Genomic DNA, 288,358 nt, shown 5'->3' with positions numbered 1-288,358 from the left:
GTTCAGTAACTTGGCTAACATTCTGGTAATAAAAATCTCCTTTTACTAATACTGAACCAAAAAAGAGCGGGGCAAAAGAGTCGAGTTGAGCAATACCTCCCGTTCCGTGCAGCGGAAATGTTGCGTTATACTATGGTCTGTAGCAACTGCAATGTATTTGATTGCCTTTTCTAACAAATGCTGCCGACATGTGTTCAGCTCATAACACGTTACAGAACATCTCATTAATTTAATGTTCTTTGACTCTTGGTTGGCAGACAATGATCTCTTACACTATAAAAGATGGCAATGCGTGTGCAGAGGGTTTATGATAGAGCCATTACCATTGTATATTCAGCTCTTTTATTGCTAATGGCAACTGTGATCTTTTATGTCTCATCTGATCCATGAATTACTCAGGCATGACATATCCTTCAATACCCCATTACTACCGTCTGCATAACATGTATTGTTCTTTAATGTTCCATAACCTTAATGACATATGACCTCAGCCATTAAGCCACCCGCTTAGCAAGTGTCACTGGTCATTTAGGATAGCAAAAACGTCATTTCCTCAGCTTTTAAAAACCGGCACATTGTTGTATTTCACAGAAAAATCCATTCTTCCTCAGATCATTTCTTAGAATAAGGCTATGTTTAATTGAGAGTAAAATCGAATAGCCAATCAAGATTTCCTTTCACAGTACTTACCGAAGTAAAGTAGACAGGAGAAAGAAGAAGGGGGAATTGTTGAGGAGAGGAAGCAGCATTAGTCCCTCAGCCTTTTCCAGCCTCCTGTCTTCTCTTTTTTTCTCTCTATTCCCAACCCCCCCAATCACATCCATCTTCATCCAGGTCTAATTGTTAGCTGTTCTGGGCTCCCATTACAATTAACCATCCATCTGGGTGGTGGTAGACAGACAGCCCCTGATCTATCTCACTGCACAAAGGGAAGATACATGAGAATGCCACTAGTTGCTGTGTGGAAAGGAGGAACAAACAGCTGACACGGTCATATATTCTCCATTCTGCCTCCCTATAGTCTTCAGTGTCACTACTTTTGATTTCGACAATGAATTGAAGACTCAGTTTAAATCCTTACCTGTCTCTACGCATAATCAGGAACAAAGTGCTCAATCTGCAGGGGTTACTCTTTATTGCTCCTCTGAGCGTATTTACATAAAGGTAATAATATCCGCAGGTGGGCCAATTACAAATTCTGACTTGTACACCTGAAAGAGGGCAAGATTTAAATGGAGATTCACAAAAGGGCAAGTGATACAGAAGGATTAACAAAGATGGTGGCATGAATTTAAATGAGCTTAAGTTATAAGAGTACCGAGGGTATTCTCCTTGATCTGGTTCCCGGGTTCTGTGAATGATATGCCTCTTGGTTTTCTCAGACTTGTACAGCTATATCTAATATTTGAGAATGGTTTCTGGTCAATAAATACAACCACAGCACTGACAGCTAGATTTGTTAGGTTCTGGTCTGCTGATTTTTTTAAAGCAGTACTTGAATTTCCACTGTATTATGTCCTTCTTTTCACTCCAGGTGCGATGGAGGTCCATGAAATATTAACAGAAATGGAGCATTTTAAGTAGCCTTATATAACTATTAATGGGCAGGGAATGATCAAATCTCACAAATACGCACCAACTAAAGAACAGGTGGCACTCAAAAAGATTCATCAAAGATTTACTAGAAGTAATTTCAGTTGAAATGGTTTGATAAGTCAGACATTGAACACTTGGAGGAGCTTACCCTGCATGAAAAAGTCAGACACGTTTTTTTAGTGGCTAATTGCTTTTTTTATCTTTCACAAGTGAGTTCTCTCTCTGAGTAAAGTCATATTCTGTAACTTAAAGTATTTTGTTCTGATTTAAGCAAACCTGTGATTGTCTATAATTGAAGAGGGGTTATTAGTTAAATGCATTCAGTTCATAAATACGTTTCTGGAGGTTATGGGGAAATATCTTTACAGTACATATCTCTCATTGTTTCCCGTTATAGTTCCTGCTTCTGTGAGAATTCACTTGCTCACTTTATATTCCTGCTTTGTCTTTTTCCCACTTGGACTGGAACTCATTCTCTGGCTCGACCATTTGTTGTCCTCAAACTTTGTGAAAAGTGAAATGACTGCCTGGTGCATTTCTTGAGCATTACATTGGCTCGGGGCTGCCATTGCAGAAACAAAACAAAAACAAGTCCTCCTCACTTTGTCCCTTCCTCTCAGTTTCACTCCGTTTGCTTTATATCATCTCACAATTGTTTTCAGCACTTCCTCAGAAGGGAGTCAAAAGGTGGAGATAACTTCTGGCTGAGTCTTTTTCCTTTCTAGACAATCAATAAAGTTGTCATCACTTTGGATGCAGACCAAAAGAGAGTTGACAGGATGTTGACAGGGGACCTCACAGAGAGGGAGTCTAGAGCTCTGTTATAAATTATCCATAGTAAAAATAAAGAATAAACATCCTAAACACACAGAGAGCAGAGTTAACCTTTCTGTTCTCTATAAAGAGGAGGTAATCCAGGCTTTGCTAAGGTATTTCCGTGTCTCTGAATGGTGTTGGTCCCAGGTTAAGCTGTTTTTGCTACAGAGGAAGATATCTGTGGAACAGAGGTGTCGATTTCAACTGAATCAATTATAGCCAAAGTGGAGTTTTCTGCCTTCTCCGACTCCCAGATGGATTGGTTCCCCCAAATATCTCTCTCTGACCCTCATGTTGTGTGTGTGTGTGTGTGTGTGTGTGTGTGTGTGTGTGTGTGTGTGTGTGTGTGTGTGTGTGTGTGTGTGTGTGTGTGTGTGTGTGTGTGTGTGTGTGTGTGTGTGTGTGTGTGTGTGTGTGTGTGTGTGTGTGTGTGTGTGTGTGTGTGTGTGTGTGTGTGTGTGTGTGTGTGTGTGTGTGTGTGTGTGTGTGTGTGTGTGTGTGTGTGTGTGTGTGTGTGTGTGTGTCCTCGTCAGATGGTCTCCTCATCCACTTGTATGCTTCCAAACGAGCCCCGAGGCAGAACCTAATCTGGTCTCACAGCTCGATTGCTCCACTTTTCACTCAGCCAGATCCTTTACAGGCAGCCTTGTGAAGCTGTAACTCAAGGTGCCATGAATATTTTAACTTTCACTTTTAACTAAGAAATGAGCTTCTAACAAAACTTTCAATGCTCAGCAGATTAAGGCGTGGGAGCTAAGTTACTTCAACTTTTTAAGGAGATGGTTTTTATTCCTGAACTGGCAGCAAAAGTGTTAAAATTAAGCTTGTGTGCTGGCTTGCACACTCCATAGCTATAATCTTTAAAGTCTGATTGATACTAAATCATGGTTCCATGGCAGGAAGAAGGACAGTTTTCAGCGTTTGGTGTGTGCATTATCTTAATCAGTGATAATGAGTATCACTGTTCTGATTGGTTGGCAGGTGTTTTAAGGATTCAGGATTTTTAAAAGGTATATTTTCCATGTTATTTGCTTTAAAGTCCATCTGGAATTAGTTTGCATGATAGCCCCCCATGTTTTATATCAATTATTTAGTTCTCCATATATGTAGAACGGGAACTTCTTTCCTACCAGCCAATCAAATTGCTTCATTTGAGACCTTGGTGAGCAGAGTATTTCCATGAAGGATCAGCAGTAGGCAAACAGTGACATTTCTGAAAAGCAAAACAGCAGCCTCCCACAAATAACTGTCCATGAATGAACAAGACCCTATAAAAAGTTCTAACCATGGTAATTTGGAGCGACCACAGACAGATTTTCATAGAAAGTATATTTAACTAACAAACACCTCATGCTGAATTGTCTGTTTTATGGCAGCTTATTGTGAACCTATGACTACTAAAGTATACGCTGTTCAACGTTCAAGGTTCTTTGTTTAGTCATACGAACATAGCTACAGTGTAGTTATGCCGAAGAAAATAAATCTTAGGTCACAGGCTTCTCCAACAGTGCAACACAAAACACAGATAAACAGACAAATATAGTGCATATATAGTAAATAGTAAATACAAAAAGAAAAATAGTTTAAAAAAGTGAAATAGTGCAATAAGAGTTTATAAGCAAGTTATTGGAATATGATATATTAGGTAAATAGATAAATAATTTCTAAGTAGCAGCCAGATGAATATTAAGGATGTTTCAACAGTTCAAGTGTTTAACAGATTTTGCTTCAACAGTTCAGGTGTTTAACAGTCTTATTGCCTGTGGGATGAAACTGTCCCTGAGTCTGGTGGTTTTAGTCCGGATGCTGCGGTAGCGCCTGCCAGTCGGCAGCAGACAGAACAGTGTGTGGCTGGGGTGATGGGGGTCTTTTATAATGATGTAAGGTGGAAATACTGTCCTTGTTCTGAGAAAGCATTTCTTTTTCTTATTACAATTTCTTATACAAGAGCAAAACACTCAGATTTTCACACTGTGTGAATGTGTGCCAGGATATATGGTGTTTGTGTGACTATGTGTCACTCTGAAGGAATGTGCAGCAGATACTCGTTTTGGCCATGGTTCCTCATTGTATTCTGAGTATGTGTTGAGGTAAGCCCCTTGTCCATGGTTTCCTTACACTCCTGTGTGCTCTCAATGATGCTTCCGCAACAATCCAGGCTCAATCTGTCGTGCCGTGGCTCTGCCTGAAAGCACAGATGGGCCTTAGACACAAGCTATCGGATCCCAAAGGCCCCGGGAATCTATCAGAGAACTGCGGGAGTAGATTCAATCTTGCGGGACATGTTCGTAACATCTCCTTCATTACCCCCGCACTGCCTGGCAACCATCGCCACAGTCACGGGCTGCTGTTTACATAGTGACCCCGGAGAAACAATCTCATTGGCTAAGCAAAATGCCAGAACTTACAAAGCGGTTATCCCAAAGGATTGTGGGAATGCTGTGCCAGCGATAAAAAGGTACAGGGATGTTAGAGTGTGAGGGCACACAGACAGCGAGGTAAACTTGTTAAGGAGAGCTGGAGGGGGGGGTGAAAGAGACACAAAGATAAAGGTGCAGGAACAGGTAAACACTTTGAAGGTAGTTGGGATTTTGCAATAGATGCTACATTTTAGATTGGCTGCTGTGTGTGTGTGTGTGTCCTGTTTATCTCTGTCTCTTTTTAGATTACAAAATCACAGCATGAGCTACCTGCAGGTCAACAAACATTACCATGTTTTAAATGAAACTCAAGTGAGGGATGAGCTTACATTACCATACATTACCATACTCGTACTGAGCTAGGTATTTCTGCTGTTATTCTATAGGCCTCGTAAGAAAATGTATGGAAATTCCTCTATGAAGACGAGGCGTGCATGCATAAGCACCCATAGAGATATGCAAACACAAATCCACACACTCAATTAACCCCCGCTAGCTGTGTATGGGCCCCCTACTAAAGAGCTCTCTCTATGCTCATCATTTAAACAGCTCACATTATCCTTCTTCCAATTTCCCCTCAATGAATCCCTCATTCTATTTTAAAATGCAGGAAGTGAAGCAACAGAAACACACACACTTTGTAACTGAAGCCAGCATGACACCCAGCGCTCGACTTTGACAGGAAAATGGCGGGCCTTTGAGGACTGAGTGACTCAGATTACACTATCCTGTAAAAGCAGTTGTTCTGGTTACTGAGAGATTTATTGAGACCCACATTTATCACACACCGGCCTGCGCACACAATGAATGTGCACTCACGCAGACATGTTTTCACACACACATTTAGTAAGGCACAGTGCACTTCGGGGAGAGCTAAAACCAGGACGTTGGAGTACAATCCTTCCACGGTTTCAAAGCTACTGATGCATAAAGAAATCACTCCAAGGACCAGACTGTATCTGTTCTCCTTCCTATTCCTTTTCTTCTTCGTGTTCAGCTCTGTTGCTCACTGCCTCAAAGGAGAGATTTGACAGCGTGAGAGAAAGAGATAAGGAGAGAAAAGCGTCTGGACTCTGCACTAACCGAGCTGCACGGGTCTTATGACAAAAGAGGCATTCAAAACGACACTACCAATACACTATCTTGATATATTTTGATAAACGAAGGCGCTGTCAAACCAGCACAAATAGGACTCCAAATAAATGTAATATTTAAATGCAGAAGGAAACATAGCTGCTTAATTCACACAGGGTTTAGTCCGAGATTCCTCTCCAACTGTGTTTCAACCCAAGGACTGTGTTATCGTGTAGTCACCATAAATCATTCATTACTATCCGAGGAGATCAGAGTGAATTTATCACAGGAGATCAGAGTGAATGCTTTAGTAGCACATGTTTCATTTGATCTATAAGACACAACTAAGACATTAAGCATGTGAAAGTGCTGTAGCTCAGTCACACGGATGGAGAGAATTTCTGTGGAAAAACCTAATTCATTTCTTTTACACACCCAAAATCAGTAGTAAACAAACAAACACTCAACAATCAAGCTGGAGACTTTGTAAACATCTGGAACCTCACCATACACATGTGTTTTGGAGCTGCAGTCAAATGTAACCTTTCTAGGACTGTGTACACTCTGTTATATGCAAGGTATTAGGCTATAGAATCCCTTTGGTATTATACCTGGGACATATGGAAGGATCTGTACATGTCGGAGATCAATACCTGATCAAGATCCTCCTAGCTGCTGGAAAGAAGGCTAAAAACTGGCTAAAGGCAGAAACACCAAGCTACAGACAATGGGTTCATATTATTGGTGATATCCTAATAATGGAGAAAATCACATACAAGTTGAAAGTAAGAAGACACATTTCTTAAGGGCTGGGGAAAATGGTTAAGGTACATAACAAAGGAGTCATAAAAAACCAAGCAATATTTGATTACTATGTAGATCGTCTCCGTACAGGCACTGTTCTCTCTGTTTGTGTGTAATTTGACCTTTTAAGTTTAAAAAAGAAAAGAAAGTGCTGTAGCTCAAGTTAGTGGAATGTGTCTGGTTATACCCAATCCTTCTCACATAGGATGTTGTCGAGGCACTGACTAACATGTGATTCTTTTGGTCTCTTGCTCTTTGCAGAAAGCACGTTTGGCGAGGATACGAATAGCCAAGACAGGAACCTCCAATGCCTTCCTCCATAGCAAACGCAATGGCCTGTTCAACGAAGCTCTGGAGTTCACGGTAAGACCAGCCCCTGCATGTCAGACAGCATGCTTCACTTGTTTCTCATAGCAGTTTTCCTCAGCATTAACCAACCACATTTGACCTAATTTACATTTTTTTCATTTACGATTCAGATAGCTTGCCCACTGCGACTCCTTGGAACAACAGTTCTGAGGATTTCTAAGCGGGCAATAACTAAGTCATTGGATGCAGGCCTGGGTTGCCCGTCCTTTAATCTGGGATTCTTAGAAAGCAGCCAGCTTCCCATCTGAGCAGCTAACTGTGATCTTATTCAATAAGCAGAGCTTCTGATGTGAGCATCTCTGAGCCCAGCTGCCCAGCTGAGGAACATGCTTCAGGCGATGCAGCAGGAAATGTAAACACAACTCAATGATGTTCTTTGCCTCACCAAAATGTTGCGGTTCACAAGCACCGTAGTGGCCCACGGCTGACAGCGCAACAACAAAAACAAGTGCTCCCATCTCCTTCTACCTCTATCTAAATGTGTCTCTGTCTTCCAAAGCATAAGTTAGGACAACATCTGAATGGCACTGGTGCTTGAACTTAAGATAGGGTTAAGTATTGCAATCCTATTGATTTCCTTAAAAGACAATATGCTGCAGAGGCTGGAAGCTAATTGTAAAGCTTGCCTGCAAAGTATCTAATAAATGTTGCTTTACTTAAATTACTTCTTTACACAACAATTATATGGTAAACTGTCAGGAAAGACTCGATTAAGATCCATATATATATTATAGTACGAGAATTCTATTGTTTTTTAAAGGTTTATATCTTGTAGAGTGCACACTTCATTATAGGGATGCCAATTTCACAAATTAATGATCAGATAATATGGGGAACTTCATTACTCTATAGAGCAATGCATGAACCTCTTCAGTGTGTTCTTGTTGAAGTAGTTTCATCCCTTCACTAACAAGCATTGCTTTTTCTTTAGCAGCATGCAAGTGCAACATTATGAGTACTTCAAGACCTTTACTTACTTTAATAGATAGTTATTTATTCAATATATTATGTGTCTTTCCATCTCATTCATTTGCGTTGGTGTCGACTGGAGTTCCAGTGCTGCTAGGGACTGCAAGACTAGCTGCCAAAAGTCAACAGTTAACAACTAATTTAAATATTAATGCCTGCTCAATAAAATATGAACTGTTGCCCAAGTTAAGTATAATTCTGAGGCAGCTATTTACCAGCAACATGTACAGCACCATGCAGAGTGACACAGTGTGTTTTGTCGCTCAGCAGATCAAGCTGTTTCCAGCCTCTACAGTATGGTGGCCACCTGGGTGGTGAGCCATCGCCGCCTCCAGACAGACTGCTGATCTGGGCTAGGTCGCATGTTTAGAGAAAGACAGGAATAACTCAGGGTAAACACCTGTGTTTTACTGCTGTGTTAGGTACAGATAAACAGCGTGAAAACAGGTGAGCATCTTGGCAAAGACAAACCGAGACATCAGCTCTGAAATCAGCAAAGAAGCTTCTGCTTGCAACGCCGGCCGCCCCTCTTAACAAACTGAAAATTGCTACTACCAATCTTCCAAACATGGCATTTTACTTTCCTTACGGGAATCCTGTGGAGCATGCAGGATCAGGGCAGTAGTTTGTATATAAACAGCTCAACCACAGGTTCTGCTTGGGAAGACTGATGCAACATATTGAAAGTTTGTATATGTGAAACATTGCTTTACTTCTGACAAGAACAATGATGGCATTCTGCAGTATACTGGGGAGAAATATTCCTAGGCTCAAACTAAGGCTACCGTGGCCAGTGTTTGTCTATTAGCTCTTCCCAAAATATATATATATATATAATAATATTCTGTGTAATATCAATTAAAAAGGAATTTGATCAAAGTATTACTTAACAAACAGCACATAAGATAAAAGCCTTAAATCATATTTTTGTTCATGTTTCTTCAATATGATCTTTATTTTGGGCACAGAGCAAGCATTTTTTTTCAAAGTCCTAAAGAATTGACAGTCAAAGTATTAACTAATATAACAATAAAATAAATACTGTACTGACAAAAAAAGCAATGAACTGCAGAGTTTGTTGTTTTGTCTTTTTCTTCACTTTCTTCAATGATCCACGATGCACCCCAGCAGTCCACTTATTCCCCGTCTCAGCTCCCCGCTAAAATGAGCTTCGTATCCAAACCCCCACAGAACTAGGCAAAGGCGCCCACTTCACGCCCAGATACCCACACAAATAAATACATAAACAGGCCACGGCATAGAAAAGAATGAATATGGAAAACAAGTCATTATGGAGCTGCCTGTAGCCAGCCCTTGCAATAACAGGAATGGAGGCGAAATGTCACGATGGAATTTTTGATATGTACTGTATATGCACTAGGAGTGAGTTGTGCGAGATGTCTCACTTGCAGCACAGATCAATGCACTGGCTCCACTAATGTTAGCAGACAAGCCTCTGGGGGTCAGAATAGTAATGTTTCCCGTGTCTCACTGGCAGCACTGCGGCCCTGACCGCTGTCTGTTCTCAGTGCTAACTGTGACCATCAGTAAAACTCTACCTGTGTGTTTCTTTTGTCTCCTTTTCCAATGAAGCAACTTCCATACAAGATGAACCTTTCAGAACAGGTACTTAAGACAGCAGCCAGCTGTGCATCCCCCCACCACATCTGATACAAAATAAAACAGTTGTATTACACTTATTTTATGTGTGTTTGCTGCAGAGTTCCACTGAGGAGGAGCAGCAGTTAACCAAGTCCACCTCTCTACTAGAGAGCCAGCACCACCACCTGCTGCACTGTCTGGAGAAAACCACCGTGAGTGTACACACACCGTACACACACTCACACACAGACACACATTCAACCTTTTAGTGTAAAAAAGATCTCCATTAGCAATAAATCTAATCTAAACAACCTTTGTTTTTGTTTTAGCATCAAACACATGAACTAAAAATGTTCCTAGATTGTGCGATAATCACGTTTTTTATTGCATAGCGCTGGCTCATTAGTTGCATACTGTATAACTGACAGCCATGCTTAATGTTATTTATATATGTGTACGTGCACGGGCGACTGCAGCCCACTGTAGCGTGATGTCCGGTACACTGCCTTTTATGATACACACCTGTGTGCCTGTATGTGGTACGAAACACACTGTCTGTTTCAGCCTGGCCAAACTCAGAGCTGAGCAAACAAAAGAACCAATCATATTCTGCTGTACACACACACGCACGCACGCACACACACACACACACACACTGTCAACATGGTATATTTGATTAAAATGGAGCATGAGAGTAAAGTTAAACCTGGAATAAATGATTTATTTTGTACACTTGAGGGCAGCTGAAAGCAGCTGCCAACACAATGCTGGAGTAATATTATCTGCTTATTCAATCATTGAGCAGAGGAGCAACATCAATTCTTAAAAGTCGTGTTTGTGTATATTTAATAGTCAATAATTATTTGTTGGTTCATTGCTAGGAGCAACACATGTCTCCTTCAAGTAGTCATGATCCATTGTTGATATTAAAGTAGAGATTGTAGCTGCTTTGAGAAACTGTCCATGGAAAATTGATTCTGAGCTCCAATACACAAAAATATATTTGATTTGGTCCAACCACATATGCCTTTATAAGAAATAATCACACATTGTCAGAAGAGTTTTTGACCCATGCTTTGAAGCAGAAAGGCTTTGAAGCTATATCAAGTCATATACACTACATGGTCATAAATCTCTCTCTCTCTTTCTTCGTCAGAATCATGAGTTTGTGGACGAGCAGTATTACCAGCAGAGCTACCTGGAGGCGGGGCTTCAGAACTACCCTTCTCGAAGCCCCTCCCTCTCCAGCCAAGATGGCGTGACGGGCACCTGCTGCAGCCGCCGAAGCAAGAAGCACCACACCCCTTTACAGAACGCCAGTACCCCTGCGCTCATGCAGCCTCTGACACACAAACACACACATCAACAAGGCCTGCAGGAGCTCAGCACCATCCACATCCGGCCCCTCAGCACCAGGTGAGCCCGGCCATCAGGGGACAGGGCAAGCACTACTACCTTTTACTACTTTGACTACTTTAACTCAATGATGTTCAAGTGATCTATGACATGAAATCCACACTTTGTTACTGTTACTCAGATATATACTGTAAATCACAATTGTGCCAATAAAGAGTTGTTCACTCTCTCGTGTGCCCATGAAGATAATCTGGAAACTAAATAGGATTTTAAAAAATGTGTTTACTAAGAAGCAAATGAAGAGTGGCTGACATGTACATGCTAGTACTATCTTTACTACTATAAAAATACTGTAAATTACAATTGCGATGTTCCATAAAGAGTTGTTTACTCTCTAGTGTGCCCATGAAGATATTCTGGAAACAAAATATGACATGCTACTACTACCCAAAATTCCAGAATAGTGTATTTTACCATTTTGACTCAGCATCCATTTGTTCAGCTGTTTTTCTTTTCAGAGAATGGGAATATTAATTACCTCGAAATATTATTCCGCTCCTCCTCCCACTGTTCTTCTCCCTACTTCACTTTTTAGAAGGGGTTGTTTCAGGTTAGATACACCAGCCATGAGATCCCAAACAATCTGAATATACCCAGGGAAATAATTTGCACAAAGACCTTGTAAACTATTGAAGACCATTATTAGTTTTTAATGTGGCACTTTACCTTCAACAGGAAGCCAATTGAATTTTCAAAATGTTTTTTGCTAATAAGCGTTTGTGGATTAAAAGTTAGACAACCCTCATTAGTTTGTCCTTTGCTTTTTGAAGCTTATATTGTGTTCTTCTTAGTTGTCTCCTGAATTTAAGAAACAGAACAAGCTCCCCTTCATCTTAGTTTGAATTCAAGAGAAAACTGGTTATGTCCCTTACTTAAAAGAATACATTCAGATGTGTCCAAGTGCAAGGATAATTGTTGCTAAGGCTCTCCGTTGTTTCTAAGCTTATTTAAAGAACACAACTGATCAGAGTTTCATTAGCAGCTAAGAGCTATGAAGAGCAGAGTGAGGTGTTGATTCTGAATTGGTTTAACGCTACAATCACCAATTTCACATTAACACCTGGGTTTATTTAAAGCTCCATAAAACATGAGGACCCATTCACTGCAGTGGCAAATTAAGAGTTGTGCTTTCAGTTAAAAAGGGGTAACAGAAGGGTTTCTATTGTCCTTTTTTCCTACTTATCTCGGACATGAACCAATAGGTTTCAACATAGAGAAACTATCCTTTCTTTTTCATCCTCCTGTAGCCGCTCCAGTCTGAACATGCGAGTAGACGAGCCAGCCTCCCTGAACTGCCAGAGCAACCAGATCACCACAGCCATAATCAGCATTCCCACACCGCCAGTGACGACTCCTGATGGCGATCTGACCCACCAGAACGTTGTGAAGGTGTCCACACTGTGAAGACTAGAGTGCAGGAGCCTCACATAGAAAGACATTACAAAGACTCATTGAGACAGACTGAGGGACAGAGGAGGACAGAGGAGGACTGGGAGCGATGGAGGAAAGGCATTCAGAGTCCAAGTTTGGCCGTGGTGGAGCCTGCCCTCTGCTGATCATGTACTGTAACGACATGGACTGCCTGAACACACAGAGGACTGCTTTTAGATACAGTGTATTCATGTCATTGGTTGGCACGCATGTGTGTGTGCGTGTATGTGTGGGTGAAAGAGAGGTGAAAATGTGTATGGAGACGTGTGAGAGCGTGTCTCCCAAGTGTCGGAGGTGGGCAAGGCATGTCACTGTGCACACAGCACCTTTTTATGATTTCTGCTTCAGTTTGACTCATGGTCTATTTTTAGCAGGAGATATATATATATATATAAGAACAAATTATACTTTATCAAAGCTTTTTTCCACAGATTTAACCTTGCCCTATTTTCTTTATTCATTTTGGTCCACTCACCTGTTAGATAGATAAGATAAATATTCCTTTTCAGGTCCAAAATTATTCCACCTGAGTAAAAATCCTTTAAAAGAAGAAATATGGTAGGTGGTGGTCTGTGATGGCGTTACCAATGAGTTTCATATTTGTGAATGAGTGTATTTGACTTTTTGCTAGATAGAGGAATTGTGATGTTTTGGATAGAAGGCACATGTGCCTGTGAGTGTGTGTGTGTTTGTGAGTGTGCGTGTGCGTGTGTGAGACTGTGTTTGTCTCAGTTGATTGAACTTGTGTTTCAATTCTTCTGGAAATCTCTATGGCTCAGTATATGGTATATTTGATTAGCTGCCATTCTGAAGGGTCCATTGTACACATTTATTTCCGAAATTCTCAGCTACAAGCCTTTTACACAAAATGTGCCTGTTGCTGGAGTAAAAAGAGATGTATTTGTTTTATAGTTTTGTGAATTCCCCCCCCCCCCTTCCCCATTATTTACGTTCTCCATGTTGGCTGCTACAGCCCTACAGACCTCAACTAACTAAATTCTCTAACAAAGAAACCAAAAACAAAGTACATTTTGAATTAAAATCACTTCTAATAAAAGCACAAGGCGTTTGCTGAGAATTTCTGATACGAATGTGTCCTGTGCCCAGGTTCTTTGTGAATATTGTTAATAGAATATTTTGTAATATTTGACCATTGTTTGGCAGAACCAGTGAAGCTGTCTTCTTGTTCTCTTTCTCTCTCTCCCTCAGTCTGTCTTTCTCTTTTCCTCTCTCACTCTTTCTCGTTGTTGTCCTGTTGTATCCTTACCTCCTGTGTGAACAACAGTATGCTTTCAATAGTCTTTATAGCTGTCAACGTTCTTTCTTCCCTAAACTCAGCAGGCATTTTTCAAAGTTGTTGAGTATGTGTACTCTATGTGGTTAGGAAACTTGGTGTTTGTACTTTTTGTCCTCCTTGGTGTTTCAAAGGATTGTATTTACTTTCTCTTCTGGATAACTGAAAACAGGAACGCCTGTTGTAACAGAGACACAGAGGACACAGGATGAGCCATCCACAGATCTCTGCCACCAAAAACATTTGCTATTCTGTCTGTTCTCTCGACTCACAGCCCAAACATTTAACTTTAGAATTACCCGTCATCAAATCCTATCAAAGTTGATCTTTGTAAATATGGACGGTGACGTTTTTTTCTGCTAACCTGCTATCTGGTACCTTCCTGTTGGCTTTTTTTTTTATCTTGAATGTCATTCAGAAGCTACACAGACAGTTAGGTCTGGTTTTAGGTGGATGATATCACTGGTGTGGTTTCTCCAAGGCCGGGTGGAGCAGCTTCAGTCACAGCAGACTAAGCCCCCACTGCTCCGCATAGATGAAATCAAATGTTAACCAAGAGCACACAGACAGGGCTAGAAATGCATTAATATAAGAGCATATTTTCCATAACAGCCAAGAGCATATTTCAAAAAGCAATACAGGAATTGGTCCAATATTATGTCTGCCCACATGTAGCTGTTGTCAAACATTTCTGTTTGTTTTTTGTTTAAGTAGACTAAAAACTGTCAAACTAGCAGCAAAATGTATAATGATCTTTTGAAAAATGTATTTAATTATCTTAATATGGAGCCATCTCAAAAGCTTAAGCAATTTGATACATGCATTTGTACTAAGACTTACAAAAAAGACATTTAGTTATATAAATATTAGACAATATGGGTGAAATTATATAGCATAATTGGTAGCCTATCAGTGCATAACTACAAGAGACCCTGAGGTCCCTTAGACTACTGTTGTGCTTTAGTTCCCTCTGATCCAGATGTTAGTACCCCCCCCCCCCCCAAAAGAAGCCAAACATATTCTACATCAACCTCTGATATTCCTATGAGAGAACTAGTACTATTGCTGGTCATTTTATTACTGAAACAGTGACACCAGCTGCCTAGATCCATTTATAGAGTGTAGTCAATCTGTCCACAAATTTACCTTGGAAAAAAAAGAAGACAAGCACAGACACACAGAGCTTTTTCACTGTAATTGTAAAAGAGGGGTTCAAGACATTGACTTCATATTCACAGCATCAAGTCTGACATTTAGAAAATATCGAAAACTACACCAAGGGTATGACATAGGGAATAGCAGAAATGAGGTTCCCTGTATTGTTTGTTGCTAGGACAGTGATCAAATGTGTTATTTACTGCTTCCAGGTACAAAACAGGCTATTTTGTGTCGGCTGCACTTTCAAATGACACCGTTTGAATTATTATGTTAGCATATTTCCGCTCTAAGTGTCAAGTGATTGCATTTCGATTTACAAACAACAAAAACAGAGGTCTTTGATTGTGTTTGTCTCTCTTTCACTGTTATGTACTCTTTTTTTTCTGGGCTCAGTCAGTTTTCCTCTTTGCTTTGCCCTCCTATGCCACATGTCGTTGTTGAGACTACTGCTGTGCGTATCTTGTCAGGTGTTGGATATTATTTATGACCTTGTCTTGTGTCTCGACTGTGAAACGCCTGATAAAACATCTATATCTGCCACAAATACAAAATCTGTGGGCTCTCTTCTTCACCTGCCTCCAAATCAGTGTGTGTGTAAAAAAAGGTAGCAGGTTATGCATATTTTTGCTCTCTTTGTGTTTTTATGTCCCAAAAGTGCAATACATGTGACCACAATGTTCATAAAGGATTACATCTTCAGGCCCTCTGTTTTTGGGGACACCTTGGGATGGAGGAGAGGATCTTGCTGAGTTCAGAGCGAAACTGTCTGGTGACTAAAGTGTAGATGAGGGGATCCACTGCAGCCTGCACACAGGTCAGCACCATCGCTGATGTCTCCAGCTCCATCATCAACTGCGGAAAAACAGGAGAGCTTAACATAATACCAAATAAAATACCATTCCAAATTGTACCAGCAGGACAACTCCAGTATGATCCAGAGCCCAAAATATTATTTGAATGAATGTTCAATGTTTTGTTTTTTTTATGCGACCACGCCCGCGGTATTCGTGTTTAGTTTTTGTTTTCATCAGGTTTCCTGTCTGGCCCTTTTGAATGCAATATCTCAGAGACTCCTTGAGTAAATGTCTTCACATTTAGCAGCATCTTCAACTTGGACTCAAGGATGAATTGATTAGAAGTTGGTGTTCCAAAATGACATATCATTTCTATAAGGTAAAGGTCAACTTCACGCTTTACAATTTGTACTTCTTTGAGACAACATCCATATGTGAAGCACTATCTACTGTCAATGCTACAAATGTGTGTTCAATCAAAATCACCCCTCATTTGCCAAGCATGGATAACCAGAAGTTTCTAGAATAACTTTTTCTTTTAAATGGTATGGTATAAAAAGTAGGTTGAAAGTTCAAAATGTCATAGAATATTGAGCCTTAAAACAAATGTATACAAAATACACAGTATCACAACAGGTCAGAGTATAATATGTTATGAGACATTTCATTTCAAATGTTTACATTTTCAAATTATAGTGTGCCATAAAAGGTTCATTAAAAAAGTCATAGTATAGTTTGCCATAAGAAATATAAAAAAGTCTTATTCCCTATACCCACTGAGCTATCAGAGGATGTGGGTCAGGCTGAGTCTCAAACAAACAGTCAGACTTTTGAATATTAATTAACGGGTTTCATTGTAAATCTGTTTCAATTTGATCATGTTTTATATATCAAGTGTGAAATCTGTGTTTCTCTGCACATTAATAAAGTTTCCTAGCTTCAGTTTTATGTTCTTCTGTCTGGTATATTGAAGATGGTCCAGTGGGGGAAGGATGCTGACTGACATCATGGAGACAGGGGGTTCAAACCCCACTTGAGGCACATAAGCAAAGGGGTGTGTGTGTAATGTGATGTGTTGGTAACATTATCCGCTCAAAACTTGCGTTGCATTTGCTCACGTCCATTAACACATGCGAATTTCCAAAATTACAACATTGTTCACTAAGGAGGGAACAGAAGACACGTAAGTCCATTTAAACCTAATAGATCTGGATGGAAATGTTTCAAACGTGTTCTTTTATGCATTTTGTTGTAACTATAAATATATGTTGAAGTCTCCCTGTTGTGTGTCTACTGTGTCATCAACATTGAAAATAGCATAGTATGTCAGCTAAGTTTAATTTAAGTTGAAAAAGTTATTTTACTATTATTATGTATATTATAAAATAATAGGAAAAAAGTCATAGAATAGCATGTCAAAATTTTGTACAAAGGGCATGGTATAGTATGTAAAATAAGTCATAGTAAAATATTTAAAAAATCATGAAAGTCATAATATTCTTTAAAATTAAAAATAATAATAATAGTCATAGTATTGTATGTCGAAAAAGTATGAACAAAAAGTTGTGGAATAGTATATTGAAACAATAGTCATAGTATAGTATTTTCAAAAAATTGTAAAAGAAAGTACCATTATATATTTAGTGAATATTGTGAAAAAGTCATACTATAGTCTTTTGAAAAATTATGAAAAATGTCATATAGTCTCTCGAAGATATCATTAAAATAGTCATAGTATAGAATGTCCAAAAGTCAAAGTCTACTTTTCTTTTCTTTATATGTGAAAAAGTACTGAAAAAGAAAATGTACTATAGTACATTGAAAATCATTGTATGCGTCACTATAGTATGACACAAAAATTGTCAAATGTTTTAAGATAGTTTGTGGAAAATGTAATGACGTCTAAAAAATTCATAGTACAGTATGTGGAAATTATAATACAATTATATTATATTTCGAAAAAAATATAGAAAAGTATTTAAAACATTTGAACAAAAAGCCTCTAAAATATCTTGAAACAATTCATCATATAGTATGTCGAAGATATCGGGGAAAAGTCATTATTTAGTATGTCAAAAAATTATGAAAAGAGAAGTCCCAGTAAAGTATGTCAAAGATATCATGAATCATGAAAGTCAAAGTATGTCTAATGTATACAAAAAAAAAAGGTTGACACAGAGCCCCCACACATAATTGCTTGAGTCACACTGAACATGAATTGTGTTGTATTTAAATATTGAATGGAGAAACGCAGTAATGAGAAAATCTACTGCACTCACTTTGTCCGCATCCTGCCACGAGACGACGTTCATAAGCAAAATAACCAGCATGGGCATCCAGAAAAGTGTGAACGCAATGATTATGTACCCAAAACGCTGAGCCAGTTTCCCCTCCATCTTTTTCTTCCTACGCTCCCTGGCCCCGGGTGTCAGGAGACACACTGCCCCCACGATCTCCGGAAGTCTCCCTGGGGCGCCTTCTGTGGACGAGCCCGCACAGGGAGCCCTTGCTTCGGCCACCAGGAGCACCGTGTGGCGGGGGGGCAGAGGGCTGAAGAAGCCCGGCGGAACTGTCCGTGGTACCGGGGCCGGGACATCCAGCCACACGTGTTTTGACACTGTTGGCCTCAGCTGGATTCCCTGACTGAACACTTTCTTTCGGTGCTGCCTTACAACTGTGAATATCCGGATGTAGTGGATAACAATCACAGTAAGAGACAACCCCCATACGGGAACCAGCACGTAGGGGCCAAATGGATCCGCATTTTGAAGCCACTCGTCCCCATTATCCCCGTGGTTCCGACGGCACAGCATGCAAAACAGCGCATCTTTGGAAAGGATCAGAGAGATTATAGCCAGCAGGAGGCCGCATGCCCAGATGGACAGGATCCACAGCCGGACCCTGGCTTTCCTCCTCTCGGTTTGGAAAGGAAACGCGATGGCTTGGTAGCGCTCAACGCTGATGCTGACCAGCGTGAGCAGCTGGACGCAGCTGCACAGGGCATAGGTGAACTGCTGCAGGGTGCACACCGACACAGACACCTGGCTGCTCTTCCCGTACTGCAGACAAAAGAGCAGCAGAGGGGTGTCCACTGAGCATTTCAGGAGGTCACTGACCGCCAAGCTGACCAGCAGCGCGTTATTAAAAGTCTGTAGGCTCTTGGTCCTGTAAACTACCCAACAAACCCACAAGTTTCCGGGTGTTCCCAAAACCAATGTTAAAGTTAAGACTATGCAGTTAAAAATAAAAAACATTGTATGCACGTCAGTCTCATTGTGCGCGGTTGTTTCGTTCCAGAAAGTGTGTAAATCCATATTTTCATCTCCGTTTGGCGCTCCCTCTTATGGAGTCTATAAACAGCTCTTTGGTTCATCCTAACCACATCCTGGTTGTAGTCCACATCAGTGGCCTGCAGCTCAGCGAGTAAAACAGCTATCCACCTTGCTCTACAATGAAGATTCATAAACGCTACAGATGGCAAAATGGAGTTAGGCAAACACCCTTAAAAGTATTTATTTTGCCCAGCACTGATTGGTTGAATGGTCACAGTTGATTAGTCTGTAATCAGGAGCAAGTGGAGTGGCCCAACCTTGCCATGCTCAGCTGAAGAGCCACGCAAGTAGATTGCAGTTTTTAGCCTCTCCTTGACCTTCCTCTTTAAACACCAAGTTTGATTAGGGCAGGTGATGCGGATGCTCTGTAGTCTAAAGTCAGAAGAAGATAAATCATACTATATCGTAATAAGCACAGCATGTAAACATGAAGAAGAGGATATTGAAATACATGATACATAATGGTAGTTTATTGGAAAAGTATTTGGAGCATACAGTTTAGGGTATGGATTTACTAAAAAAAAAAGAGTCAACAATTTGAAGTGCAACTTGTTGGAACAGAAGAGCAAACATTTAAATAATTATTCTACAGGGGACATTCAGACACATTTTTACATTTGAAAACAGTAAGATTAAATGTCCTGATAAGCAGAATATAAATGTCAGTCTTTTAGGAGTTCCTCCATGTAGACAGCATTCATACGATAGGCTGCCATCCAGTTGTGGGCTTCACTGTAGTAGCTTTGGTAACCTTGCTCTTGGAAAGGAGACATGGAGGCGTAGTAATCATTCCAGGCTCTGGCTCTCCAGTAAGATTCAGCACTCCAATCCCCCTCCTCTTCCTCCTCTTCATTATCCTCATCAACATGTTCCTCTTCATCCCTTTCCCTCTGTTGTTCTCTGTGCATCTTCTCTGAAAACCTTTTGCTCCGTTTCGCATTCTTTTCTGTAACCTTTCTGGATTCATTTCTTCCATTTTGCGTTGGAGCCGTCTGCCTGAGATGCCCGCTCGGTCTAACAGTGGGTACAGATTCAGAGTTCTTGGGCTGAGACCAAGCGCTTGCATTTGATGCCGGCTGGGGATATGTTTTGGGTGTAGAAATGTATGATGATGATGTAGTGGACCCTGCCTTTTCTTTGGACACAATGGGTGTTGGTCTAGCTTCAGGCTGAGGCTCAGAGATTGCTCTGTGTTCCCCTCCTCTCGTCTGATCTGGCTCATCGTCTTCCTCAGATTGCGAGCTTGAAGAACTGGGAACTGCCTTTGGAGGTGGAAGATCAGATTTCCACCTTTTTTGTTTGAAACTTTGAGCTCCATCATCATTTAGGATGGTAGACTCTATATGTCCATCACCATCCTCTCCCCCTCTGAAATCCTTGATGACCTCCACTGATCTACCCAACCCTGTGGTGATGAAGCTGTGGAAGTCCAGATCAGCTTCCTCCAGGGTCATAAACCTTGACCTACATTTCTTGAATGAGCTGAGGGGAGGGATCTTCGGCAGAGCATCCTGTTGCTCTTTTCGAGTGGGCACCACCTGAGGAGGGGGTTGTGGGAGAGAGACCTCTGGAGGAGGTGCTCTTCTTGTATTCCCTTCACTGTGGGGTCCCGGTCTGGGTGCTGGATGGGTCTTCTCTGGCTTCCTTTGAATGCTTGAGTGCTCCATAGCTTCATCAGTGACTTGCTTGGTACGCTTCTTCTTCTCAGTCCTGGTGGAGGGCACGGGTAAAAGGCCTGGAGTAGAAGCTTCAGTGCAGACATCCCAGTCACATGACTCGTCCATCAAACTAGGCTCTATAGTGGCTAAAAGTGAAGGAGATAGACTTTAATTAGGTTCCACTCAATCACATTAATTTAAAAGTTCTGTTTTAAAAAGGAGAAAGTGGAACTCTTCACAGACATGTGACTTACATGGCAACATAGACAAGGTCAGGGCACACTTTTGAGCGATGGCCATCATCTTGTTCTCCTCCTCACCATGGCAACAGTAGGTCACAGCCAGTCCTTGAGTGCCTACAAACAAAACCATGATGAGAACCCATTCAAATCCTACGAAGGGATAAAGGAGGGCGAGTGATTTCTGTGCCCAAGAACGGCAGGTGTAAAAAGAAACTGTATTGCCTTCTGTTTCTAAGACAGCACACAGGTTAAGCCACAATTATGATAAATGCAGATGATGAGGAACCTGGACCTAGCTAGGTGGGCCACAGTGTTTTTAACTACAGAGACTCAAGCTAATCCTCCAAAATGCTGAGCTGTTATGTTGCTCTGAGTTAGCGATGTCAGTGGATAATCAATTATCAGTTAATTACCATTGATCATTTAACGGATTAAACATATTTCAAAATGAGAAGGTGGCAGATAAGAGGCGTGTAGTGTTACTGTCAGGAAACGGTAGATTTGCTGTAGTAGTGGAGATTGAATTATTGGTGTTTTGTGACCTATTAGACTAAAACAAAACTTTGACCTTAGATTTTGAGTCAAGTCAGTGGGCGAAAGCGTAAATCTGGAAACTTTTTGCTGAACTGCTTTCACCAAAATGTGAACTATTTTAGTCTCACAAAATCACTTGCTGTGTATTGTAAATACCCATTACTGCTTTAAACTAACACTATTAGAGACTAACCGAAGCGCCCAGCACGTCCAATTCGATGCATATACGTCTCCCAGTCCTGCGGCACGTCCAGATTAATCACCAGGTTAACCTTCTCTGCATCTATACCTCTGGAAGTCTGACAGGAAGGACAGAACAGAGAAAACATTCAGGATTAAAGAACAGGAGCTTATTGTAAAACTCAAGAGATACATGAAGGAAAAAACACAGAAAGAAAGCAGCAGACGGGACAGGTGTGTCTCACCAGGTCAGTGGAGATGAGCACCCTGCACTGGTACTGCTTCAGTTTGGACATGGCCTCCAGTCTCTGGTCCTGAGTCAGACCGCCTGTAAACGCCATCACACAAAGACATATCAAGTTAGATTTTCAGAATTTGTTTTGTCCTTGCTTTTGCAAAAGGTAAAACTAGCCCTTTTTTTTAAAAATAATAAATGCTTAAAGATGGTTTGCAATCAACTTTTCTACATATATTAATCAATTAAAATTCTACATCAAAGAGATCTCAACAACATTTATCGTGTCATCACACAATAATGCCGCTCAAAGTGTGCTCTCACCTGAGATACAAACAGCAGGTAAGCCTTTGGAGGACAGGATGTCTGCCAGGTGCTGAGCCCTGTGGGAGCATTCCACATCATTCTCAGAAAACACATTTTCAGATCTTATTTTTGAAAATAATATGTGGGTGAAAGAAATATATTCAAAAAAACCTATGGTAACTGATACTTAGCATTATATAAAATACCTTGTGTGTAGATTGGAGAACACCAGCGCCTGGTTGAATGGGATTTTACTGAAAAGCTCCAGCAAATGCTGCACCTTTTCCTGGAAAACCATGTGAGGTAAAGGATGGGACTGCACCAGCTTGTAGTACTGCTTCAGGCCTGGCAGGGGGCACACAAGGACAACATGCGAAGGAGAATATAAAGTCAAGCATAATTGCCTAAAAAGCATAACACATATGGCCTGACTTTGTTACAAGCACACGTCACATTACAAACAATCCTGTAACTGGTGTTAGGAGAAGCCTCTGTTAGCCAGGACAACAGGCAATTGCTGTCACTTTACAGATAAATGTGCTAACTAAAAACAGCTGAAAGGCCAAGTAATTTGAGATGCTTTAACCCTTTAAATTAAATAACGTTTATCTAAGCTTTGTTTGGTCATAATGACAGCAGCACAGCTGACGCATGTCTTACCTTTAAGGCCCAGATCACTGGGATTGAGTCTGACAAAAGTAGGCTCTCTCATGTAGCGGGTCAGGTGCTGAGCGAGGGATTCTGGGTAGGTGGCAGAGAGTGCGAGCATCTGTTTGTTCACAGGCAGAGAGGAAAAGATCCAGCTGAAGAGACAAGCAGAGGGGGTGGGTGAATTCCAGCGTGTGGGTTTTATAAATGAACATGCGATTTATGTAATTTATTTTATTTGTTATAAAAGGTTCCTGTCAGATGTTACTTACTTTATCTGTTCCTGAAAGCTGCCTTCCTCCAGCAGCTTGTCTGCCTCATCCAGAACAAATAGTCTGATGCTGGCGGTGGACAACATTTCCAACTCGATGAGCTGTTTGATTCGACCTGGGTATATAACCAAAAGCAACGTTTTAAAAAATAACAGCTTCACAGCTACATGTAATGCCCTCTATTTATCCATTGTCCTCTTACCGGGCGAGCCCACAGCTATATGGCACTTCTTCAGATTGGTTTTGTCCTGACTCACAGGCCTGCCCCCGATAAATACATGGCACTCGAGACCCTCCACGGCACAGCCTATAGCCATCACCACTGAGTGAATCTGCACCGCTATCTCACGTGTAGGAGCCAGGACAAGAACCTGCAGGAGGAAGGAAAGGTTGTTTGTGGAGAAAGTTAAATGTCAACAAGCACTTACATCTGATTGCATGCAGATTAACAGACAAGTGTTGGGTAGTTCCCAATCAGTAGACCCTGCAGCTAATAAGATTTCACTAGAATGCAGCCAGTTCACCAACAAGACCAGATGTACCTCCGCTTTATCAATAATTGCCCTTTATCATTTTACACTTTGAACACTGAGCAACTTAAACGTATCATATTAAGACCCTCAAAACTAAAGGGATTAGTTCTCATGACCATCTGTTGTTGGTAAAATTGTGTTCATTTTCAAATTAAAAGTTTTGTCCCCTCTCCTAATATGTATTACCATTCATTAAAAGATGTTCGAAAATGATAAATGATTTTAAAGTGCATGCATTCCTGATTTTAAAAGAATGGGAAGGATACATTTCTCCATATTCTATTGATCTTATGACCTCGAATGAATCCACTCACCTGAGTCGCAGGATTCTCCAGGACAAGGGAGTCCAGGGCGATGGTGCAGAACACGCATGTCTTCCCTGTGCCAGACTTGGCCTGTACAATCAAATCTGAAACAACAGATCAGTCTGTAAAATCACAATCACAATGCTGGCATTCACAGTTAAATGTACTTGAATGCATGCAGTATTGATGCTTCACTGTCTATAGTGCCCAATCCGCTTGATCATTTCTGTGCTCCCCGTCCACAGTTAAACACTACGACCAATCAGAGGTCTTTTCTCTAAGTGCACTGTGATTAACCGCTCTCTGCTTGAAAGCTGCAGGCGAAAGCACTTTCTCACATCCGAGCCCTCACTCCTAACCCTAGGGGTTTTACTTAGGAACTATCAATAAATTACCATTTAAATGACGCAAAACCAACGTTATGTTCATTACATCCATACCAACTTGCTAGTATTAGTGAAAATGATGCTTAAATGAAATGATAAATGTGTCTTATATGGCACGTCTCTGGATAACAGATGTGTCGTCATGTCATGAATTGATTTTACATAAACATTTTAATAGAATATAAATAAAATAATTAAGAGTAATTTTCAGTAGCTTCCGTGTCATGTGACCTAGTGACTCCAGATCAATGCTGCATTGTATGACTAGAAAAGTAGGACATCTTTTGATGAGAAAATTATAGATTTTCTAATTTTAAAATAACTAAATACAAATAAAATAGAATAAGTCTTAAAGGTCCCATGTCATGCTTTTCCGGTTATTACCCGTCCCCTTATGTGTTATGTAGCTTTTTTGTAAACGGTCTGCAGAGTCACAAACCCTCAAAGTACCACCTGTAGCGAGTAAAATTCTAACACAGAAAATACCTGTCTATGCTGCCCCAGAACGCCTCGTAGGAGATTTTCCTTTTTCCATTTTTTTCTTCCTGGTACCAAGTGACGTAACGACGACCAAATGGACCAATCCGTGGAGCTCCTCACACACACAGTGGCCGTTTCTCAATGTCGAGTATACCTGCTGCAGAGCCACTATTTGAAGTATACTACGTCATCGAGTGGCGCCGAATGCTGGGCATTTAACATGCATTTAAACAGTCTTTCGGCGCCACTCGATGACGTAGTATACTTGAAATAGTGGCTCTGCAGCAGGTTTACTCGACATTGAGAAACGGCCACTCACTCAGCCTTATCTTTTCTCAGCCGCGTGGATCTCCACTCACAGTTCGCCACACACTCACGTGTGTGTGCTCAGGCTGAGTTCAGGCTGAGTTTTGCCGCATCTCGCTGTCTCGCAGACCCCATGCAACAAACAGGAAACGACACCAGTAAGGCCCGTCCACACAGCAGCGTGCGTTGTAGCTTGCCGGCGGGGGGGCTGAAACTCGACCAACAACCAATCACATGAATCTCCCGCCCCGGACACACAAGCACGCGGTTTGATTGGCTAGAGCTTGTACTGGCATATGATTTGATTGGCTGACGCTTCCGCCGAAGCTTCAAAAGTTGAACATTGCTCAACTTTCGTTGCGAGCAACGCAAGCAAATCTACGCTTCGCTCCCACAATGCAGTTTGGCGAAGCGTGATGTCACCCCATTCAAAGTGAATGGGCAGAAGCGTTGAAGCTTCAAGGCACGCCGCTGTGTGGACGGGCCGTAATACAGCTCACACTGTCGGCTCCTCGAGTCTCAAAGGGCGGAGCAGCGAGCCCCGCAAAGTCCCGCCAACACGGCACCCAGACCCCACGCAGCACTCTTATCTGTTTGTCATTACTGGTGTCATTTTCTGGTTGCCAACAAACGCCATTCTAACACATAAAACACACATCAGAGCACCCAGGCTATCCTGGTGAAGCACCCCCCAGGATAGCCATGGCACCCCCTAAGCACCCCCAAGAAATGTATGTCTTTTTCTTTTTTTATGTGTGAAATTCATAATTTGAAAAATGATTGATTCTAAAGTAATATGCTACAGTACAGTACAAGTAGCTTACTTCTGGGTCTCTGTTTCATTCAAGCTCTGCTCTGTGTGTGTGTGGCACGAGCCATTTTGTGTGCGTCCGTGAATGAGAGAAAGAGAGAGCGCGCGCACCGGTGGGTATCTACCGGAGATCGTTGTGGTTAGCATCTGGTGCTAGCTAGCCAAGTTAACGGATATAAGGAGCTTTTTCAACAACAAGGTGGAGGGAGAACTCTCTCCTGTCAGACTGAGAGTCTCAGATAACCTCAGCTCAGGTGAAGTAAAGGACTCTCTCAGTGTTTAGATAGTTAACTTTAGTCTAGTTATCTCAGTGGGTCTCAAACGGTTTGGTCACCATTAATGTAAATAAGTATTTCCGAGGCACACGTTTATATGATCAGTATAAAAAAATAAGAGCATAAATGAAAAACAGTTATGAAATACTATATGACAGTAAAACAAGAATAAAGTTTAAAAGGGGAGTGATTAGTAAAATATCCACAAAGAAAAAGTAAATCTGTTTACAGTTCTGTTTCATATGGGTGTTGAGAGATGTATCCATAGATCTCTGAATGTTGCTCTCAAAGTGAACCAGATTGATGCTTTTAACTTCAATATTTAAAAAAAAATCTTCCCGGGGGAGCATACCCCCAGACCCCCCTAGAGGAGGTGAGGACCCCCCTAGAGGAGGTTAGGTCCACTCACCACTTATAAAAATAGCACTTTACCCCTGCTTATATGCCGTGAGCTGATTATCGAGCCTTCATTGTAACAGTCGCGGGTAGACTGTGTATTTGCGTGGGGATTGTTGCAGTAGAACATTCCACTGTAGCGCCCGGTACATTAATGGGAAACCCTAAATGTTTGAGCACCCTCTATGAAACGTCAAGCTACCCCACAGCACCCCCAAAAGAAAATCTCTGGCGCCGCCACTGCAGAGCACAGTGGGCTCACAGGGAGGGGGGGGGGAGGGGGGGGGGGGAGGGGGAAACGCTCCAACAAGGCGTTTAGGACAGAGAGTGAATACACATACTATACAGAGATGCTGTATGAGAAAACCAATGTGATTTTGGAACATTGAACAATGTAAATCTATTCTAGTAGACCTCAACAATGGAATTATGATCAGTAGAAATGGCCATGACATGGGACCTTTAACATACGAAAAACAAGATGTGATTTACTTACAGTTTATTGAAGGTATTGATCAAAATTAAATGATCTTCTGTCAGAATATTTTTGTGAAAATCAATTCATGACACGACATTAATTAAAAAGTTGGGCGACATTTGAAACTTTTTTTTGTTATAGTCTTCACTCAGTTACCTCAATACCAGCCTGATAGAATGCAAACTTTAGTTGTAAAGTGAACTTAGACTATTCATTAGTTGGAATAGTCCATTTGTTGTACCGTGAGATTACCATAGTTGTGTTCAGGGCCGGTTCTAGACAATTTGCTGCCCTAGGCGAGATTTTAGCTGGCATAGGCGCGTCCCTGGTTGTGTTATGGATTATTTGAATTGAGTTAGCATTGTACCCTGCAACAATAAATAACCCTGAACTTGCTTCAACTTCAGTCTGCATAAAAAATGACAACATCACATCTGCAGATTCAGATTTAGATGGCAGATCCAATCAGCTGAAGTGTTTCTCTATCCAAACAGACATAAATAAACTATGAAACAGTAAACATGTGGGGCGGCCCACGCAGTTAAATGAACCCACCGAGTCCGCAGCGGCCCAGCGGGATCGCCTTCAGCTGGATCGGGGAGGGTTTCTGGAAGCCTGCGGAGGACAGTCCCTCCAACACGGGCTGAGAGAGCAGCAGGGAGCTGAAGTCTATTCCCTCCGATAAAAGCACATCATCGGTTCGCTTTCGCGTTTCTATGTCGTGGGCTGCTCTCCTCACGGAGGCCGCCATGTTGACTGTAGTTGTTTAGCGCCAGTGATCAAAATCAGCAGCTTTAATGCGCTCGAGCTCGGCTTCAGTCTTCATCGCCCTCTGGTGAATGGGAGGAGAATTAACATCCACATTTCTGACCTATGAATAAAACCCAAAACCACATACTGTAGAGAGAATAAAAGACTTCCTTTGGCTGAACCAAAAAAAGGATAAACCTGGTTTTAAAAATGTATCTTGTCTAACTGTTAAATACAGGATGAAGGACAGGCTGTGGTCCATCTGTTCAAATTAAATCAATAAAGAAATAGCCCATTACCAGATTATATTAGATTTTTTTTTTTAGATTAGATTCAACTACTAGGACGACGACAACTATAAATCCTAACCAAGCATAGTAGTAATCGGTCGGAGGGGAATAATTCCGGTGGCCTACACATGTTGAAAATACTTTTGCTACATTTTTCTTGAAACTTTAATGCCAAGAAAGCCCCTTTAGATGTAATTGAGTTGCGTTGAATAGAGAAGCTGAGCCTGAATTGATGGTTATATATATACCCTGCTATAGTGTCCTTGAGCCACACAATCCATTTTAAACACTCCTGGTGTAACACTCTTTTCTAAAGCTGACTCTGACATCTGACCTCTTTAGAAAGGGGCTTAATTCATTGGTAGATTAAAAACAAATAGTTTAAATATTTAGTTATTTTGTCTGAGAAATGTTAGCCACCCCAAAAGAAGCGCATGTGCAAATCCTGCTGTCACTAAAATGTGCGACATTAACAAGTTATAATGCTCTTTCTATGCATTTCACAAGCAGGCATGCATTTAACTCTGATCCTAAAACAGACATTGTGCCACTGAATCCCTGTTTCATTACTCAGGAGCATCTGTAAACCCAGCAATCATGGAAAGTGCAGTCTTACAGGATATCAGATTGAATTCATGTCATCTCAATCTGGATCTGCGGATTTGTTTTTCAAGAATTAGATTTCATGGTGTAAAGCCTACCACCTCTCATTGGGCTTATTAAAAGGGTCACATCTTCCTCTTCTCTTGAGCTGCACCAGAGCAGCCACCCTGCTGCAGCTGAAGAAACATATCAATTGTTAATACTGTTGGAATTATGTTGGATTGTTATATATTTTTGGTTTAAGCTTTGTGAGACTGCTATTTTTTAACCTGTGGATATTCTGGACTTCATTTGGATTTGTTTTTATCTCAAGAAGGACTAGTGGTCCTCTTCATTTTCACTGATCAAGATGGTGCACTTTTCCTTACATGATGGAAACTCCTCATCCTCTCACAGTTCAGTCAACGAGGAGCTCCTGTCTCGGACTGGCTACACAATACTGGCCGTTATCATGGGTGTGTTTTCCGTGTGTGGGATCTTCCTCAACGTCCTGGTGATTGTGGTGACTGTGAGACACAGACAGCTGAGGCAGCCACTCAGCTATGCCTTAGTAAATCTGGCCATATGTGACCTGGGCTGTGCTGTATTTGGAGGTCTGCCCACCACAGTAACCAGTGCCATGGGATACTTCAGCCTGGGACGCGCAGGCTGTGTTTTAGAGGGATTTGCTGTCTCCTTTTTTGGTGAGTCAATCTAAAGCCAAGCAGTATGCCTACTTTTGTATACGGACACAAAGCATAACCTACAATTTACAAAAAGCCTCAGTAAAAGAACAGAAGATGTATCAACAGATTGTACTCAATTGTTAATATAAGAAGTTACTTGCTCTGCAGGGGCAACAAATATTTTACATATTACATTATTAGATTGTCATAGCTGACACATATCATCATTCGTAGCCTGATGAGGTTGAGCTTATTTTAACAACTTCATAAGCACCTCGGTAGTTCAGTCCAATTGTTCCTAACATTAAGATGTTAAGCCCCCTCCAAAAGAGCCCTAGACAAATCTGGATGCTTTGGGAGATGATAAAGGATTCAAACAGAGAAAAAAGAGTTATGTTTTAAAAGAATTGAACACTTTCTTGTAAAAAAGGTTTTACTTTTCTCAAAGTTCAACTTTCTGTGTGAAATATTTGATCATTTTCTCTCAAAGTTACTAAGAGACAGCAGTAATGTGACATGAGAGCCACCAAACAATGATTTTTTTGAAGGTGTGGAAACACTGCCTTATTTTTTATTTCATCGTCATATATTGTATAATTATAATATGTGTTTTATTTAAAAATGTATAAGAAAATTAATGAGTAAATATAGCAGTCATGCTAATTTAATAAACTTTTCATATTACTATATAACCATTTGAGTGTATTAAGTGGCATCAAATGGAAATACTCCAAAGTTTAGTACTAAAATAAATGTTCTTACTTCTAAATTTGCATATTCATTAATTGGTGTAAAGCTGAGCAGGAATCTATTCTATGAAAAAAAGTAATTTTGTTTTCACACATTTCTTTTTTTAGGTATATCAAGTCTGTGTACCATTGCGATAATCTCTGTAGAACGCTACATAGTGGTGTGCTATCCCCAGGGGGCCGTCCTGTTCCAGACAAGGTACAGAAGTCACATTCAATATTTCTCTTGGCAGCATCACCAAGACTACAACACTTTGAACACTCCTCCGGCATGTGACACCACATCTCTGTTTTCCTCAGACATGCTGTTTCCGGAGTGGTGCTGTCCTGGCTGTGGTCGTTTTTGTGGAACACTCCACCTCTATTTGGTTGGGGTAGTTTTGAGCTGGAGGGCGTCAAAACCTCCTGTGCGCCTAACTGGTACAGCCGGGATGTCGGGAACATGTCCTACATCATCTTATACTTTATGCTGTGCTTTACTGTGCCCTTCACGGTCATCGTAGTATCTTACTCAAAACTTTTATGGACCCTCCGGCAGGTGAGCTATCTAAATGTTGGGAATATGAGTACACTAAATGACTACTGGTTGCCTGTACCCACATTACAATACGTTTTTTTGCTTGTATTTGGGTGTCCTAGGTGACCAAGCTGCAGATATGTGAGGCTGGCAGCACAAATCGTGTGGAGATGCAGGTGGCACGTATGATAGTGGTGATGGTGTTGGCCTTCCTAGTGACCTGGCTGCCATATGCTGGCATGGCCCTCGCTGTCATCATGGACTCCAGTTTATATATTAACCCCATCATCGCTACCATACCAGTTTACTTGGCTAAGAGCAGCACTGTCTACAACCCTATGATATACATTTTCATGAACAGACAGGTAAACCCTCCATCATGCACATTCAGATTTGCACACACACACAAAGGAAAGGGATATATGCAGACTATTATTGACCCTTTGCTATTTGTGTGTTTCCAGTTTCGGGGATACGCTGTTCCCACTATCCTGTGTGGAAGGAACCCGTGGGCAACCGAATCACAAGTTACTGAGGATGAGACCATGGTTTCTACTCTCAACAAGCTCCCAAGAGTCTCACCCAAACAATCTTTGAAAGAATAAAAGTGGTCATGAATCCCAATGGTCGTTGCAATTTAAAAAGGAAGAAGCAAACCATTATCATTAAGACACATGAAAATGTATTCTTACAATAAATACAACCCCTTTGTCTTAATCTCTGTCATGGCCAATCATGTTCAGGTTTCATTCTTTTTTTAACTTTGTGTGAAATTCACAGTGTGTAAAAATGTTGAGGTTCTCAAAGATTAAAGATTCATATAGGAGCCATTAAACGTACAAAGTGATACATTTTATTTTATTACGAATTAGGTTTGCACTAGTTTATATTTCCTTTGTATGAGTAATGGTTTTTATTATAAAATGTGGGATCGCAATTGGTTAGTGTGTATGGGTCACATGGATATGGGCTGCACTCATAGGAATTATAATCACCTGTTCACCTGCATGAGGTGTGTGTGGGAAAAGAGGGTGGCTGTATTTTCTTGTTGACCGCAATTGCTTTGATAATTAATACTTTTTTTTGTTCACATTGTGCGGAGTTGATCATCTCATTTTTCACTAAATTACATTTTCACAGCATTTTTTATTTCAGCAATTAATTTGAAAGCGCGTCAGATATATGCAACCAGGCCCGACCTCAGCGACTTTGTTTCCTGAAGTCGCTACATCTACAATCTTGTATGTGTGTACAGCTGAAACAACATACATGGTTTGCTAAAATGAATAAGCACAATTTCCTTCTTATAGATGTTGTTTAAAACCTATAGTGCCAGCAAAGACTTAAAGGCCGTTCCTTTGGGATTTAAGTGAGTGACTGAATTACATTTTACACATCTTAGTATCAGTAAGCATTTGCTTAATTGGTACTGCAAGACTGAGAAGCCGGATTAATAATCCTTTAAATACGGATTTGCAGCAAACTGCCAAAGCCCTGTAAATGTGAACAATGTGCATGTAATTGTAGGTTATGATGTAATCCAACAAAAAAGATGGCAATATATTTTTAAAGGATTTATGACAAGGAAAGAAAAGGTAATTACATTATTTTATTTATTAGGTGTACACGTCATCCAGCTTCGGTCTGTGCTCAAACATGGTTCACACCCCTCACACACAGACCATTGTCACCTTTATGGCTTTCATTGATAAAAATAAAAACAAACAGTGTGTTATACTCCTTTGCAACATGATACTTCAGTCCAGCCTTTTGGATCCAGCATGTTAAACCGCAAGAAAAAAAACCCTCAAGTCAAGTCTCACAGTTTGATCATTCACAGTCATTTCTCCTTCGCTAAAGTAACACAAATGCAATCACACTCTCCCTATTACCTTGGCTTTTTATTGATTACAGAAATATTGCTATGACTTTCATAAAGGAAAAGCAAAAAAAAGCCAGAGTGTGAACAGCTGTTTCAAACCTGTACACTTCTATATATACAGAGCAAGGGATCAACTATGTACATGCTACATACTGTCACACTCTGGGTTAATAGGTAGTCCTTCTTACAGGCAAAGACATGGGATCAATTCACCCTTTTTGAATCCATTTTCAAAAAAGATGCAGAAATGACCCGAGGTCAGTGCCTGAAGAACAGGCAACTCCAATCTACACTCACAAGCCATCTCGTAGGATACAGTACACGTTGACATTTCAACTGATTGGTGTGTGAAACAGTTGTGTGCTTGAACACCTGGTGCTTGGAGGATTGACTTGGTCCTGTAGTTTGTGGCAGCCTGTAAAGTTATCAGCGGGAAACAACAGTGTGTCTGAGTGCTTCAAGTCCTATTAAACGCTCAAAGATTGAGATCGAGGAACATTTGTCCTACAAACTATCTGGTCCCAATGCCGGCAGCACATGCCATTGTTGCTGATTACTGTGTTGTCATTGTCTTTGTTTTATTAAAGAGAACAGTCTTCAGACTCAATGAGGAGCCATTACAGTTGAATGTGTTTTTTGATGTAAAAACAATAATCATGTAATGCCATGTCCCATGCACTAAACCGACTGAAGGTATTTTCCAGCAGAAGCTATTTCACATACCAACTCAGTGTTTAATACACAAACATGCTCGAAGAAGATGACAAGTATACTACAGACGTGGGTAAGGTAGTCACTGGACAGCAATCATTTGGTGAAATTAACTAAGTATGACACAGACAAATGAAAGGATGAAAATACTCCTTCACATAGTCTGAACCAGCTTTGCAAAAGGGTTTTAGGCCATGTTTGACATTCTCTGCCACACATGGGGAGACATACAAGACCAGCTGTACCTCACAGCATCCACAAAACAACACTAGCGTTAAGTCCTGAGCTCAAGGAATGTGCAACACGTCCCCAGCCAGTCGACACACTGTTCCGGTGGGAACACAGTAAAGACTGAGAACAGCATCCTGGAAGTATCATTGCTTCTGACGAGTAAAAAGTATGATATATACAGATTGAAAAATAAAAAGAGTAAAAATAAATGCGAGTAGAGATTAGAGGGAGATGTTTGGGATGATCTAAAGAGGTAAAAGCAGGTGCAAAGAGAACGTTTTAACATCAACACCTGTACATCACACAGCACATCAAGACAACTTCTGAGTCAAGGCAAAAGAGGAAAGGGTGTGTCTAAGAATAAGCAGTTGAGGATTTGTAAACCTCTCTATCCGTACAGGTTTTCCTTCTCGTCTACTAAAAACAGGAGTGTCTTGCAGCGTAGTGTTCTTTACAGCATGTGAGCATGACGCAAATGCAATAATTGTCGACGACTGGTTTGTGAGTGTCTTTAGTGTTTTATTTTAGTGTAGTATCGTTGTTTTTTTGGTTTGTTATTTGATTCTTCTTCATTCTAAATCTAGCATGTACTTTACATCCTACTCTGCTTGAGTGATGAGGTAACGTAATGACAGCCACCATGACTTCTACTGGACAATAAGGTGCTAAAGTTTATCTGTAAACTCCACTTTTCTACAGACTCTTAACTTTCAAGTGAGTCATAAGTGTGTGTGTGTGTGTGTGTGTGTGTGTGTGTGTGTGTGTGTGTGTGTGTGTGTGTGTGTGTGTGTGTGTGTGTGTGTGTCTGTGTGTCTGTGTGTGTTTATGTGTGTGTATTTAAGAGAGCTAGAGAAAGAGAGAGAATGAGAGAAAGAAAGAGATTGTGTGTTTGTGTTTCTATGTGTTGTTTTAAAGATTGCGTAATAAAGGGCCAAGAGGTCAGGCGAGGGTTTAGGGTTCAGGTGCAATATTCTGAGTTTGGATTCAGGCTGAGGCGTGTTATGAAAAAAGCAGAGTTCTACAGCTCAGTCTATTTATGTACAACAACAGTCCGAACAAAAAAGAAAAGGAGCACAAGAAAGTTCCCTCTCTTTCTTCGCCTTAGACTGACGTCCACTTCTCACTCCTTCTTCCTCACGGCTCACTGATGCAGCAAGTTCTGTTCAGAAACCGAGCCAGCCCACTCCTTAAACGCTGCCCTCTTCTGGACAGCAGCGGTAGTAGCAGCAAGGAGAATCTTGTACTCTCCCACTTTTCTTACGGCATTTCCCCGCTTCTCTCATCCTTAATTTAACTGAGTCTTTATTTATTTTTATTGTCAAGTACAAATTCTTCAGCCTAAATTCTGGGTGGTTTTGTTTCAAGTATGTGTGTGTGTATTTTTTTCAGTGTGTGTGTGTTTCTGTGGCAGGGTGTGTGTCGCTCCTTCAGTGTGTGTGTGGCAGGGTCAGTGAACGTATGTCTGACAGGACAGCTCCACGTGTCTCTGTCCTCCTCACCTCAGCGCCCCCGCCAGCACTAAAACAACACACTCTGCCTCCTGCTCTTCCCCTGGGCTGAGAGAGAGAGAGAGACAGAGAGAAAGAGAGAAAGAACGGGGAGAGAGAGATATATTAAAATAGGTTCGGATTTCATTTAGACAAAAACAAACACACCACCACACATTTCACTCCATGCCTGCAAAAACACATAATCAAAGATTGTTCTACATCTAGGTGGAGTCTAATTTATTTTAAGGTTTGATAAATAAAGGTAACCACGGCTCTGTGCGTCCAAAACATTGTCCTGATTATGGATGTGTGCACAAACTGGGACCTTTCACATATAGCATGGCCATATAGTGTAGTGGTGGTGTTATCAGTGCCAATACTTTGGCAACCAATTGGACCATATAGTTCTATAATCTGTAATTGTGTGTGTAATCTTTTGCATCTAAAGCTAAAACATACCTACCAGTCAGTCTAACACACTGCAGTTAGAAGAACAGACCATATCCATGCTGATAGAAAATGCATTTTTAGAACCAAACCAAGCAAAAGCACACTTCACCAAACCCTCACTTACAGACTCAACAAAAAGGCTACATCTGTCTCTGTAGAAACCTAAACAGGACTGCAAAGGAAAACAATCAAAGGACTGTTCTCTGATCACATGATTTTTCTTTAATGTATATATTTTGTCACCCTTTATCCCTGACATAAATGCTGGGAGTGGCTCACTGATAAAAAGAGGGTTAGGTAAGTGAAAGCTGAGATGATGCAGGTGGGCAGAGGCAAGAACAGAGAAAGGGAGAGGAATAAACAACAAATAGATACAAAGAAATGTACAATGTTAAAAATTCAAAAGGGATGTGAGTTTGAAGTGGTACCAACACCAAGTGTTGTTTTGGTTGATGGAATGCAAGGAGGGAGGTGAAATGTACCCGCATTGAGCCGAGTTTAGCAACCCCGAGAGCCATATATTAAGTGGGACAAAGAGCGAATGGACAGAAGAAAGGAGGCCAGGTAACAGCTAGAGGGGAACAGAACAGAAAACAGACAGATTCAAAGAGACCGTATTTACCAGAACGGTAGGGGCCACTCAGCCTGTGGAAGTGGAGGAGAGATTTTGACTCTGAGCCCTGGGATTGGCTGCTTCTCTCTGGAAGTACTGCGAGGGTGCGGAGCCTAGCTTATGGGCCATCGCTTTTTAGGGTCAGGGAAAAGGGGGAAGGTTGGGAATATTAAGGCGTTACGGAGGAGTAGGAGCAGGTCACACAAGGGAGATTATTAATAATAATTAAGGAGTAGTTGAGGATTAGGAAAGGAGAGGGCATGGGCAGCAAGAAAGAGAAGGGACAGTTTATCAAAACATGACAGAGGCCGAAGCAGGAAGCAGAAAGAAAGAGACACACACAGACTGAGACTCTGACAGAGACAGAAACATGAAGTAAATCTAAACAAATTTCAAAAGACATTCATGCAAATGTAATGTACAGTGGTTTAGATAAGGGTAACTGTCGTAGTAATGTACCAATTACATTTGTGGGTGTGCTTCTTACTTCGTGTTTTTTTGTCTGTGAGCATGCTAACATTTTCTAATTAGAACTAACACAATGTATAGTTGATTGCACTGTCATAGGTTGTATATGTATTCAGCCATTAAGTACGAATGAAGAGATTACAGTTATGACCAGATGATGGTAGTAGATACAAGTTTAAAGGATAACCAAATGATAGACGACATAAAGCAAACCGAGGAAAGAGAAAGAAAAGGGAGAGGACAGGGGGCGGTACCTATTGTTTTTCATATTCCCGTGGAGAATGTACCTTTTTTTTTTAAACTTTTACCACTATGTTTCTATCATGGAGAACTTACTTGACTCTGGGAAGACTGAGGATCTCTTCCCTGGATCCTTCTGAAGCTGAATGCCTTTTACAGAGAAGATGGATGTGACTGAAAACAACAAAGCGTTGATGAGACAGTGTTTGTACAGTAAATGTGCAAATTCTAAATGTCAGACTGTGTGTACTCACTGTCAGACAGCGTTTGAACCTCCTCCCCAAAACATTTGAAATACGAGTGTTTCAGAGCGTCCTCAGCTGATACCCGCTTCTTAGCCTCAAACTAGAGACACATAGAGACAAAGAGAGGTGCATTAGTGTTTTAGTCTAATGTAATGGTAGTACATACGTATACTAAGAGTATTCATCATTTTAGGCAATGTTTCTTACCTGAAGAAGCAGTGAGAGGAGGTCGTGACCATCGTTGTCTATCCTGTGTCAAAGAAAGCAAGAGAAAAAGTCAGAGAGAAAGGAAAGGTGACAGAGAGGGATTTGAGTGCATTTGTAGTCAAATGCTGAGCTCAGCCATACAGAGCCTTAGAGGGTTCCTGCGATTTCAACAGAGGAGGAAACCCTTGACAACAGATACAACTTAAAATCAATCCTTATCTTATTACATCGTACACAACAGTCACTTAAAGGAAAGGTTCAAAATACTCAGGTCCCAATATGAATATTGCAGTTGTGCCTGATGTAATCATTCCTCCTGTCCATAATGATCATTCAAAGTAACTAAAGTAATCTGGTACAACATCCACAGTCTTTGTTATGTGAAGATAATATGAAGCTTCAGCATGCTGAGTCTAACCAAGTGCATTTCAAAATTAAAGTATTTTTATAACAACATTTCCTCTTTATGTTACTATCCTAATAACCTAGCTCTGCAGGGAGAGTATCCAGTGAGACAAAAAAAGAGGGAATTTGAACAAATTAAAGTCACTGTGACTATGAAAGATAACTCTTATAGATTATTTTTCCCTTTGATGTCACGGTTAAGTTAAAGTATGTGTTTTGGGGAGCCATAATAATAATCCTAGCAGTTGATTCTCAGCTCAGGTAAAAAAACAAAAACAAAAAAAACAAGATTGTCCTGGACATTTTTAATTTCTCAGATTTTTCTTGTGTTTTCAGTTCCTGGAAAATCGGTCAAATACTTTCTAGGCTTTCCTGTACGTTTTGGAATTCTGAAACCTGCTCTTGTTTTGAGACAACACACGTGGAGCCATGGCTGTGTGTGCCTACATTCACACCTACACACCTGGGTGCGTGGTTGACGAGGGGCTCTGCGTTGTATCGAGGAAATTTGTACGTCTTAAACTCTTCACTGGTGGTGATTCCAGTCCAAGTCTCTTCTGTAGGAGTACCTGTTCCAGATAAAGAGCATTAGTTATTATACATCAATTGTACAGACGCAGACAAACAAACTAAATAAGGATGCATGTCACATAAGCATATGATCATCTGAATTACGCTGATGTTGTCTCACCTAGGATGCGGAATATGAGATGTAGCTCATCTTCCACAGTGGATCCAGGGAAGAGAGGTCTGCCAGTGATCATCTCATAAAAGATGCAGCCCACACCCCTGGAAAAAGATAAAGAAACAATGGAATAAGAAATGTTGTTTTTTGGGGAAAGCTCAGAGAATAAACAGAGGCCCTTAATGTGAGAACAGAAAGAAACGGACAGACAAACAGGGGTAGTTTTATGTTCTTCTCTGAAAGTGTGTGTATTTGCTTGAATCTGTCTTTGCTCACCACATATCAATGGGTGTAGAGTACTCAGTGGAGCCCAGAAGCACATCTGGTGGCCGGTACCATAATGTCACAACTTCATTGGAGTAGGTCTTCGTAGGAACAGATTTAGCTCTCGCCAAACCTTAATTCAAACAGAAAATGACATTGATTTATGTTAATCTGCCGCATTAGGATTTGTATGTTTTAGTTCAACTCAAAACATCTCATACCAGCAGGAAACCTCCTTTTGGTTCCTACAAAGGGAAATTATGCAACACAGGAGTATGCACATTATTATGTCATGTTTTGATGTTCACCTACGGAGGGCAGTGTTGAGTGTTAAGTCAAAGTACTCTACTCCTGTTGGGTCTAGGAACAATATCCTTTAGGGGGCGCTAGTGGGGCGTTTTTCAAACTTTTTCCATTAAATACATTACAAACTCTCAGTAAATGACGAGCTAATTGTATTTTAACAAAGTAAAAATAGTTCCCTCTGAGTTTAGTTCATTTTAAAGCCTGTAAATTCATTTTTTATAGAAAATATAATGACGGGTCAAACCGAAAAGAAAATATATGAGACTGATGTTGTGCTTTTAGTAAGTCATATGATGATATACCGAAATCTGCCAGTTTGAGCTCTCCTTTCTCATTGATGAGCAGGTTCTGGGGTTTGAGGTCTCTGTGGAGGACCTTTCTTCTGTGGCAGTACGCCAGACCTCGCAACAGCTGGAATAGGAATATCTGAAAAGGAGTTGACATTCGTATAAGTTATTGTTATAAAATAAATATAATCATTTATTGTAACAGGTTACATTATGTGGCATTCTTTTGATGTACTGATCAAACAACTTTCAACATTATAATTGAGAAGCCAAGCTGCATGCCAATGTTTTGCTGCTATTGAAAGAAAATACACACAAAATGGACGCTTTCTTTTCATTTGCAACTGTGAAAATATGATTACATTCAGTAGCAACTCTAAAGATGTCTCCTCAGTACTGAACATGTGTATTGCTTTGCATTACCTTGACATTGTGAACACTCATTATGCTCCCACAGTCATCCATGTACTGCTTCAGATCTTTTTCCTGAGAGGAGATAAAGAAAGAATTAAATAAGTGCAGATATTCAGATTAGTATTATTTGCTCTCTCACACACAATAAACCTACACACATGCACAGTACAGACACTCACCAGGTACTCAAACACGAGTGTCAGGCACTTCTCAGTGTGGATAATGTCATGGAGAGTGACAATATTGGCGTGCTTCAAGTCCTTCAGTAGAGACACTAGAAGGGGGAGACATATTGGAGACTGTCAGTCAAACACAGAGAACCTGTGAGGAAGCAGCTCATAGTTCTCTACAGCTCAGGGAGCTACCAGGCAATACCGATAATAAGCAACTACAGTAGGTCACAGCACTGTCAAAACCTTACAAGCTTCTTGACAACATGGTGCTGTGTTTGCCTGTGAGTTGTTTACTTCCGAATTGCATGATTTAGACAGCATGTCAGTACCTTCCCGGATAGCCGTGCAGGGCGCGCCCTCCTCGTGCTCCAGCCGGATCTCCTTCAGAGCAACTAAGTTGTCTGTTAACTTGCTTCGCCCCTTAAACACTGTAGCATAGGTCCCCTGCGGAGATAGAAAGCATGCAAGTGTGAGTATTTTGAGGAGTTTGTATCTATTTAGTGTCACTTTCAAGGATTTTCTTTATTGATCTCACCTCCCCTAGTTTGTCCAGTTTGATGTAGGTCTCAAGTTTCCCAAAGCCGATTTCAGACTGGAGAAGACAGAAAGAAGACAGTTGAGGAAGTTATATCTCTATCAATGTACAATATTGTCAAGACATTGAGGACTCTTTGTGGTTGTGGTAGCTAAGCCCCTCCACTATGTTTCTATCTCCCAGCTACCTTTTTTATCAAAAGCCCTGGAGCGAGTAGTCTACGCCCAGCTGCAGTCTTTTTTAACCATCCATGGAATCCATGAAAAGTTTCAGTCTGGCTTCAAACCCATGCACAGCACTGAAACAGCCCTTTTAAGAGTTTTTAATGATCTGCTCCTAGCCGCCGACTCAGGTAGCCCAGCTGTCTTGGTGCTGTTAGACCTGACAGCTGCCTTTGACACTGTGGACCATAGCATCCTGCTGTCACGGCTTGAACAGTCCGCAGGCATCACAGGCTCTGCCCTTGCATGGTTCAGGTCCTACCTGACAGACCGTAGCTTCTCAGTGCAGCTAGGTGCCTTCTCCTCTGCCAAAGCCCCTCTTACCTGTGGGGTTCCCCAAGGCTCGATTCTGGGCCCCATCCTTTTTCTACTGTACATACTGCCCCTAGGTTCAATTCTCACAAAACATAACATTCCCTTCCACTGCTACGCCGACGATGTACAGATCTATCTGCCTCTCAAAGCAAATGTCAAACACTCACTACAGCAGCTGATGGACTGCTTAGCAGAGATAAAATCCTGGCTGAGCAAAAACTTCCTCAACCTCAACGAGAGCAAGACTGAGGTCATCTTTTTTGGACCGCAACCTCCAGCCTCTCCGGTTGATATTCTGGGCTCTATCAAAAAAAACATCCTCCCCTCGGTCATGAACCTTGGAGTGACCTTTTAAATTCGACAAGCAGGTCAGCACCGTAGTAAAATCCTGCTTTTTTAAAATAAGACTATTGGCCAAAACCAAGTCGTATTTATCTTTTAAAGACTTAGAAAGGGTTATTAACGCCTTTGTAACCTCGAGACTGGACTATTGTAACGCTCTGTATGTGGGTATGGACCAGGCCTCAATTAAACGCCTACAACTAGTCCAAAACGCTGCTGCACGTTTGCTGACTGGCCACATAAAGCGTGACCACATCACCCCTATTCTGGCCTCACTACACTGGCTTCCAGTTCGGTTCAGAATTGATTTTAAAATCCTTTTATTTGTTTTTAAAGCACTAAATGGGCTGGCTCCGGCCTATATAGCTGAACTGCTCCAGCGCTACACCCCAGCCAGAGCTTTAAGGTCTGCTGACCAGCTGCTGCTGGTAGTGCCCAAGACCAGGCTAAAAACCAGAGGGCACCGAGCCTTCGCAGCAGCTGGCCCTAGGCTCTGGAACACTCTGCCCCTCCATGTGAGGTCGGCCCAGACCCTAGGGGTTTTTAAATCTAAACTAAAAACACACTTCTTCTCTCTGGCTTTCTAGTTAGAGCGGAGCATGACTCCTGACTTTTGTGTGTTTTATTTTTATTTTGTTTTTAAGATATATCTGTTGTAATTTATTGTCGTTTACTGTGTTTGTAGTAATTGTGTTTTTATTACATGTACAGCACTTTGGCTCGACCAAAAATCGCTTTTAAATGTGCTTTATAAATAAAACCTGATTTGATTTGATGTTTAGTCTAACTATCTTGAGAAACAAATCCTGAGGGCCACGGCTGTTAGTTCAGATTTCAGTTTCATTGTTGATGACATCTGGCCTACAACTGCAGGGGTTTGAGTCACCAAATCTTATTATTCTGTGTGCGTCTGTCGGTTTGTGTGCTTATGCTAAAGCTTTAGCTTATCCAACATTACCAGTATGTAACTGAGCATCTCTTATTTTTCTAATTCTAGTTAAGGTTATGTCTTCGTGATTGCATATATCATCTGTTTCTCTACTGTATTTCACCTTATGATCTAAACTTACATTTGGTCAGATCTTCTGACATGGTCCAGTTCATGGAACATCATTCAGAATCATATACATTGCATTGGGCACAAACATATACAGGCACATTTGAAAGCCTGTGTGGTATAGTGGAAAATGAAATGATAACTTGAACTTCCATGAACAAAATGTAATTTTCTCCAAGTCTTTTAATGCTATTCTTTAGCCGCAGGAATGCAGTATAACAAAGACAATGAAATGAGGCTCTGCAGATAGCTTCATGGGGATATTTACGTCTAAACATGTCTATAAATACCCAGCGTGCATACTTCTAATTGGTGAGTTGGATAAACTTTGAATTAATCCTGAATTCAGATAATAAAGGTTAAGCTGCATAATGTATATGGCCCCCGAAACCGGGTCATGAATTATAGATGGATGTAGCTATGTCAAGCTGTGATACCCACACGCCTGTCAGTGTTTATCCCTTTCTCTGTCACTTTCCCCCACTTATTTGTCTATCTATGTCAGGGTTGATCCAGCCATGTTTTATCTGTGCTCATCTCTCTGAACCCACCCATCTCTCTCAATCTTGCACTGGCCCGTCCTGTAATGATGCTGATATGAATGCCAAGCCGATGCTCGTCTATGCGTATGGGGGGGAGGGTCTCCAGTGACCAAGTTAGCTAATGAAGCATGTGATCTCTTTAAAGGCATGCCCAAAAGGCAACATCAGAACGAGATGGGACATACAAGATGACACACTTGTTATAGTGTGTATGTGTATTGGTATGCACAAAACCACATTTGCGTAATGAATTATTGGGATTATTTAATTTATGTTTCAGAATCAATATCTGTGTTGTATCTGGTAGTTTGCAATGCCAAAATACTAATGGAAAATATAAATACAAACTGTAGTGCGTAATTATTATGTACTTTGTAATATTTGTAGGGGCCTGCACTGTATGTATATGCTGTGTGTGTGCGCTTTTGTGTGTGTGTGTTTGCAAGAGAATATTTGTGATGAGACAGGCAGCCTATGCTCAAATGTAAACACACTCCCCTCTGCACACACACAGACACACACACAAACACACTGTTCCCATCTCTGCTCTTGTGACAGCGGCTGTCAGGAGCTGTTGCTGAGCTGTGCTGCTCTTTCGGCAGGGGAACCAGTCACATGAGAAAAACACACCCACATGAACACACACACGCCCTGAGTGACACACACAAAAAAATAATCAGTGGCCTTGCTCCATGTTAGTGTCTCTAAACCAAATGAGGGCCCAGCTCCTTACCTTCTGCCCACTCTCTGCTTACAGCCAGCAACTGCACTCTCTGTCTATGTACCTGATGATCCTTTTTGAGAGTGTGCGTGCCTGCGTATGCTTTCGATGGCAATGGGTTCATTTAATTCCCAACGCTTCACTGAGATTACTCGGCAGAACTACGTCAGACCAAGTTTTTGTGACAAAATAGAGCAACATAAAACCAGACAAGATGTCTGTTCACTATTAATAGGGTATCTCCTTCTGATACTTGTGAGCAGGTTTGATGGGGAGTAGAATGGATTGAGACTAGTTTTTAGTGGTAGAGGGGATATGAGGCTGATGGCAGGTGAGTGGAGGTGCAAAGACCAAGCGAGCCGTTTCATTAACATGATATAGCCAGTCCTTCGAGTTTCAATCAATCAACCAATAAACATCCTGCACTGTCACCTTTCTCATTTAAACCTGCCAGTAGCAATAGACCAGGTCTGAGTGAACCTGCACTAACACAGATCACTGCTTTTATATTCATGTTGTGCTACATTCCTCCTGATGAACAGAGATTTTTTATCAAATGACTTAAAAATATTTTTCTTCACCTGAATACTGTACATTCCCTTTTTCCCGTCTGCAGCCGCAACAATAAAGATAGTTTTCCATGAGTCAAACATGCATTGTCAATATTGCGGTTGATAAGGTTCATTTAATTGTGAGAAGCCAAAAACGTGACTGGGATTTATATTCAATTAACTGCACAGACTTAGTATGCTTTAACAAAAGAATAAAACCATCAATAGGAGACTCTTTGTTGTATTTTGTCACTGCATGGTTGAATGGATGCAGAGAAAAGGGAGCTTTGCACACAGCTAAGTGTTGTAGTTTGAGATAAAATGACATCTCTTTCCTCAGCACAATGGAACACTGAATCTCATTGGTTCGCAGTGAATAATTGATTTCAACAGCCATTAGAGAAATTGATACCAACCAACTTCACTTACATTACATTGGAAGCGATTCAAAGATCAAAATACACGGTTTCAAGTGTGAGCTTCTGTAATGGGACACCCGACGCATGGTCATGTTACAGTAACAACTGAAAGCTAAACTGATAACCCAGAAGCCATAACATCTAAGTGCAGAGAAACATATTGCTATTTTAAAGCTTGCAGTAATTCAGGTTTGGTGTGACACACTTAGGCACACTTGTTCTGTTGGGAGAATAAAATCAATACTTTTGGAGAGACATTTATTTTCCATGCCAGCATGTTTCAAACTGGTCTGGGTTTTGACTTCTCCTTATTTTCAGCTACAGGTTTTTTAAACTGACGTAAGAGGCAAAGGCCAACTCATTAAGGCCAAGTCTCCAGCTGAGCATGTCGAAAGTAGGTCTGTAAAAGACTGAGTGCAAAAGTGTGTCCTGTAGAATACACACATACATTCAAACTAACTCCAAGCACACACTGGTTTGAAATGTAATCTCAGCTGCCATCTAACTTCTCTAAAACTACAGCTCCTTTTCACACATTTCTTCATCCTCATTTTTAACCGCATCTCACTTTTAAATCACATCTTGTCCTTTATTCCATTAAAATGCTCTAGTCATCCCTCCTTGCATTTCCCCCCTCCCTATGCCTTGTTCTCTGGCTTATTTCAAGGTGTCCCTGTGTGTAATCCTTGTCAGGAGAGGAGCTGCAGCAGATGAGTCTGACAGTGCTGCTGAATTATTGATTGAGCTATTACATCACATGCATAAAAATACACAGCAACACACAAGTGGACAGACCCAAGCATGTTAGAAAATGTCCACCACTCATTAACATTGTGAAGACACAATAACCTGAAAGTCTATCCTCTTTTTTCTCGTCCACTCTTGCAACATAAACCTCTCTTCTGCCTTGCAAACCTCTCTTCAAAGATGATTTCCTTTCATCTCTGTGAGACTCAAAATTAAATCGCTTCAAGCTGAGAGCCAAAGGCAGAGTACCAGCCCTGTTCAATAATGACAGCAGAAGTGGTTGATGGAGGGCAAATCCTTTATGCTTTCCCACAGTATACCAATGCTTTTGGTAAACATGATTTAAGATAACTGTATCAGAAAGGCAGATCATTAAAAAAAAAAAGGGCAGAGGTATGTAAGAGGAGTGCATTGGAACAAAAAAAGAGAAACATAAAATCAGCCTTGCAATTGAATACCTCCGCCCACTGATAAATGTTACGTTTATATCCATGTCTATCCAAAATGTCATTACATCATTGTATTATCCTATATGTATGTATGTATGGTCAAAAACAGTTAAGGTAAGGTGGGTGTGTTTCGCCCAATTCAAAGAAATACCGTCAGAGTGTTCCTGATACATACCCTTTTACAAGAATGGGAGGAATGTGCGGTCACGGTGAACTTGACCTTTGATCACCAAAATCTAATAAGGTAATCCTACAGTGCAAGGGGATGTTTGTGCCAATTTGAAGAAAATCTAAATTCTACCAGATAGATGTAGGGACAAAATTAAACACAATGCTTCCGTCCCCGTCAGCCCGGAGGCAGAGCAAAAGACTAATGTGGAATATGTGACTAAATTAAATTCAAACAGCAGATGTACAAAGGCGTTTTAACTGGCATACTGCATATTCATGAATAACTGCCTATTCCTACCAATCCGCCCCCTTTCTATCTATCCAGTAGTCCCTCCTCTCCTCTCTCTCCCACCCCCAGATTCATACACATAATGCTCTTGTTCTGGATACATAATACTGCCTACTGAGCCATTGTAAGCTATATAGCATAACAAGTAACAAAAGGGTTTGAAATGCGTCAATGTTTGTGAGTTTCCAGTGTGGCAGAGGGTATAATGGCCTTCCATTTTAGTTGTGCACAATGGCTTTGAAACACATTACTTTTGTTTCAAAACAAAGGAGCAGTAAAAGAGAAGCACCAGCATGCAGTACTCCAAAAACTACACATGGAGATGCTAAGTAGCAACCAACACATTAGCTGATTGACGCCAGTTTCAGCTGCTTTGCAAATGTATACCCAAATGCAAATATACACACAGACAAAATGAGCACTTACCAATGAAGCACGCCGTAGCCTGCGGCTCATGGGTTTGTCAAAGGGGGGGCTGTTCATGGCAAACTTCTCCAAGTAGCCCTCCGGTAACCTGATATCAGCTGGGAGAGACAAGCGCTTGTTGATGTCCTGAAACATAGAGATGGGAGGGGGGACAAAGAAAATAAGTTATAAACATAAATCACAAATAATAGGTTCAGAATTCAACAATCATCGCTTTCCCCTAAATTGATACCTGTAACCTTATGACCGTGATGGCAAGTATGAAGGAGGGGCTTCCATACTTACACATTGAAAACAACCATCCATTTATAATTATACATACTCAAGCTTAGTAAATATTTTATTTGGAATATCGTCCAGATCTTGCGTATCTTCTGTAACATAAACGGAATGATTGAAAATCAAATGAATGAAGCAACATAGTCACATTTGATTAAAACAGACTCATCATTAATCAACTTCTATTCATCTGAAATGATGACAACATATTTTGTGCCCATCTCTGATGACTTTGACTAAATTGATCACTGGCATCAAAAGTCTCCTTAAAGCCTTGATAACTTGGCTTACTTTTATGCATCGTAAAAAAAAAAACAGTGTTCTCCATCTGTCACTCCTGGCAATGAGTTTGTCAAGTGACTGTAGCTCAATTACTCAGTATTGGTCTACAGGTGCCATCTGCTGTTGTGTATGACTGATGACTGATGGTGTGAATGAAATGCTGTCTAGTATAACTAAAGGAAAGCCCACTGCAAGGCCACTATGTGATGGCCCTACTTTCGGGAAAGTTCCTGGTAAGTTTCAGGCTCATTCTAAACTAAAGCTCCCAAATTCATCTGGAACACATCTGAAAATACCTTTTTATGATGATGATAAATATTTTTAGTGTACACGCTTTATTTTTATTTTTTTTATTTTTCTCTTCTGCCTAGTGTTGCTGACATCGTTGAGTTTGAGTCATTTTCTGCGTAGTACAGGGGGGACCCCATTTTTGTATGTAAAATTACAGATTATACTTACTTAACACATGTAGCATGAATACCTCTGAACTACCCTCACTTCATTGGCTTCAATACAATTTGTGTGATGCTACCTTTCCCACAATGCATTGGCCCTACGTGTTATCCATGTAGGACATGTTCGCTGGAAAGGTGCCAATCACACGTTGTTTCCATGGCAGCGGGGGCTGGCTGGCCCAGTCCCAGCAGCCCCACGGTATGTGTCCTGGATGTAAGTGTGTGAAATGATATGTGTGTTTACATGTGAGCGTTAGTGGGAGGGTAGGAAGTGTATGTAAGCCTGAAGATGAAAGGCAGAGGGATTTTACGCCTATCATGGCTTTAAGCTCATTGGCTAACATACCAACATGCAGTATTACATACAAGTCATCACCCAAAGGACCAGGTTACACCGCACAGTTTTCAACATACACTAACATGGAAAATGATAAGCAATGCTCTGCAGACCTCATAAAATCATTATGCAAAAATCAGCCTTGAACACATGCACTACCAATGACCTACGGACTTTGACCCTGAGTAATTCACACAGATGTAAGCTCCGCTGAATGTTTGAATCACAAAAGAGTGAAATACATGGAAGGCAAGCACTGCAACCCCATATAGAGTGAGAAAACACAATACTCTTATTACTTCCAGAAAAATGCACATTTTCTTCTGCTTTTCTACAAATACTCTTCATAATCATGCAAATAATAAAGCCAGCGACTCCACCACAACAAACGTAAACTATGCATACTCCATTTCAAAAGGGAAACAATTGACAATGACAATCCCACACAAAAACACATGTGTCCCCATACTCACAATGCAAAACAGCTCTAGTAGCTCCCTCATTGTCCTCCTTAAACGTGTCTTTCTATACACTCACACACATGCGTTTTCCACGATGCATGTCTCTGACCAGCCACATGACTGCACACACGCTGACAGAGAAAGAGGGAGAGAGGGGGAGAGAGAGAGAGAGGCTGGCATTGTGGTAGAGTGCCATCCAAATGCTCAGAGGAGGAGGAGAAAAGAGAGGAGGAGGAGGGGGTGAGTATGAGCGGAGAAGAGAGGAATAGACAGATTCCTGAGGGAAGAAAGGCAGATGGGGGGAAGGGGTGAACGGAAGGGGGTGGCTGAGAGGAAACATTGTTTTTTGGTTCTCACCCCCCATTATTTTGTCCTCCATCTCTCCTTCTCCCTCTTCTCTCTTATCATCTCATGAGCCCGGTTCCTCTGGATCTCCTCTTTCTTTGTCATACCAATAATTACTCCTACTTCCATAATTACTCTCTCACCCCTTGCATTTCCTCTCATTTGCTTCCCCCCTCTACTCTCTTTTTCTCTCTTTGGTAAAAATGGTCTCAATGAGTCCCTTCCACTGTGCTCGGCAGTCAGAGGCAGCAGCCTGCGTGTCCAGAGGCATTTCCTGTTATACTGCTGCACTCATTGCTCTGCAACTCCTTTAAAACAGATACACAAACACACAAACACACAAACACGCACACACTGTGGCAAGGACATGGGCACATACTTAGGGATGTGGCAAAATAAAGCATCAAATAGCATGTTACCTGTCCACAGATAGTATAGGTGCCCTTGTATAGAAGAGGCGACTAACTGCATGTTAAAGAAGATAACGAAAAACCCAGGTCCGGTTCCCCGAAATAGTTTTTTTTATTGACTATATACACATTTCACAACAGAAAAATGTAGAGAATCAATCATTGTAAATGGATATTCAGTAACTTAGAGCTAACTACTATGATGCAATGCACGGACAGGAAAGGAAAAAGAACATTTAGTATTGAAATGTTCCGCTTCTTGCCATCACATATAGCCAAAATTATACTGGAATTTTTTTATGGGGATATTGACATCAATATTATGGAATTTGATATAATATTCTTTAGACATATACATGTCATTCAATCAATTGGGGTATATACCAATACTGTTGTATCTGCAGTAACCTAATATTGGCCAATACATTGGCATCAAACACACTGTATTGTCCTCTGCAAATAATTCCCATAGTTTGTAGTTGATGATGCATAGTAAATGAGTGAAACACCCAAACATTTAGGCAGTTTTGATGTTATATATTGTATTTTATATTGCGTTATTGCAACTATTACTGATTTTTTGGCGTACAGTATTTGATCAATATTACAAAAATAATATCAATTTGTACTTTTAAAATGTAAATGTTTCAAAAACGTTCACGCCAATAAAGCCATTAAATTGAAGCTAAATGTAATGTTTGCGAACAAAGCCAAAGAGTAGTGTGTGAAATGGTCTTAAACTTTCCATTACCTCATTAGAGATGCGCCGATGGTGGTTGTTCCTCATCCGGACCCGGACTGGACTCTGGACCTCGTCAGAAGACGTCCCAGAGGCCTGGTCGCTCTCCCCGTCTGATCCCATCTTCACATTCTCATGGACGATACCTACAACACACACAGACACAAACAGACTGTTATTGTCAGAAATTGTTATTGTCTTTTTTATCAACACTAGTCTTTGGTACTGCTATTCTGCTTTGGCACTATGCCTATTAGCCCTAATCTCCTCTCCAATCATCTCCATGCACCCATCAGAGGACACAGCCTTTTGTTTTTCTAATATCTCATTCACCGGTATGAGAAAGCCATAGCAGGGTCCCAATGCTAAAATGATGGATTGTACCACCAGCCATGCAGGGGTGTTTGCTGATTGTGTATAAAATACCATTTGTAAGATGAGGAGGTCAGAGATCAATATCACCCTGCATGCAATGAGAGCTTTCCCGTCTTTGCCTGCCACCCCCCACACCTCCATTTGCCCCAGACTCCATCTGATTAATGAGTCACGGTGCACAAGACAGGACTACTTCCATCAATGGTGTGCGGGTAAATGTGGGGGAAGGGTCTCTCTTTGGGTTTCAGTGTACGGTGCCTGATAACTCTCAAGTACAGTGCATACAGTGTGTGTGTGTGTGTGTGTTTCCTTATGTTTGGTAGAGAAAATTGCTTTATGAGAAGAACCGCAGATGTAAAAGCTCAACCCAAATGCTTCCAACATCTTACCTTACGTTTTCATTCTAAAACAGCCACCATAGGCAGAGTGACAGATAGAGGAAGATTATGGGATTGAGGGCAGCATGATTGTGTTGGGTAGACGAAGAAGAGGAATAAGCGTGAAGAAAAATAAGTCCCTTGAGTGATTGTGACACGTCATCCGTGAGATTGGGCGATAGAGAGCCAAATAGGTAGAGCTATTTATCATAATGTCAGCTATAGAGTGGTGCAACACCACCTGAGGCCAATTCTAGGTCATTTGAGTGTGTCTCTCTCTCTCATGTAGTCAAGGTTCGGAATAGAGAAAGGCAAACTGGTTTACGGATGTCCCTTTTGGGCATTGTACAGCTTTCTATTTACTAACTACTTAAATGTTTGGTATTGCTGAAATGTATGGATTCATGGACAAAATTAAATACTTACAAATGTAAAAAAAGGAATAAATGAACACAAGTATAAATGTATAATGTTCGAAAGTCTGTTATTATGGCATTTACCAAATTATACTTTATTTCATTACACTTAAAATACTTAAAATAACTGTGGTAAGGTCATAGCGCTCTTATATTGTTTGGTTAATCACATGTCCCCTGCCTCTTGAGCCTGCAAGCAGTGAACTACCTGTGCAGATCCAATCTGCTTATATCAGCCTACATCCTGTCCATCGCCATAACTATCTGTTGACGAAAGCAGCATATGCTCATTAGCAAAACACAAGTCTGATGTACTGCCTGTGGCCTTGTAAGCCAGACACAAGAATACACGATATGCATACAGAATAGCTTGGTAAGAAAACCGAGCAGTAGGTTTTCCTATCAGGAATCAACCCTGATGGTGAAACATTAAACTCTAGGAAACAAACACCGGAGTAAAGGTAAATTGATCCAGGATATCTACATACTGACAGACGCACACATATGACCACATGCTCACGAGGAGGGAGTATCCAGTACTGCCATTATGGGACAGTTCCGTCTCACTTTCAGAGAGGTCTTGATCTTGCCTGTTTGCGTAAACAGTGGAGGAGATGCGGGCAGCGGGTGGATCAGACAAGGTGAGTGACCGAGGAGGACAATTCCTTCACCTTGGCCTTGAAAAAGTATTATACAATAATGTTCTGCTAGTAAGTACAACATGAGGATCTGTCTCTCAAAACACACTTTTTTCTTAAAAGAACACAAACAAGTACACTTGCATGTACTTCCTAATCGCACAGGGCATTCTTTTCCATTCTCCTGCAGGTTCTTTCTGCTCCATTTCCACAGCAGACTAGGGGCAGACAGTAAATGTCATGAGTTACCACTGCCTCCCTATGTGGAGCCCGGCTGGCTTAGTTAGGGTTGCTGACTCCCTAGCATGCCTGGAAAATTGAGTGGGATGCTTTTAGGACTATTCCAACTCCACTTAGCTAGAAGCCCATCTCTGGAACATGTTGGCAGTGCCTCAGAAAATTGAAAAGAGCAGAATGTTAAAGGAAGTAAAGTAAGTGTAAGCTGACCCCTTCAAAGAGCAATGGAAATCTTTTTTTTACGTCAGAAACCCTCCCTCGGCAGGGCATCGAGTTCAGTGGGTTTTTCAAAAGGGTACTGGTAGATGTATTAGTTACTGTCCACATCCAATGCATTACCCAGACTGAGCTTTGAACTGAACATTTAACTTCTTCTTTTTGCTCTTAGGCCAGAGGTTGTCATAACAGTTTTTGAATAAAAGACACCATACGCTCCGATTTTGGCATGAGCAACAAGAATAGAGATACCACAGCCATTGTGCTGACAAGCAAATAGATAAAAAATTCAAAAGATGTTCTTGCAGTCTGCGTGTTCCCTCAAGATCCAAACAGACACTGCCCAGGGCCACCCACTGCATCTCAATTCTTTAGACCAGCAACATAAAGGAAATTATGTTGAGAAATTAATACATTATTAATAACATTTTCAAAGTTGTAGGATCAGCAGATTCTGAGAGAAATCTACTTTACATAAACCCATGTCTTTGTATCTAATAAATCCTCAGGACATGCGTTTGATCTTAATGTAATGTCCCAGTGTGGAATCAGTATATGTGTTAATGCAATAACAATACAACTATAATGGGCCTTTATAATGTCTCATAGGTGAGGAGTTATGTACAATATCATTTATTATAAAATGTTACCTCTGAAAATAATCTATAAAACTCATAGTTATAAAAATGCCTCTGTCATCAGTATGGTGGAAAACCAAATTTGATGTAAGGAAGTTGATAATGAGGATGACCGTGATGAGACTCACCAATACGGCTTCCAGGAGGACGGCATGAGTCCAGCATTCGTAGCATACGGAAAGGTGACAGCCTAAGTGGGGTCTCTCTTTCCCCCATTCTTATCCCCTGTCCCATCCTAGCCTCCCCCAACCTTGAGTCTCCTACACCGGTAGCACGTGCAGGGCACCCTTGGTGGTTGCCTGACGTATCCATTGTTCCAGAGGATTAAAAAAACACTACAGTTGGAGGTGTGATTACAAATTCAAAGAGACATTTTAGAAAGAGCCAGGGCCCAGTCGAGGAGATGGAAATCACTTCAGTCCAGTCTGGGTGGGACCGGGGGCTTCAGAGATGGTTGCTGTTTGAGGGTAAACGGGGTCTGTATCTCCATAGAGTCCCAGGCAGAACTAAACAGTCTTACATCGGGCGGACAGTGCAGGCTGCACAGGCACACTAATCAAAATGCAACAACTCCCTCGGCTACTACTCCACTTTAACACTCTCTCTCTCTGTTTTTCTGTAGACACTCCCTCTCTCCACCTCTCCTTCTTACTCGCTCTTTTTCTCTCTGCAGTCTCACTCTGCCTGCTGACTAAGGAAGGTCAAACTCCGTGCAGGTAGACAAAATGCTGCAGAGACAGTGCAACACAACCAGCTGGAAACTGTTACACCCCTTCATTCAAGAATAACAGGTGTTATGTGTCCTTCTTTATCATTCACACCTACAGCTCCTTTTACGAAGAAAAACACCTTCTTTCGGTTTTCAACTATCCGAGTTATTTCCTTCACGTTCTCTCTCCTGTTACTTTTCCATGTTCAGTCCAGTGTCTTCTTCTTTTTCCTGATGTTTCTTCCCTTCTGTTCTTCCACTGTTATTCAGCACACCACTCTATTCATCCTCTCTCGATTGCTCCCTCCTTGCCTCTGGCGCCCCTATCAGTGCTTTCAGTGCCGTCCTACCTTGCTATTACTCCCCTTCCTCTCATGTGATACCAATCTTTCTCTCTCTACCACCCTCCTCCTGTCTCTATATCTCCCTCCCTCCCTTGCTCTTCTCTTCTCCGTCTGGGTCCAGAGATGGTGTTAAATATACAGTACTCTCCTCTCTTTCTATTCAGGAGCCGACGACAACATTTTCTGCTCGATCAGCCTCTTTCTTTCACTCCGTCTCTATCGCCCCATCTTATTTGCCTGCTCTCTCTCCTGCTCCATCCGTCCTCTCAACCATCTGCGTCCTTGTCCTTATCACTCTCTAGCGCAGACATTAAAACCCTGAAGCTTTTGAGTGACGCCTCTTGCATCCTAGCTCACATCTCCCCCTCTCATGCATTTTCTCCACCTTCCTGTTTCTCCTTCCGTCCTTCCTCGTGGAACTGAATCACCGGCCATTATCATTCTCATCTCGTGCCCACATACACACACTATCCCTCCTACATACCATTGCACACACGTAACGGTGCATGCCTTTCGCTACTACACACATAAATGGCTCTAGGTGACACACCTGCATAGCAAACACAATATGAACAAACAAACATTGCTTTTACAAATATAAAACAAGGAACTATCCAGCAGGATGTAGAGATGTTATCCTGGTGAGTGTGTCGCTGCACTTGAAAACATTTTAGTTTTCTTTGCAGAGTGTTTCTTCTTAATAAAATGTGCAAAATGGACTGAGGGGGGCAGCAGCACAAGCATTACAAGCGTTAAGGTCCTATTACATCCTTGCAATACAACACTGAGTGGATTATAGTTGAAAGGCAAAGGTCTGTGAGTCTTTGAGATCATTGATTAGATAGGAAAGACATAAAGGTGGGATAGTGGAATCTTTTGTAAGCTCTTTATTGGTTGGTGTAGGTTCCAGGAAATACCCTTTGACACAAAGTAACTGAGTAACCCTAACGTAGGTTCCAGGAAATACCCTTTGACACAAAGTAACTGAGTAACCCTAACACTGTGTTTGAGTACAGGTTTGAGGAGCTTGAAATTTGCTTTTGGTCATTTTTAATTATAAATGTATTACATTTAAGATATTACATAAGAAACATATAATCACTTTAGAAAATGTGATGCCTTGTCATAGATAACACAACCACAAAAATACAGTTTGTGAAGCATATAAGGTTAGCTTCACATTGAGTATAACATTAAATTCATGCATACTTAATGGGTAATAATTGGCCATTGATACAATAATATAATGACAATAGCTATTATGTGTGTGGGTATATATATATATATATATACACATACCCACACACACTCAGTACTTTTATTACACTGTTCATTGAGACTTTGAATATTATAGTATAGTAAGGTATAGTATAGTAGCATAATATAGTATGTCATAGTATGTCATAGCATAGCATAGCATAGCATAGCATCTTAGTAGTATTAACGTTTTTGAAATTTGAATGCACCCCAACATAAAACAATTTTAAAAAAGTGTTTATAAAAAATGATTGTGTTGAAAATGTCAGCAGGATAAAGTTAACATGCAGCAGGGTTAACACTTCAAAAACTGTTCCTCAAATGTGTGCCACAACTATAAAGAGAGAAAAGATCACCCTCCCTTCATGTCAATAATCAAGATGTCGTGTAAGCCTTAAATGACAAAACACACTTCAGTAGAAAACTACTCGCACCCTAGATGTCAATAATGATGCATTTAATCATAGGACAAACACCACTTGACACATCTAAAATGTAATGGCATAAATGGCTTGGATGAGCAAATATATTAGATAATCAGCGTACTGTATACTTAACTAATCTTGAAAATATGTTTAAGCTAGCTATGTGTGGAAGCTGTCTAAAAATGAATATTTTAGAGGACTGTAAGTGTGCAGTGTTCACTTTAATGTCTCCATGAGGCATACTTAGGAATATTTAGTTTGGCCCATTAGTCTATACTTCAAATTAGATCCAGGTAAAGAATAATGGCCATTTACAGGGCATTGACAGACATATATTGATGTAGAGTGCTGCATCCCTGAGCTTTAAAAAGTCAAAGACTGTCTCTCTGTCTCTTTGTATTCACAACTGCAACGATTCCTCTCTTGCTCTGCAGCAGCACACAGCGTTTCACTTCCTTCAAGGTTAGAATGTCATTTTTTCTTGTTTCCAACATATTTATTGTCGCATTTGCTTGGCAACATTTGAGCTTCCAATCAAAATGTTATTTTTTATGCAATTTTCATTTTACCATAAATACTAAAGTCTTCCTCCAGTACAGAGACAATACAAATCAAAGAGCATATAACATCCCAGAGGAACACACACACATAGTGGAACACACTCAGAAGGCTGGAGGGAGGGAACATTTAGACTGCAGTAATTACCTATAAACCTTTTATCTGCATCTAAGGAATCTTATTATTCAATTACTGGGACTGGAGTGCCTACTGTCAGCTACCGGCCCCCTATGTGCCGGTCCCCAATGCCTCACCCACCCCTTCCCTTTCCTATATCACCACATAGAATCACCTACATTCTTCAGAAATATCTTTCCTTTGCCTCAAGCATAAGCTATTGTAACAGCAAGCCCTAACACACCCAAAAGGCTTACAAGACCAACTACGTAAAAAGACCGCGCTCCATTGTTCTTACTAAATCCAATCTGTGAGTGAGCAAAGAGGGTTAGAGTGAGCAAATGGCCGAGAGTGTAGGGAGACAGGGAGAGGGCTACAGCCATTAATGCATTACATTAAATCCCTGGCACAGACAAGGTCTCTTGGTGGTGTACAATACACAGAGGGAGATAAGGGTGGTCTGAAAAGCTTTCCATCTTTTATACTTTGCCCCCTTCTGCTTTTATCTGGAGGTTAAATATAGTATTTGATGTATGTAGAGAGAAAGTGAGAAAAAGAAAAAGGAGACATCTGTGACAGAATCAGAAATAGCAGACTGTGGCGGGTTTTAGGAGAGAAGGCAGCTTTCAGCCGAGTCCCTACTCTCAGTAAAACAGACGGGAGGGCCGGCTAATCCTCAACAGTGTAACTACAGATCTCCACTGAGAGAAAGAGATGAGGTAGCGGTGAAAGCAAAAACGAAAAGTGCAGTGCTCGTCGTTCCTCACTGTAAGCACAGTGTGGTGGGATGGGTGTTGGCCCCATTTAGCAACAGTTGAATCACAAACCTGTAAAAGCTCCCTGGCTCTGGCAACTGGCCAAACTCTAACACACAAATATAAACCAGCAGTCAGGTCCACTTACACAGATGAAAAGTGAATTGAATTGAATACTATTATAAATGGATAGAGCAACTTAAAGAAATGCAGAGAAAGACAGAGGGAGAGAGAAGAAGAGGAGGGGTGGGCAAGGTCTTTAGTGCAGCGGAAAGAGAGATTGCATCATCATGTTGCCTTACTAACGGGCGTGACGTGATCTGACTGCCCGAGGGGTGCACACACACACACACACACACACACACACACACACACACACACACACACACACCACACACACACACACACACACACACACACACCACACAACAACACACACACACACCACACCACCACACACACATCACACACACACACACACACACATCACACACACACACACACACACACACACACACACACACACACACACACCACAACCACACACACACACATCACACACATCACACACACACACACACACACACACACACACATTACACACATCACACACACACAACACATTCACACACACACACACCACACAACACACACACACACACACACACACACACACACACACACACACACACACACACACACACACACACCATTTCCATACTACACCTTATCATGATTTCATAATAGAGTAGCATCTATTCTATGGTTCTTAGGCAAGCTACGTCCATTTCAGAGCTTTTTCTGAGCTTCAGAGACAGCTGTGGTCTTACAGGATGAAGTCACTCTGCCAGACAGCCTTTGGGTTTAAGGGTAGTGCATTCACATATTCCAACATATTACTGGTATTTATACATATTGCCGACTTTCTAATCTCCTCAAACCGATAATCTGCAGCAATACGAGTGATGTTGATTTGATGATATTCAAAGATTTTGACCTTGTCATGCTTAGATTTTGAATACATCTTGTGTTCTGACATGTGTCAAGTAGGTGTTTAAATATATAGTTGGACATTTCTGGGAAATGTACTTATTTGTTTTTCTTGCCAAGTGTAACATGAGGAGATTAACACCAGTTTTACACTGTAAATGGTCATGACAGACAGGAGACGGTTATCTTAGATTATCACAAATACTCAAAGCGGGGAGAATACCATAGGAGCATTTCTTAAACTGTCAAACTATTCCTTTTACACTCCTCTACATTTCCTGGCATCAAATGTGTTGGTGGAACATATGATTTGTAAGTTAGTTATTAGAATATTGAAAAGCATAGCGTCAATTGTCTGGTTAAATGTGTAATCCAGTTTACTTCTTAATATATGAGAGGCTATTTTATTTGGAGCAAATTTATTTGTACAGCTTCTCGTTTGGACAGCATTTAACATTTGAGGACTTTGAAAAAAAAGGTTTACATTTGTCAAAGTAAAGTCAACTTTGGGTATCAATTTAGCGATCATTTTCAAACTAGCCCTATGCTGTGATACCTATTTTGTTACAGTGATCATCTAAATATCATCCATCCTTGATTATCCCATTCCCAGCTCGCAGGATGGAGCCATGAACTGTAAGCTCCTGATATAAGACTAGATCTCTTGTCAGCCAGAGTTCAATGGATGCAAGGAATCCCGTGGTCTATCTGCAGTTCACTCAGCCATGGACACAGGAGATAAACAGCACAAATCAAATATGACTCCTGAAGGAGCCATTGTGAAACTAACGCTCCCCCACCACTCTTTCCATCCCTCCCTCCTTTCCCATTTACTTTTCTTTCTCTTTATCGCCTAGTCTCTCGTTATCAATCCTGTTGCATTCTCTAAGCTCTATTTCTTTCTAAACCAGTCTCCAGCCTCCAAGGGTTCAGCCCCTTCTGTTGGCTCCATCCTTGACTCTCCCTTCCCCACTCTATCCCACTGCTCCTGATATAAGCCGTTCTGCCACAGTGGGAAATGAGATTACTGGGATCCATATAGCATCAGACCACAAGTTCCATTACATAATGCAGACAGAAGGAAAAGTGATTGTGGGTGCATGTGCATTTCTGTGTGTGATTATGTGTATGTTGGATTAAGGTCATTAGAGTTTTAGCCATCCAGATTTGTAGTAAATGTTGGGAGGATAGCCATGTTGTGTCAGTTAATACCGATTAACACCGAAGACCCACATACATACACACACACACCACAAACAGTGGTAAGCAACATTGACATTTAGATGACATCAGTTTGAGTGTGCGTGCGTTATCAAACCACAGCGGCAGAATTGCTCAAGCTTGATATTGCTCTGGTAAAACCCTTATAAAATTACACAAAATACTGCGGAATATTATGTATATGCATGCAAAAACAAATGATAAAGAAGAACACTCTTTACTTAACTTCTGACGCTAAGTTGAAATAGGGGGGAATGTTGAAAAGAAAAAACATGGAAACTTTGACTTTAAGTACGAAGTAAAAGCACTTATTAGGCAGCAACATTGCTCCGGTAAGTGTAATATTATTTGCCTATATTTCATAATCCATTACTTTATATGTAGATAAATAAATCTGTAACAATGCTTCAAACATTAGAAATCGTAGATCAAGGTAATACTGCAACTGGTTCCTACAGTATGTGACCTGACTACGGATAAGCAGTTGAAGATGGATATGTTTAAACTAAACTAAGTAACCAGTATATATAGCTATCAATCAATGTTCAGTATATTCATTTAACAAATAAATTACACCTAAAAACTTGTACTGAATATAGTTGCTTTACAGTTGTGCATGCATGCATATGTGTGTGTGTGTACCCAGAGATCCAGTCCTGTGCAGGCTCAGGTAGGCTCTGTCTCTCTCCAGCCCCCCACCCGGCTCTCTGCGCAGAGCGGTGCGGCCCAGATGACCGGCATATTGACGCAGGAAGGAGGGAGCACTGTGTGAGGCCGGGGGGGTGCGCGGCGCACACAACCATGGGCTCTGAGACACGCGATGCAGATGGAAACGAAGGGAGACAAGAAGAGAGTGCGAGAGAAGGCAAGAAAGTGAGGGCAAAGCTCAGAAGAGAAGCAGGTTGGCAGAAAACAACAGATAAGAAAAATACAAATAGAAAGGAAAATAGCACAAGGGCAAGAAGAGAAGCGGCAAAATAGAGACAGGCAGATAACAGAAATTGAAATAATAAACAGGAGAAAAAGACAACACAGGGTCACACAGAGACCAACCACAGACAGATAGCAGAACATGTACAGTAGGCACAGTGCAATGTGTAGTCGTGATAGATAGAATAGTGAGAAATGATACCGCTGCTGTACTCATGTCAGAAGAGAAAGCAGTTGTGACACAGTATCAGAAATAGCCATGGAAGGCATGCATAGGGGAAAATATGTTGATTTATGGACAGAAACAAATGAGAATTGGGGAAAAGAGAGTAATGCACACAGAAAACTAGCAGATGAAATGTAGAGAGCAGGCAACAGAGGAAAGGGAGTAACTGAATACTGATGGAAGGACTAGAGAAGATATTCGTATAACTGCTGGGGGTCAAATCTAACCCAATAATAAACAACTGACCTAGTACCTCACTTCTCTCCAGTATGTGTGCAACCCCCTGTCAGTAAATATGTATCATCTCCTTTCTTTTACATTCATTGACATTAATGAATCATTTGTGCAGAATGTGGGTGGAAGCCCACTTGTCGCGTCTCCTATGTTTCAAATCATTCCCTAATTTCCGCCACATTGCACTGCAAATTCCACTGTGATCCCTGAGCATTAGGGTTTGATGTTTCTCTAAAGTCCTCACATGACGCCCTCACAGTCTCACCTCGAAAACACAGTTCCTCAAAGATCACAGTGGTAGAACAGCTCTGCGGTTAGCACCATCTAATTAGCACTTTGCAAAATGTGGGGAGTTGTCCTTTTTGCACAGTCTGACTAAGATATATAGGGATGTGGGGGTCGGAAGAATGATGCAGCTAGGGAAAGGGCAAGAGGAGATGTTGAATACAAGATGTAGTGCAGTTGTTAAAGTTTAATATCCCTCTCCTCATCCTCTACATCACTTCCTCAATCCAACTCACTCTTCTTGCTCCCGGCGCTCTCTGGAAATGACCTTGGTTCACGTTATTAAGACCAAAGAGCGAGATGTAAAAAACTAGGAAGAGGATGAAAGCGGTGGCAGGGAGTGAAATTAATCAGGCATATGTATGGTTGTTGCTGCCAACAAAAACCAGTAACAAAGAACAAACATTTATTTTTCTTGTATGAAAACTGCAAATCTGCCTACATCTCAGTTTCTCTTCTGTCTGTCCTTCCTTTCGCTTTGTTTTTGAGACAAAGCATCTTTTGAAACAGAGGCAACCTTTTGGGCTATGTTCTGACTTTATTTCTGTATAGAGCCTGAACATGAGGAGAACACATTCAAAGAGCACACACACATACACACACACCGCGTTTATGTCAGGTAAGGGCTCCGATTTCTTTGAATAGGGGTCCTGCAATCCTTGAGGGTGCCCAGCAGATGGCACCCACAGTTGAGTCAAGAATGACATTGCTTTTTAGCACTTCTATTGAGGAGCTAAGACATTCTCTTTTGCTCATGTGAATACACAAATGACTATATCTGAATCTCAACATAGCTTTGTGAATTCAGATACAATTCAAGTCCTTTCGGTCCTGATGAATACCACGTTATAAAGTGAAGCGAAGGTGATGAGGGTGATGATGAGGTGAAGATGATAAAGGTGGGTTGAAAGTTAAGTTTTGTTATGCATGTAAGTTGTGTATTTGCAATGTATGCTTTCATTAGAGAAGCGCACATTAAAGATATTAAAACACAAACATTATTGAAACACGGGCACATGCTGCTTATAAGATACTAACATTAACAAACACATTATTTCGGGGAGAGGCTCATTGTAAATAAAAAGACATACAAAAACGAAGGCAATAAAATATATTCTGTCATGATTTTGAAAAACCTTCCTGCATCGATCAGTTATGAGCTCTATTTTGACTCTCTCGCTACACCATCATTTGAGGACCACCACATTAGTTACTGCTTCTTCATGTACTTAAAAAGCTACAAATGAAGAATTACTGTCTTAAACTGTTGTAGCACATGAGAAATGACTCTTTAATAAGAAGTCAAGTCTCCTGTACGCTAAGACGCTAACCATAACAGATGCTGGAGTCAAACTAATCACTGTGTGTCTCCTAAGAGGGTCATGGAGGTGACACAATTACTTTTCGTTATAATGACAAAACAAGCTGCCTGACTTTTTAAGCTTTTTATTCTGTTATGAACTGTGATGCCGTATTGACATCCAGTAAACAGATATATTCAAGTTATTTACATTCATATTTTGAAGGTTGAAGCCAGCTGCAAAGTTTGATAGTTCCCTTAATGCAGGGGTGTCCAAACTTTTTTCACCAAGGGCCACATACAGAAAAATATACGAAGGGCTGGGCCACTCCCTAGAGGTATATTGCCTCATAAGTTCAGTTATAAGTTAGCAAAATCAATCAAATGTAGGTCAATTATGATTGTGAGTGTTGGCAGCTCATCCCTTAAAACAGAAGCCTCAGATTGATTATAATAAGGAGAAATAGGAAGGGTGTATTTCAAGCTTTTTATGTAAATAAGTCATTGGGCTTTTTTCTTGTCAACTAAGATATGTAAGAAAATGTTTCCAACTTGAATTGACTGGATTTATTTGAAAAGTGGTTTTATTAACACATGAATACTACTGTGTAATATATTTTTACATTTATATTTAAGAAGTACAATATAAGACAAGCACAAGTTTCATTTGTGGGCCATATTCCATTATACTTTTTGAATTTGATGAGGGCCGATTCAAAATGGTCCACGGGCCGCATTTAGCCCACAGGCCATAGTTTGGACACCCCTGCCTTAATGCATCTTGTATGCCTGTGTGATGGTGTATGCATAGAAGCTTATGGATACCTGTGTTTGCGTGCACTTGAGCCTCACCATTGTCCCTGGCTGCGGACGGCTCATCCAAGGCCATCTGTTCAGCCAGTTCGGACAGGGACTCGTCGACGGGTCGAGCGCTGCGTAAAGACATGGACAGCCTTCGCTTGATTATCTTCATCCTGTCCATCTTCCCACCGCACCACCAGGGCCCACAGGCCTGAGAGGAAAGGGGAAAAAAACAACATTATCAATATCGTCATAGCGCCCCCATCATTATAATCATTGCCGTCATTTAAACCATCAACAGCTATATCCACACTGCACTGTTAATCTACATTGTACGGTGAAACGACTGCATTGCAGCCTCTGCGCATTTTCTACAGTTCTTTGGGCTCCCGATGATTGTGTTTGCTCACGCAGCGTGTGTTCTCATTGTTATGTTTCCCAAGAGCAAACATTGCAGAATAAAAGACACAGAATGAGAGAGCAGACCTAGAGAGAATGGGAGAAAAAGAGAGCAACAATCAAATGTAAAAAAAAAGCATGTAAATGGCTGACTATGCAGTTCCCTGGAGGCTTCAGACAAGAGCAGCTTTCCATGATGGAGCTGTGATTGACATATGTTTCACTAGCTCCAACATGAACTATCCAAGATGACGTCATGGTATCATACAGTATACATCCACATTATTTCAATGCAAAAATGGCAGTATTTTTACTTGAACTGATTTTACAGTAGTCCAAACTAAGCTGGAGTTCATGTGGCGCCGACCAAACAACTGATTTCGCTGGTTTCAAATACCTATAGACAGTATACTGTGTGTAGTCATAGGAGATAAAAGCATCCCATTATACAAATAAAAGAGGGAGGCAATATTGTTTTTCCAGCAAAGTGCTATTCATTTTCACTGGTGGCTTGCATATGTATATTGTGTTTGTAAGGGTAACGTCAGTAAGCGTTCAAAGTTATATATTCTTTAGAATGCCTCTCAGCAGACATTTGAGATCTGGCCTATGTGTTTATGTATGTGCATAAGTACAGTACATTTTGCATGAGTCTATATTTGAGTGCTGATGTCACTCTGTGTTCGTTATGTTCCTCTACGTTTTCCTGGCCCGAAGGTAGAGGCAGCTAAAGCAGAGTACTTCTGTCTCTTTCCACTTCCTGCTACTTCTATCTAACACAGAAGGGCTCCAGAGCTAACATGCACAAATGTCAACACACACACACACACACACACACACACACACACACACACAGACACACACACACATGCACACACACTGCCTTTCTCTTTGTGTCCAACCTTGGAGGCTTCAACAAAAGCCATTCATCCTTTCAGGCTCTCAGTCTTTCAGGCCTATTAGAGACAGCCAGTGCTCTGAGGGAATTCAAACGCAGCGATCTTCACTCAGGACGACTTGCTTTTTTCCTAGAGAAGATGCGCTCAGGCGAGGATCCATTACTAACAACATTGCCTCTGCCAATTTACATGAGCCCAGTTGGCTAAGGTTTTCACCTCAGCCAGAGGCGTTTCTCCAAGACGGAAAAAAAGTTTAAAAATGGGACAAAAGAACCGAAGGAGAGCGACTCGCATTCATTTCATATCATCCGTCACCCATGGATTATCAGTATGAAACAAATTTCCCTCCCCCCTCATTTGCATGCTTTCCCATCCTTCACTAGAGAAGAAGCCTGCCCAGACAAGGCGATTGGGTTCCCCTCATGCCACCTTGCACCCATGATCCAGATTTTCAGTAAAATAAATGACTCTCATTACGTGGGAACAGCCGATATTATGCACTGCTTATTCTGCAGATAATTACATACTAGTGTTATCATTAACACACACTCACACTCAGATCCGGGTATGCCCACACACACAATAATGACTAATTTCACAGTCTTCATCTTATCTCTGTTGAATTTGCTGGGAACAGTAATGCAGTGGGAAACTCATTACCCAGCGGCTCATAGAGGGAAACACTTCAGGGTTCCACTTTATGACATGTACTATAGTTGAGATTTCCAATTTATTTGTAATATGTTAGAATAATGTGTAGTCTGTATTTTTAACATACATTAAGAAAACAACATCCATGTAATTGGAATATTCAACAAAAAATCTACTTATAAATCTTCTATAACTCGGTTTGTTAACTCTTCCCACACAGCTATATTGTGAAATACCAGACATACTCCTCTGAAAAGTCCCAGTAGAAATGAGGTGTTGGATGTGCGTTGGATGTTGAGACTTGTGTGGTGCAGATGGACGTGGCAGTGTGAAGAGTTTGGCAGAGGAACAACAGTGAGTGGGACGAGACATGTGGCTCCAGGCTGCAGCATGTGCAGGCCACACTCACCAGACACCCAGCAAACCATGAACAACTCCGATACACAACTCCTACTAAACAGAGGGCCACATTCCAGATGACGAAGGCTGCTCTCACTCCTCTAAAGACACAACAAGCCCTTCTGCTGTTTTTGTTCTGTTTGAAAGCAACACAACGCACTGTTGATGAATGTGCAAGCTGTATAGCATGGCCTGTGCAATACAAAAACACAAAAGTGTAAAGGCCAATAGGGTCACTCATATAAAGGTTAAAGAATAACACTTAGTAAGAAGTTATTTGTGTAACAGTGTGTGAGCATGTGCACATGTGTTCCCACATGCGTGCGGGCGGTTGCATGGATGTGGTAGCATGCAGCTGAGGTGAACTGACACACCCCTGAGGAGGACAGAGGAGGAAGAAAGTCTGGGTTATTCAAGACACACACCATTTAGGTTGCTAGGTTACAGGCCCGGGCTGGAACCACAGTTTCTCTCTCTGGGATGAGAAAGGAGAAGAAGAAAGGAGACAGCGAGAGGCTAAAAGCTGAGGATTCACAATTTATATTTCTCTATCATCCCTGTCATATGAACACACACACAAAAACACACACACACACACTTGTTCATGTCAGCTACAAGAACTTACAGTACAGCCCTCTAGTGCTTGGGACGTCACACAGTGATGCAGCACTTGCTCTGGGATTCCTCCTTCAAATATGCCTCTATAGGAGTTAAAAGATTGAATGGACCTGAGGACCTAAGTCTGGAATACACACAAACACAAGCTAACTGCAAGTTTGACATTCACACATGTAGAAACAAACAATAACATAAATTACTTTTATCAGTACAGAAGGGACATTTTCAACAGCTTGGCCAAGACTGAGGCCAAGATCTAATGTTGCTTCTGCCTTTCTTTCCTTGTTTCATAAAAACAAATGAGCATTCTGCTTTAATTCATTGGCACATCAATCATACGCATGCATACACTCATATACAATGTGGCAGAGTGGAATGGGCACTCAGTGGCACTCCAAACATAGCTTTGCGTGGCGGCCTGCCTGAGGATGCATGACTAATGCACAAATCTGCCCAACTACAGAATCCTACACACATCCACACAATCACACGAGTAAACCGAAAAAGTTGATCATCTCTTTATAAGCTCTTCTGCCACTTAACCTAAATATCCAGAATTAGATGAGAAGAAGGAATTATGGAAAGAAGATAACTGAAAGAGCCAAAGCACAAGATGGGAAAAAAGACAAGGCAAAATATCTGAAATGCCATTCTCAGCCACGAGAGGAGGAAGGAAAGAGTGTCCCCCTCAAATTTGTTTGGGGAGGTCTGGCTTAAACCAGTCTCATTAAATTAAATTAAATATTCTGCTATCTGTATAGCAGATGTATGCAAAAATACACGTAGTCATTACATCCCTGTTAAGTGTTGTGATCTGTGTACACCAGACCAAACTTTTCACGCATTACATTTTTAGCCTTAATTATTTAATTTGGAGGACAGCAATTTGTAGAAACAATCCAAAATACACAGATACAGGTGCATCATTTGCCACTGGTAACACAGAAGGCCTAATTGGTTTCAGGACATTACAGCGAACACAAACTCATGCAGGAAGCCTCACTTGGCATACAAATAGGTTTTAAAGAAAAGTCATACATTCGTAGTGTTTTTAGATACTGTCGAGGCCCTTACCAAAACTGTAATCCAATTGCCATTATAAAAGACTGTTATACATTAAATCAAATACAATGAGAGTAATAACTCGGGGCTGAAAGTGCAGAATGATAAGAGATGGTTCAATCGTGTTGTATCGGAAAGGCAAAGGCAGTGGCGGATGCGCATGATTTTCGATCCGGACATCCCACACTGAGTGTTTATCTGAATAATTTAGAGCTAAATGTCATTCCAAACACTCCGCTGAGAAATTACGTGTTCGCCTACATTATTTTTTCTTAAGGCATTAACTGTTCATCCTATGTTGGTGTTACACGGATTGCAATCGGCGATCATCCACGAGGATATCGACTACAGTGCGTGACCGCAGGACTGTACTGTCACATTTGCGGACGAGCTAGTGTCCTGACAATATCCCGTGTAACTAGACATGACTGTAGGCTGAGCGCACATAAGTGGGGCAGCAAGCACGACAAATGTCACGGGAGGACTATATCCAAAATCGTAGTTCGTGTCGGGCCTCCTGCAGTGGCTGGCAGAGATTCCTCTACCTTTCAGGCCTTTTGTGTGGTTTTCGGTCAGTTTCTCATCCTCGCCGTGTTTCCTGACGCTAGTATCCGGCAGGAGGAGAGTCAGGCAGGGGCAAAGAAAGAGTTTACCCAGCCACCGACCGGCTAACAAACTCAATGTGTATAGCACTGGAATCACCTCTGAGAGTATCCCGATGTTATGCTTGGGTATAAACATTGGTTAGGAACACGAAATCATTGTAATATGTTAAATACATAGCTCCAGGTAATTTGATTTCACTCGGTCTATGGTGTCCTTATCGCTATTTAACACGGTTTGTCTGCTGTGGTGTCACTTTCCTACAGCGATTCGGGGTTTGCAGTGATATGTGTAGCCTATCACCCCCAGTACCCCCCCCCCCCCCCCCCCCCCCCCCCCCCCCCCCCCCCCATCAGTTCCACATAGAGGCACATCCATGCAGTATAACCCCGTCAAAATCATCAAAATACCTTTGTTTTGTTAAATCAGACGGAAAATAAGTCCACCTGCAATGTCAGGTTGATAGGACAATCGGGTTATGACTGCTTGCTGTCCCAACATTGTGGTAACACGATCAAAACGTGGAGTTAAGACATAAACAAACACAAATGCCGCTTCCACTGACCTGCTAGTGTTTCTGCAGCAAGGGACTATTGTTCTACTTCAGTATGGTAATCCAGGCAGCACGCTGGGATGAATCCACTGCGACAAGTTCCTCCAACTACTTTGCTGTAAAACACACCAGATTACCTACTACCACTCGGGTAAATCTTATCCCTGGGTGATACGGTGTCTTGCAGTGTCCCGTCGCCCTGAGAAGTGCATCGTTGAACCGTAATAATGCACTATTTGTCTTAACTTTCGCTTATAAACAGCAACGTCCCGTCCGGTGATGATCAGCCATATCGCTGCTGCTGTGTGGATCCCAAGTGGAAGCAGTGGCGTGATCCCGGAAAACACCGCAAGGGGTGTGTGAAAGCTTGTGTGTGTGTGTGCGAGATTTTGAATTTGTGTACTCTCTAACCTCCACCCACAACTCTCTTTCTCTCTCTTCGTAAAAAAAAAAAGGTGGGTCAAACTGATTAATTTGAGGGGCGGTGTCACCGGGGAAATTAGCCTGAATTATCCAAGCCCCATTCCCATTTTAAAAACCTCAGATAAATTCCTGGTGAATAATGCATAGACTGAAAATTATGGAAATTCAACAGTGATCCTCCACTGCTTAGTTGGTATCAGTGAGTCAAAATATAAAGGAATATTGCCAAGTTTAGTGAAAATACATTTCCTAAGGTCCCGGAATTGAGAAAAAAGGATGTACACGATAAATTAATGGCCACCAGCATTTAAAACACAAGATGAGTTGGGTGGGTCAACTGCATTACATTTAATTAGGGGCATTTACATTAATTAACATGCGTATTCTCCCTTTGATGTAAAATGGCTACTACCTTATTGGGTACTCTGAGTACTGATAACACCATTTTTCAATAACGTGCTTCAAATGTATTTTTGAATTAAATAAAAGTGATATAACATAAAGTGAACACTTTTTTCCCGGGAAACACCAAGATCCATAACAATTACGTCAGGAATCACAGATGACACAGCAAACGCAGTTGATGAAGAACAATCTGCCTGCTGGTCTGGACTTTACTGCCACCGTGTGGTTCATTTAAACAATGTTGCAGAATGTGTTCATTGATAGGACAGATTAATACACTTATCCTGTGAAAATCCTATGGTGACAGTTTCAACTAAACCATGTAAATTGCTATAGAAATGCAAGGTAGATCATATTGTTAAAGAACTAGGTTGCAGCAAAGTAGTTTAGAGTTTATAGTTCATAGTTTTAGATCATATCACATTTAATTTAAATATAATTAGTAGATTAGGTGGGCCCTCCACATATTTTACATATGAAGAATGCAGCCTGTAAAAACGTTTATTTGCTGTGGTTTCCCATGACCAAAAAATGTATCTGACAACCTCAGTTTATAATTTTAACATATTTAAGATTATTGAAACAAATTAGGGGTGCAGGGTCTCTACTCTTGTAGTTCCCCCAATTGAAACATGAATGGACAATACTGAACAATTTCCGTCTAGAATCACATCCTGTAATTGTTTTATTTAAAAAAAAAACGAGGTACTTATACTTATTTCTGTTACTTCAAAATTATATTTCACATAAGGAACATATTGCATACTACTCCACCACTACCAGGCCCATTGGTTATACAAATCGAAATATTGTACCAATACACCAATGTTATATGACTCAACTACAAGGAAAACGTATGTAATAACATTTGACTTTGGTAAAAGTACAGAAAATACACCTTTATGGAGGATATTATTCTTTGACTCCACCTCTTCTGTGCATGTTAAAAGGTCGATGGTCCATATTGTTGCTCTGGCGTTGACCGTTAGAGGGCGCTAACCGTTTACTGAAAGAGCTAAGTGACGGTTTATGTGCTGTCGTTTGTTTGCCCGTTGTTGTTAGGCAGGTTGTCAGGGGCAGCGCTCCAGTCAGTTAAGCTAGCAACACAGGATTAGGGGATTTTAGGGAATGATGACACATTTATGCATCAACGAAAACGACTGTCGCCAGCCATGCATATTCACTCTGAAGTGCCCTGTTTGTTTGTGTAAAAGAAGCAGAGAAGACAGCGACGTTTTTAATTGAAAACGCCAGGGGTTTGCAGAGTGGTTGTCCCCGTAGCTAGCTAGCATTGCTAACGTCAAGCAGCCAGCTAATGCTATCAAACAGTTGTAAAGTGATAGGCAGTAACGCTACCCTGTAAATAAATACCTCCGGTGTGCCAGTGCGGTCCTTTGGTGCGAAAATGGAAGACTCTCTGGAAGATTTACTGGAGCAGCATGGTGGCGACTGCGGCGACGAGGATCAACCATCGGCCCCCAAAGCCAAGTTTCGCTCCAGTCGGATGAACATCCAGAGAAGTAGCGTGTGCTCTCGGGCTTATTTCGTGGTAGTCATGGTCTTCTTCCATGTATACATCCTGAATGTGATCGGCCTGCTGCTGTATGTGCACTATAACAACGGGCCCGGGGAACTTGTCAGTGGAGACGGAGCCCCCTCAGCCTCAGTCAGCGACAGAGGAGCCGCTTTGCCCCATCCTGACCCCGCTGCAAGCGATCTGCACGTGGAGGACTACAGTCAGAGTGTCGGTCTCCCTCGCATTGAGGGGATACGGGTAAGAAAACTGTCATCATAACACTACGATGAAATATACCATTTCAACTCACTGGGGGAAATCCTACAGTCAATAGGTTTTTCAGTTCAATTTCCCCTCCCCTCACATGATCCTATTCATGATCATCAGCCCTGTCCCTCTATTGTTTTACACACTGATACCCATCCTGTTACATGTATATTCATATTGTTATATCTCTCTATTTTAATGCGTATTTATATATTTATACACCGTACTCTGCTGTTTATATATCTTGTTTATTTTTGTGTCATGCAGCACATTGTGCACTTTTATTCTGGGACAGGATTTTCTTTTGTCAGCTTATTTTTTTAGATGTTCTTATATGTATGTATAGTTTATTTATATTTAGGTGCTGACAGCTGAACATACTCATTTTATTGTACAGTGCAACTGCCTGTTATACTGTATGACAATAAAATATCTGGAATCTTAAACCAAAGTGAAAAAAATATGGTTACTCATAGTTTGCATTAAAAGTATATTAAGTTGTAGGACTAATATAATTAAAACAACAAAACAAAAACATCTGTGACAGTGTCAGGAATTATTTTCTACTCCCACTCTGGCTAATAACCACATATAATCACCAACCGATGTAATCCCCAGCCCTGTCAATCACATCTGAAATGTAAAGGACGGTCATTGATTGACTGTAATTTTGCAGTTTAGATTTATCAGAGTGCAATGTAATATTGAGCTGCTATAGCAATTTCTAGATTGCATTTATTCCCGCTGATTATGAGTGTGTTGACGATGCTTCTTGTCCATCTGCAGGTGGGTCATGTTCAGCAGGTGTCCCTCCTGCCAGACCGAACACATGAGATGAGGACGATGAGCCTGAAACCTCTGCTGTTTGGTAAGAGCAAAGTGGTCTAAGGGTTTGATCTGCTGTTCATAAATAAATTGCATTTCTTTAGGATTTAGAACACAACATTTATTTTTTTCTCAAAGCCATACAAATATAAACTAGCAATATACACTTAAAATTCACAGATATGTACAATTTTCTATTTAACATCTTTCTTTCTTTGAACGCTACTGCCTTAGAGACAGTGTTGGTACTTTATGGGCTCCTTTGTGACCATATGACTGCATATTATCTCCTCCATAACCAGAGAGGTTAACAATGGATTTTTAAATAATAGACCAAGCATAATTGACCATCACAGGTATTCAGTTGAAATGTAAATGCTGTCCTTTCATTCAATTTCTGTCATTTCTGCATACCTGTTTAATGCTAGTTCCACAGCTCATTTGAGTCATAATTCTAACCATGCACATAAAACCTAGCTCCTGCATCTATGATGTTTCCATTTGCGCGCAGCTGCCTTCAGGTTCTTGTGTCGTCTATGCCAGGCGAAAGCCTTAATGACCACCAGGCGCTCCCCCTGCACTGTGCCTGTCACCAGGAAGGTCCCGCCCCGTGGGTGGTGTCGCGTCATGTTCCTTAAACAGGTGGCATCCCTCTCCAGCCACAGCTCGATGCGGGACCGGATCTCCCCTCCTAACAGTGGTCCATGCTTTAGAACATCCAGCTTTGCAGCCAGCGAGAACTGAGACAGGCTAACTAGGCTGTCCTTGAGACGTTTTAGACGCAGTTTCAGAACTGGGTGAAAGAAGATAAATAAAAACAAGATTGGCATCAACTTAATAATGGGTAGTATGTCAATGAATTGTCCAAAATGAATGTAAAACTTAGGAGATAGGACATATAAGAAGATTGTTACTCACCAAAATCACTTCTACAAAATGTCTCCAGTACGTCTTTTGAAGAGGAGGCCTCTTCCAGCTCACAATCCCGACAGCTTGCCTGAGGTGCTGAAAGGGTTAAAACACTAATTGAATCAACAACTAAATAAAGTCAACTCTACCAAATGTCTCTATTAAGCCAGCTGCTTACCTCTTCGCCCCCCTGTGTGAACAGTGCTGTTGGTGATAGAGGAGATACACATGAGGTGGTCTGCAGGATACTGGTCACAGCGCAGTATTTCTGGCCAGGGGTAGCCATAACAACTCATGATTGGTGCACAGCTGTCTCGTACAGATTCGCACAAACTTTTACAAGGCGATATAAACCTGATAAAGAAAAGATGGAGAGAAGAACATCGTCAGCTTTGAATAGATAAAAGGATTTGAAACAATCGTGAACTGGTGGGGAGCAAACAAGATGAGATTAAATCTAATTTGGTTGCTTGTTTTTGTAAACAGAGAGGTGCTAATGTGACATAAGGAGATTAAAATCCTTTGATGGCTTGGTTTCTGTCTAAAATCAGGGCCTCTCCTCAGATACTAGCCCCAATTTGCATAGCTTTAAATGTGTTAACTGTTGATACTAGTCATTACTGATCATTCTAAGCCTACTGTAAGTGTGGTTTTAACTTTAATCCTGGCTAGCACACCACAACAATGGCAAACATTTCCATATAATACCTTGTGAGCACTTGACAGTGCCCACCAAAAGTAGAATTGACAATATATTTCACTGAATAAAGCTTTTTTGTGTACTTACCTGTCGAGGCAGATGGGTGCAAAGAGAGAGCAGAGGAATATGCGGGCATCGGGGTGGCACTCTCTGGCCAGCAGTGGCAACCAGCTGGCGCTCTGTTGTATAGCTTCAGCTGGAGACTCGTGTCCCAGAAGGTTGGGCATCCTCATAGTGTCATATCCAATGTTTTGGCACAAGGCCATGCCTGATGGTATAGGGACACAGCGAGAGGAACTGCGGGGCTCCCATAGTCCACCCTCACCTATAGAAAGCATGGACCTGTAGCCAGTAGTAGTATCAGGCTCCCCCCACTCCTCAACATCCTCTCCTGCTGCAGCTCTTGGTCTAGAAACACGAATATCTCCAAATCCAGTTTCGGTGTTGCCCTCAATACTTGCCCTGTCCCCGCTTTTGTTTTTTACTCCAGATCTAACCCTTCCCTCAGCCCTCGCTCGTCCCTCCAGCCCTGCCCTTACTCTACCAAGCGCTATTGTGCTGCTTAGCCCGGCGAGCAGAAAGAGAAATAGTAGGGAGGCTGGAGGAGAAGGCTTTCTGATTAAATAAGGGCAGAGCACTGCAGGCATCCTGGGGCAGAGGTTAGAAAAAAAGGAGATATCCTGAAGTGTTCTCTTGAGCGAATCACTGTGTGACAATGCAGGACAGGGCAGCAGAATAGGTGTATTTATAGTGGGCGGTGATTTGCATAGGAATGGGTAAGGGGAGGTGGAGGGAGAAGGGGTGGGGCGCGAATAAATATGTTATAAGAGATGTGGATCCACTTGCATTTATGAGCAGATTTAAGTGTGTTTGACAGGGCTTAGATCAGTAAGGTGGATGATTTGGCATTTCAATCCTCACAGCTTGTATTGAGGAAGTTCCTGGCTCTCGTGGAGTACAAATTCCTCCCATCCATTCCATCCTGCATTTTGCTCCAACTCGCACTTAACCACCTTCTCCCAGCCTGACCTCTTTGCCCTGCACTTTCCTGTTTAGAGTACAAAAAATGTATGTATGTATTATTGCTCAGACAGAATATGCCCATAATAGGTAGGGAAAAATAAGACTAAACTCCAGAGCTACAACCCTTCAAGAGAAAATAATCAACATACATATTATTTTTCCTCATCCTCAATTCAACTAAACTGAACACTTTGGCCTTTTTATTGTTGGTCATAAAAAAACTAGATATTTGTTTTTTTACCAGATGAAAAATTAACTAGTTAGAGAAGAATCTGCAAATTGAACAATACTGAAAATAATCAGTACTTTCAGCTCTAGTGTGTTTTTTGTTTGTGTTCACACACGCACACACAAACGTGTTTAGGACACAAAAACAATTTGTGTTGTCGTGCTGTGTAGCCATGGCCTGAATACTGTTCAGACAAGCAGGTCACTTCCTTTCCGGGGGAGGAAGAGACAGTGGTGGGAGGGAGAAGAGGAACGTTCAGGCCCCCTTCATTTATATCAGTTATCCAGATTAATGAGGCTTGACTGGACAATAGGGATTAACCAAGTTGGTACAATGTCAAAGACACGGGTGACAAACAAGGTCTCTACTGTACAGCAGCCAACCTGGCGGAAGCCTTTTATTAAGAGGGGAGAATGACTGACAGGCATGAACGGATCGCTGAAAGAGAACAACAGACAACCATGACACAGTAATTTGTACATTCACACTTGGATCACAATAACTCAAAAATGTATCCAATAGAATACATAAAATAGGACATTTTGCTTTTAGGAATTTAGAGAAACAGATAGATGTTGAGATTGATTACCTGTTTTGATGTGAATTGTCACCGAACACAATAACTCATAAGAATAGAAGATTTAATTGGAAACAAAATACACAAAATATATATTTTCTTACTGATTTTAACAAATTAATATCAGCAATTACTGACTCCTAGAAGCTTGCTCTGTTTCCACCCTCCTCTGGGAGAAGTCTGGTGTTATCACTCATTAAACGTTCCCCTTAGATAAGCTATACCACAAATGGCTCACTGGGGAATGACAGAGGGGAATAGATTGTACTTACTACATACACGGTTTATATATACATCCACTTAAGAGTTTCTGAGTTTAGTTTAGTTTCCTACTAAAACATGCAAGAAGAAAAGCTATAATGAATTGGCATCAAGCTGTTTCTCCCAAATAAAGTGTTTTTTCCCTCACATTTAACTATTACAGTATATCACATAAAGGACCTATGTTTCCCTTCCCCTGCTTCCCTCTAGTCTGTTTTACTACAGCATGTATATTCAATTTAATTTAGCATCCGGGCATGATCTTTATTTTCTAAACAGAGATTAAATGAGAGGTGCTTAACCTATTTGCTTTTTATGAGTCTGTTTCAATGAGAAAGTGTTTAATAATTAACTTTGATAAGTAGTATATGGGATTTGTCTTGCTTTTTAGGGCCTACCCATCCTGATCATACTGTTAGATTACACTGATCAAACATAATGGCCCCTTCCCACTGAAAGGTTTTGTTGAGCAATCTAAAGTAATCCATTTAGTCTGACGGATCAAGCCTGCACTTTGAAGATTTTCTAATCCACTTTAAAAAGTCTCACTGTCTCAGGTGTGAAGTAAAAGTTCCATGTTTGTATGCACAGGTTTTAGTGGGACAGACTTGAGAAATGCTTAAATAGTTTTAAATTGATATCATAGACATCAATATCAAAGTGTGGAAAAAAGTTGGTCTTCATTTTATCAATTAATTGTATCACGACTGCCTAATCTTCACGTGTGAAACTGCATTCTTTTGATGAGGGCAGCATACTCCCCAGGACACTCTCTTTGATAGATTATATATCCTTGATCCTCACTCTAAATCTTGGGTAAACAAAAGGCCTGCTGGTAATATGATAATGCAAGCCTTTCATTTCCATAATTGGGAATTTGGCTACATAGCGTTGCAATAATTTATGCTTTTAAGAATCTGTGACAAAATAAATGTCACCGGGAAAAACATTTTCTTCACAGATTCCATATAATGTGTAATGGAAAGATATGTGTCTCCATTTCACATTAGAATCATCTTTGAAAGGTATTGGCAGCATATAACCTAAAATGTGCCTCTTTTCTTCTTCCTGTTCCTGTCAGAGATCCCTGGCTTCCTGTCAGAGGAGGAATGCCGTGTAGTGGTGCAGCTGGCTCAGCTCAAGGGTCTGATGGAGAGCCAGACAACAACACCCAGCAAGGAACAAGAGGAGTCCAACCAGCCTCTACTTTCTCTCAGCACAGACGAGGTCTTCAGTCTGTTGGACCTAAACCAGGATGGGCTGCTGCAGCATGAGGAGGTAACGACAGACAGAGAGAGAGAGAGAGAGAGAGAGAGAGATTGTGTATGCCACAGAGCTGTAGGAGGGAAATAGATTTCCAGGAAAATATATTCCAAATAATACAAAATGAGATAACATTGAAATGAGATAAACATTTCGCTCTTTCCTCCAGATTGTGAGTCACTTGCGCTCTCAGGATGGAACTTGGTTGAACCCAGACAATTTACGGCAGATACTCACCGGACTGGAAGCCTGCCCAACAGGTTAGTGCTTCTGTGGCTTGTGTGTGTTTCCCCCGAGTGTGTTTCAGTACATGTACATGTATGACTGTTCTGACTCTTTCCATATAGCACTGCATCAGTAAAGGTTACGTTTTGGGGCAATATGAGTTTGTAAAAGACTGAATGTGCCCTGAAATGAAACATATGAGGAATTGTTTTGGTATAAGTGGTGCATACAGAGACACACAAAATAGAATATGTAAGCAAAAAAAAAAAAAAAAGTAGAATTTTAAAAGCTAAGACTATATAACTAAAGACTATAAGACTAAATAAAGACAATATTTAAAGAAAAAAAAGTTATGAACTGAATTAACGCATAAAACAAGACAAAACCGAGCGCACCACAACACTGAGGCAGCCAACCGCGGCGCCATCTTAGTTGATACTAAGTTGAGACACAGATTTAAAAAAAAAAAAAATGCATCCAAGTTATTAACCAGGAAGGATTTCTGTGACACACATTACATACAGTACAGCAACTATTCACTTTGAATAGGAAGTTGAATGTGATTTCTTGGTTACCAGGAGAACTTAATAGCACTTTGATTCAGTGTTTTTGTGGTGGTTGTGTATTGGCAAGTGTCTGACGGGTGGCTGTGCTTGCGTGCGATTTTTGTGAGTGGCAGTTCCGGAAGAGGGTTGACATCGTTTTGACCTGATGCCATTGTGCCAGGCGTAGTACACATCCCAGTCCGGATGTGCCTCATCCTATCTCATTAAAAACGGATTATACCCCAACCCCTTTTCTTAATTTTCCCCCGGATCCCCTGTACCCCTCCACTACTCTTTCGTTAACCCACCCCCCTACCCGGCCACCTCTCCTCTGGCAACCCAGGGCTATTGTTGCGACTGGGGCGCGGTCTCCCAGGGGAACAGACATTCATTCAGCTGAGAATAACAGCATACGGTTGGACAATAGGGAAGGAATGAAGGAAAAGAGAGAACTGAGGCTGTTGCAGTCAATTCTCAAATGAAATGCACTGTTAAATCCCAGGTCAAATGTTCGTTAGAGGGTCTTGAGCATGATGATATTGTTATGTTAAATGCCTCCTACTTTCTTGTCTTAATATTTCTCCATGTTGATGTTGCAAGAGGAGCTGCTGTGATGCAAGAACATTTTCAGACTTGATCTGACAATAAAGTAAAATAAATTATCATATATTCAGATCAAAAATCTTTTTATTGTGTTTCGACAATGCATAACCAGTGTTTGTCATTTAGAAAATATATACATATACAAATGAGACAGTGGTTTTTAACTGATTGTATGTACAAAGAGAAAAATAAATAACAAAAAACACAAACAAAAATAACAAGAATAAATTATCATATTTATCTATTGTTAAATTAAACTGAACTGGAACCATGATACTGCAGAAATGAAAAAACTGGTTAAAACATTTCCCAGGGCTCCAGTCATGTCTTTAGCAATGAAATTATATTTGAACTGTACTTATTGTATGTCTCAGGGTCCAATGAAATAATAAAAGAAGGAATGGTCTACTAAAATGTGTGTGTGTGTTCCTGATAGGCACGCTGACCTTGGAGGACTTTAGGCATGTTTATGATGTGTCCCAGCGTCCCGGGCAACAGCAAAGCGCGAAGCCCCGGAGTCAGTTCAAACAGAGAAACAAAAATACGTGGCTTTACCAAGGCCCGGGTTCCCACCATGTGCTGCAGAGCCTCAGGAACAGGTAACTGTGCACACACTTTTTGTCAAGCTCCTCTGATAGTAGCCCACACACTCATGGATTCTTATTTACTTGAATTTTGCTCTCTTGTCTCTTTTTCTCAGACTAATCAGTCTGACACGGCTGCCTTCCACATTGGTCGAGCTGAGTGAACCTCTGCAGGTGATTCGCTATGAGAACGGAGACTTCAGTAATGCCCACCATGACAGCAGCCCTCCTCAATCAGAGACCACCTGCACACACACACGGATGGCAGGGAACAAATCTGCTCTCACAGAGGTCTCTTGCCGGTATGACATGTATTTCCTATACAGTTTATACTGAGTTACTTTGCCAGTTTTGATAGCTTTCCAGATACACTCTTTATCATGCTGACGTAGACACACAATTATTTAAATTTTTTTATTTTTCTCAGTTGATTTATTTGAGGGTTTATATTTTGGTGTAATGGTTGGATAATTGTTTTACTTTATAAACAAAACTGTAATACATTTGAAATACAAATTGTTTTACGTTTAAGTTTGGTGAAAAACATAAGAAATGAATGCCTGTATTGAAAGTAGGATTTTTTTATTTTCTTATTTATTGTCATGGATTTCAAATGTATTCATGGTGCTGCTGATAACAATAACTGTTTCTCTTCTTCTTCCCCCTCTTGTTTTATCCCAGGTATCTTACCATCTTGTTCTACCTCAGCTCTGTAGAGGAAGGTGGGGAAACCACCTTTCCTGTGGCAGACAACCGTACCTATGAAGAGCAGGTGGGTGTGCTTTCACAATATCACTCGCTAACCTGCAACGTCTCTTTTCCTTTCACCACTGGAAAATGATGAAAACAGTACATGTCTGATTGCTGCTGACAACACACAGACAGTGCTGACCCGTGACAAGGAATCTGAAACCTAAATTAACACAATGTGCCAAAATAAATGATAAAACACTGGCTGTTTACTGTTTTGTGTCCCAGGCACTGGTACAAGATGGAGTTGATTTGACTGACACTAAGGAGACATGTGGCAGAGGGAACATAAGAATGAAGCCTTCTGTCGGCACTGCTCTCCTCTGGTACAACCATCTCTCTGACGGCAGAGGTAAGAACAGACGCTTTTAGCTGTATCATTTGCACACACTTTACAGAGGTGACAGACTTTCATAAAAAATGTTCTCCGTTTTAATACCTAAATGTATCACCAACATCAATTATCGAAACCAATTACAAAAAAATCCTAGGGGAAGAAGGATCTGTTTCAGAATTTACAAAGAAAAATCGGCCATTGATGGACTGAAGGTTATGTTTTTACTTTTTTCTTCCACCTCTTTTTCCATGTATTCTGTCCTCATTATTATAATATTAACTATCCAATAGTGCTTATATATGTCTGTATGTCACCTAATTTAATCGGGTTGCACAAGACTGGGTGACTCCTATTACAAGGGATAACCAATTTCAACAATCTGACTTATTAAAGCACTTTAGCTAATAAAGTCCTCTTGTCCTTAAATCACCCATTGTTTAAATGTGGGGATCTTCTCCCCTGTCTTCTCTAGGTTGGATGGGTGAGCTGGATGAGTATTCCCTGCATGGCGAATGCCCAGTCAGGCGTGGTGTGAAGTGGACGGCCAACAGCTGGGTAAATGTGGACCCAGATCACCAGCAGCAGGCCCGTTACCAGAGACTAGTTGCTAAAAGACAACGAGCTAAGTCAGGCATGGAGGAGCATTACCAACCTCTCTCACACAGTGACCTCCACCAGGATCTATAGCCTGGCCTTTTAATGACCAAACAAAGCAACAATAATTTTAAAATGGAGTCGGTTTTGCATCTTTGAAGCCAGTGAGGCCTGACAGATCTTTTTATAATGTCAGATGCTGTAGTCAAAATGGAAATTGCACAAAATAGCATCCCAGATATCTTCTCCTTCCAGTGAATCTGTCTTGCTTTAGATCATGTCTCTCAACCCACCACTTGAATATCCACATCACCTTACACATAAGCAAATTCCATGACATTATTAAGTTTGGTGAATTTATATATATACAATATAGATTTGATACAGAATTGTGGTATGCAGAAAAGACTGTTTTGCACAATTCATTTAAAATTCAAAAGGGACAACACTTCTTATTTTTTTTTAAATGTACTGCCATCCTCTCTAAGATTGCGCCTTAAATAAAATATCACTAATTCACAATAACGTATATATGGGTACCGTGACATGGTATCATTCATGTCTAAGAGATAAGCCTGATTACCTGCCTTCCTTTTAGGTTTACTAGGCAAACTGCCCCTGTTGCAGGTCAGTTTGATTTACTATTAACGAATGGAAGCCTATTGTTAAAAGCCATATCACAATATTTATCTGTGAATGTGTTCCTGAGGGAAATCTTTGTGAGATAATTTACGTCTGTTCTGTTCTTCAGTTTCCAGAGTAAATGATCTTCTATCATGAAATGTTATTTATGAGAGTTTGCCACATAGACTGCAAATGACTGTTTTTGACTGGACATTGCTTGTCACACTGGCTGTGGGAGGCAAGTCTTTCCAGTGTAATTTAAACGTAAGGTCTTTCATATTCAGACTATTGTTTTTCTTATCCACATAACTCAAAAATATTTATTTATTTGTGATTATTTATTTGAGTTTTATTTATTAACGCCATTTGGTGGTTTAAGTTAAAGAATGCATATTTATTACAGCTTGATGTTGCACTGAGTCTTTGACTGTATTTGACTGTATTTGTTCTACATTATCAAACATATAAAGCAATGTTTTATTAGTGGTGCTGTGAGTGTGATCATCATTTCTTTAAAACTGTTTATATAGACATTGACCACTAGATGCCGCCCAATGCCAAATACAGCACTGCAATTTCAGTGAGTGAATATGAGTTAGCAAAAATGGTGTGTTATAATTGACAAGTGCTGCACTAGCATACTGTAGGCACAGTTCCTATTGGTCTGCTCCATCTGGAAGCTTATGGGGGATTGACATATTGGTGGCTCATCATTAGTTGTGTCCTCCTGTCACTTATAATTAGTGAGTAATCCACAAATATGTTCATATTTAATGTGCCAGTGATGGCACCAGAACATAAGACTCACTTTAAGCCAAAAGAAAAATCTCTTGTAAGTTATTACTCCCCTCACCAACAGTCCTAGTGGGCTTGATTAAGGCAACCGTCATTACTGGGAAGGTTTTTGGATATGGGAGGAATCTGAGGTCACTATCCAAAAGGCCACACTCTCTTTCCTTTCTTATACAGTTGTAGCAGAACACCAACTTTGTGGTGTTGAGTCTCTTAGTTATCCCCTTTTTTGTAGATATTTAGTCTTTTTTTCCTCTTTGTAGTAATTTTGTGTTTCTTTGTCTCCTTTTTGTGGTAATTGTGTTTCTCCATTGTTTCGCCTTTTTTTTTTTTTTTAAGTTGCTAGCTTCTCTTTGTATTTGCTTTGCATGTCTTTGTGGTTGTTTTGTGTCTCTGTATGGCATTTTTGGTTCGTATATGTTATTGGTATGTGTCTCTTTAGATTTACATTTAGAAGGTTAATGCAAAAGGGTCCCCCTTACACTTAAGAGTGTAGTCCCGCTCAGTTAAGTGAAGATTATAGCTACATAGTTCCAGGAGAGCTCTTTAAGGATTAATCGGCTAACTGTTAACTACGTGATGGGAGGTAAAGAAAATAAGCCTATAACATGTTTGCTAAAGTTACAGTTTATGTGTTTGCGGTCCATCTTGAACCCCTGGTTGCACCTTGGGCTCCTACCCCAAGTTGCAAAACATCCTTGCGACGCCGTCACGAGATATGGAGAAAATAAGCAGTGCAAAACCACTCCAGACAGCGCTTGTAAGGGGCATGTATGTGCAGTTATTTGTGTGATTTCAGGTCAAGGACGTATGCAGTGTAATAAACCCATCCTTGTGACTCCTCTCATTCTGACGGAGTGCTGCTGCTGATGCTGTGCGCACCGCACTCTGCTGGCTTCAGCCAATCACGTCAGCCGGCGGCGCGGGGGGCGGGGGGGAGCGTCCGTCACAGCTAACTGACCGGGGAACAGATCGCATTCTTCCTCCGTCGAAACAGCCGCATCATGAACAGGTTCATGGACATCTGACTGGACTGTTCAATCCAAGAAAGCGTCAACTCAAGGCCCGGTATCATTTTCATTTAACCGTTATCCATGAGATTCTTCAGGCTTACCTTCAAGTGCTTCGTCGACTGCTTTTGAATCTCCTTTGTCAACGGCTGAACTGACCGCGGCGCCTAGTGAAATTGTCCATCTCTCAGCTGAGGGGTCCTAACCTGTGTTAATCACAAAAACTGCGATTTTTGATGTTCAATAAGGTGAAATAACAAACTCAGTAAATCAAAAAGACAACCAGGGCACTGCGTACCAAGGCTGCATCTCCCTGTGCCTCTGTGACACCAACGGGGTCCCTGTTAGCCAGGCGCATTTATCAAACTTCACCAGCCCCTGGCTCTAACATCAGCTTAAAAAGAAGAAGAGATCTATTTTTGTGTCGATACCGAATAACATGTCACCAGAGTTAGAGGAGAACAGCCAAGGTGAGTATGATGTGTGACCTCCACTGCCTAATAATGACTGATTATTTGCCGTATGATTCAACCACTAGCTAGAACATCACCACATGCTCATGAATTGGAGCATGCTTGCTTCAGTTGCTGTTTAGTGGATGAGAGCAGACCCACACACCAAACTGCGCCTAACCTGCCTCTGTCTGGATTCATCACAACACACATACACTTCATCTTAAAATAAACTTTCCACCACAGCTGACTCAACTGCACAGAAGTCCTTTCAAAGCTAAATATGGTGTTGAACAGGTGTCAGTCATGGTGAAGCAGAAGATTGTTATTCTTCAAACTAACCATCAACACGTTTTACATCAGTATCATGAGAGCATCTTCATTTAGTAAAATGAGGTGACCCAAGTACACAAAGCAGTCTGCTTCCAAGGAGAAGTGAGTATTTATTTAGGGTTTATCATCTTTACATAAACTTATAAATGTCCAAGAACAAAATGTGTATTTTTAACCGTAACTAGGCATTTGTTTTGATTTAAATAAGGACATACTGTGTGGAGGTATACCTCACACAAGTGATGTTAAACCACAGGTATCCTCTTATGAAGTTGCTCTATAAATGCTGACGTCTCTTACCTTCCCCACTCTTTTCCCCTCCTCTGTTCATACACCCCCTCAAACTGCTCTGATCTGGATTCAGCTGCCTTGCTTTGCATCCAGCACAGAGCAGCTGATGATGATGTTCAGAATGGCACTAATGAAGCGACACATTGCTTTTGTTTGTGTTGAGAGTGCGCATGTGGAATAGATACAATAACAGTGACAGAGGATCTTAAAATCTACCTTGAACCGGCTCTGCTGTGTTGTACTGCAGCACACCAATCACTCTGTAAGACATGCACATCAGGGGAAGGCTCAATGATGACAATACACGTCAGTGCAACACGATTTTAGCCCAAATACTAATTGTGTGGAGGCAGTTAACAAAATACATGATACATTAGATCCTAATGAAGGTTGTACACTCAGTTGTAGTGCAGCTTTATTACAATGAATGAAAAACGTGCAGTCTCACTCTTCCATTCAGTGCAAGTCTAGCATAGGAGACTGGTTGATCTGGCATGTGATGTGAATTTATGAATGTGTATATTTAACACTCAGTCATACTGAATTCTGTATCTGTTTATAAGTTATTCTCCTTCATTGCTGTCCTTCTATTGGCAATCTTTTTTATCTGACCATTGTATATATTTTTTTCTGTCCAGGTGAAATAAGTCTCCCCCAATTGGAGGCAGGGACCCTCTCCGAGGAGGAGGGCGGGGGGTCAGCTCGCCCCCTGGTGTCTGTGTCCGGAGCTGACCCAGGGTGTGGTGAGGGCGGAGGAGCTGGCCCATTGCATACGCAGGATGGGTCTGGGACTGGAAATGGGGCTGTAGCAGTACCATTTCCGGAGAGAGAAACATGGACCAGACAGATGGACTTCATCATGTCCTGCGTGGGTTTTGCCGTCGGCTTGGGCAACGTGTGGCGGTTCCCTTACCTCTGCTACAAGAACGGAGGAGGTAAGCTTCAAGAGCACAGTGTATTTAATACAGGCATCTGCTTTATGCACACACACACATGAACACTAGAATGGCTATCAGAGAGATTCTCAGCACACCTCTGCCAAGTTCAATGGTGCATTCACGTGTTGAGAGGTCAGTCTATGAGCTGTAGGTCGTACTATGGTAACAACATGGATGCCAAAGAAAATACGTTTTGTACTTTCTGGCTTGGAGCAAATGCCCAACCTCGCAATGTGTACAAAAGTGTAACATAATTACAGTATCCATCCCATGATCTGGATCCGCTCCAAAGTTTGATGTTTTCTTGATTTTTTTGTTATCCCTTATTTACCCTTCCAGCAAATGTTCTGAAAATCTGCTCATGATCACCTAAGGACTATCCCTTTCAAATGTCTTAGGCCAATTTATGTAATTATGAATGATTCATTCTAAAACTACTGAGGGGTTTAAAATGCTAATGTGCAAGAAAAAGGTCATGGAGTACTTCATATTAAATTGTGAGCTTTTCTTGTATAGCAGTTCTTTTGAACTTGTCATTCAAAATATTCATACATCTTACCACTCTGCAAGGTTCATAACCTTTAGGGTGAACAAAAGAGGGCTAAGCAAACACCACTGAGGATCACCTGGAGGAGGCATTTTATTTTTTAAGCTAGCAAATCTCCTTTTCCTATGGTCTTCTCAACAGGGTCTCTTGGTGTTGAATTCCACTATCCACAAAGAGAGGGTCTGAAACTGAGTGCTGAACTTGTCTTCTAGTTTTAAATGCAGTGTCATCCAGATTCCTTCAGTACTCTTGAAATATAATCAAAAACCTGCTAAAAAGGGATCAAGTTTAGAACTACATTTTTCTAGCAATAATAATATAATAAATTAAAATGTCAAGCATTTAAAATAAGCTTCCCTATTTGAAGAATAATTTTGATATGTTGCTAGTCAGTTTGAAACAGTTTTGATCAACTCAAATACTGTTGAACACAGAAGACTTTCACTAGCTCAAGTGAAAGTGAAATAAAGGTAAGAGGCAGTGGAGGCCAGGTCTGCGTGTAGTTGAGCACGTAGCTGCAGAGCCCTGCCTACCCACGTGGTTTCACTTTATGCTTTACATTTGCTTAACAGCGTACTTAGTACAAGTTTCTCTACAGTGTTCCTGCCGCTCTCTCTCTGGCATACATGTTAGATGTGCTGTTATATACCTTTCCCCACACCCTCTCCTTTTTCATTTATGCCAGCTTGTCCAAAAGTAACCTGCACTGACTGCAGATATTAGCCTTGAATTCTCTTATCTCTGCCGGCCCTGCCCACTTTCCTACTTTTTTACAACGTGATTTGTTGAAATCAAAACCAATGTGCTGCTGTGTTAGTGTGTTAATCCAGCCCTCCCTCTCTCTAATGTGAGTTAGTCTTGTGACCCGTTGCTCTGATACCCACCTTCTGGTATCGTATAACAATGGCCTGCCTCACACAGTCCACCCCCTGTGCTCCTGCCCAGCACTCATATTGCATACAAAGGTGCTCTCTCCCACTCTTATTCTGATAAGGAGGCTAATGGATGTGTCACACAATAACCGTCCTGTGACCGTGCACGTCCTTTCCTCCCCTCTTAGTGTCAGCACCCGCTTTATCCGCTTCAGCGCTACATTTATGCCTGCGGTACACCTAACACATCAACAATATGAGATAAGCGCCAGGTGTCTTAGCCCGACCTACTTGTTACTGAAACAAGGACACCGTCTATTGGAGAAAGTAATAGTTGAATGTACTGTAAATGCGTGGAATTAATCTAATTTATTTCTAACTAAGTTGTTAGGCCTGATGTGTCGGCTCCATTTATGATTAGAGGTGATTTACTTAAGCCTATTAAGGTTGCAGTTCCTCTGTGATTTGGGCCGATATATTGGGGTATGTCAGCACAAGCTTTTTTCCCCAGTCATTTCGTTCTCGCCTCCTATTGGATCTCTTTTTCTCTCTCTCACTCTCCCACCCCTTTGCTCCTCACACACTCATGAATGTTTCCTTATATGGCTGCAGCCCTCTGCTCTCAGAGAATGACATCAAGAAAATGATGGACGGAATGAGGCTCAAATAGTCAATCAATAGCACTGTTGTTGCCAACCAGGGGGATGCCTTGGTGTATCATTTTTGTATTTGTTGCTAACACAGCGTTGTTTCAGCTTTTCTCCCTGTCTTGTGATGTATATATCTTTCCCTCCATTCTTCCTAGCCTCTTTCTGCTCTGCGTCATAGCTGGTCATGTGACTCCCTCCCATCTGCGCACTGTTGTGGCATCACCCAGAGTATATTACTATTCAGACCAAATTATTGTGATTGGATTTCGTGAATGAAATGTCTTATGCCGCCCTTTTTCCTATATTTTCTTCTGCTGTGTCTTCCTGATCAGAGCAAGCTTCTGCTACAGAATGAGAATTCAAAATGAGATTATTTATAGAAAACACTGAGTACGAACCCCTTGCCCTTGGCAATCTGCTTCTAATCGAAATGAAGTTCTAGATGCCTCAATCAGGGCTAATAACCCGAGCTGGAGTCTATTTTCATTTCCCCATGTCCATTTGATAGTACTTGATCTGCCTGCTCTCCATGCATCTTTCAAGTTCAAGGGCAGCACGTACCAAACATTTCTGTGGAATAGATTATCTGGCTTATACACGTCCAATGTATCTCTTATCTGTGGCCTTGTCTGTCCTCCTCTCTGACTTTTGCACTTTTTCATTTATTGCTTCCTCCTGCTCTCAACTGTTCCTTGTTGTGTCGAGTGCTTGGTTTGTTAGAGCCGTGCCGATGTTTGTGCAGCTTGTGTCCTTAAAAACGTTAAACCTGATTTTACCTCAGATTTCTGGCTGTTAAAGCTCTGCTAGTATATTTTTCTTCCAGAGCTGGACATACTTAATGAGCCTGGTTCTTATAGTTAAACAATACAAAACTCAGTATTGATTTTAATATGAAAACTTAAAGTAATGTTAATGAAATGTCATTACTACTACTTCTTTATTTACATTAACAAACCTCTTTCTCATAATGATTCTCTCTGTGTCTGCCTTTCTGCCTTTTCATTTCACACGTTTTAAATATGTACAACAACACATTTGAATCTAATGTCAGACATATTTAATTAACATCAACATCAAATCTAAAGGGAGTGATTTAACAAGATCAATCACCCAAAAACACTTGTTTACTAAATGCATCGCTTGTAGTACATGACAATTAACTGTCAGATAAACCGAGCCATTTAACCCTCAGTCAACAATTGCTGTTTGTAGTGGACATAAACACAGATAGGTCATACGGTAAAGTGTCTATTATTTGATCCTATGTAATAAATATGTGTTTTGTGTGTTGCAGGGGTTTTCCTGATCCCTTACTTGCTGATAGTGTTCATCGGAGGGATCCCAGTCTTCTTCCTGGAGATAGCACTGGGACAATTCATGAAGCAGGGAGGGGTCTCTGCCTGGAACATCGCACCCCTCTTCAAAGGTACCTGTGTATGTTAGCATGTCTGACGCACCAAAAACACATTTAATTTCCTCTGATTCATCACAACCTCCTAACAAACCTTCCTCTCTCTCTCTCTCACTGTCAGGTTTGGGCTTGGCCTCGATGGTGATCGTGTTCTTCTGTAACACCTACTACATCATGATTCTCGTGTGGGGCCTCTACTTTCTCTTCCACTCCTTCACCAACGAGCTGCCCTGGGCCACTTGTGGACACCCCTGGAACACCCCCAACTGTACACAGGACTTTCGCCGCTCCTGCTACAACCGCAGTGTCGCGCAGCAGGCTCTGTCCTCATCTTCTGCCAACCTCCTCTCCTCCACCCCCCTGTTGAACCTGTCCACAGCCCAGCTCCTCCTCAGTGGAAACTGCACGGATACTGAGGGCATGCGCTCGCCAGTCATCGAGTTCTGGGAGTATGTTATACCTTGTCTGGGAATTTTCATGGGGTTGAGCAGCAAGTATGCAGTCTTGACTCGAAGCCATTAAGATTGGAATACACTCATCTACTGCCAAATTTAATTTGAGGGGTGTTAGCAATGTGTTCATGTGGTTCGCACCCAGCTTCCAGATTTGTATTCTGCTCATCTGATGCTTTCAAGTCAGTTACAAAATTGTTCTGGCATCTATCTGGCATTTATAAAATCCTAATAGGACGATACGTAATTTAACTTGCTGTCACCCTTTTTTATATCTTTATTTTCTTTTTCTTAGACGTAAAGTGCTCCGTCTTTCTGGTGGGCTGGACGAGCCTGGTGACATCAGCTATGAATTGGTGCTTTGTCTCATAGTCACCTGGATCATTGTTTACTTCTGCATGTGGAAAGGAGTTAAATCTACTGGCAAGGTAAAGTGTTTTCTGGCTGTACAATTATATGACATGTCACTGTAAGGCTTTATGGAGTGCAGATTAGTATTCATTGCTTAATACGTTTACTGTATATGAAACATTACTTGCCACTTTAAGGGGTTATTGAGTGCAGAATTATATTTGCAAGGGCTTTATGTCAAGGTTTAAATAACTGCAGCATTTTGCCCTTTGGCCACAAATCAGCTTTGGTATAGTGAGAGGATCAGTGTCTAGACTGAAAGGCCCAACAACAGTATAACATTAGCACATGTGCATTCTTGAAGGTTGCTAATTTGTGTTGTAGCTTTTTTTCAGTTTGGTGTTATGCAATATCCAGTGTGATATTTAGGTCAGGCTATAATCTTATTGTCTTATTCTACATAATGTTTAAAATGATAGTAGTATAAAAGAGATTATCTCGTACTTTTTTACATGTGTGCTCTGAAACATTGTGATAATGAATGCATCTTTATTTAGGAGCATATGGAGACGTCTGTGTTTGCATACTTGTGTCTCTAGAGTAGCCAAAGCTCATAGAACGAGGGAAAAAATAATGAAGGCGATTGAGCCAGCCAGCTGTAAGCCGATTAGTAACTTTCTATGTAGATGTTTGAGAACTGGAAAGGGGCTTTTCTGCGCATGTTCACCGTAGATCAAGGCAAATATGTGCTTTCTCACTACTTTGCTCCTACCATACTGATTTAGCTGGGATTTAATGCTTCTATTAGGTATCAGGGGGCGGCTTTCTCAGCATATTTTGACAAAGAATATCTTCTGGAAAGGTCTGCCAAAAACCCCTGCTATTGCAGGAGGTTTACAAATTGTCTGGCTTTCCATTTACAGGCTACCTTTTCTTCAAAGTAACATGACAGGGCCCATTACACATCTACAGGAAGGACCTAATGGGCTTCTACTTAAGACTTGAGTATTTGCAAAGCAGGTAATTGCTTAATCAAAGTGATAAAACATACTTAGGTGCAGTTACATTGAAACATTTGACCATAGCTGATGAACCATGTTGATAAGCACTAAACTTTTCCAAATAGCCTGTTAAATTCACCATTTAACTGCATCTTGCTATGTACTTGCTTGTAATGTGAGGGGTTTAAATGTTTTATTGGTTAACTGTGGAGTTTCTACTTTCACTTAATTCAAGTTTTAATGCATAGCACTCAAACTTCACCTCCCCAATCCCAAGTAAACTTTACACATTGGTCCTACAGTATCTAGAAGTGTACTTCACAGCTCTCTTTTTCCATCTCCTCTAGGTTGTTTACTTCACAGCTCTGTTCCCCTACCTGGTTCTGGTCGTACTTTTGGCCCACGGAGTCACTCTACCTGGAGCTTTAGATGGGATTGTTTACTACCTTAAACCAGACTGGTCCAAACTTGGAGAAGCCCAGGTATACCCCTCTTTGTACACTTGTATTTTAGCTTTCCTATACAATTGTCTGGAGCAGTATGTTAACATCTAAGAAATATAGTAAACAGACTGTGAAGTATTCTGGTTATTTTGTCCACAGGTGTGGATTGATGCAGGCACTCAGATTTTCTTCTCCTATGCCATCGGCCTGGGTGCCCTGACTGCGCTGGGCAGCTACAATCGCTTCCATAACAACTGTTACCAGTGAGTTTATACACCACATAAAATCAGACGCGCATGTCACTGGAAGGAGGCCCGACATCAGCATCAGACAGTGTCCTGCCGTCCCACTGTAGAGTAGTATCAAACGAAGCAGAAAAAGTCTTAATGTGCACTACATTTCTTTCATAACAGACATTCTTCTGTCTATCTTTACTTACAATCACATAAAAACATTGGTTCCTTTTCTCCTAAAAATAAATGGCTACTGAGAACAACCATTAGCCTTGAATACCCTGCTCTGTATGGGTGTGCCAGGAATGAAGATAAAAGGCCCAAAGACTCCATAGCACATTAATAACATTTCAGATGTAGAGTACTTCAAAATAGAAGTGATTACACAGCCAGGAAGAATAATAGCAGTGTCTTTATTATAATAATAATAATAATACATTTAATTTATATAGCGCTTCTCATCTGCCAAGACAAATCTCGAAGCGCTTCACAACAAAGGACACTGATAACATTTGAGAGATTAAAAAAATAAATAATAATAAATCAAATAAAAGTCGGAGATAGCGATAAAAATGGCAGTACTCCAGGTGTACCATGCTCAAAGTTTATTGGAAGGCCTGCCGAAAGAAGAGGGTCTTAAGGCCGGTTTTGAAGACCTCGGTGGAAGGGGCAGATCTCAGCTGATCTGGGAGGGAGTTCCAGAGGCGCGGGGCGAATGAGCAGAAGGCTCGGTCTCCCATTGTCCGGAGACGTGTGCGGGGGATGTAAAGATGCTTTGAATGTGGAACAAGCTCAGATATGTAAACATATCATGGCTGTTAGGAGGTCTTGAGCCCCGTAGCAGTATTAGGGATTTTTTCTGTAGATCAGCACTTGCTTGCTTATGTGGAATGCCCATAATAGGAGGAGCCTCATGAATATCCTACCATCTCACATTTTGCTCAACCCTGACCTTAATTGGAAGTCAAAAGATGAGTTCAGATTCTGAGGTATGTTTGCTCAGCTCAGTTTCTCACAGACACATGGAGTAGCCCAGGAATAGCTGGTGAGATGTGTATATAAAGTACATTTACTTGGTTTCAGTACAACATTTTTTGACTTGTTCACTTGCTTTAAAACCACATAGCTTGATTACATGCGGGTATTTTTAGCCATGCTACCAATTTGGATGCCGGGGTAATAATATCAATCTGCTAGTCCAAGACTTTGGTTCAGGGTGAAATATCTTGAAGCACTGGATAGATTGACATTAATATTGATACATTAGCAGTCTTAACATGACTAATGTTAGTGAAGCATGCTAAACTATGAGACAATGTTTTTCTTGGTGTTACATGCTTAACTTGAAATATTCATGTTGCATACATACATAACATGCAAAACATCACATAATAATAATAATAAATTATATTTATATAGCGCTTTTCTGGAACTCAAAAACGCTTTACAGTATGAGAGAGAGTAGACAAACAAGGACAGGCAAAAACAACAAAAATAAAAACATCAGAAGCATCCAATAGTTGTTGACACAGTTGGTAATATGTGCACAATACACAAAGTACCCTGTACACTAATGAAATAGTACCTCTACATGGAGCATTCAGATCAAAGTAGAAGTGACCTTAAAGGGCTTAAAGTGTGCTGCTTCAGAATTGCTTGGCGGATTGTCAAATAGTTTTGGAAACCCTCTATTCACATACCTTTGCAACGTTTGATTAAAGGCTTTAACTCCAACTTGTGTTCCTGGTGTGTAATGAGCCTTGACGCCTCATAGGGCTCCTAGTGGGGCTATTGACTTTAATCTTGTTTAATTGTTGTGCTTATAGACTGCTTTTTGAACACAAACACTCACTCTCCCTTGTTTTGATTATTCACATTGGGGCACTGTTTCAGATTGAGAGGCTGTATTGAGCGTAGACTGAGTGGAGGTTGTTCCCCCACACAGCTGCTACAGCGTCATAATAACCATCGTGGTGCAACTGTTGTTTATACATTCTTCATATCAGAAAGGATTGTTGGCCGGTGTTGCTAGCTAAACGTCACTTGTCAGGATAAACAGAAGGTCATTCCTCGCTATGTACACCGGATAAGAGGGATGCTGTTCACTTCGTAGAATTACATCTCCAACATAATTGAATTATACATGCATGCATTATCATGATGTTAGACATATTTAGCAAGAAGTGCAAAGGGGTTTCCATGTACTCTCTCCCCCCTTTAGAGACAGACTTGACGGACTCATTGACCTCTTTGCTGTCTGCTCTCTACCTTCCTTCCACAAAGACAACAGTAGCTTTTAGAGGAATTGCTATTGATCCTCTCAGCCCATCTCATCTGTTGCCAATATTTGTCTTGAGTATGTTATGCGAGTCTCTGGTTACAGCATATTATAATTCTTTGCTCACAATGTCTGTCTCTCTGTTCTGTTTCCCGTCTTCCTTTATCTTTCGTACTCTCCATATTTCTCTGTAGGGATGCCTTCTTGCTGGCCATGATAAACAGTGGTACGAGTTTCTTTGCTGGCTTTGTGGTGTTTTCTGTGCTGGGCTTCATGGCCGCAGAGCAAGGAGTGGACATCAGTAAAGTAGCTGAGAGTGGTAAGAATACAGTTTCCCTGTGATTTTGCTGCCTAATAACACAATTCAATGAGCTGAGTATTGACAGTTTGAGCTATAATGCCCTTGACACCTTATGCTTCTGACTCTCTCTGTTAATGTGCAGGTCCAGGCCTGGCGTTTATAGCCTACCCCAAGGCTGTCACTCTAATGCCTCTGGCGCCAGTTTGGGCGGCACTTTTCTTCTTTATGTTGCTAGTACTGGGCTTGGACAGCCAGGTAATAACGATTTCTGATTGTTCACATACACTTTAAAAGGGTTGGGATAACCCCTTGGCTTAGAGGAACTGTAAGTGATTCTTTATTTTGCTGTCTTTTTAAATCCCTCGCGCATTAGGAAGAATAGATAGCTAATGTACATTTCTTTCACTTTCCCTCACTGACTCTTACAAGTGCGACACAAGCAGTCTAGACCCATCACGTCCAGTTTGAGCATTGCATTTCTTAGCAGCCTGTTTGTGTGCCTACATCCATTGTTTTACAGCCCAGGGATTTGTCAATGAGCTTCTGTATGATTCACACAGAGAGCGTCTGTCTACTCTCCCATCCATCCATTCATTTACTCCTAGTTTCCATTCTCTCTTTCCATTCCATCCACCGCTCTCCCTTTCCTGCCATAGCCACGTTAGCCATGCATATGCTGTTGTTTCAAGTAAATGATGTAAAACAATAGCCAAGTGGCCGTCTTACGTCTTAATTCTAAGGGTTTGAAAATATGTTTCAGCAAAGATACAAGTAAGCGATTTGTGCATAAGGGGACTGAGGAGGGGTGTCACCTAAATATCACCTAAAGAACACACTAAGATTATGTTCACATCCCCGACTAACTTCCCTTTTTTATCTTTGTGTCTCTCCTTCTCTCACTCAAAATGTCCCTGTCTTGTTCTCTCTGCCCTCTCTATACTCTGTTTCAGTTTGTAGGGGTAGAGGGTTTGATCACGGGAATTATGGACATGCTACCGCCTAAATCTGCCATGGGCTCCCTGCGGCGAGAGGTGGTAGCGGCCATCTGCTGCGTCATCTGCTTCTTGATCGACATATCCATGGTCACTGAGGTACGGTTGGGATTTCCTTGACTTCTTGACCTTAGATATTTCATTCTTTAGCATTAGGCAGGTTGTCATTTTGAGTTTGTCATATTAATATACATATCAGATTATTATAACACAACATCCTTCTAGGCAAAATACAATCCAATGTAGAAACTAAATGAAAGTCCAGTCTCTTACCTAATCTTGAGATTATTTTTGCTACTGTACTAAAAGATTATTTAAATTTTTCTGTAAAAAAACTAATGCTCGGCACAGGAGCCATTGCCAGGAATGAACTTGGATGAAAGCCTAAACAGCGGAGACGAGGCTAGAAATAGGTCATAAAGTATTAACAAGATGGCCTTGACTGCTCTCTTTGTTTCTGGCAGGGAGGGATGTATGTCTTCCAGCTGTTTGACTACTACTCTGCCAGTGGCATCACTCTGCTGTGGCAGGCCTTCTGGGAGTGTGTGGTGATTGCTTGGGTCTATGGTGAGATAGTGCCACACAATTACAATACAAGAACGCAAACCGCTCAAACCAACAAACTATCACAACATCCTGATGTCATTTCTGTCAGGCGCGGACCGTTTCATGGATGACGTGGCTCGTATGATCGGCTATCAGCCCCTCCCCTACATGAAGTGGTGCTGGTCCTACATCACACCTTTAGTCTGTGTGGTAAGTGCTTCTCTGTTTGTTTTTATACAAATTGTACCTTGCCTGTTGCAAACCAATGATATTTCTGCCTTTTTTTATTACAGTCAGTGTTCATTTTCCATGTGGTGAACTACAAACCCCTTACCTACAACACAGTGTACACCTACCCCCTGTGGGGCGAAGTGCTTGGCTGGATATTGGCCCTTTCCTCAATGCTCTGTATCCCGGTCACCGTTCTCTACAAACTACTGCGCTGCAAAGGATCTTTTCGGGAGGTCAGTATGCCTGGGTGCAGGCGTGTACACTCACACATTCTCTTGTGCATGCATTACTGTTTGTAATTAACAGAAATGTCTCCTTGGGTACCGCCCATGCTCACCTGTCTGTTATTTGCTCTGTTGATTTCATCATTGCTCATTAGAGAAGGCGGAAGCATCTGTCCCATAAACAGCTCACTGTCTGTATGCTCTTGTCTTTCTCCACGTAGCGCTGGAAGCACCTAACTACACCCGTTTGGGGCCGACATCACATGGAGTACATGGCCCCAGAGAGCGGGGCCAAACTGCTGCCCCCTGCAGGAACAAAGAGCACGCTTCTCTTTGAAAGTGTCATCTGATGAGCTGAGTCCCGCTGAACACAGAGCCATGGTCGCCCTTGACGTCAGCACACACCATCTACACAAAATACATGCACACCACACAGGCCTGGTAAGAGCAAAGTGCAGATTGGTTACACATCCTCCACAGTTTGAAACCTGAATGGAGAAGCCCTGGACAAATCGACCAAAGATTAGATGGGAGAAGAACCGAAACACACCCACACCCATACAGTCATCACCACTGAAACACGCCCTGCTCTGCTTTCTGACTCTACCTCGCTGACTCTCCCCGCTCTTTCTGCTCCCGCCTCTGTGCTGTCCCGTCTCGTCTTGTTCTGTAAGTGTGATGTGTCCAGTGTAGCTGCGATATCTTCCCTTTCTGTCCCTGTCTGTCATCCGTCCCCGTGTCATGCCATTTTGTGATGAGCAGAGACCTAACAATACTTTAAAAACATTCTAATCGAAAGATCTACTGCTGATATGCCATGGTCTGTATGTGTGTGTGTGTTCGGTGTGTTCGGGCGTGTGTTGGACCGTGGCAGGCGTGTCTTGATTTACATTGGACATTGTCTTTGGCCAAAGTTTGCTGCCAACTTTATTTCCCTCAAGTAACTGTTAAAGAACAGCTTCCATTTGTAAAAAAAGAAAAGAAAATTATAGTTATCAAAAAGAGACCATCACCACTTCCAGCTATGTGTTATGAGCTAACTTAAGTATCCAGTGTATTGTAGGGTCTGTGAATCAGTGTTAACAATATTTCGAGGGGATGATTATCAGTAATTCCACCTTAAGAGAAGGAGATAAACTTAAACCTGAATTGTGCAGAGAGCAGGAGAATGTGTTGTGGGGAGGGGAAAGAGCCTTGATGTGAGGAAGGGAGCAATAAATGACCAGATAAAGACGGATGTAATGTGTTTTTTCAGTGTTTTATTTACAGTCTCATTCATACTTTGTCTAACTCTAGAAATGTACCAAAACTATTCTGGTTAAATCACATTTAATATGTTACACCGGTATAAAAACTAGTCAAACATTTCACAGATAACTTGACGTGTCAGGTAGAACAAAGGTGAACAGTAAGCACTCTTAAGGAGAGTGTTCTGTAGTTTACGACACTCGACATTGTTTGCATTGGAGTGGTTCATCCAAGGAACCAATATTTAAGGATCCCTGACACACATTTCTGTGTTTTCTGCTGGTTGATCATTGATTAGTCCCATCCCACATCCCACAAATTGAGACATAATAAACACATGAGTAAATGTGATTATCAAATGTATTTATTTTAAATTCCACCTTTTTCCAGACCTTCCAAACACAAAAACATGGCCTTGAGCAAATATATTTTGGTGGGCTATTCAAATAATTATTTCCAATTATTTATGTCAATAATTGACACTGGATCCCAAAAATAGAAAAGATGTAAGCGGATTCAGACTTGTGAATACTAACTCTAAGTACACCCACATTGTGTTTAAAAGCTGCTACGCCTACTACTGAAATGCCTATTACACCTTAACTGCTATTCAGTTCATTCTTCAATGTTTTGAATTGTAATTAAAGGATTGATAAAGCGTTTCTGAGGCAATGGCCCGGCCATATCTCTGCTGGATATTCACATTTTATTAATGTTTTCTGGAATATATTGTTGGTTCAACAATATAAATTGATAGACAGACATGCTCACGCATCGTGGCCCGTTTTTCACAACAACACCTCTCACATGTGAGTTTCCCCTTACAGTCAACCTTTCACTCACTCTCTCACACAGGCTATAAATACAGTCTCCTATTCGTCCACTGTTACATTCTCCCACTCAACCCCCGCCCCTTCTCTGTCCCTCACACACGCCACGGAGCGGGAGAGCTGCAATGACGTATTGCCGGCTATCTCATTAGACAATATCATAAAAAGCCTGTTGCCACAGCAACGGCTCCCTGTATTGCCATGGCAACCAGCCGCCATGTCAAGGTGGTGCATTCTCCCCCACTGAAGGAGGAGGAGACAATGACGACCAATAGTGAGCAATGATACGTGCAGCAGCCTAAGAAGAGGAGGAGGATGGAGAGAGCTGGAGCGGTCTGACCCCTGATGGTTACATCTGAGTGCTGCACGACACATCCTGAAAAAACATCAACATTTAGGGCTAGGGGTGAGAACATTTCAAAATATATCACAGCAAAGACACGTGAAGTCATTTTGAAAGTGATGAACTCACAAGGACGAAGTCTGTGTCGCCCAGTTTCTTGAGAATGTGAAGCACTGCATCATGAACTGTGACAAACAGCCGGCTCTTTGGGATGGACTCTGAGAAGAAGCCTGCCGCCTCCAGCTGCTCCACGACACATGCTGATATTTGACCACACAGAGGCATGCATGACAATGAGGTCTGAACGCATTAGACGTAAAGCATTTGATCATAGAAATAAATATTTATGTCTGACTGATGTGACACCACTAAAGCCGAGACCTTGACACATTCATTATCTAAGCTCCATTGCCTTGACTCTAGGACATTAGGTTTGTCTTGTTGTGTCTAGTTTGCTCACCTTGGCAGCCTGCTAGATAGACGTCCAAATCAATCTCTCCAAAGTCCCTGAAAATCTGGTTAAGAAAAGACAGGTATCACTTTATGTAATTTTGTGGGACATTCATTATTTTAACAATGCATATAAGAATGGCCTCCCCCTTCCCTCATGTATTCACTTAGTTAAACATATGATGGTTAAATGAAATTAACACACACATTTTTCAAGGTCTTCACAGAGACGGTGTCCACAAAGCTGGTGGTCGAGATGTCCAAGATAATGCTGTGCGTGCCTGACCTGACAGCCCTTTCCTTTTCCTCATTTCCGCGCTGCGATACATTGTTGATGCTGTTATCACCGTGGTAACCTGTTTCTGAATCTGAGTCGGACATGGTTGTGTCATGCTGGTAAGCCTCGTTTACCTGGCCTATACTAAGGCCATTTGTGGAGGTTTCTGTCAGGCCTAAGGCTACAACATCCCCCTGACTTTGCTCCTTCAGTCCTGCAGAGACTTTCCTCTCATTCATCTCTGAGAAAGTGTCCTTGGAGAGTCGTCTGACTGCTTTTCTCTGCCAAAAGGTAGAAACATTGGAAATAACATTTAGTGACTTATCAGTTTTATATAAAATATGTGATCTTTGAAACTCAAAAATGTAGCATCATACTTGTTTCTTTGCCTCCTTTTTGGCTTTATTTTTCTCTTTCTCTTGTTTACGCTTTAGTTTCCTTTCTTGCTTCTTCTTTGCCGTCAGCAGCTTTCCGATTTCAATTCCACTCTGCACAAAAAGCCAAGCTTTGCATTAAAGAGAGAAAAAGGGAAAGTGAGACAAGTGAGAGCGATAATGAATGCAATTAAGGGAGCTGTAGGCAGCGGACAGGGATTTCAAATGCAAGCCTGCACCCAAACACACTTCCACATTCATGGACACACACCTTCTCTTGCAGGGCCTCCAAGTACATCTCAGCATTTGTGTAGTAGATGGTTGTAGATGAACGGAAGATTTTAATTCCTGGAATCTCTTTAGCCTGTAGGGACACAACATGAAGCAGAAGAGTTTTAAAGTGCTGTTCTGCTTTCCGTTCATCTTGTACCTCCCTCAGCTATTGTTTGGCTAAATGGAGTTCTACCACCATTTAATGTGCACATTTCAGGGGGGAAATAAGGTTTTACATTTATATTTAGTTGTATATTAAAATGCAGATAAAGACATAGACGGTAAGATTTCTGTTGCCAACAGAGTACCCAAAAATCAAATCTGTAAAAGGATTTATTTGTGTACTCACAGCAAGAGCGCTGCTCCTCTAGCTTGGAACACTATGCAAAAAATATTGAAACTCAGCATTTTGATTCCCTTGCATCGTTTTAAAGCACGACTGGATGAAATATTATTGGATACCTGTAAATGTAAATAGATGCTAATGTATACCCCTGAAATTATGTTGTGATGTCCTTTTTGTTTTCTGTTTGTTTTTATATGTGTAACTCAATGTACCGCAGGTCTCCCTTGTAAAAGAGATCGTTGATCTCAATGGGATTTGTAACCTGGATAAATAAAGGCTACAAAACAAAACATTGGCAAAATGACCTTTTAACAAGACGTAAAGGTATAGAAGCTTTGTAAGGCTGTACCTCAGCTAAATGCTCAAATCAACATGCTAACACTCGTAAAGCAGGTGTAATGTTGACCTTGTGCACCACCTTCTTATAGTGTGTTTTTTGTTATGTTTGCTAATTAGCACTAAACCAAACAGTACAGCTAATCTTGATTAGTATGTCTTTAGTTTTGCAATTCTTCCAATACTTTGGTCATCATTGGAAACAATGTATGTCCCAATTGTGTGCCAATCATTCTGGTGATTGTTGAGATATTTGTTAGGATAACTTAAATGTTTGGAATGACTGACGTTGGCATCCCTCAGGCAACTCCGCTAAAATGAAACAACAATGTAGAATAACTATTTTCTTAAGAAATGTATGAACTGTTGACAGTGAACTCTGTAGATAATGAATCAGATATCTTATAATCTAAAAGAAAGTAAAGCTATCTATATGGGTGAATACCAAAAGGTTGGTGAGAAAAAGTGTTTACATCCTATTTGGTTGATCTTTTACTTTTCTGTGGATGATTATTATACTGTGTGACTTATATTGGTCACAAAACCATTACTACCTCCTTGTAGGTATCTGTGTCCAGATACAGGTCAGTGCCTGACACGTGGCCCAAGATAGAGTAACGGGGTCTGAAAGGTATTTTAAAATGACATTGTTATTGCAGCTCTGTGAAATTGTCATCAAAATCTGATATTGTGTTTACATATATACATCATTAATTAATAATAAGTAGCGTGTAGTTACAGTTGTGTCCTGAAGATGACAGTTAGCATGGAAAAGCCAACAGAGACAGCCAAACCCAGATCCAGGTTGAGCAGGATGGTGCTTGTGAATGTGACCAGCCACACCATCTAAAGGTTAGCAGAAACACTGACAGTCAGCGGGGTCAAAGGGCTATTCGGTTAAAAAAAGGATAAACTGAGCAAAATGACTCTTAGAGAGGATTTAGTCGTACCAGGTCAACCTTGTTGGTCTTCCACAGCAGAGGCACATCCAGGAATTGCTTAAACATGCCTTTCAAATTCACAAACACTATTGTGGATAAGACAGCCTAAGGAACAAAAACACATACAGTTATATCGATATGAACCCACAGCCTTATAGGGCATTACAAATGATCTGCAAAGAGAGATTCTGATCAAGAGGGTTACCTTGGGGAGATCTGAAAAAAGGGAACCTATTTTCAAAACCGTGACGAGCACGATGACAGACGAAATCACTCCTGCAACCTGACAAAACACACACAAAAGTATTCAACATAAAAAAGCCCCAAGTAGGACATAATAATTAAATATAATCAGTGGTATTTGGGCCTTTTTTCCCCCATATGTGTGTTTACTTGTGTCTTGCCCCCTGTGCTCTCCTGCACGAGGCTGCGAGACAAGGAGGAAGTGACAGAGTAACACTGAAAGAAGCCGCCGACAGTGTTACTGAGACCCAAAGCAACCAGCTCCTGAATAAAAGAGGAAGTGCAAAAAACACCACATTTAGGTTGAGAAACTGATGGCCTTTGATATTGATACAAATGTAAAACTATTCATATCCTAGCCATTAGTGTACTAGTATATAATAGGCTGTTACCTGGGGTCAGCAACAAAGTTGAGTTTTCATTAACTTTGTGGCCATGTCAACACATTTCTGCCAGGCTGAGAGCATTGCCAAGCTTATTTAAGACACACTTGATTGCATAAAGCTTGTTGAACATTAATTATTTAGGAGGCCAGCTCTTAGAGGCTGTGAGTGCTCCCAGACTGCCTCGCTCCAAAACAGAATGATCGCAGTCACATGCCTCTGAATAAGTCTGTGTGCTATAGACAAGAATAAGCTTTTTTTTTAATACTGACTGTAGAGAAAGCACAGGTTGTTAAAGGTTCTTCCTTTGTATGACTATTTCCTGGAGTAGACCTGATTTTCTAGCAAACGGAAGACAGTGCAGTTCAATCTCAGGTCGGGGTTTGGCATAAATAATGAATAATCAGAAGACAAAGCCAAAGATAGCATCTTCATTATACATACAGTACTCTTCTATAGTACCTGTGATCACATTTATACACGCTTGTATCTACATTTTTCTAGATGTGAGTACACAAAAGCAACACTTTATAGATAAACTGCAAAATGAACTTAGTGAAACTGCAACTATGTGTTATGCATGTATGTGTTCGGCTTTGGAGGGCTTTGTAACATGACGTTATGCCATGTGAGATGTTTGAGGCATTTAGAAATGGACTTATATTACTGGCTTAAATGGCCAACTCCTTTAGCCGACTTCTTAAAAGGTTTAGGCGATCAAATTTCAGTGCGTCATTACTATTAGGATATAATTAAGAAATTGATGTTGCCTAATATGAGTTGTAGATGGAGACTATGGGGAAACAAGAGAAACCTCTTCTCTAAAATTGCACATAAATGCAATATGTAATCATTTCTTGAATGTAAAATCCAATTTGTAGAAAGTGCTTTTGAAAAACAAAGGCACACTTACATTCAAATTAATAATCTGCTCTTTACAGCTTTGGAAAATCATGCTCAGCATTAATATGACCTACAGGCAGTTATGTCACACTTTTATTGTTGCAATCTGAATCTTTGATAAAAACATTTATCTATTGACGTAGCTAATAAAATGTCCACATTATATATATATATATATATATATTAAATTAACCAAGCATCAGAAAAAATAAATAAATAAATTGCTCTGTTGTTGGGGTGGGGCTTGATCCAGGAAATGTTTCCACCAATGTGACAGTGAGTCATGACCAACTGTGAGCGAGCAGAAGTCTAATATTAGGCCAATGTTAGACTCTTCACTGTTAGCGCTGAGTCAGAGAGGAACAATTAAAACTCTCACAGATGTTTGATAGTACCACAGTGTGTGTGTGTTTGTTTGTGTGTGTATATGTATTCCTTACCTGGTTGCTGTCCACCTTGTAGCCATGTTTGAGGGCAAATGTTTTGCCCAGAGAAATGTTGATGGCGTAGCCCACAATTGCTATTGCAAAAGCATCACCTATCACATCTGAGAATAATGTGGCATCTGGGGCACGAGGGGCCTTAAGCCTGGGGCAGGAGGCAAAGATGAGTGGTTTAGGTTTGTATCACTTTTGTCTCGCTCAACACACAGAATCCAAATAAACGAGTAGCTCTACAAACGGAAATGTCCCCTCTGTGGGACGGATGTAAGTATTCTGAAACAACTCAGGACATTTTCGCAGAGGTGGTTAAATCTCTTGACATTAAGCATCATTATGTAATTACTGAACCATAAAATAACAGCTTCAAAACATTGTACACTGACTTGTACAAGGGAGAATGGGGTCTCTGTTATTGCCACACTGCTTCCTGAACGGCTGTTCTTATACTAAGTAACTTTGGTGGGTCATACAATCTCCCAGGAGAAGAGCGCACACTTTACAGTGTTTTGGAGAAACTGGATCACATTTTATTGAATTCCATGATTATGAAAAGCTACTGGCTCACTCACTTAAAAACTCACTCATACTAAGACACTGACACCCTGTTTCTAGGCAGGCTGTGTCACTGTTAACAGCTTAATTATCTTCACAGCATGTGGTAATGTTGTGGTTGTGATCTTGTGAATAGCCTTGAATAGCTGTCCTGAATCTGACCTCTCTAAACACACAAAGTTAAACTTACCCACTTGGAATCTCTCCAACGACATCAATGTTATATTTACTTGTAAGGTCGGCAAAGTAGATAATGATTGTTGCTGCGATGATCTGTTAAAAACAGGAACAAGCAAATATTGTCAAATCATTATTTTCAGCACATGCAAGTGTTAAACAAGGACATCATTGCCTCCATTATGATTAAGATGCCCCCTGCTGGACCATTACATTAATACAACTAAGTACAAAAGAAAAGAGAGGAAACATCTAAGCATCTCTGCTTAGATGTTTCCTCTATTCTTCTCTCTTTTACTTACTGCTATGATTTCTATTGGGATGGGCATCGGCAACTTCTGTCTGTAGCACTCATTGATTTCTTTGACAACAATGAGAACAGAAAGCGCAACCAAGCTGACCACCAGCTCTGGCACTTTGGTCTCAGGCAGCAGCCGGCATATATCCACCAGAGTCTGTAAGAAAAGAGTTGGAGAGAGAAGGAAAAAAGAAAGGGAGGAAGTTGAAATCTCATGTCACCTTGTGAAAAAGGACGGTCAAAAATAGAAATGTTTAACAATACAATACCACTTTTTATGATAAGAGACTGTCAAAAGTGTTTGTCTTTTTAACTCAAGCCCCTGATATTATATTTTTTGGGGCTTTAATTTGTAGTATTAAGAGCTGCTAATGTTGCTTCTCCCCACCGGAAAAATAACCCATTTACACCTCATGCAGGGAAAAGAAAAAAAGATTATATCAGTAGACAGTAGACAGAAAATGTTCCTCTTTTTTTGGTTTTGTTTCACTGATTAAACAAAACAGGATATAATGTGTTAATAAGTCAACTTTAGAGGTGCTATAGAAGGAATTTGTAACCTTTGGACAGAGCAAGGCTAGCTGTTTCTAAGCTAAGCTATCCAGCTGCTGAACATAATGTTCAACCAGATGTTTTGCAACCAGGGGGGTTAAACATGGTGTTCATATAGTTTCCGTTAATTATTTGATTTGTTGACAGACACACTATTAGTAACCTGCCTTTCAAGTATGTAACGGTAGCATATCCACCAGGCATTGTTGAATCTCTAGAAAGGTATTATATTTCACTATTATAGATTGTTGTACACTATAAACATCTCACATCTATAATGAAGTCTTTAGCCAGTGATTTAGTTGGTTAGTTAGTTAGTGATTTAGTTAGTTAGTTAGTTAGTTGGTTAGTCAGTTAGTTAGTTAGTTAGTTGGTTAGTCAGTTAGTGAGTTAGTGAGTTAGTGAGTTAGTGAGTTAGTGAGTTAGTGAGTTAGTGAGTTAGTGAGTTAGTGAGTTAGTGAGTTAGTGAGTTCCCCTATGACACTTATCATTCTTTTTTAGTTTGCTTGTTTGTGTTCTGTTGTAACTCCTGTCATGTCAGACCCTACCACTCCCATTTTGCTGGCCTTGTGTCAGTAGATCCTGTACTGTATACTGGTCCACTTCCACTTGTTTGCTGCAAGATAGCGTTTTTGTATCTTAGCCTGCCAGTACCTGTGTTCGACCCGTGTTATGACCCGTGTTATGACCTGATTTTGCCTAGCTATACCTTGTCTTTTAAGTAAGTCAAGACTTCAGCTTTTGTTTGAATCATGCTTTTGGGTTTTTATCCTTGAGTTGTGCCAAACTTGTATTTACTGCTGAGCGTTAATAACATGATCTGAACCTTGCTTACCCTCTGTTAGTCTATCAGTCAATCTCTTGTCAGTATCCGTATCCTGATTGTTTAATGTCTTACATACTCACATAAATAAGGGAGAGTGGACCAGTGAAGCGAGCTGGCTTGACTCCAAACAGGTACTTGAGCTGGGACACACAGACATGGCATGCTGACCCAGTGGTGTAGCCTCGAATCAGTGGTTCAGACAGGTAGGTGACAACGAAACCAAACCTCACCACACCTAACAGGATCTAAGTATGGAGAGAAAGAGAGAAATTATCAAAATGTGTGAAATATTACATAAAAGGGTTGCTCAGTACTGTGATACAGTCATAAACAGTTTTATATTTGGTCAGAATTGACACACAATCACACCTGAAAGATTCCCGTCAAGACCGTGAGGGAACATGCTATTTCTACTCTGTGTGCATCCCGCGCATCAAGGTCTGTCCCGTTAGTGCCGTTTGCAGGAAAGTCAATGTCTGGTGCCAGCCTCTCCGTCACGCTCCCAATCATGATGCTGATCACAGCAAATGTTCCTGAACATACAAAACGTCAGCATTTTTGTTAAAGTTCTTTCAGTATTTTTTTATTTCTGCCACTTTCACACATGTTTTCTTAGTCACCTATGGAGATGTGTCTGGAAGTGCCAAAGATGAAGTAGACCAGAACCGGGTAAAAGGAGGTGTAAAGGCCAAACACTGGGCGTAAGGAGGCCAGAAGGGCATATGCCATGCCTGATTCAAAGAAAAAAAGCAATGATGTTACATATTTGGCCGTCAAAACACTCAGAAAAGTAAGACATGTTGGGTAATGGACTAACTTTACTTCTCTCTGAGGGTAAGGAAAGATCCATACCACTATCATAGCTGTTTATTGTAGAAAGCCTCAACCAGGAGACGGTTAGCTTAGCAAAGAGAGTGGAAGCAGGTTAAAAAGCTACCCTGGGTTTCTCAAAAGGTAAAAAATGAGCTACTAGTACCTTTAAAGTTTACTGAATAATATCTTGTTTGATTATCCATGCAAAGATTTTTGTATTAAAAGGGGAAAAATAAACACTTGTTGATATTTACTGGCTAGGAGCAGTGAGTTCCTGGGATATGGGGAAACAATAATTGGTAATTTTTACATTCAATTTGATTTCTAGAACAACAAAAAAAGCTTTGGAGCGGCTGGTGGGCAGACTTTGTTACATTTGTAAAGCACCATGCTGGCATTTTGTTTGTAGTCTTAATGCTAAGCTAAACTCAAACTCTCCTGGATTGAGCTTCAAATGTACACATGTGGGTTATTTTCCAAAATGACAAACTATTTATTTAAAGTGACAAGTTTGCTAAGCTTTTGAATGTGGATAAGCCCCCTTCAGTGTTCACATTCACACATACAAACCCTGCGGCAGATGCATGATGCCCACACTGCAGCCAGAGATCAAGTCCCCGATGAAGTTTTCTCTGATGGAGTAGTGAGGCAGCCAGCTGAGCACGGGGATCCAGCTCAGCAAGGTGTGCTTCAGTCTGGGCACCGAACACCTGCAACAGTCATATATTTATTCATATTAAAATGTGACTGTTTTTACACAAGGGTTTCTGCCTAAAAAGTCACATAAAACATGTATATTGTAGTCCTTGGTTTTGTTCTTCATTCAAATTTCAGTGTGAGCACATTTGAATTAGTTTCCCTGAAGAGCGATTATCTTATCTAACATATTGAAACATTTAAAAAATGTTTTGCTTGTTTAGAAAAAAAAAACAGATGTGCTAACAAATTCAAACATTTTGTGTCTTGAGAATTGGAACACCTGCTAAATGTTTATCTTTATCTGCTGCCCTTGTAAAAAATGGACACATTGGATAACACCAGCATAGGCAACTTGTGACATCGAACCTGAGGTTTGTCCTTGTCTGCAAAAATGTAACTACATTTTAATAATCATTATCATAATTGAATAGAATATATTTAATCTTAGAAGAACGTGCCCTGTTTATATGATTGCTTGATATTTGTATTAAGAGTTCTATATGATGTATAGGTTATCAGGTTATCGTTCAACGATTAAAAAACAGCTCAATAAACTGTGAACTTTGCTCATCGAATTACATAAAACGGTTGTTCAGTGTTTTTTTTTCCACCAGCATTGTACTTTGAGATCGCAAAACAGTTACATGCACAAACTCATTCATAACAGATTCACTCATTCATGAGTGTCACTTTTAAAAGGTTGAGTGAGCAGTGAGAGGTACAGGTAAGCCTTACAGAGACATTTACAAGCATGCAAATACACATCTGCAAATGCATAAAGGTGTTCTATTCATCCATTTATAGAGTTAATCCAGTTTTTGCACACCTCCATCCCCTGCATCTTCTCTTTCTTTACCTCAGGGACTCTTTCAGCCGTTCTCCCAGGGTTGGTTTGGTGGACCAAGTCCCTTTTTGTGCCACTTCATCCAGACGTAACTCATCCAGAACCCTCCTCTTCACAAAATACTCCCCAACGGAGCAGTCCTTCTTCTCTGTGTCCATGTTTCCTAGACCAAATTCACCAGACCCCCTAAAGCCAGTGTCCTCCTCTACTGCCTGAGGATGTTTGTTGTTACAACACCACACAGTGTATAGCAAGAGTCAAGCCTCCTCACCTCCTATACTGATTGACAGTGCTTGGATTGTGGGAGTGACTGTTCCTTTCCTTTCCTTACAGGAGAAGAACCACCAGCACTAGTTCTCCTTGCATCCACCAGATGCCCTCAAACTCACCTTTCCCCTCACCTGACTGCCCCACCCATCTCTCCACCTGTGCTGTTACACACACACACACACACACACACACACACACACACACACACACACACACACACACACACACACACACACACACACACACACACACACACACACACACACACACACACACACACACACACACACACACACACACACACACACACACACACACACACACACACACACAACACACAACACACACACCTCAGGACATGTGTGTATGATAGTGAATGTCACCTTTTAGTTATTAACTTGGTGAACAACACTTCAAACTGTAAGATAGAAAAAAAATACCTCTTGTATTATCTTTGCACGAGGTCATACATAAATAAACAGCCATAGCTGATGGTGCATACAGACATAACTGTATGTAACATTCATTAATGCATGTGAAAAATCCCACTGTGACTATTCTTTTTTCATAATATGAAAAATAATAAAGTTTGTATGGTTTTAATTGTATGAAACATCTCACCCGCAGACAGCTTGTGAGACATTGAGCTACTGGCATTGCCCAATATGCTTTATGCTTTATGTGATTTGTCAAAAACGAAACAACCCTTTTTCTAACATAAACCCAAAATAAAAAAACACTCAAAATTAGCTAGAAATGTTCTATATTTAACATATAATGTAATGTTATGTAATGGGGTCCATTTCTCTTACACATACTACGCGTCAGATCACATCAAATTACTAGACTAGTACAAACTAAAACTTTATGGATGATGTACAATATGCAATATGTCTCTCTATATATACTGTACATTCTATATCCATACAAAATATTTTACATTCATTATTTTAAATATTTATATATAATAATATTTATATTTGTTATAGAAGTGGTGTCCAATTAATCTGTGTATGTCTGTCTAAGATATCTGACCTGTTGTTGCCGCTATATCTGACCTGTTGTTGCCGCGAAAAAAGCTTGTGAGCCAGTGCTATATTAACGTTTGTACCAAGACATATCATAAAAATACTAAAAACTTTCACTCCAGAAAATATATTTTTCTGAAAGCATGTAGTCCTTTGTGTCAGAAACACAGTCACCAGGCAGTGGTGTTGGCAGGGTTTTTAAGCTGGAAAATAAAAAATATCCATTTGACTCTTTTTCAATGTTATCTTACCTAGGTGTAAAGTGAACAATTCATTTATAAAATAAGGTTTTGCAATAAAGAAATATTGGAAATAGTTTAATTAAAACTATTTAATAAGCATGCTCAAACAAGCTACTTCAACATGATAACAGCAAGCCAGGACACGTGCAGATACATCTTACTAATATAAGTAATTTTTTACATTAACATACTTTTAGGTAGTCATTTTCCAACCTCTACTGTTTTTTATGTTTTCCAACGATCACATGGCTAAACAAGCATTTTACGTTGTGGAACAAATAGCTCATAGGAAAAGATTTCCGTTTTGTGCCTGAAATGACTCACAGTCATGGATGTGTGTTGGACGAAATAGTAAAAGCTCTTGCACATATTAACCCTGGACCCTCACATCTGTGTAAATGTGTGCTGTTAAAGCTCGAGGCTAACTTGATGACGAGGCACAGCTGAAAAGATAACTGGGATAATCCTTGAGAAAATTCCACAACGACACTCACATCTCAGCTCATTCACAGATTACACATTATAAGATCCTATGTTTTGTTTTATTCAAATCAAAGGTGTTTGATGATGATGCCAATGATAATTGTTTCAGTTAATTTGGTCATGATTTGTGCTCTTAAAATTATTTCTGTGTTTCGACACCTCTGCTTTCTTGCTAACTGAGGTTTTCCTTATGGTTATCCTGAATTCTCTTAACAGTATGTTGAAGTGATAAGTGAGGTGCGTCTTGTCCCAAGTGTAGCTTGCTGTTTTGTTGGTGTTAAGGTGTAAATACTTCATAAAATACCATCGCACACGGTTTATTATTTTGCTGCTGAAAACAGTTCCTAAGAAATGTGCTTACATTTTTGTTGTTGTTAGTTTTGGTATTTGTGGCCTCATATATTCTGCATTGTTTTGCTATTAATGTATTGATTTACGACTCAAATCAAACTAACCTAAAGTTAGCACAGTGAGGTAAGAAGAGATAAAGACTTAGAGAGACTAAAAGGAACAGAGAGGGGCACAGTGTAAAACTGAGTGTTATTTGCAAATGCCTCACCATTGGTGCTCTCAGAGGACAGGACAGTCTACATCTCACTACAGTTTAATTATTATTTGAGAACACCTCCTGAAGCTGACAAAAACAAAAGGCAGTGGGAAAAAAAATAAAAAAATGTAAGTGTTGCACAGAATAAGTAAGTCATAAATAAATGAAGTGGCTGTTATCTTGTTTGCTGCGCAATAAACTCTATTTGAGAGGGATTGTGTTGCCCACATCATGTATTAACTCTTATCAATTGGTAAATAGCCAGATAAATCATTGAACTGCCGGGATTAATAGGTAAAGTGATTGTTAACTTGTTGGAGTGACTTGTTTATGTTTCCTCAAAGCCAGTAAGAAAAGGTAAATTCCTTCCCGACCTAGTTTCTAAATAAGGTTTTTTATGTAAGAACAATCTTTTTTCATAACAAGTTACACAGTGATATGCACTTGGTCAAAGGTCTTGATGATGAGCTGGGAACAGAGCTTGCAGCATTACAGAAAATGTCCCTGACACGTGTAAGAAAGCACGTTTCCAATGTAGAGACAAGCTCATGCACATCCTGTGTCACTCATTAATCTGCGCTGCCTATACAGTAGACTGCGGGGCCACATTATTTTGCTCATATTGTTGGTAATGAAGTATGCTCAACTCTGCTTGGAAATATTGTTAGAAAACAATTAGCCTGACAAACACTGTTGTGAAATGTAACCAGTCGTATAACATGGCCAGTAAGCAGACACACCTCCTATCACCTGTTAGACCTTCAACAGACTGTTCTAAATGACCATCATGCTCCTTGTGTTTATACCTTTATATATACAGTCTATGGTTTATACATTTGTGTAAATGTTTAACTGTATGTGCATCTTCCTCGCAAGTACAACAACCCCCGTAAAATGTACCACCAACTGCTTGCTTGCAGCGGTTAGGCCTACTTCCTATTTACCAAAGGTGCATGAAGCTGCTTAGTTCAAATCAGCAGCAAACACCAGTAATACCATACAATCTGCTTTCAAGTGTACTGTGACTTAAGTGTGCTTAAGGTGTGTTAAGGGGAGGCTGTGGCACAGTGGGATAGTGCGCTGAACTTAGTGCGCTGAACTTTGAATCAGGGGATAGCAAGTTTGAGTCCCACTGCAGTCAGCATGTCGTTGTGTCCCTGGGCAAGACACTTCACCCCAAATTGCTCCTGTGGGGATTGTCCACAGTACTGAATGTATGTAAGTCGCTTTGGATAAAAGTGTCTAACAAGTGACATGTAATGTAATGTGTGTTTGAAAGTAGGATGATTACCAGGATAAGTATAATTGATTCAGGTGGTGTATTGTTGATTACATGCTGCAATCTTAAGTGGTACTTGGTGGGTTTAGTAACTTTGAAGTCACAAATAGTATTATTTTCTGAAAGTGAATACTTGTTCCTTTCAACACGTAAACAACCTTTAAATGTAATGCTTCTTATTCTATCACTTTCTATATTAAAGCAGACTTATATACTGCTTGCCTTGCCACTGGTAGAAACCTGAACAGCACCCTGCTGCTCTATTTTAAACTTGTTGAGCAGTGAGCATGCTATGTTCTCACTCACAGGCAGCAACTATCACAGACTTCGAATCGGAACTGCCTGCAAGCAGAAATACAACCATCTTTGAAAAAAGCTGGTGTCAAAAGCAAACATATGAATGCTTGCTCTGGAAAGCCTCTGGTCACCTCTGGTATGAAGCTGTGTTCTGCATGCGCTTTGCTAAAGTCATGCTACCATGCTAGTGCTCACACTCTGAACTGCTGTGCATGTGTGCCTGGAGTTAGGTAACATGCATGTTTAGCACACACTGACAGTGTCACTATGGCCTCCATTTGTGTGTCAGTTGTTGGGCTGCTGCTGAAGGGCAGAACCAGTTAAAGATACTAGTCAACATGGAGAAGAAATACCTTAAATAAAAATGCATTTAGAACTTTTTTCTTATTTTCTGCTCCATTTATCTTCTCATTTCACTTATCCCTAGATATATTTTTTAATAAAACTACTGTACCTTTACTCTGAAAGATTTAGAGTTTACGAAACAAACTGCCTATTTTCAGTTCCTCTTTTTTTTATTTGTGTTTGGCACTACTTTACCACAAGGTCCTCCTCTCTCTGCTGACGAAAGTGGGACAGACATCCAAAGCAAGAGTCCATGGGTGATCCAGGCCTGGCCTCTGCTCAGGCAGAGCATGGATCACTTCTGCTCAGGCAGCTTGAGAGGATGAGGGCAGCCGAGGAACTCACTGATGTGGTCCTGCTGGCAGAGGGGATTCCCTTTACTTGCCACAAGGTGGTGCTGTCTGCATTCAGCCCTTACTTCCAGGTGAAGTTGCTATCTACAGTTACTGAGAGTGAATGTGCTGATAAAGGAAAAATCTGATTTGTTTTGCAGAACTGAAACGATTAAATCTGTTGAGGATGCTATGAGACATTCATTGTTAATCACTGTGTCCAGGCCATGTTTACATGTGGTCTGAAGGAGACCCGAGGAGGAGAGGTATTTCTTAGAGACACTCCTGCCCAGAGCCTGGAGCTGCTACTGGACTACATGTACCGAGCTGAACTCCGCCTTTCGGACGACAACATCCAGGGAGTGGCTGCAGCTGCCTTCCTTCTCCATGTGGATGGAGCCTTCAGGTGGGAGAGGAGAACTGGAAATAGGTCTATATTCAAATAAACGTATATCAATTAGCCCATTGTGTGTATATGGAACATCAGGAGCATCCAGATACCTTTCTATATGTGGTATATGGCAAACAGGATAGAAAGTAAGTTTGAGAAGTATTTTAGTTCCCATCACCACCTTGTTATCGCTGCAGGTTGTGTCAGAACCACATGGAGGCCTGCATGGACCCTTCCAACTGTGTTGGCCTGTACCACTGGGCCAGAGACCTGGGGGCCGCCGGTCTGGCCAACTGCGCCTTAAGATACCTCTGCCAACACTTTGCACAGGTAAGGCATTCATTATTAGTTCATCCAAATATTCTCTCAATTAGAGAAAATGTCAAAACTGTTACTTGGGGTAAGAAATGATGTGGTCAAATGTAGATGTATGTGCAATGTCCATTCAGGCCTTGTGGAACCACCTGCTTAACTGTATCAACATTGTTCTTCTTTATTCAGTATTTGCCATTGATAACTCCCCCTTCATTATCCTCTTGCCTCAGGTTTGTGAAGAGGAAGAAGTGCTGGAGCTGGATGCTCAAAGTCTTGGGGACCTGCTGGGCTCAGATAACCTCAACATATCGCAGGAGGAGGTTGTGCTGGAGCTGGTGCTGCGTTGGGTGGAGAGGCGAAGAGGAGACTTGCAGAGTGAAGCCCAGGCTGTGGAGTTAATCAGGCATGTCCGGCTAGAACTTGTTGACCCTCGATTCCTCCGTAAAACTAGGAGACGAAACCCGGTGAGAGAAGAAAGGGAGGGAAGGGGAGGGACAGCAATAAAAGTCAAGATTCCTTATCAACATTTATCAAAAGATTAGTAGATTGTCAGACTACCATGCCTGTATATACAATGTTCCAGGAGTTGCTGAGGGATGCTGAGTGCTTTGGGTTGATTGACGCTGCTCTCCAGACCCCAGGTCTCTGTGAGGCGTCCGCTGCACCTCGGCCAGCCCTTCGTTACGGCATGGAGACCACCGACCTGCTGCTCTGCTTGGGTGGGGTGGATAAGGAGGGAGTGCCTGCCCGCCGTGGAGGACTTGCTGACCTCAGTTTTTGCTTTGACCCGCATGGCAGAAAAACATACTTTATCCCCTCTCCACTGAGGGTCTGTGGGGGTATGGGGCAGATCACAGCTGGGGCAGTGACACGAGACAACAACATAGTGGTAGCTATAGAGGGAGAAGACCAACACAGAAGCAAGAGGGTAGATATCTACAGGTGTGTGTGTTCACATAAGAATACAATTCATTTTTAAGGCCACTGCTTTCCAGATCTAAAATGCCTTTTTATTTGCCAGGTACGATCAATCAGAGAAGAACAGCTGGGTGAAGCTGTGCTCCACAGCACACAGGGACATGTATGCTTTAGGGCTTCTCGGTGATGCCCTGTATATGATGGGAGGTCAGATGAAAGTTCATAATCACTACATAATCACAGACAATGTTTCTAGATGGTCGCTGAAGAGAGGAGGCAGCTGGATCAGCTTTTCCCCTCTGCCTCTTCCCTTAGCCTGCCACTGCACCGTCAGCCTGAAGGAGCGTCTATATGTGCTGGGGGGCTGGACACCACAGGTACACAGAAATGTTAAAAAAAAATGTCAGCTGTAGATGGGTGCAATGATGTAACCTTGAGCAAGAGTACACTGGTCTATTATCAGGTTCAGGCTAGCCTGATGACAACCAAAAACAGACTTTCCCCACCAATAGGGCTACATTTTTCAAAGGCCCTGAAAGATTATTTTATGTTGACAGCCCTGTCAATCAAATGTGATCGATCCACAATCAGCACAAACCTTAAGTAGATTGACTGACCTTTTAGGTGTTGAACTTCTTAAATATTAGCCATTGCTGTTTTTAGTGAACTTTAACTTTGGTTGGTGTACGCTTAGTGCTTATAAGTATTTAATGTTTTAGAGAAACACTTGTTAAGGGGTAAATCAAATAGGTTTACATTTGAAATACTCTGTTGGACAGGACTGGGATAATAATTCAGGCTGAGAACCTTACATCAGCCCAGGCCATTGTTCACAGACCACTACTGGAGCTGTTTGTTGGCATACCCTCTCTTTTTATCGTCTAGCAGTCAGATGACGAAAGAATAGGTGTAAAATTCACCTTCTCTGTCCTTCACTGTTTCCCCTGGTTCTCATTTCTCACCTCAATGTGTTCTTCCTCCCTCTGTCCAACTCTTGTCTCCTCCATCAGCACCAGCCAGATGATGAGCCTGACAAGCTGAGTAACCGTGTCTTTCGGTTTGACCCCGGCAAAGACAGGTGGACTGAGTGTGCCAGGATGAAGTACTCCAGGTACCGCTGCGGGACGGCTGTCCTCAACGGAGAAATGTACATACTAGGTCAGACAAGAAAGACTGCAAGTTAATTTCTAAGTATTTCTTCTCTATGATATTGTAGCCAGGTGATGTGTTTGTGTGATTTTCAGGTGGTATAGGATGTGATGGAGAAGACTGTGGACAGTTACGACACTGCCTTAGCTCTGTAGAGATCTATAACCCAGACACAGACACCTGGAGGGCAGGACCAACCCTGCCCACGTCTTTACTCAGCCTTCAAACTAACGCCTCCAATGTAGGAGCAGTGCATGGCAAGCTTTACCTCTGTGGATACTACAAGGGTGCTGGTGAGTAAGTGAATGCCTGACAATATTTTTTCCTGCAGCTTCTTTTGCATGATCTCTTAGAGACGTAAACTTCATGGTGAAATGGCCTTTGCACACACAAACTATAGGAACACTTTGGGTCTGGGAATGCCAGCCAACTGATTAGATTAGAATAAATTAGATTTTGGTCAGCTGTAATTTACATACTTTCTCTAACTACTGCAGGCCGTCATGAGATCATCACCAAGGAGATTTTGAAAATGGACCCTGCAGACAATGTGTGGACTGTAGTGGAAAGACGAGCAGCCTTGCATGACAGCTATGACGTCTGTCTGGTCGCTAACCTCAATCCTCGAGACCTCTTCACACCATAATTCATCTCCTCCTGACTCTGAGCAACAAAGCTTGGAGCAAGGATGTATGTGAAATGAGCTTCTGTCCTCTTAGCTTAATTCAGCTGTATTGAAACCTGGCTGGAAATTCCTAAGTAGGCTATCAACCGCAGAGTTAATGTAAAATCTGGATGTTGTTCTATAACTTCCCAACAGACAATAGTGGTGGTGTTTTTTGTTGTAGCCCTATAATAACTTTTTGCATGGTTGTTGTATAAGGTTGTTTATTGAGTAGTAAAAACGATACCAGTTAAGCAGCTATCTTTTCAGCTTTACACGTTAAATGTGATATAGGGGCTAGTCATAACGTTGAGTTGAGTTAAATAAAACAAATAAATGAAATCCTGACGTTTTACTAAACACAGTTACTCTTTCTCTCCATATTCAAAGTATCTGCTTCATCCCACATTTCTTCAACGTTTTCTCAGGAATTTATTTTTCTCAGGTCACCGCATGGCAAAACATTAACAAACATGTCTGACTGAAGTGGTGGATTTAGGGTGAGTTTCTGACCCGCAATACATTCCATACATGCCTTCATCCCTCCTGCTGCCGATTAGCCCTCGGAAGACGCAAAAATGATCCCAAAGGAGTGTGACGCGCCGGGATGTTGCTATGAGAGCTACTTTAGGAACGAGCAGGCTCCACCCATCGCTCCTGTTGCTGTGTTTCTGAGGGGAGGGTTGAAGAGGAAAACACAGCTGCTGCCCAATGGATCGGATGGGTTTCATATGCTCATTTTAAAGCCAATAGACTAGTTTGTGGATCTGTTAACGCTCTTTATCAACAACTGCTTGGTCACGCTGCTTTCGTTTTGTGCTCCAAGTGCTCGGATACAGTTCCAGTGAGGGCTGCTCCTTGTCCGGACAGGTGCGCACAGTGCGCAGAGAGGATGGGCAGGAGTGAGGCTGACAGCAGAGGCGCAATGAACACCAGCGACTGCTCCGAGCTCGGTTGCCCGCGGGACGTGACATGCAGCGGCATCCGTGCGGGTGAGAAGTCCGCGGCGCTGGGAAGCCACCGTGCCTGCAGCGCGGACAAGAGGCAGAGAGACCCAGACATGGAGGGTGCGGCGAGCCCGGCTACAAATGTCACAGAGCCGACTGAAGTAAAGAAACACCAGCACAAACACAACTTGAAACACCGCTACGAGGTGATGGAGACTCTGGGGAAGGGCACCTACGGCAAAGTGAAGAAGGCAGTGGAGAGAGCAAGCCTGAAAACGGTGAGTTTACATTACTTTTGGCACAGCTATGTGAAGGAGGTTTCTTTTATAATCTTAAATAGTTTACATGCAGTATGAAGTATCATTTATGATAATTATGATTATGAATGTGATTGGTCAAAGCCTATATCTGTTTCATGCCAAGAGCAACTAAAAGCTTATTGAGATGATGTGGTATGTTGCTCATGCTTTTGTCTTCCTGGGAGGTACTCAGCTGTGTGTGTGTGTGTGTGTGTGTGTGTGTGTGTGTGTGTGTGTGTGTGTGTGTGTGTGTGTGTGTGTGTGTGTGTGTGTGTGTGTGTGTGTGTGTGTGTGTGTGTGTGTGTGTGTGTGTGTGTGTGTGTGTGTGTGTGTGTGTGTGTGTGTGTGTGTGTGTGTGTGTGTGTGTGTGTGTGTGTGTGTGTGTGTGTGTGTGTGTGTGTGTGTGTGTGAGTTCATGGGTATAACGGTGAACACAGTTCTTGCTTCCTGTGCTGCCAGGCTAAGATGCCTGTGGTCTGACTCACTCAGCACTTGAACAAGGGGATAATGTTACTACAAGACTGAAGGTCTCCTAGGAGTCCGACCCATGTTTAAAGAACTCACACACATTCTGAGGCAGACATTATAATATAATATATTTCTGTTTAACCTAACATTCAGAATATCCAGGTTAAAAATAGAATGAGGTGCCCGATTACTTTGAGTAACTGTGGGTTATTGTCTACAGTCAGCCTGACCAAACACAAAGAGAGAGATACCATGTCAGCCTCACATTCCCCTTCTGTTTCTTAAGTAAACAAACACACTGTAATAGTGATCATCTTTTTTGCAATCAGATTATAAAAGTGGGATAATTATTTGGGCTGCATTCAGTGTAACTGAGAGGCCTACATCTATGAGAACGAATGAACTGGAGGGAGACTGATAGATGAATATATTGAGAGAGGGAGAAAAAGCTATGGTGTGTGTGTGTGTTGGTAGGACAAGGGGAAAATGCTGAATCCTTTGAGCCAGTAGCCAGCACATACCAAAGATTCTTTGAAACAAAACGGACATTATTTTTAGAAACAAGACCAGGGGGCCGTAGTTTGAGGAAGCAGAGGAGGACAGAGAGCAAGACTGCAGTAAGAAGAGGAGGAGAAGAAGGAGGAGGAGGAGAAGAAGGAGGGGGTTGGAGATCACAGTAAAGAGCTGGCCTGAGATTGTCCCTGCATGTCTGAGTTGTTTTTGCTGCAGGAGGGGACTAATGGTGAAATGGAGAGGAAGGAAAGGAAAGGATGATAAATACTTTCTTGGATATTTAGTGCACTGTATGTCCCTTACATTGGCATTAGCTAGAATAAAAAAATGTTAGAATAAAACTGAATGATGCTTATAAGATGCTTAAGCAGATATTTGCAACTTGTGAAAAGAAGGATTGTGATTTGCTGTGAAGGCACAGGGTAACAAATATAATGTATTAGATCATATTAATAACCAGATTAAAGGAAATGTATTGTTTATATTAAGTCTTATATGGCTGTGCAGAACATCATGCATCTCTCATTACAACATCTACAGTGTGTTGCTCTTGTTCAAACATTATCAAATAATGCAAAACCTTATCCGAGAACATTTTCATGACTCACACACATGGCTTCCCTACATGCATCCTATTACAGTTTGGCATTTTCAGCCGATATCACACGTGCAGCACATTATTTGGATGAACAATGAGGTATTGTGAGTTAGATACTTTGTAGGTCATACTTAGACATGACGCATACACAGCACATTTGCATGAACAATGGTGAGATCATATACTCACATACCCACACGCAGAGGAAGTGTCACATACCCACACTTCCTCTGTGCACACGTGCCCCTTTAAGAATGATCTTGGCTCCCTGAGGTCTGAACAATTCCCAGTGTATGCCTCTCTTCTCTGTGCTCTGCTGATCAGGCCTTAATTCCAAGTCTGGGGGGTAAGCCAATGCTTAAACAGACATTAAAATACTTGCTTTTTGCCCTTAGGGAACATTCTTTGAAATACTTTATCCATTCCATTCACGTCTCCTATTTTCAGTCCAAAGTGTGAAGAAAATCCTAATATTTTAGCACTTGTTTAAAGAAAAGATTCCAATGCATTAAAATATTCTTGTTGGATCGCGTCACATCAGTTAGAGAAGGTCGGGTCAGTCCCGAGTGTTCCCTGGAGTGAGTTTGTGCTGTGTTGCATAACCAGTGTGGTTGATGGAGCATGTGAATTGTGTCTTCCAATGTCTTGTAGATGTTTTTCCGGCAGCTGAGAATGTTGCGACCCAGGGTGGAGACCTGCTCTCCTATTGGGACATTGTAAGGGTTGACAGAATAATACAAGGGTTTAATGAGGGCTTTGCTAGGATTTCAACCTCACAAATTAATCCTGCAGTCTCATCTTCACATTATATCAAAACTCTCACTCTTTCTGTTGTATGTTTTTCAAGCTTATAGTATTTTTAAATAGGAGAACCTGATCCTGTTTACTTTACTGCCTCTGTTCTGTCCTTGTTTGGTGCCATTTTATACTCTATCCAGATTGTGTGTGTTATGTTGTGTTCAGTGGTTGGGGGTTACATTGGGGTACAATGAGTGCCCAGGATTAAGGAAACAGAGTGTGAACAGGGCAGCTGTCAACCTTCTGCCTCTGAGCATGCTCAGATCACAGGAGACCTGCTCTTACACATCAAGCCCTTAAAACCCACATAATCACCTCTAATACCCACAGATTTTAGTCTTCTGTGTGTGAGTATATAACATGTCTTTGTTTCCATGCATGTGCAAGTTATACATGAACTGTCCATCTATCAGTGTTTGTTCACAGTTTGAATAATTCAAATTGTTGTGAGGAGGTTAGGGGGGAAATGAGTTAACCGGGTCGAGGAAAAAAAAAATTGACGAGGAATCTATATTTGATGGAACAAGAGCTTTTGAAAATAATACACCAACAAATGGTTGTACAAGGTATTAGCAATCCCCTAACAGCTGTTTTCCTGCTGTGGAAGATTGTTCTAGTGCTCTGTTGTCAACCTGCAGCAATCCAGATAAATGTGTTTTGAATACAATAATTCGAAATACATGCACAGACTCTCTGACAGTGTATCTCCTTTCTCAGGTGGCGATTAAGTCAATACGCAAGGAGCGTATCACAGATGATCTGGACAGAATTCACATCCAGAGAGAGATTGAGATCACCTCCTCGCTCAGGCACGCCAACATTATACGCTTCCATGAGGGTAATTCTGCAAATACAAAAGGACTGTACACTCACATCCAAACGTAATGGGGCAGGTGCTGAAAATGACCAGAGAATTAAAAACTAATAAACATATATCTCGCATTGTGAAAGCTTCTTCTTTGGTTTTCATTAGTCTGCAAACACAACACAAACACAGAGGAGGTGTAACACATTGTGAGTCTGGATCTTTGCATTGGATTCATTTACAATACAAATATCACCATATCATTAAGAAGTCTCCATTATAGTATCAATTGTTGGATTGGATCCTGTTTAATTCTGGTTCATATTTAGATGAAAACAAATGCAGAAACAACACATTTTCTTTTAGTATAGTGATGGTTTGAGGCATTCCCTGATGTTCATGTCAACACGTCTGCATAATTCTGACCTGTAAATGTTTCATGTGTCCTGCGCAGTGTTTGAGAGCCGGGATAAGATTGTGATAGTGATGGAGTTCGCCAGCAGGGGAGAGCTGTACGATTACATTCAGGAGAGAAGGAGACTGCCTGAAACAGAAGCCAGAGGCATCTTCAGACAAATCACATCTGCTGTCCACTACTGCCACAAGGTTTGCACACTCACTTTTTGCAAATACACCTCTGGAATTCAGTATACATTTGGGAACCACATGTGGGCATGTGCTGAATTGCATGTTGCGTTATTCAACTGTGTGCAAGCAAACACAGAACAGCTAAATCCACAAAATCGTATCTTATCTTAAATACTGCATACAAACTTGACTTGCGTTTTCAGATCGCCGAGTAAAGAGCGCATTAAGCCATGATTGTTTTAAATAGTCACACACTGCCACATTGACTGTTCTCCCTCCAAAATAATGTAAGCCCTGGAAAAGGAACACATTTTTATTTTCTTAGTGCGTGTGTGCAGGAGAACATACATAAATCCTATTAATACAGAAGTGCAGTGCAGTCAATGTGAGGATATGTGTCTCGCAGTGAGCTGATTTGAATTTAAAAAAAAATAAAGTGTTTTCATATCATCTTATTTTGGAAGTTTGGCTTCTTCATGAGTCCCACATTAAACTCAGAGATTATCGCTCAGCTCCTGTGGCTTTGTAGCAGACAGGCAGCTGGATATCTAGCTCCTCATGCACTCAAACATTGTCCCAAAATAGACATGAGTGCCCCACCACGAATGAATTATTGAAGGTGCCTCTGAGGTATGCAGGGCACATGGAGGCACATGAGGCTTGAATGAAAATACTTCAGTATTGTTTTTGTTATTCTCTAAATTGGTTCATAGTCATTTAAAAATAGCAAGAATAATAACCTGGTTAACCACATATATTTATTTCTTCTACTTTTCTTCCTCTGCCTTGAATACACACACATGTCTTTTATGATGTACGTAGTGTAGACAAACCATTGTGTAATGCCAAGGGTAATTTCCTTTAATTCTCTGAAGAGGCTGTCATTAACAAAAGAAAGTAGGCTTTCCTGGCACATAAGAAACGTTTACATTTTCCCTGCTTCACGCTGCTTCCTGGGTGGCCACAGTTCAGTATCCATAACAGCATTGTCTCTTTATATGATTTAACACCTATTCAATGTCAGGGAAAAAAGGTTTTCCTCCCATCAATCCTCTAGTGTGGTCTCTCTCCATACGCCACAACTGCATATACTGTGGCATCATGTTGGCTGGCAGGTGCTTAATGCCATCATGGGATCAAATCGCATCTCATCAGATGAATTAACTCAAACAAAAGAATTCCTCATGGCTGTTGATGAGCTTTTCTGAAGACACACAACCCTGCAACACAAGGCCTGAGTGGAATGTTAATGGTTATAAAAGGACCCTTTCAGCACATGATGGCTTTATGTTATAAACTTTCGATGCTTCAGTCTTAATGTCTGCATGCAATGAGAAAACATCTGACATTAAACGGGGGACAGTGCAGGATCTCATTATGTTCCTGCTCTCTTCAGAACGGCGTTGTGCATCGAGACCTCAAGCTGGAGAACATCCTTTTGGATCAAGATTTTAACGTAAAGGTAAGAATTTTAATTCATTTATTTAACAGGGACAGTGCACATTAATTAACATTGCTGTAAATGTGCCAGAGTTAGCCAAGAGGCTATTTTTCATCACACATTTCATTTTAAACAAGTAAATACAATCAATTTAAAACATGCAACATACATTACTGGAATACTTAAATAAAAATGTTTTAAAAGACAGAACAATAAAACAAAACAAATAAAACAAAACAAAAGAACATGTTCAAACACAGGCAGTGGGTTTTAAGGAGCAGAAGATTGTGTCAGTGTTGGCAGAGCTGATTCCTCACTAACCGTGTTTTGAGTTTTGATTTAAATCAACTGAATGTAGTCTGGTCTCTGATTGTAGATGGGATTGAGTTCCATTGCTGAGCAGCTTTAACAGAAAATGAAGACTGACTGAAATAACTTTTCCTACGTGGAATAATGCAATCTCCTCTCGCTGCACCTCTTGTTAGAGGAGGTGAGGTAAGGCAGACTGAATTTGACAGAACATACACACACTGAGCCTTCACATCACTTTCCAACAACATGATGAATGTGTGTCTTGTATTATAATAATAGACCATCCAAATAGCCACAGTTGCTTTTGTTTTGAAGCACAAAGGCACATCTTCATAAGACACTGGCATTTACATCAGGAAGCTTTCCACTGCTGCTGTTTTTAGCATCCTGGAAGGAAGCTTTAACTAAAATGCAACACTGTGCACTTTCAGAGCATATAGTATTGGAGCCCTCTCAACCCACAGTAATTTGTATGTGTTGTTAAGGTATGCACACTGAACCAGCACAAACATACTGCCAGGTCTTATAAAAGAACACAGGGGTCATTTTTTGCCTTATTTGGGTATCCCTCTCCTTATATGGGAGCTGAGCACGGCCAAAGGGGAATGCTGGGAATCCAGTGGCAATCGAGCCAATCGAAGGGTTTTTAATATAAGTATGCTCTGTCTGTCCATCAAAAGAAAACACTACTGTATGTGCAGACGTCTCAGCGACTCTTCATTCGTCACAAACCTCATGTTCACCACATCGGCTTCTCACAGCATCCGTGGCAGGAAATAACACAGCCTCTGTGCGATGCATAGTCAGACGTGACAGGGAAAATGTTGCTCTATACTAATAATAAATTGCCCTTAAGTGGTTGAATTGAACTATTTACACTTCTTAGTAGCAGAAGTCTGCATCCAATGATAGATCCAATGCACCGTAGAAAATGACCAGCGACCTGTTTCAGTCCAGCATGTGTATGAGAGACGGTGGCGTCTCACAACATCAATCTAATTCCCAGACATATGTACAGGAGTCATGTGTATGTCTAGTAAAGAAAATGCATCTTACACAATCATTGGACACTGAGGAATGTTTCCCGCAAAGCACTGTAATAAGTTCTCTGGTGGATGTAAACATGAGTTATACTACAGAATGCATACACACACAGACACACACAAGGTAGTAAAGCTTTATAAACTACACAACTCACATGCTCAGACTACACCCCATTATTGTCACTGTATGTATAATATCAACTGTGAGCTGGCTTGTATACACAGTGTACTCCGCCACCTGTGAGGTCTCTGTTTCGCGGAAATAAGCTGACGGGCTGAGTATTTTAACACCACAGGGCTGATAGTGGCTGGGTGCTCATGGTATTAATCTCTTCAGATAGAGAGGAGCCTCGGTATGTCTGCATATGGCTCTTGCGGCCTCGAGTGAGTGATTGTTCCGTTACGTGAGTGTAAGCAGCCTGATGTTTTTTGGCACTCTCCTCTTCCCTCACTCACACTTACACTGGCAAAAGCTCAGCCTTACTCATTTTAGCTCTTTTAAAAGGAATTGTTTTTAGTGACTGTGTTTTTGGTTAAGGGTTTTGCAGTGCACACTCACTCAGAAGGAATCTGGATTAAATGAGAAGCATGTGTGTGTTGAGGTGAATTAACTAATGCACTTATAAAGGGTTTAGTGTAAACTGATTGGTCCAGTATGTCATAAGGTCATGTGTTTTCAGCTGATTTCTGGCATCATTCAAGATCTGCCTTCTATTAAGCAATAGATCAATATTCATGAAAACGATGTGTTTCAATGTAGTGGCTAGGCGGCTTCTTTAAGTGTGTAATATTAAGTATTGTATTTGTTAAAATAATTATAATATCTAATAATAGTTATGTCCTAAATGGTCTGCTGTAACTTGACTTGTTTATTTTTTTGTTATTTGTCTTATTACAACATAAAGTTATTAAGTAATATATTTACTCACGCCCAAAATAATACTTGACTCTTAAGATGTATTTTATGTTTTCTCTCTCTCTCTGACTCTGCAGCTGGCTGACTTTGGCCTTTCCAATCACTTCCAGAGGGGCACTCTGCTGGCAGACCTACTGTGGAAAGTCCGCTTTATGCTGCCCCGGAGATAGTGAACGGACTGCCTACCAGGGGCCAGAGGTTGGTCAACACACACGGCCCTCACTGGTTTCCTCAGACAAAATATAACCAAAGCAGTAAAGCTGTGGTCTGTTTAAATCCAAACAATGAACTGAAAGATAGTAAGGCTTTCTGTAGAGCTGGGGGAACCTACTGTACAGTTGGTGAAAACACACTTTTTGTGTTAACCATTGTTATTGATCCATTTCTAATAAACAAATAGTTTTTAGTGCAGCTTTCGAATGCTGAGTTTGAACCACATTAAATGGGTCCGACTAAAATGCGAAATGTAAAATATAGTTTAGTCACATGAATGTAGATCCTTTGATTGTGCTTTCTATCATGCACCATCTCATTGTGTTAAATTATAGCCTGAATTTTCTGAGGTGGCAAGGCATGTACTTCATTATGTTTTGATATGCTAGGTGGACTGCTGGGCACTGGGGGTGCTGCTTTATGCCCTGGTGTACAGCAGCATGCCATTCAATGGGGCGAGCCACTGCACACTTACAGAGCAAATCAGCCAAGGTCGCTACAGCAGACCCAACCCCCCATCAGGTAACCCTTTACAATGTCCATTAACATTATATTAAAATATCTACTCTGATATAATGGCTTTGTGTGTTGTTCTTGCTAGAATCCTGTTAATGTACAATGTTGTTGTCAGTTTGGCTGCTATAAATAAATGTTGACGGTGTTCCCTCCAGACGCCTGCGCTCTTATCGACTGGTTGTTGACAGTGCGTGTGGATGAGAGGGCTACGATAGAGGACGTTGCCAACCACTGGTGGGTGAACTGGGGTTTTTGAAGAGAGTGTGTGTGACTGCCCTTCATCCCCACACCAAGAATGCCCCTCCCCCTCCTACTGGCGCGCTACATCGGACTGGCAGAATTGTGTCGCCGTTACCAGCAACATGAGCCTCATCCTCAGACTCCTCCTGTCCACCTCAACTCTCACCTCATCCCTTTTACTTCAGCTTCCCTCTGACGAGTGATCGAGGAGGAGGAGGAGGAGGAGGAGGAGGAGGGAGGAGGAGGAGGAGGAGTGAGGAGAGGAAGGGTATGCAGAAGAATGTCAAAGCCTGAGGAAGTCACGCAAGGAGAATACAATTCCCCAGACTGCACTTGGAGCTTGTGATGGTGTTAGCGAAACAGCTGCCTCCTCTGCTGCGATTTCCTCCACTCCCACCATTGAAAGAAAGAAGCCCAAAGGTATTCTAAAACCCCAAAGAAGTTTTGACTCAGTCTTTCACAGCCCTCCTAAAGAAATCTTCTCCTCCCAACCGTGTAGCACTGCTCCCCAGCCTTTTCGATCACATTCACTTCCCCGCACACATGCTGATGCCCTTTCCACCAGCTTGCCACCTCCCTCTACTTTCTGTCAGCCCTCAACCAAAATGCCCAAGAAGGGGATACTGAAGAACTTGTATGGGGGGGAATCGAGTTATGGCTCATCCTCACAAAGAAGGATCTCTCTGGAGCAGAAGTTAAAGATGGAGAAGGAGCAGGTGATTTCTGCTACCACAACCAGCACACTGGGCTCCCAGCAGCAGAAGACAGCCCCACCATGCGCACTGAAGCGGTAAGAAGAAGGAAGGGGATTCTGAAACGCAACGGCAAGTTCTCTCGCAGTCTGGATCTTCACGATGACCAGCACCCGGCACCCATGATATTCCCTGAAGCTCTCCAGAAGCTTCTCCAGGACACAGGGGGTGCCCAGGGTCACCGTAGCCGCCCCTCAAGTGTGGTGAGCGAGGATAGCCTCTTCTCTTCCGATTCCTTTGACCTCCTAGACCTCAGCGCTCAATCACGTCGCAGGTTTTTCTCTCGTGGGACGCAGCAAAGCGCGTGCAGCTCTGAGGAGGACCTGGAGCAGATGAGGGTTGAGTCACACAGAGTTAGTGGAGAAGGCTGCTAACATAAGCCCAAGAAATAAGGCAGACACAAGTGTGCTGAAAACAGGGTTAAACACCAGTTCTTCAGTTCACTTTTCTGTGCCATTCAGTGTCTGCCATCTTGCAAAGACCCTGGAAATGTTGCTTATCACGAACAAGAATTTTGTATTAATGATGAATGGAACTATCAATGACATTTGAATTGTAATTTGAATGCAAGGCAATGCAGAAGGTGATTAGACACAAAGTGACACCTAAATGGGATCACATGTCTGAGTAAATGTGGCCGAATGGACGGTTCAATCTACTCACTCTGAACTCATCTGCAATAAATCCACTTTCAGGAGATTTCTCTTCTGATAAGCCTTGACAAATCTGAGTCTGGATCTGTAAAGCACTGCATGTTTTCTGAACTGATGCGAAGTAAAACAGAGGGTATGTGCATCTGGGTATCAGTATGTAACAGTGACGATTAACCAACAAGCTATGTAAAGCAATTTTCCATCCAACTTCTTTTATGGCCATTTTACACATAAAACCCTGAGAGGTTATGTTGAGAAGTAATAAAATACACTTGAAATGTTTAGCTGAGCTGGTAAAGTTGGTGTATCAACAAAAGCAAAATGCAACAAAGTGTAATGATAACAGCATTAGTGAATAATGTTAGACGGAAACAACAGATCTGTGTGGAAACTTTTAATGTTCTTCATACAAGAAAATATACAAACATAAATGCCAGATTGAAAATATTGTTTTCCAAAGTTTAAGGTTTGATAAGCACTCTATTAATTCTAATTTTAAAATAAAAAAAGGCAGTGAATGGGAATGCACATTGACTCGCACTTTGGGAATTAAGTTTGGCTACATTTGAAACCTGTATATAAAGGTGGTTTATTATTAGGATACTTCTAAACTGAACTGACACTTGATGGCAACACCTTCCTTTACAATATTTGATTATTGCTTCACAGAAAGAAAGTTATTATGAAGGAATTGTTAAGTGTTAATACATGTGCAGTATTTGTAAACCATTTTAGCTTCTATAGAGACATGTTTTTTAAATGTGTTTTACTAGATTATTATTATCTATTTCTACACCAGCCTCCACAATTGCCCACAGTGATGCTATAAAAAAAGATTATGTTTACATTTACCTTTTGTGTGTCGTCAGACTCGTCACACATGAATTAAATGTGTATTCACTCCCTATATTCCCTAAGTAAGGGGAGTTAAAGTAAAGCGTTAACTATTTCATGACTATATTTGTACACAGTATTGTAATATTTTGCTCCTTTGCACAAACAGACACAGTGTGAATACAAGATGGATCACATTTATTTTTCTATGACACCCCCAGTGCTGCTGCGGACATTTAAAAATGTTTTGGTATGCAGTAGACGTATGCAATTTTAAGACTGTCATTTTCTAAAAGGATTGTTAATTTTGTTCAAGCATTTCATACTTTTTGCATGGGTGGGGGTCAAATAAATGATGTGAACCTAAAGACTTTCCTGTTGTTTTTCTGGTGGGAGAAAAAGAAAAGTAGCAGGAGATAAAAGATTAAATGTGCACATAAAACAACTTCAAAAAAGGTTGAGATAAATATTAGGATACGCAAATGGTGTGCCTGTCTTTAGAGAAATCACCCTTTTATTCCAAATGGTTAAGGCATTTTCTCCTTTTGGCCCTGAGCACGACACAACACGGAGAAATCAAACAACATTGTTTATGAAAGAGCAAGAGCTACCCATTTAATGAAATTCCATATTCCTTTGTCTCCATGAACACAGAGCTCAATCTACTTCTTCAGCAAAATGCATTTAAAGAAGAAAACACCTAGAAGTCAAATAAGGCTTAAGTACATAAATTACAGAGTGGTTTAAGAATAAATGTTTTCGAGTAAGTAAGTAAGGTTTACCTTTTATCGAATCATTATGTAATAAAGGCATTAATACATCAACTGTGCATAACTGCATATAAACATTTGAAGTGAGGCATTGAGCATGATGCATGCATGCTTTTATGTTTGTTTGCTTTGCTTGGGTTTCAAGAAACACATGTTTTACAGACCTCTCCTCTGTCTAATGAAGAGAACACATCATCGCAGGAAGGTAAAAACACATAACTCTAGGTTTTACATGCTATATTACATATTTAAGATTAACATTTTTCTCCAATGACAACATTCCTCCGCCTCTTAGGCACATGATAAATAGTCAAAAATCCATATGCCTTTTGGACGTGAATGTATTCACAGTGTTAAAATGAAACAAGCCAAGCTCACCAGCAGGTCTTGTTTAGATGTGGAGAAGTCTGGTATGGCTGATATATACATAGGGCTTACTTTATACTACCCACTTGCATGGTTTTAACTCATAAGTGTCCTTCGTGTTGTGGCCATAAGTCTTGAGCAGAGGTCCAATGGTGTCACCTCCAAACAGTCGTTATCTCCTGTCAGTCACACAGCGACCATCCTGTTAACAGCTGCCATCTATTTGTTTCGATGAGATCTAGATTAGATATATATTAGTTCCCTACAACGGAAATAGTATTTTTTTAGATTAACAACTACAACTATGTTGTGCTCATATGGTCATATTGAATCATTTTGGAGTTTTATTTATACTTATGGCTCCTAGAGTGGGAGCCAAACTACAGAGGAAATTCAAGTAAAACCATGACGACACCCAGTACTAGACCACACTAGTAATAGCTTCTAGCTAATTAACATGAGGGTGTACATTACTTTTAGTGGTTTATGGACAGTAGGCCTATTAAGCAGAGTTAATATATAAACAAGTACACATAGCTAAAAGAGTTAATCAATCAATTTTGAGAATAATAATGTATATATCTGTATGTATATTTTCTATTTTGTATTTTGACATGTATATTTTATTTTATATTATTTCTATTCTTGTATATTTTGTTTTATTGTAAAATGCCTTTTATGCTGCTGTAACAAAAACAATTTCCCAATTTGGGATCAATAAAGTACGATCTATCTATCTATCTATCTACTTTATATTAGCCTTGTTATCACCTGTGTTCTCCATTTCACAATAAAAGTCCTTGACAATAGGGTGTATGACTGACAACCACTCCGCAATATCTTTTACAGTAGCTTTCCCAAGGCAGATTTAACAGAGGAGGCAAAATCAACAAACCATTGTAGTTCTCCTTGCATCCACCAGATGCCCTCGAACTCTCCTTTCCCCTCACCTGACTGCCCCACCCATCTCTCCACCTGTGCTGTCACACACACACACACACACACACACACACACACACACACACACACACTCGATTTGTTGTTGAAGAAGCGTTTATTTATTTTTTTGCCTTTAAGCCCTGAACCTTTTTCCTTTTAGCTCTGGATCATGGTCCTACCCCCTGTCCCCTCACACTCAGACAGGGAAAATAAATTCAGTAATATCATCTTGATGACGCTGAGAAAATCAGTCACCAGTAAGATACCATTTATGTCCTTTTTTTATCGAGGCTTCTGAGGCTATCAACAACTATAGTGTTACACAAATGATATCTGCACAGAGCTTATTCAAACCTCCATCGATGACCTCCAAACCAGAACATATTTGCTAATAATACAAATTAGGAGCTGATTTATTTCTTATTGATCATGATCCCATTGAGAACATTGTATAAGTGAAGGAGAATGTCACACATGATGCCTAGAGATAGAATTATCTTTCTCTGAAACTTTTAGACAAATGTATTGTCACATCTTAGAAAAAACCCAACAGCATGCAAGTACCGATTGTAATATGTTTAATCTTCTTTGTTGGGATACAAAACATTCTGAGAAAAAAGGTGATTGTGTTTAGAAAAAAAATGTAGACTTGTAGTTCTAATCTGATCACTAAATCAAACAGACCTCTAAATAATTGAGCAACAGTGTCATCTTGTGGTCTTTTGGTGTAGTTGGCCAAAAGCACCAATGTACAGATTCAAGGGTTTTATTATCATGTGCACAGTACAGTGTAGTTCTGCAATGAAAATATTAGGTCCTGGACTCCTCCAACAATGCAACATATTATATTAAGGACATGAGACAAAATAAGAAAATAAAAATAGTGCAAAATGAAACAGAGTAGGATAAAATAGAATATAATGGTGCAGGTTATGTTGTTAGACCAGTCTACAAGTAGTGCAGATGAAGTGAACTGTATACATGTCAGAAAAATATATAAATGCAATAAGCTAAATGACGCAGAGAATGTTGAAAGTGACCAAACAGTGTAAAAAAGCAACAAAAAACAAGTGTGTGAACGGTTTAACATCAATATAACATAAATAAAGACACTATATTAACAATTGGAGAAAGGTATCAGAATCTGTAATAAGTGTTTCCTAACATTGTTACAGTTGTATTATTTTTAATAAATTATCAATTTGACTGTTTAAACATTATCGCAAAACTCTAAGGACAGAACCCATTAGACAAAATGGCCATGGATTTGTATATTATTATTTATAACATTTTGGATGATTATTTCTGATTCATTTATGTGAAGCAGTATGTTAATGGTGTTGCTGGTAGAGATAAGTAAAGATGTAACCATTTTATATACTAATGTGTAACTTAATCAATAATGCTGTGTCACATTTTGGAAGCTAATTGATTTTTCTATTATGTTCACACTTTTGGGCCTTTGGGGACTCCATAGAAACATCGCAGACATTTCAGGAACTGAAACTAAAACTTGCATGTAAAGTTTCACGCTATTTGTTGTTAAATTAAATTAAAAACGTTTCACTATCACTCATGTAACTTTGTCTGATCTCTCTCCGTCTCCTCTCTCTCTCTCCTCCCTCTCTCTCCCTCTCTCTCCTCTCTCCTCTCAGTCTCTCTCTCATTCTCTCTCATCTTCTCCTCTCTCTCTCTCTCTTGTATTAGTAGGTACACACAATAACATAAAAGGATAGAATGGAATCGGAGGGATGAAACCCTCTTTAATGGTCACACATGCAGAGCACACAGCACACACAGTGTTCTCTGCTTTTAACCCATCCTAGTACCAGGAGTCTAGTACTAGGAGCAGTGGGCAGCTGCACAGCGCCCGGGGAGCAACGGGAGTGAGGGGGGAAGGGGGATGTCTGTTGCCTTGCTCAAGGGCACCACGGCAGGGCCCAGGAGGTGAACTGGGACCTCTCTAATGGCGCATTTCCACTACACGGTCGGCCTCGGCCACACTCGGTACGGCTCGGTACGGCTTGGCCGCGTTGGGCCTTAACAGGGCCGACTCACTTCATGCTGCGCTTCCATTACAGTTTAGGAACTGGGTAGTAACGCAGTGTAGGCGGAGCCGTGACGTCATCTTCAATGAGAAATCCAGAAACACAACACAGCCGTTAGCTGTGAGCACTCAGAGCTCACAGCTCCTTATATATGTTCAGAAACTCGACAAAAGTTAAACAAGTACACACCACAGACTGCCTGTGTCATGGTGAATACAGTCGCTGCTTAATTTATGTCTGTATAGGCCGTTGTTGTGAGTGTGGACGGTCGGGGCATATACTGCGTTAGCTTAGCCAATCTCCATCTAGAAAAACACGAATTTAAAAGGTTTTTCGCCTGCCGTCTGTCTGCAGACTTGACAAAGCATTAATTCATGGTTTTTACTAACCGGTATCAGTATGTTGTTACTTCGGCATCATTTTGAAACGTGTATTACAATTAAATCACGGTCAAATATGTCCATCTTGTTGTAGTTTCTAGCCCTCTTGCCAGCGCTCCTCTCTCTAGTTTAGCATACTCAGCCCGACTCAGCCCTGTTTGTTGGCCCCGATAGAACCACAATTTTCTAGGGCCAGAAAAGAGGGGAAAAAGTGGCCCCGCGCCGTGCCGCGCCGGAACGAGGCCTAGTGGAAGCACAACCAAAAAAGGGGACGGCACGACACGGCACGCTTAAAGCGAGCTACGCGCTGCAATGGAAATGCGCCATAAGTAGAAGTCCACACTCCATATTTAGGTCTGGTCGGGGACTTGAACCGGCGACCCTACGGCTCCCAGTCCAAGCCCCATACTGACTAAGCCACTGCCGGACATAAAGATAGCAAGTAAAGTTCATTTTTTCATTGTTTATGAGTGAGCATTCTGGTGCACTTTTTAAAATAAAATAAAAGCTTTACTGCCAGGAAGATTGAGTGAAACGAAGAAAAACTACTTCACTGATCATGCAAGAGAACCGGTGTTTCTCCTGGTTTGGTTTTTTAGATATGAAACAACTAGGTGTGTCTTGTTCTTGTTCTATCAGATGTTTAATGATTCCACATGTTTTTACACATTCCTGTTTAGATTCTGCCTCATGTTTGTTCTCCTTATGAAACAACATTTTACATTTCTTATGCTAAATTGATCATTTACTACTAACATAATAGACACTTTGGACATTTATTCATCCTAGTTGATTTTGAGTCATAACATAACACGAGAAGTCAAATGTATCTAAAAGTTCTTCAGAAATGCAAAGATTGTCCTCAATCTTAGTTCATCAGAACACCAAAGACAGAGAGGAAATATTTGCATCATCAGCAGATAAAAAAAAACAGGCCATCCTATCGCTCACCCTTTTGCACGCATAGGATGGAAAGCTGGAAGCAAATATTGATTATGCATATTTGTGACCGTGCCCTAAAGTTAGTGAATCAAATAGCAACGACACACACAGGTCATTGCTTAGAAGTCAAGGTCGCAGCAAAAAGAGCCAATGTGATGTACTGCTTGCTTGCTTGTTTGAGAGCTTGAATAACAACTGACAAGTGAAAAAAATGCATGGATGAAATGTTGATGTGTGGTTCAGTTGCCTCTATATGCATTGAATAAAAACAATTGAGTTTGATATTAAATTCTCCTCTAATGGAAATGTGTCACCTGGGAGCACTTTGACTCTACTGTGATACAGAGCTGGAAGAAGTATTCAGATGTGTTACCTAAGTTAAAGTTACTAAACAGCAAAGTGAAAGCACTCATTTAGTATTCGCAATATGAACTCAAAGTACCAAACTGCCACATATTTGTAGACAAATGGCCAATGATTTTTATATTATTATTTATAACATTTTTGATGATTATTTGTGATGCATTTATGTTAAGCAGTATTTTATTGGTGTTGCTGGTTGAGATAAGTAAAGATGTAACTATTTTATAGACTAACATGTAGCTTTATCAATAATGCCGTGCCACATTTTATAAGCTATTTGTTTTGAATGTAAAGTAGTGCAGTGGGAGTTTAAACTAACAGAGATTTCATAAGTAGAGCAACTTCCTTATGCCCGGGCAGCCGGAAATATGTTTTGTGTGCACACTTTTGGGCCTTTGGTAGGATCACCGCAGACAATTACATTTCAGGAAGCTACTTTGAAACTTGCTTGTAAAGTTTCCCGCTATTTATTGTTAAATGAAAGGTAAAAACTTTGACGTCTAAAATTCATGATCTGTTTGGTATTTTGAGCAAAACACATCATAGACATGTTTTTATATATTTTAATATATCTGAGACCCATATGCCTAAAAATAGCATGATAGGTGCAATTTAAAGGTCACCTATCATGCAAAATTGCACTTTTTTTTATGTAATTTATACATAAATATGTGTCCCCGGTGTGTCAGGGAACTCACAAAGTTTCAGAAAATAAAACCCTCTCTCTTTTCCTCCGTACCCACATCTCTAAAAACGGGGGGACCATGGAGCTGATCCACATTTGTGTCCGATATGACGTAATATCGGAAATGTGTGCCGGCTTTATGCCCACGGCCCTATCAGAAACATTGCTGTATCAGAAACAATGTGCAACGTTTTGAAAGTAATATGGTCTGTGTTTACATTAGAAAGCATCGCTAACACTCAGAGCTAACGCTGTACTGGAGAGAGTATGTGTAAAGAAGCTGGATATAAAAAGGAACTCTCCTTGTGGTAAACCCGTGAGAAAAAGCATTTGAGCTCTATACTGTTTCAAAAATAATCTTTGATGTGGTTTGGAACATGATATGTCGTTTAATCACGGCAGCTTTAACTGAGTATCTGGGTAGAATTCTCCTGCATGAGCTCCCGTCTCTGCTCTCGTTTTTTTTCTTTTTCTAAAGCTAAGGACCCAGAATCAGCAGTTCTCTAATGGCGCTTAGCCACTGCAGGACCTAGCAGTTTAGTACGGTATGGTTAGGCCTTGGTAGGCCAGGCTCACTTTATGCTGCATTTCCGTTACAGTTTAGGAATTGGGGTAGTAACTAGTAATGCAGTGTAGGCGGGGCGATCGGCTGTTCGGCGGGCGGAGCGACACTGCGTAAAACTGCTGTGACGCCATCTTCAATGCGAACCATAACATCAGCCGTTAGCTGTTAGCACTCAGAGCTCACAGCTCCTCATATCTGTTCAGAAACTAAACAAAAGTTAAATAAGTACAAACCACAGACTGTCTGTGTCATGGCGAATACAGTTGCTGGTTTATTTATGTCTGTAGGCCGTTGTTGTGGAGCATATACAAACATTAGCTTAGCCTGATCGATCCGATCTCCATTCAGAAAACACGCATTTTAAAAGGTTTTTCAACTGCTGTCTTGTCTGCAGACCGGTATTACATTATTATTACATGTCATTTGTTAGACGCTTTTATCCAAAGCGACTTACATACATTCGGTACTGTGGACAATCCCCACAGGAGCAATTTGGGGTGAAGTGTCTTGCCCAGGGACAGAACGACATGCTGACTGCAGTGGGACTCGAACTTGCTACCCCCTGATTACAAGTCCAGCACACTATCGTGCTACGTGCTGCAGTGGAAAAGCGCCATAACAGGGCTGAAATAGAGGGGGATGAGGCATGGCTAGAATGGGTGATCTGTTTGGTATTTGTGCAAAACACTTTATAGACTTTTTTTTTATATATCTGAGACCTATAATATATGCCTAAAAATAGTACAATAGGAGACCTTTAAAATAAAACCACTGCATTCCAGCAATCAGCAGCGCATTATATAAACAGTGTGGGAACTAACTGTTGCTTTAGATTCAAGATTCAAGGGTTTTATTATCATGTGCACAGTACAGTGTAGTTCTGCAATGAAAATCTTAGGTCCTGAACTCCTCCAACAATGCAACATATTATATAAAGAGGGATGGGTATCGTTAAGGTTTTAACGGTACTACTACTTTTATCGATACCGCTTATCGGTCCGGTCTTTTAACGGTACTCTTATCGGTTCTTTTGGAGAAAAAAATAAGGTAAACTAACTAAACAAATTGTGAACAAAACTAACATTGCTTTTTATTTTAATTAAATACATAATATTTCACATCAAAAGAAACAACAATGTTTTAACATCTTATTAAATAATGTGATGACAGAACTGTAAACGGAATAGCTGAAACTTTAACAAAATAAATAACTCAGTTACCTCTAATCATTAACCCATGTTTGTATCATTTAGTTAACTCCGTGTGTTGCTGCTAGCATACATAATATACGTGACGTGGAAAAGTTACTCGTGGATTGGGCTACAGCGCTACTAGAAAGACAGTCGAAAACGGTGCATTTCTCCGTCTGAATGTGGTGCAAGATGTTTAGACAAATTGCTCGTGTTACCGCCCTTACATGCTAAACTCTTATTGCACTTTTGGTAACGAGCATTGTCCACATCGAGACGGGTAAAGTTGAACCAAACCTCGGAGCGCGTTCTCTCCGCCATCTCCTCCGTGTGTGTGTGTAACGGGTCACAACTGTAAGAGACCTGTTATCCTTCAGAAAACGACAGGAATCATCTGGGGTGTTTTCTGGTATTTATTTCTGAGGACTGAGAACAAAAACCACATTCTCCTTAATCCACGCTGCACATCCTCCGCAGCACTCACTTCAATGTCTGATTCATACATACTATCTTATTTAAAGATTAAGAAATTATTAAATGATCAAGAACATATTATTAAGTAATCACACAAAAATACAAATACAAACATACCTGAGAACAAAAACCACATTCTCCTTAATCCACGCTGCACATCTTTACAAAAGAAAAGAAAGGAAGGATTAACATGTAGACAAAGAGAATGACGCAAATCGCGTCTAATTCCCGCCAAAACCACACCACAGATATCACTAAAAAAATACAATTTCCTACGGTGGAAACTCAACAAAAACGGGTCAACAATGTACCCAAATTAACACTCAACAACACACATCACTTCCATCAACCCAAACAGCCGGTCCATCACACAAAACCCAAATGATTCGTAACACTTCTCCCAGCACAGCTTACCCTCCGCAGCACTCACTGTCACTACCATGGATGTATAATAAGAACTGGATACAGCGTGGGAGGCGGGGCCTCATTCATTCCTATGAGAGTTGCTCATTCGCGCATGATGATAAAATGGCCCAACTTTTGAGAGAGCGAAACGTCACAGATTACCCGGCATGCCTGAGAAGTACCCGTATGTGCGCTCATAGCGCATGCGCAACTTTAACCATGGCCCCCCAAAATGCTCGTTCACATCAAGCACGTCAATTTGCGTACACGTAACAGCACCGCACGTTCATGAACAGCATGGTAATGTTTGTTATGATAGATTTGATATTACAGAGGCGGCAGTAGCAGCTAGCGGTTAGCTAGTAATTATGCTAATTTACACATCAATCGTATGTACTTTTATATTACGCTGTAACAGGATCTAGTGATATCCAAGCAACAGAGCTTCATTTAGCATGAAAGAATTATTGCACTGTATGATATATATATATATATATATATATATATATACACACAGTGCAATAAGCTTCTTAGTGCAATAAGAAGCTACAGGGACGTTAATCTACGTCGGTAATATTAACTTTATTTAATACAACATTACGGTACAAGATTTAATCATACAGCCCATGTAGTATAATATGTTATAAATGATGAATTACAGCAAACATGTGCAATATATCCATTATTACAGCTCCGTGGGCTGCAGTAAGGCGATATGGGTCCGTTCTTATTGTGCATCCATGGGTAAAGATAAACGCATGTAGTGCTGAACACGTAACATGAACGTGCCGGGCGGCGCGGTCCCGTGGGTTAGATGCGCGTTCATAATGCAGAGGGAAATAACTCTCAGAATAACGTTATTAGCACATTTTACAACTTGAGGAACGAATGTTTTTAATAAGGGCTATACAAGTGTTCATACTGGGTAGTTTATTTAGTTTAAAAAAAATTATCCAACGATTTACAGACCACTCTTTCCCCATGTAAGTCAATGGGAAAAAGTGTTTCCGGGCCTGGCAACCAAAAGGAAGTGTAGTACCGCCGTTTGGCCAGCACGAATATTTTCATCAGAGTCCGGCGCACTTCCTGGGGGCTTGGTCACTACCCGATCCGTCCACCTGCCCGATCGGTACTGCGCATGTGCGAGATGGTCCGCCATATTGCACAACTCCGTACGGCAACCCAAGTAGGACACTCACACACACACACATAATATATTTATTGTTGTGCCTTTTTATTTGCTCGTATTATGATGGGATATGGTTTAATTTAGTAAATGGTTGTGCGTTGTGTGTGAAAAATGTATATCTCTAAAAAGTGTGTTGGTGTATGATCACATTTGTATATGAAAATGTCTGAAGTTAATAAATACATTCTCAGTGTTTAAGTCAATCACTGACGATGCTTACGATATCATAAAATCCAAGTGTTAATGATTGTCAGTAGAGATGGGATGGCAGAAGGTGCTATATATATATATATATATATATATATATATAATTCCAAAGCTGGTAAAGACCTTTCAAATTTAGCAATAATAGTCATATAAGAAAAGTACTGATCTAATAACAGAGATTTGTTCTTGAATCAACTTTTTTATGGAAAATGTTTTATGTAATTTTATTTCATTTTAAATAAAATGAAAGACATTCACAGTTAATGTAATTAGATATACATTATTAATGCCATACATTTTAAATGTAATTAGATATACATTATTAATGCCATACATTTTTGCATAAATATTTATTCAGTATGATAGCTGTCTAACAGAAGTTAAATCCATTTCTCACTTATTCTGACAATGTACTTAACCCCAAATAAAAGAACCCAATAAAATAGTTTGTTAAATAATAGTGAAGTCACGTTGTAATAACAATAACTCATCTCTCTCAGTTTTTTTTGTTTTCTTTGTGTGCTTTGCCAAAAGCCACTGTGTCAAATGTCCTAGTTGGGTTGCCGTACGGAGTTGTGCAATATGGCGGACCATCTCGCATATGCGCAGTACCGATCGGGCAGGTGGACCATGGATGTATAATAAGAACTGGATACAGCGTGGGAGGCGGGGCCTCATTCATTCCTATGAGAGTTGCTCATTCGCGCATGATGATAAAATGGCCCAACTTTTGAGAGAGCGAAACGTCACAGATTACCCGGCATGCCTGAGAAGTACCCGTATGTGCGCTCATAGCGCATGCGCAACTTTAACCATGCCCCCCAAAATGCTCGTTCACATCAAGCACGTCAATTTGCGTACACGTAACAGCACCGCACGTTCATGACAGCATGGTAATGTTTGTTATGATAGATTTGATATTAACGAGGCTGCAGTTAGCAGCTAGCGGGTAGCTAGTAATTATGCTAATTTACACATCAATCGTTATGTACTTTTATATTACGCTGTAACAGGATCTAGTGATATCCAAGCAACAGAGCTTCATTTAGCATGAAATAATTATTGCACTGTATATATATATATATATATATATATATATATATATATATATATATATATATATATATATATATATATATATATATATATATATATACACACATACACACACAGTGCAATAAGCTTCTTAGTGCAATAAGAAGCTACAGGGACGTTAATCTACGTCGGTAATATTAACTTTATTTAATACAACATTTACGGTACAAGATTTAATCATACAGCCCATGTAGTATAATATTTACAAATGATGAATTACAGCAAACATGTGCAATATATCCATTATTACAGCTCCGTGGGCTGGCAGTAAGGCGATATGGGTCCGTTCTTATTGTGCATCCATGGGTAAAGATAAACTCATGTAGTGCTGAACACGTAACATGAACGTGCCGGGCGGCGCGGGTCCCGTGGGTTAGATGCGCGTTCATAATGCAGAGGGGAAATAACTCTCAGAATAACGTTATTAGCACATTTTACAACTTGAGGAACGAATGTTTTTAATAAGGGCTATACAAGTGTTCATACTGGGTAGTTTATTTAGTTTAAAAAAAATTATCCAACGATTTACAGACCACTCTTTCCCCATGTAAGTCAATGGGAAAAAGTGTTTCCGGGCCTGGCAACCAAAAGGAAGTGTAGTACCGCCGTTTGGCCAGCACGAATATTTTCATCAGAGTCCGGCGCACTTCCTGGGGGCTTGAGGTGGACGGATCGGGTAGTGACACTCACTTCAATGTGAGGGGAAAGCGGAAATGACATACAGGAAATAGAAAAAAAGATGTGCAACGGGAAAGTGTTCCCACCAGAAACATAACTCAAAAACATCAAAAGGAAACAATCTCATAAAAATAAAATTCACAACCTATTAGAAATCGTAATTTATAACTAATAATTATGTCTACACATTTTTAACTCCGTTACACACACCCCCACTGAATTTTACTGAATATGAGCATAGACTACATAAGTCACCTGGCATTACACCACATACACAGAATAAACAACACCGAGGGGTTTTACATAAAACAAACCAACATGAAATGTATCCCTTTAGGATGAAGTGGTATGAGAGCAGCGCTTATCTCTCAACCCAGCAACTGGTAACAGGGTGCCTTATACACCCCCACTAAAACCCCTACACACAGTGTAGTACAGCTCATCACAAAATAAAATAAAATCAGCAGAGTGTAACATCAAAGTCAATATCTCGGAAAACAAACAAAAATAGAAATAAACACATATTACTGTCCAAAACCCTTAAACAGTAAAAGCTCGAAATGCAGACCTTCAAACAGACTTAACATTAAACCTGACCGGTATAACGTCCTGTCGGGACATGGTCTGTATCAGTCTGTCCACGGGTTTGACCAGCCGGCCAAGTCGTGTTCTAAACTGAGTCTGCACAGTGGAAAGGAGAGACCGTGCTCGTGAAATCTGGTCAATGGGATTTAACACCTCTGAGTCAGTACCCCAAGTCACGGTGTCAGAGTCCGACAGTCCCACTTGCGATCGAGAGTCCACAGCAGTCACAAGCCCAGAAACACAGGATACAGTGTCATCCGGCAAAACCGAGATGCCTCGGGGGTTAGAGGACGTACTCTGCAGGTCAGAAACATCAACTTCTGATGGACCTGGTGTGGACAGTTCTGTGATCCATGCTATGGTTCTCCTTTCAGAATCCACAGAGTTTGGACCAGTCAACGGGCTCTGACTTTCGCCATCAGGCACAGATGAGTTCATGTCACATTCAACATCAAGACTCCCACCGGCTGCACTAGGAGACACTCCACCACCCTGAGATTTGGACTCTTCATTTACCCTCACGAGGACAGCCTCTGAAGTCGACGAATCTGTAACAGGCTCGGATGAAGCAAGTTCAGATGTTTCACTAACGTCTGATCCGTCTCCAACAGGGAGAAAACTAACCAGCATCAACAGGTTCCTGTGGATAACTTTCTCCTGACCACTGACCGTGTCACGGATCCTGAATGTATGTGTCCCTTTGTTCATGTCCATGACAGTGTAGATAGTAGATCCCATCTGTCAGCAAGCTTCTTCTTGCCTCTGTCTCTCCTGTTGGCCATCAACACCCTGTCACCAACGTCAATGGTAGAGCCTTTCACTTTCCTGTTGTACAACTGTGCATGTCTGCGCTGCTCCTTTCCAGCATGAGCCTGAGCGACCTCCATTGCTTCCTTCAGGTCAACAGCAAGACAGGCTACATATTTGTCGTAACTCATCACAGCAGTCATGGAAGACTGTACTAAAAAGCACATCAACAGGTAGTCGAGGGACACGACCAAACATGAGGTAAAAAGGCGCATATCCTGTTGTCTCGTGGGCTGTACAGTTGTACATGAATGTTAGGGTCTGTAACCGTCTTGGCCAGTCACTCTTCTCCTCAGGCGGCAATGCACGAATCATACCACCTAGGGTGCGGTTGAAACGTTCCACACTCCCATTTCCCATGGGGTGGTAGGGGGTTGTGTGTGACTTTCTGATGCCAGACACTCTGAGAAGCTCACTTATGAGATGACTCTCAAAGTTAGCACCTTGATCACTATGAATCCTCTCAGGAAATCCATACACACAGAAGTACCGATCCCACAGCACTTTTGCGACTTGTTTAGCTGTTTGGTCCCTACAGGGAAATGCTTGAGCCATCTTTGTGAAATGGTCTGTTACTACTAGAACATCGATGGACTTGTTCTTAGAGTCTTCAGCTGACCAAAAGTCTATACAGACTTGTTCCAGCGGCCTTGTAGATGTTATACTCTCCAGAGGGGCTCTCCCATCAGGCTCAGCTGTCTTACTCACTATGCATCTCTGACAATGACGCACATAGTCTCTCACGTCTTTGTCCAAACTTGGCCAAAAGAACCTCTGTCGTGTTAAACTAAGAGTTCTGGACTGAGCTTGATGTCCGGCTCGGTCATGGACCCCTTGCAAAACGATTGTCTTGAGTGAATCAGGAACAACATACTGGAAACGTTTGGCTTTCGTCTTGTGGTCTCTCGAAACTCTGTACAAAACACCATCATTGACAACTAATTTGTCCCAGTGTTTGAGGCACTTTGTGACAGTAACAGGCTCTCTGAACTTCTCTCTCCTTGAAGGTCTCCGACGCCTCTCCACATAGAACAAGACACGAGAGAGGATTCTATCATCGAGTTGCTTGTCTCGAAGGTCTTTCTCTGTATAGGATGGCAGGGTACCTGAGCAAGGTGGAACCAACTGAGGTAAGTGTTGCAACACCTCAACAGCACGGACTCTCGGACCAGAATCCCATTCAATATGCGACTGCAACACAGCTGCAACATCCTCCATCACAACAGACTGAGCCTGCACCTGAACTGGTGTGCACGTGGACTGAGGACTGCAACTCCCTTGACGGTGTGAATCGTGACCACAAGATGACTTGAATGCATCTCGGACCAAAACACCTGACACTTTAGAAACTTCGTTGAGAAGACCATCGTAATCATCCACAAGTAGTCTGTGACCAACACTCTCTCTGACAAAGGGCACACGGCTAAGAGCATCAGCTACAACATTTTGCGGACCGGGAATATACTTGATGTCAAAATCATAACTGGCCAGCTTGGCCACCCAGCGTTGCTCACAACAGTCTAGTTTTGGCTTTGTCAGGATATGAGTCAGTGGGTTATTGTCCGTCCAAACCGTGAACTTGTGGCCCTTTAGCCAATGACTAAACTTGTCACACACGGACCACTTCAGAGCCAGAAACTCCAACCGGTGCGCTGGATAGTTCTTCTGTGACTGAGAGAGTGACTTGCTGGCGAAAGCAATGGGTCTGGCACGTGTATCACCTTCCTGGACTTGAGACAGAACAGCCCCTAATCCATCCAGAGATGCATCAGTTGACAACAAGAATGGACGGGTGAAGTCAGGGTGAGCCAGGACAGCACTGCAGATTAGTGAAGCCTTTAGGTCGCCAAAAGACTGCTCCTGCTCATGAGTCCAATCAGACTCACACAACCTCCTGCTCGACACTTTGACGTTAGGCCGTTTACTCTTTCTTTTCACACCTTTCAACAGGTCAAACAGCGGCTTGGCAACAGCAGAGAACCTTTGCACGAAATGCTGATAATAATTGACCATCCCAAGGAAAGATCTTATCCTCTTCTGAGACGGTGTCTTGCCATCCAGCTCCATGAGGTCTGCACTTGTCATGTTCGCGATGCTCTCCACCTTAGATGGATCAGTTGAAACACCATTCTCACCAACGATATGGCCGAGAAACTTCACTGTTCTCCGCAGGAAGAAGCACTTCTTGGGGGACAACTTCAAGTTGTGACTGCGTAGCCTGCTAAACACCATCTCCAGGCGATGTAGAGCTGTCTCCTCATCAGGTGCAAACACCAGCAAATCATCCAAGTAGCACAGCAAGCTCAGATAATTTTGGTCACCAAAGATACTGGTCATCATGCGCATGAAGCTGCCAGGGCTGTTGCATAGACCTTGTGGCAACCGGTTGTACTCGAACAGGCCCATTGGCGTTGTAAAGGCTGAGTACTTCCTGTCATCCTCGTGAAGGGGCATGTTGTAAAAACCCGAGGTCAAATCCATCGTACTGAACAGACAGTTGCCTCCCAATGCTGCCAAACAATCCCCTTGGTGGGGAAGAGGGTGGGCATCCTTCAGCGTCCTCTTGTTCAACCACCGAAAATCAGTGCAGATTCGGAGATCCCCATTTTTCTTCCAAACTAGCACCAAAGGGGAAGCATATTCACTGGTCGATTTCCGGAATATCTCTTTCTCCTCCATGTCATTCAGCACTTGGCGTAGTTTTTGGTACTGACCAGGGGGCACTCTCCTGTATGGGAGCCTGAACGGTCTGTTGTCTGACAAGTGAATGCGGTGAACGAAAGCCTTCGCCTCACCACAGTCCAGATTATGACGTGAAAATATGTCCTCATACTGTAGAACAAGGTCAGCCATCTTTCCAGCACAATCCGCCGACACTTCGCACGAGTCAATGTCAACATTACTGAGCCCAATTGACATGAGTCGATCTTTGGCTGAATCTGTATCAGCAGCAGGCATACTTTTCTGCGTGTGACAGGACAGGTGAATATCCGAGCTCTCAGCAACATCCATGTCTTCAAGTGCAACACAGGAGAATAAATCAGCCAATTTAGCATTACGCCTCAGCAGAATAGACTTGCTTGTTGTGTTGACAAGCTTCAGTGGAACCCATCTATCTCCCCAAAGCGCGGTAACAAGCCTTGCAACCATGATGCCTCTGGGAATAGAGCGGGACGATGTCGGTTCTGTCATGACAGTACTGCCAGGTGAAATTACTGTGTTTTTGGGTAATTTACACCATATGAGATACTCACGACCAGGCTCAAGACAAGTAGCTGAGTTACATCTGACTGTCCCAACCTTGAAGGGAACCTCCTCTCCTTTCCAGGGGTCCAAGCCTGACAGCATGGACAGGAAACGTTCAGTCTCTGGGTCAACGGTTGGACAAGGACCAGACACAGTCTTCCAATAGGACTCACACAGCTTTGATTGACGCAGAACGTGTTTTATGACATTTGTTCCCAATATCAACTCATCGTGCTGCCCTGGGACTACAAGTGTGGGAACCAGAATCTTACAGCCATACACTTCCATTTCCACATCAAACGCACATTTAGGCTTAACACGTAGTCCGCCACATCCAATGAGAACCACATCTACATCAATGCGTCTTTGGTCAGTTATTACTCCAGCTTCTCTCAGTCTCACTTCAGCATTTTCACTAATGCTGCAGGCCATCGAACCACTATCCAACATGCCACCAATCACAGTATCATTCATCATAACAGGTGTGTAGAAAAGACTGTCACTATTACCAACCCTGTGGATATTCTGATAGACAACCACAGAGCCATCATAAGAGTCTTTTACTGAATTGTAAACAGTCTCAGCATCTGACATATCATCAGTGTGGGAGCTAGTGACATGACCCGTACTTCCTCTCTCAGAATACAGGTCCGCTAGTTTCCCTGAGACTGGGAGCCTCTTGTGGGGCAGTCCGGTCTGGTGTGGCCAGGAGCAAAACAGCCAAAGCATAGTCTTTCAGACATACAATGTGATGTGGTTGTGTGGCTAGCATCATTACAGACCTTGCAGGCAGGCTCTCTGGAACGTTTGCCACTTGAGCTGGGGTGAAACCTCCCACCTTGGGTCGGACGAGCTGTATCACGCTGCTGTACTTTGTCCATCATTCCCTGAAAAATGTCCACCATCCTAGAGAGCAACCTCTCCTCTGACTGTTGGAGATTTTGTGCCAGAGCTGGCACAGGAGCATAACATGCAGCAGAGCGGGGCTCGGACACAGCTGGTACGGGAGATGAGGAAGGGGACGGGGAGTGGAACATATGTGGCTGAGATTGGGGAGAGAGGGACATAGGGCTCGGAGCTTGGCATTGCTCAGGTACTGCTGGCTTTTCCATTAGTGAACTGAGCTGCTCGGAGGTGACAGTGGCAGTATGACTTTGTAACTGACCGACATTAGCAGTCCTACCGTTAGCTCTTATCTCCCTCTGATAATCATCAATCCTCAGCTGTACATCACGCGAAGTCCATTCGTGGATTGGTTTGCACTTTAAAACACAGGCAAGTTCTGGATCAGGGCAATACTTAACAAACATGAGAGCCACCTCATTGTTCATGTCCTCTGTCTGCTTTCCTTGTCTGCGCAGGCCCTCAATGGCTAGGTCAGCGGCTCTGTTCACTCTTATCCAGTAATCTACTGGGCTCTCTCTGTGCTTAGGCATTGTGGCATAAAAGTCTGCAAGAGGAAGGCATGAGGAAGTATCACTGAAATACTGAAGAAGAATGTCATATATCAGTTCTGGTCTATTCTTTACATCAAGTGCTGCATTACTGCGCAGGGCAATCTTCACAATGTCTCTGGCCTTGCCCGTCAGATGACTAACTATTTCCTCCGACTGTTCCTGCACCAGAACACCTTGTTTTCTGATGTAGATCTTAATAACATCAATCCAGTCGTGGACTGAAAGTTTGTCAGTACTGTCACCTTTGAATTTCTGTAACTCTCTGTCAGGTTTAACATGTACTGTCACATGTGGGATGTCATGTCTGGTAGTCTCACATTGTGTATTGTTATTCACAGAAGCAGCATTACAATCAGTATTCATGTTTACAACACCAGCTGACATCAGCTTTGCCACAATAGATTCACCGATTTGTGCTCCTAACTGTCCTACCATGTCTGTTAGATGATGAATGGCTTCTACATCACTACCAGGGGTGGAAGTATATGGACCCTCCCTCACAGACACTCTAGCGGGGGTATAACCAGGGCTCTGACCCAACCCGGTGTCAGCATAACCATCCGGTTTAGCTGTTGAATGTCCCACTTCCCTACTACTAGCAAGGTTACTAAGCCAAGCACCTCTTCCTTTTGGCAAAATAGGACTTGAAAATGAATTTTCCATGTTCACTGTCGAGACTGTTGATCATAAAATGTACTAGCGTTGTGTTTAACTTTTAAATAAAATGAATGAAGCATACATGGAAAGACACTGAGTAATACACTAAGGACAGGCAATGTAAAACATTACAACCACATTCCTTCACAAACTAACCACACAGTAAACTTGAGTGAAGATCAGGATATCTGCACAGCATCCGCGGCGATGAGCATCAAGCTGATCTGACGATCCGAAGGGTCACGGCACCAGTGTAACGGGTCACAACTGTAAGCGACCTGTTATCCTTCAGAAAACGACAGGAATCATCTGGGGTGTTTTCTGGTATTTATATCTGAGGACTGAGAACAAAAACCACATTCTCCTTAATCCACGCTGCACATCCTCCGCAGCACTCACTTCAATGTCTGATTCATACATACTATCTTATTTAAAGATTAAGAAATTATTAAATGATCAAGAACATATTATTAAGTAATCACACAAAAATACAAATACAAACATACCTGAGAACAAAAACCACATTCTCCTTAATCCACGCTGCACATCTTTACAAAAGAAAAGAAAGGAAGGATTAACATGTAGACAAAGAGAATGACGTAAATCGCGTCTAATTCCCGCCAAAACCACACTACAGATATCACTAAAAAAATACAATTTCCTACGGTGGAAACTAATGTCAGACTTTTTTTGCCATCTGTGAGGAAAAGAAATGGGGCTCAGAGCCTCAGAATACTGAAATCTGTATTTTTTAAATCTTTTTTTCCTTCTAATTTGTTATTCTTTTCTAAATAACACACTGTTATTTACTCAACAATAACACACAATTATCCCTGTTTTTGTTTAGTTGTTTAATTCCATAATCTCGGGCTTTTTTGGCGTCCGTCAGGAACTGAATTTCAAAATAAAAATAACCGGAAACAGACGTAGGCCTATATGGGACATTTCGAGCATCATTGCGATACACAGCCACTGAACTGATTACCCAAGATCCTCAGCTATGGTTTAAGCTCGGTGATTGGATGTTTTAGCCGCAATGCACGTTGGGATATGGTGTTAATGCGATATGAAATCCGAAAAACATTTCGGAGTTTAGGATGGCCCAGCGCCATATAGATAGAAGAGTTACGACAGCGGAAGACCAAAATGCTTGATCGTCACGTGGTTCAGGGAGAGTCAATAGTTCCCCGGAAGTTCGTGGCGGGACATATGAATGCATGATTACCGGAGATAGAACTACGATTTTTGGTAATAAGTAGTGAATAAAGGTCTTGATTTGCAATATTTATACAACATACCGATATGTGTATGTATTTACATCAATATGTTTTAAAAAAAAAAATAGAATCTGCTAATATTTAATGGATAATATTAGGAATAGTGTGAACAGCTAGTTTACTTGTTAACATATACATGTTAGGCTGTTGCCTTGGTTAAAGAGCCTGTTGCTGTTGTGTATTGCTTTGAATTATTTAAAACAAATATTATCTTCTTAAACAGGTATGGTAGTCAGGAGCATCACTTCCTAATGTTTATTGATATATTTAGAGGGAGGGGATGGCAAGGAATGCTTCAAAATTTAGATTAGATTAATTTCTACCATTTTTTAAATTCATGGTGGTTTCAGTAATCCCATAGTACTTGAGGACATAAGTAATCTAAATGACTAATGTCATCTTTATGACTTTCAGAAAGGACAGGAGACCAACAGGTGACTATCAATGGACTAGCAGCAACACGATTATGACGTTAAAAGTGTTGTTTTAGGAACATCCATTGTAAATACATGGAATTCAATAAACATTGAATAGCATGTCATGCAGTTTGTCTGTGGCCCTTTCTCATGTCTTCAAATGTTCCTCCTCGACTCCTATCCTCGAGACTTAGTCCCGCCCACAGGAGATGCGAGCGGAGGAGCCGAGGAGGGGAACCGAGGAGAGAGGAGGGGAAGCAGCAGGCGGTTAGAGAAATGAGAACTCCTCTCCTCTGAGCGGTCATTTTAAAGAGACGTCCATTAATGATGACAGGAGGCACAGCAGCACTATGTCTGATGGACAGATGTGTTCATGACGACTTATATATTTACTTTTAATTCATTCACAGTGTGGTATAATGAGACAATAACAGGCTACAGATGCGGACATACACACAGACACATATGTATATATTTATATAAATATATACAATTTCAGAATCAAACAGAGCACTCTCATAATAACGTAACACTATCAGAGACTGGATATATCCCCCCCCCCCCTCTCTGGTCGCTACAATGAGGGAAATAAATGACGGGCCAAAAGTTGTATTTACAAGTATTACAAGTAAGCAGAGGACACCAAACCAACTGAGACCTGTCTGTCCGCTGCATCTACGCACACACTGTACCACACGCACCTACAGCTCCTAAAGCATATAATCAGGCTACAGCCGTTGTGTATTTTATTATGTGAAGCACTAAATGGTTTTAGAAAAATATCGACTTTGTTTGTAGATATCTACTAAACTAAAGCAAATAAAGAGAGTAGGCTGAGTGATATGATATATATTATACACACTGCTCTGCTTTCTGCACGGACCTCACAGCTGTTCTCACTGTAAACATCGCGTCGCGATCTTTATATATACAGTCTATGGTCGCGATGAAAGCAGTTAATAAAATAATATCCAGGGGATGCATGCAGAGCTGTCATTGGCTGAGATAAGTCCGGCCGTGCGTCTCGACTCTTTGAAACATCACTGTTGCCGGAAATGCATCCACGAAGGAGCCGTGGAGGACTGTGGAGGACCCATCAGTGTATCCTCGGTTATAGCTCCTCCAGAGAGCCTCCTCGACGCTCGATGCTCGGTCCTCGATGTGCATTTCGAGAAATGAGATGTCCTTCAACATGGCGCGCTAAAATTCATTTCCGGGTCACTACCGGAGGACCGAGGAGTCGAGGAGTCGAGGATGGGACATTTGATGACATGAGAAAGGGCCTGTGCCTTTTCCTCCGTGTTGTCCTGGCATATCGTCTCCACCATGGTTTGCTGTGCTGCCTGGGGATGCTCCAATCGCTCAGAGAAAGGAGTAAGAATCAGAATGTACGGCTTCCCCACTGACACAGAGAGGAGGAAAAAATGGCTAGCTCAAGTCAGCAGGAGCAATTTAACAATCAAAACAGACAGCCGCAACAAAATATGTGAGGTAATCATATTCAAACACTGCATTTGCACTTTTTCCACAAAACGAAGACCACACCATTGGGAAGCTTAATGTTTGGTTTAATACAAATAACAGGGAAAGGCTTGAAAAACTCTGAGAGTTGAGACTCAGGGTGCAGGGTGAGGGTCTCAGTGCAGGTATTCAGGCTCTATTGAATCCCCCTCTGGTTCTTGTGCTGAAAGAGGGAGAAACAGACAGGAGAAAGGGTTCGTCAACACATGTGTCCGTGCGGAAACAATACCCCCAACCTGTAGTTCCATGATTGGATTATGTAACCCCAGTGTATGAATCAGTGATCACTACACAAGCCCCCCCAGAATTCAACCATGGACACAATCCTCGCGTCCGGGAGGAAGCACCACAGGGGCCGAGGAGGGCGGGCCATGAAACGGGCCGTCGGAAGGGGGCCGCAGGAGAGGGTAGGGGCCCCAACGAAGGCGAGGGCATCCCCACTGGAGGGCGGGTGGCGGGCCGGAACAGGCCGTCGTCAGGGGGCCGCAGAAAGCAGGGTCGCGTCGTGGGGACAGGCGTGAAACACCCGGAGGTCCCCAGCAGGGAGGAGCGCCGCCCGGCCGCTGGCGAAGGCACAGCGGCGGCGGGCACGAAGTCCTCGGGAGGAAGGAGCCGTGTCCCCGGGAGGAGGGAGCCGTGGACAGGGGAGAGGCCAGACGGGGCGCCGTCGAGGCGAACCGTGAGCCGCGGTTAGAGGTGAGGCCAGGCAGGGTCCCGAAGCGCGCCACCCACGGGCCGATGAAGGCATGGGCGACGTCCGGAACCGCCGAGGCGAGGGAAGAGGCGAGGCCAGGCAGGGTCCCGAAGCGCGCCACCCACGGGCCGATGAAGGCATGGGCGACGTCCGGAACCGCCGAGGCGAGGGAAGAGGCGAGACGGGGTCCAGAAGCGCGCCACTGTGTGACGTCCGAAACCGCCGTCGAGGTGGTGAAAACAGCGAGAGGGTCCACACGAGGCCGACCACACATGGTCGAACCTCCTCTCAGACACCAGAAAAAGCTCAAAAATGGTCGTCCCGTCCACGATCAAAAACAGGTGGGCGAAATAGCGAGAGGATCCACGCGAGGCCGACCAGACTTGATCGAACCTCCTCTCCGGCACCACAAAAAACAAAAAAAAAACAGTCGGATGTCGATAGCCGCCGGTAGCTGCTAGACATCGTCAGCCGTTGCTAGCAGTCGTCGCTAGCCGCTGGTAGCAGCTAGCCGTTAGCTGTCGTGGCTAGCTGTCGTGGCTAGCTGTCGTTAACAGTTGAGGCTAGCCGCTCTCGACGGCCGGTAGTCGCTGTCGTCGTCGGCGGCCCCGGAGCCTCTGCTAGGTGGCGTGCCCCCACCAGGGAAGGTGCTGCAGCGTGCAGTGGCAAGCACCTCTGGGGTAAATCGCCGGGCGGCCAGGAAGAACCGGCAAGCTTCTTCGGCCAAAGCGTGGGGCTCAACACTAGCCGTGTTAGCTAGCGCAGCCTGGACATGCAGCCGCATGTCCCGAAGAAACAGCCCCACGAGGTAGAAGTTGGGTTCCTCCATACCTAGCAGGTCGTGCATCGTCTCCTCGTAGCAGGAAGGCTTGCTGCCCTCCAGTGCCGAGACGAAGCGGGAATGGTGAGCGACGTTCCCAGCCATTCCGTGGGGCGCACCGAGCCTCAGTCCGAGCGCACGAGGCAGCCACGGACGTCTCCAAGAATCTCCGGCATTTCGAGAGAAGCTGCGCTTCTTGCCGTGTTCGAGTCAGTCTCGGATCCTTCGCGAGACTTATGTCAGGGTCACCAATGTAGTGCCGAGAGAAGGGAGTCGGAAGCGGTGCATCGAAGGTGCAAATCTGTACTTTACTGAGCAGCAGAAATGTACATGCTGTCGTGTCGCAGCACGAGAACAGAAGAGAAAGTGAAAGGGGGAACACACAGTAGGTACACAGTAGGTACCGTCAACACATGTGTCCGTGCGGAAACAATACCCCCAACCTGTAGTTCCATGATTGGATTATGTAACCCGAGTGTATGAATCAGTGATCACTACAATACTATTATTATTATATACTATTATACTATTATACGGCTCTGACCAAGATGAAAAAATCGAATCCATCTCATTTGCCTACGAACATTTCTGCTAAAGACCGGGCAAAGCAGTACCCCGATGTCTTGCACGAAAGTGGGGGGAAACTATTCTGCACCCTGTGCAACTGTGTTGGAGCATAAGAGAAAATCGACGGTGACGACCCACTTTGATTCATTCAAACATTCTAAAATGCTTTCTGCTGCTGCGGACAAGAAAGTCAAACAACTCACGTTCACCGAGGCATCAACCTCCAAAACCCTTTCGAGGGCTACAAGAAACGTGGTGAGTAGCCTACAAGATTGAAGCTGGTCAGATAACGAACGAGTAAATGAAAACAGAATGAGGCGGAGAAGAGTGTGTGTGTGTGTGTGTGTGTGTGAGAGAGAGTGATTAAAATAGCCCATAAATACATAAATAACACTTTGTGATGTAGCTTGCTTCTAGTATGCTTGTTTATCATAGGAACTCTTTAAAAGGGCTCACTTTTGGCGCGTTTCCACTACAGCCCGCAGCCCGGTTTAAGAGGGCTGTGACGTCAGCGGCCAGTTTGTGGTTGCGTTTCCACTTGGCCTAGTACCGGCCGGCGGGTCCTAATTCACAGTTTTTCTGGCCTCATAAAATCGTGGGGCCAGGGCCAAAGACAACCGGGCTGAGTTTGTGACGTCAACGCTCTTGGCTGCTGATTGGTCGGAGAGAATCGTCACAATCTGCGCGCAAGATAATCCATTTTTACAAACAGCATTTTTGTTAACAGAGGAGCTACAACAATGGCAAAGAAAAGCACACCATGGTCGGTCGAGGAAGTGACGACGTCCATTATATTGCAGATGATAAGTTCCAGCGGGTGCTCGACGGGACAACTCGCAATATCAAAGTCTTTCAGGAGGTCTCAGTAGTAGCCTAGTAACAGGGTGTGGGAGAAGAATCACCTTTTTTCCGCCTCCCGCATATTTCGCAACTTTTCGCATATTTAGCATATTTCCGCATATTTCGCAACTTCACCGCATAAAATCACATAAAAACCCCGCATGTTTAATCGCATAATCAAGGATTTTAGCCCGCATAATCAAGGATTTTAGCCCGCGTTTTTCTGGAGGGTCTAATATTCATTACTCGTTATTCTCTAATAGTTAATTAAAGACTGTATATAATGGCTATTTTGCACATCCCTTTCAAGATTTCAAGATTTTCTAAGGTTTATTGACATATCATATACACAACTATGGTGTAGTTATGCAATGAATGAAAAATGTGGGTCGCAGATTCCTCAACAGTGCATCGTCATCAAAGACATCTATCAATATGTGTGTATACCTCCACCATTAAACTGTCATATTCTGCACATTTCTTATACTATCTACATACATAAGAGTATAATTCATATGTATAATATCAGTTAAAATAAGTGCTATCGCATAATCACCATATCCCAACGTGCATTGCGGCTAAACAATCCAATCACCGAGCTTAAACCATAGCTGAGGATCTTGGGTAATCAGTTCAGTGGGTGTGTAACTGGGTGTTTCTCAATCGCGAGGATGCTTGCTTGGTAGCACATTCACAGTCACTTCCTTCAGAAGCTAGGCAAGAATCCTTCCTGGCATTCGGAAAACGAAGAGTGGAACAGGCTAGCAAGTGTGTAGGTGTGCGTCATATGAGAGGCCCCGCCTTACATTTTCCGCCACAGATTTGGGGAAATTGGTCGGTGCGCAAAGCATTGTGGGGATTATAAGGACGCGAAGTCTACCCATGTGCAGACTCGATATTTCCCCCAAACCAAGGACGCGGCCTCGGTGGAATTCCAAGTATGCTGGACATTGGAACGGTCCTGCTGCGCCACTTGATGACGTAGCATCCTTGAAATATTGGCTTGGAAGCCAATATCCTCGCGATTGAGAAACGGCCTCTGTTTCTGGTTATTTTATTTCGAAATTCAGTTCCTGACGGACGCCAAAAAAGCCAGAGATTATGGAATTAAACAAATAAATAAAAACAAGGATAATTGTGTGTTATTGTTGAGTAAATAACAGTGTGTTATTTAGAAAAGAATAACAAATTAGAAGGAAAAAAAGATTAAAAGAAATACAGATGTCAGTATTCTGAGGCTCTGAGCCCCATTTCTTTTCCTCACAGACGGCAAAAAAAGTCAGACATTATACGAATTAAAAATAAAAACAATAATCGTGGCTTGATATTGAGTAAGAACATGTTTTTATGAACCCCACAGCTTCCGGTCTTCCAAGACTCGACCGGACAAAAAGACGTGTTGCAGGCACGAAACATACTACCGATAGAAATACATTGCTTTTAAAATCGTTCTGTGTGACACGAAAAAAAGGGGAAAATTGTGTTGGTGAACACGAATCAATAGATTAAATGTCGTGACTATAACACGAAATGCCGTGAGACTGGGTTGTCAACACACCAAAGACACATGGGAAAGAGGAAGAGGAAATATTTGCATCATCAGCAGATCAAAAAAACAGGCCATCCTATCGCTCACCCTTTTGCACGCATAGGATGGAAAGCTGGAAGCAAATTTTAATTATGCATTTTTGTGACAGTGCCCTAAAGGTAGTGAAGCAAATAGCAATGACACACACAGGTCATTGTTTAGAAGTCAAGGTCGCAGCAAAAAGAGCCAATGTGATGTACTGCTTACTTGCTTGTTTGAGAGCTTGAATAACAACTGACAAGTGAAAAAAATGCATGGATGAAATATTGATGTGTGGTTCAGTTGCCTCTATATGCATTGAATAAAAACAATTGAGTTTGATATTAAATTCTCCTCTAATGGAAATGTTTCACCTGGGAGCACCTTGAATCTACTGTGATACAGAGCTGGAAGAAGTATTCAGATGTGTTACCTAAGTTAAAGTAACTAAACTGCAAAGTGAAAGCACTCATTTAGTATTCACAATATGAACTCAAAGTACCAAACTGCCACATATTTGTAGACAAATGGCCAATGATTTTTATAATATTATTTATAACATTTTTGATGATTATTTGCGATGCATTTATGTTAAGCAGTATTTTATTGGTGTTGCTGGTTGAGATAAGTAAAGATGTAACTATTTTATAGACTAATATGTAGCTTTATCAATAATGCCATCTCACATTTTATAAGCTATTTGTTTTTAATGTAAAGTAGTGAAGTGGGAGTTTAAAGTAACAGAGAATAGAAAAATAAATGGCAGAACAACTTCCTCGAAAAAATTTACTAAATTCGATTTCATAAGCAAAGCAACTTCCTTATGCCCGGGCAGCCTAAACTTTGTCGGTTCTCAATTCAATTCAATTCAAAGGGGCTTTATTGGCATGAAAGTTGAAAGAAACAATGTTGCCACAGCATCAAAATACAAAATAATTACACAATAATATGATATACAAAGAACATTAACATACATTTCAAATTGTTACATATTAATGATATATATAGATATATAGATATATATATCTATATACAGTGATACAATTACACTTCAACACATGTGTGTTCTCTCTCTCTCTCTCTCTCTCTCTCTCTCTCTCTCTCTCTCTCTCTCTCTCTCTCTCTCTCTCTCTCTCTCTCTCTCTCTCTCTCTCTCTCTCTCTCTCTCTCTCTCTCTCTCTCTCTCTCTCTCTCGCTTTAGGTTGTATCTGTAACTTTGTATTAGTGTACACAGAATAACATAAAAGGAGCAAGTAAAGTTTATTTTTTCATTGTTTATGATGAGTGAGCATTCTGGTGCACTTTCTAAAATAAAATCAAAGCTCTACTGCCAGGAAGATTGAGTATGAAATGAAGACAAACTAGTTCACTGATCCTGCAAGAGAACCGGTGTTTCTCCTGGTATTGTTTTTAGAAAAACAAAAACTAGGTGCGTCTTGTTCTTGTTCTATTAGATGTTTAATGATTCAACATGTTTTTACACTTTCCTGTTTAGATTCTGCCTCATGTTTGTTCTCATTGGGCCTTATGAAACAACATTTTCAATTTCTTATGCTAATTCGATCATTTACTACTTACCTAATTGACACTTTGGACATGTATTCATCCTAGTTGATTTTGAGTCATCACTAATACATTTTAGTCAACTTTGTCTAAAATGTATTTAGAAATGGTGCTTCATTTGGATGGAAAATTTGCTAGGCAAAAATCTACCTCAGTCTTTGTTAATCAAAAACACAAAATCAACACACAGAAAAAAATTAAAATTGGCATCAACAGCACGAAATCAAAACCGGTAGCAACCATGTTGTCAAAGTAGCAGCAAAAAGAGTCAATGTTCTGACCGCTTGCGACACCTTTGTTTGTCTATGAAATAGATCCGGCATCCTGTTGGCACGTCTTATTGAAACATTTTGGTGCCCTAGGCGAGATTATGATTTGGTGCCCCCCCCCCCCCTCCAAGCAATACACAATAGAATATATAAAGAATAAATGAAAAATCTCTACAAAAGACCAATACACTACAAAAACTGAAACGTATTGACATGTTGGTTATATACATAAAGAAGGTTTTAAATGTATTAATTATTGTATGAACATGTTTTAATTGGGGGGTGGACGTCACATCCTCTAGGGCAGACCTGGGCATCGTACGGCCCCCGGGCCACATGGTTGACTCTGACCGGCCCGTGTAAGGCTAATTGGAAATTACAAAATAAACATATTTTCTAACTTTACCTCATGCATGGACTAAAGCTGCATTGCTTTTATTTTGAAGTTGTTTTTTATTCACGTGCATAATGACGCAATACGTATATCAAGACGTGCACATTATTGGATCCTTGTCACAAGACGACTTTAGCCCTCAAAAAAATGTCCGCTAAAAAAAGAAAGGTAGATGCTGAATGCAGGGTTTTCAACAAAAATTGGACTGCTAAGTATTTATTTACTGAAGTCGGAGGTAAAACCGTGTGTTTAGTTTGCGGGGAGCAGATCGCCGTGTTTAAGGAGTACAATGTGAGTCGACATTACGAGACGAAACATGCGGAGAAATATAAAAACTTGACTGACGCTGAAAGGGCGCGGACATCGGAAGCTTTGCTAGCTAAGCTGCAAAAGCAGCAAGGCTTTTTTACCAAGCTTCACACATCCAGTGATGCAGCAACCATGACCAGCTTTGTGATATCCCACAAAATTGCTAAAAACAGTAAGCCGTTCTCGGAGGGGGAGTTTGTCAAAGAGTGCTTGGTGGACTCTGCAGCACTAATATGCCCTGAAAAAAAAGCCGCATTTGAGCAAGTCCCGCTGTCCAGGCGAACCGTGACTAGAAGGATCGAGGACATTGCGGGGAATCTGGAGCTTCAGCTGCAACGTGAAGTGGCAAGTTACGACTTTTTCTCCTTGGCTTTGGACGAGAGCTGTGATGTCCGCGACACAGCCCAGTTACTCGTATTCGTCCGCGGGATAACACCGGACTTCAAGATTACGGAGGAGCTGGCAGCAATGCGGTCGATGAAAGGGACGACGACAGGGAGCGATCTGTTCACGGAGGTAAACGAGTGCATGGACACGCATACATATGTGAACAAACATTTTCAATTATGAAGTTTACGAAATCCAGGTATAGATCCTCTCTCACTGATGATCATCTGTCAGCTGTGCTTCGCATCTCCACCTCAGACATTCAACCTGACTTTGATGCACTCGTTAAAGCCCAGCAGAGACTAGATTTCTCTCACTGAACAAGAAAAGAGAACTTAAAAACACCAAATGAGGTGGTTAGACTACAAATGTTGGCATGTAAAGGCACCAACTAGCAGTGAACTGGGACACTTTCTTTGGAAGCCTTTTTCTCAAAATCACAGTTCAGTGATGTTTAGTGACAGTTCAATATGATGTATCTTGCTTAATATTTGGAGTACAAAGACAATATTGTGATGTCTTTAGAATGCTAAGAACCTCTTTCCAACAGTAAATGAAACTCAAAATGTGTTTGAGTGAATGTGACTGAAAATGTTCACTAATATGAGTCACAAATGGTGAAAAACGTTCATTTTGTTTACCATTGTTTTGGGAAATTTGATTTAATAAATGACATTTTTTTGTAAGGCAACCTCACTTTTTCATTGCTTAACTATAACATATACTCTTACCAGCTTGTCAAAACAATGCTATTTACTGCTTTTTATAAAGAAATACAATTAATATTATGCAGAATTGAGTTCAGCCTTTTGGCCCGGCCCTCCACAATATTTTCAGTTTCTCATGTGGCCCCATGGAAAAAATAATTGCCCACCCCTGCTCTAGGGGTATGCCCAGGGGTTAAGTTGGGATTTGATATGTGGGGGGGCTCTGTGTGGAGGTGCGAGAGGAGGGCGGAGGTCGAGGATCTCATTATTTGACCTTAAGGGATATAGGCCTACACTGTGGCCCTAAAGCAACTGCTCCATTATCTGTATGAAATGCACAAATGTCACAATAAAAATAGAAAGTACTACAAATAAACTGGAATTCATTTACATCTTAAATTATTAATATATATACACAAAAAAAGGTTTACAAATATCCAACCTTCAAATTGCTTTTTTAAATCAACACTGCTCTGCACACTTGCTAAAGAACATTTGTGTGGAAATCCCAATTCATTTGTAGGGCTGCTTGAGTATGGCCAAAAGTATGGGAGTAAATCTCACTGTAAACTATTTAATCATCACCAAATTCTGTGTTATTTTTTACTGTTTGCGCTCATCCTAATTTTCAGCCTTGATGTAAAAACATTCATAATTAAGTAAAGGTAACACCCTTTTCACCCCGGTTACACTTTTCATTTGCCCTGTACGATGGGCGCTGTAAGTGATGAAAGTGGGGGGTGTTTATGGAGCTAATTTCCTGCCATAACTCCACAAACAAACTAAACAGGTTTTACAAATGCTTTATGATTCACTAACAAACACAATGTGGTTTGCAAATACAAAACACCATCTACAAACTAATGAATTTAGTTTTGCAAAGAAAAAACGTATCTATCAAACAAACACATAACATTTCAGCTTAGGTTTTACAAGTACACAACTTTTTTTTACAAGTGCACAAATTTGTTTTACAACTACAACACTTTGTTTTACAACTACAAAACTTTTTTTTACAAGTACAAAACTTTTTCTTCTCACGGCGGAATATTACTGCCAAAAGTCACGTGAGTGAGTCACGTGACTTTTGGCAGTAATATTCCGCCGTGGCTGGCTCATACACAGTCACACATGCTCACTCACACATGCTACACGGCAGCAGGGGGCGCTACTGAGTCCATTGGGAAGACGGGAGGTTGAGCAGAGCATGGAACAGCCCTTGCCAGTCTGATGACAGGTGTTATAGTGATAATATTATAAACAAGGTGAATTTAGCGATCACAACGAAAACAGCCAAGACACATATTGAGCCCAGAAAATAAATGTTATTAGGGGCTGTAAATATAATAAGCCTTTGTCTAAAATGGACAACATTGTAACTAAGGAGATTTAAACTATATATACAGCCAGGGGACGTTCGGGACGAATCCCGATGGGCCGGTACTGAAGTGGGCCGGTCGGATAAGTCACTGCTCACCCCCCCTTCCCCCCCGTCAACAATTTCCTCGCGGTATTTACTTGCGGCACCACCGAGGTGGGCCGCTTACTTGCGGTACCGAGTTGGGCCGGCGGTACCGAAGTGGGCCGGTCGAGAGTCCCGGGCTGATTTGTAGTCCCAGTCCACCCCTGTATACAGCGATTCTGCACTCGGTCAATCAGCTGTTTTCATTTTTATTCCTGCTATATTCAATGAGTGATACAAATATTTTTTACCACAAGTTCTTAATAAAACTGACACTGTTGGACTTGGTACTAGTTGACTGCTACCAGAAATAAAATGAAGTACTTTACTGTGTACTTTGTGAGTAATCCTCTGTCAGAGTCCCCTCCATAGTACATAATGCATGTTTTCTGCTATCTTTGATGAATGATAAAAATAAAATGTTACCATTAGTTCTTAATGAAATTGATACGGTTTGACTTTGTATTAGTAAGCCTACTACTAACAATACATTGAAGTACTTTTACTGTGTATTTTTTGAGAAATACTCTGTCAAAGTCCCCTCCTGTGAACAAAATCAAGCCACTTCTGCTAAGTTTGATGAGGGAATTCTTTTTTGTTGCCATTAGTTCTTCGTGAGATTGATCCTGTTGGACTCAGTACTACTGAAACTACCCCCACAAGTACTATGAAGTACTTATTGTGTACTTTTCCAGTAATCCTCTGTCAATGTCCCCTCCTGAGTACAAGAATGCATGTTTTTCTTTTAATAAGCGTTAAAAACATTTCTTCCTGAGACTGATATTGTTGGACAGAGTATTTTAAGAGGATGGTAGACATGATATCAGCAATACTTCCAGTCAGTACTCCGGCAGCAGCATTTTCACACCTTGGAAAGTCTTTAGAGTCTGGCCTGGAATGGATAGCTGGTCACAAATATCCTTCAGCAAAGTAACACACTCTGTCACATGGTTGCCCTCTTATGATGCTGCTGTCTTTTAATATATAATTATTCCTCTGCCGCTAGTTCGTTCCTCGCAGATTCTCAGTCTCATCAGCCTCATCCTTCCATCAGTCCCAGTTAACGCCTCCAGCCCACTTCCAGTATCTGACTCCATATGATATTGTCCTGATGCTGTAAGGGTGATGCCCCATGATCACAAAATGACCCCTCTAGAGTGCCAAGGACCTCATATTATGTCTGTCATTAATGTTACATCACCCATTAAATCGCCCAAAAAATATTTTTTTCCCTCATCAAACTTAGAAGTGGCTTGATTTTGTTCTCAGGAGGGGACTTTGACAGAGTATTTCTCAAAAAATACACAGTAAAAGTACTTCAATGTATTGTTAGTAGTAGGCTTACTAATACAAAGTCAAACCGTATCAATTTCATTAAGAACTAATGGTAACATTTTATTTTTGGGTCATTCCAGAATTGGAGGACATTTCATGTCCCCCATATAAAAAAATCTAATAATCCATGCCCAAAAAGCTAAGACATGCACTTGTGTTAAATATACTTGTCTTGAGACAAGATGCATATAAAGTTGTAGAAAAAGTGGTTTCAAAATATTATTTAAAATATCAAATAGCTCTCGAACACCCCCTAAAATTGCCCTTTTCTCTTGTCCCAGCTTCTTGGTGACCAACTTGCATGTCAACTATAACATTTAAAATAGGGTTTTTATTTACTTTTTTGGTATTATTCTATTGATATATGTGTCTTGTAATGGTAAAATCAATTTGTTAAATCATAAACACATTTTAAATAACAGTAATTTTGCACAGAAGGTGTGTCCCTCAACATGCGCGCAACCCTGTTACCGAAACCTTTTTAGCTTGGCAGAGGAAGTGAAAAAACTGTTTGTCGCATGACACAGTGGAAAGGACATCAGCAAGCCATGTGCTACTACCATGGGTAGACCAAAACTAAGTCCTCTCTTTTATTTGTAATATATTTCCAATCTTGTCACTCTTGAAGGAGTGTGGCACTCATAAACGCAACCCTGTTACTCAAATTATGAGACATAAAAATTAATTTCAAATGTATCTTTCTTTTGTTAAATATATATATAAATATGAATATAATTGTAACAGGACAGGGCAGATAAAGAGAAAAGTGGTAGTGCAGCAATCACGACAGAGGCAGTGTTCAAATCCAAAAAGAGGCTTTATTGCTAACAAACTCAAAAATACCTTTAACTAAACAAAGGCTAACGTAGCCGGGCCGCTAACCGACTTACCAGCTTACAAAAATGTTTCCTCACGCTGGGAGCCTCCTGCTCCCTCCATGTGCCACACACAACTGAGCAACTCTGTGTGCTTTGTCTCCCTTGAGGGAGTGATTAGCACCAGGTGTGAGGTCTCCACACCTGGTCCCAATACTGCTAATTGGCAGCGGGTGGAGCCACCTATTGGGAATGTAGGTGCCTCCCCCTTCAGTTCTGGCCTAGGAGAGGTGACCATGGTCCACAGGGCATCTCTACGGGACAGGGCATCTGCATTCCCATGCTTGGCTCCGGCTCTGTGGATGATAGAGAAGTTAAACTCCTGTAGTGAGACAAACCACCTTCCTACTTTAGCGTTTGTGTCTTTTTTATTTGCCATCCAGATCAGTGGGGCATGATCAGTTACCAGAGTGAAGTGACGTCCCAAGAGGTAATACCGGAGGCGCTCAAGCGCCCATTTTATTGCTAGGCCTTCTTTCTCCACAGTAGCATACACTTGTTCCCTTGTGTTCAGCTTCCGGCTGATGTACATGACGGGGTGTTCCTCACCGTGAACCTCCTGGGATAGTACTGCTCCTATGCCCACCTCTGACGCATCCGTCTGCACAATCATCCCCCGGCTGAAGTCTGGGGTCACCAACACCGGCCGTGCGCAGAGAGCCCTCTTAAGTTCCTCAAAGGCGTGTTCAGCCTCTCCTGTCCACTTGACCATTAGCGGCTGTGAGTCTCTGGTCAGGTCTGTAAGGGGAGAGGCTACTGTGGAGAAGTTTGGGATGAAACGGCAATAATAGGACGTCAGACCCAAGAATGTTTTCACCTGTTTCTTTGTTGACGGCCGTGGCCAGTCCTGGATCGCCTGAACCTTCCTTTCTTGTGGTCTAACGTTGCCCCGCCCAATGGTGAAGCCCAGGTATTCGGCTTCCTCTAGTCCAAGCTTGCATTTTCTTGGATTAGCTGTCAAGCCCGCCCTGCGGAGAGATTCCAGCACTGCTGCAAGCCTTATGAGATGGCTATCCCATGAGTCACTGTGGATAACAACGTCATCCAAATAGGCAGCTGCATACTCACGATGTGGCCTCAGAACCTTGTCCATCAGTCTCTGGAACGTGGCTGGTGCTCCATGAAGCCCGAAGGGAAGCACAGTGTACTGGTACAGCCCTGTGGGGGTGGCGAAGGCCGTCTTCTCTCTTGAGGCAGCTTCAAGTGGGACCTGCCAATACCCTTTCGTCAAGTCCAGAGTGCTGATATACCTGGCTTCCCCAAGCCGATCAATTAGCTCATCTATCCTGGGCATAGGATACGCATCAAACTTGGAGATTTCATTCAATTTTCTGAAATCATTACAAAACCTGTTGGTTTTGTCTGGCTTAGGAACCAGAACGACAGGGCTGGTCCACTCACTGTGAGATTCTTCAATCACCCCCATAGCCAGCATTTTCTGCACTTCTTGCTCAATGGCCGCCCGTCTTGCCTCCGGCACCCGGTAGGGTCGCATCTTTACCTTTTGGCCAGGCTCTGTGTGGATTTGATGTTCCACCATCGTTGTGCGTCCAGGTCGTAGTGAGAACACATCCAAACTCTGCTGAACCAGTTCCTTGGTTTGCTGTAACTGAGCTTTGGATAGCCCTGGACCGTATTCAACTTCGGCCACCTCATGGTCTGGAGAAGGGGATACAAACAGGGAACAAGAACACAGCAGTGCCTCTCGGGCATACCATTTCTTTAACAGGTTAACATGGTATATTTGGGATGGTTTGCGACGGCCAGGTTGGCGTACCTTGTAGTTGACTGGTCCCACCTTCTCTGTCACTTCATAGGGACCTTGCCACGATGCCAGGAATCTGTGTTCTGTGGTGGGGACCAGGAGAAGCACTTTATCCCCGGGCAGGAACTCACGTGGTTGGGCACCTCTGTTATACACTTTCCTCTGGGCTTCTTGGGCTTGAGCCATGTGCTCTCTGACCATGGGCCAAACATCTTTCATATGCGTCTGCATCGTCTCTACATGCTCAATCAGGCTCCGATGGGGGCTTGGTTGCTCCTCCCAGGCTTCCTTCGCGATGTCGAGAAGTCCTCTGGGCTGTCGGCCATACAGCAGCTCGAAGGGGGAGAAACCGGTTGAAGCCTGTGGAACTTCCCTGATTGAAAACAGGACATAGGGCAGAAGCTGGTCCCAGTTACGACCATCCTTGTCAACAACCTTCTTTAACATGGATTTCAACATCTTGTTAAAGCGTTCTACCAATCCGTCTGTCTGCGGATGGTAGACAGATGTACGAAGCTGCTTTACCTTGAAGAGCCTGCAGAGATCCTTCATTATCTTGGACATGAAGGGAGTGCCTTGGTCTGTTAGCATCTCTTTAGGAATCCCAACTCGACTGAACAGGTGAAGCAGCTCCCGTGCAATCACTCTCGTTGTCATGTTCCTCAAGGGAATGGCCTCCGGGTACCTGGTTGCATAGTCAAGGATCACAAGAATATACTGATGTCCCCTGGCAGACTTCACCAGCGGCCCCACTAAGTCCATGGCAATGCGAGAAAACGGTACATCGATTATCGGTAGAGGTATTAGGGGACTTTTAAAGTGTGGCTTGGGACTCATCTTTTGACATTCAACACAGGTGCGACAATAATCCTCTATAGCCCTTACCACCCCTGGCCAGTGGAACCGGCTCCCAATCCGCTGCCTTGTCTTCTCAACCCCTAGGTGGGCCCCTAGGACATGGCTGTGAGCCAGATGCAACACTGTGGACACATATTGTTTTGGGACAACCAACAAGTCTCTTCGCTGACCTTCAACCTCTTTGGCATAGTATAACAGATTATTTTTTATTAGGAAATGAGGACATGTAAGCTCACCCACTCCTGGAACTGGTTTTCCCTCTATTTCCGTAACATTGCTGCGTGCATGCAACAGATTGGGGTCTTCCATCTGGGCGGTCCCGAACTGGCCCTTCAAACTTGGAAGCAATGAGACTTCCCCCTCCTCATGACCTGTGCTTAGGTCTCCAGGGAAAGCAACAAAAGGGTTATCATTTGCCTCGTCTGCACTGGAAGATTGGTTGCCTCTCTGCTCCTCTGGCACAGCACACACAACGTTGGGGAACTGCTGAGGAGAAGTACCCTGGGTGGCAGTTTGTCCTCTCTCTCGTTTTCCTTTGGCACGCTTGTGCTTTTTGGGACTCACCTCCTTCTGGTGCCGCAGGCGCTTGTATAGTGGGCAGTCTCGCCCCACCAAGACTGGGACTGGTAGGGAAGGAACCACCCCCACTTTCATCTCACAGCTGCCTTTAACTGTGGTAAGGTGGATGAGGCAAGTGGGGTATAATTTAGTGTCCCCATGGACACAGGAGACGGGCACAGTCTCTTCAGATGGCAAATGGTCGAGGAGGTGGGGTTGAATGAGGGTTACCACACTTCCTGAGTCCACTAGCGCCTCTGCATCTTTTCCATTTACTTTGACTGGTATCATTTGAGCCAGGGAGCTTTCCTGTACCCAGCAAGAGTCAAGAAGGTGGCAGGGCCTTGCACCAGAGGAGTTGGCGGTCGGCATTAGCTCATCCTTCCCTGGGCAGTCCCGGGCAATATGGCCTGTCTCCCCACACTGGTAGCAACGCGGTTGGCCCTCTGGCAGGTAGGACTGTCGTCGCCTTACCTCTTCTGGTTCCCATCGCGGTTCTCGTGCCCGTCTAGTCCGTGATGCTTCCCCACTGACTTTCCGGCCCCACTCGGTGTCTGGTCGTGTGGACTTAAGCAGGTCCGCTGTGACCACGTGGCTCTCCACTACGTTAACCAACTCATCCAGACCGGCTGGATTCTGCTGGCTTGTCATTTTCTTGATCTCATAGGGCAGAGACCGAATATATTTGTCCATCATTATCCTCTCTAAAACACTTAACTTTTCGGGGTTGCATGTCAGCCAGGCTCTGGTTACCCGGCCTAGGTCATACATCTGGGCCCTGGCTGACAACTCTGGCTTGTATTTCCATTCATGGAACCGCTGGGCTCTTGCTGCTAAGCTGTAGCCATACCTCGCCAGGATTTCCTTCTTCAAGACGACGTAATCCTTTGCTTGGTCCGGAGGGAGGTCGAAGTAAGCTTGCTGTGCCGGGCCCAGGAGGAACGGTCCAACCAGATCAGCCCAGGAGTCCCTTGGCCAGCCCTCTCTTTCAGCTGTGCGCTCAAAGGCCGTTAAGTAGGCCTCTATCTCATCACTCTCTGTCATTTTGGGGATGAATCGACCTGGGTTAGGCTGCATGGTTGCTTCCCTCTGGACAGGAGAGGCTGCTGTAAGGCATTTTTGGACCTCCATGTGGAGAAGTGCATTCTGTTTCTGCTGTTCCTGTATCATCTGCCGTTGCAGAGTCTGCTGCTCAGTAGAAATACGCACCAACTCCTTTAGTACATCCTCCATCTTGAAAACGTAAAAAAAAAATTGTTCTGACTGCAACACCACCAATAGAGTCTTTATGCCCGCATTCTCCACCAGTGTAACAGGACAGGGCAGATAAAGAGAAAAGTGGTAGTGCAGCAATCACGACAGAGGCAGTGTTCAAATCCAAAAAGAGGCTTTATTGCTAACAAACTCAAAAATACCTTTAACTAAACAAAGGCTAACGTAGCCGGGCCGCTAACCGACTTACCAGCTTACAAAAATGTTTCCTCACGCTGGGAGCCTCCTGCTCCCTCCATGTGCCACACACAACTGAGCAACTCTGTGTGCTTTGTCTCCCTTGAGGGAGTGATTAGCACCAGGTGTGAGGTCTCCACACCTGGTCCCAATACTGCTAATTGGCAGCGGGTGGAGCCACCTATTGGGAATGTAGGTGCCTCCCACTACTCTGCCTCTCAGTCCCTTACATAATATAAAGTGTGTCCATTCCTTGACAATAGCATTACATTGTGCAGCTAGAATTAATTCCTGAGGTAAAAGCTAAAATTAGCATTTATTTTCAACCCTGTTACTTGCAACCCTGTTACTATAATTAGAGTAACAGGGTTAATTCTTCATTGGAAAATATACATTTGATGCCTTAGCTGGGCAAATCACTTTTTTTTATGGTTTATTATCTGTTTTTCCTAAATACATAACAAAAAATAATAAAATGAAAGGTTCATTTTTCAAAAATGTTGGTGTCTAAATTGTCCTCCAATTCTGGAATGACCCTTTTATCATTCATCAAAGATAGCAAAAAACATGCATTATGTACTCTGGAGGGGACTCTGACAGAGGATTACTCACAAAGTACACAGTAAAGTACTTCCTTTTATTTCTGGTAGCAGTCAACTAGTACCGAGTCCAACAGTATCAGTTTTATTCAGACCGTATGGTAAAAAATATTTGTATCACTCATTGAATATAGCAGGAAAGAAAATGAAGAGCAGCTGATTGACCGAGTGCAGAATCGCTGTATAGTTTAAATCTCCTTAGTTACAATGTTGTCTATTTTAGACAAAGGCTTATATTGAAGTATTCGATGTTCTCGCGCCCAGGAGAGGAGTTTAAAATAACGAGACTAATGGAGTCTCTGAAAAGGTTCAAATGGGTAGTTTAATTAAGTAACGTGGTTAAAGAACAAGCATGGGTAATGGAGAGACAAAGCCGGTGTTGTCTTGAGGGTGGCTGCAGCGAAGGGAAGAGAGCGGTTGGTCGTATCTCATCTGTTTTTATCCTCCTCTCGTTGTCCCCCGCTGTGCAAATAGTGGGTCCTCCCTACTCATTTGTCGGTTCAATATCGCGAGAGCACAGATAATTTCAACATTTTGTATTCCCTGCCTACTTCCTTAAGCCTTTTCTCCTCCTTATCTCTGTGATGACTTTCTATTTAATACCTTATAAACAGCTGTAATACTTAGTTTAGAAGTCCTAGTGGTTCCGCTCCGGCACAGTTCTTATTTTACGGAAATTCCCTCTGACGTCATAGCTTCTCACGTATCTGTAAACACTACGATCAACTAGACCTTCATTTAATATTCAGCAGTAATAATATCTTAACGTCTATCGATGTAGTGTTAAAGTCCGTACGTTTGTGTGTAACACTCCAAGTCATTTTCACTTTACATTCAGAAAACGCAACATTAGTCACAAGCTAACCGGATAAAGGATTTTCAGAATAAAAGCTTGGCATTGATTTCCTGAGAACTTCCGGGCTTTTCCACAATAAAACAGCTTTAAACTGACGATATGTTTTAGACTGAATTATGCTGTTTAACATTGATTTTAATTTCTAACACTTATTATATTTACAGCCCTAAGAACATTCATTTTCTGGGCTCAATATGTGTCTTGGCTGTTTTCGTTGTGATCGCTAAATTCAGATCGCTGGATCGCTAGAAACACTGCTGTCATCAGGCTGGCAAGGGCTGTTCCATGCTCTGCTCAACCTCCCGCCTTCCCAATGGACTCAGTAGTGCCCCCTGCTGCCGTGGAGCATGTGTGAGTGAGCATGTGTGAGTGTGTATGAGCACAACCACGGCGGAATATTACTGCCAAAAGTCACGTGAGTGAGTCACGTGACTTTTGGCAGTAATATTCCGCCATGAGAAGAAAAAGTTTTGTAGTTGTAAAAACAAGTTTTGTACTTGTAAAAAAAAGTGTTGTAGTTGTAAAAACAAGTTTTGTACTTGTAAAAATAAGTGTTGTAGTTGTAAAAAAAATGTGTGTACTTGTAAAACCTATGCTGAATTTGTCTATGAAACATGATTTATTAGAATAATGGTATGTGTTTATTTGATAGATACGTTTTTTCTTTGCAAAACTAAATGCATTAGTTTGTAGATGGTGTTTTGTATTTGCAAACCACATTGTGTTTGTTAGTGAATCATGAGGCATTTGTAAAACCTGTTTAGTTTGTTTGTGGAGTTATGGCAGGAAATTAGCTCCATAGGTGTTGGCTTATCAGGCGTCCGCAGCTCACAGCCAAAGTGGGCGTGGGAGCGAGCAAGAGAGATAAATGCAATTTATGTAAACAAATATTTCCAAGGCACTCCTTTATAATTATTTGGATAAACAGGTTTGAAATCATTTCAATGTATACTATTGGACAGTAAACCAAAAATATCGTTTACAACTTGAGAGATATAAAAATATGCATAAATAAATGTTAACTAGGTAAAATAAGATATGAATGAACAACAAAAATAAAATAAGTTATATTTATTTGTTATTGGCTGTGGTATGTTATTGGTTTTGTTCACATATTTGGTTATTAAAATGTAAACCGATCTTTTTCATATGGGTGTTTAGAGTTGTACCCCCTAGATCTAGTCTCTATAATGTGTGCTTAAAGTGCACCAGATTGAAGCATTTTACTTTACATTTTCAAACATTTCTTCCCGGGGGGGGCATACCCCCACACCCCCCTAGAGGATGTGACGTCCACACCCCAATTAAAACATGTTCATACAATACTGAATACATTTGAAGCCTTTTTGATGTATATTACCTATGTCAATAAGTTTCTGTTTTTGTAGTGTATTGGTCTTTTGTAGAGATTTTTAATTTATTCTTTATATATTCTATTGTGTATTCCTTGGATACTTTTATATTTTCTACTGTACGATTGAAGTAAATGTGGGAAGCGTTTAACAACAGCCATTTACTTCAAAGATATTTCTCAATGTTATTCTTATTTTTGTTAATCCTGGAAGAATGCCAGAAAAAGACATTCTCTTCAACAATAAAAAAAAACATGACATTAGTAATTGTGATAACAAATTAAATAAGTTGTTAGGTTAAGTCAGGGCCGGTTTTTGGCATAGGTGACATAGGCGGTCGCCTAGGGCGCCAGATCTGGGGGGGGGGCGCTGCGCTGGCAGCTCTGGGAGGGAAAAAAACATTTTTTACTGTTTGCGCTCATCCTAATTTTCGGCCTTGATGTAACAATATTCATAATTAAGTAAAGGTAACACCCTTTTCACCCCGGTTACACTTTTCATTTGCTCTGTACGATGGGCGCTGTAAGTGATGAAAGTGGGGGGTGTTGGCTTATCAGGCGTCCGCAGCTCACAGCCAAAGTGGGCGTGGGATCGAGCAAGAGAGATAAATGCAATTTATGTAAACAAATATTTAAAATCTCGCCTAGGGCATGCAAATTGGTCACTGCCAGTGACCAATCGGATGGGTGTGGTAGAGACATAAAAGCCAGGTACTTCTCAAAGCCTGAGTATATTTGTGCAGACGTTTCATGATCAGCTGTTTTAGGGAGCGACATCATTTGTGTCTTCTATCGTTAGTTAGACACAGAAAACATTGTCAATGGCGTCAGAAGACTATGGGGAAATGAGCGGGGAGGATATGTGTGAGTACCTGAAAGAAAAAGGACTTGGAAAGTGGGCAGATAAATTTAAAGGTAAGTTTCTGGTTTGGTCATTTAAATTGATGGTTAGGTTTTATATCATCGTTGGCCTAATTGAATAAGCTGATGAAAAAAAATGCTTTTGTTTTTTTAAATTCAACTTAGCTTATAAACTTGTCATAAAAAACTAAAATGTGATACAGGACTGTAATTCACTGCATCTTCTTTTACCCAGAAAAGTCTGTCATCAAGCTGTGGGAGCTCAATGATGATGATTTTATGTCTGAGATGGGCATATAGTGAGTATCATCCCTTGTCAAACCAGGTTGCAATTAAAAAATAATATATAACATCATGAAAAGAAGGAAGTGTGTTGCAAATGTTCTTGAAGCAGTGGCCCTAATTTGGTGCAACAACTTCCCCCTGGCTTGACTTTTAATTTATAATCTACTATGATTTTTTTTCACGATTTCTTTAGTAAAGTTGAGGATCGTCAGAAAATCTTGGACAGTATCTTGAAGATCTGGCCAGCAGCTCCCAAGGTGATATAATATTTTGTTTTATTTATTGCTTCACACTACATGTTCAGGGCCTTCAGAAGAAATGGAGCTTGTTTTAGTTGTACTCTTTAGGGTCATCATTTGACAGGTTTTTTGTTGTACGTATTCTGTTAGGTGTTTAATGATCCAATCCACGGAAGTATGGAGTTGCACCCTCTTCTTGTCAAAATCATCGACACGCCTCAGTTCCAGAGATTAAGATACATCAAGCAGCTGGGAGCGGGCTATTTGGTTTATCCTGGAGCCTCCCACAACCGCTTTGAACACTCAATTGGGTATGTCCAATGTGTGTTAATGTTATCCAAAATCAATATTAAGTGAAGACTAGTTTGCTGTAAATGGACTGTATTTACATATGGCAGCAATAAACTGTTTAAAACAAATTGCATATCCTGTTCTGCAGCAGGACACTCAAGTGGTAATTGTGTGATGACTTTTTATTGTTGTGTGCTGTATGCTTTGGTGAAGGGTGGGGTACTTAGCAGGAGAGCTTGTGAAAGCTCTGAAGGAAAAGCAGCCAGAACTCAACATCAATAAGAGAGACATCCTTTGTGTTCAGATCGCTGGGCTATGCCATGACCTGGGTGAGTGATACACACCTTTCACTTTAATATGTGATAGGGTTTAAAAGAATAATTCATCAACAAAATGACGATTTGTATACAACAATTTCTTACCCTGTATTACCTGTTTAGTTATTTAAGTTTTTTTCACATACACTTTGAACAGAGAACAAGAAAAAAAAATGCAAAATATATACAAAATGTTAAAATGTCTCACTTCAGTTTGTTTTATAGTCAATCACCATTTGCTTAAAATATTTATTTTTCTCCGTATATAGGACATGGACCCTTTTCCCATCTGTTTGATAAAATGTTCATCCCCAAAGCAACACCCCCATCTGGTCCACGACGTGAACAAATGAAAACCTGGAAGGTGAGCAATTATTATTCCTATTGTCTGTAATGTGTGACATTATACCCAACAACAGAAATAAAACACATTTATAAAACCCAGCCAGCAGCTGCATGTCATGATCTGATCATGTTTTTTCGATCTGTGATTTTGGCTGTTCTACCGTATTGCAATACTACACGGTACAAGTGTTTGTCTTCCGCCTTAAAGTCAAAACTGCTCCACCAGTTGAAAATCTTCTCAAAGATTGTAGGTCACCCCTGTGAGAAATTCTATGAATCAACCATAATACCGTAGTGAGGCTGGCCATCAACATCTCTGATCCCCAACATGTTCTGAACAGTGAATATGAATTGTTACCATCAAGTCGGAGGTACAGGGTCCCACGTTTTAATGAAGTTAGACTGAAGCACTCCTTTGTGCACCAGTCCATCCTCAAATTAAATACAGAGCTCAATCTCAGGTCAAATGTGTGCTTGAGGGTCTTAAGCATGTTTTCTCTTCAGTGATTGTTATGTTAAATGTTTGTTTCCTTGTATCGTGTCTTAATATTTGTCCCTGTTTGATGTTGCAAATGGAGCTGCTATGATGCAGGAAAAATGTCAGATTTGATCTGACAATAAATAATTATCGTATCTTATTACACATGCAATATTTTACATTCAGTGGAGCATTGCCTTTAATTAATTAGTTGTATTTTGTTGCTTTTTTCAGTCAAAAGCAATAAAGCATAATCCTTTCCAAAATGATGCACTATTCCTTTAAGCACAATTAGTTGTGGCATTCATGGTATTATGAGACACATGCAGGGTACTCTCTCAAAGGATATTATAACTACCTTTGTCTGCTTTCTTCCAAGAACTTCTTGAAAGGTTTTCATATATATATATATATATATATATGTACTCTTAATTCAGGTGTTTCAGTTTAATAAAAGTGAAAATAGAAAACATTATCAATTTAACTTATCAACATGAAATATACATTCTTATTGATTGCACAATGTATTGGCTTAAGAATAATGACACGCCTCACATTTATTGGATATTAATTGATGTTATTCTGAGTTATTCAGTTTACAGTTACAGCAATAACTTAAACATGTATGAGAAGAGTGGGAGTGGTGAAATATCTGGTATAGGGGGAGCGGTGCAAACAGGCTGTTGCTTTACAGAGCTCCCTGTCGTTATGTAAGTTTTGGCAACAGACCTGTCATCTGGTAAACATATACTGTCATGTTTTCAGCAAAGCCAGGCCCTTTCTATTCAAACAGTGAGTCATTGTTCATTTTTATCACTTTGAATTATCATACTAATATATCAATGAATTTGTGTACCTTGCAGCATGAGGACGCCTCTGTAGAAATGTTCGACCACATGGTGGAATCCAATGTGGATCTGCAGTGGATGATGAAGGCATGTGGCATGCTGCCCAATGATGAGGTCTTCATCAAAGATATGATTCAACCAAAAAAGAAAGTGAGTCATGCAATTTGAATTTAATGATATCAGTTTTATCATCGTAATTGCTACAATAGCCAATGCCTAATGCCAGCCACTCTGTGCTGTCATCTCCACAGTGGCCATATAAAGGCCGTCCAGAGGAGAAGTCCTTCCTCTATGAGATTGTAAACAACAAAAGAAACGGCATTGATGTGGACAAGTTTGACTACTTTGCCAGGTGGGGCTTGGTTCAACAGCTAGAGCAGTTCACTTTTTAATGCAATAAAACAAATGTGTATTATACAAAGAAATAATTCACATTAAGAACATAGTCCTGGTTATTTAAAGAACATGTAGCATTCTCCTGGTGTCTTAGATGAGTTTTGTTAATAAGCACGTTTTCTTTACTTGTCTTGCCTTTGTCTCATCAGGGACAGCTACCACCTGGGCATCAAGAACAACTTTGACCATGGCCGCTTCATAAAGTTTGCCAGGGTGTGTGACGTGGACGACCAGAAGGGGGCCGAGCAGAAGGGGGACGGGCAGAAGGTGGACGCGCAGGAGGTGGACGGGCTGGAGGTGGACGAGCAGAAGGGGGACGAGCAGAAGGTGGACGGGCAGAAGGTGGTCAGGCAGAAGCACATCTGCACTAGAGACAAGGTGCTGACTTTGTTACATCTGCTTTTTGATCAGCTTTTATAACAGCAATCAATGTAAATGATTAGTGGTAACGTTTGGATAATTCTGTTAACAGGAGGTGAACAACCTCTATGACTTGTTCTACACGAGGTACTCTCTCCACAGAAGAGCCTACCAGCACAACGTGGTTAAGATCATAGAGTATATGTGAGTATCTTCCCTTCTCACGTTGGTACTCTGATTTTAATAATTGAATTTGCTTCATAATCAAATATTTTGTATGGTATGCATAAAGTGATAAAATATTTCTTTCATCCAGGATCACAGAGGCCTTTCTATTGGCAGACGAGCACATCCAGATTGAAGGCTCAGGAGGGGATATGTTCACCCTCTCCACAGCAATAACTGACATGGAGGCCTACACCAAGCTGACAGGTCAGCAGAAACCACTTTGTGCTGTGAGCTTGTGTTTTAACATTAAAGCAAAGCATTATTCATAATCCAACACTTCTTTGGGGGGGAAACTTACTATTTAAAACACTTCTGCATAATCAGTTGCACTGGGGAACTACCAGTGCTACTCTTCGAGTACTGTTTATGCAGAAATGATCATTTTGGTGCTGGGTATTCCTTTCATCTTGTTAGTATATTTAACAACACAACAAAATAAACTCACCAGTGTGTTTAGTACTTACTGTCACTGGGGTAACGAGTTTGGCCAGGGCATGCCACAAGGACATGCTAATGACAACAGGCACATTAGAGCAGATAGGGTTAACTCACCATTTAATCCTTTCCTTCACCTTTACACTTATGTTTTTGGTTTTGTAAAGGTTAAATAAAGACACAACCATTGGCAATTTAGATTCAAAGTAATGCTCTTCAGCTCACGGAGAAACAAAAACTTGCCGTTCTGGTTACAGATGATATTAACAGACAATTTGGTTTAGCAAATGCAATTTGGTGAAATTTGGTCATGGAGTGTTTTTCATAATTTTAACAACAAATTAAAGTAGAACAAATGTTATCACAAAGGTATACTGCTTAGATGTTGTGAGTTATGCTTCTCAGTTTACAGTGTCAGTGACTTCGTTTTTACCTTCTTTCTTCTAACCTGCTCTTCTGTCCCGTTTGTCCTTTAGATTGTGTATTTGACCAAATACTCAACTCCACAGGCACAGAGGATAATCTCATAAAGGCAAGGGAGATTCTAACAAACATCGGCGATCGTAAACACTACAGGTGTCTGGGTGGAATCAAGCCTAAAATCCAACCCAAGGTGTGCAGTAATGTATTTTGTTCCTGTATTACATCACATATTTGTAATCATTTATCTCCAGGGATCGCACAGCAGGAAAAAAGATGAGTAATCTGTTCATCAAAAGAGATTAAGGCAGGAGGGGGCAAAAGCGTAAATTTAATTTTTTTTAAATAACAGTTATTTTCTTAATGTATTTTAAACATTAAACTCAGGAAAGCTTGATTCATTTCTGTTTCATGACACATCTCTCATTACATCCTATCTCAGTTTGAGCAGACACGCCTTCGGTTACCACAAATTATTTTACTTCAAATGTATGCATATTAACTTATTTAATTTCATGCAATTATCAGAAGTTCAGTAACGCTTTTTGCAGTGATTGAGAATTACACTCCATATTTTTGCCTTATTTGCAAAAGTTTAGCATTAGCAAAAGCGGTGCACTCCCCTTTGAATTTATCCATGATTATTCCAAAAGTAGCAAATATGCGCCTCAAAGCCAACATCTGGTGAGGTGTGAGTCAGGTGCCTGACTAATAATGATGTCAACAGTATGACATAATCAATGATAACATGATTAACCTATTATCATGTGGGGTGTGACAAAACATTCTTTAATACTGATTAAAAACAATCTCTGTTTGATATGACCTGCTAAACTGACATTTAAATGAGACATAACTTTAGGAGCAACATAAACTTTTAATAAACTGCAACCCAGACCGTTGCACTGTAAAGGGTTTGCATCAAGAATACATTATAATACAACTTTTGAAAAGGCCTGTTGTCGGGTGAGAGCAAATCTGTAGTTTGAGTTTGGACAGACAGCCGAAACCGAGAAACAAAGATGTTTGATTTTAATGTACCTGCTTAATTTGGACCTCCTCTTGCTGTGTGTTTTCATGATGGAAAGAACTGCAAATGTATTTCATCTCTCACTTCTCAACCTTTGTCCTTCCTACTTAAGGGGATACCTCAGTTGAAAAAGGACCTGTTTCCACAAGAGGGAGTTCAGGCTGACGGGCTGCCAAAGGAGGACTTTGTAGTTTTAGTGAGTTTTTTGTGTACTTACTTTTGCTTCGCTAATCTTAAAATGGTGTGTTTTTTAGATACTGCCATCTCCATTGATTTACTTTTGAATAAAGAACAGGCTTCTGTCTCAACCTTCTCTTCTAGCCTGTTACTATGGACTATGGGATGAAGAAAAAGGACCCCATCGATAGTATGGACTTCTACAGCAAGAAAACCCATACCCAAGCATTCAAAATCAAGAGAGAAGAGGTCAGAACAATGACGACAAAAATCTCAATCTTGATATTTTTTTGTGAGCTTTAGTGTATTTCTTTGTAGAGAAACCTCTGTTATGTAGTTTTTATTATATTTATGCTGCTATCATTCTTGTCAGGTGTCGAGGCTTCTCCCAGTGCACTTCTCTGAGACGCTCTTCAGGGTTTACAGCAGGAAGATTGATCCTGAAAGTCTGAGAGCTACCAGGGTGCGATTGGAAGAGTGGATCAGAGTGAGGAATCGACGGCATCCAGGTAATATTTATATCTAAGATATAACGGACTGCCTATAGCCGAGTAGTTAGTTGTCAAATAGAAGTCAAATGCCCTGAGCAGCAAATCTTAGTTTGTTTCCTAGTTGGCTGGGCCACTTGAGGTGTAAGAAAAACACTCTAGTTTGAAAGTCTGGAATAGGAGATGGCCCGCCTACTGCAAGTCATTCCCGTACTCTCTTTACAAACATATCTGTCTCCACTACAACTGTCAAATAAAGGCATATTGCACCACAATTTTTTTTAAACAAGGCAGGAGGTTTTATTAAATGGCAGTGATATTATATCATAGTAGTACAGGGTAAAATATGTACAGTATGAGTTTTAGTATATGGACATGAGCAGGTAAGGAGGAATAATTACTTTCGTTACATCTTGTCAGATCTCAAGGATACAATTGCAGTTTAATTGCACTTTGATCTTGCCTCTGGAGTTAAAACCATCTATGCCTGCTGCTTAATGATTATTTTAATCATTGATTAAGTAGCGATTACTTCCTCAATTAGTTTACTTTTATAATTTGGTCTGTACATGTAAGAAAATGGGGGAAATGCCTGTAATATGTAGTAAAGACAAAGGTTACGTCTTTAAGTAAAGTAAGAAGCTGGATCTATTTTTCTGTGGAGCTACTAATAATGTAGCTCCACTGTAGACTAGCACCATGCTTCAGTAAAGATAGTTGCAGCTCTGCTCTTGGTAATGCTGATACACTTTTCTTTCTTTATTTACATGCAGTGGAGAGCCACTGTCTCCTCACACAATTTGGATGAATCTGAAGTTTTGGAAAATGGAAGTTACACCTGAAAAAATAAAGAAAACACTTCCTGGCTCTCCTTGGTTCATACTGATTGAAGGTGATCGAGAAATTTGATCAAGTGAGTATGTGACTTAACGACTTAAAAGTGAATGAGGATGCATTATGCACAATTGGGCCATATATGCAGTTTTTAGAGCCCTGTTTAATATTATACACTAATCTAAGTGGAAATGTGATCATTTTAAATCAGCTTTAATTAAGAATCTTTGTTTAATACCATATTATGGCTATTTGAAATGTAATTTTAGGTGTGATTTAGGGATTTTAAATATTTAGTGGTGTTTGTTTAAGATATCCATCGTGTGAATTAATGTGGTAACCTGATTAGATATTAGATTGTTTTGGGTGTTTGTATTTGTTTTTAATCTATCAATATGAAATCAATATCATTACTATTACCATTATATATTACTATTCATACTGTAGTTATACAATGTAGCTTGCTTCATTCAATGTAACCATCTGTATGAATGTGGTTAACTTAGGGTATATTTCTGTTTATGGTCATGGTGTGAAAATGTTGTGATTTGTCATGTAATGGGACTTTTGAGGAAAACCTACAACAATATTTTCAACTTTGTTGCTGTTGAGATTGGGTTAATAAAAATGTGTTTCTTCTTAATTTGAAATCAATTAAATGTTGTGTTTATTGAGTGTCATTGTGCCATTTTACTCATCCAACATAATAATTCAGCAGAGATTTGAATTCAGTTAGATATAGAGTTGCTTATTCAATTCTTCAACAAGTATCACTAGGACAGATTCTTTTTTCTTTGCACAACCCTAAGGTAATTCATCTGAGGGAATATTTGAAGAAGCGTATCTCACACAGTCACACACTTCAATATCTATCTAATACCAAAAATCTACTGATACATAACTCACTCTATTAGAGCTGTAACTATTAACCAAAGTGTAGGTAGCATTTACAATTTCCCTGAAGCCCTTTTCATTTATTGCACTTATTCTGCTTCCTCATTTATTTCTAGGATGCTCATTGCAGGGTTGAGCTATATGACAATATATGTAACATTTAGCGTGAGACGATGTTAATCTTCCTGCCGTATTGTTTTATGATATTTCCCTTTATTATGACTGGCTTAATCAGACCATCATTCAGGGTGATAATCCTGGATTTAAACCTTACTGTGTTATTCATTTCACTGGATGTGTCAAAACAGATGATCCTAACTATTTTATCAATAAACAATTTATAGAATGTATATCATATATTATAAAAAATACAAACCAAAAGAATAGTGTCAATATTGCCTACCCATACTATTGTATTGCCTTACTTCTACTGTTTTGTTATTAGTTTGGAGTTTTCCCTTATACAAAATGAGGGCCTAGAGACGATAAGGGAGTATTATGCATGTTGTGATTTTTCTTCTACCTTCAAACCAGGTTGTACAGTATGAGCAGTGTATTTCAATGTCATGTTACTTTATACTTCACTACATTTAGAAATCAGCTTCAGTTGCTAGTAACTTTGGAGATTCAGAAAATTGAAACAAAATATATAAAAGAAACTAGTAAATGATGATGGATCACAGAGGGGACACATATTTATGTATAAAAGACCTCAAGAAGTGGATTTTTCCTAATAGGTGACATTTAACTTTGTGATTTACCACTGGGTCCCGTCGCGTGTCGATGCTCCTCGCTCCCTCAACACGTGGTTTCAATGATCCCTCCATTCATACTTTATCACAATAGATCTACACACAGGAATATCGTTTTTAAAAACGCCGGCACTGCATGTCCTCCATCGTTGTCACTGAACGTAATCCGGGGTTTTGGCGTCACTTCTCTGGCCTCATTCGCTGCACTATATTTGGCTCCACCTTCCACGTGCTACCCCATTGCGTCAAGTTCTCTACAAGCAGCGAACAAGTGACCGGAAGCGAAGTGTTGAAATAAAATCATAAAACAGATTGAGGTTTGCGTTTACTCAAGGTGATCAACAGCTTAGGTCAGCATTTATTTTGTTTGTTTGTTTTTTTTGACAGTCGTGAAGTAAAAAACTGTGATTTATTAATGTTCACAAATAGGCTTTAAATGATTGTGATAAGCAAGTATGTGTTACTGTTTTGTTTTACAGCAGCAGTCGGTCATGCTGGACCCAAACCAACACTTTTATATTAAAAGACTTATAAGCCGACCAAAGTTTTATTTCTTTTGAATTATACGATAATTGTTAAAATTACTATTAAAAATGTTTACTGGAAATCCAAAAAATGAAATAGGAACATTATTGTATTTAATACTTATATATGTTACCCATACATTTCAAGGTTTTTATTAGTCATACGTTCATAGCTAGAGTGTAGTTATGACGATGAAAATCTTAGGTCCCAGGCTCCACCAACAGTGCAACACAATAAAACAGGAAAACAGAAAGAATATAGTGCAAGTAAATACAAAAAGAAAAATAGTAAAATAGTGAAATAGTGCAATAAGAGTCTATATACAAGTGATTGGAATATGAAATAATAGATACATAATTTCTAAGTAGCAGCCAGATGAATGTTATGGATGTTGTTTCAAGTTCAGGTATTTAATAGTCTTATGGCCTGTGGGATGAAGCTGTCCCTGAATCTGGTGGTTTTAGTCCTGGTGCTGTGGTACCGCTTGCCAGACGGCAGCAGACAGAACAGTTTGTGGCTGGGGTAATTGGGGTCTTTTGTAATCCTGAGGGCTTTCTTCTTACTTGGGAGTAAAGATCCTCCATGAATGGCAGCTCCGTCCTGATGTTCTGTGCAGTTTTCACCACCCTCTGTAAACTCTTTCGATTGAGGGCGGTGCAGCTGCCGTACCAGGCCGTGATGCAGCCAGTCAGGATACTCTCTATGGTGCACCTGTAGAAGTTGCAGAGTATCCTGGAGTCCATGTTGAACCTCCTCAGCCTGCGGAGGAAGAAGAGCCGCTGTCGAGCTGTTTTGGTGATGGTGTTTGTGTGATGAGTCCAAGTCAGATCCTCACTGATTTGTTTGCACTTCGTTGTTTTGTCACCTATTTGCCTCACATGTCTTTAAAGGGGACATACCATGAGATCTTTTATACATAATAAGTGTTTTTAAAAGTGCCAACCAAGCCACAAATCATACAAACCAGAACATTGTAGTGGGCTGCCTTGGTCAGAAAACATGAGATTCAACAAGCCACTCAGATGTAGCCCCCCCTTCTGATGTCACATGCAAGCTCATTCAAATATACTTTTGAGAACTACCATTGCTATTTTTTCTGCAAGTCAATCAGAGCAAACTAGGCTTTTTTGGAAGGGGACGAGTAAAGACAGGCACTAAAGTGGAGAATGTAAAAAGAGAGCATGAGATCCTTTATTTTTTTTATATGAAAGCATGTCGATTTGTTGTTGAAGAAGCGTTTATTTCTTTTTTTGCCTTTAAAACCCTGAACTGTTGTCCTTTTAGCTCTGGATCATGGTCCTAACCCCTGTCCCCTCACACTCAGACAGTGGAAAATAAATTCAGTTATATCATCTTGATGACGCTGAGAAAAGCAGCCACCAGTAAGATACCATTTATGTCCTTTTTTTATCGAGGCTTCTGAGGTTATCAACAACTACAGTGTAACAAAGTGATATCTGCACAGAGCTTATTCAAACCTCCATCGATGACCTCCAAACCAGAACATATTTGCTAATAATACAAATTAAGAGCTGATTTTTTTTTTATTGATCTTGATCCCATTGTGTACATTGTATAAGTGAAGGAGAATGTCTCACATGATGCCAAGAGATAGAATTTTCTTTCTCTGAAACTTTTAGACAAATGTATTGTCACAGCTTAGAAAAAACCCAACAGCATGCAAGTACCGATTGTATTATGTTTAACCTATTTGGGGGATACAAAACATTTTGAGAAAAAAGTTGAGAAAATGTTCATAAAAAAATGTTTTGACTTAAAGGTGGGGTAGGTAATTTTGGAGAAACCGGCTCGAGATCGCTAGAATTTGAAAATACACAACCGGAGAAAATCTGCCACTTCCTTATAGAGCTCCTCCTCCAACACACACGAACGCGCACATGACCAATGAGGGCACAAGATAAGTTTGTGCACAGATGGAAGGCTGACAGGCAGGTAGGCCATCCAGTTATTTTAGCCGGGCCGGCTAAAATGATTGGTCGTACTTTTTACAGTATTACGGCTTCCACAGATGACATTTTTTTATGGATTTTTTGTCAAAGCACTTAAGATATTCATTGCTATCGGGATGTTAAGAGCATTCCATGGAATATAACAAAAAGTGTATCTCGAGCCGATTTCTCAAACTTACCTACCCCACCTTTAATTGTAGACTCATCATTTGTATTTGATCACTAAATCAAACAGACCTCTAAAGAATTGAGCAACAGTGTCCTCTTGTGGCCTTTTTGTGTAGTTGACCAAAAGTACCAGTGTAAAAAAGGAACAAAAATTAAGTGTATGAACGGTTTAACATCAATGTAACATACAAAAATACATTATATTAACAATTGGAGAAAGCTATCACAACTGGTAATAAGTGTTTTCTGACATTGTTACAGATGTACCATTGTTAGTTTTAATAAATGCTCAATTTGACTATTTAAACATTATCGCAAAACTCTAAGGGCAAATCCCAATATTAATATCATTATTACCTTTATATGCGTTTATTAAAAACACTTGAGTTTGACATTAAATTCTCCTCTATTGGTCATCTAGCAGCGCCTTGAATCCACACTACTGTGATAGTAGAAGTATTCAGATGTTTCCAAAAGCTGTTCAACAACTATTTTATTTTATTATGCTAAATCGATCATTTACTACTAACATAATAGACACTTTGGACTTGTTTGAGAGCTTGAATAACAACTGACAAGGAAAAAAAATGTATGGATGAAATGTTGATATGTGGTTAAGTATGCATTGAATCAAAACTATTGAGTTTGATATTCAATTTCTCCTCTAATGGAAATGTGTCACTTGGGAGCACCTTGAATCTACTGTGATACAGAGCTGGAAGAAGTATTCAGATGTTTTACCTAAGTTAAAGTAACTAAACAGCAAAGTGAAAGCACTAATTTAGTATTCGCAATATGAACTCAAAGTACCAAACTGCCACATATGTGTAGACAAATGGCCACAGATTTGTATATTATTATTTACAACATTTTGGTGATTATTTCTGATGCATTTATGTGAAGCAGTATTTTAATGGTCTGTTGATGGTTGTTGAGATAAGCCAAGATTGTAACTATTTTATATATAATGTGTAACTTAATACAATAATGCCGTTGTCACATTTTGTAAGCTAATTGTTTTTTTCTATTTATGTTCACACCTTTGGCCTTTGGGGACTCCATAGAACAATCGCAGACAATTACATTTTCAGGAAGTTACTTTGAAAAACTTGCATGTAAAGTTTCCACTCTATTTATTGTTAAATGAAAGTTAAAAACTTTTCACTATCACTCATGTAACTTTGTCTGAATATTCTCTCTCTATCTCTCTCTCTCTCTCTCTCTCTCTCTCCTCTCTCTCTCTCTCTCTCTCTCTCTCTCTCTCTCTCTCTCTCTCTCTCTCTCACACACACACACACACTGTAATGAGTTGATTAAACTTCTTAATGTCAGTATCAATAATAAAAGTATGTTGGTGCATCATGGCATGTGGCTCATTAAAAAAAAGTACAGCAATTATCTACCTCTCGTCTGACTGGTCGGCCCCACCTGGGCAGGTAAACACAATGGAGGAAACAAATACATTAAAGTAAAACCACTGCATTCCAGCAGTCAGCAGTGCATTATAAAAGCTGTGTGGGAACTACCTGACTGTTGCTTTAGGTTGTATCTGTAATTTTGTATTAGTAAGTACACACAATAACATAAAAGGAGCAAATACATTTCATTTTTTCATTGTTTATGAGCGAGCAAGGCAAGGCAAGTTTATTTATATGGCACCTTTCAACACAAGGCAATTCAAAGTGCTTTACAAAAATGAAAGACAATAAGATCATCTAAGCTAACAACACTAACATGTGTAGTCAAATTAGTCTGAAAATGATTTAGAAATGTTGCTTCATTTGGATGGAAAATTTGCCATGCAAAAATGTACCTCACTCTTAGTTTATCAAATCACCAACTCACTATAGAAAACTAGAAAATGCATTTCCTGCTGAAAATGCATGCAAATGCTGTAAACTGTGTACATTTGTTGCTGAATTTAGCTGAAAAAGCTGAATATTTTATGAGTTGAATGGTCTCTGTAGCTGCTTTTAATGTAGCTACAAAAACCAAGTAAGTGTGTTGCTGAACTTAGCGGAGAAATGCAGAAAAGTGAAATGATTTGAACGAATTTGTTACAGCTCAAATGCATTGCAATGACTTTGTTGAAAACTTGAAAGTGAAATGTTAAACTGGAAGAGTAGGAACAATTATGAAGAAGCTTAATATTTATGAAAAGGTTTACAAAAGGTATAAACAACAAATTGTAAAGCCTCAATGTCCTGAAATAGCTGAATAATTTAATAGTTGAATGGTTTCTGTAGCTGAAAGTAGGCTGAAGGAGTTAGTTAAATATCAGATGTACGTAGTAGTATAAGTTCAAGCATTACATCCATAGGTCTTTTATTTTTGAAGGGGTGTGTGGTGTTTGGGAGTGCGAGGTGTAGAAAAACAAAATGAGGTTATTAACTAAGTCGGACAGTATTGCATCGGTGATAGCTTTCTGCTGTGGATGATTCATGCTGTACTGTCCTGCATGGTTGCCAAAAACCTGTGAGATTGAAGGCTGTTGTTTATCATTTGTGATGCTTTTGTCCGTTAAAAAATAAATCAGTAAATGCATTGTTGTTCCTTTTCAAATTGCAGATCAAACTGCTCTTTATTAGTCTTATTAATAATTTACTAATCAATTTTCTCTCTGCTGGGAAGTAACTTGTTTTATTTTTATTTTTAGAAGGAACAGTAAGGTTAGGCTACAGGGCTATTCAATTGGCGGCCCGCGGGCCAAATCCGGCCCCGGGGTGATATTTACTGGCCCTTTGAGTATAATGTTAAAAAGTAATCTACTTTGACGGTTTAATTCAGAAGGAGTTTAATTAATAAGATCCCTGATGTTAAGTTATGTTTCAAAGCATTATTCATAAACCTTCTATGTATTTTTGATCCATTAGAGATACAGGCTCTCACAAACACTCCTCTAAAAAGCCTACAGTATGTGGGGGGGCTCTGTGTGGAGGTGCGAGAGGAGGGCGGAGGTCGAGGATCTCATTATTTGACCTTAAGGGATATAGGCCTACACTGTGGCCCTAAAGCAACTGCTCCATTATCTGTATCAAATGCACACATTGAAGCCACCAAATGTCACAATAAAAATAGAAAGTACTACAAATAAACTGGAATTCATTTACATCTTAAATTATTAATATATATACACAAAAAAAGGTTTACAAATATCCAACCTTCAAATAGCTTTTTTAAATCAACACTGCTCTGCACACTTGCTAAAGAACATTTGTGTGGAAATCCCAATTCATTTGTAGGGCTGCTTGAGTATGGCCAAAAGTATGGGAGTAAATCTCACTGTAAACTATTTAATCATCACCAAATTCTGTGTTATTTTTGACTGTTTGCGCTCATCCTAATTTTCAGCCTTGATGTAACAACATTCATAATTAAGTAAAGGTAACACCCTTTTCACCCTGGTTACACTTTTCATTTGCCCTGTACGATGGGCGCTGTAAGTGATGAAAGTGGGGGGTGTTGGCTTATCAGGCGTCCGCAGCTCACAGCCAAAGTGGGTGGGGGATCGAGCAAGAGAGATAAATGCAATTTATGTAAACACATATTTCCAAGGCACTCCTTTATAATTATTTGGATAAACAGGTTTGAAATCATTTCAATGTATACTATAGGACAGCAAACCAAAAATATCGTTTAACACTTGAGAGATATAAAAATATGCATAAATAAATGTTAACTAGGTAAAATAAGATATGAATGAACAACAAAAATAAAATAAGTTACATTTATTTGTTATTGGCTGTGGTATGTTATTGGTTATGTTCACATATTGGATTATTAAAATAACCGATCTTTTTCATATGGGTGTTTAGAGTTGTACCCCCTAGATCTAGTCTCTAGTAATATGTGCTCAAAGTGCACCAGATTGAAGCATTTTACTTTTTTTACATTTCTTCACACACACACACACACACGCACACACACACACACACACACACACACACACACACACACACACACACACACACACACACACACACACACACACACACACACACACACACACACACACACACACAGTCGATTTGTTGTTGAAGAAGCGTTTATTTTATTTATTTTGCCTTTAAGCCCTGAACCTTTTTCCTTTTAGCTCTGGATCCTGGTCCTACCCCCTGTCCCCTCACACTCAGACAGTGGAAAATAAATTCAGTAATATCATCTTGATGACGCTAAGAAAAGCAGCCACCAGTAAGATACCATTTATGTCCTTTTTTGATCGAGGCTTCTGAGGCTATCAACAACTACAGTCAAAGTGATATCTGCACAGAGAGCTTATTCAAACCTCCATCGATGACCTCCAAACCAGAACATATTTGCTAATAATACAAATTAGGAGCTGATTTATTTTGTATTGATCATGATCCCATTGTATACATTGTATAAGCGAAGGAGAATGTCACACATGATGCCTAGAGATATAATTATCTTTCTCTGAAACTTTTAGACAAATGTATTGTCACAGCTTAGAAAAAACCCAACAGCATGCAAGTACCGATTGTATTATGTTTAATCTTCTTTGTTGGGATACAAAACATTCTGAGAAAAAAGGTGATTGTGTTTAGAACAAAAATGTAGACTTGTAGTTCTAATCTGATCACTAAATCAAACAGACCTCTAAATAATTGAGCAACAGTGTCATCTTGTGGTCTTTTGGTGTAGTTGGCCAAAAGCACCAATGTACAGATTCAAGGGTTTTATTATCATGTGCACAATACAGTGTAGTTCTGCAATAAAAATTGTGCAAAATGAAACAGAGTAGGATGGGAGTAAATCTCACTGTAAACTATTTAATCATCACCAAATTCTGTGTTATTTTTGACTGTTTGCGCTCATCCTAATTTTCAGCCTTGATGTAACAACATTCATAATTAAGTAAAGGTAACACCCTTTTCACCCCGGTTACACTTTTCATTTGCCCTGTACGATGGGCGCTGTAAGTGATGAAAGTGGGGGGTGTTGGCTTATCAGGCGTCCGCAGCTCACAGCCAAAGTGGGCGTGGGAGCGAGCAAGAGAGATAAATGCAATTTATGTAAACAAATATTTCCAAGGCACTCCTTTATAATTATTGGGATAAACAGGTTTGAAATAATTTCAATGTATACTATAGGACAGTAAACCAAAAATATCATTTAACACTTGAGAGATATAAAAATATGCATAAATAAATGTTAACTAGGTAAAATAAGATATGAATGAACAACAAAAATAGCTAAAATCTCGCCTAGGGCATGCAAATTGGTCACTGCCAGTGACCAATCGGATGGGTGTGGTAGAGACATAAAAGCCAGGTACTTCTCAAAGCCTGAGTATATTTGTGCAGACGTTTCATGATCAGCTGTTTTAGGGAGCGACATCATTTGTGTCTTCTATCGTTAGTTAGACACAGAAAACATTGTCAATGGCGTCAGAAGACTATGGGGAAATGAGCTGGAAGGATATGTGTGAGTACCTGAAAGAAAAAGGACTTGGAAGGTGGGCAGATCAATTTAAAGGTAAGTTTCTGGTTTGGTCATTTAAATTGATGGTTAGGTTTTATATCATCGTTGGCCTAATTGAATAAGCTGATGAAAAAAAAATGCTTTTGTTTTTTTAAATTCAACTTAGCTTATAAACTTGTCATAAAAAACTAAAATGTGATACAGGACTGTAATTCACTGCATCTTCTTTTACCCAGGAAAGCCTGTTATCAAGCTGCGGGAGCTCAAAGATGATGGTTTTATGTCTGGGATGGGCGTAGAGTGAGTATCATCCCTTGTCAAACCAGGTTGCAATTAAAAAATATATATAACATCCTGAAAAGAAGGAAGTGTGTTGCACATTTTCCTGAAGCATTGGCACTAATTTGGTGCAACAACTTCCCCCTGGCTTGACTTTTAACTTATAACCTACTATGATTTTTTTTCACGATTTCTTTAGTCCGTCTGAGGATCGTCAGGAAATCTTGGATAGTATCTTGAAGATCTGGCCAGCAGCTCCCAAGGTGATATAATATTTTGTTTGATTTATTGCTTCACACTACATGTTCAGGGCCTTCAGAAGAAATGGAGCTTGTTTTAGTTGTACTCTTTAGGGTCATCATTTGAGTTTTTTTGTTGTACGTATTCTGTTAGGTGTTTAATGATCCAATCCACGGACATATGGAGTTGCACCCTCTTCTTGTCAAAATCATCGACACGCCTCAGTTCCAGAGATTAAGATACCTCAAGCAGCTGGGAGCGGGCTATTTGGTTTATCCTGGAGCCTCCCACAACCGGTTTGAACACTCAATTGGGTATGTCCAATGTGTGTTAATATTATCCAAAATTAATATTAAGTGAAGACTTGTTTGCTGTAAATGGACTGTATTTACATATGGCAGCAATAAACTGTTTAAAACAAATTGCATATCTTGTTCTGCAGCAGGACACTCAAGTGGTGATTGTGTGATGACTTGTTATTGTTGTGTGCTCTATGCTTTGGTGAAGGGTGGGGTACTTAGCAGGAGAGCTTGTGAAAGCTCTGAAGGAAAAGCAGCCAGAACTCGACATCAATAAGAGAGACATCCTTTGTGTTCAGATCGCTGGGCTATGCCATGACCTGGGTGAGTGATACACACCTTCCACTTTAATATGTGATAGGTTTTTAAATAATAATTCATCAACAAAATGACCATTTGTATACAACAATTGCTTACCCTGTATTACCTGTTTTTCTCAAATACACTACGAACAGAGAATAATCAAAAATCAAAAATGCAATATATATATATATATATATATATATATATATATATATAGCCAGCAGAGAACAATAAAAGAGATGGCATAATTTTATTTTGAAATGAGCAAATCTGCGCCTCAAAGCCAACATCTGGTGAGGTGTGAGTCAGGTACCTGACTAATAATGATGTCAACAGTATGACATAATCAATGATAAAATGATTAACTTATTATTATGTTGGGTGAAACAAAACAATTTTTAATACTGATATCTGATGAAAACAATCTCTGTTTGATATGACCTGCTAAACTGACATTTAAATGAGAGATAACTTTAGGAGCAACATAAACTTTTAATAAACTGCAACACAGACTAATGCACTGTAAAGGGTTTGCATCAAGAATACATTATAATACAATTTTTGAAAAGGCCAGTTGTGGGGTGAGAGAACATCTTTAGTTTCAATCAATCAATCAATCAATCAATCAATCAATCAATCAATCAATCAATCAATCAATGTTTATTTATATAGCCCAATATCACAAATGTTACATTTGTCTCAGTGGACTTCACAGTTTGTACAGAATATCAGTATGACAATACGACACCCTCTGTCCTAAGACCCTCACATCGTACAAGGACAAACTTCCAAAGAAACCCCACAGTTTAAAGGGGAAAATGGGAGAAACCTCAGGGAGAGCAACAGAGGAGGGATCCCTCTCCCAGGACGGACAGAAGTGCAATAGATGCCCTGTGTAAATTGAAAAGATAATACAACATACATACATACAACATAGGTAGACCAAATGTTTGGAAATGCATGTGTCTATAATAAGAACATGAATCCAGGAGGATGTCAACAATCCTGTGGGAGCCATCAGAGAAGTATGATGAGAGTCAGGCAGGACCACAGTGACAGGTTCAGCCACGACTCGAAATCCAGGACTCAGGATGCAGGGTCAGGATGCAGGATCCAGGACTCAGGATCCAGGACTCAGGACCACAGCAACAGGATCCCGGCGTAGATAGACACCAAAAATAAATTTGGGGAAGCTGGGCTATTCGGAACATGAGAGTACACATGTACAGACAGAGAGAAGGAAGAAGTAAGGTCCCCCTGACAGTATAAGCCTATAGCAGCCACACTAGGGGCTGAATCTAATCAGCCCTAACTATAAGCTTTATCAAAAAGGAAGGTCTTAAGCGCACTCTTAAAAACGCCCGAACACAAACTGGAAGCCGATTCCACAAAAGTGGAGCTCGATAAGAAAAGGCTCTGGCTCCCATTGTACTTTTAGAGACTCTAGGAACAACCAACAACTCTGCATTCTTGGAACGCAATGCCCTAGTAGGACAGTAGGGTATAATGAGTTCTTTAAGGTAAGATGGCGCCTGCCCATTAAGGGCTTTGTAGGCGAGAAGAATCATTTAAAATGATATCCTGTGCTCTATAGGGAGCCAGTGTAAGGCAGCCAGAACAGGAGTAATGTGGTCTCTTTTCCGAACTCTGGTTAATACACGAGCTGCAGCATTTTGAATCAGCTGAAGTGACTTAACTGACTTCTTGGTCCACCCTGATAATAAAGAGTTACAATAATCCAGCCTTGAAGTAACAAATACATGGACTAGTTTCTCTGCATCGTTTTGAGGCAAGATATGCCTGAGTTTGGACAGACAGCAGAAAATGTGTTATCATGATGGAAAGAACTGCAAATGTATTTCATCTCTCACTTCTCAACCTTTGTCCTTCCTACTTAAGGAGGAGATACCTCAGTTGATAGAGGACCTGGCTGCAGCCCTCCCATTCCCACGAGAGGGAGCTCAGGATGACGGGCTGAGAGAGGAGGACTTTGAAGTTTTGGTAAGTTTTTCATTTAGTTAATTTTGCTTCGCTAATCTTAAAATGGTGTGGTTTTTAGATACTGCCATCTCCATTGATTTACTTTCGAATAAAGAACAGGCTTCTGTCTCAACCTTCTCTTCCAGCCTGTTACTTTTGACTATGGGATGAAGGGAAAGGACCCGATCGATAGTATGGACTTCTACAGCAAGAAAGACCCTACCCAAGCATTCAAAATCAAGAGAGAAGAGGTCAGAACAATGACAACAAAAATCTCAATCTTGATATTTTTTTGTGTGAGCTTTTGTGTATTTCTTTGTAGGGAAACCTCTTTTATGTATTTTTTTATTATATTTATGCTGCTATCATTCTTGTCAGGTGTCGAGGTTTCTCCCAGAGCACTTCTCTGAGACGCTCATCAGGGTTTACAGCAGGAAGATTGAACCTGAAAGTCTGGAAGCTGCCAGGGGGCACTTGACACAGTGGATCAGAGGGAGGAATGAACAACTTCCAGGTAATATGTATATCTAAGACATTAAAAATAGAATGTATCGGACTGCCTATAGTCGAGTAGTTAGTAGTCAAATCGAAGTCAAATGCCCTGAGCAGCAAATCTTAGTTTGTTTCCTAGTTGGCTGGACCACTTGGGGGGTAAGAAAAACGCTTTAGTTTGATTTGAAAGTCTGGAAAAGGAGATGGCCCGCCTACTGCAAGTCATTCCCGTACTCTCTTTACAAACATATCTACCTTTTCATTTCATTTCATTTAATCGTTTATTTGAATAGGGACAATGCACATTAATGAACACTTAAGACAAATAATGCTTCAAGTGTAAAAATGCTGGATTTGAGCTTTGAGGTAATTTCCATCCGTAGTCCCTGACATAAAACATATAAGAACATGACATTTATAAACATCGCAAAAAAGTAATACATGATACGCAAAAAGAGCAAGAGCAGCATACACAAGTATTCACCACATGGCAGTACAATGTAGCAGCAACGACATATCAAGTGCAAGAAATGATACAAGAGCTACATAAAGTGCAAGAGGAGATACCCCTTTCTTAAAGTACATGTAAACATTTATAAAAAAAGCACATATTTTTAAAAGACTTAAAATGGTCAAAACTTAAGAAATGGTGTTTCTCAAGGATGGTCCAGTGGTGGTATGAATAAGGCTTTCTGTCAAACACCTTGATAGCCCTCTTGTACAGCTGGTCTATTGGTTTAAGGTTTGTGGCACAAGCAAACGACCAGTTTGTAAAACAGTATTCAATGTGGGATAGAATCATACAGTGGAGGTATGACTTTGCAGCATTGACAGTTAAGAAGGGTCTGATTTGTTTAAAATGTTGCAAGTTGAATTTAATGGTATTGGACTTTCTTGATATGTTTCTTAAAATTCAAGTTCGAGTCCAGTATGACTCCAAGATACTTGAAGTGGGAGACTAGTTCTATTTTTGCTCCACTACAACTGTCAAATAAAGGCATATTGCACCACCATCTTTTTTAAATAGATCGTAAGGCAGGAGGTTTTATTAAATGGCAGTGATATTATATCATAGTAGTACAGTATAAAATATGTACAGTATGAGTATTAGTATATGGACATGAGCAGGTAAGGAGGAATAATTACTTTTGTTACATCTCGTCAGATTTCAAGGATACAATTGCAGTTCAATTGCACATTGATCTTGCCTCTGGAGTTAAAACCATCTATGCCTGCTGCTTAATGATTATTTTAATCATTTATTAAGAAGCGATTACTTCCTCAATTAGTTTACTTTTATAATTTGGTCTGTACATGTAAGAAAATGGGGGAAATGCCTGTAATATGTAGTAAAGACAAAGGTTACGTCTTTAAGTAAAGTGAGAAGCTGGATCTATTTTTCTGTGGAGCTACTAATAATGTAGCTCCACTGTAGACTAGCACCATGCTTCAGTAAAGATAGTTGCAGCTCTGCTCTTGGTAATGCTGATACACTTTTCTTTCTTTATTTACATGCAGAGGAGAGACACTGTCTCCTCACACAATTTGGATGAATCTGAAGTTTTGGAAAATGGAAGTTAAACCTGAAAAAAATCAGAAAACACTTCCTGGCTCTCCTTGGTTCATACTGATTGAAGGTGATCGAGAAATTTGATCAAGTGAGTATGTGACTTCACGACTTAAAAGTGAATGAGGATGCATTATGCACAATTGGGCCATATATGCAGTTTTTAGAGCCCTGTTTAATATTATAAACTAATCTAAGTGCAAATGTGATCATTTTAAATCAGCTTTAATTAAGAATCACTGTTTAATACCATATTATGGCTATTTGAAATGTAATTTTAGGTGTGATTTAGGGATTTCAAAATATTTAGTGGTGTTTGTTTAAGATATCTATCGTGTGAATTAATGTGGTAACCTTCAATATCCATCTAATACCAAAAATCTACTGATTCATAACTCACTCTATTAGAGCTGCAACTATTAACCAAAGTGTAGGTAGCATTTACAATTTCCCTGAAGCCCTTTTCATTTATTGCACTTAGTTTGCTTCCTCAATATTGCAAAACTACCTCTGCTTTATTTCTATATAGGATGCTCATTGCAGGGTTGAGCTATATGACAATATATGTAAAATTTAGCGTGAGACGATGTTAATCTTCCTGCCGTATTGTTTTATGATATTTCCCTTTATTATGACTGGTTTAATCGGACCATCATTCAGGGTGATAATCGTGGACTTAAACCTCACGGTGTCAAATATCAACCCTGTCTCCTAGAAATTACGTTCCCACAAAACTAAACTGCATTCTCAAATACGTTTTGCAAGAAACGTATTTCCTTCCACGTTACGTTTGTTATGAATATATCTTAAATACGTTTATTTTCTACATATCTTCTAGAAACCTATTTTCTCTCACATGACGTTTGTTATGAACGTATCTTAAATACGTTTGCTTTCTACCTATATTTGCCATTTCTTTTCTAGCTTATAATAATGATAATAGTCATTTATTAATATCATTTTAGAGCAAACTTATTTTCGCGCTGGCTGGCGGCTGACTTTTCAGTTGACCAAATCCGTTATTATGCTGGTTAATGGTTAATAATCACAATATTGTTTGTAGTCGTTTCATACAGCATTCTCAATTACGTTTAATTTTGTCCCACGTTACGTTTGTTCTGAACATATCTTAAATACGTTTATTTTCTACATATCTTCTAGAAACCTATTTTCTCTCACATGACGTTTGTTATGAACGTATCTTAAATACGTTTGCTTTCTACCTATATTTGCCATTTCTTTTCTAGCTTATAATAATGATAATAGTCATTTATTAATATCATTTTAGAGCAAACTTATTTTCGCGCTGGCTGGCGGCTGACTTTTCAGTTGACCAAATCCGTTATTATGCTGGTTAATGGTTAATAATCACAATATTGTTTGTAGTCGTTTCATACAGCATTCTCAATTACGTTTAACAAGAAACGTCTTTTGTCCCACGTTACGTTTGTTCTGAACATATCTTAAATACGTTAGCTTTCTACCTATCTTTGACATTTCTTTTCTAGCTTATAATAATGATAATAGTAATTTATTAATATCATTTTAGAGCAAACTTATTTTCGCGCTGGCTGGCGGCTGACTTTTCAGTTGACCAAATCCGTTATTATGCTGGTTAATGGTTAATAATCACAATATTGTTTGTAGTCGTTTCATACAGCATTCTCAATTACGTTTAACAAGAAACGTCTTTTGTCCCACGTTACGTTTGTTCTGAACATATCTTAAATACGTTAGCTTTCTACCTATCTTTGACATTTCTTTTCTAGCTTATAATAATGATAATAGTAATTTATTAATATCATTTTAGAGCACACATTTGAAATCGACGATCGGGCTTGATATCCTATGGTTAAATTAAAATCAGTAGGCGAGGCTGTCATTTCGCCATCTGCGAGGCAGAGTTTTAACATGCCAAAAAGCTGCTGTGTCGTTTATTGCACCTCAAACACCTCAAACTTCCTCTAAGGACAGCAGAAGAGCTCTGTGGCTTCAGGCTTGATCGCAGTTCAAATGACAGCGTTGGTTTCCCCAAAAGTGGGTGGGGCTGTGACGTAGATTTTACTCTCATCTATTATTCAAAACCATTCTATTTAATCCAAACGTAAATTACATGCCAGTGTTTTATATTTTTATTAAGCGATTTGTTTATGTTGTTTAACTCATAGATATATATAAACATATGTTTTTATATATATCTATGGTTTAACTGGGAATGTTTTCACATTGAACCGGAAGTACGTCACTTCACTTTGTCTTCTTCGTCCCTTTTACGTTCCAGACAATGCATGGCTCAGCGTAACAGACTGAACAGCGACCCCAGGTGTGTCTACATTGGAATTACATCTTCATTACTGAAGGAAAAATATTTTACCTTGTGTTTGTTAACTGGGTTTTTAATGCAGTTGGCTTTTCTTAATGGCTACAATATTGCTATGAGTTACAGTATATATCTGAAGCAAATTATGTTTCTGAAGATGTGTAGTCAATTCCACCCTTCAATGTAGCATAAATGTGAACTCTCATTACAGGAACAATACCGGAAACAGACGTAGGAAAGATCCTCAGCTCGCTGATTGGATGTTTTAGCCGCAATGCACGTTGGGATATGGTGTTTATGCGATGTGAAATCCGAAAACATTAAAAAAAATAATAATAATACTTTATTCTGAGTGTTCTTGCTTTTCTCTTTGAAAGTCATCACATAACGGCATTGTAATACACGGTTCGGCTACATTAAATATTACACATCTGCCATAGTTCTTTATTTATAGAGCCCTGATGAGAAGACTTCTGGACTGAAGTTCTGGAAGAACTGCCGCCGAAACTGAATACGTGACGTGGATCATAAATATATCAACAATTAAACAACATCTTACATTTCTTTTCACAAAATACGTCTCCTTGCAGTATCAATACTAATACGGCTGACTTTTATATTTGATCCAATTGGTAGATAGGTTATATTTACACCATAACGGTGCACAGCTGATAGAAAAGGACTTGTAGTTTTTAAAGATATTACTGATTTTCTTTGAATATATAAGAATGTAAATACTGAGTTGAGAGAATAGTCAGGGGATTTGGGTGATGGGAGACACATCTATGGAATCACAATTTCAATAGCTTACCATTAAATCACGGATATACCTTTCTGTCTGTGATGTTTTACAAATCAGATATTAATGTGTAGAAGTAAACATGAGAAATAATATAGCAATATCCTGTACAATTATGTAAAAACATGAATAAAACTACACATCTTCAGATGTTATACATACATAAGTGTCCTACACTAATAATACAAAGTTATTATTAGTATACTGTGTGTACCTTGTGTGCACCGCCTAGTGGTTAAAGCACGTTATTTAATCATTTTTGTTGAATAATGTTATTTTTGTTGAATAATGTTATTTGATGAATAAAATATTAAGAGTACATACTTTCATAGGGGGAAAGTAGAAGGTCAATGATAGAAATATAGAATATAAAAAATCAAGAAGATACTGTAAGTGATCTCTACAATAAAACAGTTTAGTGCCTGATGTACAAAGATATTAATATGAGGATGTGCAAAACAGACAAACTAATTAACCTTTATTAACACATTAAAGAATACTTTAGGTTTTCTTTCAAATAAGAAAAAAGCTTTGGGGGTATCTATCTACAGATAAATATTAAGCCTGACAAAGTACTTAGCGTCTAATATATTGCTTTCCTGCAATGTTAACTGTGTTGAAGCACTTATTTTAACTGATATTATATATATATTAATTATACTCTTATGTATGTAGATAGTATAAGACATGTGCAGAATTTGAGTTTAATGGTGGAGGAATACACACATATTGATAGATGTCTTGTAATGCACTGTTGAGGAACCTGTGACCCAAGTTTTTCATTAATTGCATAACTTCAACATCGTGGTGTATATGATATGTCAATAAACCTTAGAAAATCTTGAAAGGGATGTGCAAAATAGCTATTATATACAGTTTTTAATTAACTATTAGTAGAGAATAACGAGTAATGAATATACTTTATAGAGATCTGCAGATAAATGTTTAGTCTTCTCAAGCACCAACTAATATCTCTCCTGATTGTTGGCACTTGACAATCACCTTTCCCTGAATTTTACTCAGGTGTAACTAAAGTCTGCTTTAAGGGTTGTTTATATTTCACATCATTAATCAGAATCTGCAAAGTAACTAAAATAAATGTAGTGGAGTAAAAATACCAGGTTAACCTCTGAATTGTAGTGGAGTAGAATTCAAAAGTAACAATGAGCTGGCATGTGGGTATATATTAATGCTTCCCATTATGGACACAAGCGATTTTCACCCATTTATTAATTACATGTTTTACATTTGTACACACCAATTTGTTTCCTATCCCCTAAACCTCCAGGGCTGTACACAGTTTAATACTGTCAACTTCTAATTTTGGGAAAAACGAAAACGTCTTTTAAAACTACAATTCCCAGTAGAGACGCTATAGAACATGTTGCAAAACACAATAGCCAGCATGTGTAGTTCTGGGGGGGGCGTTCGAGTCCAGTTTTGGAAAGTCTGCCGTGGTTTCGTTCCATTTCAAAGAGCTGTTTGGCGCTCGGCGTAACCTTGGCGCACTGCCACTCCAACATCCAATCCCAGAGCTTGAAGATTAATCACGGGGTTTGTCAACAGGACTGTAGTCCCAAAAGATAGCTGGGGATTATGGGTAGTGTAGTGTCTTCGGCCATCCTAAACTCTGATTCTTTTTTCGGATTTCATATCGCATTAACACCATATCCCGACGTGCATTGCGGCTAAAACATCCAATCAGCGAGCTGATGATCTTTCCTACGTCACTTTACAGCCCTGCTCACTTTTGGGGAAACCAGCTGTCATTTGAACGGCGATCAAGCCTGAAGCCACGGAGCTCTTCTGTTGTATACTGTCCTTTCTTCTTAGAGGAAGTACAGAAACACGTAACTCTGGATTTGTTTTAATGTTTGAGGTGCAATAAACGACACAGCAGCTTTTTGGCATGTTAAAACTATTATTTTCTGCCTCGCAGCTGGCGAAATTACAGCCTCGCCTACTGATTTTAATTTAACCATAGGATATCAAGCCCGATCGTCGATTTCAAATGTGTGCTCTAAAATGATATTAATAAATTACTATTATCATTATTATAAGCTAGAAAAGAAATGTCAAAGATAGGTAGAAAGCAAACGTATTTAAGATATGTTCAGAACAAACGTAACGTGGGACAAAATACGTTTCTTGTTAAACGTAATTGAGAATGCTGTATGAAACGACTACAAACAATATTGTGATTATTAACCATTAACCAGCATAATAACGGATTTGGTCAACTGAAAAGTCAGCCGCCAGCCAGCGCGAAAATAAGTTTGCTCTAAAATGATATTAATAAATTACTATTATCATTATTATAAGCTAGAAAAGAAATGGCAAATATAGGTAGAAAGCAAACGTATTTAAGATACGTTCATAACAAACGTCATGTGGGAGAAAATAGGTTTCTAGAAGATATGTAGAAAATAAACGTATTTATGATATGTTCATAACAAACGTAACGTGGAAGGAAATACGTTTCTTGCGAAACGTATTTGAGAATGCAGTTTAGTTTTGTGGGAACGTAATTTCTAGGAGACAGGGTTGCAAATATTCATTTCACTGGATGTGTCAAAACAGATGATCCTAACTATTTTATAAATACACAATTTATAGAATATATATCATATATTATAAAAAATACAAACCAAAAGAATAGTGTCAATATTGCCTACCCATATTGTACTGCCTTACTTCCATTGTTTTGTTGTTAGTTTGGAGTTTTCCCTTATACAAAATAAGGGCCTAGAGACGATAAGGGAGTATTATGCATGTTGTGATTTTTCTTCTACCTTCAAACCAGGTTATACAGTATGAGCAGTGCATTTCAATGTCATGTTACTTTATACTTCACTACATTTTTAAATCAAATACTGTATTTTCTTACTCCTCTACATTTTTCGACAGCTTTAGTTGCTAGTAACTTTGCAGATTCAGAAAATTAAAACAAAATATATAAAATAAATTAGTAAATGATAATGGATTACGTCAGCTGGCAATACATAAAGCACAGTTTCCAGCTGCAACATTAATCATTAAAGACTATCAGCAGATATACTGTAATATGATTTATTCTGTAAAGAGCTATTCTGCACAATAAGTCATTTCACTTTGTACTTAAAGGTCCCCTATTATACTGTTTTTCATCAATATATTATGGATCTCAGATATATACAAAACATGTCTCTGAAGTGTTTGGCTCCAAATACCAAACATATCATATATTGTAGCATCCCATAATCCCCTCTGTTTCAGCCCTGTTTCAAAAGTGCTGATTCTCTGTCTGTTACTTTAGATGAAAATAAGGAGCCACTCCCCACGCCCCTCTGAGAGATATTTGGTTAAAAATAACACAATGGTGCTCTAGGAGGAGATTCAGGTGATAAGGTGGGGGGGGGGGTTACCATGGATGGTTATTGGCTAATGCAGGGGTGGGCAAACTTTTTGGCTCGGGGGCCACTATGAGTTTTAAATTTGACAGACGGGCCGGGCCAGTAGCAGATCGAAAAATATTTAGCTGTCCACTTCTCATTATACACTCGGCACTCAATGTTGACTTTTCTTTTCTTTGGTCCACTCATTGTTACAGATGCGGGTTCAAAGGTGAATTAGGTTCAAAGGTGAATTATTGCGTCATTGTGTCATCGTTTGCGTCATGACGTAACCATTTACGTGCCTTCTTATGACCCACACAGCGTTTTACGTCGCTGATTTTCTCCGCAACACCGCTCACAACAACATCAATAGAGGACTGCGTCGGGTCGTTTTTAATCATACGGAGCCGGATTAAATTAAAGAACTACTTCTCCAAGCTTGTACCATTCTCCAGAGTGCCGTGCAGCATTGTTTATTAATGTGGTTCAGCTGCATTACTGCCTGCTGCAGTGCTTTTTCGTTATGATTTTACTTGTGATGGCCACATGTAGCCCATGTATTGATTCCATCCGATAGCTGCAATAATATAAAACAAAAGGAAAACGTCTGCCTCTTCACAATGGTCAATAACAGTGAACGGATGGTTAGGTAAAATAAACAGAATCACACTAAGCCTGGTTAGTGTTGCCTGACTTTATATAAGTGTTTTTTATAAGTGTGTGGTCGCGTTCTAGTCACTTTGCTCAGCGCTACTGCTTGTTACAACTTGTATTCGCCGTACTCGCCATGAACTGTTATTGCTCAGGTTAATCTCGACCCCCTCCAATGTAAGCGTGATGTATTTGGTTCTTGGATCTTGCCGGGTTGCCGAGTGGGGCCAGCTGAGAGACTCCAGCAAAGGTAAATTGTGTCTAGAGTGCGCCATCTAGTGGGATCAACTGAAATGCCGGGTATTGCAGGAAAAAGGCAAAATGAATGCGGTCTTTACCAGTGGCGGCCGGTCAGGGGCGCTAGGGGCGCCGCCCCACCTCTTCCCATATTAAAAAATAAAAATAAAAATAAAAATAAAAATAAAAAATATATTTTAAAAAACATATATATTTTTATTTTTATTTTTAATGAACAAGGTAAATATTATATAATTGGTATCAGTAAAATGTATAATCTACAATAAAATCTCGTTTAAAATTGTGTTACGATGTCTAAAGTTACTGATAAGTCACATGTTTCCTGCCTGGTCTTGCCCGTGTACCTTCTCTCGTCTGGGCGCTAAGAGAGGAGCCCTCAACCAGTGCAGCAGCAGCCACTAGCAGCTGACTGTTGCTATCTGTAACGTGTAAACTATGCCGCGAAAACATAATTTCAGCCAATCAGCGTCGTCAAATATGATGGTCACAGGGCTCCTACGTGAGCGCCCGGTGCAGTCTGTGAGTTGTTTGGACTCCAAAGGAGACAAAACAGGAAGCTGTCATACACTCTGGAAGCTACCATTTAGCAGCTAATGAAAACTCCGTTTTTGACATAAAAATGGAATTATGGATCATCAATCATTTTTCAAAGTGACAGACACATTGGATTAATTTATGGATTAACCTTCAGCTGCGTTTTTCTCGTTTTTGATCAGAATTGTTATTCTGCAAAAGGTGAGCATATCTCCATGTTTTGCTACTTCAAGCTACGTCGTGTGATGTCTGTATTTGCTTCCCTGGCGCGAGTTCTGATCGCTCAGTGATGATACTTATATTTCTAGAATATGTGGAATCTCAGCTTGTAAGCTTGTTTGTGCATATCCGATAAGTATATCGATTGATTTATACCTAGAGTGCGTTAGCATTTTTTCGCTCAGGGCTCATTTAGACGCTTCTTGTGAGACTTGTGTTTTGTTTCGGTAAACATGGTTCATATCATCAGTTAGATGCGTTTCCTCTGAGTAGGACACATGAATAGTTTATTACATTTTAAGAAGCCCTGAGACACAGTTTCGTGAGAAAAAAAACGGGGGAAAAAAGCCCCTTAACAGGTTAAATGGGAATTAAATCAGTGTTCCCAAAGCCCCGGTGTTCTGCAGTTTGTGTGGGCCTACTGTACTGTTGCACAGTTTATGCTGTAGAAACTATGTCCAGGACAAGGTGTTTGGAAGTTTTGGAAGATTCATAGCTAACCACACTGAAGTTATGGAGGTATTGATCAGTCTTCTCATATTTTTAAGCCTCAAATTGTCCTCCTCCCCCCCTCTAACATCACCAGAAGTCATGATTTAAGGGGTTTTTTCTAAAAAAAATGTACCGGGGGAGCATCCCCCCGGACCCCTCTAGTATTGTTTGATCACCAGTTCCACAGCCCCACCTAAAATATTTTCCACCAGCCGCCACTGGTCTTTACTATAATTTGGACAATTGTGTACCAATATTCGGCGGGCCGGATTCAAAAGCCCAACGGGCCGTATATGGCCCGCGGGCCTTAGTTTGCCCATGCCTGGGCTAATGGTTACACAAACCAAAAAAATCGTTATGACATCATAAAGTGGCCAAAATCTGATCAGGTTATTTTCAGACAGGTTTTTTTATATAAATGGATCAGGACAAAAAGAGAGCAAATCTTTTTTCCTGAAACTTTCAGAATCTCTTTAAACAGAGGGGACACATGTTTATGTATAAAAAACATTAAGAAGTGGATTTTTCCTAATAGGTGACGTTTAACTTGGCGATTTACCACTGGGTCCTGTCGCGTGTCGATGCTCCTCGCTCCCTCAACACGTGTGTTATGTCAAGTCTTGGACCTTCTCAATATAACTATAATTTAATTACAGTTTCCAGATATTGGAAGAGGCCTATGAGTCTCTTTGCTAATTATCAATGGTCTTTGCAATTAACAGCAGATGTACCCATGTTAAGTAAATTGGCAAAGGTCAGAGGAACTCCAAGAGAGGTCTTCCTCAGATATAATACAGTTAAAGTCTTGTTAGTTAGTGGTTCATATCCAGCATGCATTAGCTAAGAAACGATAAGGATGTTGGTGTGTTAGTTAATGTAAAGAAATGTATGTGCGCTCATGTGCAGACGATATATATAGTTTGTTAATTGGATAATTCATATCCTGCAAGGCTCCTAAAGACTTCATGAGATAATGACCTTTTGACATCTGGAACTTACATGTTGCTCTGATGTTGGTGCGTCCAAGTTTAGGAGACCTGACAATGTGTGTGCGTTAAACATGATTAGGGAACATGTTCGTGTGTCATTTAGGAAACCTATAAGTGTCCTGTGTTTCTGAATATTCGAAGAAGGCATTGCTGTAGGACTGCTTGAGAGCAGAGGTAATGTTTTCCTCATTATTATTGATTGTTGTACAACGAAATAATAATTGATCAACTATACCTGTGTTTGTGTTTTATTGATTCCTCTCTGTTTCATTCTTTCCTGTTGTGTGAGTGCTGGATCGCCACAACATTTTGGAGGTTCTACCGAGATTGCCAATGCTGGAGGTGGCTGTGTTCCTTCTCTGGGGGTCTCAACTCCCCTTGGCCAGGCAGCCCTGAGATGGCTGTGGTAAACTCAAAGAATTGAGAAACCAGACTTGGGACTTCCACAGAAGAAATACCAACTCACAGTAAGCAAAACGTATTTGGAAATAAATGACTTTTGAAGTTGTATTGGTTAAAAGGAAAATGCAGAGGAGTGGATTTGAGATATTTGCACAGTTATGGTTGAGATCTGTTGATTGTTTGTTTGTTGATTGTTTGTTTTGTTTGTTGGTCTTGTTTTATGTTGATAAATGTTTATACTGGAGAGATCACTGTATCTGACCTCGTAATCTGCCTGAGAAGCTAAGGGTTTGATTGAGGGGATATGATCTTTGCTAGCCGTAAGGACATGTTATGCTGGAGGAATCACTGTATCTGACCTCGTAGTCGTGAATTCTGCCTGAGAAGATCCTAATGATTGTCTTAAGGTTCAGATATTCATTTGGCTGAGGGGGTATGATTTGCTTTGCGAGCCAAGTGCACATCCGGTCCGTTCAGTAATTAAGAGATTAATAAGCCCGATCTGAGTTCAGGGAGTTAAAAGTATAAAACTTGCCTGGCGACTCTGTGAATTCACTATATACAAAAGTGGAATTTTCCATGTTTTGTCAGGCCGTAATGTAGAGTCTGTGATAAAGCGCTAAATGTTTTTGGTATACCATAGTTTGTTGTTTGTTGGTCAAAGAAGCCCCCCCCTTTCTTCTGAAAAAGCTGAGAGCTCCAGCCGGGGTGTGTCTGTATTTGTCTGTGAAAGTATCTCCCCCCCCCTTCTCCTGATTCTGCTCTAATTGTCGAGCAGCAGCTCGGAGTGTGTCTGCTTGTTTTTTCGTCTAATTCCTGAAAGAAGGACTGCTGAATGTTTAGTGAGTTTAAAAATAAGGAGTGGAAGATCAAAGAGTGATCTGAAGTTGGAGTGAATACATTGGAATTAATAGATCAATGTGTGATTTGACGTAGTAGCTATATTGAAATTAATAAGAAACAATAATTTGTTGCTTTTAGCATAGTCTTTGTAGGATACAGTTATGTCACATTGTGGTTTTTATGAGAAGTTTTTGAGAACTGATTGTTACCATTGCATTGCATTGTGAATTTCATGGTATTTGTCATTGATTAAGAATTGTACTTAATTATATTTTTAAGGGGAAATTATATTACATACAGTAACATTAAGGGAAAGTAAAAAGAGATTTACTGAGCATATGAAGTAGCTATATTAAAATAAAAAGATTTAGTATTTATTTCCACCTAGAATAAATATAGAGTACAACACATTTTGTTATATATATATGATATATAGGTTAAAATAAGATTAACTAAATCAAAGGGTTACAAATCATTAAGGGGTTGCTATGGGCACTAATAGCAGCCGTCAGAAGGACCTTCAGGGTCCTGCCAAGTGTATGTATGACAAATATGGTAAATCAGCCATAACATTTTTGCCAAAATGGCATGGCAATTTGGGATTTCCTCAAAGTGGGAGTTTTCACCATGCCTCTTTGATATCACTGCGAAAAAGAATGTCGAAAAGATTTGAAGAAAAGATTAAAAAAGCTAAAGTAAGTGCCTGTAAAAAAGTTAATAAGAAATGGTCTAAACAGCTTGAGATTTTGAAACTTTGGGAAAAGGAAGCTGAAAATAGGAAGAGGGTTGAGCAAGATTTTTTAGATAAAAGCATGCCGATTTGTTCTTGAAGAAGCGTTTATTTATTTATTTGCCTTTAAAACCGTGAACCGTTGTCCTTTTAGCTCTGGATATGGGTCCTAACCCCTGACAGTGGAAAATATAAATTCAGTTATATCATCTTAATGACGCTGAGAAAAGCAGCCACCAGTAAGATACCATTTATGTCCTTTTTTATCGAGGCTTCTGAGGTCATCAACAACTACAGTGTTACAAAGTGATATCTGCACAGAGAGCTTATTCAAACCTCCATCGATGACCTCCAAACCAGAACATATTTGCTAATAATACAAATTAAGAGCTGATTTCTTTTTAATTGATCATGATCCCATTGTGTACATTGTATAAGTGAAGGAGAATGTCTCACATGATGCCTAGAGATAGAATTATCTTATGAATTGTCACAGCTTAGAAAAAACCCAACAGCATGCAAGTACCGATTGTATTATGTTTAACTCTCTTTGTTGGGATACAAAACATTCTGAGAAAAAAGGCAAGAAAATGTTTTCATCATGTTCATAAAGAAAATGTTTTGACTTAAAGGTAGGGTAGGTAATTCACTTCAGAAACACTTTTTGTTATATTCCATGGAATGCTCTTAACATCCCGATAGCAATGAATAAATTAAATACTTTGACAATATACAAAAATGTCATCTGTGGAAGCCGTGGCGCTGTAAAAAGCACGACCAATTATTTTAGCCGGCCCAGCTAAAATAACTGGATGGCCTACCTGCCTGTCAGCCTTCCATCTCGTGCACAAACTTATCTCGTGCCCTCATTGGTCATGTGCGCGTTCGTGTGTGTTGGAGGAGGGGCTCTGTAAGGAAGTCTGAAGGAAGGGGCAGATTTTTTTCGGCTGCCTACTTTCAAATTGTAGCGCACTCGAACTTTTAATTGTAGACTTGTAATTTGTATGTGTTGAGGTATAACATACAGAGACATGTATATTGTATGACTCCATGTAATACTGTGTACCATATTGTTTATGTAAGTAGCTGCGACTACTACTGTGTTCATTGGATAGCGCTGTAGCACCTGATGATGATGTCACTACCTGGGGTATAAGACCGTTGGAGTCACGCCCCTTCTCTCTCTGTCCTTAAGTCTCTTGACCTGTGTGCATCTAATAAATAACGCCGTGATGAATGGCTAAACTTGAACTGCTGAGAATAGTCACCTTTCTGCTGCAGAGAGACAAAAGGTATAAGTCTAAATCTGCTAACAGTATGTGATCACTAAATCAAACTGACCTCTAAAGAATTGAGCAACAGTGTCATCTTGTGGCCTTTTTGTGTAGTTGGCCAAAAGTACCAGTGTAAAAAAGCAACACAAATTAAGTGTGTGAACGGTTTAACATCAATGTAACATACATAAAGACACTATATTAACGATTGGAGAAAGCTATCACAACTGGTAATAAGTGTTTTCTGACATTGTTACAGATGTACCATTTGTAGTTTTAATAAATGCTCAATTTGACTGTTTAAACATTATCGCAAAACTCTAAGGGCAAATCCCAATAGTAATATCATTATTACCTCTATGCGTTTATAAACCCTTTCATGCATAGAGGTCACTACAGTGGACAGCTATTCAAAAGGTGTTTTCTTGTATATGCATTGTTTTTTTTTGCATAGTTGCACTATCAGCCACTACATAGGACCATATTGCATCATACCATACACTGCTACTCAGTGGAAAGTCAGTGTAGTACCCCTTTCACACCAACGGTGTTTCAGGGCCGGTTCGGTGCTGGTGCTTGAAAAGCACCGGGTTTTCCTGTTCACACCGCAGCGGAGCAGCGTCATAGCTCCGGAGTCCGGTTCGTTTCGAGCACCAAAAAGTTGTCCGTCTAGAAGCAAGAACCGCATACGTCACGCTTACGTCGGAGGGGGGCGAGATTAACCTGAGCTAACACTTAAGGCGAGTACGGCAAATAAAAGTTGTAACAAGCAGTAGTGCTGAGCAAAGTGACTAGAACGCAACCACACACTTGTTAAAAAAAACACACTTTATAAAGTCAGGCAACACTAACCAGGCTTCGTGTGATTCTGTTTACTTTGACCATCCGTTCGCTGTTATTGATCATTGTGGAGAGCAGGCAGACGTTTTGTTTGTTATTATAGCAGCTATCGGATGGAATCAATACATGGGCTGCACAGGTTGTCATGTCCGACTATCACAAGTAGAATCATAATGAAAAATACGTCGGTAAAAAGTGCCTGTAGAAAACTGCTTAGCAAGTAGTCAGTTTAGCTTCGGTTGCTATGCTAACATCACCCTGTTATACCAGAGAAACTTTCATAACAGCGTTGTGATGCCAAACAGCGTCAATTCAGACTGACACCAAACAGCGTCAATTCAGACTGACACACATTCACTTAAGGGGAACTGGGGATATGTATCAGCTGCTTGTGTGACAGTCAGACAGTGAATACTTTAGAGCCGTGTGAGCTAACCCGGAGCTAACGGGAGAATACACTCCCGTTGAAGAGCAGCCGGCCAGCACTGCAGCGGTCGGTAAATGCCGCTGAAACACATTAATAACAATGAACCACGGCACTCTGGAGAAAAGTATAAGGTTGGAGAAGTCGTTATTTAATTTAATCTGGCTTCGTATGATTAAAAGCAACGCAGTCCCCGGCCCGTTGTTGTGAGGTGAGCTCCGGCGTTGGGGAGAAACTCAGCGACGTAAACTGTGACGTCATGACGCAGCAGCGGCAGCACCAGTCGGGCTCTGAGCGGTGTGAAAAGAGCCGGCGCTAAACCGAAGAACCGGTTCTGAACCAGAAAAGCTCTAGCACGGAGCTTGAACCGGAGTTGCGTTGGTGTGAAAGGGGCATAAGTGCATGATACATGTCTCTAAACCAAGATGGACGACAGAAAGCCACATGGACCAAGTCACCCATCTATATCTTGCCAATGCTTTCATGGAAAGCGCTCCCTGCAGGTATAAAAAATGTGGTGACATCAAGTAACAACTAAGGAATCATATAATTCATAAATTATCAAAGTATTGATTTTATGTTTGCCGGAAATCATGATTAACCACCTGTCCACTACAGTGGATGTCATGCATCACTGGCTATATTTCAACTACAATTCATACTGGTACTGCTGCTGCTGTACCCAGGGCCGTCCCTCCCTACAGGCAGATCACGCAGACTGTGTGGGGCCTCACCTTGTGGAGGGGGCCACACCTTGCGGAGGGGGGCCTCATCTGAGGCGCACCTATGCGCTTATGTGGCGCAATTAGGGTGGCGCGGCACGGTTTCGCCGCTGCGAGGCTCCATTAGCACTCATCAAATAACTGTGCGTGGGGCCTCAAATTGGCCCCTGGCCCTGGTTATTCGTGAAAATATTTCATCTGCAATATCTTTTTGCGCCGTAAATCAATATACTTATGTTATTATAATGTAATTTTAAGTTTGCACATCTTTATTTATCATTTTTTCCAAATGTACATCTTTTCAGTTCAATCCCTGAACGCATACTGTCCACCTAAGTGGACATATAAAAATCTATTTAAAAAAAAATAGATAAAAAAAAAAAAAATTGTCAAATCTTGTTTTTCATGCCCCAAGAGCAATAATAACACTTGGTAAACAAATCCTGACTGAGGTTTTCATAATTCATGCATGACAAACACTTGAGTTTGACATTAAATTTCTCCTCTATTGGTCATCTAGCAGCGCCTTGAATCCACACTACTGTGATGGTGGTGAAAGAAGTATTCAGATGTATTCAAAAGATGTTCAACAACTATTTAATTTTCTAATGCTAAATCGATCATTTACTGCTAACATGATAGACACTTTGGACTTGTTTGAGAGCTTGAATAACAACTGACAAGTGAACAAATGCATGGATGAAATGTTGATGTGTGGTTCAGTTGTCTCTATATGCATTGAATAAAAACAATTGAGTTCTATATTAAATTCTCTTCTAATGGAAATGTGTCACCTGGGAGCACCTTGAATCTACTGTGATACGGAGCTGGAAGAAGTATTCAGATGTTTTACCTAAATTAAATTAACTAAACAGCAAAGTGAAGGCACTTTACTTTACATTTAATATTCGCAATATGAACTCAAAGTACCAAACTAGCGCTTGGAGCGGACTATTTGGTTTATCCTTGAGCCTCCCACAACCGCTTTGAACACTCAATTGGGTATGTCCAATGCGTGCTAATGTTATCCAAATTTAATATTAAGTGAAGACTTGTTTGCTGTAAATGAACTGTATTTGCATATGGCAGCACCTAATACACTGTTTAAACAAATTGCATATCCTGTTCTGCAGCAGGACACTCAAGTGGTAATTGTGTGATGGCATGTTATGTTTGTGTGCTGTATGCTTTGGTGAAGGGTGGGGTACTTAGCAGGAGAGCTTGTGAAAGCTCTGAAGGAAAAGCAGGATCTCAACATCACTGACAGAGACATCCTTTGTGTTCAGATCACTGGGCTATGCCATGACCTGGGTGAGTGATACACACCTTTCACTTTAATATGTGATAGGGTTTAAAAGAATAATTCATCAACAAAATGAACAATTGCATATAACAATTACTTACCCTGTTTTAGGGTTTTTCTCAGATACACTTTGAAACAAAGAATACAAATATATATATAATAATAATAATAATAATAATAATAATAATATATATATATATATATATATATATATATATATATATATATATGTATATATACAGAATGTTAAAATGGCTCACTTCAGTTTGTTTGCCAATCACCATTTTATTTTAATATTTATATTTCTCCGTATAGGACACGGACCCTTTTCCCATGTGTTTGATGCAATGTTCATCCCCAAAGCAACTGGTCCAGGTGAGGAAATTAAAACCTGGAAGGTGAGAAATTATTATTCTTAAGGGTCTTAAGCATGTTTTCTCTTCAGTGATTGTTATGTTAAATGCTTGTTTCCTTGTATTGTGTCTTAATATTTGCCCCTGTTTGATGTTGCAAATGGAGCTGCTATGATGCAGGAAAAATGTCAGATTTAATCTGACAATAAAATATAATCTTACCTGATCACACATGCAATATTTAACGTTAAGTGCGGAATTGCCTTTAATTAATATGTTGTATTTTGTTGCTTTTTTCAGTCAACCTCTCCACAGCTTTAATCAAATATCATGTGGTGCGACCAAATATCATGTGGTGCGACCAAATATCATGTGGTGCGACCAAATATCATGTGGTGCGACCAAATATCATGTGGTGCGACCAAATATCATGTGCTGCGACCGTTTTAGAGTGATAATTATGATTAAAATAGGTCATACATTGTCAGTTCTTATGCTTTAATATTCATTTGAGGATTTATATACTTATAGTACTTTACTTTAGACTCATTATGAATAATTTCTATGCAACTTTATTCGTCTTTGAAAGAATTGTTAGGGTTATGGTTAATATATCATGAAACTAGAGCAATTCATTACATTATTGTAATCATTATGAATGAATGTTTATTTATTTATTTATTTTTAACTGTTTATTCTATTTGAACAGATGCCACTGTCAAGTAAAATAAAAAGCGCTTGCCATAGGCAGCGTGTTAATTCTGACCCTGCAGCAAGAGCTGAGAACCTTGCAAGGAGAAGAGAAAGGTATGTTGTGTTGTTGCTTTTCCTTTTTTGTTAACATCTATCAACCATCCGAGATAAAATAGGCTATTTATCATAGATAAATGGCATGATGCTATACATTTTGTTTATTTATATATGTTTCAGCTACCAGAGAAAGAAACAGCAGGGAAAGATTCCATAAGTTAAGGCAAGTGAGCTGTCAGAGAGAGAGAGAAAGAAACAGAGAGAGAAATGGAGGGCTGCATCCAGTACTTACAGGGAAAGGAACAATATGGCAAACCCTTTGCTTGACCTTACACCACCATGTATGGAGAACTTTTCAGATGTAGAACAAGAACAGCCAGAAAATGCAGGACAAGCTATGGTGGACCCAATACCCCTAAATGAAACTTGTAATCCCCCATCATCTTCCACACCAGAGGAAAAGAAGAAAGTTACTACATCTTCTGCAGAAAGGCGTTGCAAAAAACTTCAGAAAGAGAAGTATAAAATACAAAAGCAGGTGTTACATCTTAGAAAAGAGCTTGCAAAAATGAGAAGACCTAAAGAAACATTTCGGAAGAGTGGAAAGAGGTTAATGGCAAGAGAGAGAGTGGGCTTAAGTGGGGAAAAAGCAAAAAGGGCCCAACAAATCGGCTGAGAGAGAGCAAGCTGTTGTCCATTTTTTGTCCAGAGACAAAAACAGTCGTCTGTTGCCAGGGAAAAAAGACACTATCATGAAAAACAAAAAGAAAATGCAAAGGAGGGTTTTAACCAAGCCCCTCACTGAGCTCCATGCCCAGTACAAAAAGAGGTCAAAGAGCATCTCTCAATGTCATACAGACAATTTGTGAGGAGGCGGCCTTTTTACATCACAGAGCCAACACATAGAGATTGAGAAACATGTGTGGAACATGAGAATGTCCGCCTCTTGGTTAACCTGTTAAGCCCTGAGCCTGTTTTTCAGGTCTCAGGCTCGAAAATGACATTCCCAGAACAAATGACCATATTTTCCCTTCTAAAAGGGTTAAATTAATAATCTTTTTTCTCAAAGTAATGATAAACCTGTGAGTTGGATGTAGAAAAGTCAGAATCAATATAGATGTTTTTTATTTTAAAGAAAATTCAGATTTTACATAGTAAAAAACTATAAATTATATAGTCCGTCCAAAAATTCTTTTTTACTTATAGTGAAAATTACCCTTGGATGATGGGTTAGTAGACTACAAGCTTTAGGAATCCAAAGTACAACATATAATAAGTACCCTATATCAAGATTGATGCAAAACAAGTGACATTTGACCTTTTTAGAGAGATTTAGCAAAAAGAAACCACTTCTGGGGTCATTTGGGTGGATTTTCCATATCTCTGGCCCCCCTTGCTCGATTTTGATGGTTGACACCTCTTTCTGACCGTTAGAGCCAATAGAATCGAAGGGGGAGTCCCCCACACACACACGTTGTGAAGATAAAATGTGGGGGCTTCGCGCATGTAATTTTCAATCAGAGTGAACCTATCTCTAGCTCTGACATCTGGAAACGGAAAAGCAGTTTTAATGCTTATGGATTATCAGAAATAATTTCAAAGGGACACAGACACATTAGTTTAACCTATGGATTAACTTCAGCAGCGTTTTTATCGTTTTAATGCCATTGAAGACCACTTTGGAGAGACTATAGAGCCAAGGTAAAAATGTTAGCATTTTTAGCTACCTAGCGTCACCTGTTTTGATGTCCGTTTTTGCTTATAACGTCGCAAATACGTATAATTCAGTGGTAATGTCGGTGTCAATAGATTCTGTGTCACCTCACGATGTGAATCGATGTGTTGGATGTGGTCGTTGCTAATTCAGAGGCTCAGTGTTAGCATTGTGGGTTTTCTTTTGAAAAAAAAAAAAAAATGATCAGTTAGATGAGTTTCTTCCTGTTACATGGATATAAAACATTCATAGTTTTATTAAATGAACATGCCCTCAGACACTTTTTCCTGCAAGATGTTGCGGCAGTGCCCCGGTACCGGGGTCTCTCGGGCTTAACAGGTTTGCTACTAGAGGGTTGCTTAAAACAACCAGCATCTCAGAATTGTTGAGTATGATTGTGTGTGATCGTAAAAATAAAGCATGCATGGACCGCAAATGTCCCACTTGCTGCTTTGAAGAAACAGAAATTCCTGAGACAGAGTGTGGCAAAGTTTCTTGGGATCAATGGGAGCGCGTCACATCAACAAAAGGAGAGAAAAACTTTGCAAATGTTTTAAAGCAGACATACACAGGGACAATCCAGACAACAGAGTTGTTCCAGAAAAAGCTTGAGCCATTCATCAATTTAATTGGATACACCAAACAGAACAGTTTTGTGACCTCAAACTAAATCTCACTGACACTGAAGCAGTTCTACACATAGATTTTTCAGAGAACTATTCATGTAAGATGAGTACTGAAATACAAGCCTACCATTTTGGAGGCAGCAGAAAGCAAGCCACATTACACACTGCTGTACTCTCCACAGTCATTGGCACTAAGTCATATGCCACACTGTCGGACAACCTCCGCCATGATGAGCAGGCAGTGTGGGCCCACCTGGAGCCCATACTGAAAGAGCTTCGGGCAACCTGCCCCCAGATTACAGTATTACATGTAATCAGTGATGGGCCCTGTACACAGTACAGGAACAAAGCAGACTTTTACCTCCTCAGCACTGTTCCCTTCCTTTCTAATTTCAAGTTACATGGAACTACTCTGAAGAGTCGCATGGAAAGGGAGCCCCAGATGGCATTGGTGGTGCGGTTAAGAGAGATGCAGATCTTTATGTCCAAAGAGGGGGCGACCTACAGACTCCACTGGATGTTTATGAGATGCTTGCAAAAAAAGCTATTACCTTCCATTGGATAAGCGAAGAAATCATTGAAAAATATGATGAGCTGATTCCAGGCAAATTGGCAACAGTGAAGGGCACTTTAAAGATTCACCAGGTGTTGTCTGTAGAAGCTGGTAAAATAAGTCACAGGCAGGTTTCATGCTTTTGCACACATGCAGAAATGAAGCCATGCTCATGTTACCAGCCACAACTGGTAGACATGAGGAACACCGAGATTTGGTAAGCACTCCTAATCCACCAAGGCAACCTGCCAGTGTAAAAGACCTCAGTGGAAAGTTTGTGATTGTTACCTATGATGAACTTCCCTATATAGGTCAGGTCCTTGAGGTTGTGGAAGAAGTGGTCCAGGTTAGCTGCATGCGGCAGTCAGGTGAAAAGAATTTATTCATGTGGCCACAAATTCTTGACATCATTTTTCTACGATAGGAAAGATGTTCAATCTATCATCGCAGAACCTGAGCCAACAACCTCACGATTCTCTAAATTGAGCAGCCAAGATTGGGTAGAGTTCAATAGTGCCTGGGGTTGCAGAAAGGCCTGAACATAGGCAATCCTGTAACCCATTTGAAGCAAGGGTAATAATAATATCAAATTAAATGTTGGTTCATATTGTGCACTTCACTTAAATCTGTAAAGTAAAACATTACATGATTTGTTAATACATGGTTTTTAACAATGTTATATCCTACGAAAAGTCATACTTTTTTTTGTTAAATGAAATGCTTTTGGTAAAAAGTCATACATTTGTACTGCTTTAAATGTATTGTTTTCTAAATGTTTGAGATAAAATGTATTTCAAAAATGTTTATTGTTTATTATTTATACTAGCACCATTCTTCAGTAAAGATAGTTGCAGCTCTGCTCTTGGTAATGCTGATATACTTGTCTTTCTTTATTTACATGCAGTGTGGACCGACTGTCCCGTCACAGTATCTTGATGAATCTGAAGTTTGGGAAAATTGAAGTTAAACCTGAAAAAATAAAGAAAACACTTCCTGGCTCTCCTTGGTTCATACTGATTGAAGGTGATCGAGAAATTTGATCAAGTGAGTAGTGACTTAACGACTTAAAAGTGAATAAGGATGCATTATGCACAATTGGGCCATATATGCAGTTTTTAGAGCCCTGTTTAATATTATAAACCAATCTAAGTGCAAATGTGATCATTTTAAATCAGCTTTAATTAAGAATCACTGTTTAATACCATATTATGGCTATTTGAAATGTAATTTTAGGTGTGATTTAGGGATTTAAAATATTTAGTGGTGTTTGTTTAAGATATCTATCGTGTGAATTAATGTGGTAACCTGATTAGATATTATTTTCAATTGTATTCATGTTTGATTAAAGATTGTTTTGGGTGTATGTCTTTGTTTTTAATCTATCAATATGAAATCAATATCGTTACTATTACCATTATATATTACTATTCATACTGTAGTTATACAATATAGCTTGCTTCCTTCAATGTAACCATCTGTATGAATGTGGTTATATTTTTGTTTATGGTCATGGTGTGAAAATGTTGTGATTTGTCATCATGGGACTTTTGAGGAAAACCTACAACAATGTTTCAACTTTGTTGCTGTTGAGATTGGGTTAATAAAAAAGTGTTTCTTCTTGATTTTAAATCAATTAAATGTTGTGTTTATTGAGTGTCATTGTGCCATTTTACTGATCCAACATAATAATTCAGCAGCGATATGAATTCTGTTGCTTATTCAATTCTTCAACAAGTATCACGAGGACAGATTCTTTTTTTTTGCACCACTCTGAGGTAATTCATCTAAGGGAATATTTGAAGAAGCGTATCTCACACAGTCACACACTTCAATATCCATTTAATACCAAACATCTACTGATACATAACTCACTCTATTAGAGCTGCAACTATTAACCAAAGTGAAGCTAGCATTTACAATTTCCCTGAAGCCCTTTTCATTAATGCACTTAGTTTGCTTCCTCAACGTGTCTATATTGCAAACTACCTCTGCTTTATTTCTATATAGGATGCTCATTGCAGGGTTGGGCTATATGACAATATATGTAAAATGTAGCGTGAGACGATGTTAATCTTCCTGCCGTATTGTTTTATGATATTTCCCTATAATTATGACTGGTTTAATTGGACCATCAATCAGGGTGATAATCCTGGATTTAAAACTTACTATGTTATTCATTTCACTGGATGTGTCAAAACAGATGATCCTAACTATTTTATCAATAAACAATTCATAGAATATATATCATATATTATAAAAAATACAAACCAAAAGAATAGTGTCAATATTGCCTACCCATACTATTGTATTGCCTTACTTCTACTGTTTTGTTGTTAATTTGGAGTTTTCCCTTATACAAAATGAGGGCCTAGAGACGATAAGGTAGTATTATGCATGTTACCTTCAAACCAGGTTATACAGTATGAGCAGTGTATTTCAATGTCATGTTACTTTATACTTCATTACATTTTTAAATCAAATACTGAATTTTTTACTCCTCAACATTTTTCGACAGCTTTAGTTGCTAGTAACTTTGCAGATTCAGAAAATGTAAACAAAATATATAAAAGAAACTAGTAAATGATAATGGATTACGTCAGCTGGCAATACATAAAGCACAGTTTCCAGCTGCAACATGAATCATTAAAGACTATCAGCAGATATACTGATATACAGATTTATACTGTAAAGAGCTATTCTGCATAATAAGTAATTTCACTTTGTACTTAAAGGTCCCCTAATATACTGTTTTTCATCAATATATTATGGGTCTCAGATATATACAAAACATGTCTCTGAAGTGTTTGGCTCCAAATACCAAACATATCATATATTGTAGCATCCCATAATCCCCTCTGTTTCAGCCCTGTTTCAAAAGTGCTTATTCTCTGTCTGTTACTTCAGATGAAAATAAGGAGCCACTCCCCACGCCCCTCTGAGAGATATTTGGTTAAAAAGAACACAATGGTGCTCTAGGAGGAGATTCAGGTGATAAGGGGGGGGGTTGCACAAGCCAAAAAAATCGTTATGACATTATAAAGTGGCCAAAATCTGATCAGGTTATTTTCAGACAGGTTTTTTTATATAAATGGATCAGGACAAAAGGAGAGCAAATCTTTTTTCCTGAAACTTTCAGAATCTCTTTACACAGAGGGGACACATGTTTATGTATAAAAGACATTAAGAAGTGGATTTTTCCTAATAGGTGACGTTTTAACTTGCGATTTACCCACTGGGTCCTGTCGCGTGTCGATGCTCTTCGCTCCCTCAACACGTGTGTTTCAATGATCCCTCCATTCATACTTTATCACAATAGTTCTACACACAGGAATATCGTTTTTAAAAACGCCGGCACTGCATGTCCTCCATCGTCGTCACTGAACGTAATCCGGGGTTTTGGCGTCACTTCTCTGGCCTCATTTGCTGCACTATATTTGGCTCCACCTTCCACGTGCTACCCCATTGCGTCAAGTTCTCTACAAGCAGCAAACAAGTGACCGGAAGCGAAGTGTTGAAATAAAATCATAAAACAGATTGAGGTTTGCGTTCACTCAAGGTGATCAACAGCTTAGGTCAGCATTTATTTATTTGTATTTATTTTTTTGACAGTCGTGAAGTAAAAAACTGTGATTTATTAATGTTCACAAATAGGCTATAAATGATTGTGATAAGCAAGTATGTGTTACTGTTTTTTTTACAGCAGCAGCCGGTCATGCTGGACCCAAACCAACACTTTTATATTAAAAGACTTATAAGCCGACCAAAGTTTTATTTCTTTTGAATTATACGATAATTGTTAAAATTACTATTAAAAATGTTTACTGGAAATCCAAAAAATGAAATAGGAACATTATTGTATTTAATACTTATATATGTTACCCATACATTTCAAGGCTTTTATTAGTCATACGTTCATAGCTAGAGTGTAGTTATGACGATGAAAATCTTAGGTCCCAGGCTCCACCAGCAGTGCAACACAATAAAACAGGAAAACAGAAACATAGTGCAAGTAAATACAAAAAGAAAAATAGTAAAATACTGAAATAGTGCAATAAGAGTCTATATACAATGATTGGAATATGAAATAATAGATACATAATTTCTAAGTAGCAGCCAGATGAATGTTATGGATGTTGTTTCAAGTTCAGGTATTTAATAGTCTTATGGCCTGTGGGATGAAGCTGTCCCTGAGTCTGGTGGTTTTAGTCCTGGTGCTGTGGTACCACCTGCCAGACGGCAGCAGACAGAACAGTTTGTGGCTGGGGTGGTGGGGGTCTTTGTAATCCTGAGGGCTTTCTTCTTACTTGGGAGTAAAGATCCTCCATGAATGGCAGCTCCGTCCTGATGTTCTGTGCAGTTTTCACCACCCTCTGTAAAGCCTTACGATTGAGGGCGGTGCCGCTGCCGTACCAGGCCGTGATGCAGCCAGTCAGGATACTCTCTATGGTGCACCTGTGGAAGTTGCAGAGTATCCTGGAGTCCATGTTGAACCTCCTCAGCCTGCGGAGGAAGAAGAGCCGCTGTCGAGCTGTTTTGGTGATGGTGTTTGTGTGATGAGTCCAAGTCAGGTCCTCACTGATTTGTTTGCACTTCGTTGTTTTGTCACCTATTTGCCTCACATGTCTTTAAAGGGGACATACCATGAGATCTTTTATACATAATAGGTGTTTTATAAGTGCCAACCAAGCCACAAATCATACAAACCAGAACATTGTAGTGGGCTGCCTTGGTCAGAAAACATGAGATTCAACAAGCCACTCAGATGTATCCCCCCCTTCTGATGTCACATGCAAGCTCATTCAAATATAATTTTGAGAACTACCATTGCTATTTTTTCTGCAAGCCAATCAGAGCAAACTAGGCTTTTTTGGAAGGGGACGTGTAAAGACAGGCACTAAAGTGGAGAATGTAAAAAGAGAGCATGAGATCCTTTATTTTTTTATATGAAAGCATGTCGATTTGTTGTTGAAGAAGCGTTTATTTCTTTATTTTCCCTTTAAACCCTGAACTGTTGTCCTTTTAGCTCTGGATCATGGTCCTAACCCCTGTCCCCTCACACTCAGACAGTGGAAAATAAATTCAGTTATATCATCTTGATGACGCTGAGAAAAGCAGCCACCAGTAAGATACCATTTATGTCCTTTTTTTATCGAGGCTTCTGAGGTTATCAACAACTACAGTGTAACAAAGTGATATCTGCACAGAGCTTATTCAAACCTCCATCGATGACTCCAAACCAGAACATATTTGCTAATAATACAAATTAAGAGCTGATTTTTTTTTTATGATCTTGATCCCATTGTGTACATTGTATAAGCGAAGGAGAATGTCTCACATGATGCCTAGAGATAGAATTATCTTTCTCTGAAACTTTTAGACACATGTATTGTCACAGCTTAGAAAAAACCCAACAGCATGCAAGTACCGATTGTATATGTTTAACCTATTTGTGGGATACAAAACATTCTGAGAAAAAAGTTGAGAAATGTTCATAACATTTTTTTTTTTACTTGGCCTTTTTGGGTAGTTGGCCAAAAGTACCAGTGTAAAAAAGCAACAAAGATTAAGTGTGTGAACCTCATGGATTACCAACTACCTCACGGACAGACCACAGTACGTCCGGCTGGGCAGTGTGCTGTCTGATGTGGTGGTTGGTAGTATTGGAGCCCCACAGGGGACTTTGCTGTCTCCTTTCCTGTTCACCTTATACACCTCTGACTTTCAATACAACTCAGAGTCATGCCACCTGCAGAAGTTTTCGGATGACTCTGCAGTGGTAGGGTGTATAAGGGATGGACGGGAGGAGGAGTACAGAGCGCTGGTGGGTGATTTTGTTGAGTGGACTGGAAGAAATCATCTGCTTCTGAATGTGGCCAAGACCAGAGAGATGGTCATTGATTTCAGGAGGAAGAGGACATCTCCTCCTCTGCCCCTGTGCATTCTAGGAGAGGATGTGGCAGTTGTGGAGGTCTACAAGTACCTGGGAGTGCACTTAGACAATGGGCTGAACTGGAGGATCAACACTGACGCTGTGTACAAGAAGGGGATGAGCCGACTCTATTTTCTAGTTTTGTTTTATTGTAAAAATGCCTTTTATGCTGCTGTAACAAAACAATTTCCAATTTGGGATCAATAAAGTACGATCTATCTATCTATCTATCTATCTATCATACAAAAAGACATTATATTACAATTGGAGAAAGCTATCACAACTGGTAATAAGTGTTTTCTGACATTGTTACAGATGTACCATTTGTAGTTTTAATAAATGCTTAATTTGACTATTTAAACATTATCGCAAAACTCTAAGGGCAAATCCCAATATTAATATCATTATTACCTCTATATGCGTTTATTAAAAACAATTGAGTTTGACATTAAATTCTCCTCTATTGGTCATCTAGCAGCGCCTTGAATCCACACTACTGTGATGGTGGTGAAAGAAGTATTCAGATGTATTCAAAAGATGTTCAACAACTATTTCATTTTCTAATGCTAAATCGATCATTTACTGCTAACATTATAGACACTTTGGACTTGTTTGAGAGCTTGAAATACAACTGACAAGTGAACAAATGCATGGATGAAATGTTGATGTGTGGTTCAGTTGCCTCTATATGCATTAATAAAAAAACAATTGAGTTATATATTAAATTCTCCTCTAATGGAAATGTGTCACCTGGGAGCACCTTGAATCTACTGTGATACAGAGCTGGAAGAAGTATTCGATGTTTTACCTAAGTAACTAAACAGCAAGTGAAGGCACTTTACTTTACATTTAATATTCGCAATATGAACTCAAAGTACCAAACTACCAAACGAGCCAAATAGCCAGCTTGGAGCAGGCTATTTGGTTTGTCCTTGAGCCTCCCACAACCGCTATTGAACACTCAATTGGGTATGTCCAATGCGTGGATGTTATCCAAAATCAATATTAAGTGAAGACTTGTTTGCTGTAAATGAACTGTATTTGCATATGGCAATCACCTAATACACTGTTTAAACAAATTGCATATCCTGTTCTGCAGCAGGAGACTCAAGTGGTAATTGTGTGATGACGTGTTATTGTTGTGTGCTCTATGCTTTGGTGAAGGGTGGGGTACTTAGCAGGAGAGCTTGTGAAAGCTCTGAAGGAAAAGCAGGATCTCAACATCACTGACAGACAGTGGCGGCGCCAGGGTATGGCTGGGGTAGGCTACAGCCATACCAAGAAATGGCTCAGCCCCACCTTAGCCCCACCATGAAAAGTGATGCAAATTCAATTAAATAATAAGCGAAATGCTAAATGTTGAGAACACGGATTGCGAAAATATACGGGTCGTGTCCACACGCTGTGTACAAGAAGGGGATGAGCCGACTCTATTTTCTAGTTTTGTTTTATTGTAAAATGCCTTTTATGCTGCTGTAACAAAAACAATTTCCCAATTTGGGATCAATAAAGTACGATCTATCTATCTATCTATCTATCTATCATACAAAAAGACATTATATTAACAATTGGAGAAAGCTATCACAACTGGTAATAAGTGTTTTCTGACATTGTTACAGATGTACCATTTGTAGTTTTAATAAATGCTTAATTTGACTATTTAAACATTATCGCAAAACTCTAAGGGCAAATCCCAATATTAATATCATTATTACCTCTATATGCGTTTATTAAAAACAATTGAGTTTGACATTAAATTCTCCTCTATTGGTCATCTAGCAGCGCCTTGAATCCACACTACTGTGATGGTGGTGAAAGAAGTATTCAGATGTATTCAAAAGATGTTCAACAACTATTTCATTTTCTAATGCTTAATCGATCATTTACTGCTAACATGATCGACACTTTGGACTGTTTTTGAGGAGCTTGAATACAAACTGACAAGTGAACAAATGCCATGGATGAAATGTGATGTTGTGGGTTCAGTTGCCTGACTCTATATGCATGAATAAAACACAATTGAGTTATATATTAATTCTCCTCTAATGGAAATGTGTCACCTGGGAGCACCTTGAATCTACTGTGATAAAGAAGCTGGAAGAAGTATTCAGATGTTTTACCTAAGTAACTAAACAGCAAAGTGAAGGCACTTACTTTACATCTAATATTCGCAATATGAACTCAAAGTACCAAACTACCAAAACGAGCCAAATAGCCAGCTTGGAGCAGGCTATTTGGTTTGTCCTTGAGCCTCCCACAACCGCTTTTGAACACTCAATGGGTATGTCCAATGCGTGGATGTTATCCAAAATTCAATATTAAGTGAAGACTTGTTTGCTGTAAATGACTGTATTTGCATATGGCAGCACCTAATACAACTGTTTAAACAAATTGCATATCCTGTTCTGCAGCAGGAGACTCAAGTGGTAATGTGTGATGACGTGTTATTGTTGTGTGCTCTATGCTTTGGTGAAGGGTGGGGGTACTAGCAGGAGAGCTTGTGAAGCTCTGAAGGAAAAGCAGGATCTCAACATCACTGACAGGACAGTGGCGGCGCCAGGGTATGGCTGGGGTAGGCTACAGCCATACCAAGAAATGGCTCAGCCCCACCTTAGCCCCACCATGAAAAGTGATGCAAATTCAATTAAATAATAAGCGAAATGCTAAATGTTGAGAACACGGATTGCGAAAATATACGGGTCGTGTCCACAGCACACAAACTGATCCTGCTGTAACAACAAGTGCACGTTACTTGATGCAAATATGGTTGAGGACCATTCGGGCTTATGCTATAAGAGGGTGAGGAAATTAAAACCTGGAAGGTGAGAAATTATTATTCTTAAGGGTCTTAAGCATGTTTTCTCTTCAGTGATTGTTATGTTAAATGTTTGTTTCCTTGTATTGTGTCTTAATATTTGCCCCTGTTTGATGTTGCAAATGGAGCTGCTATGATGCAGGAAAAATGTCAGATTTGATCTGACAATAAAATATAATCTTACCTGATCACACATGCAATATTTAACGTTAAGTGCGGAATTGCCTTTAATTAATATGTTGTATTTTGTTGCTTTTTTCAGTCAAACCTCTCCACAGCTTTAATCAAATATCATGTGGTGCGACCAAATATCATGTGGTGCGACCAAATATCATGTGGTGCGACCAAATATCATGTGGTGCGACCAAATATCATGTGCTGCGACCGTTTTAGAGTGATAATTATGATTAAAATAGGTCATACATTGTCAGTTCTTATGCTTTAATATTCATTTGAGGATTTATATACTTATAGTACTTTACTTTAGACTCATTATGAATCATTTTTATGCAACCTTATTCGTCTTTGAAAGAATTGTTAGGGTTATGGTTAATATATCATGAAACTAGAGCAATTCATTACATTATTGTAATCATTATGAATGAATGTTTATTTATTTATTTATTTTTAACTGTTTTATTCTATTTGAACAGATGCCACTGTCAAGTAAAATAAAAAGCGCTTGCCATAGGCAGCGTGTTAATTCTGACCCTGCAGCAAGAGCTGAGAACCTTGCAAGGAGAAGAGAAAGGTATGTTGTGTTGTTGCTTTTCCTTTTTTGTTAACATCTATCAACCATCCGAGATAAAATAGGCTATTTATCATAGATAAATGGCATGATGCTATACATTTGTTTATTTATATATGTTCAGCTACCAGAGAAAGAAACAGCAGGGAAAGATTCCATAAGTTAAGGCAAGTGAGCTGTCAGAGAGAGAGAGAAAGAAACAGAGAGAGAAATGGAGGGCTGCATCCAGTACTTACAGGGGAAGGAACAATATGGCAAACCCTTTGCTTGACCTTACACCACCATGTATGGAGAACTTTCAGATGTAGAACAAGAACAGCCAGAAAATGCAGGACAAGCTATGGTGGACCCAATACCCCTAAATGAAACTTGTATCCCCCATCATCTTCCACACCAGAGGAAAAGAAGAAAGTTACTACATCTTCTGCAGAAAGGCGTTGCAAAAAACTTCAGAAAGAGAAGTATAAAATACAAAAGCAGGTGTTACATCTTAGAAAAAGAGCTTGCAAAAATGAGAAGACCTAAAGAAACATTTCGGAAGAGTGGAAAGAGGTTAATGGCAAGAGAGAGAGTGGCTTAAGTGGGGAAAAAGCAAAAAGGGCCCAACAAATCGGCTGAGAGAGAGCAAGCTGTTGTCCATTTTTGTCCAGAGACAAAAACAGTCGTCTGTTGCCAGGGAAAAAAGACACTATCATGAAAAACAAAAAGAAAATGCAAGGGAGGGTTTTAACCAAGCCCCTCACTGAGCTCCATGCCCAATACAATAAAGAGGTCAAAGAGCATCTCTCAATGTCATACAGACAATTTGTGAGGAGGCGGCCTTTTTACATCACAGAGCCAACACATAGAGATTGAGAAACATGTGTGGAACATGAGAATGTCCGCCTCTTGGTTAACAAACTTGCTACGAGAGGGTTGCTTAAAACAACCAGCATCTCAGAATTGTTGAGTATGATTGTGTGTGATCGTAAAAATAAAGCATGCATGGACCGCGAATGTCCCACTTGCTGCTTTGAAGAAATAGAAATTCCTGAGACAGAGTGTGGCGAAGTTTCTTGGGATCAATGGGAGCGCGTCACATCAACAAAAGGAGAGAAAAAACTTTGCAAATGTTTTAAAGCAGACATACACAGGGACAATCTGGAAGTTAACAGAGTTGTTCCAGAAAAAGCGTGAACATATAGCCATTCATCAATTTAATTTGATACACCAAACAGAACAGTTTCTTGACCTCAAACTAAATCTCACTGACACTGAAGCAGTTCTACACATTGATTTTTCAGAGAACTATAAGATGAGTACTGAAATACAGGCCTATCATTTTGGAGGCAGCAGAAAGCAAGCCACATTACACACTGCTGTACACAGTCAATGGCACTAAGTCATATGCCACACTGTCGGACAGCCTCCGCCATGATGAGCGGGCAGTGTGGGCCCTCCTGGAGCCCATACTGAAAGAGCTTCGGGCAACCTGCCCCCAGATTTCCCTGAAGCCCTTTTCATTTAATGCACTTAGTTTGCTTCCTCAACGTGTCTATATTGCAAAACTACCTCTGCTTTATTTCTATATAGGATGCTCATTGCAGGGTTGGGCTATATGACAATATATGTAAAATGTAGCGTGAGACGATGTTAATCTTCCTGCCGTATTGTTTTATGATATTTCCCTATAATTATGACTGGTTTAATTGGACCATCAATCAGGGTGATAATCCTGGATTTAAAACTTACTATGTTATTCATTTCACTGGATGTGTCAAAACAGATGATCCTAACTATTTTATCAATAAACAATTCATAGAATATATATCATATATTATAAAAAATACAAACCAAAAGAATAGTGTCAATATTGCCTACCCATACTATTGTATTGCCTTACTTCTACTGTTTTGTTGTTAATTTGGAGTTTTCCCTTATACAAAATGAGGGCCTAGAGACGATAAGGGAGTATTATGCATGTTACCTTCAAACCAGGTTATACAGTATGAGCAGTGTATTTCAATGTCATGTTACTTTATACTTCATTACATTTTTAAATCAAATACTGAATTTTTTACTCCTCAACATTTTTTCGACAGCTTTAGTTGCTAGTAACTTTGCAGATTCAGAAAATGTAAACAAAATATATAAAAGAAACTAGTAAATGATAATGGATTACGTCAGCTGGCAATACATAAAGCACAGTTTCCAGCTGCACATGAATCATTAAAGACTATCAGCAGATATACTGATATACAGATTTATACTGTAAAGAGCTATTCTGCATAATAAGTAATTTCACTTTGTACTTAAAGGTCCCCTAATATACTGTTTTTCATCAATATATTATGGGTCTCAGATATATACAAAACATGTCTCTGAAGTGTTTGGCTCCAAATACCAAACATATCATATATTGTAGCATCCCATAATCCCCTCTGTTTCAGCCCTGTTTCAAAAGTGCTTATTCTCTGTCTGTTACTTCAGATGAAAATAAGGAGCCACTCCCCACGCCCCTCTGAGAGATATTTGGTTAAAAAGAACACAATGGTGCTCTAGGAGGAGATTCAGGTGATAAGGGGGGGGGTTGCACAAGCCAAAAAAATCGTTATGACATTATAAAGTGGCCAAAATCTGATCAGGTTATTTTCAGACAGGTTTTTTTATATAAATGGATCAGGACAAAAGGAGAGCAAATCTTTTTTCCTGAAACTTTCAGAATCTCTTTACACAGAGGGGACACATGTTTATGTATAAAAGACATTAAGAAGTGGATTTTTCCTAATAGGTGACGTTTACACTTGGCGATTTACCACTGGGTCCTGTCGCGTGTCGATGCTCTTCGCTCCCTCAACACGTGTGTTTCAATGATCCCTCCATTCATACTTTATCACAATAGTTCTACACACAGGAATATCGTTTTTAAAAACGCCGGCACTGCATGTCCTCCATCGTCGTCACTGAACGTAATCCGGGGTTTTGGCGTCACTTCTCTGGCCTCATTTGCTGCACTATATTTGGCTCCACCTTCCACGTGCTACCCCATTGCGTCAAGTTCTCTACAAGCAGCAAACAAGTGACCGGAAGCGAAGTGTTGAAATAAAATCATAAAACAGATTGAGGTTTGCGTTCACTCAAGGTGATCAACAGCTTAGGTCAGCATTTATTTATTTGTATTTATTTTTTTGACAGTCGTGAAGTAAAAAACTGTGATTTATTAATGTTCACAAATAGGCTATAAATGATTGTGATAAGCAAGTATGTGTTACTGTTTTTTTTACAGCAGCAGCCGGTCATGCTGGACCCAAACCAACACTTTTATATTAAAAGACTTATAAGCCGACCAAAGTTTTATTTCTTTTGAATTATACGATAATTGTTAAAATTACTATTAAAAATGTTTACTGGAAATCCAAAAAATGAAATAGGAACATTATTGTATTTAATACTTATATATGTTACCCATACATTTCAAGGCTTTTATTAGTCATACGTTCATAGCTAGAGTGTAGTTATGACGATGAAAATCTTAGGTCCCAGGCTCCACCAGCAGTGCAACACAATAAAACAGGAAAACAGAAAACATAGTGCAAGTAAATACAAAAAGAAAAATAGTAAAATACTGAAATAGTGCAATAAGAGTCTATATACAATGATTGGAATATGAAATAATAGATACATAATTTCTAAGTAGCAGCCAGATGAATGTTATGGATGTTGTTTCAAGTTCAGGTATTTAATAGTCTTATGGCCTGTGGGATGAAGCTGTCCCTGAGTCTGGTGGTTTTAGTCCTGGTGCTGTGGTACCCACCTGCCAGACGGCAGCAGACAGAAACAGTTTGTGGCTGGGGTGGTGGGGGTCTTTTGTAATCCTGAGGGCTTTCTTCTTACTTGGGAGTAAAGATCCTCCATGAATGGCAGCTCCGTCCTGATGTTCTGTGCAGTTTTCACCACCCTCTGTAAAGCCTTACGATTGAGGGCGGTGCCGCTGCCGTACCAGGCCGTGATGCAGCCAGTCAGGATACTCTCTATGGTGCACCTGTGGAAGTTGCAGAGTATCCTGGAGTCCATGTTGAACCTCCTCAGCCTGCGGAGGAAGAAGAGCCGCTGTCGAGCTGTTTTGGTGATGGTGTTTGTGTGATGAGTCCAAGTCAGGTCCTCACTGATTTGTTTGCACTTCGTTGTTTTGTCACCTATTTGCCTCACATGTCTTTAAATGGGACATACCATGAGATCTTTTATACATAATAGGTGTTTTTATAAGTGCCAACCAAGCCACAAATCATACAAACCAGAACATTGTAGTGGGCTGCCTTGGTCAGAAAACATGAGATTCAACAAGCCACTCAGATGTATCCCCCCCTTCTGATGTCACATGCAAGCTCATTCAAATATAATTTTGAGAACTACCATTGCTATTTTTTCTGCAAGCCAATCAGAGCAAACTAGGCTTTTTTGGAAGGGGACGTGTAAAGACAGGCACTAAAGTGGAGAATGTAAAAAGAGAGCATGAGATCCTTTATTTTTTATATGAAAGCATGTCGATTTGTTGTTGAAGAAGCGTTTATTTCTTTATTTTCCCTTTAAACCCTGAACCTTTTTCCTTTTAGCTCTGAATCCTGGTCCTAACCCCTGTCCCCTCACACTCAGACAGTGGAAAATAAATTCAGTTATATCATCTTGATGATGCTGAGAAAAGCAGCCACCAGTAAGATACCATTTATGTCCTTTTTTTATCGAGGCTTCTGAGGTTATCAACAACTATAGTGTAACAAAGTGATATCTGCACAGAGCTTATTCAAACCTCCATCGATGACCTCCAAACCAGAACATATTTGCTAATAATACAAATTAAGAGCTGATTTTTTTTTTATTGATCTTGATCCCATTGTGTACATTGTATAAGCGAAGGAGAATGTCTCACATGATGCCTAGAGATAGAATTATCTTTCTCTGAAACTTTTAGACAAATGTATTGTCACAGCTTAGAAAAAACCCAACAGCATGCAAGTACCGATTGTATTATGTTTAACCTATTTGTGGGATACAAAACATTCTGAGAAAAAAGTTGAGAAAATGTTCATAACATTTTTTTTTTTACTTGGCCTTTTTGGGTAGTTGGCCAAAAGTACCAGTGTAAAAAAGCAACAAAGATTAAGTGTGTGAACCTCATGGATTACCAACTACCTCACGGACAGACCACAGTACGTCCGGCTGGGCAGTGTGCTGTCTGATGTGGTGGTTGGTAGTATTGGAGCCCCACAGGGGACTTTGCTGTCTCCTTTCCTGTTCACCTTATACACCTCTGACTTTCAATACAACTCAGAGTCATGCCACCTGCAGAAGTTTTCGGATGACTCTGCAGTGGTAGGGTGTATAAGGGATGGACGGGAGGAGGAGTACAGAGCGCTGGTGGGTGATTTTGTTGAGTGGACTGGAAGAAATCATCTGCTTCTGAATGTGGCCAAGACCAGAGAGATGGTCATTGATTTCAGGAGGAAGAGGACATCTCCTCCTCTGCCCCTGTGCATTCTAGGAGAGGATGTGGCAGTTGTGGAGGTCTACAAGTACCTGGGAGTGCACTTAGACAATGGGCTGAACTGGAGGATCAACACTGACGCTGTGTACAAGAAGGGGATGAGCCGACTCTATTTTCTAGTTTTGTTTTATTGTAAAATGCCTTTTATGCTGCTGTAACAAAAACAATTTCCCAATTTGGGATCAATAAAGTACGATCTATCTATCTATCTATCTATCTATCATACAAAAAGACATTATATTAACAATTGGAGAAAGCTATCACAACTGGTAATAAGTGTTTTCTGACATTGTTACAGATGTACCATTTGTAGTTTTAATAAATGCTTAATTTGACTATTTAAACATTATCGCAAAACTCTAAGGGCAAATCCCAATATTAATATCATTATTACCTCTATATGCGTTTATTAAAAACAATTGAGTTTGACATTAAATTCTCCTCTATTGGTCATCTAGCAGCGCCTTGAATCCACACTACTGTGATGGTGGTGAAAGAAGTATTCAGATGTATTCAAAAGATGTTCAACAACTATTTCATTTTCTAATGCTAAATCGATCATTTACTGCTAACATGATAGACACTTTGGACTTGTTTGAGAGCTTGAATAACAACTGACAAGTGAACAAATGCATGGATGAAATGTTGATGTGTGGTTCAGTTGCCTCTATATGCATTGAATAAAAACAATTGAGTTATATATTAAATTCTCCTCTAATGGAAATGTGTCACCTGGGAGCACCTTGAATCTACTGTGATACAGAGCTGGAAGAAGTATTCAGATGTTTTACCTAAGTAACTAAACAGCAAAGTGAAGGCACTTTACTTTACATTTAATATTCGCAATATGAACTCAAAGTACCAAACTACCAAACGAGCCAAATAGCCAGCTTGGAGCAGGCTATTTGGTTTGTCCTTGAGCCTCCCACAACCGCTTTGAACACTCAATTGGGTATGTCCAATGCGTGGATGTTATCCAAAATCAATATTAAGTGAAGACTTGTTTGCTGTAAATGAACTGTATTTGCATATGGCAGCACCTAATACACTGTTTAAACAAATTGCATATCCTGTTCTGCAGCAGGACACTCAAGTGGTAATTGTGTGATGACGTGTTATTGTTGTGTGCTCTATGCTTTGGTGAAGGGTGGGGTACTTAGCAGGAGAGCTTGTGAAAGCTCTGAAGGAAAAGCAGGATCTCAACATCACTGACAGACAGTGGCGGCGCCAGGGTATGGCTGGGGTAGGCTACAGCCATACCAAGAAATGGCTCAGCCCCACCTTAGCCCCACCATGAAAAGTGATGCAAATTCAATTAAATAATAAGCGAAATGCTAAATGTTGAGAACACGGATTGCGAAAATATACGGGTCGTGTCCACAGCACACAAACTGATCCTGCTGTAACAACAAGTGCACGTTACTGATGCAATATGGTTGAGACCATTCGGGCTTATGCTATAAGAGGGTGAGGAAATTAAAACCTGGAAGGTGAGAAATTATTATTCTTAAGGGTCTTAAGCATGTTTTCTCTTCAGTGATTGTTATGTTAAATGTTTGTTTCCTTGTATTGTGTCTTAATATTTGCCCCTGTTTGATGTTGCAAATGGAGCTGCTATGATGCAGGAAAAATGTCAGATTTGATCTGACAATAAAATATAATCTTACCTGATCACACATGCAATATTTAACGTTAAGTGCGGAATTGCCTTTAATTAATATGTTGTATTTTGTTGCTTTTTTCAGTCAACCTCTCCACAGCTTTAATCAAATATCATGTGGTGCGACCAAATATCATGTGGTGCGACCAAATATCATGTGGTGCGACCAAATATCATGTGGTGCGACCAAATATCATGTGGTGCGACCAAATATCATGTGGTGCGACCAAATATCATGTGGTGCGACCAAATATCATGTGCTGCGACCGTTTTAGAGTGATAATTATGATTAAAATAGGTCATACATTGTCAGTTCTTATGCTTTAATATTCATTTGAGGATTTATATACTTATAGTACTTTACTTTAGACTCATTATGAATAATTTCTATGCAACTTTATTCGTCTTTGAAAGAATTGTTAGGGTTATGGTTAATATATCATGAAACTAGAGCAATTCATTACATTATTGTAATCATTATGAATGAATGTTTATTTATTTATTTTTAACTGTTTTATTCTATTTGAACAGATGCCACTGTCAAGTAAAATAAAAAGCGCTTGCCATAGGCAGCGTGTTAATTCTGACCCTGCAGCAAGAGCTGAGAACCTTGCAAGGAGAAGAGAAAGGTATGTTGTGTTGTTGCTTTTCCTTTTTTGTTAACATCTATCAACCATCCGAGATAAAATAGGCTATTTATCATAGATAAATGGCATGATGCTATACATTTGTTTATTTATATATGTTTCAGCTACCAGAGAAGGAAACAGCAGGGAAAGATTCCATAAGTTAAGGCAAGTGAGCTGTCAGAGAGAGAGAGAAAGAAACAGAGAGAGAAATGGAGGGCTGCATCCAGTACTTACAGGGAAAGGAACAATATGGCAAACCCTTTGCTTGACCTTACACCACCATGTATGGAGAACTTTTCAGATGTAGAACAAGAACAGCCAGAAAATGCAGGACAAGCTATGGTGGACCCAATACCCCTAAATGAAACTTGTAATCCCCCATCATCTTCCACACCAGAGGAAAAGAAGAAAGTTACTACATCTTCTGCAGAAAGGCGTTGCAAAAAACTTCAGAAAGAGAAGTATAAAATACAAAAGCAGGTGTTACATCTTAGAAAAGAGCTTGCAAAAATGAGAAGACCTAAAGAAACATTTCGGAAGAGTGGAAAGAGGTTAATGGCAAGAGAGAGAGTGGGCTTAAGTGGGGAAAAAGCAAAAAGGGCCCAACAAATCAGCTGAGAGAGAGCAAGCTGTTGTCCATTTTTTGTCCAGAGACAAAAACAGTCGTCTGTTGCCAGGGAAAAAAGACACTATCATGAAAAACAAAAAGAAAATGCAAAGGAGGGTTTTAACCAAGCCCCTCACTGAGCTCCATGCCCAGTACAAAAAAGAGGTCAAAGAGCATCTCTCAATGTCATACAGACAATTTGTGAGGAGGCGGCCTTTTTACATCACAGAGCCAACACATAGAGATTGAGAAACATGTGTGGAACATGAGAATGTCCGCCTCTTGGTTAACCTGTTAAGCCCTGAGCCTGTTTTTCAGGTCTCAGGTTCGAAAATGACATTCCCAGAACAAATGACCATATATTCCCTTCTAAAAGGGTTAAATTAATAATCTTTTTTCTCAAAGTAATGATAAACCTGTGAGTTGGATGTAGAAAAGTCAGAATCAATATAGATGTTTTTTATTTTAAAGAAAATTCAGATTTTACATAGTAAAAAACTATAAATTATATAGTCCGTCCAAAAATTCTTTTTTACTAATAGTGAAAATTACCCTTGGATGATGGGTTAGTAGACTAAAAGCTTTAGGAATCCAAAGTACAACATATAATAAGTACCCTATATCAAGATTGATGCAAAACAAGTGACATTTGACCTTTTTAGAGAGATTTAGCAAAAAGAAACCACTTCTGGGGTCATTTGGGTGGATTTTCCATATCTCTGGCCCCCCTTGCTCGATTTTGATGGTTGACACCTCTTTCTGACCGTTAGAGCCAATAGAATCGAAGGGGGAGTCCCCCACACACACACGTTGTGAAGATAAAATGTGGGGGCTTCGCGCATGTAATTTTCAATCAGAGTGAACCTATCTCTAGCTCTGACATCTGGAAACGGAAAAGCAGTTTTAATGCTTATGGATTATCAGAAATAATTTCAAAGGGACACAGACACATTAGTTTAACCTATGGATTAACTTCAGCAGCGTTTTTATCGTTTTAATGCCATTGAAGACCACTTTGGAGAGACTACAGAGCCAAGGTAAAAATGTTAGCATTTTTAGCTACCTAGCGTCACCTGTTTTGATGTCCGTTTTTGCTTATAACGTCGCAAATACGTATAATTCAGTGGTAATGTCGGTGTCAATAGATTCTGTGTCACCTCACGATGTGAATCGATGTGTTGGATGTGGTCGTTGCTAATTCAGAGGCTCAGTGTTAGCATTGTGGGTTTTCTTTTGAAAAAAAAAAAAAATGATCAGTTAGATGAGTTTCTTCCTGTTACATGGATATAAAACATTCATAGTTTTATTAAATGAACATGCCCTCAGACACTTTTTCCTGCAAGATGTTGCGGCAGTGCCCCGGTACCGGGGGTCTCTCGGGCTTAACAGGTTTGCTACTAGAGGGTTGCTTAAAACAACCAGCATCTCAGAATTGTTGAGTATGATTGTGTGTGATCGTAAAAATAAAGCATGCATGGACCGCAAATGTCCCACTTGCTGCTTTGAAGAAACAGAAATTCCTGAGACAGAGTGTGGCAAAGTTTCTTGGGATCAATGGGAGCGCGTCACATCAACAAAAGGAGAGAAAAACTTTGCAAATGTTTTAAAGCAGACATACACAGGGACAATCCAGACAACAGAGTTGTTCCAGAAAAAGCTTGAGCCATTCATCAATTTAATTGGATACACCAAACAGAACAGTTTTGTGACCTCAAACTAAATCTCACTGACACTGAAGCAGTTCTACACATAGATTTTTCAGAGAACTATTCATGTAAGATGAGTACTGAAATACAGGCCTACCATTTTGGAGGCAGCAGAAAGCAAGCCACATTACACACTGCTGTACTCTCCACAGTCAATGGCACTAAGTCATATGCCACACTGTCGGACAACCTCCGCCATGATGAGCAGGCAGTGTGGGCCCACCTGGAGCCCATACTGAAAGAGCTTCGGACAACCTGCCCCCAGATTACAGTATTACATGTAATCAGTGATGGGCCCTGTACACAGTACAGGAACAAAGCAGACTTTTACTTCCTCAGCACTGTTCCCTTCCTTTCTAATTTCAAGTTACATGGAACTACTCTGAAGAGTCGCATGGAAAGGGAGCCCCAGATGGCATTGGTGGTGCGGTTAAGAGAGATGCAGATCTTTATGTCCAAAGAGGGGGCGACCTACAGACTCCACTGGATGTTTATGAGATGCTTGCAAAAAAAGCTATTACCTTCCATTGGATAAGCGAAGAAATCATTGAAAAATATGATGAGCTGATTCCAGGCAAATTGGCAACAGTGAAGGGCACTTTAAAGATTCACCAGGTGTTGTCTGTAGAAGCTGGTAAAATAAGTCACAGGCAGGTTTCATGCTTTTGCACACATGCAGAAATGAAGCCATGCTCATGTTACCAGCCACAACTGGTAGACATGAGGAACACCGAGATTTGGTAAGCACTCCTAATCCACCAAGGCAACCTGCCAGTGTAAAAGACCTCAGTGGAAAGTTTGTGATTGTTACCTATGATGAACTTCCCTATATAGGTCAGGTCCTTGAGGTTGTGGAAGAAGTGGTCCAGGTTAGCTGCATGCGGCAGTCAGGTGAAAATAATTTATTCATGTGGCCACAAATTCTTGACATCATTTTTCTACGATAGGAAAGATGTTCAATCTATCATCGCAGAACCTGAGCCAACAACCTCACGATTCTCTAAATTGAGCAGCCAAGATTGGGTAGAGTTCAATAGTGCCTGGGGTTGCAGAAAGGCCTGAACATAGGCAATCCTGTAACCCATTTGAAGCAAGGGTAATAATAATATCAAATTAAATGTTGGTTCATATTGTGCACTTCACTTAAATCTGTAAAGTAAAACATTACATGATTTGTTAATACATGGTTTTTAACAATGTTATATCCTACTAAAAGTCATACTTTTTTTGTTAAATGAAATGCTTTTGGTAAAAAGTCATACATTTGTACTGCTTTAAATGTATTGTTTTCTAAATGTTTGAGATAAAATGTATTTCAAAAATGTTTATTGTTTATTATTTATACTAGCACCATTCTTCAGTAAAGATAGTTGCAGCTCTGCTCTTGGTAATGCTGATATACTTGTCTTTCTTTATTTACATGCAGTGTGGACCGACTGTCCCGTCACAGTATCTTGATGAATCTGAAGTTTTGGAAAATTGAAGTTAAACCTGAAAAAATAAAGAAAACACTTCCTGGCTCTCCTTGGTTCATACTGATTGAAGGTGATCGAGAAATTTGATCAAGTGAGTAGTGACTTAACGACTTAAAAGTGAATAAGGATGCATTATGCACAATTGGGCCATATATGCAGTTTTTAGAGCCCTGTTTAATATTATAAACCAATCTAAGTGCAAATGTGATCATTTTAAATCAGCTTTAATTAAGAATCACTGTTTAATACCATATTATTGCTATTTGAAATGTAATTTTAGGTGTGATTTAGGGATTTAAAATATTTAGTGGTGTTTGTTTAAGATATCTATCGTGTGAATTAATGTGGTAACTTGATTAGATATTATTTTCAATTGTATTCATGTTTGATTAAAGATTGTTTTGGGTGTATGTCTTTGTTTTTAATCTATCAATATGAAATCAATATCGTTACTATTACCATTATATATTACTATTCATACTGTAGTTATACAATATAGCTTGCTTCCTTCAATGTAACCATCTGTATGAATGTGGTTATATTTTTGTTTATGGTCATGGTGTGAAAATGTTGTGATTTGTCCAACATAATAATTCAGCAGCGATATGAATTCTGTTGCTTATTCAATTCTTCAACAAGTATCACGAGGACAGATTCTTTTTTTTTGCACCACTCTGAGGTAATTCATCTAAGGGAATATTTGAAGAAGCGTATCTCACACAGTCACACACTTCAATATCCATTTAATACCAAACATCTACTGATACATAACTCACTCTATTAGAGCTGCAACTATTAACCAAAGTGAAGCTAGCATTTACAATTTCCCTGAAGCCCTTTTCATTTAATGCACTTAGTTTGCTTCCTCAACGTGTCTATATTGCAAAACTACCTCTGCTTTATTTCTATATAGGATGCTCATTGCAGGGTTGGGCTATATGACAATATATGTAAAATGTAGCGTGAGACGATGTTAATCTTCCTGCCGTATTGTTTTATGATATTTCCCTATAATTATGACTGGTTTAATTGGACCATCAATCAGGGTGATAATCCTGGATTTAAAACTTACTATGTTATTCATTTCACTGGATGTGTCAAAACAGATGATCCTAACTATTTTATCAATAAACAATTCATAGAATATATATCATATATTATAAAAAATACAAACCAAAAGAATAGTGTCAATATTGCCTACCCATACTATTGTATTGCCTTACTTCTACTGTTTTGTTGTTAATTTGGAGTTTTCCCTTATACAAAATGAGGGCCTAGAGACGATAAGGGAGTATTATGCATGTTACCTTCAAACCAGGTTATACAGTATGAGCAGTGTATTTCAATGTCATGTTACTTTATACTTCATTACATTTTTAAATCAAATACTGAATTTTTTACTCCTCAACATTTTTCGACAGCTTTAGTTGCTAGTAACTTTGCAGATTCAGAAAATGTAAACAAAATATATAAAAGAAACTAGTAAATGATAATGGATTACGTCAGCTGGCAATACATAAAGCACAGTTTCCAGCTGCAACATGAATCATTAAAGACTATCAGCAGATATACTGATATACAGATTTATACTGTAAAGAGCTATTCTGCATAATAAGTAATTTCACTTTGTACTTAAAGGTCCCCTAATATACTGTTTTTCATCAATATATTATGGGTCTCAGATATATACAAAACATGTCTCTGAAGTGTTTGGCTCCAAATACCAAACATATCATATATTGTAGCATCCCATAATCCCCTCTGTTTCAGCCCTGTTTCAAAAGTGCTTATTCTCTGTCTGTTACTTCAGATGAAAATAAGGAGCCACTCCCCACGCCCCTCTGAGAGATATTTGGTTAAAAAGAACACAATGGTGCTCTAGGAGGAGATTCAGGTGATAAGGGGGGGGGTTGCACAAGCCAAAAAAATCGTTATGACATTATAAAGTGGCCAAAATCTGATCAGGTTATTTTCAGACAGGTTTTTTTATATAAATGGATCAGGACAAAAGGAGAGCAAATCTTTTTTCCTGAAACTTTCAGAATCTCTTTACACAGAGGGGACACATGTTTATGTATAAAAGACATTAAGAAGTGGATTTTTCCTAATAGGTGACGTTTAACTTGGCGATTTACCACTGGGTCCTGTCGCGTGTCGATGCTCTTCGCTCCCTCAACACGTGTGTTTCAATGATCCCTCCATTCATACTTTATCACAATAGTTCTACACACAGGAATATCGTTTTTAAAAACGCCGGCACTGCATGTCCTCCATCGTCGTCACTGAACGTAATCCGGGGTTTTGGCGTCACTTCTCTGGCCTCATTTGCTGCACTATATTTGGCTCCACCTTCCACGTGCTACCCCATTGCGTCAAGTTCTCTACAAGCAGCAAACAAGTGACCGGAAGCGAAGTGTTGAAATAAAATCATAAAACAGATTGAGGTTTGCGTTCACTCAAGGTGATCAACAGCTTAGGTCAGCATTTATTTATTTGTATTTATTTTTTTGACAGTCGTGAAGTAAAAAACTGTGATTTATTAATGTTCACAAATAGGCTATAAATGATTGTGATAAGCAAGTATGTGTTACTGTTTTTTTTACAGCAGCAGCCGGTCATGCTGGACCCAAACCAACACTTTTATATTAAAAGACTTATAAGCCGACCAAAGTTTTATTTCTTTTGAATTATACGATAATTGTTAAAATTACTATTAAAAATGTTTACTGGAAATCCAAAAAATGAAATAGGAACATTATTGTATTTAATACTTATATATGTTACCCATACATTTCAAGGCTTTTATTAGTCATACGTTCATAGCTAGAGTGTAGTTATGACGATGAAAATCTTAGGTCCCAGGCTCCACCAGCAGTGCAACACAATAAAACAGGAAAACAGAAAACATAGTGCAAGTAAATACAAAAAGAAAAATAGTAAAATACTGAAATAGTGCAATAAGAGTCTATATACAATGATTGGAATATGAAATAATAGATACATAATTTCTAAGTAGCAGCCAGATGAATGTTATGGATGTTGTTTCAAGTTCAGGTATTTAATAGTCTTATGGCCTGTGGGATGAAGCTGTCCCTGAGTCTGGTGGTTTTAGTCCTGGTGCTGTGGTACCACCTGCCAGACGGCAGCAGACAGAACAGTTTGTGGCTGGGGTGGTGGGGGTCTTTTGTAATCCTGAGGGCTTTCTTCTTACTTGGGAGTAAAGATCCTCCATGAATGGCAGCTCCGTCCTGATGTTCTGTGCAGTTTTCACCACCCTCTGTAAAGCCTTACGATTGAGGGCGGTGCCGCTGCCGTACCAGGCCGTGATGCAGCCAGTCAGGATACTCTCTATGGTGCACCTGTGGAAGTTGCAGAGTATCCTGGAGTCCATGTTGAACCTCCTCAGCCTGCGGAGGAAGAAGAGCCGCTGTCGAGCTGTTTTGGTGATGGTGTTTGTGTGATGAGTCCAAGTCAGGTCCTCACTGATTTGTTTGCACTTCGTTGTTTTGTCACCTATTTGCCTCACATGTCTTTAAAGGGGACATACCATGAGATCTTTTATACATAATAGGTGTTTTTATAAGTGCCAACCAAGCCACAAATCATACAAACCAGAACATTGTAGTGGGCTGCCTTGGTCAGAAAACATGAGATTCAACAAGCCACTCAGATGTATCCCCCCCTTCTGATGTCACATGCAAGCTCATTCAAATATAATTTTGAGAACTACCATTGCTATTTTTTCTGCAAGCCAATCAGAGCAAACTAGGCTTTTTTGGAAGGGGACGTGTAAAGACAGGCACTAAAGTGGAGAATGTAAAAAGAGAGCATGAGATCCTTTATTTTTTTATATGAAAGCATGTCGATTTGTTGTTGAAGAAGCGTTTATTTCTTTATTTTCCCTTTAAACCCTGAACCTTTTTCCTTTTAGCTCTGAATCCTGGTCCTAACCCCTGTCCCCTCACACTCAGACAGTGGAAAATAAATTCAGTTATATCATCTTGATGACGCTGAGAAAAGCAGCCACCAGTAAGATACCATTTATGTCCTTTTTTTATCGAGGCTTCTGAGGTTATCAACAACTACAGTGTAACAAAGTGATATCTGCACAGAGCTTATTCAAACCTCCATCGATGACCTCCAAACCAGAACATATTTGCTAATAATACAAATTAAGAGCTGATTTTTTTTTTATTGATCTTGATCCCATTGTGTACATTGTATAAGCGAAGGAGAATGTCTCACATGATGCCTAGAGATAGAATTATCTTTCTCTGAAACTTTTAGACACATGTATTGTCACAGCTTAGAAAAAACCCAACAGCATGCAAGTACCGATTGTATTATGTTTAACCTATTTGTGGGATACAAAACATTCTGAGAAAAAAGTTGAGAAAATGTTCATAACATTTTTTTTTTTACTTGGCCTTTTTGGGTAGTTGGCCAAAAGTACCAGTGTAAAAAAGCAACAAAGATTAAGTGTGTGAACCTCATGGATTACCAACTACCTCACGGACAGACCACAGTACGTCCGGCTGGGCAGTGTGCTGTCTGATGTGGTGGTTGGTAGTATTGGAGCCCCACAGGGGACTTTGCTGTCTCCTTTCCTGTTCACCTTATACACCTCTGACTTTCAATACAACTCAGAGTCATGCCACCTGCAGAAGTTTTCGGATGACTCTGCAGTGGTAGGGTGTATAAGGGATGGACGGGAGGAGGAGTACAGAGCGCTGGTGGGTGATTTTGTTGAGTGGACTGGAAGAAATCATCTGCTTCTGAATGTGGCCAAGACCAGAGAGATGGTCATTGATTTCAGGAGGAAGAGGACATCTCCTCCTCTGCCCCTGTGCATTCTAGGAGAGGATGTGGCAGTTGTGGAGGTCTACAAGTACCTGGGAGTGCACTTAGACAATGGGCTGAACTGGAGGATCAACACTGACGCTGTGTACAAGAAGGGGATGAGCCGACTCTATTTTCTAGTTTTGTTTTATTGTAAAATGCCTTTTATGCTGCTGTAACAAAAACAATTTCCCAATTTGGGATCAATAAAGTACGATCTATCTATCTATCTATCTATCTATCATACAAAAAGACATTATATTAACAATTGGAGAAAGCTATCACAACTGGTAATAAGTGTTTTCTGACATTGTTACAGATGTACCATTTGTAGTTTTAATAAATGCTTAATTTGACTATTTAAACATTATCGCAAAACTCTAAGGGCAAATCCCAATATTAATATCATTATTACCTCTATATGCGTTTATTAAAAACAATTGAGTTTGACATTAAATTCTCCTCTATTGGTCATCTAGCAGCGCCTTGAATCCACACTACTGTGATGGTGGTGAAAGAAGTATTCAGATGTATTCAAAAGATGTTCAACAACTATTTCATTTTCTAATGCTAAATCGATCATTTACTGCTAACATGATAGACACTTTGGACTTGTTTGAGAGCTTGAATAACAACTGACAAGTGAACAAATGCATGGATGAAATGTTGATGTGTGGTTCAGTTGCCTCTATATGCATTGAATAAAAACAATTGAGTTATATATTAAATTCTCCTCTAATGGAAATGTGTCACCTGGGAGCACCTTGAATCTACTGTGATACAGAGCTGGAAGAAGTATTCAGATGTTTTACCTAAGTAACTAAACAGCAAAGTGAAGGCACTTTACTTTACATTTAATATTCGCAATATGAACTCAAAGTACCAAACTACCAAACGAGCCAAATAGCCAGCTTGGAGCAGGCTATTTGGTTTGTCCTTGAGCCTCCCACAACCGCTTTGAACACTCAATTGGGTATGTCCAATGCGTGGATGTTATCCAAAATCAATATTAAGTGAAGACTTGTTTGCTGTAAATGAACTGTATTTGCATATGGCAGCACCTAATACACTGTTTAAACAAATTGCATATCCTGTTCTGCAGCAGGAGACTCAAGTGGTAATTGTGTGATGACGTGTTATTGTTGTGTGCTCTATGCTTTGGTGAAGGGTGGGGTACTTAGCAGGAGAGCTTGTGAAAGCTCTGAAGGAAAAGCAGGATCTCAACATCACTGACAGACAGTGGCGGCGCCAGGGTATGGCTGGGGTAGGCTACAGCCATACCAAGAAATGGCTCAGCCCCACCTTAGCCCCACCATGAAAAGTGATGCAAATTCAATTAAATAATAAGCGAAATGCTAAATGTTGAGAACACGGATTGCGAAAATATACGGGTCGTGTCCACAGCACACAAACTGATCCTGCTGTAACAACAAGTGCACGTTACTGATGCAATATGGTTGAGACCATTCGGGCTTATGCTATAAGAGGGTGAGGAAATTAAAACCTGGAAGGTGAGAAATTATTATTCTTAAGGGTCTTAAGCATGTTTTCTCTTCAGTGATTGTTATGTTAAATGTTTGTTTCCTTGTATTGTGTCTTAATATTTGCCCCTGTTTGATGTTGCAAATGGAGCTGCTATGATGCAGGAAAAATGTCAGATTTGATCTGACAATAAAATATAATCTTACCTGATCACACATGCAATATTTAACGTTAAGTGCGGAATTGCCTTTAATTAATATGTTGTATTTTGTTGCTTTTTTCAGTCAACCTCTCCACAGCTTTAATCAAATATCATGTGGTGCGACCAAATATCATGTGGTGCGACCAAATATCATGTGGTGCGACCAAATATCATGTGGTGCGACCAAATATCATGTGCTGCGACCGTTTTAGAGTGATAATTATGATTAAAATAGGTCATACATTGTCAGTTCTTATGCTTTAATATTCATTTGAGGATTTATATACTTATAGTACTTTACTTTAGACTCATTATGAATCATTTTTATGCAACCTTATTCGTCTTTGAAAGAATTGTTAGGGTTATGGTTAATATATCATGAAACTAGAGCAATTCATTACATTATTGTAATCATTATGAATGAATGTTTATTTATTTATTTATTTTTAACTGTTTTATTCTATTTGAACAGATGCCACTGTCAAGTAAAATAAAAAGCGCTTGCCATAGGCAGCGTGTTAATTCTGACCCTGCAGCAAGAGCTGAGAACCTTGCAAGGAGAAGAGAAAGGTATGTTGTGTTGTTGCTTTTCCTTTTTTGTTAACATCTATCAACCATCCGAGATAAAATAGGCTATTTATCATAGATAAATGGCATGATGCTATACATTTGTTTATTTATATATGTTTCAGCTACCAGAGAAGGAAACAGCAGGGAAAGATTCCATAAGTTAAGGCAAGTGAGCTGTCAGAGAGAGAGAGAAAGAAACAGAGAGAGAAATGGAGGGCTGCATCCAGTACTTACAGGGAAAGGAACAATATGGCAAACCCTTTGCTTGACCTTACACCACCATGTATGGAGAACTTTTCAGATGTAGAACAAGAACAGCCAGAAAATGCAGGACAAGCTATGGTGGACCCAATACCCCTAAATGAAACTTGTAATCCCCCATCATCTTCCACACCAGAGGAAAAGAAGAAAGTTACTACATCTTCTGCAGAAAGGCGTTGCAAAAAACTTCAGAAAGAGAAGTATAAAATACAAAAGCAGGTGTTACATCTTAGAAAAGAGCTTGCAAAAATGAGAAGACCTAAAGAAACATTTCGGAAGAGTGGAAAGAGGTTAATGGCAAGAGAGAGAGTGGGCTTAAGTGGGGAAAAAGCAAAAAGGGCCCAACAAATCGGCTGAGAGAGAGCAAGCTGTTGTCCATTTTTTGTCCAGAGACAAAAACAGTCGTCTGTTGCCAGGGAAAAAAGACACTATCATGAAAAACAAAAAGAAAATGCAAGGGAGGGTTTTAACCAAGCCCCTCACTGAGCTCCATGCCCAATACAATAAAGAGGTCAAAGAGCATCTCTCAATGTCATACAGACAATTTGTGAGGAGGCGGCCTTTTTACATCACAGAGCCAACACATAGAGATTGAGAAACATGTGTGGAACATGAGAATGTCCGCCTCTTGGTTAACAAACTTGCTACGAGAGGGTTGCTTAAAACAACCAGCATCTCAGAATTGTTGAGTATGATTGTGTGTGATCGTAAAAATAAAGCATGCATGGACCGCGAATGTCCCACTTGCTGCTTTGAAGAAATAGAAATTCCTGAGACAGAGTGTGGCGAAGTTTCTTGGGATCAATGGGAGCGCGTCACATCAACAAAAGGAGAGAAAAACTTTGCAAATGTTTTAAAGCAGACATACACAGGGACAATCTGGAAGTTAACAGAGTTGTTCCAGAAAAAGCGTGAACATATAGCCATTCATCAATTTAATTTGATACACCAAACAGAACAGTTTCTTGACCTCAAACTAAATCTCACTGACACTGAAGCAGTTCTACACATTGATTTTTCAGAGAACTATAAGATGAGTACTGAAATACAGGCCTATCATTTTGGAGGCAGCAGAAAGCAAGCCACATTACACACTGCTGTACACAGTCAATGGCACTAAGTCATATGCCACACTGTCGGACAGCCTCCGCCATGATGAGCGGGCAGTGTGGGCCCTCCTGGAGCCCATACTGAAAGAGCTTCGGGCAACCTGCCCCCAGATTTCCCTGAAGCCCTTTTCATTTAATGCACTTAGTTTGCTTCCTCAACGTGTCTATATTGCAAAACTACCTCTGCTTTATTTCTATATAGGATGCTCATTGCAGGGTTGGGCTATATGACAATATATGTAAAATGTAGCGTGAGACGATGTTAATCTTCCTGCCGTATTGTTTTATGATATTTCCCTATAATTATGACTGGTTTAATTGGACCATCAATCAGGGTGATAATCCTGGATTTAAAACTTACTATGTTATTCATTTCACTGGATGTGTCAAAACAGATGATCCTAACTATTTTATCAATAAACAATTCATAGAATATATATCATATATTATAAAAAATACAAACCAAAAGAATAGTGTCAATATTGCCTACCCATACTATTGTATTGCCTTACTTCTACTGTTTTGTTGTTAATTTGGAGTTTTCCCTTATACAAAATGAGGGCCTAGAGACGATAAGGGAGTATTATGCATGTTACCTTCAAACCAGGTTATACAGTATGAGCAGTGTATTTCAATGTCATGTTACTTTATACTTCATTACATTTTTAAATCAAATACTGAATTTTTTACTCCTCAACATTTTTCGACAGCTTTAGTTGCTAGTAACTTTGCAGATTCAGAAAATGTAAACAAAATATATAAAAGAAACTAGTAAATGATAATGGATTACGTCAGCTGGCAATACATAAAGCACAGTTTCCAGCTGCAACATGAATCATTAAAGACTATCAGCAGATATACTGATATACAGATTTATACTGTAAAGAGCTATTCTGCATAATAAGTAATTTCACTTTGTACTTAAAGGTCCCCTAATATACTGTTTTTCATCAATATATTATGGGTCTCAGATATATACAAAACATGTCTCTGAAGTGTTTGGCTCCAAATACCAAACATATCATATATTGTAGCATCCCATAATCCCCTCTGTTTCAGCCCTGTTTCAAAAGTGCTTATTCTCTGTCTGTTACTTCAGATGAAAATAAGGAGCCACTCCCCACGCCCCTCTGAGAGATATTTGGTTAAAAAGAACACAATGGTGCTCTAGGAGGAGATTCAGGTGATAAGGGGGGGGGTTGCACAAGCCAAAAAAATCGTTATGACATTATAAAGTGGCCAAAATCTGATCAGGTTATTTTCAGACAGGTTTTTTTATATAAATGGATCAGGACAAAAGGAGAGCAAATCTTTTTTCCTGAAACTTTCAGAATCTCTTTACACAGAGGGGACACATGTTTATGTATAAAAGACATTAAGAAGTGGATTTTTCCTAATAGGTGACGTTTAACTTGGCGATTTACCACTGGGTCCTGTCGCGTGTCGATGCTCTTCGCTCCCTCAACACGTGTGTTTCAATGATCCCTCCATTCATACTTTATCACAATAGTTCTACACACAGGAATATCGTTTTTAAAAACGCCGGCACTGCATGTCCTCCATCGTCGTCACTGAACGTAATCCGGGGTTTTGGCGTCACTTCTCTGGCCTCATTTGCTGCACTATATTTGGCTCCACCTTCCACGTGCTACCCCATTGCGTCAAGTTCTCTACAAGCAGCAAACAAGTGACCGGAAGCGAAGTGTTGAAATAAAATCATAAAACAGATTGAGGTTTGCGTTCACTCAAGGTGATCAACAGCTTAGGTCAGCATTTATTTATTTGTATTTATTTTTTTGACAGTCGTGAAGTAAAAAACTGTGATTTATTAATGTTCACAAATAGGCTATAAATGATTGTGATAAGCAAGTATGTGTTACTGTTTTTTTTACAGCAGCAGCCGGTCATGCTGGACCCAAACCAACACTTTTATATTAAAAGACTTATAAGCCGACCAAAGTTTTATTTCTTTTGAATTATACGATAATTGTTAAAATTACTATTAAAAATGTTTACTGGAAATCCAAAAAATGAAATAGGAACATTATTGTATTTAATACTTATATATGTTACCCATACATTTCAAGGCTTTTATTAGTCATACGTTCATAGCTAGAGTGTAGTTATGACGATGAAAATCTTAGGTCCCAGGCTCCACCAGCAGTGCAACACAATAAAACAGGAAAACAGAAAACATAGTGCAAGTAAATACAAAAAGAAAAATAGTAAAATACTGAAATAGTGCAATAAGAGTCTATATACAATGATTGGAATATGAAATAATAGATACATAATTTCTAAGTAGCAGCCAGATGAATGTTATGGATGTTGTTTCAAGTTCAGGTATTTAATAGTCTTATGGCCTGTGGGATGAAGCTGTCCCTGAGTCTGGTGGTTTTAGTCCTGGTGCTGTGGTACCACCTGCCAGACGGCAGCAGACAGAACAGTTTGTGGCTGGGGTGGTGGGGGTCTTTTGTAATCCTGAGGGCTTTCTTCTTACTTGGGAGTAAAGATCCTCCATGAATGGCAGCTCCGTCCTGATGTTCTGTGCAGTTTTCACCACCCTCTGTAAAGCCTTACGATTGAGGGCGGTGCCGCTGCCGTACCAGGCCGTGATGCAGCCAGTCAGGATACTCTCTATGGTGCACCTGTGGAAGTTGCAGAGTATCCTGGAGTCCATGTTGAACCTCCTCAGCCTGCGGAGGAAGAAGAGCCGCTGTCGAGCTGTTTTGGTGATGGTGTTTGTGTGATGAGTCCAAGTCAGGTCCTCACTGATTTGTTTGCACTTCGTTGTTTTGTCACCTATTTGCCTCACATGTCTTTAAATGGGACATACCATGAGATCTTTTATACATAATAGGTGTTTTTATAAGTGCCAACCAAGCCACAAATCATACAAACCAGAACATTGTAGTGGGCTGCCTTGGTCAGAAAACATGAGATTCAACAAGCCACTCAGATGTATCCCCCCCTTCTGATGTCACATGCAAGCTCATTCAAATATAATTTTGAGAACTACCATTGCTATTTTTTCTGCAAGCCAATCAGAGCAAACTAGGCTTTTTTGGAAGGGGACGTGTAAAGACAGGCACTAAAGTGGAGAATGTAAAAAGAGAGCATGAGATCCTTTATTTTTTTATATGAAAGCATGTCGATTTGTTGTTGAAGAAGCGTTTATTTCTTTATTTTCCCTTTAAACCCTGAACCTTTTTCCTTTTAGCTCTGAATCCTGGTCCTAACCCCTGTCCCCTCACACTCAGACAGTGGAAAATAAATTCAGTTATATCATCTTGATGATGCTGAGAAAAGCAGCCACCAGTAAGATACCATTTATGTCCTTTTTTTATCGAGGCTTCTGAGGTTATCAACAACTATAGTGTAACAAAGTGATATCTGCACAGAGCTTATTCAAACCTCCATCGATGACCTCCAAACCAGAACATATTTGCTAATAATACAAATTAAGAGCTGATTTTTTTTTTATTGATCTTGATCCCATTGTGTACATTGTATAAGCGAAGGAGAATGTCTCACATGATGCCTAGAGATAGAATTATCTTTCTCTGAAACTTTTAGACAAATGTATTGTCACAGCTTAGAAAAAACCCAACAGCATGCAAGTACCGATTGTATTATGTTTAACCTATTTGTGGGATACAAAACATTCTGAGAAAAAAGTTGAGAAAATGTTCATAACATTTTTTTTTTTACTTGGCCTTTTTGGGTAGTTGGCCAAAAGTACCAGTGTAAAAAAGCAACAAAGATTAAGTGTGTGAACCTCATGGATTACCAACTACCTCACGGACAGACCACAGTACGTCCGGCTGGGCAGTGTGCTGTCTGATGTGGTGGTTGGTAGTATTGGAGCCCCACAGGGGACTTTGCTGTCTCCTTTCCTGTTCACCTTATACACCTCTGACTTTCAATACAACTCAGAGTCATGCCACCTGCAGAAGTTTTCGGATGACTCTGCAGTGGTAGGGTGTATAAGGGATGGACGGGAGGAGGAGTACAGAGCGCTGGTGGGTGATTTTGTTGAGTGGACTGGAAGAAATCATCTGCTTCTGAATGTGGCCAAGACCAGAGAGATGGTCATTGATTTCAGGAGGAAGAGGACATCTCCTCCTCTGCCCCTGTGCATTCTAGGAGAGGATGTGGCAGTTGTGGAGGTCTACAAGTACCTGGGAGTGCACTTAGACAATGGGCTGAACTGGAGGATCAACACTGACGCTGTGTACAAGAAGGGGATGAGCCGACTCTATTTTCTAGTTTTGTTTTATTGTAAAATGCCTTTTATGCTGCTGTAACAAAAACAATTTCCCAATTTGGGATCAATAAAGTACGATCTATCTATCTATCTATCTATCTATCATACAAAAAGACATTATATTAACAATTGGAGAAAGCTATCACAACTGGTAATAAGTGTTTTCTGACATTGTTACAGATGTACCATTTGTAGTTTTAATAAATGCTTAATTTGACTATTTAAACATTATCGCAAAACTCTAAGGGCAAATCCCAATATTAATATCATTATTACCTCTATATGCGTTTATTAAAAACAATTGAGTTTGACATTAAATTCTCCTCTATTGGTCATCTAGCAGCGCCTTGAATCCACACTACTGTGATGGTGGTGAAAGAAGTATTCAGATGTATTCAAAAGATGTTCAACAACTATTTCATTTTCTAATGCTAAATCGATCATTTACTGCTAACATGATAGACACTTTGGACTTGTTTGAGAGCTTGAATAACAACTGACAAGTGAACAAATGCATGGATGAAATGTTGATGTGTGGTTCAGTTGCCTCTATATGCATTGAATAAAAACAATTGAGTTATATATTAAATTCTCCTCTAATGGAAATGTGTCACCTGGGAGCACCTTGAATCTACTGTGATACAGAGCTGGAAGAAGTATTCAGATGTTTTACCTAAGTAACTAAACAGCAAAGTGAAGGCACTTTACTTTACATTTAATATTCGCAATATGAACTCAAAGTACCAAACTACCAAACGAGCCAAATAGCCAGCTTGGAGCAGGCTATTTGGTTTGTCCTTGAGCCTCCCACAACCGCTTTGAACACTCAATTGGGTATGTCCAATGCGTGGATGTTATCCAAAATCAATATTAAGTGAAGACTTGTTTGCTGTAAATGAACTGTATTTGCATATGGCAGCACCTAATACACTGTTTAAACAAATTGCATATCCTGTTCTGCAGCAGGAGACTCAAGTGGTAATTGTGTGATGACGTGTTATTGTTGTGTGCTCTATGCTTTGGTGAAGGGTGGGGTACTTAGCAGGAGAGCTTGTGAAAGCTCTGAAGGAAAAGCAGGATCTCAACATCACTGACAGACAGTGGCGGCGCCAGGGTATGGCTGGGGTAGGCTACAGCCATACCAAGAAATGGCTCAGCCCCACCTTAGCCCCACCATGAAAAGTGATGCAAATTCAATTAAATAATAAGCGAAATGCTAAATGTTGAGAACACGGATTGCGAAAATATACGGGTCGTGTCCACAGCACACAAACTGATCCTGCTGTAACAACAAGTGCACGTTACTGATGCAATATGGTTGAGACCATTCGGGCTTATGCTATAAGAGGGTGAGGAAATTAAAACCTGGAAGGTGAGAAATTATTATTCTTAAGGGTCTTAAGCATGTTTTCTCTTCAGTGATTGTTATGTTAAATGTTTGTTTCCTTGTATTGTGTCTTAATATTTGCCCCTGTTTGATGTTGCAAATGGAGCTGCTATGATGCAGGAAAAATGTCAGATTTGATCTGACAATAAAATATAATCTTACCTGATCACACATGCAATATTTAACGTTAAGTGCGGAATTGCCTTTAATTAATATGTTGTATTTTGTTGCTTTTTTCAGTCAACCTCTCCACAGCTTTAATCAAATATCATGTGGTGCGACCAAATATCATGTGGTGCGACCAAATATCATGTGGTGCGACCAAATATCATGTGGTGCGACCAAATATCATGTGCTGCGACCGTTTTAGAGTGATAATTATGATTAAAATAGGTCATACATTGTCAGTTCTTATGCTTTAATATTCATTTGAGGATTTATATACTTATAGTACTTTACTTTAGACTCATTATGAATCATTTTTATGCAACCTTATTCGTCTTTGAAAGAATTGTTAGGGTTATGGTTAATATATCATGAAACTAGAGCAATTCATTACATTATTGTAATCATTATGAATGAATGTTTATTTATTTATTTATTTTTAACTGTTTTATTCTATTTGAACAGATGCCACTGTCAAGTAAAATAAAAAGCGCTTGCCATAGGCAGCGTGTTAATTCTGACCCTGCAGCAAGAGCTGAGAACCTTGCAAGGAGAAGAGAAAGGTATGTTGTGTTGTTGCTTTTCCTTTTTTGTTAACATCTATCAACCATCCGAGATAAAATAGGCTATTTATCATAGATAAATGGCATGATGCTATACATTTGTTTATTTATATATGTTTCAGCTACCAGAGAAAGAAACAGCAGGGAAAGATTCCATAAGTTAAGGCAAGTGAGCTGTCAGAGAGAGAGAGAAAGAAACAGAGAGAGAAATGGAGGGCTGCATCCAGTACTTACAGGGAAAGGAACAATATGGCAAACCCTTTGCTTGACCTTACACCACCATGTATGGAGAACTTTTCAGATGTAGAACAAGAACAGCCAGAAAATGCAGGACAAGCTATGGTGGACCCAATACCCCTAAATGAAACTTGTAATCCCCCATCATCTTCCACACCAGAGGAAAAGAAGAAAGTTACTACATCTTCTGCAGAAAGGCGTTGCAAAAAACTTCAGAAAGAGAAGTATAAAATACAAAAGCAGGTGTTACATCTTAGAAAAGAGCTTGCAAAAATGAGAAGACCTAAAGAAACATTTCGGAAGAGTGGAAAGAGGTTAATGGCAAGAGAGAGAGTGGGCTTAAGTGGGGAAAAAGCAAAAAGGGCCCAACAAATCGGCTGAGAGAGAGCAAGCTGTTGTCCATTTTTTGTCCAGAGACAAAAACAGTCGTCTGTTGCCAGGGAAAAAAGACACTATCATGAAAAACAAAAAGAAAATGCAAGGGAGGGTTTTAACCAAGCCCCTCACTGAGCTCCATGCCCAATACAATAAAGAGGTCAAAGAGCATCTCTCAATGTCATACAGACAATTTGTGAGGAGGCGGCCTTTTTACATCACAGAGCCAACACATAGAGATTGAGAAACATGTGTGGAACATGAGAATGTCCGCCTCTTGGTTAACAAACTTGCTACGAGAGGGTTGCTTAAAACAACCAGCATCTCAGAATTGTTGAGTATGATTGTGTGTGATCGTAAAAATAAAGCATGCATGGACCGCGAATGTCCCACTTGCTGCTTTGAAGAAATAGAAATTCCTGAGACAGAGTGTGGCGAAGTTTCTTGGGATCAATGGGAGCGCGTCACATCAACAAAAGGAGAGAAAAACTTTGCAAATGTTTTAAAGCAGACATACACAGGGACAATCTGGAAGTTAACAGAGTTGTTCCAGAAAAAGCGTGAACATATAGCCATTCATCAATTTAATTTGATACACCAAACAGAACAGTTTCTTGACCTCAAACTAAATCTCACTGACACTGAAGCAGTTCTACACATTGATTTTTCAGAGAACTATAAGATGAGTACTGAAATACAGGCCTATCATTTTGGAGGCAGCAGAAAGCAAGCCACATTACACACTGCTGTACACAGTCAATGGCACTAAGTCATATGCCACACTGTCGGACAGCCTCCGCCATGATGAGCGGGCAGTGTGGGCCCTCCTGGAGCCCATACTGAAAGAGCTTCGGGCAACCTGCCCCCAGATTTCCCTGAAGCCCTTTTCATTTAATGCACTTAGTTTGCTTCCTCAACGTGTCTATATTGCAAAACTACCTCTGCTTTATTTCTATATAGGATGCTCATTGCAGGGTTGGGCTATATGACAATATATGTAAAATGTAGCGTGAGACGATGTTAATCTTCCTGCCGTATTGTTTTATGATATTTCCCTATAATTATGACTGGTTTAATTGGACCATCAATCAGGGTGATAATCCTGGATTTAAAACTTACTATGTTATTCATTTCACTGGATGTGTCAAAACAGATGATCCTAACTATTTTATCAATAAACAATTCATAGAATATATATCATATATTATAAAAAATACAAACCAAAAGAATAGTGTCAATATTGCCTACCCATACTATTGTATTGCCTTACTTCTACTGTTTTGTTGTTAATTTGGAGTTTTCCCTTATACAAATGAGGGCCTAGAGACGATAAGGGAGTATTATGCATGTTACCTTCAAACCAGGTTATACAGTATGAGCAGTGTATTTCAATGTCATGTTACTTTATACTTCATTACATTTTTAAATCAAATACTGAATTTTTTACTCCTCAACATTTTTCGACAGCTTTAGTTGCTAGTAACTTTGCAGATTCAGAAAATGTAAACAAAATATATAAAAGAAACTAGTAAATGATAATGGATTACGTCAGCTGGCAATACATAAAGCACAGTTTCCAGCTGCAACATGAATCATTAAAGACTATCAGCAGATATACTGATATACAGATTTATACTGTAAAGAGCTATTCTGCATAATAAGTAATTTCACTTTGTACTTAAAGGTCCCCTAATATACTGTTTTTCATCAATATATTATGGGTCTCAGATATATACAAAACATGTCTCTGAAGTGTTTGGCTCCAAATACCAAACATATCATATATTGTAGCATCCCATAATCCCCTCTGTTTCAGCCCTGTTTCAAAAGTGCTTATTCTCTGTCTGTTACTTCAGATGAAAATAAGGAGCCACTCCCCACGCCCCTCTGAGAGATATTTGGTTAAAAAGAACACAATGGTGCTCTAGGAGGAGATTCAGGTGATAAGGGGGGGGGTTGCACAAGCCAAAAAAATCGTTATGACATTATAAAGTGGCCAAAATCTGATCAGGTTATTTTCAGACAGGTTTTTTTTATATAAATTGATCAGGACAAAAGGAGAGCAAATCTTTTTTCCTGAAACTTTCAGAATCTCTTTACACAGAGGGGACACATGTTTATGTATAAAAGACATTAAGAAGTGGATTTTTCCTAATAGGTGACGTTTAACTTGGCGATTTACCACTGGGTCCTGTCGCGTGTCGATGCTCTTCGCTCCCTCAACACGTGTGTTTCAATGATCCCTCCATTCATACTTTATCACAATAGTTCTACACACAGGAATATCGTTTTTAAAAACGCCGGCACTGCATGTCCTCCATCGTCGTCACTGAACGTAATCCGGGGTTTTGGCGTCACTTCTCTGGCCTCATTTGCTGCACTATATTTGGCTCCACCTTCCACGTGCTACCCCATTGCGTCAAGTTCTCTACAAGCAGCAAACAAGTGACCGGAAGCGAAGTGTTGAAATAAAATCATAAAACAGATTGAGGTTTGCGTTCACTCAAGGTGATCAACAGCTTAGGTCAGCATTTATTTATTTGTATTTATTTTTTTGACAGTCGTGAAGTAAAAAACTGTGATTTATTAATGTTCACAAATAGGCTATAAATGATTGTGATAAGCAAGTATGTGTTACTGTTTTTTTTACAGCAGCAGCCGGTCATGCTGGACCCAAACCAACACTTTTATATTAAAAGACTTATAAGCCGACCAAAGTTTTATTTCTTTTGAATTATACGATAATTGTTAAAATTACTATTAAAAATGTTTACTGGAAATCCAAAAAATGAAATAGGAACATTATTGTATTTAATACTTATATATGTTACCCATACATTTCAAGGCTTTTATTAGTCATACGTTCATAGCTAGAGTGTAGTTATGACGATGAAAATCTTAGGTCCCAGGCTCCACCAGCAGTGCAACACAATAAAACAGGAAAACAGAAAACATAGTGCAAGTAAATACAAAAAGAAAAATAGTAAAATACTGAAATAGTGCAATAAGAGTCTATATACAATGATTGGAATATGAAATAATAGATACATAATTTCTAAGTAGCAGCCAGATGAATGTTATGGATGTTGTTTCAAGTTCAGGTATTTAATAGTCTTATGGCCTGTGGGATGAAGCTGTCCCTGAGTCTGGTGGTTTTAGTCCTGGTGCTGTGGTACCACCTGCCAGACGGCAGCAGACAGAACAGTTTGTGGCTGGGGTGGTGGGGGTCTTTTGTAATCCTGAGGGCTTTCTTCTTACTTGGGAGTAAAGATCCTCCATGAATGGCAGCTCCGTCCTGATGTTCTGTGCAGTTTTCACCACCCTCTGTAAAGCCTTACGATTGAGGGCGGTGCCGCTGCCGTACCAGGCCGTGATGCAGCCAGTCAGGATACTCTCTATGGTGCACCTGTGGAAGTTGCAGAGTATCCTGGAGTCCATGTTGAACCTCCTCAGCCTGCGGAGGAAGAAGAGCCGCTGTCGAGCTGTTTTGGTGATGGTGTTTGTGTGATGAGTCCAAGTCAGGTCCTCACTGATTTGTTTGCACTTCGTTGTTTTGTCACCTATTTGCCTCACATGTCTTTAAATGGGACATACCATGAGATCTTTTATACATAATAGGTGTTTTTATAAGTGCCAACCAAGCCACAAATCATACAAACCAGAACATTGTAGTGGGCTGCCTTGGTCAGAAAACATGAGATTCAACAAGCCACTCAGATGTATCCCCCCCTTCTGATGTCACATGCAAGCTCATTCAAATATAATTTTGAGAACTACCATTGCTATTTTTTCTGCAAGCCAATCAGAGCAAACTAGGCTTTTTTGGAAGGGGACGTGTAAAGACAGGCACTAAAGTGGAGAATGTAAAAAGAGAGCATGAGATCCTTTATTTTTTTATATGAAAGCATGTCGATTTGTTGTTGAAGAAGCGTTTATTTCTTTATTTTCCCTTTAAACCCTGAACCTTTTTCCTTTTAGCTCTGAATCCTGGTCCTAACCCCTGTCCCCTCACACTCAGACAGTGGAAAATAAATTCAGTTATATCATCTTGATGATGCTGAGAAAAGCAGCCACCAGTAAGATACCATTTATGTCCTTTTTTTATCGAGGCTTCTGAGGTTATCAACAACTATAGTGTAACAAAGTGATATCTGCACAGAGCTTATTCAAACCTCCATCGATGACCTCCAAACCAGAACATATTTGCTAATAATACAAATTAAGAGCTGATTTTTTTTTTATTGATCTTGATCCCATTGTGTACATTGTATAAGCGAAGGAGAATGTCTCACATGATGCCTAGAGATAGAATTATCTTTCTCTGAAACTTTTAGACAAATGTATTGTCACAGCTTAGAAAAAACCCAACAGCATGCAAGTACCGATTGTATTATGTTTAACCTATTTGTGGGATACAAAACATTCTGAGAAAAAAGTTGAGAAAATGTTCATAACATTTTTTTTTTTACTTGGCCTTTTTGGGTAGTTGGCCAAAAGTACCAGTGTAAAAAAGCAACAAAGATTAAGTGTGTGAACCTCATGGATTACCAACTACCTCACGGACAGACCACAGTACGTCCGGCTGGGCAGTGTGCTGTCTGATGTGGTGGTTGGTAGTATTGGAGCCCCACAGGGGACTTTGCTGTCTCCTTTCCTGTTCACCTTATACACCTCTGACTTTCAATACAACTCAGAGTCATGCCACCTGCAGAAGTTTTCGGATGACTCTGCAGTGGTAGGGTGTATAAGGGATGGACGGGAGGAGGAGTACAGAGCGCTGGTGGGTGATTTTGTTGAGTGGACTGGAAGAAATCATCTGCTTCTGAATGTGGCCAAGACCAGAGAGATGGTCATTGATTTCAGGAGGAAGAGGACATCTCCTCCTCTGCCCCTGTGCATTCTAGGAGAGGATGTGGCAGTTGTGGAGGTCTACAAGTACCTGGGAGTGCACTTAGACAATGGGCTGAACTGGAGGATCAACACTGACGCTGTGTACAAGAAGGGGATGAGCCGACTCTATTTTCTAGTTTTGTTTTATTGTAAAATGCCTTTTATGCTGCTGTAACAAAAACAATTTCCCAATTTGGGATCAATAAAGTACGATCTATCTATCTATCTATCTATCTATCATACAAAAAGACATTATATTAACAATTGGAGAAAGCTATCACAACTGGTAATAAGTGTTTTCTGACATTGTTACAGATGTACCATTTGTAGTTTTAATAAATGCTTAATTTGACTATTTAAACATTATCGCAAAACTCTAAGGGCAAATCCCAATATTAATATCATTATTACCTCTATATGCGTTTATTAAAAACAATTGAGTTTGACATTAAATTCTCCTCTATTGGTCATCTAGCAGCGCCTTGAATCCACACTACTGTGATGGTGGTGAAAGAAGTATTCAGATGTATTCAAAAGATGTTCAACAACTATTTCATTTTCTAATGCTAAATCGATCATTTACTGCTAACATGATAGACACTTTGGACTTGTTTGAGAGCTTGAATAACAACTGACAAGTGAACAAATGCATGGATGAAATGTTGATGTGTGGTTCAGTTGCCTCTATATGCATTGAATAAAAACAATTGAGTTATATATTAAATTCTCCTCTAATGGAAATGTGTCACCTGGGAGCACCTTGAATCTACTGTGATACAGAGCTGGAAGAAGTATTCAGATGTTTTACCTAAGTAACTAAACAGCAAAGTGAAGGCACTTTACTTTACATTTAATATTCGCAATATGAACTCAAAGTACCAAACTACCAAACGAGCCAAATAGCCAGCTTGGAGCAGGCTATTTGGTTTGTCCTTGAGCCTCCCACAACCGCTTTGAACACTCAATTGGGTATGTCCAATGCGTGGATGTTATCCAAAATCAATATTAAGTGAAGACTTGTTTGCTGTAAATGAACTGTATTTGCATATGGCAGCACCTAATACACTGTTTAAACAAATTGCATATCCTGTTCTGCAGCAGGAGACTCAAGTGGTAATTGTGTGATGACGTGTTATTGTTGTGTGCTCTATGCTTTGGTGAAGGGTGGGGTACTTAGCAGGAGAGCTTGTGAAAGCTCTGAAGGAAAAGCAGGATCTCAACATCACTGACAGACAGTGGCGGCGCCAGGGTATGGCTGGGGTAGGCTACAGCCATACCAAGAAATGGCTCAGCCCCACCTTAGCCCCACCATGAAAAGTGATGCAAATTCAATTAAATAATAAGCGAAATGCTAAATGTTGAGAACACGGATTGCGAAAATATACGGGTCGTGTCCACAGCACACAAACTGATCCTGCTGTAACAACAAGTGCACGTTACTGATGCAATATGGTTGAGACCATTCGGGCTTATGCTATAAGAGGGTGAGGAAATTAAAACCTGGAAGGTGAGAAATTATTATTCTTAAGGGTCTTAAGCATGTTTTCTCTTCAGTGATTGTTATGTTAAATGTTTGTTTCCTTGTATTGTGTCTTAATATTTGCCCCTGTTTGATGTTGCAAATGGAGCTGCTATGATGCAGGAAAAATGTCAGATTTGATCTGACAATAAAATATAATCTTACCTGATCACACATGCAATATTTAACGTTAAGTGCGGAATTGCCTTTAATTAATATGTTGTATTTTGTTGCTTTTTTCAGTCAACCTCTCCACAGCTTTAATCAAATATCATGTGGTGCGACCAAATATCATGTGGTGCGACCAAATATCATGTGGTGCGACCAAATATCATGTGGTGCGACCAAATATCATGTGCTGCGACCGTTTTAGAGTGATAATTATGATTAAAATAGGTCATACATTGTCAGTTCTTATGCTTTAATATTCATTTGAGGATTTATATACTTATAGTACTTTACTTTAGACTCATTATGAATCATTTTTATGCAACCTTATTCGTCTTTGAAAGAATTGTTAGGGTTATGGTTAATATATCATGAAACTAGAGCAATTCATTACATTATTGTAATCATTATGAATGAATGTTTATTTATTTATTTATTTTTAACTGTTTTATTCTATTTGAACAGATGCCACTGTCAAGTAAAATAAAAAGCGCTTGCCATAGGCAGCGTGTTAATTCTGACCCTGCAGCAAGAGCTGAGAACCTTGCAAGGAGAAGAGAAAGGTATGTTGTGTTGTTGCTTTTCCTTTTTTGTTAACATCTATCAACCATCCGAGATAAAATAGGCTATTTATCATAGATAAATGGCATGATGCTATACATTTGTTTATTTATATATGTTTCAGCTACCAGAGAAAGAAACAGCAGGGAAAGATTCCATAAGTTAAGGCAAGTGAGCTGTCAGAGAGAGAGAGAAAGAAACAGAGAGAGAAATGGAGGGCTGCATCCAGTACTTACAGGGAAAGGAACAATATGGCAAACCCTTTGCTTGACCTTACACCACCATGTATGGAGAACTTTTCAGATGTAGAACAAGAACAGCCAGAAAATGCAGGACAAGCTATGGTGGACCCAATACCCCTAAATGAAACTTGTAATCCCCCATCATCTTCCACACCAGAGGAAAAGAAGAAAGTTACTACATCTTCTGCAGAAAGGCGTTGCAAAAAACTTCAGAAAGAGAAGTATAAAATACAAAAGCAGGTGTTACATCTTAGAAAAGAGCTTGCAAAAATGAGAAGACCTAAAGAAACATTTCGGAAGAGTGGAAAGAGGTTAATGGCAAGAGAGAGAGTGGGCTTAAGTGGGGAAAAAGCAAAAAGGGCCCAACAAATCGGCTGAGAGAGAGCAAGCTGTTGTCCATTTTTTGTCCAGAGACAAAAACAGTCGTCTGTTGCCAGGGAAAAAAGACACTATCATGAAAAACAAAAAGAAAATGCAAGGGAGGGTTTTAACCAAGCCCCTCACTGAGCTCCATGCCCAATACAATAAAGAGGTCAAAGAGCATCTCTCAATGTCATACAGACAATTTGTGAGGAGGCGGCCTTTTTACATCACAGAGCCAACACATAGAGATTGAGAAACATGTGTGGAACATGAGAATGTCCGCCTCTTGGTTAACAAACTTGCTACGAGAGGGTTGCTTAAAACAACCAGCATCTCAGAATTGTTGAGTATGATTGTGTGTGATCGTAAAAATAAAGCATGCATGGACCGCGAATGTCCCACTTGCTGCTTTGAAGAAATAGAAATTCCTGAGACAGAGTGTGGCGAAGTTTCTTGGGATCAATGGGAGCGCGTCACATCAACAAAAGGAGAGAAAAACTTTGCAAATGTTTTAAAGCAGACATACACAGGGACAATCTGGAAGTTAACAGAGTTGTTCCAGAAAAAGCGTGAACATATAGCCATTCATCAATTTAATTTGATACACCAAACAGAACAGTTTCTTGACCTCAAACTAAATCTCACTGACACTGAAGCAGTTCTACACATTGATTTTTCAGAGAACTATAAGATGAGTACTGAAATACAGGCCTATCATTTTGGAGGCAGCAGAAAGCAAGCCACATTACACACTGCTGTACACAGTCAATGGCACTAAGTCATATGCCACACTGTCGGACAGCCTCCGCCATGATGAGCGGGCAGTGTGGGCCCTCCTGGAGCCCATACTGAAAGAGCTTCGGGCAACCTGCCCCCAGATTTCCCTGAAGCCCTTTTCATTTAATGCACTTAGTTTGCTTCCTCAACGTGTCTATATTGCAAAACTACCTCTGCTTTATTTCTATATAGGATGCTCATTGCAGGGTTGGGCTATATGACAATATATGTAAAATGTAGCGTGAGACGATGTTAATCTTCCTGCCGTATTGTTTTATGATATTTCCCTATAATTATGACTGGTTTAATTGGACCATCAATCAGGGTGATAATCCTGGATTTAAAACTTACTATGTTATTCATTTCACTGGATGTGTCAAAACAGATGATCCTAACTATTTTATCAATAAACAATTCATAGAATATATATCATATATTATAAAAAATACAAACCAAAAGAATAGTGTCAATATTGCCTACCCATACTATTGTATTGCCTTACTTCTACTGTTTTGTTGTTAATTTGGAGTTTTCCCTTATACAAAATGAGGGCCTAGAGACGATAAGGGAGTATTATGCATGTTACCTTCAAACCAGGTTATACAGTATGAGCAGTGTATTTCAATGTCATGTTACTTTATACTTCATTACATTTTTAAATCAAATACTGAATTTTTTACTCCTCAACATTTTTCGACAGCTTTAGTTGCTAGTAACTTTGCAGATTCAGAAAATGTAAACAAAATATATAAAAGAAACTAGTAAATGATAATGGATTACGTCAGCTGGCAATACATAAAGCACAGTTTCCAGCTGCAACATGAATCATTAAAGACTATCAGCAGATATACTGATATACAGATTTATACTGTAAAGAGCTATTCTGCATAATAAGTAATTTCACTTTGTACTTAAAGGTCCCCTAATATACTGTTTTTCATCAATATATTATGGGTCTCAGATATATACAAAACATGTCTCTGAAGTGTTTGGCTCCAAATACCAAACATATCATATATTGTAGCATCCCATAATCCCCTCTGTTTCAGCCCTGTTTCAAAAGTGCTTATTCTCTGTCTGTTACTTCAGATGAAAATAAGGAGCCACTCCCCACGCCCCTCTGAGAGATATTTGGTTAAAAAGAACACAATGGTGCTCTAGGAGGAGATTCAGGTGATAAGGGGGGGGGTTGCACAAGCCAAAAAAATCGTTATGACATTATAAAGTGGCCAAAATCTGATCAGGTTATTTTCAGACAGGTTTTTTTATATAAATGGATCAGGACAAAAGGAGAGCAAATCTTTTTTCCTGAAACTTTCAGAATCTCTTTACACAGAGGGGACACATGTTTATGTATAAAAGACATTAAGAAGTGGATTTTTCCTAATAGGTGACGTTTAACTTGGCGATTTACCACTGGGTCCTGTCGCGTGTCGATGCTCTTCGCTCCCTCAACACGTGTGTTTCAATGATCCCTCCATTCATACTTTATCACAATAGTTCTACACACAGGAATATCGTTTTTAAAAACGCCGGCACTGCATGTCCTCCATCGTCGTCACTGAACGTAATCCGGGGTTTTGGCGTCACTTCTCTGGCCTCATTTGCTGCACTATATTTGGCTCCACCTTCCACGTGCTACCCCATTGCGTCAAGTTCTCTACAAGCAGCAAACAAGTGACCGGAAGCGAAGTGTTGAAATAAAATCATAAAACAGATTGAGGTTTGCGTTCACTCAAGGTGATCAACAGCTTAGGTCAGCATTTATTTATTTGTATTTATTTTTTTGACAGTCGTGAAGTAAAAAACTGTGATTTATTAATGTTCACAAATAGGCTATAAATGATTGTGATAAGCAAGTATGTGTTACTGTTTTTTTTACAGCAGCAGCCGGTCATGCTGGACCCAAACCAACACTTTTATATTAAAAGACTTATAAGCCGACCAAAGTTTTATTTCTTTTGAATTATACGATAATTGTTAAAATTACTATTAAAAATGTTTACTGGAAATCCAAAAAATGAAATAGGAACATTATTGTATTTAATACTTATATATGTTACCCATACATTTCAAGGCTTTTATTAGTCATACGTTCATAGCTAGAGTGTAGTTATGACGATGAAAATCTTAGGTCCCAGGCTCCACCAGCAGTGCAACACAATAAAACAGGAAAACAGAAAACATAGTGCAAGTAAATACAAAAAGAAAAATAGTAAAATACTGAAATAGTGCAATAAGAGTCTATATACAATGATTGGAATATGAAATAATAGATACATAATTTCTAAGTAGCAGCCAGATGAATGTTATGGATGTTGTTTCAAGTTCAGGTATTTAATAGTCTTATGGCCTGTGGGATGAAGCTGTCCCTGAGTCTGGTGGTTTTAGTCCTGGTGCTGTGGTACCACCTGCCAGACGGCAGCAGACAGAACAGTTTGTGGCTGGGGTGGTGGGGGTCTTTTGTAATCCTGAGGGCTTTCTTCTTACTTGGGAGTAAAGATCCTCCATGAATGGCAGCTCCGTCCTGATGTTCTGTGCAGTTTTCACCACCCTCTGTAAAGCCTTACGATTGAGGGCGGTGCCGCTGCCGTACCAGGCCGTGATGCAGCCAGTCAGGATACTCTCTATGGTGCACCTGTGGAAGTTGCAGAGTATCCTGGAGTCCATGTTGAACCTCCTCAGCCTGCGGAGGAAGAAGAGCCGCTGTCGAGCTGTTTTGGTGATGGTGTTTGTGTGATGAGTCCAAGTCAGGTCCTCACTGATTTGTTTGCACTTCGTTGTTTTGTCACCTATTTGCCTCACATGTCTTTAAATGGGACATACCATGAGATCTTTTATACATAATAGGTGTTTTTATAAGTGCCAACCAAGCCACAAATCATACAAACCAGAACATTGTAGTGGGCTGCCTTGGTCAGAAAACATGAGATTCAACAAGCCACTCAGATGTATCCCCCCCTTCTGATGTCACATGCAAGCTCATTCAAATATAATTTTGAGAACTACCATTGCTATTTTTTCTGCAAGCCAATCAGAGCAAACTAGGCTTTTTTGGAAGGGGACGTGTAAAGACAGGCACTAAAGTGGAGAATGTAAAAAGAGAGCATGAGATCCTTTATTTTTTTATATGAAAGCATGTCGATTTGTTGTTGAAGAAGCGTTTATTTCTTTATTTTCCCTTTAAACCCTGAACCTTTTTCCTTTTAGCTCTGAATCCTGGTCCTAACCCCTGTCCCCTCACACTCAGACAGTGGAAAATAAATTCAGTTATATCATCTTGATGATGCTGAGAAAAGCAGCCACCAGTAAGATACCATTTATGTCCTTTTTTTATCGAGGCTTCTGAGGTTATCAACAACTATAGTGTAACAAAGTGATATCTGCACAGAGCTTATTCAAACCTCCATCGATGACCTCCAAACCAGAACATATTTGCTAATAATACAAATTAAGAGCTGATTTTTTTTTTATTGATCTTGATCCCATTGTGTACATTGTATAAGCGAAGGAGAATGTCTCACATGATGCCTAGAGATAGAATTATCTTTCTCTGAAACTTTTAGACACATGTATTGTCACAGCTTAGAAAAAACCCAACAGCATGCAAGTACCGATTGTATTATGTTTAACCTATTTGTGGGATACAAAACATTCTGAGAAAAAAGTTGAGAAAATGTTCATAACATTTTTTTTTTTACTTGGCCTTTTTGGGTAGTTGGCCAAAAGTACCAGTGTAAAAAAGCAACAAAGATTAAGTGTGTGAACCTCATGGATTACCAACTACCTCACGGACAGACCACAGTACGTCCGGCTGGGCAGTGTGCTGTCTGATGTGGTGGTTGGTAGTATTGGAGCCCCACAGGGGACTTTGCTGTCTCCTTTCCTGTTCACCTTATACACCTCTGACTTTCAATACAACTCAGAGTCATGCCACCTGCAGAAGTTTTCGGATGACTCTGCAGTGGTAGGGTGTATAAGGGATGGACGGGAGGAGGAGTACAGAGCGCTGGTGGGTGATTTTGTTGAGTGGACTGGAAGAAATCATCTGCTTCTGAATGTGGCCAAGACCAGAGAGATGGTCATTGATTTCAGGAGGAAGAGGACATCTCCTCCTCTGCCCCTGTGCATTCTAGGAGAGGATGTGGCAGTTGTGGAGGTCTACAAGTACCTGGGAGTGCACTTAGACAATGGGCTGAACTGGAGGATCAACACTGACGCTGTGTACAAGAAGGGGATGAGCCGACTCTATTTTCTAGTTTTGTTTTATTGTAAAATGCCTTTTATGCTGCTGTAACAAAAACAATTTCCCAATTTGGGATCAATAAAGTACGATCTATCTATCTATCTATCTATCTATCATACAAAAAGACATTATATTAACAATTGGAGAAAGCTATCACAACTGGTAATAAGTGTTTTCTGACATTGTTACAGATGTACCATTTGTAGTTTTAATAAATGCTTAATTTGACTATTTAAACATTATCGCAAAACTCTAAGGGCAAATCCCAATATTAATATCATTATTACCTCTATATGCGTTTATTAAAAACAATTGAGTTTGACATTAAATTCTCCTCTATTGGTCATCTAGCAGCGCCTTGAATCCACACTACTGTGATGGTGGTGAAAGAAGTATTCAGATGTATTCAAAAGATGTTCAACAACTATTTCATTTTCTAATGCTAAATCGATCATTTACTGCTAACATGATAGACACTTTGGACTTGTTTGAGAGCTTGAATAACAACTGACAAGTGAACAAATGCATGGATGAAATGTTGATGTGTGGTTCAGTTGCCTCTATATGCATTGAATAAAAACAATTGAGTTATATATTAAATTCTCCTCTAATGGAAATGTGTCACCTGGGAGCACCTTGAATCTACTGTGATACAGAGCTGGAAGAAGTATTCAGATGTTTTACCTAAGTAACTAAACAGCAAAGTGAAGGCACTTTACTTTACATTTAATATTCGCAATATGAACTCAAAGTACCAAACTACCAAACGAGCCAAATAGCCAGCTTGGAGCAGGCTATTTGGTTTGTCCTTGAGCCTCCCACAACCGCTTTGAACACTCAATTGGGTATGTCCAATGCGTGGATGTTATCCAAAATCAATATTAAGTGAAGACTTGTTTGCTGTAAATGAACTGTATTTGCATATGGCAGCACCTAATACACTGTTTAAACAAATTGCATATCCTGTTCTGCAGCAGGAGACTCAAGTGGTAATTGTGTGATGACGTGTTATTGTTGTGTGCTCTATGCTTTGGTGAAGGGTGGGGTACTTAGCAGGAGAGCTTGTGAAAGCTCTGAAGGAAAAGCAGGATCTCAACATCACTGACAGACAGTGGCGGCGCCAGGGTATGGCTGGGGTAGGCTACAGCCATACCAAGAAATGGCTCAGCCCCACCTTAGCCCCACCATGAAAAGTGATGCAAATTCAATTAAATAATAAGCGAAATGCTAAATGTTGAGAACACGGATTGCGAAAATATACGGGTCGTGTCCACAGCACACAAACTGATCCTGCTGTAACAACAAGTGCACGTTACTGATGCAATATGGTTGAGACCATTCGGGCTTATGCTATAAGAGGGTGAGGAAATTAAAACCTGGAAGGTGAGAAATTATTATTCTTAAGGGTCTTAAGCATGTTTTCTCTTCAGTGATTGTTATGTTAAATGTTTGTTTCCTTGTATTGTGTCTTAATATTTGCCCCTGTTTGATGTTGCAAATGGAGCTGCTATGATGCAGGAAAAATGTCAGATTTGATCTGACAATAAAATATAATCTTACCTGATCACACATGCAATATTTAACGTTAAGTGCGGAATTGCCTTTAATTAATATGTTGTATTTTGTTGCTTTTTTCAGTCAACCTCTCCACAGCTTTAATCAAATATCATGTGGTGCGACCAAATATCATGTGGTGCGACCAAATATCATGTGGTGCGACCAAATATCATGTGGTGCGACCGTTTTAGAGTGATAATTATGATTAAAATAGGTCATACATTGTCAGTTCTTATGCTTTAATATTCATTTGAGGATTTATATACTTATAGTACTTTACTTTAGACTCATTATGAATCATTTTTATGCAACCTTATTCGTCTTTGAAAGAATTGTTAGGGTTATGGTTAATATATCATGAAACTAGAGCAATTCATTACATTATTGTAATCATTATGAATGAATGTTTATTTATTTATTTATTTTTAACTGTTTTATTCTATTTGAACAGATGCCACTGTCAAGTAAAATAAAAAGCGCTTGCCATAGGCAGCGTGTTAATTCTGACCCTGCAGCAAGAGCTGAGAACCTTGCAAGGAGAAGAGAAAGGTATGTTGTGTTGTTGCTTTTCCTTTTTTGTTAACATCTATCAACCATCCGAGATAAAATAGGCTATTTATCATAGATAAATGGCATGATGCTATACATTTGTTTATTTATATATGTTTCAGCTACCAGAGAAGGAAACAGCAGGGAAAGATTCCATAAGTTAAGGCAAGTGAGCTGTCAGAGAGAGAGAGAAAGAAACAGAGAGAGAAATGGAGGGCTGCATCCAGTACTTACAGGGAAAGGAACAATATGGCAAACCCTTTGCTTGACCTTACACCACCATGTATGGAGAACTTTTCAGATGTAGAACAAGAACAGCCAGAAAATGCAGGACAAGCTATGGTGGACCCAATACCCCTAAATGAAACTTGTAATCCCCCATCATCTTCCACACCAGAGGAAAAGAAGAAAGTTACTACATCTTCTGCAGAAAGGCGTTGCAAAAAACTTCAGAAAGAGAAGTATAAATACAAAAGCAGGTGTTACATCTTAGAAAAGAGCTTGCAAAAATGAGAAGACCTAAAGAAACATTTCGGAAGAGTGGAAAGAGGTTAATGGCAAGAGAGAGAGTGGGCTTAAGTGGGGAAAAAGCAAAAAGGGCCCAACAAATCGGCTGAGAGAGAGCAAGCTGTTGTCCATTTTTTGTCCAGAGACAAAAACAGTCGTCTGTTGCCAGGGAAAAAAAGACACTATCATGAAAAAACAAAAAAGAAAATGCAAAGGAGGGTTTTAACCAAGCCCCTCACTGAGCTCCATGCCCAGTACAAAAAAGAGGTCAAAGAGCATCTCTCAATGTCATACAGACAATTTGTGAGGAGGCGGCCTTTTTACATCACAGAGCCAACACATAGAGATTGAGAAACATGTGTGGAACATGAGAATGTCCGCCTCTTGGTTAACCTGTTAAGCCCTGAGCCTGTTTTTCAGGTCTCAGGTTCGAAAATGACATTCCCAGAACAAATGACCATATATTCCCTTCTAAAAGGGTTAAATTAATAATCTTTTTTCTCAAAGTAATGATAAACCTGTGAGTTGGATGTAGAAAAGTCAGAATCAATATAGATGTTTTTTATTTTAAAGAAAATTCAGATTTTACATAGTAAAAAACTATAAATTATATAGTCCGTCCAAAAATTCTTTTTTACTTATAGTGAAAATTACCCTTGGATGATGGGTTAGTAGACTAAAAGCTTTAGGAATCCAAAGTACAACATATAATAAGTACCCTGTATCAAGATTGATGCAAAACAAGTGACATTTGACCTTTTTAGAGAGATTTAGCAAAAAGAAACCACTTCTGGGGTCATTTGGGTGGATTTTCCATATCTCTGGCCCCCCTTGCTCGATTTTGATGGTTGACACCTCTTTCTGACCGTTAGAGCCAATAGAATCGAAGGGGGAGTCCCCCACACACACACGTTGTGAAGATAAAATGTGGGGGCTTCGCGCATGTAATTTTCAATCAGAGTGAACCTATCTCTAGCTCTGACATCTGGAAACGGAAAAGCAGTTTTAATGCTTATGGATTATCAGAAATAATTTCAAAGGGACACAGACACATTAGTTTAACCTATGGATTAACTTCAGCAGCGTTTTTATCGTTTTAATGCCATTGAAGACCACTTTGGAGAGACTATAGAGCCAAGGTAAAAATGTTAGCATTTTTAGCTACCTAGCGTCACCTGTTTTGATGTCCGTTTTTGCTTATAACGTCGCAAATACGTATAATTCAGTGGTAATGTCGGTGTCAATAGATTCTGTGTCACCTCACGATGTGAATCGATGTGTTGGATGTGGTCGTTGCTAATTCAGAGGCTCAGTGTTAGCATTGTGGGTTTTCTTTTGAAAAAAAAAAAAAAATGATCAGTTAGATGAGTTTCTTCCTGTTACATGGATATAAAACATTCATAGTTTTATTAAATGAACATGCCCTCAGACACTTTTTCCTGCAAGATGTTGCGGCAGTGCCCCGGTACCGGGGTCTCTCGGGCTTAACAGGTTTGCTACTAGAGGGTTGCTTAAAACAACCAGCATCTCAGAATTGTTGAGTATGATTGTGTGTGATCGTAAAAATAAAGCATGCATGGACCGCAAATGTCCCACTTGCTGCTTTGAAGAAACAGAAATTCCTGAGACAGAGTGTGGCAAAGTTTCTTGGGATCAATGGGAGCGCGTCACATCAACAAAAGGAGAGAAAAACTTTGCAAATGTTTTAAAGCAGACATACACAGGGACAATCCAGACAACAGAGTTGTTCCAGAAAAAGCTTGAGCCATTCATCAATTTAATTGGATACACCAAACAGAACAGTTTTGTGACCTCAAACTAAATCTCACTGACACTGAAGCAGTTCTACACATAGATTTTTCAGAGAACTATTCATGTAAGATGAGTACTGAAATACAGGCCTACCATTTTGGAGGCAGCAGAAAGCAAGCCACATTACACACTGCTGTACTCTCCACAGTCAATGGCACTAAGTCATATGCCACACTGTCGGACAACCTCCGCCATGATGAGCAGGCAGTGTGGGCCCACCTGGAGCCCATACTGAAAGAGCTTCGGGCAACCTGCCCCCAGATTACAGTATTACATGTAATCAGTGATGGGCCCTGTACACAGTACAGGAACAAAGCAGACTTTTACCTCCTCAGCACTGTTCCCTTCCTTTCTAATTTCAAGTTACATGGAACTACTCTGAAGAGTCGCATGGAAAGGGAGCCCCAGATGGCATTGGTGGTGCGGTTAAGAGAGATGCAGATCTTTATGTCCAAAGAGGGGGCGACCTACAGACTCCACTGGATGTTTATGAGATGCTTGCAAAAAAAGCTATTACCTTCCATTGGATAAGCGAAGAAATCATTGAAAAATATGATGAGCTGATTCCAGGCAAATTGGCAACAGTGAAGGGCACTTTAAAGATTCACCAGGTGTTGTCTGTAGAAGCTGGTAAAATAAGTCACAGGCAGGTTTCATGCTTTTGCACACATGCAGAAATGAAGCCATGCTCATGTTACCAGCCACAACTGGTAGACATGAGGAACACCGAGATTTGGTAAGCACTCCTAATCCACCAAGGCAACCTGCCAGTGTAAAAGACCTCAGTGGAAAGTTTGTGATTGTTACCTATGATGAACTTCCCTATATAGGTCAGGTCCTTGAGGTTGTGGAAGAAGTGGTCCAGGTTAGCTGCATGCGGCAGTCAGGTGAAAATAATTTATTCATGTGGCCACAAATTCTTGACATCATTTTCTACGATAGGAAATATGTTCAATCTATCATCGCAGAACCTGAGCCAGCAACCTCACGATTCTCTAAATTGAGCAGCCAAGATTGGGTAGAGTTCAATAGTGCCTGGGGTTGCAGAAAGGCCCGAACATAGGCAATCCTGTAACCCATTTGAAGCAAGGGTAATAATAATATCAAATTAAATGTTGGTTCATATTGTGCACTTCACTTAAAGTGGACCTATCATGCTATATTTAAATGATATATTGTATAGGGCCATACCTATATAAGGTGTATTTATACGTTTCTGTTTTCAAAATACCAAACAGATCATGCATTTTAGCCATGCCTCATTTCGCTCTATGTGCTGTTTGCTGTCTACGGGTCTGATTCTGCTGACCACGCCCCCCTGCAGGAGAGGGTAGCCGTGCTCTGATCAGCTGCTGGGCTGTCAGAAGAGGGGGAGAAAAAGAGATCTCTGTCCTCCGTGTTTTATTATACAGAGTCGTTATTCATTTGTTTTAAAGCTCAATAAATAACAAAGAAGACCTTTGACCGGCACTTTTCTAATTTTGTCCGGAAGATTTAAACTTTAACGGACATCTTGACCGGCGAAAGAAACTGAAACTGAAACTCTGCCGCACGGTCCCCTCGTTCCTTGGAAGAGGCGGAAAGGTGGGTGTTTGTCATCTGCTGGTGGATTAACCGGAGAGAATTACAGTGCTTGCCTCGACGGGGAGGGATTGCATTGAATTAAAGCAGCGGGAAAAAAAAGCCACAGCGGAGAATAAACAGAGGGGTAACCATGGTAACTATGGGCGGGAAGTCTTCTTCGCTGCTTTTGTGGCAGACTACAGCGCCACTTACAGGCCTGGCATATGTACTACAGCGTCTCCAGCGCTTTCGAGCGGCAATGGCCATGGCCCAACCCCACATTCCCCTGATAGGTGGAGAGTTGGCCCAATAGCCGTAGCGCCACTTCTGTGATGACAGAATTGTTCAAATCTGGATCAGTCTGTATCAGATCCGTTGCAGCCCCTTTTTTAGAAATGTGGGTATGTAGGAAAATAGAGAGGGTTGTGTTTTCTGACACTTGGTGAGTTCCCTGAAACACCGGGGACACATATTCATGTATAAAAGACGTACAAAAGTGCATTTTGCATGATAGGTCCCCTTTAAATCTGTAAAGTAAAACATTACATGATTTGTTAATACATGGTTTTTAACAATGTTATATCCTACTAAAAGCCATACTTTTTTTGTTAAATGAAATGCTTTTTGTAAAAAGTCATACATTTGTACTGCTTTAAATGTATTGTTTTCTAAATGTTTGAGATAAAATGTATTTCAATTTTTTTATTGAAATGTTGTTATTCCAAAATGTGAACAACATGTGTTTGAACTCAACATTTTGTATGGTCATTTATTGTTTGTATGATCTTTATGTCATTTGGAGCGACCACTGATCATGTGGTGCGCCCGTCTTTTGCCTTTACTGTATTTAAATAGAAAGAATGTATGAAATGTCTATCAATTAAAAAGTGATCACTGATACAGTATGCTTGAGTGAATTGTATTGTTTTAACATTTATCTCAGTTTTATTTTATTTACAGGAAAAATAAGCCCAACAACTTCATTGAAGATGATAATTTTGACATTATTTAACCAAAATATAAGATTACTTTTAACAAAATCTCTAAAGAAATGCAAATTCCTTGTTTCTAAACACTCAAAATTACTGACAACTTGTAAAAATAGTAACAAATGTTAAGGAATTTATTTCGTTTTAAGAAAAAACATGGTCGCATCACTTATTTGTTATATGGTGTCATGGCCTGGCTCTTGGCCATAACAAAAAGCATGGGAAAGGACAAGAACATAATGAAAAATATATATTTTTTTAACGTAAACCAAAAAACGAACACAAAGGAAAAGCAAAAAGGCTAAGCAACGTGGCTGCTCCGCGGTCAGGTCCTCTGCGGGAGAGAGAGATTGAGACTCTGGCTCAGGCCTCTTAATCCTCCGCCAGCCGTCAGGTGTCCTCAATCAGGGCGTCAGGTGTCCCCAATCAGGGCGTCACAAGCAGAGGAGAAACATTAAAGGGCCATGCACACCACAGGAGACAACAAGGCAGGGGTCGTCACACCCCCCCCCTTAAAGTCGGTGTCCCCAGGACCACCGGCACACCAATCCCAACCCTGACAAAACAAAAAACACAAGACATAATGCACCCCACCTCCAACAAAACCACCAATTGCAACATACAACCCTCACACTGCCAAACGCTCCTCCAACACCCAGCCACATCTTTAGCAACTCAGGTAAGCTACCTGAGAAGCACACTTTAAAAGGATGGGCAGAGCGAGAACGATTTATCGAACAGTATGACAGACAATACATTACCGTCACGGCCCATGTTTCCTCAGTTGTAGCAGTTAGTTTCACTGGCTTTACTGCACTGCACCGCAACGTGGCCAATGTCGCCACACCTGTAACATTTCACCCTACTGCACCGTCTCTGGATGTGACCAAGCCCACCGCAGGAATAGCACTTCCGGTCGTTGGCATGCCCACAGTCACGAGCCATGTGTCCTTGGTCTCCACACCAATAGCAGGACATTTCCTTGCCTCTTCCTCGACCCCTGCTGCCGCCACCACGACCACCATTAACGCCACCGCCGCCACGACCACTTTGACTAGTGGGACAATGCTTGGTCTTCTGGTTTCCAAACCTATTTTTGTCCATAGCACGAGTGGTCACACAAGAGGACGTGACGTCTGCCAACACTGTAGAGCTCTCCTCAGACCCTGACTCAATCGGACCGCCAGTGACTAAAAACGCAGGGGGAACATCAGTCCAGACTCTGCTACCTGCCAAACCGTTGCCCACGATGAAGTGTATCCCCTCGATTGGCAAAGCTGGACGTACACCAACAGCCACCTCACCCTTAACAAGATCACAGTCAATATACATCCTATGAACAGGAATAGGAAGAACTTTTAATCCCATTCCCCAACTCAGAACGGTGTCACCAGTGTCACTTTCATAAGACAAAGGCAAAACAGAGTCAACAATATAGGAATCAAAAGCCCCTGTGTCTCGCAAGATTTTGATTGGAACTCTGACATTACTACCTACCAATGACACCAAGCCGTCTCGTATAAATGGAGCATAAGATGCCAAAACCTCAGATCCACATAAGTGGGATGTAAGCACATCGGCAACACAGCAGCTTTTCACAGGAGCAGCTAACGCAACAGGCCCAACAAAATATCTTCCTCCCTCAGATTTTGCTCTAAGCGCAGGACAATCTGCCTTCCAATGGCCTTTTTCACGACAGTAGTGGCAAATATGATTATTATCCACCTCAGATTTGACCAAACCCAATTTCCTTGGCTCCATCCCAAATGAACCAACATCAACAGCCTTTCTACTTCCTTCAAAAACAGTTAGGGCCCCAGAGCACCCTCCGAACCTGCTCTTATGAAGCAACACAAACTCATCAGCTGCCACAGCAGCTTCAGCCGCAGAAGTGACCCTGTGTTCTGTTATGTAAGTAGCAATCTTGTCAGGAAGAATATTTTTGAACTGTTCCAAAGTCATGAGCTCACACAAATCGTCAAAAGTAGTGACGTCAAGAGCAGTTAACCAACGCTTAAAATGAACAGACAAATCCCTCGCCATCTCCACATATGTTTGATCTTGTTTTTGCTCAAAGGACCTAAAATGCTGTCGATAGGCCTCTGGCACGAGTTCATATGCTCTAAGCACCGCTGATTTTATTTTACTATAGCTAGAGCTATCTTCCAGACATAAAGAGGAATATGCAGACTGCGCTCGTCCTGTGAGAACACACTGAAGCATCAGAGCGCAGTCCGCATCAGGCCAATCTCTAGCCCTAGCTACACGTTCAAACAACAAAAAAAACGTGTCGGGATCACCTTCATTAAAGTGAGGCAGCAAGCGCAGGTTATTAACATCAAAGCGATGAGGAGACCTGGGCACCTGTTCACCCAGCCCCTCACCGGACAACGCGCCATCTCTGAGAATAGCCAGACGATGTCCCTCCAACTCTATCTTGGCTTTCTCAGATTCTTGTCGCATCCGCTCCACTGTGATTTCCTTTTCAATTCCCAACTCATACTTCATTTTGTCATGTTCCCGGTCACGTTCATACTTTACTCTATCATGTTCCAGCTGCAACAACAACAATTCCCTCTGCTGCTCAAAAGAAAGTGCACTTGCCTGAAAACGAGGTTTTAACAAAACCCCCTCTTCCTTTGCAGCAAACACTCCCGTCTCCCTTAACGTCGACACTATAGAGTCTTTTATGTTGTCTTTCACCCTTCTATCACCGACAATAGACACAGCAAAATGCTCAGCAATTAAGAGCAGCTGCTCTCTTGAAAAAGTGCCAAGCAACTCCTGAGACGGAGCTTCAATAAATGCCTCTACGTCAGCCATATTAACTTCCAACGACCCCTCACCGGAACACCGGACCTTTAAACCGAGAGATGAGAGAAAAAAAAAACGGACAGATACCACCACGCTTATTATGCGTGATGCGTCCAAAGTGGAACAACACTAATGTTCTGATTGGAGTTTCCCCACTAACTCACCATTCCACTGACTAATATCCTCCCTAGTCTTCATGCAGTTACTGGTGGTGGGTATTTATGCACCGGAGACCGCTGGCCCAGCAAAGCTAGCAACACTACTGTGACCACGGCCATGCTCCCAAGCCGAAGCTTCAACCACTTTCTCCGCAACACTACACACCCCGCTCAATAATCCCAAGGGAACCGCCAGGGAACCTGCCAGGGAAAACTCTGCACCGCTCCGCACTGCTCCACCTGCAACGCACCAACTAACCCCCACGAGAGAAAAAGGAGAAAAAAAACAAAACAAACAGCTGACCACGGCTAAGAACAACTAGCAACCACTCTCCCGAAATATAATACTAAACAAATCAAAGCTTCACAAAGTAATCAAATCAGTCCCCAAACAACGATCTGAAATCTAATGTCCTTCCCACAACGAGCCGAAACAAAGAAACCGGCCGCACTGCAAACGTGCCAACTCCCCACACAAATCTTACCTATCCGTTGCTGTATCACAGATAAAAGAAGTGGACGAGCCCCCATCTGTCATGGCCTGGCTCTTGGCCATAACAAAAAGCGTGGGAAGGACGAGAACATATATGAAAAATATATTTATTAACAGAAGCTTAACGTAAACTAAAAAACTAACACAAAGGGAAAACAAAAGACGAAGCGACGTGGCTGCTCCGAGGTCAGGTCCTCTGCGGGAGAGCGAGATCGAGACACTGGCTCAGGCCTCTTAATCCTCCGCCAGCCGTCAGGTGTCCTCAATCAGGGCGTCAGGTGTCTCCAATCAGGGCGTCACAAGCAGAGGAGAAACATTAAAGGGCCATGCACACCACAGGAGACAACAAGGCAGGGGTCGTCACACAAGTAAAGTTTATTTTTTCATTGTTTATGATGAGTGAGCATTCCGGTGCACTTTCTAAAATAAAATAAAAGCTTTACTGGCAGGAAGATTGGAATGAAGACAAACTAGTTCACTGATCCTGCAAGAGAACCGGTGTTTCTCCTTGTATTGTTTTTAGAAATGAAACAACTAGGTGCGTCTTGTTCTTGTTCTATCAGATGTTTAATGATTCAACATGTTTTTACACTTTCCTCTTTCGATTCTGCCTCATGTTTGTTCTCATTGGGCCTTATGAAACAACATGTTCTATTCCAATGCTTAATTGCTCTCTCATTTACTACTTACATAATAAACTCTTTGGACATGTATTAATCCTAGTTGATATTGAGTCCTCACTAGGCAAGGCAAGGCAAGTTTATTTATATCGCGCCTTTCAACACAAGGCAATTCAAAGTGCTGTAAAAAAATGAAAGACAATAAGATCTAACAGCACTAACATGTGTAGTCAAATTTGTCTACAAATTATTTACAAATGTTGCTTCATTTGGATGGAAAATGTGCGAGGCGAAAATGTACCTCACTCTTTGTTTATCACATCACCAAATCACTATAGAGAAAAATGAAAATTGGCATCAACATCACGAAAACTAAACCGGTAGCAACCATGTTGTCAAAGTTGACCAATCCACGGACTTCCTCACACACAGGCAGCTCTGCTGATTTCTCCTCCCTGCCTGCAGGCTGATAACAGACAGTTGGGATCGCGGCGAAATTCTCTCTGCAGACCCATTCTCACAGCGTTTATCAACCTTTTTCTTACTCAATATCAAGCCACACTTATTGTTTTTACTTCGGCTGTGAGTTTGTGTGTGCTCAGGATGAGTTTGGCTGTGTTTCGCTATGTATCCTAAACAAGGAAACAACACCTCCACGGAGCTCAGCGCGATTCACAACGTCCCGACCAATCAGAGCACACTGTGCTCACAGGGAGGGTGGAGGCTGGAGCTTTTGGAGCTACAACGAGCCGTTAAAGGCAGAGAGTGAAATTCAGTGAACACACGTAGTTTACAGAGATGCTGTATGAGAAACCAATGTGAGTTTGGAAAAATGCACAGAATAAATCTATTTTAGTATACCTCAACAATGGAATTATGATCAGTGGAAATGGCCATGACACCTCTCCTTTAAGAAGCGATTACTTCCTCAATTAGTTTACTATTATAATTTGGTCTGTACATGTAAGAAAATGGGGGAAATGCCTGTAATATGTAGTAAAGACAAAGGTTACGTCTTTAAGTAAAGTGAGAAGCTGGATGTATTTTTCTGTGGAGCTACTAATAATGTAGCTCCACTGTAGACTAGCACCATGCTTCAGTAAAGATAGTTGCAGCTCTGTTCTTGGTGATGCTGATACACTTGTCTTTCTTTATTTACATGCAGTGGAGAGCCACTGTCTCCTCACACAATTTTGAGGAATCTGAAGTTTTGGAAAATGGAAGTTAAACCTGAAAAAAAAAAGAAAACACTTCCTGGCTCTCCTTGGTTCATACTGATTGAAGGTGATCGAGACATTTGATCAAGTGAGTAGTGACTTAATGACTTAAAAGTGAATGAGGATGCATTATGCACAATTGGGCCATATATGCAGTTTTTAGAGCCCTGTTTAATATTATACACCAGGGGTGTCAAACTCAATTTCATCGCGGGCCACATCAGCATTATGGTTGCCCTCAAAGGGCCGGTTGTAATTTTAACACTATATAAATATACATATATAAATATCAAAATAATGTTTTATACTGTATAACAATATTGCCTCTGCATTGGAGTATTATTGGTTTTGGCAATAACTACGTCTGAAAGCACATGGTTGTGCATTAATGTATTGTGCACGTAGACACAAAAATACTGTATGTGGGCTCAGACTAACATTTCACTCTCTTACTGTTACATAAATCCCATGAATTTATGAAATTTAGTTAGCCTCATCATATCTTATCAAAAAGAGATACAATGTTTGTGAAATCTATTTTTTGTGAATAATAAAGTATTTTTCTTTTGTATATCAAGCATTATTTAAGTAGGCTATATTTCATTTGAATTCAGCAATAATATTTGAATAGTCTGAAAGCCAAGACTTTGAGAACCCCCTGTCCCAGATCCTGCTGTGTTACTATCACCTGTCACTCACTATTTCAGTAAGCAGTGAGTGGGGGGGGGGGGGGCGGCGGCGTGTTGAGGAGGAACAGAGTGAGAGGGGACAGGGATCGCGGAAGTTTTCCTCCTTCCTTTACAAACTTTACACAAGTATTTATCGTCTGAATATAGCAAAAAGACGTTCATACTCTGCAAGCCAAGACCTCATATATTGTAATCAACCAGAAACCGGAAATAACCGTAACGCGAGTTTTTCTAAAACATAATAAATCCATGTGTGTCTCTGAGCCGCAGCAACACCGACTGATTCTTAAAGAGCGGGTCATTCTGTCTGTTTGTTCTGGGACTGGAGTTGCTTGTCTCGGTTGCTGAAGCAGACTTTGCTCCGTGTTTGGTGTCTCTGTGCCGCTGTAAATTATGTTCCTTCAACTCTGTGTCACTCACAGTCACACACTGGTCACTCACCGCCTCAAGAGTGCCGCTGCTGATAGGAAGTCGCTTCAGTGCGCACGTCACAAAACGAAATGCATTTTGGGACATGCAGTTTATGGGCAACGTGCTTAAACGGCATGTAACCGTATAATAAACTGTTTATATTCTTTGCGAGCTCTCGCGGGCCACATAAAATGACGTGGCGGGCCACATTTGGCCCGCGGGCCTTGAGTTTGACACGTCTGTTATACACTAATCTAAGTGCAAATGTGATCATTTTAAATCAGCTTTAATTAAGAATCACTGTTTAATACCATATTATGGCTATTTGAAATGTAATTTTAGGTGTGATTTAAGGATTTAAAATATTTAGTGGAGTTTGTTTAAAGCTCCCATGTCATGCTTTTCCGGTTATTACCCGTCCCCTTGTGTGTTATGAAGGTTTTTATGCATGTAAACGGTGTGCAGAGTCAAAACCCTCAAAGTACACCCTGTAGCGAGTAAAACTCTAACACAGAAAATACCTCCCCAAAACGCCTCGTTGGAGATACGTCACTGCCCATTTGATTCTTCCGGGTACCGCCTGATGTCATGCGGTACCCGGAACGAAATGGACCAATCCCGAAGAGCTATGGCCACACCAGCAGCGGCGTGTTCCTCCTCCAGAGGTTCGAAGAACCGGCATTTCACAGACGAAAGCTTCCAAAACATTGCCCAGTTTGAGGCCGGATATGCACAGCTTGTTTGGACCGTTTGGAGCAGGGGAAGATCTGGGTATACAACCTGTAAGTTTGCATTGTTATTTGTGTATTTATCAAACAAGACTGTTTAAATGTGTAAACTGTGTTGGACTGCTAAGCCATTGACACAGTGCTAACTGTGCTAACTAAGTTGCTAGAGTTTCCATATATCAACTCTAATATCAGCAGATGGCCTTGCATACATGTATCTCATAGCAGGAGAATGTCTGCATTCACACACAAAATACCTATTGACAGTATACTCCGGGTGATTTGCCAGTCAGTCGCGAAACGTAATTACATTATAGCTGGCGTAGCGATCTAACACACGGAGCTAGAGCTAGTTTTGGTCGGAAAAACATTTTTGTGATGCTACGTTGCTAGCGTTTAAATATATCAACTACAATGTCATCAGATGGCCTTACATGTTTGTCATGGCAGGAGAATGTCTGCAGTCACACACACGGAATACTCATACAGTATACTGTACTGTGATTTACCGTACATTGTGACCGTACATATACTGCATGTAGCTAACGAGGCTAGCTGTATGCTAGCGCAAAACAATGTATTCATGCAAGTTACATTGTATGGTAGCAGAATACCCGTATACGATTGCAATTATAAACACGTTATTGCTAGCCTAATATGAACCACTAGCTTTTGTTCATAGTAGTTTTATTACACTGCATTATAGTTGCCTTTCCTCCAAGCTAACGTTCATATCGTGTTAGCTACCAAGGTAAACAAAGCTAGGTTAGCATATTAGCAGGCAAGCTGTTCATTACACAACTACTACTAACTAATCTAAAACAACTAAGTTTCTCTAATATTTTGTGATTTGCATTTGATTTCGTCCAGCCAGATCCTGGCGGACAATCCATGACGGGGAAGGGACTTCGACTACTACTGAGGCCTCGTGCTAAAAGGCACCGCACCGACTGTGCGCAGGCAAGATGCGAGGAGGAGGAATGAATGATATACCGTGTGTATATATGTATATTTATGTTCATTTTGTACATTTCTAAAAATAAAGTTTAATGGAAATACTTAGTAGGCCTATCCTTTCTTCCCTGAATTCATATATAGCAAACCATGATTTGATTTCTCATCAAACAGTAGTAGTTTATAACGGGTAAAAATAACTTACTCTTTGTTATGAGAGTGGCTCGTAGGCCACAACGGAAAGACAAGGAGACATACACGAGTTTACAAAACCACGGCACATTTATTGTGGTAAATGCAGAGATAGGTGGTTGAGAGGATCGCAGAGTTAGTCTTCCTGCAGCCGCTTTGGAGAGAGACTGGGGCCGTCGTGTCCGGAGGTGTCCGTGATCGTGCTGATTAGCCTCTTCAGCTCCACCCCATCGTAAGACAAAGGCCCTGGGGCCGTCACACTCTTCTATAACAACAGTTAAAAATATATATGTATATAAAATATACCGCTGTACCGACGCCATGATAAGACTGATGTTACGCTGAGAGCAGCCGGGAAAAGCACTGACATGGGCGCAGCCTCTCTGGTGGTTGACTAATCAGAACGAGTGGCCGAGCTGACCAATCGGAGCACACTAGGCTCACAGGGAGGGGGGGGCAAGAGCTCCAACGAGTCGTTTAGTGGAGAAAGTGAATACTGCTGAATACACATGCTTGACAGAGATGCTGTATGCGAAACCAATGTGAGTTTGGAAAATTGCACAGTATAAATCTATTTTAGTATACCTCAACAATGTAATTATGATCAGTGGAAATGGCCATGAAATGGGCCCTTATCTATCGTGTGAATTAATGTGGTAACCTGATTAGATATTATTTTCAATTGTATTCATGTTTGATTAAAGATTGTTTTGGGTGTATGTCTTTGTTTTTAATCTATCAATATGAAATCAATATCGTTACTATTACCATTATATATTACTATTCATACTGTAGTTATACAATATAGCTTGCTTCCTTCAATGTAACCATCTGTATGAATGTGGTTATATTTTTGTTTATGGTCATGGTGTGAAAATGTTGTGATTTGTCATCATGGGACTTTTGAGGAAAACCTACAACAATGTTTCAACTTTGTTGCTGTTGAGATTGGGTTAATAAAAAAGTGTTTCTTCTTGATTTGAAATCAATTAAATGTTGTGTTTATTGTGCGTCATTGTGCCATTTTACTGATCCAACATAATAATTCAGCAGCGATATGAATTCTGTTGCTTATTCAATTCTTCAACAAGTATCACGAGGACAGATTCTTTTTTTTTGCACAACTCTGAGGTAATTCATCTAAGGGAATATTTGAAGAAGCGTATCTCACACAGTCACACACTTCAATATCCATTTAATACCAAACATCTACTGATACATAACTCACTCTATTAGAGCTGCAACTATTAACCAAAGTGAAGCTAGCATTTACAATTTCCCTGAAGCCCTTTTCATTTAATGCACTTAGTTTGCTTCCTCAACGTGTCTATATTGCAAAACTACCTCTGCTTTATTTCTATATAGGATGCTCATTGCAGGGTTGGGCTATATGACAATATATGTAAAATGTACTGTGAGACGATGTTAATCTTCCTGCCGTATTGTTTTATGATATTTCCCTTTATTATGACTGGTTTAATCGGACCATCATTCAGGGTGATAATCCTGGATTTAAAACTTACTATGTTATTCATTTCACTGGATGTGTCAAAACAGATGATCCTAACTATTTGATCAATAAACAATTCATAGAATATATATCATATATTATAAAAAATACAAACCAAAAGAATAGTGTCAATATTGCCTACCCATACTATTGTATTGCCTTACTTCTACTGTTTTGTTGTTAATTTGGAGTTTTCCCTTATACAAAATGAGGGCCTAGAGACGATAAGGTAGTATTATGCATGTTACCTTCAAACCAGGTTATACAGTATGAGCAGTGTATTTCAATGTCATGTTACTTTATACTTCATTACATTTTTAAATCACATTTTTCTGCACAATAAGTCATCTCACTTTGTACTTAAAGGTCCCCTATTATACTGTTTTTCATCAATATATTATGGGTCTCAGATATATACAAAACATGTCTCTGAAGTGTTTGACTCCAAATACCAAACATATCATGCTTGATTGTAGCATCCCATAAACCCCTCTGTTTCAGCCCTCTTTCAAAAGTGCTGATTCTCCAACCCAGTCTCACATCTAAACGTGTAATAACTACGTTGGTCCACCACTTGGGATGTAGTATTTCTACAAAAACGCCTCTGAAATTGTAGGATCCCTACGTTTTTTTTCACCATTCATTTCCAATGGCTGGCGTCTATGTCACGTGATCTTCAACTTTCTCTCCGCAGAAATAAAAAAACATGGCCGACCTTCGTTTTGTTCTCGGTAGAAAATGCCTATTTTAAATCAAATCAAATCAAATCAGGTTTTATTTATATAGCACATTTAAAAGCGATTTTTGGTCGAGCCAAAGTGCTGTACATGTAATAAAAACACATTACTACAAATCACAATAAACGACAATAAATTACAACAGATATAACTTAAAAACAAAATAAAAATAAAACACACGGAAAAGTCAGGAGTCGTGCTCCGCTCTAACTAGAAAGCCAGAGAGAAGAAGTGTGATTTTAGTTTTGATTTAAAAAACTCTAGGGTCTGGGCCGACCTCACATGGAGGGGCAGGGTGTTCCAGAGCCTGGGGCCAGCTGCTGCGAAGGCTCGGTGCCCTCGGGTTTTTAGCCTGGTCTTGGGCACTACCAGCAGCAGCTGGTCAGCAGACCTTAAAGCTCTGGCTGGGCTGTAGCGCTGGAGCAGTTCAGCTATATAGGCCGGAGCCAGCCCATTTAGTGCCTTAAAAACAAATAAAAGGATTTTAAAATCAATTCTGAACCGAACTGGAAGCCAGTGTAGTGAGGCCAGAATAGGGGTGATGTGGTCGCGCTTTTTGTGGCCAGTCAGCAAACGTGCAGCAGCGTTTTGGACTAGCTGTAAGCGTTTGATTGAGGCCTGGTCCATACCCACATACAGAGCGTTACAATAGTCCAGTCTCGAGGTTACAAAGGCGTTAATAACCCTTTCTAAGTCTTTAAAAGATAAATACGACTTGGTTTTGGCCAATAGTCTTATTTTAAAAAAGCAGGATTTTACTACGGTGCTGACCTGCTTGTCGAATTTAAAAGTGCTAGTGAAGGTCACTCCAAGGTTCATGACCGAGGGGAGGATGGTTTTTTTGATAGAGCCCAGAATATCAACCGGAGAGGCTGGAGGTTGGGGTCCAAAAAAAAAGATGACCTCGGTCTTGCTCTCGTTGAGGTTGAGGAAGTTTTTGCTCAGCCAGGATTTTATCTCTGCTAAGCAGTCCATCAGCTGCTGTAGTGAGTGTGTGACATTTGCTTTGAGAGGCAGATAGATCTGTACATCGTCGGCGGAGCAGTGGAAGGGAATGTTATGTTTTGTGAGTATTGAACCTAGGGGCAGTATGTACAGTAGAAAAAGGATGGGGCCCAGAATCGAGCCTTGGGGAACCCCACAGGTAAGAGGGGCTTTGGCAGAGGAGAAGGCACCTAGCTGTACCGAGAAGCTACGGTCTGTCAGGTAGGACCTGAACCATGCAAGGGCAGAGCCTGTGATGCCAGCGGACTGTTCAAGCCGTGACAGCAGGATGCTATGGTCCACAGTGTCAAAGGCAGCTGTCAGGTCTAACAGCACCAAGACAGCTGGGCTACCTGAGTCGGCGGCTAGGAGCAGATCATTAAAAACTCTTAAAAGGGCTGTTTCAGTGCTGTGCATGGGTTTGAAGCCAGACTGAAACTTTTCATGGATTCCATGGATGGTTAAAAAAGACTGCAGCTGGGCGTAGACTACTCGCTCCAGGGCTTTTGATAAAAAAGGTAGCTGGGAGATGGGCCTAAAATTTGCGAGAATGGAGGGATCGAGATTTTTCTTTTTAAGGAGTGGCTTAACCACGGCATGTTTGAAGGCAGCTGGGACACATCCTGAGCTAAGAGAGGTGTTTAAAAGTAATAAAATACTTGCTCCAACTGATTCAAAAACATCTCTGAGAAGGCGAGAGGGAATGCTGTCTGAGGTGCAGTTTGTCGGCCGCAGGTGCTTGACTACATCCGAGAGAGAAGAGAGGGATACAGGCTCAAAGTGGTCGAGGACAGCCGGGCACAGAAAAGGAGCAGGATCTGGGGTAGCACTAGTGTGGGCTAGCCTAAGAGCAGATACCTTTTCAATAAAAAATGTAAGAAACTTATCACAGAGAGTAGTCGATGGCACAATAGAAGAAACATCACAGGGATTAATGATCGAGTTGAGGACATTAAAAAGAACCTGAGGTTTATGGCTGTTTTTGGAGATGAACAGAGAAATGTGCTCTGTTTTGGCTGCTTTGACTGCCGTCTGGTAGTCAGAAAGGCAAGCACGAAGGATTTCTAGGGAGACATGGAGTTTATCCTTTTTCCATTTTCTCTCTGCACGCCTGCAAGCGTGTCTGAGAGCACGAGTACAGTCATTGAGCCACGGTTCTGATAGAACTTTGGTGCGTCTAAGCGTAAAAGGAGCAACAGAATCCAGTATTAGTGTGCATGTCGAATCAAACATGGAGATAAGCTCATCAGCATTAAAGGCACAGTTCACATCTAATTTACAGATCGGAGAAGCATTAAAAACATCAGAGAACTGTGAGGCAGTCAAGGGGTTAATCGAACGCAGACGACGCGCCGGGGCACGTGATTCGACTCCTGCGGAAGGGATGTAGGTTGTAAACAGAACCGGTAAATGGTCTGAGATACGCGTTGCTGCACTTATTTCATCCACAGATACAGACAGTCCAAACGATAATACTAAGTCCAAAGTGTGTCCTTTTTCGTGTGTTGGGCCAGCCACGGACTGAACGAGACCAAAGGAATCAAGGAGATTTAAAAAGTCCCTAACCAGAGGTTTGGACTCGCAACACACATGGACATTGAAGTCTCCGGAGATCAAAACACGATCATATTTCACCATGATCCCGGACAGAAAGTCAGAAAAGTCATTTATGAAATCCTTATTACACTTTGGCGGACGATACACGACTGCGCAGAGTATAGGCGAGGCCGGGTTCAGTTCAAAAAGCTGCAACTCAAAGCTGGCATAGCTAGATACAGGGTGAAGCAATCGGCATTGGAGGTTAGCTCTAAACACTGATGCTACAGTATGCCCCCACCATGGCCAGTGGCACGGGGGGAGCTGAAGAATGTACAGTCAGGAGGAAGAAGTTCAGAGAACGGTGTATACTCGCCAGCGTGGGCCCAGGTCTCCGTCAGGAACATAAAATCCAGTTCACGAGAGGTGAAGAAGTCGTTTAGCAGGAACGTTTTGTTTGCTATCGACCTAGCATTTAGCAAAGCCATGCAAAGTTTTCGCTCCGGGCTTGCCGAAGGTGTAGTGAGTCTCAGCTGACGAAGATGTGCGTGTTGAACGCCGCGCGGGCCGGGAGCAGTCAGTCGGGCAGGAGGAGCTGCCAGCGGGCCCCTCAGAGTCCGGAGCTCCGGAAAGACGGGGCGAATCCACCGATCCCTCACTTGGCGTGCAGCGGGAGGGCCATGACATCCGAGGCGTGGATAATTCACAGAAGAAGCCGTCAGGTATGCCTTAAGATGGACCAGTGCACCACCACGCTTTCCCCGTCGTCGAAAGCGCTTTCGGCGAGGCAGGATGCAGTGTGACCGGCGTAGGTAAATGGGGATATCCGACAGTAGAGGGGGGGGGGGACGATTTATGGTTGCCAGATGTAGGTTTGGGCAGCAATATCAACTCCAGTGAGGGTCTGAGGTGGAGGAGAGCTTGGCGATCATAAACGAGCAGAGCAGAGACATTCTGACAAACATAAAACAAAAACAGGACAGCTAAAGGTAGAGAGCTAAGCGAGCGGCGAGCCGACACAGGCGCCATCTTGAATCACGTCACGTCACGTCCTCTTATTTTAAGGTTAGTTTGGCCATTAATATGAGTTGTTATTTCAGATTATGTGTGCAGTGGATGTACATGATCTTTAGTTTGCTAGTTATTACGAAGAATACTTCAGGAAATTGTGTAAATACAACTTTTTCATTGTTACCAAGGTGGTTGCTAGGGACGCTGCTATCGATATTATGTCTGTTATGTTGTGTAACTGTTTAATGGTGTTATCTTTATTGCTACCCCCTTCCCCATCAATTTATAGTGTTGGTCCACAGCGCAAACGTATTAGTTTAACAACATCCGCGGCATAGATACGTTATTTTCCCCTGTGCAATTCTCCAACCCAGTCTCACATCTCACATCTCACATCTCACATCTCACATCACATCGTCATAAACACCGGAAACAGACGTATGCAAGATCCTCAGCTCGGTGATTGGACGGTTTAGCCGCAATGCACTTTGGGAAATGGTGTTTATTATCTGAAAACAGGAAGAACTGCCGCCAAAACTGAAAACGTGACGTGGATCATTACATTACATTACATTACTGTACATGTCACTTGTTAGACGCTTTTATCCAAAGCGACTTACATATATGTCAATACTGTGGGCAATCCCCACAGGAGCAATTTGGGGTGAAGTGTCTTGCCCAGGGACACAACGACATGCTGACTGCAGTGGGGTTTGAACCCGTTCCTCCCGTGATCCGAACACCAACGCACTCTTCCACTGCGCCACACGCCTCCCCGATCATAAATATATCAGCAGTTAAACAACATCTTAGATTTATTTTCACACAATACGTCTCCTTGCAGTATCAACACTAATTCGGCTGACTTTTATATTTGATCCAATTGGTAGATAGGCTGTATTTACACCATAACGGTGCACAGCTGATAGAAAGGGACACTTACTGGTTAAAGCACGTTATTGAATTTTATTATTTGTATTATTAGATATTAATAAGATCCCTATAAAGTATATTCATTACTCGTTATTCTCTACTAATAGTTCATTAAAGACTGTATATAATGACTATTTTGCACATCCCTTTCAAGATTTCAAGATGTTCTAAGGTTTATTGACATATCAATCATATTATACACAACTACGGTGTAGTTATGCAATGAATGAATAACTTGGGTCGCAGGTTCCTCAACAGTGCATTACAAAACATCTATCAATATGTGTTTATACCTCCAGCAATGTTAACTACTGTATGTTGAAGCACTTATTTTAACTGATATTATACATATTACTCTTATAAGATGTATGTAGATAGTATAAGAAATGTGCAGAATATGACAGTTTAATGGTGGAGGTATACACACATATTGATAGATGTCTTGTAATGCACTGTTGAGGAACCTGTGACCCAAGTTTTTCATTCATTGCATAACTACACCGTAGTTGTGTATAATATGATATGTCAATAAACCTTAGAAAATCTTGAAATCTTGAAAGGGATGTGCAAAATAGTCATTATATACAGTCTTTAATGAACTATTAGTAGAGAATAACGACGAGTAAAGAATATACTTTATAGGGATCCTATTAATATCTAATAATAAAATTATAAAATGCAATAATGTGCTTTAACCAGTAGGTGTCCCTTTCTATCAGCTGTGCACCGTTATGGCGTAAATACAGCCTATCTACCAATTGGATCAAATATAAAAGTCAGCCGAATTAGTGTTGATACTGCAAGGAGACGTATTGTGTGAAAAGAAACGTAAGATGTTGTTTAATTGCTTATATATTTAAGATCCACGTCAAGTTTTCAGTTTTGGCGGCAGTTCCTGTTTGTCTAGAAGTCTTGTCATCAGGGCTCTATAAATAGAGTTAACTACGGCAGATATGTCGTATTTAATGTAGCCGAAACGTGTATTACAATGTCGTTATGTGATGACTTTCAAAGAGAAAAGCAAGCACACTCGGAATAATGTATTATTTAATTTTTGTATACAGTCTATGGTTGCTACAGAGGATTGTGGGTAATGTCCGTCAAATTTCCTGGTTCCTCATGGGACCTTATTTCGGAAAAAGTATGCATTGAAGTCAATGGAGAGAGAAAGATTGTCTTTCGATCCTGTTTGAATTGTGCCACGAATTACACATATGATGTTTGTCAATCTTAAATAATAATTTCCATGTAAAAAAAGTCACAGTTTGTCGTAAAACTGTTGAAATATAAGACTATGAAATGTGTGTGTATGTACAGCTCTCAACATGCCCAGACTTGTAGTGATTTTCACTTCTTTTAATACTTTTAATACCACATTACGTCACACGTTTGATGCGCACCCGCGATTGAAAATCTCTTTATTTAAAAAATACGGGGAATACGGATCTCGGGGTCTCCCTGCGCGCAGATGCGACGCGTCATATGACGTCACATGTTTGGCATGTCTCGATTGAATATGCTTTATTTAAAACAAAAACAAGGACAATAAACAAAGCAGTCTTCACAACCATAGGTGTTTATATATATCTATGTTCACAACGGCCGGACAAAATACTTTGAGCCGCCCTATAGCCAAAGCCCGAGACACTGTTTAAAGCATAATAAAGACAATATATAGAGAGCATAATGGAAAATAACATATCTATGCCACAATTTTAGATGCCGGGTAGCAATAAAGATAACACCATTAAACAGTTACACAACATAACAGACATAATATCGATAGCAGCGTCCCTAGCAACCACCTTGGTAACAATGAAAACGTTGTATTTACACAATTTTCTGAAGTATTCTTCGTAATAACTAGCAAACTAAAGATCATGTACATCCACTGCACACATAATCTGAAATAACAACTCATATTTCTCGCATCAAATGACATCAAAACGGATTTTAATGGCCAAACTAACCTTAAAATAGGCATTTTCTACCGAGAATAAAACGAAGGTCGGCCATGTTTTTTTATTTCTGCGGAGAGAAAGTTGAAGATCACGTGACATAGACGCCAGCCATTGGAAATGAATGGTGAAAAAAAACGTAGGGATCCTACAATTTCAGAGGCGTTTTTGTAGAAATACTACGTCCCAAATTGTGGACCAACGTAGTTATTACACGTTTAGATGTGAGACTGGGTTGGATTCTCTGTTACTTTAGATGAAAATAAAGGAGCCACTCCCATAATGGTGCTCTAGGAGGAGATTCAGGTGATAAGGGGGGGGGGGGGGGGGGGTTACCTTGGTTGGTTATTGGCTAAAGGTTACACAAGCCAAAAAATCGTTATGACATCATAACGTGACAAAAATATGATCATCAGCTCATTTTCAGACAGGTTTTTTTATATAAAAGGATCAGGACAAAAAGAGAGCAAATCTTTTTTCCTGAAACTTTCGGAATCTCTTTACACAGAGGGGACACATGTTTATGTATAAAAGACATTAAAGGTAGGGTAGGTAATTTTGGAGAAACCGGCTCGAGATCGCTAGAATTTGAAAATACACAACCGGAGAAAATCTGCCACTTCCTTATAGAGCCCCTCCTCCAACACACACGAACGCGCACATGACCAATGAGGGCACGAGATAAGTTTGTGCACAGATGGAAGGCTGACAGGCAGGTAGGCCATCCAATTATTTTAGCCGGGCCGGCTAAAATGATTGGTCGTGCTTTTTACAGTACTACGGCTTCCACAGATGACATTTTTTTATGGATTTTTTGTCAAAGCACTTAAGATATTCATTGCTATCGGGATGTTAAGAGCATTCCATGGAATATAACAAAAAGTGTATCTCGAGCCGGTTTCTCAAACTTACCTACCCCACCTTTAAGAAGTGGATTTTTCCTAATTGGTGACATTTAACTTGGCGATTTACCACTGGGTCCCATCGCGTGTCGATGCTCCTCGCTCCCTCAATACGTGGTTTCAATGATCCCTCCATTCATACTTTATCACAATAGTTCTACACACAGGAATATCGTTTTTAAAAACGCCGGCACTGCATGTCCTCCATCGTTGTCACTGAACGTAATCCGGGGTTTTGGCGCCACTTCTCTGGCCTCATTTGCTGCACTATATTTGGCTCCACCTTCCGCGTGCTACCCCATTGCGTCAAGTTCTCTACAAGCAGCGAACAAGTGACCGGAAGCGAAGTGTTGAAATAAAATCATAAAACAGATTGAGGTTTGTGTGATCAACAGCTTAGGTCAGCATTTATTTGGTTTTTTTGTTTTTTTTGACAGTAGTGAAGTAAAAAACTGTGATTTATTAATGTTCACAAATAGGCTATAAATGATTGTGTTAAGCAAGTACAGTATGTGTTACTGTTTTCTTTTACAGCAGCAGCCGGTCATGCTGGACCCCAACCAAAACTTGTATATTAAAAGACTTAAAAGCCGACCTAAGTTTTATTTCTTTTTAATTGTGCTATACGATAATTGTTCAAATTACTATGACATTTTTTTACTGGAAATCCAAAAAATGAAATAGGAACAATGTATTTAAACTTATATATGTTACCCATACATTTCAAGGCTTTTATTAGTCATACTACACATACATAGCTACAGTGTAGTTATGACGATGAAAATCTTAGGTCCCAGGCTCCACCAACAGTGCAACACAATAAAACAGGAAAACAGAAAACATAGTGCAAGTAAATACAAAAAGAAAAATAGTAAAATAGTGCAATAAGATTCTATATACAAGTGATTGGAATATGAAATAAGCAATGTACAACTAAACAATGTTGCTGGTTGAGATAAGTAAAGATGTAACTATTTTATAGACTAATATGTAGCTTTATCAATAATGCGGTGCCACATTTTATAAGCTATTTGTTTTGAATGTAAAGTAGTGAAGTGGGAGTTTAAACTAACAGAGATTTCATAAGTAGAGAACTTCCTTATGCCCGGGCAGCCGAAAATATGTTTTGTGTGCACACTTTTGGGCCTTTGGGGACTCCTTAGAATCACCGTAGACAATTACATTTCAGGAAGCTACTTTGAAACTTGCATGTAAAGTTTCACGCTATTTATTGTTAAATGAAAGTTAAAAAGTTTCGCTATCACTCATGTAACTTTGTCTGAACTCTCTCTCTCTCTCTCTCTCTCTCTCTCTCTCTCTCTCTCTCTCTCTCTCTCTCTCTCTCTCTCTCTCTCTCTCTCTCTCTCTCTCTCTCTGTAATGAGTTGATTAAAACTTCTTAATGTCAGTCTAAATAATAAAAGGATGTTGGTGCATCCAAATATCTGGAACAAACTCCCAGAAACCTGCAGGTCCGCTGCAACTCTTACTACTTTTAAATCCAGGCTGAAGACTTTTCTTTTTGCCGCTGCTTTTAATTGAACTATTCACATCTTAAACTGCACTGTAACTTTTAACTTTTATCCATGTATTTTTTCTTTTAATGTTTATTTTATTATCTTTTCTTTTTAATGACTGATTTTAAATGCCATTTTTAAAATGTCTTCCATTTTTGTAAAGCACTTTGAATTACCTTGTGTTGAAAGGTGCTATATAAATAAACTTGCCTTGCCTTGCCTTGCCTTGCCTTGCATCATGGCATGTGGTTCATTTAAAAAGTACAGCAATTATCTACCTCTCGTCTGACTGGTCGGCCCCACCTGCATTAGCAGGTAAACACAATGGAGGAAACAAATACATTCAAGTCAATCCACTGCATTCCAGCAGTCAGCAGTGCATTATAAAAGCTGTGTGGGAACTACCTGACTGTTGCTTTAGGTTGTATCTGTAACTTTGTATTAGTGTCTACACAGAATAACATAAAAGGAGCAAGTCAAGTTTATTTTTTCATTGTTTATGATGAGTGAGCATTCCGGTGCACTTTCTAAAATCAAATAAAAGCTTTACTGCCAGGAAGATTGAGTAGGAAATGAAGACAAACTAGTTCACTGATCATGCAAGAGAACCGGTGTTTCTCCTTGTATTGTTTTTAGAAATGAAACAACTAGGTGTGTCT

At 40.3% G+C, this 288,358-nt stretch overlaps 14 protein-coding genes, 2 long non-coding RNA genes and 1 pseudogene across 23 annotated transcripts in view; 10 read left to right on the top strand and 7 right to left on the bottom strand.

Annotated features, from left to right (window-relative positions):
- Positions 1-12,488, top strand: part of kcnd3 (potassium voltage-gated channel, Shal-related subfamily, member 3) — a 103,056-nt gene extending 90,568 nt beyond the window's left edge. Inside the window, 5 exon segments of the mRNA XM_034144542.1 lie at positions 6,972-7,073; positions 9,642-9,674; positions 9,770-9,862; positions 10,807-11,066; positions 12,314-12,488. Coding sequence (XP_034000433.1) covers positions 6,972-7,073; positions 9,642-9,674; positions 9,770-9,862; positions 10,807-11,066; positions 12,314-12,470 — 645 coding nt within the window. The 3' untranslated portion in view covers positions 12,471-12,488.
- Positions 12,489-15,607: 3,119 nt separating this feature from the next.
- On the bottom strand, positions 15,608-19,057 carry LOC117493955 (D(2) dopamine receptor-like). The gene is made up of 2 exons (XM_034144543.1): positions 18,023-19,057; positions 15,608-15,801 (listed from the first exon to the last, which is right to left on the bottom strand). The coding sequence occupies exons 1-2, from the start codon at positions 19,055-19,057 to the stop codon at positions 15,646-15,648; spliced, it is 1,191 nt and encodes a 396-aa protein (XP_034000434.1). The 3' UTR covers positions 15,608-15,645.
- A 466-nt stretch (positions 19,058-19,523) lies between these two features.
- ddx20 (DEAD (Asp-Glu-Ala-Asp) box polypeptide 20) lies at positions 19,524-27,886 on the bottom strand. Its single transcript, XM_034145372.1, has 11 exons — positions 27,676-27,886; positions 23,998-24,092; positions 23,353-23,521; positions 23,151-23,265; positions 22,891-23,033; positions 22,437-22,575; positions 22,249-22,307; positions 21,935-22,017; positions 21,703-21,808; positions 20,988-21,089; positions 19,524-20,879 (listed from the first exon to the last, which is right to left on the bottom strand). The coding sequence occupies exons 1-11, from the start codon at positions 27,869-27,871 to the stop codon at positions 19,738-19,740; spliced, it is 2,349 nt and encodes a 782-aa protein (XP_034001263.1). The 5' UTR covers positions 27,872-27,886; the 3' UTR covers positions 19,524-19,737.
- A 1,226-nt stretch (positions 27,887-29,112) lies between these two features.
- parapinopsina (parapinopsin a) lies at positions 29,113-31,299 on the top strand. Its single transcript, XM_034145373.1, has 5 exons — positions 29,113-29,446; positions 30,286-30,376; positions 30,478-30,715; positions 30,817-31,059; positions 31,159-31,299. Exons 1-5 carry the CDS (start codon positions 29,113-29,115, stop codon positions 31,297-31,299), a joined length of 1,047 nt encoding a protein of 348 aa, XP_034001264.1.
- Positions 31,300-32,285: 986 nt separating this feature from the next.
- On the bottom strand, positions 32,286-68,465 carry LOC117494159 (cyclin-dependent kinase 17-like). 6 transcript variants are annotated; one of them, XM_034144896.1, is made up of 17 exons: positions 68,104-68,465; positions 62,932-63,118; positions 49,871-50,004; positions 46,551-46,676; positions 40,301-40,357; positions 40,095-40,209; positions 39,772-39,866; positions 39,602-39,664; positions 39,194-39,317; positions 38,598-38,718; positions 38,328-38,425; positions 38,100-38,205; positions 37,232-37,274; positions 37,034-37,124; positions 36,876-36,953; positions 36,081-36,202; positions 32,286-35,074 (listed from the first exon to the last, which is right to left on the bottom strand). In XM_034144896.1, exons 2-16 carry the CDS (start codon positions 63,086-63,088, stop codon positions 36,099-36,101), a joined length of 1,512 nt encoding a protein of 503 aa, XP_034000787.1. In that variant the 5' UTR covers positions 63,089-63,118; positions 68,104-68,465; the 3' UTR covers positions 32,286-35,074; positions 36,081-36,098. The 6 variants fall into 6 exon arrangements, with proteins under 6 accessions (XP_034000787.1, XP_034000789.1, XP_034000785.1 ...); XM_034144898.1 differs by having other exon boundaries at positions 62,959-63,118; positions 68,104-68,464; XM_034144894.1 differs by lacking the exon at positions 68,104-68,465 and adding an exon at positions 59,774-59,939 and having other exon boundaries at positions 62,932-63,063.
- Positions 68,466-69,976: 1,511 nt separating this feature from the next.
- LOC117493962 (transmembrane prolyl 4-hydroxylase-like) lies at positions 69,977-81,237 on the top strand. The gene is made up of 9 exons (XM_034144551.1): positions 69,977-70,693; positions 71,489-71,570; positions 76,308-76,504; positions 76,659-76,749; positions 78,299-78,461; positions 78,563-78,748; positions 79,128-79,218; positions 79,425-79,548; positions 80,006-81,237. The coding sequence occupies exons 1-9, from the start codon at positions 70,325-70,327 to the stop codon at positions 80,218-80,220; spliced, it is 1,518 nt and encodes a 505-aa protein (XP_034000442.1). The 5' UTR covers positions 69,977-70,324; the 3' UTR covers positions 80,221-81,237.
- On the bottom strand, positions 71,834-73,805 carry LOC117493963 (secreted frizzled-related protein 5). Its single transcript, XM_034144552.1, has 4 exons — positions 73,224-73,805; positions 72,615-72,790; positions 72,446-72,532; positions 71,834-72,320 (listed from the first exon to the last, which is right to left on the bottom strand). The coding sequence occupies exons 1-4, from the start codon at positions 73,781-73,783 to the stop codon at positions 72,001-72,003; spliced, it is 1,143 nt and encodes a 380-aa protein (XP_034000443.1). The 5' UTR covers positions 73,784-73,805; the 3' UTR covers positions 71,834-72,000.
- A 1,257-nt stretch (positions 81,238-82,494) lies between the features above and the next one.
- Positions 82,495-96,336, top strand: si:ch211-117c9.5 (sodium- and chloride-dependent creatine transporter 1). The gene is made up of 14 exons (XM_034145062.1): positions 82,495-83,023; positions 84,268-84,564; positions 87,931-88,062; positions 88,169-88,496; positions 88,795-88,927; positions 90,199-90,333; positions 90,454-90,557; positions 93,000-93,124; positions 93,249-93,361; positions 94,057-94,197; positions 94,563-94,665; positions 94,754-94,854; positions 94,938-95,108; positions 95,321-96,336. The coding sequence occupies exons 1-14, from the start codon at positions 82,993-82,995 to the stop codon at positions 95,447-95,449; spliced, it is 2,043 nt and encodes a 680-aa protein (XP_034000953.1). The 5' UTR covers positions 82,495-82,992; the 3' UTR covers positions 95,450-96,336.
- A 459-nt stretch (positions 96,337-96,795) lies between these two features.
- On the bottom strand, positions 96,796-107,440 carry LOC117494253 (solute carrier family 26 member 6-like). The gene is made up of 19 exons (XM_034145061.1): positions 107,263-107,440; positions 106,278-106,417; positions 105,515-105,625; positions 105,264-105,427; positions 104,975-105,139; positions 103,521-103,673; positions 103,232-103,314; positions 102,487-102,634; positions 100,911-101,024; positions 100,723-100,800; positions 100,527-100,622; positions 100,316-100,422; positions 100,131-100,200; positions 98,893-98,985; positions 98,625-98,735; positions 98,178-98,528; positions 97,981-98,035; positions 97,650-97,780; positions 96,796-97,553 (listed from the first exon to the last, which is right to left on the bottom strand). Exons 1-19 carry the CDS (start codon positions 107,406-107,408, stop codon positions 97,527-97,529), a joined length of 2,343 nt encoding a protein of 780 aa, XP_034000952.1. The 5' UTR covers positions 107,409-107,440; the 3' UTR covers positions 96,796-97,526.
- Positions 107,441-111,932: 4,492 nt separating this feature from the next.
- Positions 111,933-115,854, top strand: LOC117494433 (kelch repeat and BTB domain-containing protein 12-like). Of its 2 annotated transcripts, XM_034145352.1 has the most exons (10): positions 111,933-112,165; positions 112,298-112,479; positions 112,662-112,794; positions 113,010-113,243; positions 113,363-113,721; positions 113,801-113,904; positions 114,013-114,074; positions 114,708-114,855; positions 114,942-115,139; positions 115,344-115,854. In XM_034145352.1, exons 1-10 carry the CDS (start codon positions 111,995-111,997, stop codon positions 115,490-115,492), a joined length of 1,740 nt encoding a protein of 579 aa, XP_034001243.1. In that variant the 5' UTR covers positions 111,933-111,994; the 3' UTR covers positions 115,493-115,854. The 2 variants fall into 2 exon arrangements, with proteins under 2 accessions (XP_034001243.1, XP_034001242.1); XM_034145351.1 differs by having other exon boundaries at positions 113,801-114,074.
- Positions 115,855-116,201: 347 nt separating this feature from the next.
- Positions 116,202-127,814, top strand: LOC117494434 (annotated as a pseudogene).
- Positions 127,815-163,489: 35,675 nt separating this feature from the next.
- On the bottom strand, positions 163,490-165,024 carry LOC117493975. 2 transcript variants are annotated; one of them, XM_034144569.1, is made up of 2 exons: positions 163,788-165,024; positions 163,490-163,635 (listed from the first exon to the last, which is right to left on the bottom strand). In XM_034144569.1, the coding sequence occupies exons 1-2, from the start codon at positions 164,967-164,969 to the stop codon at positions 163,507-163,509; spliced, it is 1,311 nt and encodes a 436-aa protein (XP_034000460.1). In that variant the 5' UTR covers positions 164,970-165,024; the 3' UTR covers positions 163,490-163,506. The 2 variants fall into 2 exon arrangements, with proteins under 2 accessions (XP_034000460.1, XP_034000461.1); XM_034144570.1 differs by lacking the exon at positions 163,490-163,635 and having other exon boundaries at positions 163,742-163,947; positions 164,357-165,024.
- A 4,587-nt stretch (positions 165,025-169,611) lies between these two features.
- Positions 169,612-177,637, top strand: LOC117494095 (deoxynucleoside triphosphate triphosphohydrolase SAMHD1-like). The gene is made up of 16 exons (XM_034144779.1): positions 169,612-169,848; positions 170,030-170,093; positions 170,273-170,336; positions 170,469-170,629; positions 170,823-170,938; positions 171,196-171,290; positions 172,613-172,747; positions 172,849-172,949; positions 173,143-173,371; positions 173,466-173,557; positions 173,670-173,785; positions 174,493-174,629; positions 175,579-175,662; positions 175,788-175,892; positions 176,017-176,152; positions 176,905-177,637. Exons 1-16 carry the CDS (start codon positions 169,755-169,757, stop codon positions 176,937-176,939), a joined length of 1,764 nt encoding a protein of 587 aa, XP_034000670.1. The 5' UTR covers positions 169,612-169,754; the 3' UTR covers positions 176,940-177,637.
- Positions 177,638-186,499: 8,862 nt separating this feature from the next.
- LOC117494096 (deoxynucleoside triphosphate triphosphohydrolase SAMHD1-like) lies at positions 186,500-213,671 on the top strand. The gene is made up of 8 exons (XM_034144780.1): positions 186,500-186,770; positions 186,953-187,016; positions 187,195-187,258; positions 187,389-187,549; positions 207,946-208,058; positions 208,366-208,448; positions 209,113-209,210; positions 212,951-213,671. The coding sequence occupies exons 1-8, from the start codon at positions 186,677-186,679 to the stop codon at positions 213,084-213,086; spliced, it is 813 nt and encodes a 270-aa protein (XP_034000671.1). The 5' UTR covers positions 186,500-186,676; the 3' UTR covers positions 213,087-213,671.
- On the top strand, positions 189,969-191,914 carry LOC117494097 (deoxynucleoside triphosphate triphosphohydrolase SAMHD1-like). Its single transcript, XM_034144781.1, has 3 exons — positions 189,969-190,068; positions 190,196-190,331; positions 191,828-191,914. The coding sequence occupies exons 1-3, from the start codon at positions 189,985-189,987 to the stop codon at positions 191,860-191,862; spliced, it is 255 nt and encodes an 84-aa protein (XP_034000672.1). The 5' UTR covers positions 189,969-189,984; the 3' UTR covers positions 191,863-191,914.
- On the bottom strand, positions 191,332-277,611 carry LOC117494098. Its single transcript, XR_004557047.1, has 2 exons — positions 277,274-277,611; positions 191,332-192,230 (listed from the first exon to the last, which is right to left on the bottom strand). It is a non-coding gene; the product is annotated as an uncharacterized LOC117494098 (long non-coding RNA).
- On the top strand, positions 228,529-232,863 carry LOC117494099. The gene is made up of 3 exons (XR_004557048.1): positions 228,529-228,549; positions 229,251-229,348; positions 232,609-232,863. It is a non-coding gene; the product is annotated as an uncharacterized LOC117494099 (long non-coding RNA).
- Positions 277,612-288,358: the final 10,747 nt, after the last annotated feature.

The sequence above is a fragment of the Trematomus bernacchii genome, unplaced genomic scaffold (genome assembly GCF_902827165.1).
Source record: "Trematomus bernacchii unplaced genomic scaffold, fTreBer1.1, whole genome shotgun sequence".
In the NCBI taxonomy this organism is placed as follows: domain Eukaryota; kingdom Metazoa; phylum Chordata; class Actinopteri; order Perciformes; family Nototheniidae; genus Trematomus; species Trematomus bernacchii.
Note: the sequence above shows the minus strand (reverse complement) of the source record. Positions and strands in the feature narration are given on the sequence as shown.

Bases quoted from the DNA above. Each gene is read 5' to 3' on its own strand.
- LOC117493955 (XM_034144543.1), bottom strand. From the start codon at position 19,057: ATGGATTTACACACTTTCTGGAACGAAACAACCGCGCACAATGAGACT. The intron at 15,802-18,022 runs GTGAGTGCAGTA...GTTTTTCCGCAG, and splicing joins CGTGGCAGGATGCGGACAAA to TTGATGATGGAGCTGGAGAC.
- parapinopsina (XM_034145373.1), top strand. From the start codon at position 29,113: ATGGTGCACTTTTCCTTACATGATGGAAACTCCTCATCCTCTCACAGT. The intron at 30,377-30,477 runs GTACAGAAGTCA...TGTTTTCCTCAG, and splicing joins GCCGTCCTGTTCCAGACAAG to ACATGCTGTTTCCGGAGTGG. The intron at 31,060-31,158 runs GTAAACCCTCCA...GTGTGTTTCCAG, and splicing joins ACATTTTCATGAACAGACAG to TTTCGGGGATACGCTGTTCC.
- ddx20 (XM_034145372.1), bottom strand. From the start codon at position 27,871: ATGGCGGCCTCCGTGAGGAGAGCAGCCCACGACATAGAAACGCGAAAG. The intron at 21,809-21,934 runs GTGAGACACACC...CCTTCCTGTCAG, and splicing joins TGCTCATCTCCACTGACCTG to ACTTCCAGAGGTATAGATGC. The intron at 21,090-21,702 runs GTTAGTCTCTAA...TTTTGTTTGTAG, and splicing joins TGGACGTGCTGGGCGCTTCG to GCACTCAAGGACTGGCTGTG.
- LOC117493963 (XM_034144552.1), bottom strand. From the start codon at position 73,783: ATGCCTGCAGTGCTCTGCCCTTATTTAATCAGAAAGCCTTCTCCTCCA. The intron at 72,533-72,614 runs GTAAGCAGCTGG...TAACCCTTTCAG, and splicing joins TCACACAGGGGGGCGAAGAG to CACCTCAGGCAAGCTGTCGG. The intron at 72,321-72,445 runs GTGAGTAACAAT...TCTTTCACCCAG, and splicing joins ATTTTGTAGAAGTGATTTTG to TTCTGAAACTGCGTCTAAAA.
- si:ch211-117c9.5 (XM_034145062.1), top strand. From the start codon at position 82,993: ATGTCACCAGAGTTAGAGGAGAACAGCCAAG. The intron at 88,063-88,168 runs GTACCTGTGTAT...TCTCACTGTCAG, and splicing joins CATCGCACCCCTCTTCAAAG to GTTTGGGCTTGGCCTCGATG. The intron at 93,362-94,056 runs GTAATAACGATT...ACTCTGTTTCAG, and splicing joins TACTGGGCTTGGACAGCCAG to TTTGTAGGGGTAGAGGGTTT.
- LOC117494096 (XM_034144780.1), top strand. From the start codon at position 186,677: ATGGCGTCAGAAGACTATGGGGAAATGAGCTGGAAGGATATGTGTGAG. The intron at 208,059-208,365 runs GTGAGTGATACA...TTCTCCGTATAG, and splicing joins TGGGCTATGCCATGACCTGG to GACACGGACCCTTTTCCCAT. The intron at 208,449-209,112 runs GTGAGAAATTAT...CTATTTGAACAG, and splicing joins AGGAAATTAAAACCTGGAAG to ATGCCACTGTCAAGTAAAAT.
- LOC117494253 (XM_034145061.1), bottom strand. From the start codon at position 107,408: ATGGACACAGAGAAGAAGGACTGCTCCGTTGGGGAGTATTTTGTGAAG. The intron at 100,623-100,722 runs GTAACCCTCTTG...TTTGTTCCTTAG, and splicing joins TTTTTTCAGATCTCCCCAAG to GCTGTCTTATCCACAATAGT. The intron at 98,986-100,130 runs GTAGTAATGGTT...GTGTCCCTACAG, and splicing joins ACACAGATACCTACAAGGAG to GCTAAAGAGATTCCAGGAAT.
- LOC117494095 (XM_034144779.1), top strand. From the start codon at position 169,755: ATGGCGTCAGAAGACTATGGGGAAATGAGCGGGGAGGATATGTGTGAG. The intron at 169,849-170,029 runs GTAAGTTTCTGG...TCTTTTACCCAG, and splicing joins GTGGGCAGATAAATTTAAAG to AAAAGTCTGTCATCAAGCTG. The intron at 172,748-172,848 runs GTGAGTCATGCA...TCATCTCCACAG, and splicing joins TGATTCAACCAAAAAAGAAA to TGGCCATATAAAGGCCGTCC.
- LOC117494159 (XM_034144894.1), bottom strand. From the start codon at position 62,985: ATGAGCCGTCCGCAGCCAGGGACAATGGTGAGGCTCAAGTGCACGCAA. The intron at 40,358-46,550 runs GTAAGTGCTCAT...TGTCTTCTCCAG, and splicing joins GGCTACGGCGTGCTTCATTG to TCTGAAATCGGCTTTGGGAA. The intron at 37,125-37,231 runs GTAAGAAACATT...ATGTGTCTCTAG, and splicing joins TCCTCTCACTGCTTCTTCAG to TTTGAGGCTAAGAAGCGGGT.
- LOC117493975 (XM_034144569.1), bottom strand. From the start codon at position 164,969: ATGATACCAGTCAAAGTAAATGGAAAAGATGCAGAGGCGCTAGTGGAC. The intron at 163,636-163,787 runs GTAAAGCAGCTT...GTTTTCAATCAG, and splicing joins ATCTCTGCAGGCTCTTCAAG to GGAAGTTCCACAGGCTTCAA.
- LOC117493962 (XM_034144551.1), top strand. From the start codon at position 70,325: ATGGAAGACTCTCTGGAAGATTTACTGGAGCAGCATGGTGGCGACTGC. The intron at 78,749-79,127 runs GTATGACATGTA...GTTTTATCCCAG, and splicing joins CTCACAGAGGTCTCTTGCCG to GTATCTTACCATCTTGTTCT. The intron at 79,549-80,005 runs GTAAGAACAGAC...TGTCTTCTCTAG, and splicing joins CCATCTCTCTGACGGCAGAG to GTTGGATGGGTGAGCTGGAT.
- LOC117494433 (XM_034145351.1), top strand. From the start codon at position 111,995: ATGGGTGATCCAGGCCTGGCCTCTGCTCAGGCAGAGCATGGATCACTT. The intron at 113,722-113,800 runs GTGTGTGTGTTC...TTTATTTGCCAG, and splicing joins AAGAGGGTAGATATCTACAG to GTACGATCAATCAGAGAAGA. The intron at 114,075-114,707 runs GTACACAGAAAT...CTCCTCCATCAG, and splicing joins TGGGGGGCTGGACACCACAG to CACCAGCCAGATGATGAGCC.
- LOC117494097 (XM_034144781.1), top strand. From the start codon at position 189,985: ATGAAGGGAAAGGACCCGATCGATAGTATGGACTTCTACAGCAAGAAA. The intron at 190,069-190,195 runs GTCAGAACAATG...CATTCTTGTCAG, and splicing joins TCAAAATCAAGAGAGAAGAG to GTGTCGAGGTTTCTCCCAGA. The intron at 190,332-191,827 runs GTAATATGTATA...ATTTACATGCAG, and splicing joins GAGGAATGAACAACTTCCAG to AGGAGAGACACTGTCTCCTC.